We start from the raw sequence: 229,059 nt of genomic DNA, 5'->3' as shown, positions 1-229,059 counted from the left end.
GTGGTCATCCTGGGATTTGATGGTGTCCAATATTGGACACCATCAAATGGACCAATATATGTATTATAGCAGTCCAAGAAAGAGTAGGGTTGGGGAGCTGAATAAAAGAAATAATGGCTGAAAACTTCTCAAATCTAAGGGAGAATATGGACTACAGATCCAAGAAGCCCAATAGGCCTAAATAAGATAAACCCAAAGAAATCCACACTGAAGCACATTATAATCAAATTGTTAAAAGTCAAAAAGAGAATTTTGAAAGCAACAAGAGAAAAGCAGTTCATCACATACAAAGACACTCCTATAAGATTAACAATGGATTTCTTAGCAGAAACCTTGAAGGACAAAAGAGAATGGGATGATTTATTAAAAGTGCTGAAAGAAGACCTGGTGCAGTGGCTCACGCCTGTAATCCCAGCACTTTGGGAGGCCAAGGGGGAGGATCACAAGGTCAAGAGATCGAGACCATCCTGGCCTACATGGTGAAACCCCATCTCAACATAAAAGTACAAAAATTAGCTGGACATGGTAGCACATGTCTGTAGTCCCAGCTACTTGGGAGCTGAGGCAGGAGAATCGCTTGAACCCAGGAGGTGGAGGTTGCAATGAGCCGAGATCGCACTACTGCACTCCTGCCTGGCGACAGAGCAAGACTCCATCTCAAAAATAAATAAATAAATAAAAAGCACTGAAAGAAAAGAATCGACCAACCTAGAATACTGTCTGGCAAAACTGGCCTTCAAAAATGAGAAATAGAGAGTTTCCTAAACAAATGAAAGCAGAAGGAGATTATCACTAGAGCTGCCTTTCAAGAAATGCTAAAGCGAATACTTCAAGTTGAAAGATACTAAACAGCAATACAAAAACATGAAAATACAAAGCTAACTGGTAAAGATAGATATACAGACGGGTACAGAATACTGTAATAGTGTAACAGTATTGTGTAAATCACAATTCTGGTTTAAAAGTTAAAACACAGGTATAGAAATAATTATAAAAATATATTAATGGTCATTCATTGTTAAAAATATAATTTCTGACATCAATAACAGTGTATTGGGGGAACTAAAAGCAAAGTTTTCATATGCAACTGAATTTAAATTTTATGAGCTTTAAGAAGATAGTTTGCTATATCTATAAGCTGTTTTATGTAAGTCCCAGGATGACCACAAAGAAAACACCTATGGAATTTCCACAAAAGAAAGTAAGAAAGGTATAAAATCACGTCACTGTAAAAAAAAAAAAATCAATGAAACACAAAGGAAGACAGCAAGAGATAAAAAGCAACAAGATAGCTACAACATAGAAAAACAAATTTTAAAATGTTGATAGTAACTCTTTTTCTATCAAAAATTACTTTAAATATAAATGGACTAAACTGCCTGTAGTTGTACCTTGGTCCCTTTTAGCCATGGCTGGAGCTGGAGCAGCTGGGATGCAGGGCACCGTATCCTGAGGCTGTACAGAGCAGGTGGGCCCTGGGCCTGGCCCAGTGAAACCGTTTTTCCCTCCTAGGCCTTGGGGCCTGTGATGGGAGTATCTGCTATGAAAGTCTCTGAAATGCCCTGGAGACATTATCTCCATTGCATCGATTATTAGCATTCGGCTCCTCTTTACTTATGCAAATTTCTGCAGCAGGCTTGAATTTCTCCCCAGAAATGGGTTTTTCTTTTCTACCACATGGCTAGGCAAATTTTCCAAACTTTTATGCTCTGCTTCCCTTTTAAAAATGAGTTTCAGTTTCAGATAATCTCTTTATTCACGTGTATGAATATACCTTTTTAGAAACAGCCAAGTCACGTCTTGAATACTTTACTACTAAGAAATTTCTTCCACCAGATACCCTAAATCATCTCTCTGAATCTAGGGCAGGAGCAAAATGCCACTAGTTTCTTTGCAAAAAGCATAGCAAGAGTGACCCTTACTCCAGTTCCCAATAAGTTTCTCATCTCCATCTGAGACCACCTCAACTTGGACTTCATTGTTCATATCACTATCAGCATTTTGGTCAAAACCATTCAACAAGTCTCTAGAAGTTCCAAACTTTCTCACATCTTCCTATCTTCTTCTGAGCCCTCCAAACTGTTCCAACCTCTTCCCATTACCCAGTTCCAAAGTCACTTTCACATTTTCAGGCATCTTTGGAGTAATCCCTCACTTTCCTGGTACCAATATTCTATATTAGTTCATTTTAACACTGGTCTAAAGAACTACCTGAGACTGGATAATTTTTGAAGAAAAGAGGTTTAATTGACTCACAGTTCCACAGGCTATACAGAACCATGGCTGGGAGGCCTCAGAAAACTTACAATCATGGTGGAAGGCAAAGGGAAAGCAAGCATGCCTTACCATGGTGGAGCAGGAGGGAGAAGGAAGAGGGAAGTGCCACACACTTTCATACCATCATATCTTGTGAGAACTCACCACTATCATGAGAATAGCAAGGAGGAAATCTGCCCCCATGATCCAGTGACCACTCACCAGGTTTCTCCTCCAATTTGACATAAGATTTGAGCAGGGATTGGCTGGGCACGGTGGCTCATGCCTGCAATCTCAGCACTTTGGGAGGCCGAGGTGGGTGGATCACGAGGTCAAGAGATCAAGACCATCCTGGCCAACATGGTGAAACCCCATCTCTACTAAAAATACAAAAATTAGCTGGGCGTGGTGGCGTGCGCCTGTAGTCCCAGCTACTCGGGAGGCTGAAGCAGGAGAATTGCTTGAACCCAGGAGGCAGAGGTTACAGTGAGCCGAGATCACGCCACTACACTCCAGCCTGGCACCTGGCAACAAATCGAGACTCCATCTCAAAAACAACAACAAAAAAGATTTAAGCAGGGACACAAATCCAAACCATCTAAAGTATGCTTTTTTTTTTTTTTGAGAAAAGGCATACAAATTTATTAATGCATACACAGAGAGAACCACAGAGTGATTATCCTAGGTTTCCATTCTAATTAGGCATTGTGAACCTGCTTCATGGGGGCCTTCACTGGTGTTACAACCCCTCCTCCAAATCTAGTATAAGCCTAGAACCTATTCATGTTTTTCTCCCAGAAATAAACTTTTTTTTTTCTTATTTTCCTCCCCCAGCGGCAATGGGCTTCTACAAGCACCCTAAAAATGAAATTTTTGTTTCCTTTATGCCTACAGAGTAAGCCTTCAAGATAGAATAGATGAATCTGGGCAGAGTGTTGGCAGTAGTTGCAATTCCCCTCACCAAGCCAACCTTGTGATGAAAACTTTCTAAGGATTTTTTCCAATTATTCTCATGAGCTCCTAGTGGGGTTTGACATGGTTTGGCTGTGTTCCCACTGAAATCTCATCTTGAATTCCCCATGTGTTGTGGGAGGGACCCAGTGGGAGGTAATTGAACTATGGGGGCAGGTCTTTCCTGTGCTGTTCTCACAATAGTGAATTAGTCTCACAAGATATGATTTTAAAAGGGGTGTTCCCCTGCACAGCTCTCTCTTTGCCTACTACCATCCACATAAGATATGACCTGCTCCTCCTTGCTTTCTGCCATGATTGTGAGGCCTCCCCAGCCATGTGGAACTATAAGTTCATTAAATCTCTTTCTTTTGTAAATTTCCCAGTCTTGGGTATGTCTTTATCAGAAGCATGAAAACAGACTAATACAGGCTTCTTATAGGAACAACAACAACAAAAAAAACCTGTAAGAAAGTATGAACTCTCAGGGGTTTACTGTATCACACTAGCCCATACTCAGCCTTCAACAACTTAAAGTTTTCTAGCTGATTCTTGTTACCGGCTTACATGGCATCTGGAAGCATCAGCTACAGGTAATAAAATGCTCTGATGTTGTTTTTCCATATATGAACCTGTCTCTTTCCAGATTTTGTTGAAATTTTGCCCTGTGACCTCAGTTTTCTTAGGGATTCAAGAAACTTCATTTGTTTGCAGTTTGTCCAGGATTTTCTTGTCATAAGGATGAAAATAACTCTTTTATACCTCTCTGAGGTGAAATCAGAAATAATATCTATTTAATAAGTAATTTCTAGAATTCAATGAAAATTAACCAGACACAAGAAGTTGCTGGATTTGACCTTGTGGTCAAAAATCAACTGTACCTGTATATACCAACAACAAATAAAATGTTAAAAAATAAATAATACTATTTAACATCAAAGATATGTGAGATTTCTTCTAAGTTCTTAAATTGGAAGGCTTAATAACATAAAAATTGCAATTCTCTCCAAATTGGTCTATTGATTTAATGTAATCCCAATTAAAATCTTAGCAGGTTTTTATGGAAATTGACAAGCTGATTCTAAAATATATGTAGAACTGCAAATAATCAATAATAGTTAAGTCATCCTTGAAGAAGAAAAATGAGGTAGAAGGACTTATTCTGGTAGATATCAAAAGTAAAGATGACACTGCTGGACATCAGGGAATGAATTTAATTTTCAATGAAAATGTGCTCAGTAAATTGTTTATCCATAAGAGAAATAATAATTAAACTTAACCCCTACCTCACAGCTCAGTTCCATGTGGATTGTAGATCTAAGTGTAAGAGGCAAAATATAACACCACTGGGAGGTAATAAAGAAAACAAATCTTCATGACCTGGAGGAGACAGCATTTCTTACATAAAACACAAAAACCTTAAAGACTTTAAAGGAAAAGATTGATAAATTAAACATTATTAAAATAATAAAAATATCTGTTTATCAAGCAATAGCATTAAGAGAGCAAAATGGCAAGTCACAAATTGAGAGAAGATACGTTGAACTTGTGTAACCACAAAGGCACGATATTCAGGACACATAAGAAACTCCTACAAACTCCAATAGGAAAAAGATAGAAAACTGAATAAAGAACAACAACAACAAAAAAGATTCTACCAAGACTCAAGAAAGGATATCCAAAAGTTTAAGAGTCCAATAAACACATGAAGAATTGCTCAACTCTATTAGTCATCAGGGAAATGCAAATTAAACCACAGCAAAAAAACATCATACACCCACCAGCAGAGCTATAATTGAAAAGACTTAACAGTCTAACACTAACACTCCAAATGTTGCCAAGGATATGGAACAACTAAAAATCTCAAACACTGATAGTGTGTAGGTAAATTTGGAAAAATCTTTGGCATGTCCTATTAAGTTCGAATATACTATATTGGTTATCTATTGCTGCATAACAAAGTACCCTAAGACTTAATGATTTAAAACAATTCTCTGTGTGTCAGGAATTTGACAGCAGCTTGGCTGTATGGTTTTTAATTTAGTGTCTCTCAGGTATTTGAAGTTAAGATGGCAGTTCTTCTGAAGACTGGACTGCAGCTGGAAAATTCCTTTTTAAGATGGCTCACTCCCATGATTATAGCAAAGAAGTAGGTCTCTCAGTCCCTATTGACCCAGATTTCCCTATACAGGAATGCAGCTCCTACCAACCTCATTCAGCCAATTCCACTTAATAAAGGTGTCCAGCCATCCTTTGGAATTTTATTTAGATGGTCCACTACTCTGTAGTGCAATGTGTCTGAGGTGCTTGAAAACCTTTTATTCTTTCTATATATCTATGTTCATTAAAGGCATCACCGTCCATCTAGGGTTAATAGTCAGAAACCTATATCCTTCGCTCAACCCCCACACTAACTGATCATCAATTATGTCAATTCCACATTCTACATATCTGTCAGAATATTCTCTTTTCTCCATTTCCAACACCCGTTTTGGCTTGGGCCCTCAGTTCTCCCACCTTAACTATAGTTAACAGTTTCCTAACTACTCTCCCAATCTTTCATCTAAATTCCCACCTACCATTCTTCTCACTGCTGCCAAGTTTATCTTTTGAAAATGCAATTCTCATTATGCCCCTCCCAGTTTAAAATGCTTTGTTGACTCTCCATTGCCTTCTGTATGAAGTCTTAGTTCTCCAGCTGGTGATACAAGGCTCTTTATTTACTGTGGCTAGCTTTCTAACACACCACCCAAGCAAAACTAAAGTGCTTATAGTTCAGCTATGCTGTTTACTGGTGCTGTGATTTTTGTATAGGCTGGTCTCTCTTCTTGGATTGGTCTGGCAAAGTCATATTCATTTTCAAACCCAAAGCAGATGTCACTTCCTCCAGGAATTATTGATAAAGAGTGCAACAAATACTTATTGAGTATATCTATATTTCAGATACTATGCTAGATGCTGGGAATACAAAATGCATAAGACATAGTCTAAATCTTCTAGTGTCAATCAGCTACTTAAATTTCTTACCTCCCTTTAGCTCTAAGTGCCTGGTGCATGATTTTTACTTACCTGATTCTTCATTCTTTTCCCTATGTATCTACAAAACCTTCTCCATTCTTGATAAATACTGTACACATATAAATGTACAAATATTACACTATTCTCAAATAGAGATGCACATATAAAGTATTCAGAAAACACAGTATTCAGAAACATTCATAGACACAGTTTCAATGAGGAAACATGATTATAAATGATGAGATAACAGCTTAGTACTTTGTGGTCAGACCCTAGCTCAGTTAACACACAGAAGCATTGTACAGCTAGGGTGGTGAAGGATATGTGTTCTGAAAATAGATTGCCTGAATTTGAATCTCAGCTCTGCTACTTATAAGCTGGGTAACCTGGGTAAATTAATGAACCTTTGCACTTCATCTGTAAAATGGGGACAATGATAGTCCCTGCATCACAGTGCTGTTCAATACGAATTATTGAATTTGTATTAACTTCAATAATGAAAGTGCTTGGGGGTTAGACTGACGGGTAGTGAGTTATCTCAATTGGTTGTTCCCAGTCAGCTACAGCTCAAACTCCTTGTTCTCTTCCCCCTTCTCACTAGCACACTTAGCTAGTCTTTTTAAAGAGTGCTCAGAATGGTGCCTAGCACAATGTGTTTAATACATGGTAGCTATTATTATTACTTTGTATAGGAGGAAGTCACGATCAGCAGGCCAAGTGATTTTTACTTTATATACAGCAATGAAAGACTGTTTGTTGTTCTGAGCCAAGTATATGCTCTTATCTAATCTTTATTGGACCAATGGCACATGTGGGAAGAATGACTGGCCCAAGAGCACCCAGAGTTGTGGGATTCAGTTTTCCCTTATTTAGAGCTAAATAACACATATGGAAAGAAATTGCATTAGCACATACTGACAGAGCCAGCTAACTGTAAATACAGATGGACGGACTATATTAACAGCTAGGTGAAGGTCTATAGTATAACACCTAAGAGCACAACCTCTGGAGTCAGACCATCTCACCTAGGCTCATTACTTTGCCATTTACCAGCATTGTGACCTTGGACAATTTTTCTCTTTGTTCCTCAGTTTCCACATCTATAAAATGGTATTGATATTAATAGCCCCTATTTCATGCAGTTATTGTAAGACTTTAATGAAATAAAGCATGGGAGAAATGCTGGCTTTAATGAACAAACATGGGAGAAATGCTGGCTTAGATGAATATTAAAATGACTTTTATACCAAAGCAGGGGCTGAGGGGTATGGGAGGGAGGTGTGGGAAGGACAGGGCTCACTTTTTTTTTTTAGACTGGAATTGAGCATTTGCTGAAGACTATTCACAAAACCAGAAACCATACAAATCCCTCAGGATCACAGACATCCAAACATAAACAATGTTGCTGGGAGCATGCACAGGGTCTCTAGAGGGGATTGAGGGACCTGATCCCCAACCACTCATACTGCAGCTTCCTCCTGCTGCTGCTGCTGTGATAGGATCCTTCCACAAAGACCTATGAGGCTCCTAAACATTTTACCATCTATCTTTGGCCACACACTTCCTGAATTTACTCTCTGGAAGAGAAGAGGCCCACTGGAGAAAAGAGAAGCCAGATCCAGGAGGGAACCAGGAGGAGGAAAGAGAGGGAGAAGAGGCTGGGTTAAGATCCCAAATCTACCCAGGACAAGGATGCTCCTCTGGGTGGAGGCGAAATGAAGGATACCAGCAGTCCAGGAGAAGAAGCCCCCTCACAGCAGAGCAGGCAGGATATGAGCTCAGGAGAAATAATATTGACTTCTAAGGTTAGTGACCAGAATGGGAGCTTCCTGAAACTGTGTTTAATGAATTTTTGTAATTATTTTCTTGAAGAAAAATGTGATGGCTGGTGGGCTTCCATCCCATGGAAGGAGAGACTGAGATTACATGCTACATGGCCTGGTGCAAAGAGACCTAGAGTCTTTGCAAAGCAAAAGGTCAAAACTTTGGTAGGGGCCGAGGTCTGTGTGTGGCTTTTCAGTGACAATGAAAGATAAGAAAAAATAAAAATAAATATACCTATGTTAACAATGCCTAGCTATGGAAAGTGGGAGCTGCATTTTTTTAAACTCCCATAACTTTATGGTTTTCTAATTTTTCTAAAATATTTTCCTTTAATAGACGTAGAAATTTGAGTCTACTTCTCTAGTTTATGTCTGTCTTCTAGAAACGCCTCTTTACTTTATTTTATTTTCAAGACGGAGTTTTGCTCTGTCACTCAGGCTGGAGTGCAGTGGTGCCATCTCTGCTCACTGCAACCTCGGCCTCCCAGGTTCAAGCAATTCTCCTGCCTCAGCCTCCTGAGTAGCTGGGATTACAGGGGCGTGCCACCATGCATGGCTTTTTTGTATTTTTATTAGAGACGGATTTCGCCATGTTGGCCAGGCTGGTCTTGAACTCCTGACCTCAGGTGATCCACCCGCCTCAGCCTCCCAAAGTGCTGGGATTACAGGCTGTGAGCCACTGCACCTGGCTTAGAAACAAATCTTTAGTTTCTAGAAAATCTGAACAGACATTACGTGTAAACTTCATATTACTGTGTTTTTAGTGAAACAATGTTTTGCAAGTATTTACAAAAGAATGGAAATATAACGCAGGAAACGTACCCAGGAAAGTTATATCCACATAATTCTAGAAGGAGAGGGGGATAAATTTGCAGGGGGTGAGATTTCCCTAGAACTTCTGGAGGAAAGTGGGAACCGCGTTTCAGCGAGCAGGTGGCGGCGGCAGGTAGGGAAGGTGGCCGCGGTCCCCCGGGAGCCGGGGGCGGAGCAGGAAACGGTAGCGCGCGGGGCGGGAGGCGGAGCCGCTGGCAGCGCCGCAGGTAGGGACTAGCCGGGCGGCACCTGCCCGGAGACCAGAGCGGACCCTCCCTCTGCGCTGAGCTGAAGTGAGGGGAAACCCGAGGCGTTCCTTGGAGAAGGTGGTGCGTCCTGGGGCGGCATCTGATGAAGAAAGACGCGGTGCCCCGAAGCCCCTGAGCTGAAAAGGCCAAAGAAGGGGCTGTATGGCGTGGCCCAAACTGCCCGCACCTTGGCTGCTGCTCTGCACCTGGCTCCCAGCAGGTGAGCCTTGGAAAACTGGCACCCACCCTGGGCCCAAGCAGACAGGAAGCCATTGTGGCCTGGCCTTGCAGAGCTGGCCGCAGGCAGGGCAGTGGAGGCCTGGGCCGTGCTCTGATGGCGCTTGGCATGGGCGCAAGGAGGTGCGGGGACTGGATCGAGTTTCTGCCTGTGGGAACCTGTTGCTTTCCTCTTTTGTTAGCCCAGGCTCTTCCCAAACAGATGCAATTAAGAAACCTGGAGCCTTTGAGCTTCCCTTCCTGCAGTCATTAGGCACTTATTGATCTCTGAAGCTGAACTGATAGGGGTAAAAGCACCATTCTTAAAAATTCCTAATTACTTTTTCGTTTCATCTGATATGGTGACCACCATACTGGCCCAGAATTGCATATATTTCATTTCTAGGAGGTTATAATACGTCCTCAGTATATAAAGCAATATTCAGCCAGAATCTGAATCTATTGTGCAGGACCACAACGTGTGCCTCTGTGCTAACCATGTTCAATGTCACTTTTCTACTTTCATTGTATCCCGTCACTGGCCTCACTTTACCCCTTGCTCAACCCCCATCAGGTGTCCAACCGTCTACCCTCTCAGGCTTCATTCTCTTACCCTCCACACCAATCTCCTCTCTACTTTGGAAAACATGAATTTGTGTATCTCGGTGCGTGTCTTGGAAATCTGACTCGTGTGTATCTGCTCGAGTGAAACCAGGTAGGAAAGGATAGCTGAGGGGCAGAATGAGCAGGCTCTTTCCACTTTTTTCCAATTAGGATGTAGGTGTGACTTTGCAAACAAGAATTGCTAACTTCCCTTGGAAGCTCCACCCCGTTTGATTTCATTTTACCCATCCCCTCCCTTTAGGAATAGCCACTCTGTTACCTCTAATTTGTCAATGGAAGGTCAACTTAGAGTTTGCTCCCAGACCAATTTGACTCTTGTGTTTTTAGGTTGGGAACAGATGCAATATGAAGGTGTGTAGGCAGAATGATCTTTTTACAAGCTTGATAAGACATAAGAATTGCTCAGCTATAATCAAATCTCATTCAGACAGGATTCTACAATAACTTAAGGGTAATGCTGAGAATAAAAGAGAGAGAGGCTTGCAAAAGGGTAAGGAAACTAGAAAACTGATATCCCCAAGCCCCTCTGGCTTACGAGGTTTTCTGCAGGATATAGGTCCTAGAAACTGTCTGAAGTTGATAAGACTAGATGTTGAACACCCATGATGCACAGGGAAATAGATCAAACCTCAAACCTCACCTCAATTTATATCCAAAATTTCACTAATCACCAGCTTTGGCTATGAATGCAAATTTACAAAAATCCCACAGCTTTGCACAGTCGTCTCTCCTGTGCCTCACATGCTCATCTCAAACTTCACAGCAGCTGGGGATTTCTGGAGCTGCTTGAGTTACCTTTTTAGAAAAATAGAGTTCTGCTCCCACCTCTGCCCCTGGGTATTCTATCCCCAGAATTAAAACTTCGTAATCCTAAGCAAACCTCTAAACTCACTTTCACTTTATTGTTGAGAAATTGATATTTCAACTGTTTGACTCCAACACTTGGAGGGGAAATAACTATTTTAGCAGATAGTTTCCCTATGTGTAGGAATGTAAATAAACTACATTCAGCTATTTAATGTGGTTTGCATCAATGATGTTTATGTGACACTAGACACTGAACTGTTAGTGAACTGTTCAAAGCTTCCAGTAAATAACAATGATTATAGCACATATCTCATAAAGCTTTTGTGAGGATTAAGTGAAATAAAGGTTTTAAAGCACTTAGTAGACTGCCTGAACAAAGTGAGGGAAAGCTTACTCAATATTAGCCAGGGTGATAATAGTAGTCACGAATTAGAGCCAAGTAGGATTGTTTAAAGCTAACTTTAAGTAAACAAGTTTCTCTCTTCCTCCTTCCTCTATGGCTAAGAAAATGTGAACTATAATAACAGGTGATTATCAGGTTGGAATTTGGAATCTGCCTCTTACTAGTTGTGACTTCAGATGGATTACTTAAATTGCCTTCTTCTAGAAAACAGGTGAAATTCTTGACAAGCCAACTCCCAGTGCCCCCCACCAATAAGGCCAACTATTGTTGGGTGGATTAAGGTTGAGCACAGTGTCTATGCCTCACTACAAACTGCAATATGCACTTTGGAAAACCCTGTATGAGGGTGTGTTTGTTTTGGTCCATCACTGTGATCCCTCCTGTCTCTAAAGAAGAGTCAACCCAATTCTCTGATTAGCCTCCAAGTTCCCACAATTGCAAAGTGTGAGGCAGTAGTAAAATTGTGTCATATTTAGGCACTTGCTGTTCACTGTGGCTTGGAGCCCCTAATGAAGCCTCTGAGGTCAGGGAGTCTTGTGATATTGTCACAGTCCTTGTGCTCTGAGCTATATAGACATCAGTTGTCAGAGGTGCATGTGTGTGTGATTCTCTGAAGGTTTTTTCTTCAGAAATCAATACACTTTTGGGACTGGATGCGGTGGCTCATGTCTGTAATCCCAGCACTTTGGTAGGCTGAGGTGAGCGGATCACTTGAGGTCAGGAATTCAAGACCAGCCTGGCCAACATGGTGAAACTCTATCTCTACTAAAAATAAAAAAAATTAGCTGGGTGTGGTGGTATGCACCTGTATTCCCAGCTACTTGGAGGGCTGAGTCAGGAGAATCACTTGAACCCAGAGTTGGAGGTTGCAGTGAGCTGAGATCTCGCCACTTCACTCTAGCTTGGGTGACAGAGTGAGATGCTGTCTAAAAAAAAAAAAAAAGAAAGAAATACACTTTTAATGCACAAGTGATATGTGAATATTTATTCCTTAAAACATTAAAATAATACTAAAGTAAGTACCATTATTGGCCAATAGTTCTGGTTGCCTTCATCCAATGTCAAAATTTATTCTTAGAATGAAAGTTTAGTGTCCTGCTTGACCCCCCCGCCAACCAAATTCTAAAAGGATGTGTGTCATTTGTGCTGTTGTGAAATTTTTTTAACATCATAGTGTGGTGTCAACTTGCAGATCCACACAGCTATCAACTTGTATTATCATTCTTTGGGAGATCAAACAGCTGACTCTTAAGTAATAATATCCTTAGAGAGACAGCATCTAGACCAGTAATTTTTCCAGGGTAGTGGGGGTGGCGGTATGACCATACTGTAGACTTAATGAAATCTATAAAGTTCCCTAATATATCTCAGGGTGAGGGGGTATGGGTGGTGGATGGGAGACTGTCCACTCAACTGCTCCCTTGCTTCCTTGGGAGCTCCTGAAGTATCTCCCCAGAATCCCAGCCAGTTTTACAGATAAGGAAATGCGGACCCACGGAAGTCATGTGTTTCAGGTTAACATAGTGGAGTTAGCTGGAGAACTGGGACCAGAACCCTGGTGTCGTCACCCTTTTTCCATTGCTCTCTCTCCTATATCGTACTATAGAGCAGGTTTGTTTTGTTTAATTGAATTCTGGTATATGGAAATAGAAACAGGTGACTGCTTCCTGGATGTCTAACTAAATGTTAATGTTTAAACATCTTGCCCCAACAACAATGCAGTGAAACAAGATGTTGGATGATTACCTGTACACTATAATGAAATAAATTATTATTACCATAATAATGCATTATGAAGTCCTTGGGGAAAAATAAAATTGTGTGTTTTAAGAATTGAGAAACCTCTGGCCGGGCATGGTGGCTCATGCCTGTAATCCCAGCACTTTGGGAGGCCAAGGCAGGTGGATCATTTGAGGTCAGGAGTTCGAGACCAGCCTGACCAACATGGTAAAACCCTGTCTCTGCTAAAAATACAAAAATTGGCCAGGCATGGTGGCAGGTGCCTGTAATCCTAGCTACTCAGGAGGCTGAGGCAGGAGAATCACTTGAACCCAGGGGACAGAGGTTGCAGTTAGCTGAGATTGCGTCACTTCACTTCAGCCTGGGTGAAAGAGTGAAACTCCTTCTCAAAAATAAATAAAATAAAGACTTGAGAAGACTCTGACCATGTCCCCACTTCTTTCTAGATCTCCCATTCTGAAACTCTTGGGATGAGGTGGAATCAGAGGAAAGCAATTTTGACACTTTATTTCTCATAACCAGTTAATCACCAAGTTCTGTTACTTAGTCCCAGGATCTGCCCCTTCTTTTCTATTTTAGGTGACAATTCTTATACTAGTCTACTTTAAGCATCTTCTTGCCTCTAGTCCTGCTACTTCTCTGTCTACTTCCAACTATTCTCTATGCAGATGATAGGTTAACCTACCCAACGACTTAATCATCCTCACTCTTATTTTAATTTTCCATCCAAAGAAGCTCCATTAGATCCCTATAGCTTATGAGAGTGGGCTAAAGCTCTTTGTTTGAAATTCAAGGCCAACTAATTCTGGGCTCACGACTTTGGAAGCCTTGTACCCACAACACACACCCTCTTTTTTGCTTTTTGTCTGGCCATACTAGACATGGTTAACGTTAACCATTTTTCTGAACTTTTAGGGCACTTAAAATTTGTTCCAAGCAATTTAGTCTATCTTGCATGAATGTATCTGTTCTTTTGTTCAGCAAATGTTTAATGTCCACTAGGTGCAAGACATCGTGCTAGCAAACAAAAGCAGTCATGGCCCTGGTGCCCGTGGCGCTTATTGTCTGAAGGGGATTCCAGTGAATGTAGAAATACAACTGTGACAAGACCAGGAAGGAAGGATACAAGGTACCACAAGAGCACTGAGTAGATGGATTTTGCTCAGTCAGGACGCCCTCCCTGAAGGGATGATGCTTGAGTACTGAGGCATGATCAATCCAAACCAAAGTAATAGCATGTGCAAGAGTGCTGGATAGGAGCTTAGTGTGTGGGGGAGATGAGAAGAATGTTAGTTTGACTGAGTGAAGGAAGCCCCAGGAAGAGTGGTGGAGTTAAGGCCAGAGGAGTGGGTAGGATCAAATGTGCATGGCTTCATGGGTCATGGTAGGAGGTTTTGTGTTTATCTTAACAGCAATGGACAGCTGGTAGAGCTTTTTAAGGAGGAGAAATTGGGAGACTAACAGCAATGTGGAATCCACCTGGCATGGAGCACCGGTGTAGGCATGAGTACAGCACTAGCTAAGTACAGGTGATATGGAAGCTGGACATAATAGTAGCTTCTGCTAGGATAGTACTGAAATTGGAGAGAGAGAGATTCTAGAAATATTTCAGAGATAAATAAACCCAATCTGATGATAGACTGTGTATTAGTCCCTTCTCATGCTGCTATAAAGAACTGTCTGAGGTTGCATAATTTATAAGGGAAAGAGATTTAATTGACTCACAGTTCTGCAGGGCTGGGATGGCCTCAGGAAGCTTATAATCATTGCAGAAGGGGAAGCAAACATGTCCTTCTTCACATGGTGGCAGGAGAGAGAAATGAGTGCCCAGCGAAGGGGGAATATCCTTATAAAACCATTGGATCTTGTGAGAATTCACTCACTATCACAGAAACAGGATGGGAGAAACCACCCCAAAATCAATTATCTCCATCTGGTCCCTCCCATGACATATAGGGATTATGGGAACTACAATTCAAGATGAGATTTGGGTGGGCACACAGCCAAATCATATCAGACTGTATATGAAGACTGAAGGAGAAAGAGATACCAGGATGATTCCTTCCTAGTTTTTGGTCTTTTCTATTCACTGAGATGGGAAACATGAGAGAGGCCCAAGTTTATATGAAAGGATGATGATTTAGATTTTGGGCTTGATTTAGAATTTGAAACAAGCAAGAAGAACTATCAGGAGCATTTGGATACATGTGTCTGTTTTAGTCCCTTATTGTACAGGAATAAGATTTAATATTCAGTGCTCCTGTAGTTTCTGATTAATTATGTAAAACTCATCCATGACAGGAACTACTTTGTCTGTGTGTTTTCCTGTTCATCATTGAATCTCCTACCAGGAGCACAAGTTCCAGGAGCACAAGTTCCAAGAGCGCAGAGACCCGTCTCTCTTATTTGCTACTAGTGTCTGACTCAGAGTGGATACTCAATAAGTGAATGAATGCGTGTGTTCTGGTGGTGCCCAAATTTGCATATGCTCTGAGATTAGTGTATGGAGACATGAGTCACTAACCTGGGTCAATGACTTTGGGAAACTCCGAGCATCTGCCTCTCAACCAGGTCTTGGCCTCTCTCCCTGGTAATCAGAGGGATGTTAAGTTCAAACCACCTGAGTGGCTATTTATTTGACTTAAAAAAAATTTTAAGATTGATATTTTCCCCTTTTGAATAGGTTGTGATGAAGCATGGGACTGTCACTCACTATTTATGGGAATATATATTTCTTTCCTGAAGTATCCATTCAAATAGAAAAGGCTTATTCCCTTTAGCTCACTTTGAGAAATATATTCTACTAGAATAAAAGAATGCATGTGAAGATGTACTTATATAAACATATTAATTTCAGTAATTCATGTCAGCATTGCCTGTAATACTTAAATATCAGAACCAACCTAAATGCATCATTTGGAAAGTGTGTAAATAAAAGTGGCTCATCGATAGAGTGAAATGTTCATGCAGTTACTTAAAAAAAAAAATTAGATCTGCATATATTGGTATACAATATATCATTACTTTGAAGAAAAAGTCACAAATCAATGTATATAATATGATTAATTTTTTAAAGAAACAGCATAAGAAAAGATGTGAAGGGATGTAGACCAAATTTTCAATAGCATAAGGGAAAGTGGAATTTATGGTGAGCAAGGAGGAACGTTTTACTTAATACCCCTCTCCACTGTTTGAAGTGTCTCACTTATTTATTTTGTTTTAACAAAGGAAAGAAGGGTTTCTGTACAAAATCATTAAAATGAATTTGTGAATGTCCCTTAAATGTGTGAATATTCCTCAGAGGGTTAAATCTCAATCATTTAGAAAACTTACCCAGAAGACGTGGTTGTGTAGTGGAGGTCCAACTTTAAATCCAGCTTTGCTATTTACTAGCCGCTTGGCCTTAAGCAAATTACTTAATCTCTCAGAATTTTCCTCATCAATGAAATTGAGATAAAGTAAAGCTTATCTCATCAGTTTCCTGCAAAGTTTAAATAAGATAATGTATAATAAAACACCTAATACCATGTCAAACAACATAGTAAGTGCTCAGCATATAGCACTTTCCTTCTCAGGGGAGGCTGCACTGTTGAGCGTTGCATGCCAGACCTTGGTTAAACACACAATACCTAGACTCATTCCTCCCCCAACCCATCTGCTTTCCTGGTCTCTGTCTCTCTCAGCTCTCCCTACCCTTTCCTTCTTGTTCGTGACCACTCCCTCTTGTTCTTGTCTTGTTCCTTCTTGTCCATACCAAGTCCCTCTTCTCCTTGATTCCTTTCATATTTGCACTGTAATCTGAGGAAATGTAACAAGGACTGATGGTAAATATGCTTGGTGAGATAGCCTGCTCAGACATAAACTTTGATAGGACTGAACCTGTGTGCATTTTGTTAACCTGCTGCATGGAGTCAGGATGCCTGTATACTTGAAAAACACTCAGGAATCAAGAACTCCCATTAGTGTCAGTCCCAGGCCACTGCCCCTTGCCAGCAAAGACCTGCCTCCCCTCCCTGCCTACCATCCCTTCCAAGCAGGCCCCTTCATGGGAAAGGAGGGGAAGTGCCATCTAGTCCTTCAAAACAGTTCTTAATTTTAAAAATATTTAAAAATATATGCCTACATTTCTATACTGTGTGAGTATCTTCTAGAAACTAAAACTTCTTCTTGCCCAGTCTACACAAGAAATGTGGAAGAAAAAAATGTGCAAAGATGTGCACGTATTTAGGAACAGATGGCATTTAGTTGTAAGATACTCTGCCCTCATTGGTGTTTCCTTCTGTTTTAGCGTAGGATGGTAGTCCCCACTCAGCACAGCAGCCTGGCCTTGGAAAGTACCTGATGGCGGGAAACAGAGAATCCCCTTCCCTTTCTCTCCTTCCCATGAGCTCTGATATCTCATCTGAAGTTTCCTTTCTGCTTATGTGACAGGTCTCTTTCCCTTCTTTCACAGAGCAGGGCAAGCTGTGAATGAGTTTGCCAGGGTACAAAGGTATGAAAATTTTGAAGCTTTTGAGGCACCAACTCATTTTGCAAAGAGAAGACAATCATGATAGTTTACATTTGTATCATTTTTTCTTTTTTTTTTTTTTTTTTGAGACGGAGTTTCGCTCTTGTTACCCAGGCTGGAGTGCAATGGGGCGATATCGGCTCACCACAACCTCCGCCTCCTGGGTTCAGGCAATTCTCCTGCCTCAGCCTCCTGAGTAGCTGGGATTACAGGCATGTGCCACTGTGCCCAGCTAATTTTTTGTATTTTTAGTAGAGACGGGGTTTCACCATGTTGACCAGGATGGTCTCGATCTCTTGATCTCCACCCGCCTTGGCCTCCCAAAGTGCTAGGATTACATGTATCATTTTTTCAAAATGCTTTTACATGCTGGTCTCAGTGGATCTGGAACTCCTGAAGTAGTCAAGATAAGTACAAATGATACAAATGATAGCCAATGTTTATTGAATGTCTACTATATGCCCAGCTCTTTGCTGAATGGGGAACTTTTTTTATACTCACCACAACCCTATGAGGCAGGTATTATTATAATCTCAGTTTTTGCATACAAAGGAAAACAATCATTTGAAAATAACTTGCTATGCCAGCTTCTGACTAACCCAATTCCCTTTTCTGACCCCCAGCAACTAATGTTGACTAGAGTGTTGAATAAACTGCTATTTATATCACATTACCATTCAGCTGGTAGGGAGGTGGAGACAGAATCTGAACTCAGGGGGTCAGGCTCTAGAATTAATGTTTTTAAGAGAAAATTATAGAGTCAGCTAAGAAATTAGGAGTCAATGAACAGGGGAGGAAAAAATGCCACAGGATAAAGGAAATTTAAGAAAAGAAAAAAATTTTAAGAATTTGAAAACTTGTAGTAAGCTTGAAAGAGCAAAGCTGCAACCAGGATGACTATAATCAGGGCATTTCTCTTTTTGATCCTGTACATATTTTCAGCCTGATTCTGCTGCTTTGGGTCCCTCCTTGAAAACTCTACCTTTTTAGTTCTGTGCATGCCCGGTGTGGTTAGGTTTACAGAGAAGTTAGAGGATACAGGAAAAGAAAGTGGGGGGATTTTTCCCTTTGAGATGGGCTGTTCTGCTACTGCCTTTCTTTCCCTCCCAATCTGGAAAATCCACCTACTTTGTAAGAGCCTGGTGCCTCACTTCTACTTTGGAAGATCAAGCTTGCCTGCTTGGGAAAAGTTGGGATTTGGTGTCAGCAAGGCCCAAGCTCAAATTCTGATGTTGACACTTTTTAGGTATGTGATGTTGGGCCCATGGGGGTGTAGCTTATACTCTGAACTTTTGCCCACATATATGAGCAGGGCTATTGCCCAGCTGAGGGAGTTTGTGAGAATTAGAGACAAAGAATGTACATCACCTGGTGCATAATAGATGCTGAGGACCAGCAGCAACAACTGAGAACATGGGAGAAGAGTTTGCTGGGTTGTTCAGTACCTCTTCTCCCAGCACTCTTCGTGTGTGCATGCGTGTGTGTGTGTGTGTGTGTGTGTGTGTGACAGGGCAGAGGGTGGAGGTCTGAGGTCTGTGCAGGATGCTGTGGGGCTGGCAGACCCCTGGAGAGAGTGTGAGTGAGCCCAAGATGGCCAGAACTTGTCAAACCTGGCAGATATCAAGGCTTGCTATTCACACAGGGATGAAATGGAAGAGAAGGTAAAAGGGTACCCAAGCAGCAAAGTCAGTGCTGACGTTGGTAAAGGTGAGTCGTGTCACCCTAGCTGTGGTTTGCCCACAATGAGGGCATTCATGGAAGGGGAGCTCAGTGATCACCTTTCTCTCCATTTCCCCGCCTCAAAGGTGTCAGATTCTGCAATCTTCAAAGCTACCCCACAGCGACCTCTGACTCAAACCAAATTCCCTTTTCTGACCCCCAGCAAACCTGGCCTCCCTGCTCTATACAAATAATGATGACTAGAGTGTTGAATAAATGGCTGTTTATGTCAAATTATCATTTAGGCAAATAAAGAGCCTACATGTTCTTTATTTCACTGTGTCAGAGTGACTGCATCGATTATATTTAATTATAGCCTGGCCCCCAGCTCCAATTATTTGCAAACTTCTGAATACCAACTATCTTTTATTTAGAGAATAGCCAAGCTGAGGCAAGAACACTGCTCAGGAACAGAATCTTGACTCTCACCGCCTTAGAAAATAAATGACCACAGACAAGTCGCTTAAATTTATAAGCCTCAGATTTGTTATATATGAAGTGAACACAGCTAATCTTCTCCCAGGAATCACGTATAGTATATATTTTAAGATGCTGTTGAACCTAAGATTTTATTTAGACCACAAATCAGTGTTTTCCTCTTTCTTCTCATCAGTATGTGTGTTATGTAACAAAATAAGCCAGTGTTGACAATGGCATTCTATTCATTGTGAAAATCTTATCTGTGGCTGTTTCTACGGTTCAGATAAAACTGTGGTTGGTGAGATGTCCAAGGTCTATTTCAGGTCAGTTCTGGAAGAAAACAAACAAAAACAAAGAAGAAAGGGGTGGTCAGAGAGGAGGAATAAGAACCAAAAATTAGATTAAGAAATAATCCAGGTTAGAATTGAGATGTTGGTCACTGGCCCTTCCATTCTGATTGGGCTGATTTCTGGGAATCTATAGCTTATGAAGACAGCAACTGTTTTCCCCAAAACTACTCAAAGTTTATTTTAAAATGATATTTTTTCATTTACAGTTGAGTGGGTAAGTCATCCATATTCCTAAAAACACCACTTTCACCCTATTACTGTTCTTCAGAAAAGACTTCGGTGATGATCCATAGACAAGAAATTGACACTGGAATGTGATTTAGACTTCACCCCATCACCCACTTCCCATTCACCACCACCAGCCCTGCCTTATTTGTCTCCTTGTCTTCCATAAAGCTGGAGACACAGCTAGCTTGGTTTCCTCCAGGTTGCCCAGGTAACTGCCCCTTCCTGATAAGGCTCTTTGCTCCCTCCTTTCTTGCTTACTGAAACAGTGAGTTTCTCTGCCTTCTTCCTACTTCTCATGTGTAATCTTAATCCTACCTGCTTCTTGGAGCCTAGGTTAAATCTCTTCCTTTCATGAAGTCTTCCTGCCCACAGCTCTCCCCTGCACTGCTGCAGAGCCTCTATCAAGCACATCCGTCATGGGGCATCTGCATCACAGCCCAGTCCTGGAAATAGGTCACCAGATCATCTCTGTGAGTGCCTGTCCTGAACAGCATTTAGCTATCTGTCTATGGATGAGGAAACCAGATGCAGGTGCCCATCAGAAGTTTAAGAGGACAGTCTTATAAGGGCTGTGACCAGTAGGTCAGGCAGGACCCAAGAATCATGTGATTCTAGCCTTCGAGACAGGCCCACCAACTGCTCTGTAAGACAATGACTATATTTGTTTTGTTTGTGGGAGAAACTCAGTCAAAATGAAGGTGGCTCCACTTGAAAACTCTGTTGGAGAAAACTCCAACTCCAACCTTTTCCTCCTTGGCCCTTGTAATAAGGGGAAAAAGGGAAGAGACTCAAATACCAGCACTGACGTGGCAGTGTATGTACCGGGCTTCATGCCGAGGACCAGAAGTGAATTACCTCATTGCATTCTTGCAAGGACCTGATGAGGCTAGCACTATCATCATCTCCATTCATGGCTCAGAAACAAGCTCAGAGAGAGTAAATAACTTGTCTAAAGTTCAAGTAAGTATTAAAGTTTAATTCGAACCCAGCTATATCTGAGCCTAAAGCGTGTGTGTGTGTGCGTGTGTGCGCGCGTGTGTGTGTGTGTTTTAAATTGAATCTACACCAATGTTTCTCAAAGTAGGTCCTCGGAGCAGTAGAATCAGCATCTCCTGGAAGTTTGTTCGAAATTTAAGTCTATCACTGGGTGCAGTGGCTCACGCCTATAACTCCAGCACATCGGGAGGCTGAGGCTGGAGGATTGCTTGAGGTTAGGAGTTCAAGACCAGCCTGAGCAACATAGTGAGATTTCATCTCTACTAAAAATTTTAAAAGTTAAGCATGGTGATGCAGGCCTATAGTCCCAGCTACTTGGGAGGCTGAGGCGGGAGGATAACTTGAACCCAGGTCAAAGTTACAGTGAGCTATGATTGTGCCTCAGCACTCTAGCATGGCCAATAGAGCAAGATAGTATCTCAAAAAAAAAAAAAAAGAAGAAGAAGAAGGCCAGGTGTGGTTGTTCAGGCCAGGTGCGGTAGCTCAAGCCTGAAATTCCAGCACTTTGGGAGGCCAAGGCAGGTGGATCATTTAAGGTTAGGAGTTCAAGACCAGCCTAGCCAACACGGTGAATCCCCGTCTCTACTAAAAATACAAAAATTAGCCAGGCGTAGTGGTAGGTGCCTGTGATCCTAGCTACTCAGGAGGCTGAAGCAGGAGAATCGCATGAACCCAGGAGGTAGAGGTTGCAGTGAATCAAAATTAGCCCAGGAAAGAGAATGGAGCAGTGGCAGGTAATATGGAAGAGTGCTCCAGACTGAGAGAGCCGCACCTAGAGAAGAGAATGGTCTTAGCATGGGAAGGACTGAAGCAAGTTCAGAATGGCTGACGCCTCGGGTGGGAGATGGGGCGTGAAGGGACATGGGGCAGATGAGATGGGCAGCAGGCAGACCTAACGGGCTTCGTAGGCCTGGTCATGGAGCTTGAAATTTATCCTTAGGAAATGGGAAACCATTTTAAGAAGAGACATGGGTGAAGAAAAAAAAAATATATGAGCAGTGTTACTCCAGTACAAAGGTGGCCTTATTTTGATACAATTCTTTTATCGAATTGTATTGAAATAGTGGGATGTGTCATCACTATTAATGCACTGTGAGATCCTAGGAGTTTTCCTCACTCCATTCTTCCTATGCCCCCCTGAGGCTGCTGAGCACATTCTCTACCCCACCCCACCCATAGCCTTCCCAGGGGAGTAAGAAACCAGACTTTGCCTGTGAGCTCCCAGCCAGGGTCAGGCAGGAGGGCAAGCAGTATGTTTTACTCATCTGCATTGCTTTTCTTACCCATGAACTGACGTAGGTCACCTTCAGCATTGTCTCCTGCTCTTGGCTTTAGGATGCCTGTCCTTGCTTGTGACGGTCCAGCACACAGAACGCTATGTTACCCTGTTTGCCTCTGTCGTCCTCAAATGTGACTACACCACCTCTGCCCAGCTCCAGGATGTGGTGGTGACATGGCGCTTCAAATCCTTCTGCAAGGACCCTATCTTTGACTACTACTCAGCGTGTGAGTATCCTCACCCCCTTGGCCCTCTGTGGGTCCCAGACACCTCTGTGACACACTGTGGTTAGAGTTTAGGGATTATTTGGGATCACAAATCTTTGTAGTGAGGAGAAGCCACAGAGATCACCTAATGCAGTTTCTCTGTTTTATAGATAAACAAACAGAGCCCAGGTAGGTGAGATAATGTATTCAAGGTTACATACATACTAGTGTATTTTAAAATTTTTGTCCTGCTTTGTTCTAAAAAGATTTAAGGAAACTCAGACATTAGGCGAAAGTCCTGCCTCCCAGTCAGATCCTGGTTCCATGCCAGTGTACTGAGCTGATGATGCAGACCCGCCTCCCATCACCCCCTCCACCTTAGAATGCAGGCAAGAAGACTCTACACTCAGCACAAATGACTAATGGTCATTAGTGAAGCCTCTTGCTCCTTGCTACATTCCCTTCTTCAGTCTGCCTTCAGGGAGATGGTCACTCCTCTGCTGTCGAAACCCTCTAGTGCCCTGCAGACAGCCCCTTCACTGTGGGAAGTCTCTTAGTGCTACACAACGCCTGCTTAGAGTTCGCCGGTCCTGCCTTTCAGTAACAACTGCTCCAGGCATGTGGGTTGTGCTGTCTGGATCAGAGCTCTTTCCTAGTTGTCCATTTCTGCCCTCTCTCAAAGAACAAAGGAACCCAGAACCACCCCACTGTCAGCACCAAGACAATTAACCTTTTGGACATTTTGAGAATAGAAGCAGACACCCTGTTTGTAGGAAGAAGTAAGCTTCCTGAGAAGAAGCCAAGGGAGAGGGAGGCATCGGTCTTTACCTTTTTTAGCCCTTGAGCTAATGTCTCACAATATGATTTGAGTAGAACCTCAAGAGCTGTCTGAGCCACCCAATGAGCCTGACATTGTCCCCAAAGGACTCCTTTCTAAATTGAGGCATGTTTCCTGGGGTTTACTCTTAAAATGGCTGGGTTAAGTGGCCAGGGAGGAGAGGCTAGGGAAGCAGGCATTTGCCAGGGGCAGATTTAACGGCTCTCAGACCTTATATTTTAAGGGCAGGTGGATGAATCCCATTGGAGCAGAGAGAGGTTGGGGTGACTCTGAAAATGAGAAAAAGGAAGTTGGAGCAGGAGATGGGGATACAGCTGGCAAATGATGGCCTGTTTAGGGGGTCCGGTGTCTGGTTGCTCAAAGTGTGGTACCTGGTACACCAGGGAGCATATTAGAAATGAGAATCTCAGATCCCACTCTAAACCTCCAGAATCAGAATTTTCATGATTAACAAGAGTCCCAGGGGATGCATAGTCTTGGGAAAAACTGAGACATTTCACTGTGTCTCACGCCCGGAACAGAAAGGGCACCTTTCTTTGTGGGAATCCCCTATTGCTATGTGACTCTAGCGTGCCCTCTCTCCTCAGCATACCAGGCAGCTTTATCCCTGGGCCAGGACCCATCCAATGACTGCAACGACAACCAGCGGGAAGTTCGCATCGTGGCACAGCGGCGGGGGCAGAATGAGCCCGTGCTGGGGGTAGATTACCGGCAGCGCAAGATCACCATCCAGAACCGTGAGTGTTGGGGAGGCAGCAGGGGAACTGGGGGTGGAGGGGAGGTGCAGATACCACGCCTGGCAGGCTGAGTCAGCGTGGGATTTCCCATTTCTTTCTGCTGCTTGTTGGTCTACTTGGTTACTGTCATTGAGGAAAGGGTCAGCTTCATAGAATGTGGTGCACCAGCTGAAGTTACTTCCCTGGACCAGAGGTGGTTCTGTTGCTATCTATAGCTTTGGCTAAAGGTCTAGGGGTGAGTGGTTTCCTTTGCTTTCCTGAGATTCAGGGCTAAGGTGTGGATCAGGTTTCTTTGAGTCCTTCTGCAAATTGCTCTCAGGCCTACTGAAACCCCAGATCCCTGAGTTTCCCTCCAGCTATTCCCATTGTTCATATGGAAGAAATAGGGGCTTCTGAGCAGATGACCGCCTTGAGACTACTGTCCTCCACTGATAGAGGAAAGAACACTGGGCTTGGACTAAAAAGCCCCAAGTGAGAGTCCTAGTGCTTCCTCTCACTAGTGATCAGTTATTTTCTTTGGCTTCTGTTTCCACATCTGAACGATGAGCATCATGGTATCCTCCTCCCTACTACAAAGTGAATATGTAGCGCAAAATGTGAGAACCATGTCTAAAGCCTGCGTATTCTTTGTGCCCAGTGCAGTGAGTAGTGGTGAGATCCTTGAGTCTGGAGTCAGGTGCGGGTGTGCATCCCAATTCTGCATTTTCAGGGTATATGAACTTGGGCAAACCTCTACAATTTTTTCAGCCTCCATTTCTATAAAATGAGACTTGCCATAGTACCTAGCTCATGGAGATTTCTCGGGACAAAGGTTATATGTATAAAGCATTTAGCAAACAGAAAGTAAACAGTGAGCATTAGTTATCACTCAGTATACTTTTGGATAAATGGCTTAGCTCCCCATATTTCTATCATGTAACCCACTGTTGCTGCCATAGATTGTCAACACAGAATTCAGAGCCTATTTCAATGGGCTTTATGTGCTGTGTTAAATAAATATTTATTAGTTAAAAGGGGAAAAGAGAAGAAGACCCACTCATGTTGCCCATGGCTACAATATCAAGGAATCAGTGAATATTCTGACTGTTTAAAGGTAGCTCATTTAAGGGAACCAGTTTAATAATTGCTTTCAACTTTGTCTATAATACCTGTCTGATTTTTTTTTTTTTTTTTACCTTTGGCCTCTGATTTCCCCAAGCCAGCCCTCAGCCTACAGGTACATCTGTCCTTCTTTTCGAGTCTCCAGGGGCATCTTCAAAGATCAAAGGTGGTTCTACCTTTTCCAAAGCCAGCAGAATTTATTCTTATCTGACCTCACAGCTTCAAGCCTCTTTAATTAGCAAAATTACCTGTACAGTTTCTGAAGGATGGAAGTCCACCTACATGTTAGTCCCTGCTCTTATTATTATTATTTTTTTTTCTAAAAACATGAAGGTATATATTTTCCACTGTTTCCACTCCCAGCCACCTTTGGCTCAAACCCTACTTCTTTCTTACTCCTACAGAAAAACATGAGTATTTCCCTCTGTTTTTATTTCTGTCTCCAGGCTTGTTGGGACTTCCTGGAGCCCTGGTTTCTGACACTTTCATGCCTATGTTTGCATCATTTGAGATGACCCTGACAAATCAGTCCTTAGATCCTTTAAAATATCTGAATACCGTTCTTGCTCTGACACTCCTAAAATACTCTTTATTTCTCCAATAAAAATTAGACCAGATTTGCAATATACATCATGCTCTGAGGGAGAATTTTTTAAAAGCATTTTCACTATTTTTCCAAGTCTGGGGTAAGCTTATTTCTGGGAAAGGTAGCAGGTTTGGAAAATAGTGGGTAGGAAAAAATTGTAGGGATTGACGTAGAAAGAGAAGGAAACAGAAGTCAAAGTTAGATCCAGTGGTGCGTGACCTCGCATTTTTGTTTCATTTCCTCAATAAATATTTCTTGACAAACAGATAATAAAGAATTACAGATATTACCACCAACTTAGCAGAAATAAGTCTGTAACGCTAAGGTTTCCTGGCGCTTACTGTGGATTGGAGAGCTGGAACTGCTGCTGCACTTTACATGGAGGCTGCCTTTGACTGGATTTTAAACCCTTCCAGGACAGAAAAGGGTCTTGTTTCTCTTTACATCTCCTCATTGCCTAACATAGTGCTGGACCCACGAAAGGGCTTTAGTGAATGTTTGCTGACTTTACTAGACTTAAACAATATTAACCTTTTGTTTTAAGTTCCTTGTAGATGCTGGATATTAGACATTTGTCAGATGGATAGATTACAAAATTTTTCTCCCATCCGGTAAATTGTTTTCCCGCCCTGATGATCTTATAAGTGGAAGCTGGATGATGAGAACGCATGGACACATGAGGGGAACCACACACACAGGGTCCTGTTGGAGGGTGCATTGGGGATAGGAGGGAGAGCATCAGGAAGAACGGCTCTAAATACCTATGTGATGAGATGATCTGTGCAGCAAACCACTATGGCACACATTTACCTATGTAATAAACCGGCACATATAACTCTGACCTTAAAATTTTTAAAAAAATGAATGAAAAGCAATTATATATAAACCATTCATCTATCCTAATGGAGGTACACAACATTGAGGGACCACAAGAAGTGAAACTTTTCTTGAGTTACATTTACTCTTAAAATATTGGCATTTTATCTTTATTCAAGTTTATCTTCTACCTGCCGTTCAGGATCAAGCGATATCTAATCATTTTAGGCTGATGAGGGACCCAGAATGTGGAGTTTTTCCACCCAATTTAGAGAAGACAGGAAAGCTTGGTGGTTAACAGTATCAACTTTGAGGCAGAGAGATGTGATCTTGAACCTACCTCTGATGAGCATTGTCTGTACGTTATTAGGCCACTTCCTTTGAGTCTTGATTTTCCTCATCTGCAATGCAGCTAAAAAAACCCACTGTACCAGTTAGAATTAGGTTTGATTGCGAGTAAGTAAAAGCCCCATATACTAACGACTTAAACAATATTTTGATTTTAACTTTTTTTTGAGATAGGATCTCACGGCGTTGCCCAGGCTGGAGTGCATTAGCACATTCATAGCTCACTGCAGCCTTGACTTTAGTGACTGGGCTCAAGACACTGGGCTCCAGTGATCCTCCCACCTCAGTCTCCAGAGAAGCTGGGACTATCGGCACATGGCCACCATGCCTGGATAATTTTTTTTTTTTTTTTTTTTTTTTTGAGACGGAGTTTCGCTCTTGTTACCCAGGCTGGAGTGCAATGGCGCGATCTCGGCTCACTGCAACCTCCGCCTCCTGGGTTCAGGCAATTCTCCTGCCTCAGCCTCCTGAGTAGCTGGGATTACAGGCATGCGCCACCATGCCCAGCTAATTTTTTGTATTAGTAGAGACGGAGTTTCACCATGTTGACCAGGATGGTCTCGATCTCTTGACCTCGTGATCCACCCGCCTCGGCCTCCCAAAGTGCTGGGATTACAGGCTTGAGCCACCGCGCCCGGCCGCCTGGCTAATTTTTTAAAAAATTTTTTGTAGAGACAAGGTCTTGCCATGCTGCCCAGGTCTTGAGGCTGTCACAGGTTAGAAACCAGTGCTCTCTCCTCTGACACTGGCACTTTCTTCCTCCTTACTGTGTAGGAGCAGATCTTGTGATTAATGAAGTGATGTGGTGGGACCATGGAGTGTATTACTGCACCATTGAGGCTCCAGGGGACACATCGGGAGACCCTGATAAGGAGGTGAAGCTCATCGTCCTGCGTAAGTGCTACTGGAGCTCTCTATTCAGTCAACCTCACTGCTGTAACACTTTTACTTACAGGAAAAAAAAAAAAAAAAAAAACAGAAATAAGCAAGCCGAAGTTCTTGTCATTGGATTATCAACCTCTGATGTTCCCTTACCAAAGCTAAATCCTTTTAATTTTTTGCCAGTATATTGCTCAACTTTAACCTGTAGTTCAAGAGCTTTATTTATGAGACCTCTAGAATACCAGAACTGGAAGTATTCCCCCTGAATATTTAGTTCAACCCCTGCTTGGTGTCTCCCCTGCAGACTGGCTGACAGTAATCTTCATCATCCTGGGAGCCCTCCTCCTCCTGCTGCTGATCGGAGTGTGCTGGTGCCAGTGCTGTCCTCAGTACTGCTGCTGCTACATCCGCTGCCCCTGCTGTCCCGCCCGCTGCTGCTGTCCTGAGGAAGGTGAGAGGGGACAGACAAGCAGTGCATGGAGTGGACTAGGGCCCAGGACCCCAAGCAGATCAGCTTCAAGTGCCCAGGTCAAAGTTTCTTCCAGGTTCTCCTCCATGGCCTTCTCCCATCACAGGGCCAGAGGACATTAGCCTCAGCCCTGAAAATTGTGCTTGGGGATGCCAAAGAGCCACATGGAAGGTGGCTGAAAGGAGGACATTTGCCTATTCACTTCACAGGCTGCCTAAAGCCTCTCTCAAATAGCTCTGCCTACTAATGGCATTTCTTCAGCAGTCCTGATGTATCTGTGCTTCAATCTTCGTTTCTAGCACTGACCTCATTTGGACATAAGGTGGGCTGGAGGGAGTGGTTTAAAGGAAGCAGTAAGAGAAAAGACCACTTGTAAAGGAAAACAACACTATTTTTTCCTATTATTACATGCCACTCAATACTTCTGACACCAATTGTGTGTGTTTTCCCCGCACAAAAAAGAATTCTTTAGCAGACACCAACTGAATGTCCTATAATTTAACTCAATTCTGATGCTATTTACCTGAAACAGCACCAGATCCCACAGGTTGAAGGCTCAGTCCCACAGGACTGCTCCCAGTTCATATGCCAATTGCAATTGCAACTAGTAGGTTGTCACCTGTGCTTCTGAGCAACTGACTATAGATTGGAAGTTACCACGATTGTCTCCTCCCGTTTAATGAATTTGCTACAGCAGCTACAGAATTCAAGGAAAAAGCTTTTTTATGTTTACCCACTTATTATAAAGGATATTTAAAACAATACAAGTGAACAGCCAGATGAAGAGCTGTACAGAGCAAGGTATGTGGTTGAGGGGGGGCTTCCATGTCCTCTCCAGGTATGCCACCCTCCCAGTACCTCTGTCTTCAGCAACCAGGAAGCTCCTCGAACCCAGTTCTTTTGAGTTGTTATGGAGACTTCATTACATAGGCATGATTAATTGAGTCATTGGCTATTGGTAATCAACTCAACCTTCAGCCACTCTCCCCTCCCTAGAGGTCAGGAGGTGGGGATGATTTCTGTTTTTGTTTTTGTTTTTTTTCCTCCTTAATTTATGGCTGCCACCTCCAGGTTTTCTGACTCAATTGGTCCGGGGTAGGACCTGAGATTTTTTATTTCTCTAGCAATCAAAATGAGTGACTGAGGCATAAGACTCAGATCACTGAGGTTTAGCTTAAGGGCATACCCAGGGAAAAAACACAGGTCACAGATGCATCTGTGGCTGTTTTTTTTCAAAGAGGTTCCCAGGAGGTTCAGTATTTATACATTTTCCTTAAGAAGTCAGGGGCAGCAATGAAACGAATGGTTATATACTCGTGAAACTTCAGTGCCCAGCAAATCTATATTTTACATAAGATAAGGTGAACATTAGAAAAAGAGAAAAGAAGAATTAGACCTCATCTTGTCTTTGTTCTGTACCTGGGAAGATAAGCTAATAATTGATATTATCACATGGAGTCTTTTGAAAGGGCTGGTCAATGGGGGAGGGGGTATAATGAGGCATGTCTGACCTCCCATCTCATCATGGCCATGAACTTAGCTTCCAAGGTTTCTCTGGGGTCCCCTTGGCCAAGAGAGGGTCTGTTAGTCATTTGAGGGCTTAGAACTTTATTTTGATTTCTTATCTCAAAAGTTCTCAGGTGATGTGATGCTGCTGGTAGGGGGGCCACACTTTGAGAACCCATGAGTTAGGGCAAGGCAAAAGGGAGCAGATGATCTTGCTTTCAGTGTGATCTTCCTCTGAACTAACATCTGATCCTTTAAAACAGAACTGTAACTGAATTATGCCCTAAAAAATGTTGACTACAGAATACATGGTAAAGGCACAAGAATACAAAATTATTCTATAAAGATATTTTTTAGTCAAATACATGGAATAGCACCAACTGCTTTAAATGGAAGGTTTTAAATTATTTTTGGCTTTTGTTTTCAATAACATTTCCTTTTCCTGATGATCTAAATAAAGTACTATCTTGTAGAAATTTGAGAAATTCAGCAAACTGTAATGACTCATCTGAGTACCCAGAGAAAACCACTCATCAGTTTGATCCATTTGAAAGGAAATTTTTTAAGGGAAAACTAATGACTGACCTATTAAGATAGAAACAAAACCTGGTCTACAGTGTGTTTGAGTCTGGTTTCAGGCCTGTGCTCTGAGGATGCTGTCTTACAGGAAAAGAGAACTAACTTTTATTGGATGTCTGATGTGTAGGCCCCTTGCATACATTTCCTCACTGAATCCTCACAACCACCCTGGAGGGCAGATGTCATCCCTGTTTAATGACAGAGGATCGAAGGTCAGAAAAGCCCCACAATTAGGAAGCAGGAGTGGCTGTGTGGTGATGAATCCATGTTCATCTGTCTCGTGAGAGTCTACATTCCTACAACAGAGACTGTCATAGCCTCTGTAGGTGGATCACTATGGGACTGGCTAAGACACCATAGGAGGTAAAAGTAGCTAAGGATGCAACATTGGACTGTGGGGCCCCCTACCTTTCAGGGATCTTAGGGAGGGAGGCCATGGAGAAGTCACTGTCACTGGAGTCATAATATGCAGGATGAGATAAGAAAAACCCACCCAAGATGCTTGCTTAGACTCCCTAGGTCCATGGGGCACTAAAATCAGGCAAGACTGGGGACAGAACTAACACAATGACAAGTGCATCCCTTATTAGTAAGGTAATAAATGGAGGTTCTGGGGGAGGGTTGTTTCTCCTGAGTAATTAGGTTCATTTTTTAAAAAATAGTAAAATCAAGAAACGTAGACCACAAAGATCCCTGAACTTAAGCCGATGAGGTCACTTTCAAAGTGAGTCACTAGGTCAGACTGTCCTGAGAAGTTTGTTGACAAGAAGAATTACATGGAAGGGCATGAGTTATTAAATAAAGCTCTTTGGTTAGGGGAGTAAGGGGTTATTGTTGGTGCTTGTAGAATAAGGTAATCCTCAGCATATTGATAAGCAAAGAACCAAGGTTAATAGCAAGTGAGTAAAGTGAAGCATTAAGAAGTGAGGTGGGCCAGGTGCGGTGACTTATGCCTGTAATCCCAGCACTTTGGGACATCAAGCCATGTGGAGGAGTTCAAGACCAGCCTGACCAACGAGGTGAAACCCCCATCTCTACTAAAAAATACAAAAATTAGCCAGGCATGGTGGCAGGCGCCTGTAGTCCCAGCCACTTGGGAGACTGAGACATGAGAATTGCTTGAACCCTGGAGGAAGAGGTTGCAGTGAGCCAAGATCATGCCACTGCACTCCAGCATGGGCAATGGAGCAAGACTCTGCCTCAAAAAAACAAAAAGGGAGGTGGTCACTGATGAGTGATGAAGCTGGTAGGAGTGGCCTCAGGCCTACAGGGAAAGAACTGGCCTTAGAAAGGGAGCAGAAGGGAAAGGGAAGCAGCCTGGCCTCTGAAGACAGAAAGGAAGTCATTACAATGTGGAAGATGATTAAGACCTAAAGGAGGAAGCTGAGGGAGCTCACATCTTCCTGACTTGATTTCAGCAAATCAAAATTCTAGATGCAGAAGGAAGCTTCAAGAAACATGCCAGTGATTCTTGAATTTCTTTGATCACATCCCACCTCTCCAACCTGCTCCCCTTTCTAGTGAGACTTAAAAAAGGATTAGAGAGGAGAAAAATGAAAAATAAGACCAAATTTTAGATAGTTCACCTAGTAGTGGTAAACAGCTTTTTAAATTTTTTCCATGAGAACTGGAGAAACAGCTTTCATCCCTAGAGCAGTTACTGACCCTCCTTACTGGAAAACCTCCAGGGATGCCCTGCAGTAGGCCACAAGCCACACTGAGAATCTCCGATCTCTCCTTCCCCATTCCCTTCCCCCTCACAGCTGAGGGAGTGAGGTCGAGAGAGATTTTTCCACAATTACTGTGTTACGGCATATTAGCAGTGGGCCCTGGACTAAACCTAGGTTTCTTGGCTCCACGTTCAGGGCTGGCTCCTCTTCGTCAATAGAGATGAAGTCATCAGCAGAAAGTTCACAGCCAGGGGAAGACCTAAGAGGTGGGGAATGTTTAACCTGCTGCTATAGAGGAGGCAATGCATGTTTGAGAGATCAACAAGGAAAGCCCTATTGAGGAGGACTATTTGAGGTCAGTCGCCTGATTGGGACCAAGAAGCGTCTGCTGGTAGTTTCCTAAAGCTAAAATGACAAGAGTTCAAAGGGGCATGGCATTCTAGGAAGCAGCTAAGGATGTCCCAGAAATGACTTGTCAGTCGAGTCAGGAAGGACTGGTAGTTTTGGAGAAAGCAAATAGACTGAGTGACCATAGGTTAAAAGAAGGGCAAGAATGGGTTCTGTAAGAGTAGAGAGGGGACGGTAAGGAATGGTGACCAAAGTGTTATTGAGAATCCTCAGCAGTCAATTCCAAGTTGACTGCTACATTATTAAAACAGGGAGCTTGTTGAAAATACAACTTTTCATGCCTTGCATTAGACCAATGGAAGGCGAGTCCCTGGGAGTGAGACTCAGAAAGCTGTATTTTAACAAGCTCATTAAGAGTGACTAAGGCAGATTTTACTCCACGGAGGCTAAGAGATAACTTATTGGAAGTCTTTTGCAGCTTTGTTGCCTTGTCCAGGTTTCTTTTACTGCCTGTCTGATCCCCTGTTAGGTGAGCAACACATACCCTGATAGTCTGGACATCCCGTGGGGCTGTTTTCAGGGATGTGGGTGAAGGCAGGCAAGAGAAGAGCTCAAAGGCTGTGTCTTCCATCCTGTTTCATTAGTTTTAATGCAACAAGGAATGGTGAGACCCTGGAAAAACGATTGTGACAGCTAAGGGAGCAGGTGAGTTAATCTCTGGACTGGGTGAGAAAAAACAGGGAAATGTCAGAAACACTCATGGAGGATCTGGAAGGGTTGTTAGAGAGTTAATTGTGGAGAGAGTCCCATTGATGAAAAAAATCATTTGAGAAGCAAGGAGGAAGCACAACTCTGCCTTTCTCCTCGATTGAAGGAAGCAGAAGGAGTGGCTAAATGGGAACAGAACCATCTGGAAGAAGCGAGAATTACATTTAAGGGGAATAGTGGGTAGGGTTGTTCTCCTTGGAATCAGATGTCCCCAGGTCGTGGAAGGAGACACTAGTCTGGAGTGGACTTTGAAAGGTCTGGAGCTGAGTTAGAGAGAGATAAATTGAGGAAGGTGCTTGCAGGGAAGGTTTTTTGCTTCATCACAGCAAATAAAGGGGTCTGGGGACTTGGTTGTGTGGCACACCCTTAAAGAGCATAGGGTTGAGCGTCTCACAGGTTCACACCCTGGCTCTGTCAGTCGCTAGCTGTGGAACTTTATGCTGGGAAGGTAATCTCTCTGAGCCCAACTTCCTCATCGGATTCCCACATGAAGAGATTTTTCAGAGAACTAGTTAGCTTATGCAAAGTAAATTATATGTGTAAGGCTGGGCATTCCAGTGTGTGTGTTGGTGGTGGCCAGTAGAGGGAGCTAGGGAGAGGCATCTCTGCAGAGGAAGAGGGCTGCTCTGAGCCTGTGGATCTGTCTTCAAGGAGGCTGGAAGCTATCAGTTGGCATGAAGGTGTGGCTGCTAGGGGAGCTGCTGCAAGTTTGCATCGGATTTCCTCCAGGCAAGGCTGTGACTAACCCTGAGGGCTGGAGCTCCCAACACTTATGAGGACTCTGTTACAACCACTTCCTGTTGTGCTGGAAGTTTTATAATGTAATCGCTGGGCAGCCCACTGGATGGCCTCTTTGCTGCTGGCATCTGCAAACCCTACACGCTATGTGGCTGCATTCAGGATGCCAGCTTTCTGCCCCTTCTACTGGGTCTGGGCCCTGCTGTTTTAGGGGTAGCCACAGGGCCCAGGGAAGCAAGGAGGAACTGAGAATGCCCAGCTGGGGCCTATCCTCATTCACAGCCTGAGGCTGGCACTCCCTGCACTTAATGTACAGGTACGCGTCCAACATGCATGGATAGGCAGAGCCCTTAGGAAACATGAGGCACTCAGCCACAACTACCCCAAAACAGAAAAGCATGAACAAAAACAACGAAATGCTTTTGTTTTTAATTTGTACTCACTGTGGATTGAATGCCTCAGACCAGCTCCACCTAGGGGGTTGCAGGGACGTGCCTATGGATCCCTTTTACTACTTTTTTATATGATATTCTTTGCCATAAAAGGAAATGATATTTCTCTTCCTCTTCCCTGCCTCTACCCCTTAGAAATTCCCCCTGCTTAGAGACAGTCTCAACACTTAATAAGGCGAGGAAAAGAATAGAAAGGACCCACTGGAATTTACTTGAGCTTTTTGTATGCCCTTGCCTTCTTCCCACAGATTCTCTCCCACCAGGGTTGGCATGCCAGCAAGAAACACTCTTCCATGCAATTGCCAAGTAATTCTGCCCATTATCTTCGGCATCATGTCTTTCCCTTTTTCTTTCATTCTGAACAGACACTACCAGCCCCTGACTCACAGCCTCCTCTAAGTCCTTTGCATCTACATCTGTTTCTGGCCTTTGACTTTTAGTTTTGTTGACCTATGGCCCAATAATTCATTGTATGCTAGTATCCATGCATCTACCTATGCATTTTGGGTGACCTTAGGAGTGGGCAGGGTGATGAAATGATTTTGAGGCTAGGAAGTCAAGTTTTAAGAATATACTCTCCTGGGGTACAGAAGTTGCAGTCTTGAAGAGAATTTAACTCCAGGTCCTCGCCGGGGTTGCGGGGGGCATTTAATTTACTACCTCCTTTGCCCTTACTCCCATGCAAGATAGGTGAAAATGGACACGATAGGTGAGGAGAGAAGCTGGCTTCTTGCAAGGCCCCTAGGTGGAGAGAAGTGAAGTAGAGATGTGGGGCTTGCCCTGGCTGAGGGTCTGCATTTCTCCTTCTTCCCCTGCAGTCCTGGCCCGCCACCGCTACATGAAGCAGGCCCAGGCCCTAGGTCCTCAGATGATGGAAAAACCCCTGTACTGGGGGGCGGACAGGAGCTCCCAGGTTTCATCTTATCCAATGCACCCGCTGCTGCAGCGAGGTAAACTTCTCCAGAGATTTGGGGTAGGGGAGGGCAGAGGGCAAGGGCAGAAGCATGGGCTACATCAAGGCCTCTGTGACCAATATGGCAGGCATCTTCCTGATGGAGGATGGGAGGGAGTCACGCTAAACAATGTCACATTTTGATGTCCTGATTCTGAGGCGTATGTTTTGGGCCATTTGTTCTATATGTCCTATCCTTGTTTCCTTTCAGATTTGTCCCTGCGGTCCAGCCTCCCTCAGATGCCAATGACCCAGACCACCAATCGCCCTCCCATCACCAATGGTGTCCTGGAGTATTTGGAGAATGAACTGCGGAACCTCAACCTGGCCCAGCCTCTGCCCCCTGACCTCAAAGCCAGATTCGGCCATCCCTGCAGCATGCTGTCCTCCCTGGGCTCTGAGGTCGTGGAACGCAGAATCATCCACCTGCCCCCACTGATCAGAGACCTGTCATCTTCAAGGAGGACCAGTGACTCCCTGCACCAGCAGTGGCTCACCCCAATTCCCTCCAGGCCCTGGGATCTAAGGGAGGGGAGAAGGCAGCACCATTACTCTGATTTCCACCAGGAGCTCCGGAATCAGGGGCCGAAGTCTTGGGCATTGGAAAGAAGGGAGCTGGACCCATCATGGAGTGGAAGGCACCATAGCTCTAGGCTGAATGGGTCACCCATACACTGGTCAGACAGGGACAGCCTAAGTGATGTCCCCTCATCCAGCGAGGCACGCTGGCGGCCGAGCCACCCTCCGTTCAGGAGCCGCTGTGAGGAGAGGCCCCGCAGGCCCAGCCCCCGGGAGAGCACTCAGAGGCACGGGAGACGTCGCAGGCACCGCAGCTATTCTCCTCCCTTGCCCTCCGGCCTCAGTTCCTGGAGCTCTGAAGAGGAGAAGGAGAGGCAACCCCAGGGCTGGGGGGCCCACCGCCGCCACTCACACTCTCCACACTGGCAGGAGGAGAAGCCACCTAGCTACCGCTCACTGGATGTCACTCCAGGCAAGAATGACAGGAAAAAAGGGAGTGTGGAGAGGCGCTCGGTGAGCCTGGGGCATCCTGCTGAGGGTCGGGCATGGGCAGAGAGGCATCTCCAGCCAGGCGTGGCCACAGCCAACACAGGCTGCCTCTCATGCTGCCTCAGAGGTGGCCTCCTCCCTGTTTTGCCCAAATTACACTGTGGGCTGGGTGGGCTACCTCTCGTTAGAGCTAAAAAAAATCAAGTGAGTGCAGAGTGCAGGGCAGAGTTCGCTGCCTGTGAAGGGCCTTCTCATCCTCAGCTTCGGTTGTCATCACAGTCTTGTGGGGCAGGGTAAGCAGGGTCACAGGAGGAAATGAGGCTCAGCATGATTAAGCACCTCGCGAGCCATGAGCTGGGACTTGAATGCAGGCACTTGTGGCTAAAGCCTCACCTCCTTTCACAGCTGTTTTGCTTTCTTTACTTAGCATCCCATTTCCATACCCCAAATTAGAACACTGGGCCTAACAGAAGACACTTGTCAAGTCAGCATGCAAGGCCCTGGTATATGTGAGGTTGGGACCCTCTGAGACATCCCCTGGAAAGGACCATTAAACTGATTTTTAAAACCCTGATATTCCTTATATGGGCCAAAACATTAGGATTCTGTGAATAGGCAAGATGCCAAAGGGTGCCAGACATAGTTAAAAGGGGAACACAGAAGGATGTAGGCCTTTGGGGCCTTTGAATGCAGATCTTTTGTATTTTTTTAAAGAAGTGACTTGAAAAATTATTTTATAATTAATACATCCAAATGGCAGCATTCCTTTAATGTTACCACTTTGCAAAGATTTGCTGCCATTGCTCAAAAACGTCAATAAAATACCTCAGAGAAACTTACAGGCTACCCATGAAGATCTTTTCTCTGTTTCACCAAAATCCTTTTCTCTTTTGCTTCTGTTGAGATAGTCAAAGGTATATGCAGTAGCTCTGAAAGAAGTTCCTGAAGCAGAGAGATATTATCAAAGAAGAACTGTAGTCTCTCACAGGCTGTGAAGGTTACAGCTCTCATTTGGAAGTACATGTTCTGCTGTGAGTTTTTTTAAAAAATCAATCACATACATGGTGTGTGCAAAAGAGCAGGCCTCTTAGGAGAGCCACAGGGCTGCTCTTTCTAGAGCAGAAGCTTGGTGAGAGAGTGAGTGATTTGTGAGGAAGGTAGCAAAGACCAGCAGGCATTTCTGTAATAATCAATGGCAATTATGCCATCTTCTCACAAATGTCAAGGATCAACAATAGTGAAAATAGCTACCCCTTACTAAGTGGTACTGAGTTCTAGACATCTTATACAGCATCTTACTTAATCCTCACAGCAACCCTGTGTGTTTTGAACTATTATCCTAGATGATACAACTGTTTCTTCCATGTTACCAGTAAGAAAATTACATCCTGAAAGAAAACACAGTCAAAGCTGGGAAAATCACAGTTCCTTTACTCATATAGTGACTAAACCAGGTCTCTTCATTATAATAACAACTAAAAGTTAAGGTCCAGGTTTGGGCCCCAAATCTACGTGCTATTTTCTTCTCAGTTAAATTATTTCTTTAAGCTAAATTATGTGGCTTCTTGTAAGTAAGAGAAGGGTGAGGAACACCAGTTACATTCCAGACACTGGATAAGCCCTTTCCAAGCTTTATTCCACTTAATCCTCACAACTATGGGAGGCTCAGAGAGGTTGAGTAGCATGCCCAAAGCCACACAGCCCAAAGCTCAAGTTTGAATCATGCTTTGATTCTCAAGGTTGTGCCCTTTCAATAACTCATGCTGCCTCCTTAGAGAGAAGTATAGTCAAGTGCACTGGCATGTACCTATAGTCTCAGCTACTCAGATGGATAAGAGGATCACTTGAGCCCAGGTTCTGGGCTCAGTGAGCCAGGATTGCACCACTGAACTCCTGCCTGAGCAACAGAATGTGACCCTGACTCAGAAAATGAAAAAAAAAGAGAGAAAGAGAGATTATCATTCGGAGTCAATGATATCTTCTGGTGACTTTATTTCTTCCTCATTTTCTGAAAATATCACAGCTTCCTTTAACACCCACCTCAACCACGCCAAATTTTCAATTGTAAAGTTACTCCCAAGGAGCAAAGATTTTGCACAAGAAATTGTAAAAGCCTCCATTGTTTGGAGTCTTTTTGAGCTTATCTCCCAAGGAGTTATCACTTTACTTATCACATTCAACTTTCCATTCATATTCTGACAGTGAGCAGAGGCCCAGGACCAAAGCTTGACTTGGCAGGTTGCTCAGTTTGAAGGGCACGGTGTTTAGTTTGTTTTGTTTGTAACCTGAATTTTGAATGCCTTTACTGAGGCAAAGTCTCCAGGGCCGAAGTCTTGCTCTTCCCTTCTCTCCTTGGGGCTGCCCGCTGCTTCTTACACAGGCTGCCTTCCTAGCCTCTGGAGTCACTGGAGCTTGTAGTGAAACATCATAATACAATTGGGCCTCTAGATGGTGACCTTCCATCATGCAGCACTGGAAGTTCCTGTTTACTGCTTGAGTTGATAAGCTATCTCACTATTTTCCTAAAGCAGGCTTTCGAAGTTACAGCTTTATCATAACTTTTTATAAAATGCTTATTTAAAATCCTTTATTTGGTATTTAGACAAACATAAATGGAATAATTTTTTCGTTGTTCATGTGGAACCTTCTCTCTCAAGAGTAATGTTTAACAAATAGATCCTGACAAACAAGGGCTTCCATGCAGATGATTTCATGGGAACCTGAAATAGGTAGGAACTATGTGTTACACAGTACCCATAAGAAAATTAAGTTATACTGAAGGATCTTCCACCCAACTTCAGAACCAAGATTCCAGCCAAGATCTCAATTCAGGCAGGTCTGGTAGCCTTTTCACTCCACTGAAGCTATAACCTCAGAAATATAAGGAGCAAAAACTTCAAGCTTTTACCTTCAGTGATCACAGACTGAGTGGCCCCTGCTCCTGGACTCCTTCCAATCAATTATCTTTCTTTCTAACCTTGCCCTAAGGTATGTCAAGGCATTTCTTGCTTATTCCAAACTTGGCCTATATACACCTGTTCTAATGTAAGAGAAAAGCACGGCTTTCTTTCTTCTCCAAGCTGAATTCAAACTTTCTATAGAGAATCTCAGCTTTTTTCTTGACTTTTTGGTTTAATTTTTTAAAGTTTTATGCCGGCATTCTTAGTCTTCTACTTTCAACAAAATGTCTACTCCTTGATCACGTCTAGGTTTTCTTTTAGCAAACCCTGGACAAGTTCCTTTTACCGCATTTCATTGTTTTTGTTTATGTCAGAGAACATTTGTCATGCAGTATTTTGATTAGAAATCATGACCCCTAAAACTCACTTTCCTGATAAATCGAAAACTTTTTTTATAGCAACATGAATGTATATATATGTGATCCCTTTTGGGCAGTATATTTTAGGACAGATACCTTGTCTTCCTGTTTCAAATAAGATGAGGAAGGTTATATTCATGGACCACAACTGTAAACATTCAAGACCTAAATAAAATGATCCCCTACTGTAGCTAGAGAAACATGAGAAATGTAAACAGTTTTTAACCCTCATCGAGGAAGTGGAAAAAGCCCAAAGACCAAGCAGAGTGGAATAACTTCTGAAAAATAGCCACTGAGTTTGGTTAGGAAGAAGTAATTAGTGATCTTTAAAAAATGACTTCACTCACGCCTATAATCCCAGCACTTTGGGAGGCCGAGGCGGGTGGATCACGAGGTCAAGAGATCGAGACCATCCTGGTCAACATGGTGAAACCCCGTCTCTACTAAAAATACAAAAATTAGCTGGGCGTGGTGGCACACGCCTGTAGTCCCAGCTACTCGGGAGGCTGAGGCAGGAGAATTGCTTGAACCCAGGAAGCGGAGGTTGCAGTGAGCTGAGATCGTGCCATTACACTCCAGTCTGGGTAACAACAGCGAAACTCCGTCTCAAAAAAAAAAAAAAGAAAAAAGAAAAAAAAAAAGAAATGCTTGTCTCCTAGTTTAAAAAAAAAAATGACTTCAGAGAAATACTGAGGCTTAAAGCCAAACTTTTTAGAAAAAGGCTGGGAAGGAATGATTCAGATTATAAAAAGGAAAAAGAGAATTGAGCAATGTCTTCATGAATGAATGGGAGAGAGACAGACTGAGGAATGGAACAAGGTACCCCCTTTTCAGTCTAAGGGAGACTTTAAGTATTAGAAAACAGAGCAAGAGGCAGAGTGAGTTAGACTGGAAGAAATTTTCAGAAATTACAAGTATTTGAGGGAGTCTCTAGAGAGGAAAACAAGAAAAACCTAAGCCTGGAGAGAGAGATTGGTTTCATGAAGAGTCAAGAAATATTTTTTAGGTTCAGATCTGCTGTCCTGACAGCCACTACTCACTTAGCATTTGTGAATCAAGCATAACTTCTGTGTTAAATGCAAAGACAGATTACACTGACTGGGTGTTTTTTTGTGTGTGTTCTTCTATTCCCCAGGAGAAAGACAGCTCTCATAGTGGAAGGACTGTGGTCATTTAGTCACCAAGCACAGTACAACTTCTGTGGCTACTTCTTGGCTCCTATGTGTCATCAGCATCACCTAGATTTCCAGCTGACTTGGGACCTGCAAGTCTGAATCTAACAATTTTGGCTTAGATTCTGAGAATCAAAAAGAAGAATTTTAAATACAAGAGTTTGAACTTGGGTGTAGTAGCTCACACCTGTAATCCCAGCACTTTGAGAGGCCAAGGTGAGAGGATTGCTTGAGGCTAGGAGTTCAAGACCAACCTGGACAACGTAGTGAGACCCCATCTCTGCAAAAAATAAAAAATAATTAGTTGGGTGCAATGGCATGCACTTGTAGTCCCAGCTACTTGAGAGGCTGAGGCAGGAGGATCCCTTGAGCCCAGGAGTTCAAGGCTGCAATGAACCAAGATCCCATGATCACATCTCTGTACTCCAAGCTGGGCAATAGAGCAAGTCCTCATCTCTAAAAAAAAAAAAAAAAAAACCAAAGCCAAAAAACAAAAAAAAGTAAGAGTTTGAGGAATTACCAACTGTAATTTTAGTCTTGGTTCTTGCTCTCTTGTGTATTTATATAGTCTCTGACTTGTAACGGACCCCAACTGGAAGGTGATCCCTCAGGAACTTAGTAGCCTGAGTCTTTCAGTAGATTACACTGCCCAAAACCAAGGCCATTCTCAAAGTGAGAACTTGGAAATCTTTGAGAAGAAAACAAACATGTTTCAGGAAAAGGACATCTATGGAGTATGATAGAGAAATTCCCATGGGAATGTGTCTTCCTCTATGGCATATCTTGAGGGTCCTTTCTTGTTAGGAGTTTATCCTGCCATATCCGTGCCCAGTCCTGAGGTTCTAGTCAGAGATGGCACAGGAAATACCCCAGCCATGTGCCACTCATGGATTCTTTATTATAACTATAGAAAAATCACAGAGAAGCAGTTTTGCACCAGCCTTATTCCTGTGCCTTGTTTTCCTCTTGTTCTTTTTTACCCATGTATCTAATTTATATTTTCATATATATTGTATAATCACTGAAGTCACTTTAAATCCTTCTTGGGAACAACATAGTATATAAATAAGAAAGAAAGAAAACATACCAAGCTGAGGATGCTACTCCAAATAAATATCTGCTTTTCTACTTTGGTGCATTTGATTGGATTAAGCCGCATTCACCACTAGAGCTCAGAGAAGAGCCCAATCAACCTAGGGAGTTCTGGAGCTACCATTCTTCTGGCACTACTCAGACTTTCAGAGTTGAGATTTCCCAAGCAGAAGCAACCAGGCAGGTCTCACCAGTCAGCCCCAGGAAGAAAGAACTGTATTGTCCCTATAAGAGGCTCTACCACCTCCTCCCATTTTTCTCAGCCCCTTTGGAGGCTTCCGTGAATCCATCTGTGCTTCATATAGAGATCCACCCTGAGCATATTGGAAGGAGATGGCCTGAGTGGAGGAGATTGTGTGTGTATGATCCTCAGCAGTATCCTTATGTGCTCACTTTAGATCCTATTTATTGACACATAAATTTCCCCCAATCTCATTAATTACATGTGGAAAAAATAGGTTAAATTTCTGCATTAGGTAGTCTTCTCTGGGATTTTTGATTATTCATATGTAATTGGATCTAAATTAGCAAAAACATACCTATATTTAAACAGATCATGTAGACATAACATTCAGTAGGTGAGAGACTTCTGGCCTGGACAAGATGGCATTACCCGATTTCCCCTGCTATGCCCTGCTAAGCACAACTTAATAAATGTTAGAAATGGTACAAGAGAAAACCAAAGGAGAATTCTGAAGGGTATGAAGAAGTCGAGCTGGTTTGAAAACCCAGGACCAGAGGAGCAGCACAGAGGCAGGGCACCTTATATCCCCCTAACTATCAGGTGTTTCCTGACTTTCCATCTAGAAACAGAAGGTAGCCCAGAAGCTCATTCTTGCCCCTGAACCTATTGGAATCCCTCTGGCAACCTCAGGCAAGGGGACTGACTGGGAGTCCTACAAAAAATAAGTAACCAGGGGAAGCACCCTTCTTCCCTGCTGGGTCAGAAACTCCTCTTTTCCAAGGAGAGATACTGAGGTGGACAGGAGGAGCCAGTAAGAGAAACCGAGAAAAAATAGGTGGTCCAGTTGGGGAAGCCTTTTTGCACAGGCCTGAGACTCTCCTCTCCTGCCCAGAGATACTAGGATTGGCTGGTAGAACCAGGAAAAGGGACCTGTCACAGCCAACATTCCTGAAGCCAGCCACCTGATCACAGAAGCCACTTTGTGGAAGCAAGACTCTCCTCCGAGGCCCAGAGAAATCTGGGCAGCTAGAGGCAACAGCAGGATTTATCATAGCCTTCCCTCACCAAGAGATAGCTGGCAACCCAGCCAGGAAAATTCCTCCTGCCCTTTCAGGCAGCACTAACAGAGACCAGTGGGAGCCTTAGATAAACCAAGCAACCAAAATAACACTACAAGGGCTCTGAAAATTAAGCTATAGTTAGAATTACAGCCCACAAAAGTAGGCTAAAACTGTATGCTAAACCTAACAGATTGATTCCTTGTAAAACAAAATATTTCAATAGAAATAAGTCTCCTTACATAATAGGCAAAATGTTCAGAGTACAAATCAAGAACCAGTAAAATCACAACTTGAATGAAAAAGGAAATCAGTGGATTCTAGCACTGAGATAAATCAGATATTGGAATTATCTATTAAGATTTTTAAAGCAGACATCATAAAAATGCTACAACAATCAATTATAAATTCTCTTGAAACAAATAAAAAAACCAAAAACCTCAGAAAAATAAAAGTTTTATCAAAAGGAAACAAATGAAAATTGTAGAACTGAAAAATACAATAACAAACTGAAAACTCACTGGATAGGCCTAATAGTACAGTAGAGATGATGGGAGATAAAATCTGTGAATTTGGGATAGAACAATAGAATTTACCCAATCTGAACAATAGAAAATATACCAGAAAAAATAAACAGACCTCAAGGACCTATGGAACAATAACAAAATATCCAGCATTCATATTATTGGAGTAACAGAAAGTAAAGGAGAAAAAGAGTAGGGATGAATGAGTATTTAAAGAAATAAGACTGAAAACATTCCAAATTAGATGAAAGACACCAACTTAGAGATTCAAGAAGCTGGATGAATCCCACAGAAGAAAAAAAAAAAAAAAAATCCATGCCCAGGCACATTATAATTTTTTGAAAACTAAAGACAAAGTCCTGAAAGCAGCAAGTGAGACATAGTGCATTACTTGTAGGGGAACACCAATTTGAATGGATTTCTTATCTGAAACCATGAATAAGGAAGTGGCCAAATATTTTTTAAGTGATGAAAGAAAGAAACTGTCACCTATAATTCTAGATCTAACAAAGCTATCTTTTAGGAATGAAGGGTTATAAAACATTCACAGATGAATGAAAACTAAAAGATTTTGTGACTAGCAGATCTACCCTTAAAAGACTAGCTGAAGGGAGTTCTTCAAACAGCAAAGAAATGATAAAAGAAGGAAACTTAGAACATCAGGAAAAAAAAAAAAAGAAACAATAGAGCAGAAATATGGGTTCGTACAATAGACAATTTTTTTTCTTATGGGTTTTAGAAATCATATTTTATGATTGAAACAAAAATTGTAACAACATCTGATACTCAAAACAATGATATTTAAAGGTGGGGAAGCCAAAGGGACCTAAATGGAAGTGAGGTTTCTACACTTCATTTGAAGTGGTAAATTTTGATACCAGTACATTGTTATAAGTAGCATGTGTAACACCCAGAGCAACCAATATGAAAACTATACAAAGTGACAAACTCAGAAGTATTACAAATAAATCAAGATGGAATCTAAAACATGTTTAAGTAAACTGCAGAAAGGCGAGAAAAAAAAAGTGATGAGAACCAGAGGAGACAAATAGAAAATGAATAACAAAATAACAGACTAAAGTGCTATCATATCAGTAAATACCTTAAATGTAAATGGTCTAAATACACCAATTAAAAGAGATTGGTAGAACAAATTAAAAACCACCCATAATCCAACTATATGCTGCATATAAGAAACTCATTTTAAGTTCAAACACAGGTGAGTTGAAAATAAAAAGGGTGGAAAAAGATATATCACATATACATTGACACTTTTTTTAAAAAACAGCAGGAGTAGCAATAGTAGTGTCTGGTAAAGTAGACTGCAAAGCAAAGAAAATTACCGAGACAAAAAGGAATATTATTTAATGATAAAAGGATCAATCAGAAGACACTCTATACTAAATATGTACAAATGAAACCACAGAGCCTTAAATAACTGAAGCAAAAATTGATAAAGCTGAAATGAGAAATAGAAGAATCTATAATTATAGTTGGGAACTTCAATATCATTCTCCCCTTTCCCCAGTAACTACTAGAACTATGAAGAAGAAAAATCACAAGTATATGGAAAATCTGAACAACACAATTAATCAACAAGGTCTAATTAACATTTATAAGATATACCACCTAACAATACGTTTTTCTCAATTGCCCATGCAACATTCACCAAATAGAAAAAGACATAAAATGTATAGTAAAACCTGGACATAATGGAAATAAACTGAAAATCTCTAACAAAGACAACAGGAAACTCTTAAAACACTTGAAAACTAAACAACATGATTCTGAATAATCTATGTATCAAACAGGGCATCTCAAAGGAAATTAAAAGGATACATAGAACTAAATATAAATGAAAACATACCAAAGTATGTGGGGTGCAGCTAAAGGAGTACTAAAAAGAAAATTCATAGCACTATATACTTACATTAAAAATTAAGAAAGGGGCACTTGATCATCTCATGTTGCCTACTTGACCTTCTTCCAAGTACACTTCCTTTCATTCCTTCTCTAAAGCATTTTAATAAACTTTCACTCCCCCATAACAATTAAGAAAGGTGTCATATTGATAATTTAAGTTCCTACTTTTCCTGAAAAAGAGGAGCAAAATAAATCCAAAGCAAGCAGAAGGAATAGAGTAGTAAAGTGCAGAAGCCAATGATATTGAAAGTAGGAAAATCTTACTGAAAAATACAATGAAAGGAAAAGGTGGTTGTTCAAAACAAAAAAAATAATAAAATCAATAAACCTCTAGCAAGATTGACAACAATGGAAAATGACTCACCAATATGAGGACTTAAACAGGAACTCTCATTTCAAATACTGCAGCCATTAAAAAAGATAATAGAAAATATTACATATGGCTTTATGCTCATAAATTTGACAATTCAGAATAAGTGGACCAATTCCATGAGAATCACAAACTACAAAAACTCAACTAAGATGAAACAGACAATCTAAGTAGCCCTATCATTATTACAGATATTTTTAATTAAAAATCTCTCCAAAATAAAATCTCCAGGTCCAAATGGCCTCACTGACTAATTCTACTAAACCTTTAAAGGGGAATTAACACCAACTTTACATAATCTCTTTCAGAAAATAGAAGAGGAAATATTTCCCAATTTATTTAGAAGGCCGGTACAAAGCCAGACAAAGATGTTACAAAAAACAAAACCAAAAAAAGAAAACAACAAAAAAAAACAAACATCTCTCCTAAAATTAGAAGCAAAAATCCTTTCTAGAGCATTAGCAAATCTTTTAATACACCATGAACAAGTGGGATTTATTCCAGATAAGCAAGCTTAGTTCCCAGAATAGACCAAAAAATCTTGAAAAATCTTAAAAAATAAATTTGGATGACTTAGATACTTCTCAACTTTAAAATGTACTATAAAGCATTAATAATCAATATAGTGCAGTATTAATGTATTGATCCAATGTGACATAATTGAGAGTACAGAAATAAAGTCCTATACCTGTGGATAAATTGATTTTTGACAAAGCTGCTATGGCAATTCAATGAGAGAAAGATAGTATTTTCTATAAATGGTGATGGACCATTTGTTTAGTCATATACAAAAATATGGATTTAGACTCTTATGCCTTACACAAAAATTAACTCCAAATGGACAATAGACCTAATTGTTTTTCTCTATGCTCTTATTGAAACCACCTTTGCAAAATTATGACAGAAAGAGAAATTTGACATAATTGACTCCACTTTGCTTCTGATCTCCAAGATGTCCTTGGTCATTTCTGGGCATATGTCAAAATAACTTTGGAAATAATTTATAGTATTACCCTAAAGCAAATATGATAATAGTCCTTTCTAAAATGAAACTGCCTTTATAAAAAGTAATGAAAGGCCACAAGGTTAGGGTTGTGAGAGGGGCCTGAATTCTGAAAATAAAGGCATACTTTCTATAATTCGTTACTGCTCAGGGGTCATGTAGCCAGAAGTCACAAGATTTGTGACTTTCCCAACTGTTCCTATAAGTAATATCACTATTGTAAAACCCAAGATTTTTTTTTTTAAGATGTTTTTCAGACTGATCCCACCCGAACTCATGACTTATGACTCAGTGGATCCTATTGCCCCAACCAGAGGTGAACTCAGCAGATGAAGATTGTTTCATACACCCCCATGATGTCATCCTCAACCAGTCAGCAGCACCCATTCCTTAGTCCCCTGTCCACCAAATTGCCGAGATCATGCCATTGCACTCCAGCCTGGGTAACAAGAGTGAAACTCCGTCTCAAAAAAAAAAAAAAAAAAAAAAAAAAAATTCTATTAGTTTTATCGATAGTGTTTTTGAGTACATCTCTTTATACAGCTTTTTTAAGCGATAACTCAAGGCATTATATTACATTACATTACATTACACACATACACAGATTTGCCTCTTGCAAAATATTTATTTGTTGATTTTAAAAATTTGAATAAAATATTAGGTAGTGTCTGTAAAAATTGGAAAATTTATGTCAGCTGATCAAACTTCAGAGAAAGATCTCCTCATATTTAGGATTATCTCTCACATCGAGAAAAATATAAACGGTCTGCAAGATCAAGATGTATTTTGGGTCATTGAAATCTGCATCCCCAAAGGTGTTGCCATGAGGACTGAACAAGTATGGAATGCTAAATATTTAACATTAGGAAGGCCAAACAATAATTAAGTATAATGAACATCAGCCGTGGTGCTGGAGGAAGGTCACAAAGGCCGCCTGTTTGGCTCATTAAATTGCTATTTTGTAGGGAAGTCTAGGGGGTGCCTGGCAGAAAAGGCACAGGGCTGCCAAGGTAGTGAAGGAGCACTTAGGCTTTGGGTAATGGCTGTTTTACTAAGGAGAACAGAAAATCCAGTATGTACTATGATGGTACAGGCCTTAGGATTGAAAAATATTATTGTAGGTAAAATGCTTAGCACAAATCCTGGAACTTAGTAAGTGCTCACTTAATGGTCATTCTTTTTTTTTTTTTTTTGAGACGGAGTCTCACTCTGTTACCCAGGCTGGAATGCAATGGCACGATCTTGGCTCACTGCAACCTCTGCCTCCCAGGTTCAAGCGATTCTCCTGCCTCAGCCTCCTGAGTAGCTGGGATTACAGGTGCCTGCCACCACGCCCAGCTAATTTTTGTATTTTTAGTAGAGACGGGGTTTCAACATCTTGGCCAGGCTGATCTCAAACTCCTGACCTCATGATCCACCCGCCTTGGCCTCCCAAAGTGCTGGGATTATCTGCGTGAGCCACCGCACCCAGCCTGGTCATTCTTATTCTACTACTTCCTCCTTTCCTTCCCTCTCCTCCTCCTGTTTCTTGTTTTTGTTCACTATACTGCATTATCTAAAAACAAATATCAGGCCTACAATGTTGAATATAAAGTTTCGTTGCTGTCAAAATTTTCGGCCCCTCATGAAACTAAATCAGAGGTTCCCCCTTTCTTGAGTCTCTTTGTGTCTCAGTAAGTATTTTATCCTCTAGGCCAAAGAAATACTCAATTGTTCTATTTATTAAATAGGTAGATCCAGACAACATCTAAATGTGCTAACAACTTAGTAGCCATTTGGAAAAAATATAGACATAAAAGACAAATCATATTTTAATTTAATTCTTAAATAATTGTAGTTACCTACTAATGGGATATATATACCTGTTGGACACTACACAAATTCCCCAACTGTGGAATGTAATGCCACCCTCACTGCCTATTCTGTCAGAGCCATTTGAACCACAGCAACTCCATCTTGAATAGGGGTCGGGTAAAATAAGGCTAAGACCTTATCTCTCTTTCTGTCTCTCTCTCTCTCTTTATTTTTGAGACAGGGTCCTATTGCCAAGGCTGGAGTGCAGCGGTGTGATCATAGCTCTTTGCAGCTTTAAGCACTTGGGCTCAAGGAATCGTTCTGCCTCAGCCTCCTGAGAAGTTGGGGTTACAGGTGCATACCACCACACCTGGCTAATTTTTTTATTTTTGTTTTTTGTAGAGAGGGGGTATCATTATGTTGTCCAGTCTGGTCTTGAACTCCTGACTTCAAAGAATCTTTTTCCCTCATTCTTGCAAAGAACTGAGATTACAGGTGTAAGTCACCACACCTGGCTGATTTGTTTCTTTTAAATTATATATCCAAACTACACTCAAATTTTGTCAGTTCTAGCTTAAAGTTTAATTCCAAGTCAAACCATTTCTCTCCACCTCCACTGCTATCACCTTGTCCAAGTCACAACCATCTATTGCCTGAACTATTGCAAAAGCCTCCTAATTGAACTCCCTACTTCTTTTCCTTCCTGACTATAGATAATTCTCCATTCATCAGCCAAAGTAATCTTAAACAGAGAATCACATTACGTCACTCTCATGTTCTAAACCTCCAATGATTTAACATGTCACTTAGAATAACATCAAAATGTCTTACAATGGTGACAAGACCCTACATGATCTGATCCCTAGCTTCCTCTGACTGTATCTTTTACCTCTTTGCCCCTTACTCTTGTCAAACTGTCCTTCTTGCTCTTCTTCACTATATCATTACTTCCTTAAGGCCTTTGCAGTCTCCAGGATCTTGATAGTGAAGATTAGCAGGTATAGTGGATTATTCATCTTTGTTTCTCCAGCAGTAACTTAGCGAAGGGCATTAACAGAAGTGCATTGTTTGAAGAAAGGCAGGTGCTAGTTCTTCCAGTCAGACTACTTTGGAATGTTGTATTTGGCTCCAGGTATTTCATATTAAGGTATCTTAATATTAAGTGCTGTATTTCAGATAAAGGGTGTTTTTCAGAAGAGAAAAAGTAGGACGGTAAAAGGACAAATTATGCCTGGTGAGGAACCATTACAGGAACCACGAATCTTTACCTTGAATACTTGATGATTAGGGAAGAACCATGAAAGTTCTTCCCAAATAGCTAAACATCTGCCACATGAAAAAGGGGGTTATACTTATTCCTATTAGCTACAGAGGGAAAAAAAACAATGGTAGGAGGTTTCAGAGAGGAAGTTCAGCACAAGGAAGAACTGCTCAGCAGCTTTTTCAAAACCAATGTTCTGCAGAATACTATACCATGTTAATTTAAACACCGTATATTGTATCTTTACTGCAGGATATCTCAGAGTCTTTAATATGCAAATGTTAAGAAAAGGATACAGTATGCCACATTTCCCAAACTTATTTGTCCACCGACATTTGTATTTACAGAACAGTGTTAATGTCTCTTGAAACAATAGTCATAAAACAGTTTGGATTAAAGCTGTTTAAAGATGAACAGTCTGGCTTCTAAATGAGTAGGGTCAGGTTCACATCAAGATATCTAGAAAAAATCGTTGCTCTTGCTGCCACTTTTGTACTTCTGAAATACTTGTCATTAAAATTGAAGTATATAAAGTTTGGGCAACTGGAGCAAATTCTCTTATCTGTTAACAGTAACCTTATCTGTTAATATTAACAGGTACCTGTTAACATTAACATTGTTACCTGTTAACATTAACAGTATGAGTCCCAACACTGTTCTACATGAGAATAATGTTTAAAACCATGGAAATGAGGCTCTTCTAGAACAGTGATTCTGAACTTTTCTTCCTAGCAACACACTGCACAGTCATGACATTCCCGTGTCTGTCCTGATTCATTCATTGTGTGTGAAGTAATGTTTCTCAAATTTTTTTCATGAACACACACATACACAAAAAAAACACTCATGCTCTGCTACATCCACTCCCACAAATTTTGATAGGAACCTCATATAGGACCATGCCCCTCTATTGACTATTTTCATTTTAGAACCTCAAACCTAGAGTATTAATATAACTTTTTTTTAATAAAAAGAAAATTTCTAGTTTTCAAGGAAGAAATAGTATTTAAAACTTATGGGAAAAGCAAATCAGGAAAATACCTCAAAAAGGAACTAGTACTTTGATATTTATGAGGCTAAATGGAAACATTAAAAAAGGAAATTGGACTTATAGAAACACTGTTGTTATTGAAGATTTGCTGCAATAAGCAAGACAAGATGTAAAAATAAGATGAAGCTGGTTGAGCAAGGTTGATAAGATAAGGCTGCAAATTATAATTATTGTTTATGCGATTGTTCACTGAAGGGCATAGTCCAGCACCATAGATGCTAAGAAAAATGTACTCTGTAAAAGAATGAATGGCTCTTCGGGATTTCTACAATTTATACCTGTTCCTACTCTCCAGAACTATGTTTACTAATGTTTATTATCTCTAATCTGCTTTCCATGATCTATCCATACTTAGAAACAAGTGTTTGGATAAGTAAATAAAATACTATCATAAGCAGAAAGATAAAACTTCTCTTGTGTGTTAATAAAATGTCATTCTGCTTCCTACCATCTGTATTAACAAACTTACTGAAGTCTTATCAAACCTAGATAGCTGACAAACCAGGACCTAGCTGGACCAGATCACATCATACATATCAATCCTTGATGTCCCTGTGAATAGCATAATTACATTACTTGTTTAAAAAAAATTTGAAATACCATTTGTTATTCTGCAATTTTGCCCCTAAATCAGCACCTCAAAAATTAGTCCTAAATAGAAGTTATCTATAAAAGAATTCCCATTAACTTTGCATACCCACAGAGAATGATCTCCATTATCCATGTGTATTTTCATGGCCATTTGGAGACACCAGGCCAGCTCCAGCAACACTGCACAAGTTTTAATGAGTTCACTGATAGATGGGCAGACATAGAGTTTCAGAGGCCTTGTTTAAAGATGTACTAGAAAACCAGTCCTGGAACTTCTGTCATTGGAGAAGGGTGGAGGAGATCAGCTCTGATATGATGCTATCTCTGTTGTTTAATCCAGTAGAGGAAAAAAAATTGCTTGAAGACAGGGCCAGGAACTGGGGTCAGGACAGAATCCAGGGAGTCATCAGAGCATTGTCTTCTTGGTCTCTAGGTTGATCATGTTCCCTTGGATGTGGGGAATCTGCTTATCTGCTGGACCCTGCATATCCTCTGTCTTCACAGGAACATAGTTGTAGCCCATGATGGAGAAGATCAGGCAGACCACCAGCAGAAGGCAGGAAAACAAAATGAATTCAGCCCACTGCAGGGAGAAATAAATATGAGAAGAATATGGAGAAACCTGAAACTAAAGAGATCTTTACAGGATGAGGACTGGGGAGCAGACTGACTGGGGATCACCAGTTTAACTAGACTTTTGCTGGACAAAGACTGGGTTCACTGGCGTCTCCTCACATAGGTATATTGCAGTCATTACTGCCACTTACATATGTCTATTTTCCTGGTAAAGTCTATTTTCCTGTGTATCTAACCCATTTCATGTCACAGCACTGAGTGGGGAATGTGGGAGGCAGAGAGAGGGAGAGAAAGGGAGAAGAGAAAGCTGGAGGAAAAACTTGAATAGAAATGTATCTTGCTTCCCTCAGATCCATACCTGTACCAGGCCACTGAACTGTGCCACAACAAGCACGATGATATTCCCAACTGCGACTGTCAACAGCCAAGCTGCCTGGAGTACAGATTTCATGCTAGAGGGAGCCTGGGGAGGACACAAGTTGGAAAGTAAACAAACTGCCTACACTGCCCTCATGCCCCATGCATCCAGGAAACTTTCCAAGTTAGAACTTCCCTCAGTAAGTTCAGCTACCACATTGATTCAGAGAGTGATAATAATGCTGACAGTAAGAAGAAGATGAAGCTTTTTTTTTTTTCCTTTTTGTGGAGAATGGGGTCTTGCTATATTGCCCAGGCAGGTCTCGAACTCCTGGGCTCAAGCTATCCTCCTGCCTCTGCCTCCCAAGAGCTGGGATTACAGGCATGTGACACAGCGCCCGGCAAGATGAAGCTCTTAATTGAATATTTTAATTCATTATGTCATATAATCTTCCTTACAACCCTAATAGATAAGTTCTATTGGTATTCATATACATTTTTAAAATAGCACTACAGGATGGGAGTGGTAGCTTACGCCTATAATCCCAACACTTTGGGAGTCCAAGGTAGGTGGATCATCTGAGGTCAGGAATGAGACCAGCCTGGCCAACATGGCAAAACCCTGTCTCTACTAAAATTACAAAAATTAGCCTGGTGTGGTGGTGTGCACCTATAATCCCAGCTACTTGGGAGGCCGAGGCAGTAGAACTGCTTCCTGGCCGGGATCACATACCTATTTAAGTCAGTGCTAGAATTAAAATTCAACATCCTTCAAGCAATGTCTCAATTTCTACCTTCTATTTGCAAAAACTTACCTGAGAATAAGAAAACTCAAGACCTGTGACAGAGAACATGACCTCTGCAGCTGTAACCAGGGCATATTGTGGTAGCTGCCATGCAATGGACATTTTGTTGGCTGGAATGTCTTCAATCTTCCAGGCCTGAAGACCCTGATTGGTGCTCTTAGAGAAAAAGAAAATAGACTTGTCAGTAGTCTCAAGTAAATATTCCTAACTACAGCATTCTATGATCTTATATCCATCTTTTTGTATTTTCATTCTTCTGCCACTTTTAGGAAATTTGAGTATTTCTATTCAATTCCACCTTTTTGAAACTTCTTTTGGTAATATTACACTAACTTATCTAGATTCAGCCAGATATCATTATTGACAAAGACTTTAAGTGAGAGAATATTTTGATATTGCAGTTTGGATTTCCACCATTTTGCCCTATCAGACATTTGCATCCTGGACAACATTTTGAATATAAAATGGCATCTAAATTATGCAAACAAAATAAAGTTTCAGAAAGCATTTTCTTGAGAAAAGTTTAATTTCTTATTCCAATTTCTATATAAGGACAACTAAAGTGCTTTTAACATTTGCTATTTTGATTTTTATTTTACTGAAATTACTTTTATTAGAATGAATTATTCTTTTGATAACACATTGAAGTTTTACTGGTCAATTTTTTTAAATCCATATCAAATGCCACCTACTATTTTGATTTCTCTTCACTGGCTTTTTTCTTTTTTGAGACAAGATCTTGTGCTGTCACTCAGGTTGAAGTGCAGTGGCACAATCACAGCTCACTGTAGTTTTGATCTCCTGGGCTCAAGCAGTCCTTCCTCCTCAGCATCCCAAGTAGCTGGGACTACAGGTATGTGCCACCACCATGCCCAGTTAACTTAAAAATTTGAGATTTTTTTGTAGAGATGGAGTGTCATTATGTTGACCAGGCTAGTCCTGAGCTCCTGGCCTCAAGCAACCCTCCTTCTTTGGCTTCCCAAAGTGCTGGGATTATAGGCATAAGCCACAGTGCCTGGCCAAAGCCATTATTTTTTAAATCAAAATTTACACATTCAAATTTTATCAAAAAGATGTAATTTTTCTGTAAAATTTTGACTAAAAAGAGTTTTTATCAGGGTGAAGTTTTTGTTAATATTAACAAATATATGTGACTCCACAATCAGGTTTTGTTTCTTTGGTCTAAAAGTATTGTCACTATATGCATGTTTTTAGCTATGGTTCGTTTTATGTAGATAATATCTAATATGTTTTATTACAAATGAAATAATATTTTAAAAATTATATGTATATTTCTTGAAGGGGCTCAAAAAAAGAAAAAATCATATATATATATTATTAGTCCATTTTCACACTGCTGTAAAGAACTGGCCAAGGCTGGGTAATTTATAAAGGAAAGAGGTTTAATTGGCTCACAGTTCCACATGGCTGGAGAGGTCTCAGGAAACTTACAATCATGGTGGAAGGTGAAGGAGAAGCAAGCTTGGACCTTTTCACATGGTGGCAGGAGAGACAAGAGTGAGGAGCAAAGGGGGAAGAGCCCCTTATAAAATCATCATCTCTCATGAGAAGTCACTCACTATCACAAGAACAGGATGGGGGAAACTGCCTCCAAGATCCAATCACCTCCCACCAGGTCTCTCCCTAGACATGTGGGGATTATGCGGATTACAATTCTAGATGAGATTTGGGTGGGGACACAAAGCCTAACCATATAAATACATTTCTTGAAGTAAAACTAGTATTAGGAATTAAGTGTAATATCCAAATATATGAGACAAAAATATCATAGTTAAAATATCAAGGTCAAAATTCCTTCAGACAAAAAATCTTTGACATCTAAATGCCTTTAATCCTCTGAATCAAATGGTCATTTTGAATCAAATGGCCATCTTACTATCTTAAAATAGTAAGATAAAGGAATCTTCTTTTCTGAGTTGATAGTGTAAACCATACCTAGGCATCTGTTTGTGTTTTCTCAGCATAAGAAGAGACTATGGCCAGAGCTTCTAAATCAAAGTCAGATATTTAAATGCTCATAGGCAGGTAAGTAAGTAAATGAAAGAGGCTGAAAGGAAATGATGGGGCCTATGATGAACTGGACAGCACAGGTCCTATCTAAAGGACTCAGCCACTACAGCACCAGACAGTTGACACAGTAATACCTGTTAAGAAATCTTTTGATTTTTTTTCCCAAGAAATGTTAGTAATACAACTTCTTAGGTGTAATCTCTTGAATTTACTGGCAATCAATTCTTTTGTTATTTTTGTCAATACTGTGCAGGCCAAAGAAGATTATGACTATGAAAGAAATTGGGTCCCCAGACCCCCAATTTATGGCCTCTACTCTAGATGCTTATTAGATCCTGGTATTCAGAAATGATACGTACTTGAGCAGCATATGAGAGACAGAAGAAACAAAAAATGAAATAACACCAGGAACACAAGTGTTATGGGCTGAATCATGTCCCCCAAAACTCATATGCTGAAGTCCTAAAACCAAGTAACTCAGAATATGATCTTATTGGACAACAGGATTGTTATATATGTAATTAGTCATGTTGAAATAAGGTCATTAGGGTGGGTCTAATCCAATGACAGATATCCTTATAAAAAAAAAAAAATGGGGGCAGTAAATCTGGACACAACCAGACACATAGGAGGAACACCATGTCAAGATGAAGGCAGATATTAGGGTAGTTCTTCTGTACACCAAGGAATACCAAATATTTCCAGCAAGTTGCCAGAAGCCATGGCAGAGGCATGGAACAGATTCTTCACAGCCCTCAGAAGGAACCAACCCTACCAATACCTTGATCTCAGACTTCTAGCCACCGTAACTGTGAGACAATACATTTCTATTCTGTAAGCCACTCAGCTTGTGGTACTTTTTTACAGCAGCCCTAGAAAATTAATAGAATTATAGCCAGGTGCAGTGAGTGGTTCATGCCTGTAATCCCAGCACTTTGGGAGGTTGAGGCAGAAGAATCACTTGAGGCCAGGAGTTCTAGAGCAGCTTGGTCAACATAGTGAGACCTCTTCTCTTTAAAACAAATTTTTTAAAATTAATTCAGCATGGTGTCACATGCCTGTAGTCCTAGCTACTTGAAAGACTGAGCAGAAGGATCACTGAGCCCAGGAGTTTCAGGCTACAGTGAGCTATGATTGCAGCACTGCACTGCAGTGTGGGCAACAGGGCGAGACCCTATTTCTAAAAAAGAAGAAAAAAGAAGGAAGAGGTGAAGAAAGAAGAGGAGGAGGTTGATAGAATTAGGTTGGTTTTAGATCTGAAAATCGATTGATGTAAATCACCATATCAATAAAATAAAGGACAAAACCATATTATTATTTCAATAAATGTAGGGAAAGCATTTGATAAAATCCCCCTGTTCATGCCAAAACAAATAAACAAAGAGAAAACTCTTCAACAAACTAGGAATGGAAAGGAACTTTCTCTATCTGACAGAGTATCTATGAAAAATCCACAGTTTTCACATTTAATGATAAAAGACTGAATGCTCTCCCCCTAAAAGTATGTCTGCTTTCACCACTTCTATTCAATATTGTACTAGAGCTTCCAGGCAGAGCAACTGACAAGGAAAAGAAACAAAAAGCATCCAGATTGAAAATGAAAAAGTAAAGCTATCTCTATTTGCTGATGATATGATCTTGTATGTAGAAAGTCAAAGGGATCCACTAAAAAGCTATTAGCACTAATAAATTAGTTCAGCAAGGTTGCACAATGCAAAATCAATATACAAAAGTCAACTGTATTTCCGTAATTTGCAATAAAAATTTTGAAAATGAAATTAAGAAAAGGATTCCATTCACCACAGCTTCAAAAAGAATAAAATAATTAGAAATAAATTTAACAAAATAAATGTAAAATGTATAACATGTGCTGGGCATGGTGGTTTATGCCTATAATCCCAGCTACTCAAGAGAAGAGGAGAGAGGATCACTTGAAGCCAGAAGTTCAAGACCAGCCTGGGCAACATAGCAAGACCCTGTCTCTAAAAAGGAACATTAGTCTGGGCATGATGGCTCACATCTATAATCCTAGAACTTTGGAAGGCTGAGATAGGATTGCTTGAAGACAGGAGTTTGAGGTCAGCATGGTCAACACAACAAGACTCCAACCTCTGCAAAAAAAAATTTCAAACTGACCAGGAGCAGTGGTACATGCCTGTGGTCCTAGCTACTCAGGAGGCTGAGGCAGGAGTGTCATTTGAGCCCAGGAGTTCAAGGCTACAGTGAGTTATGATGGTGCTACTGTGCTCCAACCTGGGCCACAGAATGAGACCTCGTGTCAAAATAAAATAAAATAAACAAACTACAAAACATTGTTGAAAAAAATTAATGAAGACCTAAATAAATGGAAGACATCTCATGTTCACTATCAGAAGACTTATTATTGTTAATATGGCAATACTATTCCCTAAAATGATATTCAGACTCAATGCAATCCCTATCAGAATCCCAGCTGGCTTCTGATCTTAAGATGATCCTAAAATTCATATGAAAATTCATGGGGGTGGGAATCGATCCAAGATGGCCGATTAGGAGGAACTTGCGATTGCAGCTCTGAGAGAAGGCGCAGAGGGTGAGTGGACGCCGCATTTCCAGACGGAATTTTACTGCCCACAGACCAGGAGATTCACAGGAGGAGGAGCCCCATGGGTCACCAGCGCCGCTGGTCTGACCGGCGTGGCCGCTTGGCCTACACCCTGGGGTGGGGGGCAGTGGCTCGTTGAGCAGAGTGAGAAAGACTGAGTCCCCTCTGAGCCAGCAAGGGGAGCTGAAGCAGGAAGTCAAGCCAGGAGATTCCTGGGCAAGGGCACACCACGAATCTCAGAGCCGCTGCTTCGGCTGATGCAGCGGCTCACAGGGCAGCAGATTTTTACTGCCCACGGACCAGGAGATTCACAGACGGAGGAGCTCCACGGGTTGCCAGCACCACTGGTTGGACCGGAGCGGCCGCTCGGCCAACACCTGGTGCAGGGGGCAGCAGCTCCTTGTGCAGAGTGAAAAAGACTGGGTCCCCTCTGGGCCAGCAAGGGGAGCTGAGGCAGGGAGTCAAGCCAAGAGATTCCCGGGCAAAGAGGGCGCCACGGGAAGCACGGCTGAACCCAGGACAGTCCAGCTCAGTCAGGGAGGGGCGTCCCCCACCGGGAAACACCCTGCAGTTCCCAGGGCAATTTGCAGTAACCAAGGTAACCCGCCACTACAGAGACTCCGTCACTACAGGGGCGGGCCAACATAGTGGAAGCAGTTCTAACTACACCCATATAAACAGGACTGCAGGGAAGTTCACATGGAAGCTGGGCAGAGCCCACAGCAGCTCAGCGAAGCCTCTGCAGGCTGAGTGTGACTAGGCTGCCACCTTGTGGGCAGGGAAAACGATAGCAAGACAGCGGGAAATCATAAAGCCCTAACTCCCTGGGACAGAACACCTGGGGGGAAGAAAAGGGGGCTTATGAGTTCTGCTGCTGCAGACTTAAAATTACCAAAATCAGAAAGACAGCAACTACAAAGTCGATAGGTGGATAAATCCACAAAGATGGGAAGAAACCAGTGCAAAAAGGATGAAAACACCCAAAACCAGAACACCTCTCCTCCTACAAGGGAGCGCAACTCCTCACCAGCAAGGGAACAAGACTGGATGGAGAATGAGTGTGATGAAATGACAGAATCAGCTTTCAGAAAATGGATAATAAGAAACTTCCATGAGCTAAAAGAACATGTTCTAACCCAATGCAAAGAAACCAAGAACCTTGAAAAAAGACTTGACGAAATGCTAACGAGAATGGACAACTTAGAGAGGAATATGAGTGAATTGATGGAGCTGAAAAACACAACACGAGAACTTCGCGAAGCATGCACAAGTTTCAACAGCCGAATTTACCAAGCAGAAGAAAGGATATCAGAGGTCGAAGATCAACTCAATGAAATAAAACGAGAAGGCAAGATTAGAGAAAACAGGGTAAAAAGGAATGAACAAAGTCAACAAGAATTATGGGAATATGTGAAAAGACCTAATCTACGTTTGATAGGTGTACCTGAATGTGATGAAGAGAATGCATCCAAGCTGGAAAATAATCTTCAGGATATTATCCAGGAAAACTTCCCCAACCTAGCAAGGCAGGCCAATATTCAAGTCCAGGAAATACAGAGAACACCACAAAGATATTCCTCTAGAAGAGCAATCCCAAGGCACATAATCATCAGATTCACCAGGGTCGAAATGAAGGAGAAAATACTAAGGGCAGCCAGAGAGAAAGGTCGGGTTACCCATAAAGGGAAGCCCATCAGACTCATAGCAGATCTCTCAGCAGAAACCCTACAGGCCAGAAGAGAGAGGGGGCTGATATTCAACATCCTTAAAGAAAAGAACTTTCAACCCAGAATTTCATATCCAACCAAACTAAGCTTCATAAGTGAAGGAAAAATAAAATCCTTTGAGAACAAGCAAGTACTCAGAGATTTCATCACCACCAGACCAGCTTTACAAGAGCTCCTGAAGGAGGCACTACACATAGGAAAGAACAACCAGTACCAGCCACTCCAAAAACACACGAAATGGTAAAGAGCATCAACACAATGAAGAATCTGCATCAACCAATGGGCAAAACAGCCAGCTAGCATCAAAATGACAGGATCGAATTCACACTTAACAATATTAACCCTAAATGTAAACGGACTAAATGCCCCAATCAAAAGACACAGACTGGCAAATTGGATAAAAAGCCAAAACCCATCAGTGTGCTGTATCCAGGAAACCCACCTCACATGCAAGGATACACAAAGGCTCAAAATAAAGGGATGGAGGAAGATTTACCAAGCAAATGGAGAGCAAAAAAAAGCAGGAGTTGCAATTCTCATCTCTGATAAAATAGACTTTAAAGCAACAAAGATCAAAAGAGACAAAGAAGGACATTACATAATGGTAAAAGGATCAATGCAACAAGAAGAGCTAACGATCCTAAATATATATGCACCTAATACAGGAGCACCTAGATACATAAGGCAAGTTCTTAAAGACTTACAAAGAGACCTAGACTCCCACACAATAATAGTGGGAGACTTCAACACACCATTGTCAGTATTAGACAGATCAACGAGACAGAAAATTAACAAGGATATCCAGGATTTGAACTAAGACCTGAAACAAGCAAGCCTAATAGACATATACAGAACTCTCCACCCCAAATCCACAGAATATACATTCTTCTCAGCACCACATCACACCTACTCTAAAATTGACCACATAATTGGAAGTAAATCACTCCTCAGCAAATGCAAAAGAACGGAAACCATAACAAACAGTCTCTCAGACCACAGTGCAATCAAGTTAGAACTCAGAATTCAGAAGCCAACCCAGAACCACACAGCCTCATGGAAAATGAACAACTTTCTCCTGAATGTTTACTGGATAAACACTGAAATGAAGGCAGAAATAAAGATGTTCTTCGAAACCAACGAGAATGAAGACACCACATACCAGAATCTCTGGGACACATTTAAAGCAGTCTCTAGAGGAAAATATATAGCAATAAGTACACACATGAGAAGAAAGGAGAGATCTAAAATTGACACCCTATCATCAAAATTGAAAGAGCTAGAGGAGCAAGATCAAAAAAACTCAAAACCTAGCAGAAGACAAGAAATAACTAAGATCAAAGCAGAATTGAAGGAGATAGAGACACGAAAAACCCTACAAAAAATCAATAAATCCAGGAGCTGGTTTTTTGAAAAGATCAACAAAATAGACAGACCACTATCCAGACTAATAAAAAAGAAAAGAGAGAATAACCAAATAGATGCAATAAAAAAAGATAAAGGGGATATCACCACAGATTCCATAGAAATTCAAACCATCATCAGAGATTATTACAAACAACTCTATGCACATAAACTAGAAAACCTGAAAGAAATGGATAAATTCCTGAACAGTTGCCTCCTCCCAAGCCTAAACCAGAAAGAAGTCGAAACCCTGAATAGACCAATAACAAGGTCTGAAGTCGAGGCAGCAATTAAGAGCCTACCACCCAAAAAAAGCCCAGGTCCACAGGGGTTCACAGCCGAATTCTACCAGACATACAAAGAGGAACTGGTACCATTCCTACTGAAACTATTCCAAATAATCCAAAAAGAGGGAATCCTTCCCAAATCATTTTATGAGCCCAACATCATCCTGCTACCAAAACCCGGCAGAAACTCAACAAGAAAAGAAAACTACAGGCCAATATCCATGATGAACATAGATGCAAAAATCTTCAATAAAATACTGGCAAGCCGATTGCAACAGCACATCAAAAAGCTTATCCACCATGATCAAGTAGGATTCATCCTGGGGATGCAAGGCTGGTTCAATATACGCAAGTCTATAAATGTAACTCACCACATAAACAGAACCAAAGACAAAAACCACATGATTATCTCAATTGATGCAGAGAAGGCCTTCGACAAAATTCAGCAGCCCTTTATGCTAAAAACTCTCAATAAACTAGGTATCGACGGGACGTATCTCAAAATAATAAAAGCTATTTATGACAAACCGACAGCCAATATCATACTGAATGGGCAAAAACTGGAAGCATTCCCTTTGAAATCGGGCACTAGACGAGGATGCCCTCTCTCACCACTCCTATTCAATATAGTACTGGAAGTTCTAGCCAGAGCAATCAGGCAAGAAAAAGAAATAAAGGGTATTCAATTAGGAAAGGAGGAAGTCAAATTGTCTCTATTTGCAGACGACATGATTGTATATCTGGAAGACCCCATCATCTCAGCCCAAAATCTCCTGAAACTGATAAGCAACTTCAGCAAAGTCTCAGGATACAAAATCAATGTGCAAAAATCACAAGCATTCCTATACACCAATAACAGACTGAAAGAGAACCAAATTAAGAACGAATTGCCATTCACAATTGCTACAAAGAGAATAAAATACCTAGGAATACAACTAACAAGGAACGTAAAGGACCTCTTCAAGGAGAACTACAAACCACTGCTCAACGAAATAAGAGAGGACACAAACAGATGGAGAAACATTCCATGTTCATGGTTAGGAAGAATGAATATCGTGAAAATGGCCATACTGCCCAAAGTAATTTACAGATTCAACGCTATCCCCATCAAGCTACCAATGACCTTCTTCACAGAACTGGAAAAAACCACCTTAAACTTCGTATGGAACCAAAAGAGAGCCCGCATAGCCAAGTCAATTCTAAGCAAAAAGAACAAAGCGGGAGGCATCACACTACCGGACATCAAACTCTACTACAAGGCTACAGTAATCAAAACAGCATGGTACTGGTACCAAAACAGAGATATAGACCAATGGAACAGAACAGAGGTGTCAGAGGCGACACAACATATCTACAACCACCCGATCTTTGACAAACCTGATAAAAACAAGCAATGGGGAAAGGATTCTCTGTTCAATAAGTGGTGTTGGGAAAACTGGCTAGCCATATGCAGAAAGCAGAAACTAGACCCCTTCCTGACACCTTACACTAAAATCGACTCCAGATGGATTAAAGACTTAAACATAAGACCTAACACCATAAAAACACTAGAAGGAAACCTAGGGAAAACCATTCAGGACATAGGCGTAGGCAAGGACTTTATGACCAAAACACCAAAAGCATTGGCAACAAAAGCCAAAATAGACAAATGGGACCTAATCAAACTCCACAGCTTCTGCACGGCAAAAGAAACAGTCAATAGAGTGAATCGGCAACCAACAGAATGGGAAAAAATTTTTGCAGCCTACCCGTCTGACAAAGGGCTGATATCCAGAATTTACAACGAGCTAAAACAGATTTACAAGAAAAAAAACAAACAAGCCCATTCAAAAATGGGCGAAGGATATGAACAGATACTTTACAAAAGAAGACATACATGAGGCCAACAAACATATGAAAAAATGCTCATCATCACTGGTCATTAGAGAAATGCAAATCAAAACTACATTGAGATACCATCTCACGCCAGTTAGAATGGTGATCATTAAAAAATCTGGAGACAACAGATGCTGGAGAGGATGTGGAGAAATAGGAACACTTTTACACTGTTGGTGGGAGTGTAAATTAGTTCAACCATTGTGGAAGACAGTGTGGCGATTCCTCAAGGACCTAGAAACAGAAATTCCATTTGACCCAGCAATCCCATTACTGGGCATACATCCAAAGGATTATAAATCGATCTACTATAAGGACACATGCACACAAATGTTCATTGCAGCACAGTTTACAATATCAAAGACCTGGAACCAACCCAAATGCCCATCGATGATAGACTGGACAGGAAAAATGTGGTACATATACACCATGGAATATTATGCAGCCATCAAAAACGATGAGTTTGCGTCCTTTGTAGGGACATGGATGAATCTGGAAACCATCATTCTCAGCAAACTGACACAAGAACACAAAATCAAACACCACATGTTCTCACTCATAGGAGGGTGTTGAACAATGAGAACACATGGACACAGGGAGGGGAGCACTATACACTGGGGTCTGTTGGGGGGAGTTGGGGGGACAGCGGGCGGGGTGGGGAGTTGGGGAGGGATAGCATGGGGAGAGATGCCAGATATAGGTGAAGGGGAGGAAGGCAGCAAATCACACTGCCACGTATGCACCTATGCAACAACCTTGCATGTTTTTCACATGTACCCCAAAACCTAAAATGCAATATTAAAAAAAAAAAAAAAAAGAAAATTCATGGGACCCAGAATGAGCAGACAAATTTTACAAAAGAAGAAGACTGGAGACTCACATTCTCTGAATTCAAATCTTACTACATAGCAACAGTAATGAAGACAGTGTAATCAAGGATAAACATACAGTTCAATGGAATGAAGCTGAGAGTCCAGAAAAAATGCCCTTACATTTCTGATCAATTGAATTTTGACACAAATGCCAAGGCCATTTAATAGAGGAAGAATAGTCTTTTCCAGAAATTGTCCTGCGACAACTAGATATACACATACAAAAGAATGAGGTTGGATCCCCTTCCTTATACCATATACAAAATTTATCTCAAAATGTATTAAGTATAAAACTCTTAGAAGGAAACACAGGCACAGATTCTTATGACTTTGGATTAGGTACGACATCAAAAGTACAATCAACCAAAGAAAAAATAGATAAATTGAACTTCTTCATAATTAAAAACTTTTCTGCTTCAACAGACACCATCAAGAAAGTTAAAAGACAACCTATTGACTGTGAGATTTTGCAAATAACAGATATATGTAAAGAATCCTTACAACTAATAAAAAATACAAATAACCCAATTAGAAATTAGACAGAGGAGGCCGGGCACAGTGGCTCATGCCTGTAATCCCAGCACTTTGGGAGGCTGAGGTGGATGGATCACAAGGTCAGGAGTTTGAGACCAGCCTGACCAACATGGTAAAACCCCTTCTCTACTAAAAATACAAAAGAATTAGCCAGATGTGGTGGCACGTGCCTGTAATCCCAGCTACTCAGGAGGCTGAGGCAGGAGAATCGCTTGAACCCAGGAGGCGGAGGTTGCAGTGAGCCTAGATGGCACCATTGCCCTCCAGCCTGAACAACAGAGCAAGACTCCATCTCAAAAAAAAAAAAAAAATTAGGCAGAGGATCTGAATAGACATCTCTTCAAAGAATATATACAAATGACTAATAAAGACAGGAAAAAATGCTCCAAATATTTAGCCATCAGGGGAGAGGCAATCAAAACCACAATGATACCATTTCACACCCACACTAGAGTGGCTACAATAAGGAGACAGAAAACAAGTGTTGGTGAATGTAGAAAACTGCAACTCATATACATGATTGACGGAAATGTAAAACAGTGCAGTCACTTTGGAAAACTCCACAAATGGTTAAACATAGAGTCACCATGTGACACAGCAATTCTACTGCTAGTTACCTACCCAAAACAAATGAAAACATATGTTCACATAAAAACTTGTACATGAATATTCATAACAGCATTATTCTCAAGAGTCAAAAGGTAGAAACAAGTCAAATGTACATTAACTGATAAATAAATAAAATGTATTATATTCATGCAATTGAATGTTACTAGGCAATAAAAAGAAATGAAATACTGATGTATGTTACAACATGGATGAGCCTTGAAAAACATGCTAAGTGAAGGAACTCAGACATGAAATGTCACTTATTTTATGATTCCATTTACATGAAATGTCCAGAATAGAAGAATTTATAGATAAAGTAGACTAGTGGTTTAAGAGGAATTAGGGAATGACTGCTAATGGGTATGTTATTTTTTGGGAAGGGTGACAAAAAGTGTACCAAAATGACACAAATCTGTGAATATAATAGAAACTATTGAATATATGTTATTGTATAGATATTCCTTCTATACAATGAATACATTATATATTCCTTCTATATAATGAATATATTATATACATATATATGTATATAATGATACATACGAACATATATTGACTATGCTAATGTATTTAAAATCATTGGATACTTTAAATGGGTGAATTTTATGGTATATGAATTACATCTCAATAAAGCTGTTATAAAAATGATATACTAAAGGGATTAAGTTAATTAAATTAATTAGTAAAATAAATAAAACTTTATAGATTGGTTTCTCATCAAACCTCTAGAAATGTTCTCTCTTTTTCTTATTCACTGTCTTTTAGTCTTTAATATAGTGTGAATACTAATGAAATAACAAAGTCAAGATTGACATCAAAATTAAAATCAGAAGTTCCCTGGCCTGACTGCTAGGACACTTGTTTTTAACAGACCACAGTTAACTGATCCCCAAACTTTGTGTAGGGATTGACATTACTATCAGTTTTAGTATTTCAGACTGTGATATGTTAGCAGATCAAATTGCCAGGGAGTGAGATCTGCATAGGGAGATGGCCAAAGAAGACATAAGTACTTTTTCATAAATAACTTTTGTTTGCTTGGAGCCATAATGAGACTGGAGCAGACCGTGACATTTCATAGTGATGGCTCAAGATAAATTATGTCTCTCCTTCCCCAAGACCCTTTGTCTGTTGTTGATGTTATCTCTTAACACCCCCTATGGAGACAGTGGGCTTTCTAAAGTCACTGTAGAGTCAGCTGCAGTGACTAATGCCTGTAATCTCAGCACTTTGGGAGGCTGAGGCGGGTGGATCACTTGAGGTCAGGAGTTCAAGACCACCCTGGTCAACATGGTGAAACCCCATCTCTACTAAAAATACAAAATTAGCTGGGCATGGTGGAGGGCACCTGTAATCCTAGCTCCTCAGAAGGCTGAGGCAGGAGAATCGTTTGAACCTGGGAGGTGGAGGTTGCAGTGAGCCGAGATTACACCACTGCACTCCAGCCTGGGTGACGAGACCAAAACTCCATCTCAAAAAAATAAATAAATATAAAGTCACTGTAGAACCTGTCAGCTTACAGTAGAAATAAATATATGTGTCTCCTTTGCCACAGAGTCTTCTCTTTTGTTTTCTGTCCTGCCTAGAGGATCCCAGGAGATATATATATGGAGAGTATGGAGAGGGTGAGGAGGTGGCTGTGAGCTACTTACGTTAGTAATAACAAACAGATATGCTGCACCAAATTCTAGTAGACCCAAATTCAGAGAAAAGTTCTCATCTTCTGTTCTACAGTGCACTGCAGGGTATCTGGAACAGGATGAGTTTGGGTTAGAATAATATGACGGCTTAGAAAAGCATTCCCATCTCCAGGCAAAAGTTATCTCATCTCTCTACAGATGAGATCACTGATGAGATCTACTGATGAGATTATCTCTCTACTGATGAGATCACTAATGATGAAAGCAGTGAAGCCACTAATTGTCTTTGAAGAGAATGTTTCTTGGAGAGGGTTATTTTCATGCCAGGTTTCTGTCCCTGATTTCAACTCTTTATTGCCTGTTGGGTATTTTCTAAAATATTCAACCTAAATAAAGAAGGTGTAAATCATATTCTTTTGTGAACTTAAGTCCCAAGTGAACTTTCCTCAAGCAAATCTTATGACTTTAGTAGAACAGACTATAACAGTGAACCTGAAAGGATAAGCTCTAAGTAATGAAGTGCCAATGCAAGGTACCAAAGTACCTCCTTTAGTAGAAGTGGGAACCAATAATAAACTGTGAAACTCACAGAGATGAACTGTGTTAATTACACAGAGATGGGCTGTTAACTATACAGTGTGGTCTTCAGAGCAATCATTATCTCAACATATATGTGCAGAAAAAAGTGAGACTGAGGGAAGGAAGCAAGAGCTGGGAAAGATCAGGAGTCTGTCTATACTTAAAATTAGCCCACATGCACCTAAGTTCTCTACCTATATACTAATATAGCACTTAAAAACAATTATTGACAAAAATAAAATGTCCACAGGGGCCACGCACTTACTCTCCTCTTTGCACAATTCTATAAGCAGACACACCATAGTCTTCACCAACATTGAGAGAGATATCTGTACTCAGGGAGATGTTGACATCTTTATGCAAAGTATTAACAAACCTGAGGATAGAGATACTATTTAACATATCAAACAAACACACCCAACAGGAGCACCTGATAAAAGAGGTTGGGGCCTTTTATGTTTTATGTATTACTAAATCCCCAGTGCCCAAGTGCCTAGAATAATGGCTGACACATAAAAGGTACATAATATATATTGTTAACTAGACAAACGAATGAACCCACATGTAAAAAGGAATCCATACTCTTAGCTATCCCTAACTTTCTTTTTCCTGAACTTTTATCATCACATCCTCACCAGACCTCTAGCTAGATGGACTGTGTCATGATCATTTATGGCAATCTGAGTTTCCTCACTAAGCCAGCTTAGGTGCATCCAATTTATTTCCCTTATAGTGGTGAATCTATCAACTGAGACTTTACTAAGAAAAGTAAGATAATTATGCATATATAAAGATGTAATAGTATTTACATAAAACTGATATCCTCTTATAAATGAAATCTAATATGACTTATACAAAACTCAAACTCCCAGCCCAGAGAGGGTTGTTGTAATTGTTTTGGAGTCTGCAGAAACTGTGGACCCTTCCAGAACCATCTTTCTATTTTTCTGAACCTGGACCCTAGATTGTCCTCTCAGGATGGGTTTTTGCTACATTTCTGTTTTGATAGCTTTTGATTTGGTCTCTGGCCTGAGGAATAAGAAAGACAGTTCACTCTAGAGTCCTGAATGTTGATTCTCAGACTTTAGATCATTCTTCATTGACCTAGAAAATGCCCCTTCCAGAGACATATGGCTCTATGACTTCACAGTGTCTTATTTTGAGCTGTTTACTTTTTTTTTTTTTTTTTTTTTTTTGAGGCAGAGTTTCACTCTTGTTGCCCAGGCTGGTGTGCAATGGCGCAATCTCGGCTCACCACAACCTCTACCTCCTGGGTTCAAGCAATTCTCCTGACTCAGACTCCTGAGTAGCTGGGATTACAAGCATGTGCCACCAAGCCTGGCTAATTTTTGTATTTTTAGTAAAGATGGGGTTTCTCCATGTTGATCAGGCTGGTCTTGAACTCTCAACCTCAGGTGATCTGTTTGCCTCAGCCTCTCAAAGTGCTGGGATTACAGATGTGAGCCACTGCGCCTGGCTGTTTACTTTTTTGAAGCATATTCAAAAGCAAGTTATTATGACTATCCTATCCTTCAGTGACATCCAGATCTTTCCTAAAAGTTCTCCTCTAAAATGCTATTCTCAACAGCAACTTCTTGACACAGGTGGCCGTCAATTTCATATCTAATACCTGTGTATCTGTATATCTGTCCATTTCATATCTCATACCTGCCACAGAGAACATATGTCCTTTTGGGCACTCCATCTCTACAACTGTCCCTCACTGTTTGACAAGACCCTTCAGCCTTATCTGGATTCAAAACTAAATCTTTTGACTCCAATTGTGTACTATAGCATGATGCCTCTATAGGTTTATAATAAAAACTTTACTTTAAAAGATATATATTCAACTATCAAAAATGAAGGGAGGATTTTTTTCTCACTTTCAAATCTCTCTCTGGCAATCACAAAGAGAGAAGTACTCAGTAATTTTTCTGAGAGTAAGATAAATAGATAAAATTCAGCAGAAAGAATTTATGCCCCAGAGCACAGGGGCCATAAACAGATAGAGTCATCTTTGAATCTCACATGAGAAAAGAAGCTTATCTGCTTCTTACTGTCCTAGAAAATTCCTTTTGACACCAGTGCCCCTGGCAACTAGGAGAGAGAATTCTTATTTAGAACAAGTAGAATGAAGCCCCAAAGATCAGAAGAGATCCAAGATTCATGAGAACAGTGTGGCCTGGAATCTCTTTGACATTCAAACCTTACGGCTGTCATCCCATTGGTTGTTTTGCTTTCTGTATCCTTTACCTAAAACAGAGGAAAGTAAAAATCAGTAACAGCTGACAAAATAAGACCTATACTCAGAAATTTGATCATTAGGCATATTCTTGGTAAGACATTGATAAGACAGTCACATTACTTTGAGATGACAACTTAAAACACAGGCAATTCCTTAACTTACCATCATGCTGGAGATACTGTTCCCATCTTCACGAATGAAGAGACTGTACCAGTTCTGCTCCTGCACAGAATGCTCAGTGTAGACAGACAAATTGTGATATTTCAGGTGGAAGTGAAAATCCTGGCTTTTTGTTTTCAGGTACAATTTGGAATAATGTGGTGTTTTCTGTAAAATGAAGAACCTAAAATGAAGGTCACATACACCTTCTACTTCATATTGTACACCACAATGTTGTAGCATCTTAAGGTAGGTGACCTCACTAGACACTTTCAACCTAATAATTTCTTTCTTTAACCTAGCCATTTTATTTTTTGGAATCTGCCCTAAGACATAATCAGGGGCATGCATAAATATTTATGAATAAGAATGTTCATTATAGGATTATGTGCAATAATAAAAACTGACTACTTTATGTGGAAATGTCTAAATAAACTATGCATATCTATAGGATGAAATATTTATTATATACTCATTAAAATTATGTGCTCAAAGATTATCTAAGGACATGGGAAGATGCTTATGATACAATTAATGTTAAGAAAAAATCAAGATCAATATAGCATACAGAGTTTCTAATTCATTCAGTCACACACCTTACCTGAAAGGATTTGATGGACTCTATTAACAGAGAATTGTTTTCATTTCCCAGCATTGTCACCTTCATCTCATCATCTGCCAGATTCAAGACTTGTAGGAAAACCTCCTGAGAACCTGGCTGGGCTGGGGCCATTTCCTTAGAACAAAGAATACATGTTGGAATAACCAACAAATAATCTTTCAGATACAATGAGAATACATATCTCAGTTGTTTCTGACAGCCTAGACCACTAGCCAAGTAGACATGGTTTTTTCCGTCTGAAGAATATTTGGCTTAGAAAACTCCAAAGGCAATTTGGAGAGGGAAACATCAGCTCAATGTAGCAAGTACCAATGCCAGCTTACAAACTCCATGCTTTTTGACTCAGCTGTGGCCCCATCCATAATAGTGGCTATTCAATCTGCCAAAAGATATTTACTTGAGTATCTAGAAAGGCATCACATAAGCATGTATTCCCTAAGAAGATGGCTAGCTATCTTGAATATGAGTGTTTAAGAATTCCCTGAAAACACATTCTGAGTCACTCAGGTGAGAGGTGGGCCTCATTTTGCATTGCTTTTCTACCCCTGTATCTACTTATTTATCACAAATACTTATGACACACTTCTTATAAAACAGGTACTGTGCTAGGTCCCAGGGAATCATGATTGAACAAGTCAAAAGAGCAAATAAGAAAGATACGGTCCTGCCCTCAAGGAGCTTAAGAGTTACCAAACTCACATTTATTTTTATCTCTACAGCTGCCGCAACTGCAAATGCCAGGCATGCTAGGATCATACCAACAGCCATTTTCCTAAGTGACCTGTGGTGGAAAGGAGAAACAATTATATCTAAACTTTAGACCCTAAAGAATGAAATTCAAACTCCATAGCCTATTATTAAAGACTGCATTAGGTTGTTCTTGCATTGCTATAAAGAAATACCAGAGACTGGGTAATTTATAAAGAAAAGCAATTTAATTAGCTTATGGTTCTACAGGCTTTACAGGAAGCATGGTGCTGGCATCTTTTTAGCTTCTGGTGAAGCCTCATAGAGCTTTCAATTATGGGAGAAGGCAGAGGGGGTATAGGCATGCCACATGGTGAAAGCAGAAGCAAGCGAGGAGGCAGGAGGTGCCATACACTTTTAAATGACCAGATCTTGTGAGAACTAACTCATTCACTATCATGAGGATAGCACCAAGGAATGATGCTAAACCATTCATGAGAATTCACTCCCATGATCCAATCATGTCCCACCAGGCTCTACCTTTAACATTGGGGATTATATTTCAACATGAGATTTGGGCAGGGACAAATATTCAAACTATATCATTCCATCTCTGGCACCCCAAAATCTCATGTCCTCCTCACATTGCAAAATACAATTATACCTTCCCAGTAGTCCCGCAAAGTCTTAACTCGTTCCAGCAGAAATTCAATCAAAAGTCCCAAGTCCAAAGTCTCATTTGAAATAAGGCAAGTGCCTTCCACCTATGGGTCCATAAAATCAAAACAACTTATTTACTCCCCAAATAAAATGGACATATAGGCATTGGGTAAGCATTCCCATTCCAAAAGGGAGAAACTGGCCAAAACAAAGGGACTACAGGCCCCAGGCAAGTCTGAAACCCAGCAGAGCAGTCATTAAATCTTTTTTTTCTTTTTCTTTTTTTATTTTTTATCACCCCCCTAATTAAATCTTAAAGTTCTAGAATAATCTCCTTTGACTCTGTGTCCCACATTCAGAGCACACCAGTACAACAGGTGGGCTCCCAAGGCCTTGGGTAGCTCCACTCCTGTGACTTTGCAGAGTTCAGCCGCTATGGCTGCTCTCACAGGTTGTTGAATGCCTGTGGTTTTCCAGGGCCAGGGTGCAAACTGCCAGTGGGTCTGCCAATCTGGGGTCTGGAGGATGATGGCCCCCTTCTCACAGCTCCACTAGGGGGTGCCCTGGTGGGGACTCTATGTGGGGCTCCAATCCCACATTTTACCTCTATACTGCCCTAGCAGAGGTACTCCATGGGGACTCCATCCCTGCAGAAGGTTTCTGCATGAACACCCATGCTTTGTCATACAGCCTCTGAAATCTAGGTGAAGGCTGCCAACCATTCTTCATTCTTGCACTCTGCATGCCTGCAGGCTTAACATTATGTGGAAGTCACCAGTGTTTATGGCTTGCACTCTCTGGGGAAACAGGCATGTCACATGGTGAAAGCAGGAGCAAGTGAAGGGTAGGGAGAGCCTACACACTTTTAAATGGTCAGATCTCATGAGAACTCACTGTCATGAGGATAGCACCAAGGGGATAGCACTAAACCATTCATGAGGAATTCATCACCATGATCCAACCACCTCCCACCAGACCCCCACTTCCAACATTGGGGATTACATTTCAATTTGAGATTTGGGTGGGTACAAATATTCAACCTGTATCAAAGACTTTTCCTGATTTGATCCCAATTACTTTTCTTTTTTAAATCCATTTTTACATGACCAATTACTTTTCAAGGTATTTCCTAGAACTCGCCTTTATACATTCTTCTTTCTTCTTTTACTTGAGTCACATTGAACTTCTCTGTTATACACCACATTTGCCCACCTCCACCTTTGCTTATGATGGTTTGTCTATCCACTATGTCATAATACCAAAAGTAATGGCAATACAACTAGATTTATTGAACAGTTACCATATGCCAGGCGTTGTACATGCTTTACCTCACCTTGCTCTGCAGAAGTCTGTTGGCCTTGGCAGGGGAAGCCTTTTTCTTTTCTATACCTCCTTGGCACTTGATGTTCCCTTCCAGACACTATTTTACCTGTGTAGTAGTTGTGTTATATATATATGCTCTAGTCCCCTTACTAAGTAATAAACTCTTTGAGGGAAATGGGTGTTTTTTTTTTTGTTTTTTTTTTGTGCTTGATTTATATTTTCACGACACTTGGTCCTAAACTTCCCAACATCTGCTCAATGAACAAATGACTAAGGGCCATTTTCATATGGTAAAGTGGTCCTCAAAATGAAGTTGCTATTAAATCAAGAATGAAAGGAGGCTTGAAACTTTCTTTTGCCAAACTCTAAAAAAGACTAATCTTTCTATTTAGAAAAGATTTCAGGCAGTAATTGGGAACAATTCAATCCCCAGTCCTACTAGATTCCTCATTTGTTTCATAGGGACAACAGGAGATTTAAAGGGATTAGTAGTCATCAAAGGCTTTGAGTTTCTTTAAAGAGACAATATTCAAGAAGAAAGCAGCTACATTTTACGTTTTTGGTTTTTCATGAAACCTAGACCTGCCCCGTCAACATCACACAGTTAAGTCCACAGTAATGGCTTCAATTCTCATTAATTAGATCTAATTCCCATTTTTAAGTGTCAATAGGCACTTAGTCTAACAGTATTTTTCTTAGTGATGATTGGTTTTGGTTTACCATCTATTGATAGATGGTAAACCAAAACCAATCATCACTAAGAAAAATACTGACATTGACTCTATCAAACTGGGCAAAGACTGAGTCAGTTTAGGGTAATCCATACAGGCATAGTGAACACTTACGAGAAGTTGATTCCACACTTGGAGACCAGACGATAAATGACAAGGTCAAATAACGGGATGAAGATAAGAACCAGAAGGGGATTTAGAACCTGTAACACCATGATAAAAAGGATTAGCTACAAATGTTCTCCTATGATGAGTGTGAGCACTGCACTCATTTGCTTGTGTACACACACTCTCACATCTACACACACTTTTGTCATTTTAAGTACAAAATGATTCCACATTCCTCAGTCCATTTACACCCATGACCCTATTTCCCTTGCATATTTAGCTTCCAAATATCCCAAGGGACAAGTTTCACTCTGAGTGTGTCTTTCTGCCAAAATTATTGTGTGATCTTTCCTTTCATGACTTCATTGCTCACAAAACAAGCCTTACAATTTCTTTCACAATATTTTCATTATATTATCTTGACATGGAAAAAAATCCAATGCTTATACTTTACCTGTGGCAAGTTAAGTACTTAACAGGGGGTGTCAAGGAGAACTGTGGGGCTTAAAGGGCTTCATCTCGAAGCTTGGCCCTTATCAGTGTACAAGAAGAAGAGCATCAAATTATGGTTGTTAATCCTAATACTGCAGGTGGAGGCATAGATGAGGAAAGAGATAAGCCCCAATGGCTATAGAAGAGTCACATACCTGCATCTGGTCTGGCTGAAGCACAAAAAAACCCTGAAACATTAACAAAGGATATTTAGATGGTGTCCGAAGACAAGAAAAAAAATTATTGGCTTAGATCGATAATTTTGCTAGTTAGCAAGTGAGAAGCACGTAAGACAAAATTAATCAGGTCTTTGGTTTAGGGCCACTATTTTGCCATTAAGATTATTTGGGGGATGGGAACAGACTTGGGAAGGCTTCTGGCTGTTTGCCAGGCAGATGAGCCTAAGGGAGAAATTCTTTTGTATATATTATGCTTTCCTTAACTTGAAAGAGAATAGTCAGTGCATTTTTATTGATCTCAGCAACTGCAGTTGTAGGTCTTAATAATGTGAAGGACGAAACATCATGGTTAGGGTGAAGATGCTCCTTGACACAGTGTTTCCAAAGTTGTTCTCCAGAGGGTCAACAAGAAGACCACCATAGTAAATAAGAGACAACCAGAAGAAGGGGAAAAGTAAAATTGTATTTGGTAGGCTCCAAATAGACTGACTAATAAGACCCTGATATCATTCTACTCTATCCTTTTGAAAACTGAGAAGATAGAAAAATAATACACTAATCTAGGAAGAAAACAATTGAGAGCAGAGATGGTATCTTATTTGAGTGGGCTAAAGAATGGAGTTTGGAAAAAGAGAAAATAATATGTATAACCTTCTCATTCTTTCCATATCCATATATACAAAATATTCCATTTCCCACAGGTCCTCTACTGTGATCCTTGTTGAAGAGATGGACCAATTGTGTAGTAGCGCCACTCAAACCTGACCCTGCTGTGCCCTGGGATAGGCTTAGATAGAAGAAAGTCACCATACTAGGTATGTATCACATGTATCTCAATACTTCCTTGTATACATTGAAACTTTCTCATCCTTATGTTCCTGACTTCTAAAGAGAAGATTCTCGTTTTTATTCTGGACTAACTTTCTTTATCTTTGCCTACACAGTGCCTTCAGGCTAAACACACCTCTCTGAAGATCTTGCTAGTTTTCAGGAAAAAACACAAAGAAATTAATTTTTCCTCAATATAGATGATGAAGAAAATAATAGACTTCTCTGGAAAATCTCTTCTACTCACCAAATTCCTATTCATCCTGGTGGCTTGCAAAGTCCATCGTGAACCCTAGGGCAAACAGATCCTTTTATGAGAAATCCCTTTCCTATGAGAGGGAAGTGGCTGTAAAGAGGAGTAATGTCTAAAAGAACTATTCTTACCTGCTGATCCAAAAGAGCCCAGAACATGGGCAATGGGATATAAAGGAATAGTACCCTGGTCAGTGCCTTCACATCCATAATGAGCTGCTTCTGCAAAAAGGAGGAAGAATAAGCAGAATTGCTAGACGTTCTGTACATGGCTTTCTTGCTTAAAGTAGAAATGTCCAAAAAACAGTAGAGAGGAGGTTGAATGCGGTAGGGTAGAATCATTTTGAACATCAAGAAAGACACTACCAAGCCATAAGATGTTTCTGCATTTCCAACTTACTGGATATTTCTCAGCTGCCCAGTCTAGCCAGTGCTGTCGTTTTGGAATGTCTCCAGAACGGTTCTTGAAACGATTGGAGATAGCAAACTAGGGCAAAGCATAGACATCATCAGAGAGACAAAGAGAATAACATCCTCTGCCTCTTCCAACTTACTATACCTTCCTTCAAACACCATACTTTTAGTGACTTATTCTAACTCTTTGACCTAATCAGGCATTGAATTTCAGAGTATTTCAGATATAATTTTATCTATCACTTTAAGAAAGAACTTGCCATTCAAAACAAAAAATAACAACAACAAAAAAAGAAAAAATGTTATATGTCCTTATTTCCTGAAGGTACTATATACGATTACATTTCAGAAGATTTTTGCCAATTTGAAAAGACGATTACTTTTTTTAACTTAATGGTTGAATAGAGGCGTAAGAAGAAGCCTGGTTAATCTCAGCTTGTTAAAAAGGCATGGAAATAGAACAGAGGTCACAGATAAAAATGTATACTCATATTTGAAAGTTCATATTCTCAGCATAGCATCTCTTTCTTTTGATTGAAAAAGGCAAGAAAACAATTTATGGACTTACCCAGATACATTTAAGAACTTGAGCCACTATGTTTCCTTCAGGGGGTGGTTTATTGTACATTTTGCTTCCCATTGCAAACACAACTGCAGTTGATACACAAACAAGGTTTTTAGTTTCTCATTTATTAGGTTGGTACAAAGGTTATTGAGGTTTTGCCATTACTTTCGATGGTAAAAACCACAGTAACTTTTGCACCAGCCTAAATAGCACATTCAGTATGTCAGTGCTAAGGCAGACTGCTGAACTGTGGGAGTGGCTGACAAATCTCATAAAGAGGAAACTGACTTACGTTGCCCGACTTCTGGAGTTATAAAAATTGCAGGAGCCAAGAGAAGATAAAATGTTATGTTGTTAAGAGAGATATCTATTGAGAGTTTATGTAATCACAGAAGTAGAAGTCATCTTTGACTTCTTACTCTTTTTTCTCCATCTCCATATCTAAAATGTTGCCAAGTTTTGTTGGTCCTCTTTCTTTAATGAATTGCCTATTTGCCCCGTCTTTTACTTTACTACTGCTACCACTTGTTCAGGACTTCACAACTTGTACTTTGGATTATTAAAATGGCCACCAACTATTTTCTCATTCCCGAGTCTCTTCCCTCTTTAATGTGATGTCATATGTTTCTTTCCAGGATCTATTAATACTAAACTAACCCAAACTCCTGGCATGAAAGGGCTTCCCAAATTCATTATTATCCTGATGTTTATTGTTATCCCTACCATCTATTTGAAGATTTATCACATGTAACTTGTTAAGCATTTTACATACATTAACTGATTTAGCTTGACAAAATATGTACTACTATCTCTATTTTACACATGAAGAAATGTTAAGGAAATTAAGCACCTTGTACAAGATTATACTGCTAGAAGATACCAGAACTGCACTTTTGACCTGAGGATTTATTGACACAAAACTCTATGTTTTTGATCCTTATAATACATCTCACTCACTAATTCTTACACCACACAGTACACTGTACTAGACACTACTGGTAATACAGGTGAAAAAAACAGGTCCCTGTCCTCTAAGTAGCTCACCTCAACCTGCCATTTCCCACTTTATATTTGATCAATCTTTTTGAGGTACCCTATGTTGTAACCACTATTCATCATTTCTACAAACACTTCTAGAGTATTTCTGTTATTGAGCTCATTCTGTTTCTCTCAGCCCATATCTCTGTCCATTGACCACATCTCCACAGCTAATTTTCAGTGAATTTTATTTCTTTATTTTTCCTTTTATTTTCTAAATTAACAATGAGCTGGTGTTACTTTTTTAGTTATAAAATAGTGGGTTTTTTCCATTTCATTAAATTAAAATCAATAGAAAAACCCCATCTTGGTTCCCTCCCAGATGTACTTTCCTCCTTAACAAATTTCCCAGCTTCAGCATGATACCCCTCTAATAGATCCTCTGCTAAAGATGATTTTGTCAGTGACCAGTAGCATTTTCCAGTATCCTTACACATCAGAATGCACAAATCGCCTTACTTTCTCTCCCATCACTTTTAATATCTCCATTCCTCTCAATCAGATTCACTCTACCACTTTTTCTCATTCATTCTGTCAGTTCCCCCAAAGCTTCACCAAATAGCATCCTTTATCTATAACAGCTGTCTCATGGTTGATAGAAAAAATTGTTCAGTGGAAGAATGATAATCCTGAGAGTCAAGTGGGCAGAAAAAGAGGTACCCAGACAAAAGGAAGATTTGGGGTAGGGAATAAACAGTTCCCTAAATTAAGAAAGACCCTAGAAAGACGTTGAACATCTCAGGAATGCTGGTTGCAATAGTGACAGTGGAGTGATAATAGGAAGACTTATATAATCAACTAAAGTCACACTTGTAAGGCCGGTTGCCTCGCTGGGAGCTCGGATGCACAAACACCCCCCCCTTTTTTTCTTTTCTCCGAAAGCTCGGACATGCTTGGACGAGCTCGGGCAAGCTCGGACATGCTTGGGCATGTTCCCTTCTCCCTTCTCGCACAGCCTGGTCTTCCCTTAAAGAGCCCAGTATGCAAACGAGGTCTTGTAACCCTACCCAATAGCAGTCAAGTCTTACCAACCAATAGCAGTCAAGCCTTACTAGCCAATAGCAGTCAAGCCTTGCTAACCAATAGCAGTCGAGTCCTGAATGCAAAGTCCTGTAACCATACCCAATAGTAGTCCTGCTTTTCCCACACCCTGCTCTCCCAAACCAATCAAGCTATTTCACTCCCTATAAAACCCCACATCTGAGAGGAATCCGCGCAACTTCTCCGGCCCCTCCTGTCGGACCGCAGAACCTCACCTGGGAGCCTGAATAAACCCTTCGCATTGAATCTTCTTGTGCTGGCCTCAGTTTCTTTCTTTTAAACTCAGCAAAATCCTCAAGAACAAACCTTACAACACTTATATGTCAAGGCCACTTAACTAAAGAAGACGAGTATAAACCTTTGAATTTCTCTACTATCTACTCCTTATAGTAGATGACGTTGCCTCTTAATTCACAAAGAAAATGGAAACCTTCAAATGGAAACTCCTTCAACTCCCTGCCACCAAATCTATTTTTTTTCTCTCTCTCTTTTTTTTTTTTTTACAAGATGGGGTTTCACCATGATGGCCAGGTTGGTCTTGAACTCCTTACCTCAGGTGATTCACCCACCTTGGCATCCCAAAATGCTGGGATTATAGGTGTGAGCCACAGCGCCTGGCCCTAAATCTATTAATTATTGTATCCACACTCATCCTCTCCTCCCTCTAGGTAGGTGAAGGCGATATTCCTCCTCCTATCCAAAGCTAATTTGCTCATATGTGTTTTCATACTAATTATACTGTCTTTATCTTGTATCTTCAACCTCTTTCTCCACTGAATTATTCCCAATAATTTTCAAGCACGCTCAATATCCTCTCTGGAATCCATGTCATTTTCCAGCTATAAATACTATTTCACTTCCTTACTGATAGAGACAAGAGACAGATAAATTCCTAGGCAGACAGGGACGGGTCCCAGTGAAACCTGACCTTCAAGCCAAAGACAGTTTAAAGCCTGAAAACTGAGCTGCCGGTTCCGGACACAGTCCATGACCTCAGTGAGAACCTCCATCTCTGTCTTACCCTCTCTCTTCATTAGTTCCTTTTGGATGCCACCCATGGACCAATCAGCATTCGCTCCCCCATTCTTAAAAAATCCACACCTAGCCTCACAGATGGCTACCCACTTCGGGTCCCCTCTTGCAGCTGAGAGCTTTCCTTCTGCCACTTAATAAAATTATTCTCTGCTTACTCTCTGGTGTCCACACACCTCATTCCTCTTGGTCATGGGACAAGAACTCGGAACTCACTGAGCTGCAGGTGGTGGGAATGAAAGGGCTGTGACACCCCTGGTCAACTTGCCAAGCTGTGAGTAGTGGGAATAAAAGAGCCGTAACACTGCTCTGCTCGCTGGACTAAAGGAGAAAGAGAGTTGTAACAACCTCTTGCTTGATGAACTATGGGAGTGAAGAGCTGCAACATTTCTGGGGGTTCAGACTTCAGGACTCCCTGAGCAGGAGCTGTACCACCTCTTAGGGCTCTGCAATTGCTAGCATCTCAGAGTTTTTGGGTGCCACCATGTTCCCCTTGTCTGGACACCGCACCCAACACAGAAGCTGCTCACTGCATGCCCAGTCCAATAGTGGGCTGAGCATGGAGCTGCGGTGGGCACAGGTTCTGAGAAGGCGGGAGCCAAGTGCAGCCTGCCAGGCTGACCAGGTGGAGTGAGCCCAGTGGGCCTGAGCAAGGCCTGGACAAAGGCAGCAGCGGCCACAGAGATTTCTGGCTGACAAAGCAGCACCAAAGGAATCCTCTAACATTTATTTCCCAATCTCCTCCAATCAGTCTTCAGCCTCCACCATTCTACCATAACTGATGTAATCATATCAGTGACCTCCTTATTGCTATATTTAATAGACATCTTTCACCCTTATCTTACTCTCCCACTCAGTAACATTTATCACTTTGAATGAATCCCTTCTTGAAATCCTCTTGGTATCCAAGATAGCACAATTACCGCTTTGGACATTCCTTCTTAGTCTCATTTGTGGGCTTTTCCTCTTTGCCTGTCTTTTAAATCCTGGTGTTCCTTGAAGTTTGAACCTATTCACTGCCCCCCGACCCCCCACCTTTCTTTTACCTTACTCTTATTAGCTTTTAGTTAACTATCTTCATTTCATGGTTTATTGCTACCATATACTAATGACTCCAGATCTATATCTATAGTGCAAACATTTCTTCTAAGCTCTAAACCTGTATTTCCAAATAACTGGTAACTCCAATTAAATGTTCCAAAAACATATAAAATGCAACATGTTCAAAACTAAATGTATCAACATTGCCCCAAACCAGCTCTTCCTCACTATCTCAGTTAATGATCCTACTACCTACCCAGTTGCTCAAGGTTCAGAATGCTACATTAAACCTTGACTTACCTTCTCTCTCACTTAATATATCTAATCATTCCAAGGTTTATTACTTCAACCAGGGCCAGATTAGGGTGAACTGAGTGAGGTACTCATCTCAAGCACAAAATATAAGCGAGTGTCAAAAAATTCAGTAATCAAATATTATCCTTGCCTCACCCCAACACAATCCTTTCTCTACATTATAGAAACATCACTGAAAAATTAAAATCTAACAATTATTCCTTTAGAGTTCCCCACTCTCCTTCACAATTAAGTTCTAATTCCTTACTGGTTTAAAAGACCCTTCATTGTCTGGTTTCTGTCAGTTTCTCCTCTTTATCTTTCTCATTTATGCTTTAGGTAATCTGAATGCCTTTAATGCCTTTAACATATGCTATTTCTCAATCTTTGTCTTACAGCTACTGTGTCCTCTTTCTACATCACTTACAATCTCTTTATTGATTAATTGCTGTTCAGCCCCTAGGTCTCACCTTAAATGTCATTTCTTTAAGCTAACTTTTTACAACCCTCAGAGAGTATTTATTAATTTATTCATTTATTTATTTTTGAGACAGGGTCTTGCTCTGTTGCTGGAGTTGCCCAGGCTGGAGTGCAGTGGCACAATCATGGCTTACCACAGCCTTGCCCTTCTGGGCTCAAGTGATCCTTCCATCTCAGCCTCCCAAATAGTTGGGATCATAGGTATATGTCATCATACTCGGCCAATCTTTTTAATGTTTTGTAGAGATGGAATCTTGCTACGTGGCCCAGGATGGTCTCAAACTCCTGAGCTCAAGCAATCCTCCTGCCTCCCAAAGTGCTGGGATTATAGGTGTGAGCCACTGCACCCAGTCCCTCAAGGTCTTAGTTAAACATTCCTTATATATGTTCCCATAGCTCTCTCTGTACCTTCCTAGATCATACTATATTGATCTGGGAAATACTGATCATACTATATTGTAAATTCCTTTTACTTGTCTTCCTCTCCCTATTGAACTATATAAATTGTTTGAGAACATGAACTCTGCAGGTGTCTAATTCACCAATGTGATCCTAATACCTAGCACATAATATGGCACATAATAGGTTCATTAAATGCTTGTTAAATAAATGAGTGAATTAAAAAATTAAGTAAAAGATCAGAGAACTGAATTATTGATTAGCACCCAGAAAACTGAAGCTGCTGACTAATAATGACAGCTAGCACTTAACACTTCATAATTTATAAAATATTTCATTTACAGCATCTCTTTTTTATCTTCATAATTACTCTGTTGTGTAAATATTATTATCATGCAATGATCCAAAGAAGACATAGTACTAATCAGTGGAAAACCACAAAAATATTCTGGAAAATATTTGGCTTTGAATGGAGAAGGAAGCAGAGAATATATCATCACAGTTCACCTATAATAAATTTCCTTGTATTGGGAATTCTGAGTACTACTATTAGCACCCTCCCATCAACTCCCTGGTAGAAAATACACTGAACATTGAATCTCTGGGCTGTTTTTCCTCTGTTGAGCTCTTTATGGGTTTGCACTGGATATCTTCCAGGGGGCTGTCACCCTGAGGCTCAGAGTGAGAACAGGTTTCCAGGTCAATGATTAGAAATAATCATGCCCAAGTTTTCCCTGAGGCTGTGTAAACTAAGGAACACTACATCCCTCTTCTCTTCCAGGACTGGGTTCTCAGGAATAAAAAGAATGTCACTTGATTTAAGTTGCATTAATTTTCACCTACTTATCCAAATCCTCTTATTCTCTTGCTCAAGGGCAGACTCTTTGGGAGCACTGCAAAGCAGGGTAGAAATAGATAAATCTAGAAGCTGTTTTAAAAGGCTTAGAGAATTTAAAATCTCTTCCAATTACCAGATAAATAAGCATCATATGAAGTAAACTAGTTTGAAAGAGGATTATCTTCCTTGCTTCCCTATATATTGTTGTGTAGAGCAGTGGATCTCCACCTTGACTATACATTAGAATCATCGGAGATACTAAAAAAATTATAGATGCCCAAGTCCCTGATTGGCCCAGAGTTTGATCTTTTCTAAGGCTCCCCAGAAAGCATCTTATTGGTTATGCAACCTTGGGCACTGTTTTCTTTTTTTTTTTTTTTTTTTTTTTTTTATAATAATAGTACTTTATGAACTGTGAAGTTAATAATATTCAATATTTAATAATGCTATCTTTTTTTTTTTATTGCATTTTAGGTTTTGGGGTACATGTGAATAACATGCAAGGTTGTTGCACAGGTGCACACGTGGCAGTATGATTTGCTGCCTCCCTCCCCTTCACCTATATCTGGCATTTCTCCCCATGCTATCCCTCCCCAACTCCCCACCCCCCCCACTATCCCCCCTCCCCCCCAACAGACCCCCGTGTATAGTGCTCCCCTCCCTGTGTCCATGTGTTCTCCTTGTTCAACACCCGCCTATGAGTGAGAACATGCGGTGTCCGATTTTGTGTTCCTGTGTCAGTTTGCTGAGAATGATGTTTTCCAGGTTCATCCATGTCCCCACGAAGGATGTGAACTCCTCCTTTTTAATGGCTGCATAATATTCCATGGTGTATATGTGCCACATTTTTCCTGTCCAGTCTATCATCGATGGGCATTTGGGTTGGTTCCAGGTCTTTGCTATTGTAAACTGTGCTGCAATGAACATTCGTGTGCATGTGTCCTTATAGTAGAATGATTTATAATCCTTTGGATATATGCCCAGCAATGGGATTGCTGGGTCAAATGGAATCTCTATTTCTAGGTCCTTGAGGAATCACCACACTGTTTTCCACAGTGGTTGAACCAATTTACACTCCCACCAACAGTGTAAAAGTGTTCCTATTTCTCCACATCCTCTCCAGCATCTGTTTTCTCCAGATTTTTTAATGATCACCATTCTAACTGGCGTGAGATGGTATCTCAATGTAGTTTTGATTTGCATTTCTCTGATGACCAGTGATGATGAGCATTTTTTCATATGTTTGTTGGCCTCATGTATGTCTTCTTTTGTAAAGTATCTGTTCATATCCTTCGCCCATTTTTGAATGGGCTTGTTTGTTTTTTTCTTGTAAATCTTTTTTAGTTCGTTGTAAATTCTGGATATCAGCCCTTTGTCAGACGGGTAGGCTGCAAAAATTTTTTCCCATTCTGTTGGTTGCCGATTCACTCTATTGACTGTTTCTTTTGCCGTGCAAAAGCTGTGGAGTTTGATTAGGTCCCATTTGTCTATTTTGGCTTTTGTTGCCGATGCTTTTGGTGTTTTGGTCATAAAGTCCTTGCCTACGCCTATGTCCTGAATGGTTTTGCCTAGGTTTCCTTCTAGTGTTTTTATGGTGTTAGGTCTTATGTTTAAGTCTTTAATCCATCTGGAGTCAATTTTAGTGTAAGGTGTCAGGAAGGGGTCCAGTTTCTGCTTTCTGCATATGGCTAGCCAGTTTTCCCAACACCACTTATTGAACATGGAATCCTTTCCCCATTGATTGTTTTTATCAGGTTTGTCAAAGATCAGGTGGTTGTAGATATGTTGTGTCGCCTCCGACGCCTCTGTTCTGTTCCATTGGTCTATATCTCTGTTTTGGTACCAGTACCATGCTGTTTTGATTACTGTAGCCTTGTAGTAGAGTTTGATGTCCAGTAGTGTGATGCCTCCCGCTTTGTTCTTTTTGCTTAGAATTGACTTGGCTATGCGGGCTCTCTTTTGGTTCCATATGAAGTTTAAGGTGGTTTTTTCCAGTTCTGTGAGGAAGGTCATTGGTAGCTTGATGGGGATAGCATTGAATCTGTAAATTACTTTGGGCAGTATGGCCATTTTCACGATATTAATTCTTCCTAACCATGAGTTTCTGACTTCATTCAGAATCTACCTCCAAAGTTGAGGGGAAACCCCTACAATAACTGTTACTCAATAGGCCTAGTGTGAGGACTGAATGAAACAGCTTGTGTAAAGTGCCTACATGATGCTTTATATGTGTCAGTCATCAATGATTATTAGTTTCCTTTGCTCCACTGCACTTACCAAGCGCAATTACCATGAGCAATCCTGGAACTCCAAAAGCCAATGCATAGCAGTCTTCTCCAAAACACTGCACATCACCTAAAGAAAATGGGATGGGAGGAGGAAAGTAACCCTGAGTCTTGAATGTTTAATGTTTCATTCTACAAGCTCAGGTTGTTGAATAAACCTGAGCTTGTAGAATATACAAAGCCATCCTCTTTCCTCCCATCACTTAATCCATAATTCTTCTTTTGGGCCAGACAAATAAAGACTAAAATAAAGTTTCACAGATTATCAAGCTGTTATAAAAGGAGAAGATGGACAGGAGAAAGCCAAGAGCAGCTTTGTGTCTGACCACAGCAAAGCTTTATACAGGGTCCCTCAGAAACAATCCTAACCTCTCAGCATGGGTGTGATAAACGTAGAAATCAAGCTCCCTGCATTGATGGCAAGGTAGAAGACTGAGAAGTATCTACTCCGTTCCTCTGCCTGAAACAAACAGGATAAATCATCAGTGCAATGTGTACCCTAGCTCCAGCCCCACCCCATGTTCAGACTCAGAGCTGAAGATACATACAAAGAGAAAGATTCAGATATTGCCTCCACAATACCTGAATTTCATATTATTAATAGATATTTTAAAACATGGCTGACTGACTCCAAACATTTACTCACCTTTCAAACTCCTATACAAGCAGCTTTAACATTCTTTTCCTCCCTTTGCCTAGGTAAAAATAATCATCCTGTCCTCAGTGCCACTACTGTGTCCTGTATATAGCTTTTCTAATATTAATGTCTTTGCATTAAATGTCTGGATTTTATTTTGTTTTGTTTTTTGAGACAGAGCCTCACTCTGTCACTTAGGCTGAGTGCAGTGGCTCAATCTCAGCTCACTGCAACCTCCGCCTCCTGGGTTCAAGCCATTTTCCTACCCCAGCCCTCCAAAAATGTCTGTTTCTTCCGTATGTTGTAAGTTTCTTTAGAGCAGAAATTTTATCTTACTCATTTGTGTAATCCCTAGTACTTAGCACAGCATCTGACATATATAAGGGACTCCATAAATGTTTGCTGACTGTATTAACTAAGTGAATGCCTGATTTAGTTAAATAATAGATTTTGTGGTAGGAGTGTGTGGTAGGAATAGTACCAGAACATAGGACAGTGGAGTCAACTGTTAATGAAGCAGGATAGTTCACCTAGTGCTTAAGGGAGATCTGCCAGAGAATCTAAAAAGAAATCCGTGGACTTAGAAGTGGCTAGTGAAAACCTGGAAGCGGATTTGTCCTATTAATTGAAATATCTTTGTGGAGCAGTTACTAAATGAAACAACTTTCAAATAAAGTTGCTGATGCTTCATTCATTATACACTGACATGCTTCATTCTGATACCCCAGATCTCTTCTTGCCACATTAGAACAACGAGTCCTTCCCCATTTTCTATTTACACTGTGTTTTATTTCTTCTGGTTTCCATTTAAACCCTATTTCACTAATTTATTAGTTTATTATACATAGGATCCTACTTGCCAAAAGTTGGTTCTTTCTTCAAAGTCAGCAAGCAGTTATGATCTATGAACTCTTGGGAAGAAAAAAAGTATCAAATAACCCAACTGGTCTGAAAGGTAAGAAAAACACTGGAAGACAGGACAGGATAGCAGAGGCAGAAAAAGATAGTAGGCATATGTCAGGGTGGAAGAGGGAAGATAAAAGAGAGAGAAAGTGGTTGAGAGACAGAGAGAAACAAAGGATGGGGGAGAAAAAGAGAAACTCAAAGAAAGGATAAACAGTTATACAAGGGGGAATGGATACTTGAAGACACACAAAACTGAAAACAAAAGTGAAGAAGCCAGAAATGTTGACAGATCTAAAAATAGACTATTACCTTGCCTATTTGTCACCACTTTCTCATAGAGGCCCATTTATTTTTCACCATTGGTAATGGAAAGTATTGAGGAAGAAAGGGAATGATCAGCCAGGCTCAGAATTGGTCATTTTCCCCTTTCATGGAATCTTAAAACTAGAGATGCTTAAATCATCTCTATACTATTCATCACCTCCCATTCCCAAGGTGCTTACCACATTTCTTCCTAAATACCTCAAGTCAGGGTAAACTTACTACTTCCAACTGTTTGAAGTTTTTCTACCCATCAAGCAAAACACGACTTCTTCAAGGCTTTCACTCATTGGGCTCAGGTTTAATCACTGACATCCTTACAGCATCTATAAGTAGCTATAATATTCTCCTCAATTCTTATCCAGACTAATTATCCCCATTTCCTTCAACTTCTTCTTATAAGACATGCCTTTTAGTTCATCTACCACCCTGTTTTCCTTAAAACTGTTTCAATTTTCCTCACTATTAATGACCAGGATCCAGCATTGAATACAACTGCTCAGATAAGATCTGACCAGTAGATTACTTCAGTCTTGGCAAATGGCTACTTGCCAGGTACCCCTGTTAATGCTGGCTCCACATTTTTGAAAAATACAAAATAACAGGATTCTTACATGTTTTTCTTCAAACTGGTCTCCACCAAAAGCTGCCACACAGGGTTTGATGCCTCCTGTCCCCAAAGCTATTAGACTCAGACCAACCAACGATAGGACTCTGAAATGGAGAGGTAAGGATGCCAACCATGTTGATACTAAATGCAACTGCAGAGATGGACTACAGAGCTGCAGAGGGAAAAAAATATGTACAAGGGCAAAGATCCCCTTCACATTTCTACCCCGTGGGTACTTTCTGTTTGCTTTTATTCCTAGGAGGTATTCATGGGCACTTACCATATTTATGATCCTTCAGTCTCTGCAAGAAAGTATGCATTATGTGGAAGATTTCATCCCTGGTAGTGCCATTTACCCCTTATGAGCATCTGATAGAAGCAGATACTGAAGGAACTCCAAAGCTAACACACTGTTTCCCAATCTTGTTTTAGTCAAAGGAATACTTCAATAGAAAGACCTTTTAAGGACTCCGATCTCACATATCCTAATTAAAATTAAAAAAAAATGTTCAAGTTAATCGTAATTAGTAGGAACAGTGTCAAAAATTTTTGCTGGGACACCAATAAGAAGATATCTAATATTTATTAAATATCAAGGCCAAGCACAGTGGCTCACACCTGCAATCTCAGCACTTTGGGAGGCCGAGGCAGGTGGATCACCTGAGGTCAGGATTTCAAGACCAGCCTGGCCAACATGGTGAAACACTGTCTCTACTAAAAATACAAAAATTAGCTAGGCATGGTGGTAGGAGCCTGTAATCCCAGCTACTCAGGAGGCTGAGGTGGGAGAATTGCTTGAACCCAAGAGGCGGAGATTGCAGTGAGCTGAGATCATGCCACTGCACTCCAGCCTGAGCAACAAAGCAAGACTCTGTCTAAAAGAAAAAAAAATATTTCTGACTCATAGGATAAATATATGTACACAGGCACACTATAACATGAATACATATAAACTGCTCCCTGAACAGCTGTAATCCTATCTACTGACTGAACAAACAGACTTCAGAATTTATCAAATGCCTCTGATCCCATAAACGCCAAAAGCAACTGAAGTATATGGAACTACATATAAATGTAAATATTTAAAGCTTTGAATATGACTTCTACAATGAATTATAAGGAAACATTGTGGACTTTTTAAACCCTGGTATAGATGCATATGAATAAAAAGGTGAGGGAATATGTAGGGTGTGAAGGTTTTAATTATTTTCAAGCATATAAAGAGGATACTAACTAGGCATTCTACGAGTTCCAAAAGCAGACGAGCTCAGATAAAGTAGAAAAGAGTTCAAGTGGTCATAAAACTGTTTTTCTTAACCAGTTTTGTAGTAAAACTGTAGACTGAAAATAAAATAAAAGGACATCTCTGGTAAGAAAATAGAAAATCATTTGTAACCAACGCCTGAGAAAAGTAGTTTAGTTGATTCCATGATTTTACTCACGTGTGTACCACTTGTCCTCCCAGTATTGGTAAAGCACCCAAGGACTTGATCACATGGCCAAGCACATACACCAAGGAGAGATAAACGATTGTCCTGTTAAGAGAGTTAAATCAGTCAGTCTAAAACCGGAATTGAGAAACTTGCATAATACAGACTTAAGGTTCATATTCTCAGTGTGGAGATAAATGGAGAAGGAGGGGGAGGAGGAAAGAATTATCTGAGAAATGCACATAGAGACAATAATGATGAATGAAGTAAACAGACCAGGAAAAAGGAGTGAAATTCTTCACTCTGTAGCATTAGAGGTAATAGACATTCCCTTCAAGTTCCCTTCCTATACCCACCATCCCCTTTGCCTCTACACACTCACTCCACACATACACAGAAAAACCCTACTTTGTACAGACATGACAAGAACAAGGTGGATTTTTAGCAAATGTTTTAAGTTGGGAGAATCAGCAGAAGAGGATATTTGGACCTTAGGTGTTTTTCTCAAGGAATATCTTTTGCTGTAGAGAGCAAGAGGGGTCAAGGAAGAACTCAAATTAAACAGGAATGGCTAACCCAAAGGACTTCCTCAAAACTCAAGAAGCACTGGGAGGTAAAAAGCTCTCAGGTTCAGCCTGGATAACTTGGACTCTTGGACTAATTGTAATCCTCACCACAGTTTCCTCAGGGACAAGTTAACAAGGGTAAACAAGGAGTCAGGGACTGACTGTCCAGTGATAAAAATCATGCAGTTGGAAGGAACATCCTGTTATATCGTTTTTTCAAAGAACTTGAACAGCAAATAGAAAGTAGAAGAATAAGGAATTCCAGTAAGAACATACATTGAAATATGGCACACTACAACATATACTCCTTATGTGTACAACCACATCAGCATTCCCTTGATATAAGTAGAATGTTAGAATTATAATGAACCTTGGAAATTATACAGTTTACACCTGCAATTTTTAAGGTGTTATATACTAATGTGGAATACAGAGAATAGAATGGAATAAAGATAGCAAAGAGAGGCTGGAGATGTTGGAAATCTCAGGATGTGGATTTCTCATTCTAAGTGCCTAATCCTTCTAGGTCAGCTTTCTAGGGAAGGGAACTTAGAGGGCATGGCAGGTTGGGGATAAGAAGTTAGGTGACTAGACTGAGCATGGTGGCTCACACCTGTAATCCCAGCACTTTGGGAGGCCAAGGTGGTTGGATCAGTCAGGAGATCGAGACCATCCTGGCCAACATGTTGAAATCCTGTCTCTACTAAAAATAGAAAAATTAGCTGGGTGTGGTGGCGCATGCCTGTAATCCCAGCTACACAGGAGGTTGAGGCAGGAGAATCTCTTGAACCAGGAAGTTGGAGGTTGCAGTGAGCCAAGATGGTGCCACTGCACTTCAGCCTGGTGACAGAGTGAGACTCCATCTCAAAAAAAAAAAAAAAAAAGAAGTTAGGTGACTAATCTAGGACTAGTTAACATTGGGGAGGGGATAAGTTTTCCCCAAAAAGAATAAATAGAAAGGGAATAAAAAGGAGCAGAAAAAAAAGCTAGCTATCATGAACCCAAAACAGATTATTTATGTTAGATCATCATAAAGGGGGGGGAAAAAAAGGAGTTTGAGCTGGAGTGATATAGTCTGGGTAGTAGATCAGTATCCAATTGATGGACTAAATTAGGAGTGTCCAATCATTTGGCTTCCCCGGGCCACATTGGAAGAAGAATTGTCTTGGGTCACATATAAAATATACCAACACAGCAACAGCTGGTGAGCAAAAAGAAAACAAAACAAAAATCTCATCATGTTTTAAGAAAGTGTATGAATTTGTATTGGGTTGCATTCAAAGCTGTCCTGGGCTGGCCTGCAGGCTGCAGATTGGACAAGGTTGGACTAAATGTATGAGAGATGTTTAAATGGTTTAGGAAGAAAATAGGCAACCTTATAGATTAAAAAAAAAACTCATAGGAAATAGTTTAGATATGAAGAATATAAGAGAGGAAGCTAATGGCAGGAAACTAATAGAAGGAACAAGAAGTAAAGAGACCTGAAAATTCTGCATTTGAAACAAGATATTAGGACACAGAACTGTTTTAGGTTGACTTCACTAATCCCTCAATTTTACAAATCAATAAACTGAAATCCAGACAGGTCAAATGACATTTCTAAATACTGACTTTTGGGCTGGTTGTGGTGGCTCATGCCTGCAAATCCCAGCACTTTGGAAGGCTGAGGTGGGAGGATTACTTGAGGTCAGGAGATCAAGACCAGCCTTGCCAACACGGTGAAACTCCGCATTCAATAAAAATACAAAAATTAGCCAGGCATGGTGGTGCATGCCTGTAATCCCAGCTACTTGGGAGACTGAGGTAGGAGGATCGCTTGAACCCAGGAGGTGGAGGTTGCAGTGAGCTGACATCTTGCGCCACTGCACTCCAGCCTGAGAGACAGAGAGAAACTCCATCTCAAAAAAGTTAAATAAATAAATAAACAGTGACTTTTTAAAAACCATTATTGTAGAGATGGGGTCTTGCTATGTTGACCAGGCTGGTCTCAAACTCCTTGCCTCAAGCAATCCTCCCATCTCGGCCTCCCAAAGTGCTGGGATTACAGGCATGAGCCACTACACCCAGCCCCAAAGTGACCATTTTAATTAGCATTAGGGTTATGTCTAGAACTTCTATATTTAACTCAGAACTTCTATATACAACTAGCATTCCTTTGGTTTTATCATGAACAAGTTAATGTGGAAAAAGGAAATGGAAGAGAAAGAAGTGATACATTTTATTTCACCATAAGAATATAAAAAGCCAGAGTCATTTTTAATGGGAGCTTAGGAACTGAGAAGAGGTACATAGAGAGACTGAGAGTTGGTAGTAATGGCAGAGGAAGAGAACTAGCATGAAGAAAAGAAGGTCAGTTCTGACCGACAAAAAAGAGGAGAGAGAAAGGACATACTATATAGACCCACTCAGAGAAAGAAAAGAGATGTGTGGAGAGGACATTCAAAAGCATAATAAACACATTTAAGAGAGTGGTTCTAAGTGATTTCCCAGGTTAAAAAACCAAAACTGATAAGCCTGGGTAATAGGATATAAAATCTAGGAACTGTGATTAAAAATGTTCTCCTTTCTTAAAACCAACTTGACACTACAAATAACATCCTTGAGAAACCAATATACATGTTTAATAATTTTTGTTTTCCACTGTGTACCTACTGATTAGCCTTTCCTGTGTGTACTTCTGAAGGAAGCCTCACTTCTTTCCTGATGTAGAGGGTTCCTTAAACAAGAGTCAGGGACTCTGGGTGCCCATTTTCTCTTAACAAAGCTATGATTCTGGGATAGCAAACAGAGGCAAGATTTTTAATACAAGTTGTTTACTAAACTTAGGAAACTGTCCCTTCAGAGTTTGAACAATCTTTCTAAAGTTATAGAGGGCTTTTTGCCCTCAAGGTAATACCTGAATAAAAGTAAACACACACACACACACACACACACACACACACACACACAGGCAGAGGAACAGATGAGAGGTGGGGAAGAACTTAACGGTTTGAAACAAAAATCTATTCACTTTCGTCTAGCTAATGAAGACAATAGGCTGCAGATTCAAATTAGAGAAGACAGTAAAGACTCTTCTCTTTTTTCTGATTTTCCAACTTAAGTAAATCAGGAGTAAAACATGCTGAAAGGGTAGTTTTAAGTACTTATTCCCTTTGTTGCTGTTATCATCTATTTGTATATGTTAACACACACACACAAACATGACTAGGAGAATAAGCTATCCATGTTTTCTCAAGCTACTTCCTTTTGGAGATACCAATCACCCCCAAGTTTTGTTATTTAAAAAGCAACCACAATACTCAAGATAAAAAAATTCACCTTCATGCCTGTTTACATCTATCTGTGCTCATGTACCTACATTTGAGTGTCCGAGGGTGAAAAAGTTTATTAATTCAAAGATTTACTGTGGGCCTGCTATGTACTAGGCACTATTCTAGGTGCTCTTGGATAAAAATATAAATGACAGCCAGGCACAGTGGCTCAAACCTGTAATCCCAGCACTTTGGGAGATGGAGGTGGGCAGACCACTTGAGGTCAAGAGTTTGAGACCAGCTTGGGCAATAGAGTGAAATCTCATCTCTACTAAAAATACAAAAATTAGCTGGGCATGGTGGGCGTGCACCTATAATCCCAGCTACTCAGGAGGCTGAGGCAGGAGAATCGCTTGGACTGGGAAGCAGAGATTGCAGTGAGCCGAGATCATGTCACTGCACTCCAGCCTGGGTGACAGATTGAAACTCTGTCTCAATGACAAAATATATATCTATATAATATATATGTATTATGTATATTATAACATATATATTTATATATTATACATATATGTGTTTATATATATAAATGACTTTGTCCTCTAAGTGTTGGAAATAAGATATCAGATTCAAATATAAATAATTAAATAACTATAATAAGACAGAGTTTAGTAAATGTCATATAATGGTGAGAAAACAAAGACCTCAGAAAACACTAGGTTACTTCTGGCTTATGGTAAAGGTGAGGGGATGGGGGCAGAGAATACTCCAAAGCACAGGTTGTGTTTGAGTGAGACTTAAAGGGTTTGGACATGAAAGGATGGGGAAGAAGGAGTTTCCATGAAGCAGAAATAATGCAAGCAGATATGAAAAAGAGATGCCACTGGATATGATTACAGAAATATTAGTATTCAATTTTCCTCTAGTGGCCATTCTTGAAAGGGGATAAGTATGATGATAAGCACAGAAAAGTCAGTTGGAGTGAGATTAGTAGACAGTGATTTAATAGTCACCAGAAATTGTTTAGCAGAGTAGCAATGTGATCAGGATTTCTTTTAGGAAGATTAATTTGGAAGTAGCGTATATGCTCAACTGTAGGAAAAAGAGATGGGAAACAGTAAAAACATTTTAGATGTCCATTTTAATATCTCAACTTAGAGACATTGGACAATGAAGACTAAAACTGGGTGATAGCAACTAATGGCAGTGGATTTTGTGTTGAAAAGGGATAAAAGTGAGAGAGATGGGGGCAAACAGAATTGGTAGAATTTTACAAGTGATAAAATGTGGGAATGTAGGGAAGCCAGAAGAAAGAACAAATTTGGGGAGGGAGAACAACCTAGGAGGTGAATGCCAATATGTAATTCACTGGAGTTTGAGGAGCTATCTGCATATAGCTAATATCAACACCACAGAATTTGCTAATAAAGAATCTAGAGAAAGAGAAGGGGATAAAAGTTATAACCTGGGGAAAATTCTTACACTCAGGAAAGAGTGAAGTAAACAAGAGGCAAGAGAGAAGTCAGATAAATAAGAATCAAAAGATATAAGAGGACAAGAGTAAGAAAAATATACTGTAGAGAAGGTCAAGGAGTTTCACAGAAATGACAAACAGCCTGAAATGCTAAAAACAAGTTCAAAATGAGTAAGAATTTAGAAAAGACCACTGGAATTTGTTAATGAAGGAATCCTTACCAGTGGTCTTAGGGAGTAATTTCAGTAGGAAAAAATACGATTTACGCTATATCTTATTGTACTTACTACAATAAGCTCTGTATTAAAGCTATTTGAATAGGAACAATATGAATTAGGTAGTACTTGTAATTCACCTCTTCATCCTCCATGGTTCCTTGGACAAACAGAAGGTGCTCAATAAACATTTATTGACTTAAATTGGGTCAAGTTAAATTAAATTGAATTGGATTATATTGCATTACATTATATTACTCTACCATAACAAGTGATAATGAAGAGTGACAAAGAAAGGCAACACATACAGAAGATTATTTTTATAATATGGGGGTCAATGGTAATAAGAGAAAAATAATAGGAAAGGAAGAGTCAAGGTAAGCTTTGTTCATTTAAAGCTATTAGAGATTTGCAACTGCTTCTAGGTTCAGGAAAAGACTCTGGTTCTTTGGGAGAATTTGAAGGCAAGAGAGGTGAACAATGAGGGTACAGACACCCTAGAGAAAGTGATCTAGGTGATGGTGTTACACATATAAAAACTGATCAAGGTGTACAGTTAAGGCTTTTGAATTTGCGTACTTTATGTAAGTTATAACCCAATAAAAATAAATTAAAAACAATAATAAATATAGCAAAAGGATTGATTTGAGGGCACAAGTGGAGGTTGTTAAATTTTCTCTGAATTAAGCAGGAAACAATTGCTAACCAAATCCTGTAACTGTACTTCTTCAATCTTAAAGGATGTTATTTTTAAACTAAATAAAAGTGCTACGTCATGTATATGAATCTTTATTCTACAACTGAATAAATAGATTATGGCTTGCACTTTTTATTCTGCAAATAGTGCCAGTCTCCTCTCTGGATAAACTTGGTGACTACTACTACATATGTAGCAAACGTAGATCTTAGCTGTTCACCCACCATTCCTCTCCCAAGTCAAGAAACTGTTCAGTACTGTATTATGTCTATAGTTACATATTAGGTGCTGATTAAACACTTTTAGAATAATGAACATATATAGGTCAAAGTAAGATATAAACCACTGTTTACTAAAGAGGATTCCTTGGAACACTACCCAGAAAAAATTTTCCATGATCAAACTAGTTAGGAAACACTACATACTACAACCTTCTGTGGAGATTTTATAGTGCATATCAGCATATTAAACGCTCTAAGAAACCATGCAGTAAGGCAACATTTTTAGCTTTGTTCAGTCTAATAGTTTTCAAACTTATTTGACCACAAGAGCTTTATTTTCTCACATAACTTATTATATTTTATAGTTTTGAACATTATGCACTTTGAGAAATGCTCATTTAGACAAATCTATGGATTACGGGTCCATAGAAAATAATTGGGCAATGGATATCCACGATTCATTTCTAGTTTATCAGGATAATGTTAGAGGGGACAATCATAACATTATACCATATTATATCTCTTGGTGCTATGTTCAAGGACTAAAAAATACTGAATTGATCAATAGTCTAACTCATGAAAATATTACATTCATAAGAACAAAACGACAAAAAGACATTAGAGAAGAGAAATAGATAGTAAAAGAACTGAAAAGAGGAACTCATAAGAAGATCCTAAAGGAGGTGGGAACAAGTCAATCTGGAGAAGAGATGAAGAAAGTATCAAATAACTACATAAAAGCATCTAAAATTATAATTTTTTTTTTTTTTTTTTTTTTTTTTTTGAGACAAAGTCTTGCTTTGTCACCCAGGCTGGAATGCAGTGGTGTGATCTTGGCTCACTGCAACCTCTGCCTCCCAGGTTCAAGCGATTCTCCTGCCTCAGCTTCCCAAGTAGCTGGGATTACAGGTGCCCGCCACCACGCCCAGCTAATTTTTATATTTTTTAGTAGAGAGGAGGTTTCACCATGTTGGCAAGTCTGGTCTCGAACTCCTGACCTCAGGCAATCTGCCCGCCTCAGCCTCCCAAAGGGCTGGGATTACAGGTGTCAGCCACCACACCTGGCTAAAATTAGAAATTTGCTGGTGGAAATTAGAATGGCAGTCATTAAAAAATCTGGAGACAGCAGATGCTGGAGAGGATGTGGAGAAATAGGAACAATTTTACACTGTTAGTGGTAGTGCAAATTAGTTCAACCATTGTGGAAGACAGTGTGGATATTCCTCAAGGACCTAGAAATAGAAATTCCATTTGACCCAGCAATCCCATTACTTGGTATATATCCAAAGGATTATAAATTGTTCTATTAAGGACACATGCACACGAATGTTCACTGCAGCACTGTTTACAATAGCAAAGACTTGGAACCAACCCAAATGCCCATTGATGATAGACTGGACAGGGAATATGTGGCACATATACACCATGGAATACTATGCAGCCATAAAAAAACGATGAGTTCGTGTCCTTTGTAGGGACATGGATGAACCTGGAAACCATCATTCTCAGCAAACTGACACAAGAACAGAAAATCAAACACCGCATGTTCTCACTCATAGGTGAGTGTTGAACAATGAGAACACATGGACACAGGGAGGGGAACATCACACACTGAGGTCTGTGGAGGGGAACTAGGGGAGGGACAGTAGGGGGTGGGGAGTTGGAGGGATAACATGGGGAGAAATGCCAGATATAGGTGATGGGGAGGAAGTCAGCAAATCACATTGCCATGTATGTACCTATGCAACAATCCTGCATGTTCTTCACATGTACCCCAAAACCTAAAACATAATAAAATATATATATATATTTTATATATATATTTTATTTTCTTTATATATATATATATAAAGAAATTTGCTGGTGGATAGTGCTCTCTGTCTCCACTAAGATCAGAACAAGATTTAATATTAAATTACAGAATGGAAGGTTAAAATTAGATTTTTTTTTCTTTTCTTTTCTTTTCTTTTTGAGACAGTCTCGCTCTGTTGCCAGGAGTCAGGCTGGAGTGCAGTGGTGCGATCTCGGCTCACTGCAACCTCCGCCTCCTGGGTTTAAGCAATTCTCCTGCTTCAGCTTCCCGAGTAACTGGGACTACAGGCATCCGTCACCAAGCCCAGCTAATTTTTGAATTTTTTAGTAGAGATAGGGTTTCACTATGTTGGCCAGGATGGTCTTGATCTCCTGACCTCATGATCGGCCTGCCTCGGCCTCCTAAAGTATTGGGATTACAGGCGTGAGCCACCGCGCCTGGCCTAAAATTAGATTTAATAAACAAAAGATATCACAACTGAAGAAGATGTAAAAACATTGGAAAAACTGATAATGACTAGTCTTTTCTTGTTGCCAGAGAGATTTTTTTTTTCAAATTTTCCACACTACACAGATGTACAGAGATTCTTATTTTTCATGCATGACATAGGTATGTTCTTGCTCAAAAGCAAGAGGCTAGAAGTGATAGCTTTCTGCACAATTAAACTATGAAAACTGTAGGGATGTGACCTCCTATCTTCCTTACTTGAATTTTCCCAACCATGAGTCAGCAATGGCTGCTCCCAGGATGGGAGTAAAATAACAGAGGCTGCTGAAGGCATGGTATATAGATGTGGAGGTATCTTCATTCCAATGCAGGAAATACAGGAAATACAGGGTCAGCACAGCTGTGGTGGAAAAAGAAGGGGGGGTGGGGAGACAAAACAAGATAGATGCATTAAAATGACTGAGGAAAAAAAAAAATTTGATCTCTGGTCTTTATAAGGTAATTTTGGCCTTCAGCACTCCCATCAGTGACATGACTGAGAAGTGACTGCCAGTCAGTACAAGCAGGGCCCCATGGGAGTTGTGGGAGTGAATGGGACTACACTGAATGTACAAATATAATACTCCTCCCTTCAGTCTATGTGCACCCCTAGCATCATTTAGGCCAATCATCAACATAACATGGGTGCTTCCAATATCCCTTCCCTCTCTTCTCCTTCCCAGCAACAAGATGATGAGAGATCTTATCTGAATTCCATTCTTCATACCTGTTCCTCAGGTATGAGCTCTTAGCCAAGAGCTGTTAGCTCATAACTGAGGAAGAGGCATGAAAAATGAAAGTCAGGTAATGAGAGAGCATAATGAGAACTTTTCCAAGTTCTTGCTGTGCTGCACAGGCTGGAGTGCAGTGGCCATTCAATGACACAATTATAGGTGCCTGATAGCCTGGAACTCCTGAGCCCAAGCAATCCTCCTGCTTCAGCCTAAGTAGTGGGGGCTACAGGCATGTGCCATCATGTTCAGCTCTATCCACTTACATTCTCAAAGTCTGTGTTCTGGTTTCTTTCACACCTTTCTGATCTTGGCCTCTATGAGTTATTAGGTGAAATCCTAAGAGATATTTATTGGAAGTTTTGGCCAAAGTAAAGAACCAATTTGGACCAAGGCAGAAAGAGTGGATTAGGGAAATAAGTGCATATAAAGAGACCAGGCTGTTACAAATATGAGGTGAGGGTGAGTGGAGAAGAGTAGGTAGGGCTCTGGGATACAAAATTACCTTTCATTCCATAATAGGAAAAGCGCTCGCAGAATTCATTCACCACAATGAAGGCAATGCTCAGTGGATAGTTGGAGCCACAGATTTTCTATTAAACAAGAAGGCAATGATTCAAGCATGAGCTGTTTTCCCGTTTGAACAATTAGATTGCTGCACAACTGAAAAATTCATTTATTTCAAATCACCATGGTAGGTAATGAAGCAATGGTCTCTACTCTTCATGAAACAGCTATTATCACACTAAAAGTGCTTACGTTGCTGATTTAGAAATAATAGAAGCTAATCTGAATATTATTTTGTTTCTCATTTATTTTACATGGATTTGCTCAAACATTCTTTGATCCTAGATATCAGGACCTGCTCATCTTCCCACAACTACTAAATGAAAAGCCTAGGGCTCTGGGCAGAAGAATGGTCATATTAACTTTCTAGGAACAGAATAAAGAGGTAGCCTATGGAATACCTGATATCCAAGCAGTGAGATTCAGATGTCAGTCTCTGCTTAGCTCCACCATGGGGACTGACCCTTCTTGTCCCCAACTGTTCTGTTCACCATGCTGGGAGGAATCCTGGCAATATGATAGCTTCTCCTTCAGAGGCTACTGGAGCCAGGCACATAGCCCAACATGGAGGACAGAGATTCCTAAGGGTAAGCCAGTTGATCACCTTGACTTTGGGCAGAGTTTTTAAATTCTGTAAAATTAAATGTCTAGTCTTCCTACTAAAGAGATTCTATAACATTTTCATGATAATCCTACTGGACATTAAAAGAATTATGCTTTTTTCATGTGACATATCAGTCAGAATATAAAGAATGTTATGTTTTATTTCAATATCCTATCTATTACAATAGACCAACTAGCAATGAGAGGGGACATAGGGATTTCTGTCCTTGGTACAGTCAAATTTATCATGAAAATTATATTGCCTCATTTTGTGAGCAGTATATACATCTTTGTAAGTAGCCCTAAATTCTTTTGGACCAGAAGAGATATCACTAGCAAAAAAAAAAAAAAATAGGCAAAATATAATAAATTAATTAATAAAAATAATAAATTAATGTACTATTCTTTTACCCCTAGGGATATATATAAATGATCCTCCTAAACATTAATATATTTTAATGTATCATAATAACTTGCTTGAAACATTCAATGAACTGGGCTTCTTATCTTTGTAGCTCATAGCTTGAGAATTATGAAATCTGGAGTTTAGCTGACACACTGTCACTAGCTAGACAACACTGTCACTGGCTATGTTAACATACTTATACTGGCCATGTCACTACACCTGTCTCTATGCCTCTGTTCTGTTATTCCAAAGAAATAAGAATAACATCACCTTTTGGCCCACTGTAAGAACTCAGTAAATATTGGCTATCATTACTATATATCCTTCCCACTTACAGAATTTTAATGTAAGAATTGACTGAGATGATGAGTTTAGAAGTGCTTTAGCAAGTACATAATGCAAAACACTACTATTACTTTTCTGTTTCTCTTTCCTATCTCCCACAGTAGACTGGGAACGCATAGTAATAGAGATTGGATCTATTCTGAAACTTCCATTGGTGTTCAGCAGAAGGCTCTGCACACAGGGAAACTAAGGGCAGATTTTTTTATTGGTAAAGAAAGAACAATCACACACAGTTCTCCAGACAAGAATGCTTGCCAGTTTCCCTGGACATTCAAATTGCTTTTTCCCTCCCCCCAGGGAAACAGAATATGCAATGAAATTCAGCAAGTCCCTGGATCCCAACTGAAGAACTTCGACTACCTCTCCTGCTGCTTTGTCTTGTTACGTAAAGGAAGCTTCTGTTTAGATGTGGTTTCAGGTGAATTCTTACTCCGAGAGAATCATTTTAATACCCTAATACAGCTCAGCTTGAAGCTCCGGAGGCCAAGGAAGAGAGCCAAAAGAGGGAGGCCATTCGTGTCAGAGGCAGAATTGAATCTAAGGACTCACCGTGGATGGCTTCTTTGGAGGGCTGGGAGGTCGATGTGGTACCTCTTCAATGGAGACAGGTGAAAAAAGAGTTTCCTTGGACTCATTTTTCTGGAAGGTATTCATGACTGGCTCCTTACTCTCTCTCTCTCCTCAAGCATTTGGCTTCAGTAGGCAGTTAGGACAGCTGCCAGCCTACTCTGAAAAGGGGGACTGGGAGGGGGAGCTGGTGGCTTCAGCAACTGAGTTTAACTCTGTGGGTGTCAGCTTCAATAGCTTCCTGATCCAGAGCAAAGCAGGAAGCTATAGTTCAAAAGAATGTGTAAAAGGTACAGCACAGCAAAGTGAAAACATGCCAAAGACAGAATGAAACAATGTTAGAGAACGGATTAGAAAATCTATGCTTAAGAAAGATTATCTTTGCAAAGGAGTTCAAGATAGTTAAGAACACAACACTTCAAGCACAGATTGAATTTAGCTGGGCGTGGTGGCTCACGCCTGTAATCCCAGCACTTTGGGAGGCTGAGGTGGGTGGATCACGAGGTCAGGAGATCGAGATCATCCTGGATAACACGGTGAAACTCCGTCTCTTCTAAAAATACAAAAAATTAGCTGGGCATGGTGGCATGCACCTATAGTCCCAACTACTTGGGAGGCTGAGGTAGAAGAATTGTTTGAACCCGGGAGGCAGAGGTTGCAGTGAGCCAAGATCTTGCCACTGCACTCCAGCCTAGGTGACAAAGTGAAAGTCTGTCTCAAAATAAAAAAAAAGAAAAGAAAAACTGATTTCAGGCTAAGAATAACTGTAATTTATTGACCATCTGTTATTGAAAGGTTAATATATATGAATTACATATATGTTGTATGTATATATAACATATATGTTTATTCTAATTAATATTACTATCCCTATTTTAAAGAAATTAATGTTCCCAGAGCTAAAAAATTTATTCAAAGTTACCTGTCCAGTAAGTGGCAGATCTGGAATTTTCACTATGCCATCATAGCTAGGAAAGGTGGAGTTAGTATTAGTAATGACTTGAGCCATTATTCAGTTATGAAAATTACATAAATGGAATGTAGGAATACAGAGGATTTAAATGCATTGGAGAAGGAAAGTCATCAGAAACTGAATTTGGGAGATAAGAAAGATGATGACTTTAGACTGGGTGTGGTGGTTCACGCCTGTAATCCCAGCACTTTGGGAGGCTGAGGGGGACAGATTACAAGGTCAGGAGTTCAAGATCAGCCTAGCCAACATAAAATTGTCTCTACTAAAAATACAAAACTTAGCCAGGTATGGTGGCATGTGCTTGTAGTCCCAGCTACTCAGGAGGCTGAGACAGGAGAGTTGCTTGAACTCGGGAGGCAGAGCTTGCAGTGAGCCAAGACCCCACCATTGCACTCCATGCTGGATGACAGAGCAAGACTCCATCTCAAAAAAAAAAAAAAAAAAAGAAAGAAAGATGGTGATTTTTGTTTTGTTTTCAACATCTTAAAAGTTCAGCTAGAAACAGCCTATAACCAATTAAAGAGGTGGGGCTAAAGAAAATGAGAGAAAAGGATTGGTGATATACATTTACGGACCATTTTTCTTCTTTGCAAAAGTTATTCCTTTTATTTTCGTTTTCTCACTTCAAGATTAATCAATCTATTCTTTCATTTAAGAAATAAAATTTAATTTGAGCAAAAATTGTGAACCAGTTGCTTTCTAGGTACTGTTGTGAACACTATTTTTCTTAATTTTCAGTGAGTAAATTCCCTAATGACTCTAGAATATATATTTAGTCCTTACCAGAAGTGGAACAAGAATAAACATGATAATGCTATGTGCATTTTATGCTGTGTTACTTTTATGAAGTCAAAGTAAAAGAGTAACAAAAGTGCATGGTGCCCTTCTAGTTGTTTGTCAAAAGAAAAGAAAAAAGAAAGACTAGAGAGCTATAAAAGAAATAAGAAAAATGAAGACTAAATTAACAAGGTCAGGCAACATCAGAATGAATTGTTTTATTTGAAAATATAAGAGAGAAAACCTATAACTCTATCTCTCACAAAATTTTTACATTAACTATTTGAATAATTTATTGACAAATAGGACCAGGATAAACTCTCTTTTCCTCTTTAAACTTTAACTCAGACTTTGACCATATCTTCTCAGTTTCTATTACACTCCTCATTTCTACTGTCTCCCACCAACCTTTACCCAAAGAAGAGTCCAGCTTCATTTCTGATTGTGGCATTAATGATTAAGCATAGTTAGATTCTTTCAGGAATCTAACCTGGTTTGGTTAGTGACTTTGGATGCAAAAATAAATGGTCAGAAGTTACTAGTCAAGTTAACTAGCAGAGGCACAGATGCCTTGAAGATCCACTTATGTCCGTGGCTTTTCTTGATCTGGCAGAGTAGATGGAATAGTACCTGTATGCAATGTACCAATTTATTTGTGCTCATAGGTATCCCAAATACCAAACTTTGGAGTATTGGCAGTGGTTTTCTGACACTCCTTTGTTTAGATAAAATTCTTCTTTTAATTATGGTAATATAATGATAGTATTCACAGAATCAAATATCAGAGGTGAAAGGAATCTTAATCTTGTCTTATGTAAATGAAACTTCTCTGAGGATAAGCATCATTTTCCCTTGGAAATTCTGATTCAGTAGATCTCTGTAGGGATCTAAAAACCTTTATTTTCAAAGCACTTCTAGCAATTCTTATGCTAGGAATTTGGGAAACACTGGTTTTAAATTCTCTCCTATTCTAGCCTGAAGGATATTTCAGAACTCAGAAGGGATAAAGCAAAGACTGGAACCAAATGCCCCCAAGGCATTTACATAATATTAAGACAGCTCTTATATCCTATTATTTTGCTAACATCAAATAGAAGGAAAAAGAGAAAAGATGAAAGAGAAATGAGCACCAACTATTCAGAGACAAACAATAAAAGCTAAAGAATCTAAATATCAGTGATGAGTAAAGAATATTTGTGTCCTTAGTGATTACAACATCAGATAACATTATGACATATGACAAAGTTTTACAGTTATATATACATAAAAGTAAACTGGCACTCTAAGTTAATAGAATCTAACATAGTCAGAGAGAAGAGGAAAATATGAAATTAAAAGGGAACATATGTTTAACAAGGTCTCTATATATAAAATACACAAAAATAAATTGTATCAAACATCAGTCACAAAGATTTAGAAAAGGGAAATTTAAAGAATAAATTTATGTTATTTATTTATATAAATAGATTCAGGAATAAATCTAACAAAAAATCTTCTAGACCTCAATACTAAAAAGTAAAAAATTTTACTGAAAGAAATTGAAGATCTAAATAAATGGAAACATACCATGCTCATGATTTGGAAGGCTCACGTTATAAAGATGTCAGTATTTCTCAAACCATCTACAGTTTTAAAACAAAATCCCAGCAGGTTTTGTGAGTATAGAAAATGACAAGTTGGCTTTTAAAAGTCAACATGGAAGTGCAAAGAGCCAAGGATAGTGTTGTACCTGACAGAGTCAAGGAATGCGCCACACTCTGAGACTGAATTATGAGTCCTTTATTTTGCCGGTGACTGAGAGGTGGCTAACACCCAAAATTCTCTCGGCCCCTCAGAAAAAGTTAGGTGGTCTTTTATACCCTAATTTTAAAAGGGAGGGGAAACCTAGCTGAAGCAAATTTTTCACAGAAGCAGAGTAAGTGAAAAGTTAAAAGATAAACTAGCACATGAGAAATAAAACAGTTCCAGGTGCGAGGGGTAAAGCTGTCGTGAAAGACATACAATTTATAGATAATGGGGGCTCTGGGCACTCGACAGCACCTGCATTCCCAGGCTCTGCTGGTACCACTTAACTCAGCCTCTTATCAACAAATGCATTCCTGGAGGTGCCCAGTGTCAGCCTGCCCCAGCTACATACTACAGTTACATACTTAATGGTATTTTAATAACTGAAATGAAGAAGCTAAGATGGAGTCTGTCCAGCTCAAGAAGCTAACATAAAGCCTGAACAGCTTTTAGTCTGAGAAAGTTAGTTTTAGCTGGCAAAAAAAGCAGTTTATCACAATAGCAAAGTCAATCTTAAAAAAGAATAATGGTGGAGGATTGTACTACCCAATCAATCTAAGACCTCAATACTAAAGTGTAATACTATTTTAAAACTATAGCTTTAAAAAAAGACAATTTACAGAGGGGGAGAAAATATTTGTATTACATACATCTGTCAAAGAATTTGTGTCCAGACTATATAAGTAACTGCAGAAATCAATAACAAAAAGATTAATAAGTAAATGGTAAAATATTCAAAAGATTTGAATCTGGAAGCAGTGGCTCATGCCTGTAATTCTAACATTTTGGGAGGCAGAGATGGGCAGATCACCTGAGGAGTTCGAGACCAGCCTGGCCAACATGGTGAAACCCTGTCTCTACTAAAAATACAAAAAATTAGCTGTGTATCATGGTGGGTGCCTGTAATCCCAGCTACTGGAGAGACTGAGGCAAGAGAGTTGCTTGAACCTGGGAGGCGGAGGTTGCAGTAAGCTGAGATTGCACCATTACACTCCAGCCTGGGTGAAAAAGGACGACTCTCTCTCAAAAGAAAAAAAAAGATTTGAACAGATATTTCATAAAAAGAATACCCAAGTAGCCAATAAATCTGTGAACAGGTTATCAACTGTATGGAGGTAAAATAGAGTTCATTTAGTTAGTCCTATATTGATGCATACTCAGGTTCAGTCTTGTGAAAGGAAAATATCTTGGGCCTCTTCAAGCTGGGAATCGCTCAGGGCAAATCTGCCTCCTTTGGAAAGACTTAACAGAAACTCAAAAGAATGCGACCATGTGTCTCTCACCTGCCTATGACCTGGAAGCCCACAGTTGGGGGGCCTTGCTTTGAGTTGTCTCCACTTTTCTGGACAGAACTAATATACTTCTTACATATGTTGATTTATGTCTCATATCTCCCTAAAATGTATAAAACCAAGCTATGCCCCAACCACCTTGGGCACATGTAATCAATCAGACCTTCCTGAGGCTGTGTCACAGGCTCATCCTCAGCCTTGGTAAAATAAGCTTTCTAAATTAACTGAGACTGTTGGGCCTGTAATCCCAGCAATTTGGAAGGCTGACGCAGGCAGATCACTTGAGGTCAGGAGTTTGAGACCAGTTTGACCAACATGGTGAAACTCCGTCTCTACTAAAATTACAAAAAATTTAGTCAGGCGTGGTGGCAGGTGCCTGTAATCCCAGCTATTCAGGAGGCTGAGGCAGGACAATCATTTGAACTTGGGAGGCAGAGATTGGTGTAAGCCAAGATCCTGCCATTGCACTCCAGCCTGGGCGACAAGAGCAAAACTTCATCTCAAAAAAATTAATTAATTAATTAATTAACTGAGACCTGTCTCAAATTTTCAGGGTTCACAGTCTTTTTCTATTGTAAGTAATACTGCAATAATAATATTGCACAGAATTAAATATATCTGTAGGGTAAATTTCCAGAAGTGAGACTGCTGAGCTAAAATATATGCTTTTATAATTTTTGGAACTGCCTGTTCATTTTCTTTGCCCATTTTTCTAGAGTTGTTTGTCCCCTCATCGTAAATTTATAAGATCGATTTAAACATTATTGATATTAATGTTCTGCCATCCTAAAAAAATTGCAATATTTTTCCATTTGATTTTATTTATGGACTTTTAAAATTAAATGTAACTTGAAGTAAAATGAACAAATCTTAAGTGTACAGCTCTGTTAAATTTTATATGTGTGTAACTTACACAAGCACTACCCAGATAAGGTTAAAAAAAATTTCTAGCATCTCAATGCCAAAAGTCCTTTAGAGGTAATACCACTGCCTCTCTTCTGCCTCCCAGTCAAACCCTCCTCCCTCAAGGTCACTGTTCTACAAAATGGTACTCTGAGTGGCCAAAGACTGGAAAGATATTGTATCCAAACACTTTGGGTCAGTAAGACTTTGTCCTTTGCTAATAGATCTGTATGTGTAAGGGAATACGTTCAAAGAACTTGTTATTTTCAAGTCTTCCCAAGTTTTATTTTTCACCAGGCCCTTTTGAGTATACTATGCACATGCCTCAGGGTTGGTCAAGAGTGTGTGAATAGCTTGGGCCATCTCTGGTTTCTGCTGCACATGCACCCAGTCTCAGCCTGAAACATGATTCCCCCAACTAGGATTGCAGCTTCAGGGTAGTAGGGCCAATAAGCTCTTGGTCTTCGCTCCCTAGTCAGCATCCCAGAAGTCAATTTTACTTAAAATGTTCTGGGCATGAGTGTCAACAACACCTTCAAATTGAGTGAGTTTCCTTCAGGAGACAGAGAAGGTGCCAGTCCTGAAAATATTAGATAGTTATCAATCTTTTTATAATATATTTTTATTATACTTTTTTCTATTCTTGAGTTCTTTTGATTCATCTCTTGATAAATTAGAAATTACTAAAACAATTATTATAGAAATGATAATTGAATGATAGAATTCCTGAATTATCATATGTCTAAGAATACCTTCTTACCAAGCTATGGATGACATCTGATGAATATATAATTCATAGGTCATATTAATATGCTTGCACAGATGCAGTTTTATTACCTTTAGAGTTTAGTGTTATAGAATAATGCAGAGTCCTTTGATTTTTGTTCTTTTGTAGGCAACTTACTTTTTCTGCTTGCATACTTACATTACCATCAGTTTCAGAACAGATCAAATTAAAAGCACATATGTTTCGAATCATGTCAGGATCATCAGTTGTTTCTGGCAGAGAACCTTTTATCTGAGAACTTATCTAATTGACTAGCTCCCTACATTTTGGTATCTGAAAACACATCAAATAAGAAGATACAAAAACACGGGAGATATGATTTCATTCCTCTCTCTGAGGTACTTATATATACCCTTGAGTGGTATAAAGAATGATATACTAGGTATTCAATCTATTAAAAAGGGTCTTTAAGAATGTTTCACTTATGGGGGAAATAATAAGGAGGGGGAATGATGTACTGAATATGTACTGTTTAGCTTGCTGTAATTTTGAAAACATAATGCATGTTATATAGCCAGCTTTATCAGCTCATATCATCATGTACTCATTTCTGGTAGCGTTAACATCAAAAAGAAAAGTCAGCATAACAACTTTCAGTAAAAACCATTACGATTACTATATTAAATGATAAGCAAGTTTCACTAGCCACTTTGAATTATGAGCTTGCTTCAGTTAAGTAATAAATAACAGTTGTCTTAGCTAAGAATTGATAAATAAAATAGAAATAAAAATAAAGACAGTTTAACTAAAATTAGGCTAGAAAGAAAAAAGGAAAAAGGAAGATTAAAATAAAAATTTATAAATTAAAAAAAAAGCCCAAATTCCAAAGGTAAGAAAGTGAAGTTGAATTTAAAAATTTTTCATAATTGACAAAACTTGGGAGCAACCAAGATGTCCTTCAGTAGTTGGGTTGAGAAATAAACCATAGTACATCCAGACAATAGAATAATATTTAACCTTTAAAAATATGAGCCATCAAACCATGAAAGACATAATAAAATACGCATGAAACCTAAATGCATATTATTAAGTGAAAGAAACTAACCTGAAAAGGCTAAATTCTGTATAATTCCAACTACATGACATTCTGGAAAATAAACTATGGGGACAATAAGATTAGTAATTGCTGCGGGGAAGAGGAAAGGGAGGGATAAATAGGTAGAGCACAGGATTTTTAGGGTAGTGATACTATTCTAAATGTTACTAAAATATAGATACACATTATTATACATTTGTCAAAAATCTATAGAGTGTACATCAAGACTGAATCCTAATGTAAACTATGGACTTTGTGTAATAATGATCTATCAATGTAGGTTCATCTATTTTAACAAACATGCCACTCTGGTGTGGGATATTGATAATGGGGAGAGAAGAAATAGGACCTTCTCAACTTTGCTATGAACCTAAAACTACTGTAAAATATAAAGTTTTATATATATATAAAATTATATTTTATACCAGTTTATATATATAATTACTTTATATTTTATAGAGATATAAAAATAAAAAATATATAAATATATATGATAAATATGTATATAAAGTTATATATATAATATATAAATATAGATATATAAGGTTTTATATATATAAAGAAATGTTCTAACAATGGGGCCTCAAAAGAAAAAAAAGAACCTACTGGTCAGTGGCTTTCTATCATTCCTACATCTATCATTCTGCCAGATAAAGATAAATTTTATTTATCTTTAAATAAAATTAAAAGATATTTTATTATAAATATAAATATTATTTATCCCCTTAACACTTAATTGCTTATTTCTCTCAAAAGCAAAATAAATTGATGAAAAATATTGCAAGAGATAACAGAACAGTTATTACATTAAAATAATTATTTAACTCAATCTTTCTCCTAAATTATAGCTTAATTTTATCAAAAATTAAAGTATTTTGAGCCATAATTTAAGGAATATCAGATAGAAAAGGCTCAGACAGGAAGGCTGAGATGAAAGCTTTACGACCCTGTCCCCGTCTCTATTAAGAAAAATAAAAAATAAAAAAAAAGGAAATTAGCTGGGCATGGTGGGGTGCCTAGCCATAGCCACTCTGGAGGCAGGAGGATCACTTGAGACTAAAGAGCTTGAGGCTGCAGTGAGCTATGATCACATCACTGTACTTCAGTTTGAGCAACAGAGTAAGACCCTATCTTAAAAAAAAAAAAAAGGCTTGGAGATATAAAATTATAAAATTAAAACCATAAAACCATGGATATTTATTAGAAATCAATAGTTTTGCTCTTTGACAACTGGAGACAGCAATTTGGTAAAACAGAACACTAAACTTAGACTCTAAAACACCTGATCTGCCACTTAACTAATACTATGTGGAACAAGTTACCTAACCTGCAAGCAGTTAAAAATATAACATCAGACCAAGCTCAGTGGCTCAAACCTATAATCCTAGCACTTTGGGAAGCCAAGCCAGGAAGACTGCTTGACCCCAGGACCTTGAGACCAGCCTGGGCAACACGTCAAGACCCCATCTCTACTCCCCTCCCCCCAAATAATTACCTCGGCATGGTGGTGCATGCCTATAGTCTCACCTATGGGAAGCTGAGGTAGGAGCCCCCAGCTGCACTCCAGTCTGGGTGACAAAGCAAGACAATGTCTAATAAACAAATAAATAAATAACATCAACTGAAATTTCTGAATCAAATTTAATTTTTCTCATCAAAAGACATATTTCCCTCGGTCTTAGGAATTTTTATTCTTAATACAAAATAAATTATACCTGCTGTGTAAATTTTTATTTATAGCTAAATATTTCTTCAGTCATCACTGTCACTTCCTGATTCACTCAGCTGCAAATCATTTCCTAAAATAAAAAAGAAATAACAAAACTGTAGTAATTAAATATTTAATATTTGTTTGCATAACATAAATTTTAGACAAAATACAGCCCCCAAGAGTGATTCTGTTTAGCTAGCACTTTGCTTATTCTGTAATTCAGTGACACAATTAGTTACTCAAATAATGCTGTGTGTAAAAAATATATATACCATCAAACTTCAGTACAGTTTTAGTATTTCCTGGCCATCTATTTTAGTCTTTTTTACATACCCCCATCATTCTTTTTTTACATCACTGATTTAATTAAATCAGGAAATGAGAAATATGTTGTTTAGAAGATCAGAGTATATCATTTTGAAGAGTGAAAAAAATGTTATTTTTTTTTTACTTAAAATAGAGTCAAAATAATTTAAAAATACATGTCAAGAATAACCCATCGGCTGGCTGTGGTGGCTCACGCCTGTTATCCCAGCTCTTTGGGAAGTCGAGGCGGGAGGATCACCTAAGGTCAGGAGTTCAAGACTAGCCTGACCAACATGGTGAAACCTCGTCTCTATTTAAAAAAAAAAAAGAAAAAAGAGTAACTCACCATTTATTCCTTTTGTAATTCATGTATATACTTACAGTCATGGAGCTTACAGTTCAGTGGGGGAGACAGACAGTAAACAAATAAACATATAACACAATGCCAAGTACGGGTAAGTGCTATGAAAAATGAAAATGGATATGGAGATAGTGATGGCAGGTGCTATTTTAGATAGGGTAGTTTTGAAGGCCTTTTTGAGGGGTGACTTTTGAACAGAGATCCAAATATAGGAAGAAAGTAATAAAAAATGGAGGGAGTGGAGGTGAAGTGACCAGGCTAAAAGAACAGAAGTGCAAATGCCCCAAGGGAAGAACATACTTGTTGCATTCTCTGACTTGCAAGAAGGCCACGTAGCTGGAATGGCATTAATAAGGAAGATAACGGTAGTAAATGAGGTCAGAAAGATATACAGAAAGTCATAGTAAAAACTTTAGATTTGTTTGAAAATGAAATGAGAATGAGAAAATTTTAAGCAGGCAACTAACTTAAAACTTGTTGTAGATCAGTAAATTCCACCAGGGTATGGAAGTAACACAGAAACAAGAGAGCAGTTGTAAGGCTAATCCAGTCTCTCATGTAAGAAATAAGGTTTGCTTTGACTCAAGTAGTCCAGGGGAGGTGATGCTAAGTGGTCAGATTCATAATATACTTTGAAGATAGAGTTTATAGGACTAATTAAAACATTGAATTTAGTTTTTATTAAATTAAATACTAATTAAATATATTTTAATTAAATACTAATTAAATTTATTTTATTAAATAAATTAGTATTAAATAAATACTAATTTATCATAAATAAATAAATATAAATAAATGCTAAATAAATATAAATACTAAATAAATAAATTTATTATTAAATAAACACTAATTAAAACATTGAATTTAGAATTTAATGCTCTAACTGTTAATTCTGTTAGCTGACTTTCTTAGCATTAGACTTTTTTCTTCTGTTTTGGAATTATATTTGCTCATTTTGAGTGGAAATTTTCTGTTTTTCTCTATCCTCACACCACTCTGACAGGGTTTTGTAGTTCCTTCCACCTAGTCCACTAAGCTCCATTACCAGAAACGGGTTTCATGATTATATTTGGAGACTGTTATCCCCTGCAGAAGGGATCCTCCTGGATCCCTTCCAGGAGTCAATGGATAGCAAGGATCTACAGACCCTAAGCCCACAACTTCTAAAATGCAGTAGCCTCAGTTATCATGTAAATGGCCATTTCTTCCAATCTCCTTTTATTATTTGGCTATTTCTTCCAATCTCCTTTTATTATTTAGCCCCACCTCTATCAATGCTCTCTCCCTTTCCCCACTACCCCGCAAAGACATACATTCTCTAGCTTCAAATAGAAAGTATAACTCAGGTTCACTGAATCACAACTTTTAAGCTATTAAAAGTTCTGATTATATTATTATACCTTTCCCTGAAAGTTCTAATTATTTCCCTAAAAGTTCCCCTAAAAGTTATGATGATTATTATTATACCTTTCCCTGAAAGTTCTGATTATTTCCCTAAAAGTTTCCCTAAAAGTTATGATTATTTTATCATACCTTTCCCAGAAAGTTCCAAGATCCTTACCACTATCACCTTCTTTTGAACTCAGATCCAATGGCTTCAGCTCCACTACACCCACTGTTTTGTGTTTATAGTTCAGTTCTTCTCTATGGAGATGTTTAGCTTACATTTGATTCTGGCCATGCCTGGGTTTTATCTTTTAATACTTTACCAATTGTTCCCATTTGTTTGGCACAGAAGGGATTTTAAAAATATAAATTCACTGCGCCATGTTTTACTAGAAAACTATTCTAGATTTAAAAAGAAATTATAAAATATAAAATATCTTGAACCCCTCCAAAGTTCTACAAGGCAGTGGGACCTCCACTTTCAATGAGGAAACTGAAGCTACAAGAAAGTTAAGTGTATTGTTATTAGTTACATAAATAATAAGTAATAAGGAAGTCAGGAATATAATGCAGATATGCTGACTCCCAGACATGTGCTCAATTTACTATAGAACTTAGTAATTTCTGGAAAATTTTTCCTAGCTTTTATTCAGATTCTCATATAGTACAACCAAGTTGAGTTTTCTCCATGTTCCCTAGGCCATTCAAAAAATCAGATGTTCCAATATTACCTCCCAAGACAAGAATAACACTAAATTCAAAGTATCTTTGCTGGTCCCTAATTGACCCATAGTTTTATCAATTCTCTGCCTCTCAGTCTTGGCTTCTTTCATCTTTAGTTCTACTATTAGGCTAGAGCTAGTCAGTTTTTCCTAGCTGCTTACTTTTTTTCATTATTAATGAACATTATGAGATTAATTTTAAATAAACAGAAAATTCCATTCTCCCCAGGTAATACCAAACTGCATGCCTTTATTAAAAAGTACTGACTGAGCATCAACTATGTGTCAAGTACCACATGCTAAGTATTAGAATTCCATGATAAGCAAAAACAAACAAGGTCCCTGTTCTCATGGAACATTATACTCTAGAGAAAGAGAGCAAATCACACAATTTAATGTAAATTTACAATTGTCACAATTGATATAAAGTAGATATATCTGATATTCTAAAGGTCTATAAAAAAGAGGATAGGACTTTGTTGGAAAGGTGAAGAAGACTTCCTTGAGAAAGTAACTTTGAGCAATAATCTAAGGAGAAAAAATTAACTACACGAAAAGAACAAAGTGTTTCTGGCTGAATAGAGAGGATGTATAAGGGTCCTGATGTGAGTCAAAGTATTTGAGTATAGTGGCAAAAAGAAAGCACATGTTGCTAGAAAAGAAAAATCAAGACCATTATGTTAAGGTGTTTTGCCTCTATATTAAAAGAAATTACAAGCTATTGAAAAGGTTAAAGCAGAAGAGATGACAAATTGTATTTGAATTGTGAAGAAAATCAATATGGCTACAACATACACAATGGATAAAAAATGGGCTTGTCTAGATAAAGGGGTGAACCATTTAGGTCACTGTAGTAGATAAGGCAAGAATTAATAGTTTGAACTACTGTGATAGTGGTGGAGATGGAGAGAAGCAGATGCTTTTGAGAAATATATAGGAAGCAAAACCAATAGGACTTGACAAAGGAGTGGCTACACTGTAAAGAGGAAGAAACTCACCCATTGAAAACAATTAGACTTCTGATTTGCAGAATTAAATGTATGCTACCTTCACTAAGAGGTAACAGAGTCAGCCAAAGCTTGATTATGAGTTGGTTTTGGACAAAGTAAATTTGAAGGAGATGAGATGACGGGAGATGATGTTAAAAATGTGTCTAAAGCCTAGAGGTTTGAATCAGAGATATAAATTTGCAAGTTATCTACACATAAGTATTGACTGCAATAAAAACATGGAAGAGATTATCTAAGGAAAAAGTGTAGAACAAAGAGAAAAAAAGAACTCAAAAGAAAGCCTTGTGAAATTCCAACTTTAATGACTGAGCAGAAGATTATAAACTTGCAAAGGAATAAGAGAAAAGATTATCTAGAGTGATGGGAGAAAAACCAAGAAGGCATCATGTCACAGAGTCAAAAGAAAACTGTAATTCAATAAAAAGGTAATTGTTAATAGTATCAAATGCATAAAATAGGAATCTTTTTCTTTATCCAAATTTTAGGTCACAATCAATATGGCTCCACTATAAGTTCTTACTTTTCCAATTGTCTGTGTTTATATATACTTACTTAAAGTATTCATCAGAAGGCCACTGTTGTCTTGAAATCTATTATGACTGGCATCTATATCAGGAATCCTGTAATGTGTCATGGTAGGATGTCCTGAGACACAATTCCCTGTATCAGAAGTAGAGGATTTGCATTCTTCATCTTCTGAGTCACTAGAACTATCCTCACTACTTGAAGATGGTGAACTTTTAGAATCTGAGGAACTATCACAACTACTCATCTGGTCCATTAGACTAGCTTCCGCCTTCAGTTCTGAAAATAAGACAGAAATGAACAGAGAGGTTAAATAAAGAATTCTAAATAAATATAATAAAAATTGAATGTATTAGTTTTTAAGAAACTGTTGATGATGAATAACTAAAATCAAACCTACATTTATAGTACTTAAAGCATTTTATTAAAAAAACAAAACTCTTCTACCATCAAGCTATACTTCAATGATTGGATTACAGAAACTAAAAGAGATAGACAAGATCTAAATCTAAACTCCACATTTATTTAAACCATTGTACTTAAATATACAAGTAACTCAAATACAAAGTAAATATTGTGAAAAACTATAAAAATTAAAATCTATTTTGGTAGAAACTGTCTTCTAATTATTTTTTATTCCTTTAAATACATGTAGTGTAAGATGATAATGTAATAGATGAACTTCATTCTTTTTTCTTGGTTTTCCTAGAAAACATTTTGATGAAGCATCTATAAGTTTCTCCCCTGCTCCCTTAATGAGGATTTAAAATATTCTGAGTATTTTTGAAAAGCCAGTTCTCATCATAACTTTGGCTATAAATATTTCTGTAGATAAAAGAATAATAATGATGTATTCTTTTGCTTGGTGTTTTTCAAGTTATTTTTAAGACACACAAAAAAATATAGTTGGGAAGGTCTTCAGCTACCATTTAGAACAACTTCATAATTTTATAAATGAGGGAATGAAGGTCCAGAAAAGCCAAAAGTTGTCAGTTATTTGTGGGTGGAACCAAGTCTGCTGACTTTCAAGTCAATATTTTCCTATATGATACAAATGTCAAATAGTTGAACAAAATTTTTAAACCAAAAATTCTAGGTGAATAATACACTCAGTTAATACACTGCCATTTGATATCATCTTAGTATACCATTTGATATCATCTTAGTATACTGCTACATTAAGTTAACTGATAATTTTTAGCCCTATTCCCCCTATTATAGACACACTGGCTTTCTTTCTATTATTTGACCACATTAAATTCATTTCCATCCTATGTTTTTTTGTTTTTTTTTTTTTTTTTTTGAGACGGAGTTTCGCTCTTGTTACCCAGGCTGGAGTGCAATGGCGCAATCTCGGCTCACCGCAACCTCCGCCTCCCGGGTTCAGGCAATTCTCCTGCCTCAGCCTCCTGAGTAGCTGGGATTACAGGCATGCACCACCATGCCCAGCTAATTTTTTGTATTAGTAGAGACGGGGTTTCACCATGTTGACCAGGATGGTCTCGATCTCTTGACCTCGTGATCCACCCGCCTCGGCCTCCCAAAGTGCTGGGATTACAGGCTTGAGCCACCACGCCCGGCCCCATCCTATGTTCTTTGTACTAGCTATTTCCTCTGCCTGGTATATTCTTCACCCAGATCTTTGATTTATTTGTTTAATAGATAATTTCCATAAAGTAAAATGTATAGCTAAATTTTAGCATATGTAAAACTTATATATCTACCACTGAGATCAAGATATAGACTATTTCCATCCCCATGAATATTCTCCTATGCTATTTTCTAGTCACTACTCACCATTTTGACTTCTATTACCAAAGATTTTTATCTATTCTTGAACTTCACGTAAATAGATTCATTCAGCATGTACTTTCTGGTCTGCCTTCTTCAACATAATGTTTTTTATATTTATTCATGTTACTGAATTAATCTGCAGCCTATTCTTCTCTACTACTATGATATTATATTGTATAACTATACCACAAGTTAGTCACCCATTTTCTATTAATGCATATTTGGGTTGTTTTCAGTTTTGGATATTATGAAGAAAGTTGTTATGAAAATTCCTCTACAAGTCTTTTTGAACTTATATACACATTTCTCTTAGGTAGAAAGTTAGGAGAGAAATTTTCGAGTCATAACAGGCATAGGTTTAATTTCATTAAAAACTCCCAGTTTTCAAACTGGTTTTACACTCCAACCAGCAATGTTTGAGTCACAGATGCTTCATATCTTCCCTCATTAGGGCACACACACACACTTGGTATAGTGATTCTGATGGGTGTACCATTATCTTCCTGTAGTTTTAATTTTAATTTCTCTGACGCGACGATATGAAGCAGTGTTTTTCTCATATGCTTACTGGCCATTTGAATATCATCTTTTATGTAAAGCCTGTTCAAGTCTTTTGTCCATTTTTATATTTGATTGTCTTTTTCTTACTTATTTGAAAGAATTCTTTATAGCTAATTCTTCTGACTATGAGCCCTTTGTTAGACATACGCATTTGTGAATATTTCTTCCAGGTTCCCCCAAGTCTGTAGCTAGGCTTTTCATTTCACTATGGTGTCTCTTGAGGAGATTCTAGATCTCTGAAAGTCTGGCTCCTTCTTGAATCAGATTAAATGTAACCTTCTCAAAAGGTTCCTTCCTGTTCATTCTGCAACCCCCATTGCCTTGTTTAATTATCTTCAAGACACTTATTTCTGAAATTCATTTGGATATTTATTTGTTTACTGCTTGTATCTTCCCCACTCTCCCTCTCACCCTCATCCATACTCCCAAATATAATGTGAGAATAGGAATGTCGTCTTGTTCATGTTGTATAATTATTATTATTATTATTTTTTTTGAGACGGAGTTTCGCTCTTGTTGCCCAGGCTGGAGTGCAATGGCGCGATCTCGGCTCACCGCAACCTCCGCCTCCTGGGTTCAGGCAATTCTCCTGCCTCAGCCTCCTGAGTATCTGGGACTACAGGCGTGCGCCACCATGCCCAGCTAATTTTTGTATTTTTAGTAGAGAAGGGGTTTCACCATGTTTGCCAGGATGGGCTCGATCTCTTGACCTCGTGATCCACCCGCCTCGGCCTCCCTGTATAATTATTATTATACAATGTTGGATTCAATATGGCAATATTTAATTGACAATTTTTGAGTTTAAGTTCATAAAAGATACTAGTTCAGGCCAGGCGCGGTGGCTCACGCCTGTAATCCCAGCACTTTGGGAGGCCAAGGCGGGAGGATCGCCTGAGGACAGGAGTTCCAGACCATCCTGACTAACATGGTGAAACCCTCTCGCTACTAAAAATACAAAAATTAGCCGGGCGTGGTGGCATGCGCCTGTATCCCAGCGGGAGGCTGAGGCAGGAGAATCACTTGATCCCGGGAGGTGAAGGTTGCAGTGAATGGAGACCTGCCATTGCATTCCAGCCTGGGTGACAAAGCAAGACTCTGTCTCAAAAAAAAAAAAAAAAAAAAAAAAAAAAAAGATACTAGTTGATAGTTTTCCTTTTTCTTGTACTGTCATTATCTGGTTTGGGTATTGGGGGTAATATTGGCCTCATAAATAGCTTAGAAATAGTCCTTCCTTTTCCATTTTCCAGAAGAGATTATGTAATGTTGGTGTTAATTCTCTTTAAATGTTTGGTAGACGTCTAGAGGTCTGGTTATTTCTTTTTGGGGTGCTTTTAAATTACTAATTTAATTTACTTAATGTTGATAGAACTATTCAGGTTGCTTACTTCACCTTGGTTCAGTTCTGGCAGTTTTTAGCTTTTGAGAAACAAGTCCATTTCCTCTAAATTGTCAAATTTATGAGCAAAAAATTGTAATATTTCTTTTCTTTTTAGATAGGGTCTTGCTCTGTCACCCAGGCTGGAGTGCAGTGACATAATCATGGCTCACTGCAACCTCCGCCTCCTGGGTTCAAGCGATTCTCCTGTTTTAGCCTCCTGAGTAGCTGGGACTACTCAGGTGCACACTGCCACACCTGACTAATCTAAAAAAATTTTTTTCTTTTTTGTATAAACAGAGTCTCACTGTGTTGCCCAGGCTGGTCTCAAATTCCTGGGCTCAAACAATCCTCTTGCTTTGGCCTCCCAAAGTGTTGGGATTACAGGAGTGAACCACCACACCCAGCTTACCATTTCTTTATAATATATTTAATGGCTACTGGATCTGTAGTAAATTAATTACTTTCCTGATTATAGATATAACTTGTATTTTACATTCCTGATATTAGTAATTTGTGCCTTCTGTCTTTTCATTTTTATCAATCTTACTAGAAGTTTATCAAGTTTTTTCTGATGACTGCCTTTTTGTTTCATTAATTTTCTCATTAATTTTCATTAATTTGTTTCATTAATTGTTTTCAATTTAATTGATGCCACTTCTTATTTTCATTATTTGTCTCTTTTTGCTTGCTTTGGGTTTAATCTGCTTTTCTTTTTCCAGTTTCCCAAAATTAATTGATATGATAACTTTCCTCACTTCTCAGGTAAGCATTTAGTACCATTAAGTTCCCTCTCAGAACTTCTTTAGTTGCATTCCACATATTTTGGCATGTTGTGTTTACTTAATACATTTAGTTGCATGAATTTTAATTTCCTTTGATGATTCTTCTTTAACCCATAGATCCTTTAGAAATGTGTTGTTTAATTTTCAAGTGTTTAGAGATTTTTCCTGTTGTCTGTTACTGATTTTTAGTTTGAATTCATTATGGTCAGATAAATAGTCTGTATGACTTCAGTTTCTATAAATTTATTGAGATTTGTTTTATGGCCCAGGATATAGTCTTAGTAAATATTCCGTGGGCACTTGAAACAAAATATGTATTCTGCTGTTATGTGGCATGTTACATATCTGTCAATTACATCCTGATGGTTGATTATGTTGCTCAGATTTCCTATATCTTTGTTGATTTTCTATCTAATAGTTATATTAGTTGCCGAGAGCAGAGTGTTGAAATACCCAGGCATAATTGTGGATTTGCAGATTTCTCTTTTCAGTTTTATCAGTTTTTACTTCATGTTTTTCTCAGTTCAGTTGATAAATATATACATATTTATGTCTTCCTGGTAAATTAATCCTTTAATCATTATTATTATTATTATTATTAGAGACTGAGTCTCATTCTGTTGCCAGGCTGGAGTGCAGTGGCGCAATCTCAACTCACTGCAACCTCCGCCTCGTGGTTTCAAGCAATTTTCCTGCTTCAACCTCCTGAGTAGCTGGGTCTACAGGGACACACCATATGCCCAGCTAATTTTTGTATTTTTAGTAAAGACAGGGTTTCACCATGCTGGGCAGGATGGTCTCCATCTCTTGACCTCGTGATCTGCTGCTGCCTTGGCTTCCCAAAGTGCTGGAATTACAGGCATGGGCCCCTTTAATCATTATTAATCTACCTCTTTGTAGTAATTTATTTTGTGCTTTTTTTTTTTTTTTTTTTTTAGATGGAGTCTCACTCTGTCACCCACGCTGGAGTGCAGTGGCACGATCTCAGCTCCCTGCAACCTTCACCTCCCAGGATCAAGAGATTCTTCTGCCTCAGCCTCCTGAGTAGCTGGGATTATAGGTGTGCCCCACCGCACCTGGCTAATTTTTGTATTTTTAGTAGAGACGGGGTTTCACCATGTTGTCCAGGCTGGTCACAAACTCCTGACCTCAGGTGATCTGCCTGTCTCGGCCTCCCAAAGTGCTGGGATTACATGTGTGAGACACTGTGCCTGGGCTATTTTGCTCTTAAGTCAACTTTATCTGGTATGAATACAGCCACATGTGCTTTTTAAAATTAATGTTTACATGGTATATATTTTCTATACTTTTACTTTCAAGCTACATATGTCATTAGTGTCTTATAGACAGCATATAGTTGAGTGTGCTTTTTATACAGTCTGCCAATATTTGCCTTTTAAATGGTTTATTTAGACAACATATATTTAAAGTAATTATTGATATATGTTAGGGCTTAAGTTTGTCAATTTGTTATTTGTTTTCTGTTTGCTTCCTCTGTATTTCTCTGTTTCTCTCATCTTGCCTTTCTGTGGGTTACTTGAACCATTTTAGAATGCTATCTCAATTAACTTACAGAGCTTTAAAATGTGTCATTTTGTATATTTTTCTTAGTGGTTGCTTTGGGTTTTTTAATATATATGTCTGACTTGTCAATGCATTACCATTTCAAGTAAACCTCACATCCATGTAGGTCCACTTTGAAATATTATTTTGGGTATCAGAAGGTATTATCATTTTTGTTTCAGTTATCACATATGATTTAGAAAAGTCATGAGGAAAATCATAATCAATTGTACTTATTGATATATTTGCTGTTTCTGTTGTTGTTTCTCTCTTCCTGATACTCTAAGATTCCTTCATTTAACGTTTCTCTTCTGTCTGAATGACTTTATACATCCAATAATTAAGGATAGTTTCCTAGGAACAAATTCTTTCAGTTTTCCTTTCTGAAGCAGGCTATTTGCTCCTCATTACTGAAGAATCATTTTGGTAGATACAGAATTCACACTTAACATTTTTATTTCTTTCAGCACTTGAAAAATATGCCACTTTCTTCTGGGCTCCATGGCTTCAGATGAGAAATCTGATGTTAACTGAATGGTATTCTTTCATAGGTAATATGTCATTTCTTTCTTGATTTCAATACTTTTCTTTTTGCCTTTAGTTTTCAGATGTTTCATTATGATGTACCTTGGTATCAGTTTCTCGGGGTTTACCCTATTTGGGGTTTGTTCAGGTTTTCACATCCGTGGGTTTATGTCTTTCATAAAACTTTGGAAGTTTTTGTGCATATTTCTTTAAATGCTCTTTTAAACCTGCTCTCTCTCTCTCTTCTTTGAGACTCCCATGACACAAATATTGGATATTTTGTCATTCTTCCACAGATTATTGGGGATGTGCTCATCTTGTTTCAGTCTATTTTCTATTTTCAGGTTGAGGGGATAATATATAACCTCAAGTAAACTGATTCTATCCACTCCCTAGCAATGAGCTTATCCAATGAGTACTTTTGTTGTTATTCTGTTTATCAATTCTATAATTTCCATTTGTTTCATATTTAAAACTTCTATTTCTCTAATGTGATTTTCTATGTTCTTTTTTTTTTTTCATTTATTTCAAGGGAATTTATAACTGAACCATACTCATGATAGTAATTTAAAGATCATTGTCAGATAATTCTAACATTTGATTCATCTTGGTATTGGTATCAGTTGATTATCTTTTCTCATTCATGTGATTCTCCTGAATCACAAATTATGGTATGACAGGTCATTTTCTTTTGTTTCTTTTTTTTTTTTTTTTGAGATGGAGTCTTGCTCTGTTGCCCAGGCTGGAGTGCCCTGGCATGATCTCGGCTCACTGCAATCTCCACCTCCTGGGTTCAAGCGATTCTCCTGCCTCAGCCTCCCGAGTAGCTGGAATTACAGGCACTCACCTCCACACTCAGCTAATTTTTGTATTTTAGAGAGATGGGCTTTCACCATGTTGGCCAGGTTGGTCTCAAACTCCTACCTCAATTGATCTGCTCACCTTGGCCTCCCAAAGTGCTGGGATTACAGATGTGAGCCACCAAACCCAGCCACGACAGGCAATTTTCTATTGTATCTTGGATATCTTGGTTTTTATGCTATGGGAGATCTATATCTTATTCAAATTTTTAATTTTAGTAGGCAATCACTCTGTTTAGATTTAGCATGCATATTCTTGCCTAAAGTTGTAGGTTGTGGTTTAAATGACGATCATGCTTTCAAAGCTTTTGCAGTATTGTCTTGGTCTTCTTAAGTAAATCTCTAGCAGCTGGCATCCCCAGTGATCCCTGCTGGTGCTACGTAAAGGAAAGAAGTAACTTCACCAGGCAAGGAAATGTGGTGCGTATAGATGGGGAAAGGGAGTCTCTTGCCTGGGATGAAAAGTGTTTCCTGAGCCAGGCAATTTTTTTGTGATTGGCTCCCCTGCTTGGAGGGGTGGAGGAAAGGAAAGTGCTTCCTAGCAAAGTGTTTGTTGTGGCAGAATTCCCCCTTATTGGTGCCATCCAGTCTCAAGATGTCTTTAGATGAGAGAGAAGAATCTTAAGTTAATAGGGCAAGGGGGCAGGTCTGGGAGGTAGAGTGGTATGAATAGCCTCCCCAGGCTGAATGCTTATCATAATGGAATTCTACTTGGAAATATACAATGTCTCTGATGGAGGAGGGGAGTCTCAGGCCAGGCATACAGGGAGAACACTTCAAGGACTGCAACCACTCATTGTGGTATCATCCTATTTGCCAGTACTCCCAGCTGTGAGTTGTCTCCAGGTAGGGGAGTGGAATTCTAGATCCATCTTATTTCTTAAAAAAATTTTTTTCTGTATAAATGGGGTCTTGCTATCTTAAACTCCTGGCCTCAAATGATCCTTCCACCTCAGCCTCCCAAAGTGCTGGGATTACAGGCATGAGCCACTGCACCTGGCCTCTTTCTTATCTCCCAAATTCAATTCTAGATAGTTCAAAGATATAAATATAAAAATTAAGCTACAAAAATACTAGTACAACTGCCAGACATAAACTTGAAAAGATAATTCAACCATTATAACAGTAGTCAGTGGCACAGTAGGGTAAAGAAAGTATTTTATAGAATGTAATCTATGGAACATGTTATACAAATATCTCAAGGTAAATGAAGTTCAATTCTCATACTAAGTTAGAAATAGAACGCTTTATGCTTGGAGATCATGTTAACGTATCCACTACAACTTTCTATTTTTTTTTATTTTTAATTTTTGCAATTTTTTAATTGAGATGAGGTTTCGCCATGTTGCCTAGGCTGTTCTTGAACTCCTGGGCTCAAATGATCCTCCCACCTTGACCCCTGCAAAGTGCTAGAATTATAGGCATGAGTCACTGGTGCCTTGCCTCCTCTACAACTTTCTTTTCTCTGAGTTATTATTCAATGCAATGCTTTTATTAAGGCCTCTATTAAAAACTGCCACATGGAAGAACTTCTACTTGTACTGTAAAATTATTGTTGAGGACACTATATAAAGTTTAATGCTCCCTAGAAAAAGGTTCCATATGATGAATTCCTTTCAGAATTTAGTAACAGGGAAAAGTCTGATTCTTTGTAACCTATCAGATAATACAACATATGCTGCCTGTGTCTCCCTTTTTTTGTCTTGGTAGCTAGAAGCTCAGAGCTAAATTAAAAAAAAATTTTTTTTTAATTTTTTTTTTTTGAGACAAGGTCTCACTCTGTCATCCAGACTGGAGGGCAGTGGCACAATCATGGCTCACTGCAGGCTTGACCTCCCCATGCTCAAGTGATCCTCCTACCTTGGCCTTCCAAGTTGCTGGGACTACAGGCATGCACCACTACACCCAGCTAATTTTGTATTTTTTGTAGAGATGGGTTTTTACCATGTTGGTCTCAAACTCCTGAACTCAAGTGATCCACCACCTTGTCCTCCCAAAGTGCTGGGATTATAGGTGTACAGCACCACACCTGGCAATTTAATGTGTTAATGATTAGCAAATTTGCTTCCTCTTCCTCTTTAATATCTTAATTTTCTGTACCAATATTTTGTATTCATTTATGTAAAGACATCATGATTTAAATCCATTTGAAGGTAGGCATGATGTAAAAAAAGTAACATTTAAGACCCCTTGTACCGCCAAGGGTTCTGGACTTGTCTTTCTTATTATATGTATAGGAGCTACTAATCCATTAGAGAATGAATACTATACTGGGCTTTGGGCTTAGAAAGGAACCATGAAATTGGACAGCTATGTGCAAATTTTAAGAAGGCAAAGCGAAGAAGCAAATATACTTTAGTGACCAGGGTCTCACTGCAGCCACAATTACTACAACATTAATATCCACACTGCAGCTAGAAAAAAATGGAGATTTAAGTTTTCTTATTTTCAAAAGGACTGTGCCTCCCTAAAAATACCTCCATGCTGAGAAGTAAGTAGCAATTCAGAAAAAGTTGCCTGCATAATATTCTGCTTACTATTTCCCTATGGAATTGATGACATCTTAGACATCTACGGTCTGGCCATACATAAAAAATTTTGACAGGAAGATGCTGTGAGGAATTGAATTTGAGTCATCACAATTGCCAAAAAGAAGAAAACTCCAGTTATAAACATCTAAACAGTCATTTTTTTATCCCGAATAGTAGTTTTCAGTGATACAAATTATCTTACATGGATATCGCTTACATAAAACTAAAAATCATAAGCTATATCCTTACCCCAGAAAAATGCATACTTACAAAAATATTATACTCTCAGTAAAAGTTTATAATTAATACCACTGTTAATTAAAATGAAAAAATTCACTTAAGATTTCTTTTCTTTTTTTGGGATGGAGTCTTACTCTGTTACCCACGCTGGAGTGCAGTGGTGCGATCTCAGCTCACTGCAACCTCTGCCTCCCGGGTTCAAGTGATTCTTCTTCTTCAGCCTCCCGAGTAGCTGGGCCTACAAGCATGCACCACCATGCCCAGCTAATTTTTGTATTTTTAGCAGAGACGAAGTTTCACAATATTGGCCAGGCTGGTCTCGAACTCCTGACTTTATGATCTGCCTGCCTTGGACTCCCAAAGTGCTGGGATTACAGGTGTGAGCCACCGTGCCTGGCCTTAACATTTCTTAATTATCTCTTATAAAGGGTTGTCACATATACTTAGAGTTTACCTCTTTCAATATCATCTATTGGAGATGCTGGGGACATCTTATCTTCAGAGGGAGAATGTTTTACAAGATTGGGAGTCCTGGCTGAATTCCACATTTGTTGTTGCTGTTGTTCTTTGCGATACTGAATTTTACTGCTTCCTTCAACTCTGCAATTAAGAACAGGTATGACAGCAATGTAACAAAAATTTCAACTTACAAAGTTATTAAAATTGACCACTTATTCTTTTCCTAAACATCTTTAGAATAATATTCCAGAATTAAAACATTAATTTAGTTAATCATTTAACAAGTATTTATCAGGTTCTATTTCTGTGATACACATGTCCATTGAGGGATACAAATAAAAACAAAAACAAAACCCATGCCAGGCTTGGTGGCTCATGCCTGTAATCCCAGCATGTTGGAAGGTTGAAGTAGGAGGATTATTTGACCCCAGGAATTCAAGACCAGCCTGGTCAATACAGTGAGACCCTATCTGTACAAAAAAATAAAAATAAAAATATTAGCTGGGCATAATGATGGACACCTGTAATCCCAGCTACTTAGGAGGCTGTGGGAGGATCATTTGAGGCCAGGAGTTTGAAGTTGTAGTAAGCTATGATTGCACCACTGTACTCCAGCCTGGGTGACAGAGTGAGACCCTGTCTCAAAAAACAAAAACAAAAATCCAGGCTGGTACAGTGGCTCATGCCTGTAATCCCAGCACTTTGGGAGGCCGAGGAAGGAGAATGGCTTGAGGCCAGGAGTTCATGACCAGCCTGGGCAATATAGCAAGACCCTATCTCTATTTAAAAATAAATAAAACGACAACTAAAAAAAAAAAAAACCATTGCTTAAATTGAACAGATAAGGCATTCACAAATGACTAAAATAAAAGGAAAAACGTAAGTGTATAACAGGTACAATATATTCCCTAAATTCTAAGATTATTATTTCTGTTAAAACTAAATCACTTCTACATTTTCCATTCATAACTTAAGATAGGCATAATAAAGGAGATTCATATACTTTTCTCTCAACATCTTTAAGAAGAGTATATAACAAAAGTATGCCTGATTTTTGCCTCTCCCATTTCCAGTCACCAAATCTTATCAGTTCTTCCTTCAAAAAGTCTTTAGACCCTCATTTTTCTCTTCATTCCTGCTCTCAAAACTCCTGGTTTATACGTTTTTCTGATTCCTACATTGTTTTCATTTATTCAGTTTCTCTACTGAATTAGTGTTTTAAAACAAACTGTAAACATGCCAACCCCTGGGTAAAAAGACTTTAATATGTAACCACTACCAGCAAGATAATGTCCTAATTGCTTAGTTAATATTGATAGCATTAACCTCAACCAACAAAATTACAACCTTACCTCTAGCCCAATATCAACATCACCCCCTACTTTCCAAAACATGTACACAGGTACAGAGATAAACCTCTGCTCTGTTCAAATAGGTCTTACTCACTGGCCCTGAAAAAGTCAGATATATTTCTGCCTTCAAACTTGGCTTACATCGTCGTCTCCTTTCTAATCAATTAAATTGGTATTTCACAAACTTTCTTCTAGTATGAATCACAGCATGGCATGAGTGGTAGAGGTGAGGGGATATTACAAAATAGAGTTTCCCAGGATCCTTCCCTGATTTAAGGTTAGATTCGGGAATTAATTTTTAACAAGTACCCAAAGTAATTCTTATGATCCCAACCTCCTCTTAAGGTACATCAAAAATGCCTCCCTGAATGTTCCAATCTACCATTACTTCTCCTTTTCCTTAATTCCTATAGCAACTTTTGTCTATACTATTTGCATGGCTTTTAGAGCAAATATCCTTAATATTACATGGCAAGTAATGTGTTACCTATTTCCAAAAAGGATTTGAAATGAGTATATTCTCCTATTGACTTTTTAAATGGAATAGTCTGTTTATTTGATTAAAATGCAGAAGTTTTGAGGTGTTTGCATAGCAAACTTTCCTTTTACTAGTACCTTACACATCATAGGTATTCGATAAATTTTTACTAATGAAGATTAAATTATTTTACAGAATGTATAATGGCTCCTTTCAATCCAGTTATATGGAAGTATCTACAACAGAATATAAAGTATACCTATACCTATAGAAAGCATTTAGAAGCAAAACAAGCTTTTATATATCACAGAGTGATGTGGTAAAAAGCTTTTGGCTTAGGATCTCCACCAAATTTAAACTTAGAAAAAGATTAAAACATTTTTGTACCACACAGAAATAACCCCCTTGTATAATAATGTCACTTAATACAGTCAATTTTTCTTGACATTTCCTTAGAAATTTATGTTTATAATATAATTTATTTCATTAAACCACATACCTTGTTTTTTTTACAGTGATGTTGCTGCTGAGTTTTTCTAGTCGACATTCTCCAGTATCATGGTTAATAATCAAAATGCATTCTTTTAAGTAAGGTTTTTTTGAACCTTTGAAAACAGTTACTGGTGGAGTTGAACCCTGTTTAAAAAGTTAATTATTATTACTGAAAATTTACCATAGGAATTCAGTTGGGAGGGCCTTTGAAATCTTGATACTGTGTTTCTCCTTCTATGTTACACTTCGAGTCACCTATAAACGACCTAAATTTACTACCCTGGATCCAAAAAGAGTGTAGTAAAAAATACAGCTGAAGATAGGCTGAAATCTCAAAGCTGCTATCATTGAGGAAAGGGAAGAGAGGAGGTACTCACCTTGGGCCAGTAAAGATTTGTTTCACTGGCCTATAACGAGCAATTGAGATTCAATTCGAATATAACCAAACCAATATATTTTATAAGGAAACAGAGCCTTGAATCATATTTTCTATTACTCTTCTTCTTTTTTTCTTTTTTCTTTTCTTTTCTTTTTTTTTTTTTTTTTGAGACAGTCTCACTCTGTTGCCCAGGCTGGAGTGCAGTGTTGCAATCTCAGCTCACTGCAACCTCCACCTCCGAGGTTCAAGTGATTCTCCTGCCTCAGCCTCCAGAGTAGCTGGGACTACAGGTGTGGACCACCATGCCCAGATAAAATTTTGTATTTTTAAAAGAGATGGGGTTTTACCATGTTGGTTAGGCTGGTCTCAAACTCTTGACCTCAAGTGATCACCCACCTCAGTTTCCCAAAGTGTTGTGATTACATGTGTGAGCTACCGCATCTGCCCTCCTCCTCTTCTTTCCTATTGCTTTGTAAGTTTAATTTTTTAAAATCTGGCATTTTCTTAACGTAGCACCTCCCTATGCAGATTAAGCAACACCTCTTACACTAAACCCACTAATTAATTTTAGCATAATTAAAACTAAGTGAGATAAGCAGACATTATGTGCTTAATGAGGTAATATGAAAGTACACAGCACCATCCATAAAATACCCTTGCCAAAAACCACACAAAAACCCCAAAGAATTTAATTCTTATCAAACCCCAAAGAATATATAGTCCAACCTGCCCTTAGAAATATAACTATCAGTTTATAGAAAATTAGGAGGAATAGAGGAACAAGTTAAATATATCCAGATGGAAGTAATTTGAAGTCCAGAATGTAGATACATTCTCTAGGACAGTTAAAACAGTTTTTCCAACAAACTAATGGCACAAAAAAGGGAAGAGAGCCAAGTGCAGGTACTGGAGTACTTATGGAGGATGCAGGGTGCTGAAGCAGGAAGACAGCTTGAAGCCAGGAGTCTAGGCTTCAGTGTGTCATAATCACACCTGTGAATAGCCACTGCACTTCACCCTGGGCAACACAGTGAGACCCTGTCTCTAAAAAAAAATTCGAAAAGGTGTGGAAAGGAAAGGAAGCGACTTTTAAAGAATAAAAGAGACAAGAATATAATTTTCAAATACAACATAGAAATCTTATTTGGATTCTAGTTAGGACATTTTACAGACAAATGTCTGTAAAAACACATTTTTGAGATCATCAAGAAATTGTGACTATGGACCAAGTATTATTATTAATTATGTTATTTGTGATAATAGCATGTGCTTAGATAAAGACAGAAATGTCCTTATCGGTTAGAGATACATAAATAAGCATTTATGAAATGGCACATTTTCTGGAATTTGCTATAAAATATGCCAGGCGGAAAAAGTGGTAAGAGAATAGATTAGAAAGAAAAGCAAAATGTTGATAATTGTTGAAGCTCACTGATGGGTACATGTTGTGCATCATACTATTCTTGTTGGCATAAAAGAAACCTAGATCATTACAAATAAACTACATCTACTTACATATCCTCCTTTATCTTTGGTCCTTGCCCTATCAAAACCTGAAGGAATTTTATGTTTGTCATTCTTTTGCTTTATCCCACATATCTGTATTTCTAAACAATTATTTATGTATGTTTGTTTTTGAAGTTTATAAAAGTACATTAAATTTTTAATGGATTTATCATAATAATTTTGTCAAATATTACAAAAGTAATAATAGTACTGTTAGATCAGGTTAGAAAAGGATAACTTAAAAAGACTAAGGGCGTATCATGTTAGTTAACCACTAGAGATTTACTAAATGACCACTAGGAGGAGTATGAGATAAATTTGGTAATTGAAAATGCCGTAAAAGATGGGTAGGTTAGAGATTTCAGAAGGTACAGAGAGAAAACTATAAATGTAAAATAAAGGAACAGTTTTTTGTGAGGTTTTTTTTTTTTTTTTTTTTTTTACCTCTCCCAAAGACTAAAGTAATCTACAGAAAATCAAGAATATACAACGCATAGATGAAGACATGTCTGGGCTAGCTCTGAAAAGGTTAGATGTGGAGCACTTACTTGAAGCCCTGGTAAGCTAAAGAGTCAGGAGCATGATCATAACAAAACAAAGTGGCTCTACTTGGCTGGTTAAGTACATTTTTCAGATGTGTTGACTGAAACAAGTAAGATTCCCCAAAATAGTTACCTAAGGACTCCAAATTACAGTTGATGAGAGATTTGTGTAATATATTCTTCTTAATGATATCTGTAGTTTTACTTAGAATGGAATACATCTAAGAATTACAATGTATTATTGTTCTCTGAGCTCCTGAAAATAGGAACTAATCATTACTTTTTAGAAAGTGCTCTCAGCACCTCAAGAAGTACTAAAACCTTTATAAATATGTAATAAATGTTAAATACGAACAATATAGACAATTTCTGGTCATAAGTAACAAATTAAACAAATTTCTCATAATCTCTACACCAGCCTTCTACATTTTGAACAAGTTTTATAAATGTAAACTTTCTCCCTTATTAAATTGAGCACCATTCCTAACTTTTAAGCTTTAGTTTCTGTCCATTCCCTTATTAAATACCCCAAGAAAGGCAACTATTAAAGTATCAGACAATACTAAGCATATGAACTATCATTACCTCTAAATAACTACTGAATATCTCCTTTCAGCTCCATGTTCACTGTAATTATCCACCTTCAATTGTCGTTTATCTAGATTATTGTTATTCTCCTTCCTACTCTCTCTCCAATTTTGTTCCCCATTCTGTAGACAGGCAAATCTAAACTTATTGTTCCCATGCTCAAAAATCTTTCTGCACTTAAAAAACTGTGTATTCAGGATAAAAGCCATATTCCATAAACCTGAACATAGGGTCCTCCATGACCTTCTTATCTACTCTCCAACTTTCTCCATCTGCCACTGTTTACAAACCACACAGAACTGCTTATAATTAGTTTGCATGAATGACTGACTTAGGATGGTCAACCAAAAGACAAAACTGTAAAATAAAATATAAAATAAATGAGTGGGCCATGTGTGGTGACTCATGCATGTAATCCCACCATTTCGGATGGCTAAGGTGGGAGGATCACTTGAACCCAGGAGTTTCAGACTAGCATTGGCAACATAGGGTCGCTACCAAAAAATTTAAAAATTAGCTGGGTGTGGTGGTATGCATTTGTAGTACTAGCTGCTTGGAAGGCTGAGGCAGGAGGATTGCTTGAGCCCAGGAGTTTGAGGCTGCAGTGGGCTATAATTGTGCCACTTCACTCCAGCCTGAGTGAGAGAATGAGATCTTATCTATAAAAAATAAATAAAATAAAATAAGTGAGTGCATATGTTATTTTAGCAAATGAAAGGACTCTTAACCATACAACAAAGGACTCAGAACCAACACTTCAACCTAGGGGAATGAAGAGAAAATAGTAGTGATAAAAGAAATCTGGCTATTTATATATACTTAACTTTTTTTTTTTTTTTTTTGAGACAGAGTTTCGCTCTTGTTACCTAGACTGGAGTGCAATGGCGCGATCTTGGCTCACCGCAACCTCTGCCTCCTGGGTTCAGGCAATTCTCCTGCCTCAGCCTCCTGAGTAGCTGGGATTAGAGGCACACACCACCATGCCCAGCTAATTTTTCGTATTTTTAGTAGAGACGGGGTTTCACCATGTTGACCAGGATGGTCTCGATCTCTTGACCTCGTGATCCACCCGCCTCGGCCTCCCAAAGTGCTGGGATTACAGGCGTGAGCCACTGCACCCGGTCTATATATACTTAACTTTAAATGGATAAGAATAGACTTAGCTGAGTGCGGTGGCTCACGCCTATAATCCCAGCACTTTGGGAGGCTTCACCTGAGTTCAGGAGTTTGAGACCAGCCTGGTCAACATGGCGAATCCCTATCTCTGCTAAAAATACAAAAAATTAGCCAGGCGTGGTGGTGGGCACCTATAATCCCAGCCACTTGGGAGGCTGAGGCAGGAGAACTGCTTGAACCCGGGAGGTGGAGGTTGCAGTGAGTCAAGATTACATCACTGCACTCCAGCCTGGGTGACAGAGCAAGACTCTGTCTCAAAAAATAAAAATAATAATTTAAAAAATGGATAAAAATAGACTGAAAATGATAATATAAGAGCTAAATAAGTATTCTTGACATGAAGATATTCTGCAATGTAACACAATATCTTGGCAAAAACTTAGGTGTTTGGCTGAGGTGGAAAAAAAGAGAAGTGAAAGGGAGGTGGAAAATGTCTTATTATTAAGGAATAATAAATGTATTCTAAAAATCTCACTTGATGGAGGTAAGGAAATAATGGAGGAGCTCAGTTTTCATATAAGAAAATAAAATCATATGCCTCATTATGAACACCAGGAAAGGAAAATAATCGATAATGGAATGGAAAAGTATACTAGTACTCCCAAAGTAATGAGTAAAAAAAAAAAAACAAAAACGGAATTTTAAAAAAAAAAGACATAAGAAAAAAAAGCAATGGTTGGTAAAACTAATAAAGAATATAAAAGAAACAACAAATATATAAAAATTAATAAACTAGAAAATAAAAAAATACAAATCAAGTATATCAATTTTGAACTAAATGTGAATAGACTGAAAAGACAGTATTCTCCCAATAAAAACAGAAAGTGTTAAACTGGGTTTAAAAATAAAACAGTTTATTTCATACCAAATGCCAGCTAAATAAAAGGAAGACACACTAAGATTCTATGAATACACAAATGAAAGAAAGTAAAGGTAGTTATATAAATGTCAGCTAAATAAAAGGAAGAGACTAAGATTCTATGAACACACAAAAGAAAGAAAGTTGGATATATATATCTCAAAGAAGTAGGCACTTAAGCTTAAAAACACAAAAACAGGACAAAGATTTTATTTGTAATAATCAAAGATATACTTCATTAAAAAAATACGACTGTAAAAGAATGTTAAAATAGGACTCTGATCCTAAAATCAGATGAGGTCCCAAGAATGTAGTGGACTATTTTCCTGTATCAGCTAAGTAAACTCATTGGAGAGAACCAGACAAGGTTCATCTGGGAAAGGATTTTGTCAAAGAGGGTCATCTGGAGTGGCCCTCATACATGTAAGAGCCTCATAGGTGTAGGATTTGAGGGCTAAATTATATGTAACCACTAGAAATGCATTGTCTGACTAATAGAAGGATAGTTAGAAGTTTCCAGTGGGCTATTTCATAAAATCCCACAGAAGTACCTCGTAAGATAAAGAGTCAGCGCTAAAAACATGCCAATCTCTGAACCAATGACAAATCTTAACAGTCAAGTTAAGTAAAACTTTTTCTTTCAAAATTCAACACCTTGAAATTTTATAGCAATCATGGAGAATTGTTTGTAAGGAAGAGAGATTTGTAAATGCCCACTATTTAACCAGACTAACAGTCTTTGTTTTTATTAGTTTTTTCTATTTGGTAATACCATAGAAACCCAAAACAAATGGAATTAGAAAATCTACCCTATCAAAGAACCAAAGGCACTCTTAAAACTATAATATGATAAAAGCTATATTTTATGGTCTGACTCTAAGCTTCCTAGGCAGTTTTACCAGGATGATTAAAGCAAGTTCGTACAGAAATAGAAGAATCACTTTTCTGCCTGTGGACACCACCGAAGAAGCATCATTAAAGTTTCTCTTCTCCCTGCCGTCATGTCTAAGTCAGAGTCTGCTAAAGAGCCCAATCAGCTGAGAAAGCTCTTCATTGGAGGCTTAAGCTTTGAAACAACTGATGAGAGCCTGAGGAGCCATTTTAAGCAATGGGGAATGCTCATGGACTGTGTGATAATGAGAAATCCAAACACCAAGTGCTCCAGGGGCTTTGGGTTTGTCATATGTGCCACTGTGGAGGAGGTGGATGCAGCCATGAATGTAAGGCCATATGGGGTGAATGGAAGAGTTATGGAACCAAAGAGAGCTGTCTCAAGAGAAGATTCTCAAAAACCAGGTACCTACTTAACTGTGAAAAATATTTGTTGGTAGCATTAAAGAAGACACTGAAGAACATCATCTAAGAGATTCTGAACAGTATGGAAAAATAGAAGTGATTGAAATCATGACCGACTGAGGCAGTGGCAAGAAAAGGGGCTTTGTCTTTGTAACCTTTGATGACCAAGACTCCGTGAATAAGACTGTCATTCAGAAATACCATACTGTGAATGGCCACAACTGTGAAGTTAGGAAAGCCCTGTCAAAGCAAGAGATGGCTAGTGCTTCATCCAGCCAAAGAGGTCAAAGTGGTTCTGGAAACTTTGGTGGTGGTCATAGAGGTGGTTTCAGCGGGAATGGCAACTTTGGTCATGGAGGAAACTTCAGTGGTCATGATGGCTTTGGTGGCAGCCGTGATGGTGGTGGATATGGTGGCAGTGGGGATTGCTATAATGGATTTGGTAATGATGGAAGAAATTTTGGAGGTGGTAGAAGCTACAATGATTTTGGCAAGTACAACAATCAGTCTTTAAATTTTGGACCTGTGAAGGGAGGAAAGTTTGGAGGCAGAAGTTCTGGCCCCTATGGTGGTGGAGGCCAATTCTTTGCCAAACCATGAAACCAAGGTGGCTATGGCGGTTCCAGTAGCAGCAGTAGCTATGGCAGTGGCAGAAGATTTTAATTAGGAAACAAAGCTTAGCAGGAGAGAAGAGTCAGAGAAGTGACAGGGAAGCTACAGGTTACAACGGATTTGTGAACTCAGCCAAGCACAGTGGTGGCAGGGCCTAGCTGCTTACAAAGAAGACATGTTTTAGATAAATACTCATGTGTATGGGCAAAAAACTCAAGGACTGTATTTGTGACACAAATATTCATGTGTATGGGCAAAAAACTTGAGGACTACGGTTTTAATGTAGATTTTTTTTTTTTTGCACCCATGCTGTTGATTGTTAAATGTAATAGTTTGATTGTGACGCTGAATAAATGCCTTTTTTTTTTTTTAACATGCTGTGTAAAGTTAGTCTACTCTGAAGCCATCTTGGTAAATTTCCCCAACAGCGTGAAGTTAGAATTCTTTCAGGGTGATGCCAGGTTCTATTTGGAATTTATATACAACCTGCTTGGGTGGAGAAGCCATTGTCTTCAGAAACCTTGGTGTAGTTGAACTGATAGTTACTGTTGTGACCTGAAGTTCACCATTAAAAGGGATTACCCAAGCAAAATCATGGAATTATTGGTTATAAAAATGATTATTGGCACATCCTATGCAATATGTCTAAATTGAATAATGATACCAGATAAAATTATAGATGGGAATGAAGCTTGTGTATTATCCATTATCATGTGTAATCAATAAATGATTTAATTCTCTTGAATGAAAAAAGAAAATAGAAGAATCTAAATGCCTCAAACTAATTATCATTATATTTCCACAAAATACCAACAGAATTAAGAACACTGAAGAAAAGCAAACCTCCTAATTGTTTAAAGGTGTTCTTTAAGTGAAGGGAGAAACCCTTCACAAAGTCTATTTGAGAAGGTAATTTCCATTGTTATTCATAATTGTTCAAGGACTACATGCCCAGAAGAAACAATATTTGCTTTTGACAGGTGGTGATCTAAATAACTCTTTGATTCTCACTGTTTAAATGAGTTAAAATTAATTTGTATTATATATTAGACCCTTCATTAATCTTATTCCTAAATATCATCTATCACCCACTTTGTTCTCATATATGCCCCTTCTGACCTAGCCTATATATATGCCTACATATGTAACTACATATATGCCACTAGGCATTGTATGTAGTTCTTCAAATGTTTAACAAACTTTTTTTTGTTGCTGTATCATAGTCCATATCTTTTTCTTTTCTCTGACTAAAATATCTTTCCCTCTCTCCTTCACCTGGGTAACTTTAACTCATCTTCAAAACTCAGTGTATCCTGATGTCTCCTCCCTGTACCCTGCCTGAGATATCTCTTTCCTGTTTCTACAATATCTATGTATATATTTTGATAGTTCTTAGATTTCTAGGTTTTAATCAGTTATTTCCTGTCTCTCCCATTAAATGATAAAATGTTTCAGGATACTGACTGTGTCTAGTTTACTTCTGTATTCCCAGTGGCAGTTACCTAGAATAGGACTTATCACACAGAATGTCCATGCATATACACACACACAAATACTGAGGCATATTCTTTTTTGGACATATCTCTGGGGGCTTGTGGAAAGGGGTAGTGGTGGTAGTCGTGACTTTTTCCCAAATGATTTCTTTACAATTTCTGAAATTTACAATTTGCTGGCTTGAAAATATAGGCCTCCTATAACTGTGCTTCCTTTAAGAGGCATTTCAATTGAAACAATAACCAAACACCTGGAAGATGGTAACTCTTGGTTAAAGCAAGATGTGAATGAATGACAAGGGTTTATTATTAAACGTAAGCATCCCCATTTGTTTAGAGTAGAAGAGCAATGCAAGGGATTAGGACAGGAGGATGGCAACTTGAGAAAACAATATTCTACTTGGCAAAAAAAAAAAAAATACAACTAAAGTGATTCTGCCAATCAATCATTACTGATCAATAATACTATATAGCCTGAGACAACAGACTAGTGGTTCCCATTTTCCTTTTTTTTTTTGAGACTGGGTTTTGCTCTCGTTGCCCAGGCTAGAGTGCAATGGCATGATGGTTCCTGTTGTTAATATGAGGCTTTAAAATTTTTAAAATCAGTGGTTGATTTAGGTTTTTCTTTAATAAACATCATAAAGCAAAGAGGCCTTGGTTACCAGAGACTAAATTTCCAAATTGTTTTACAGCTACTGTTATGAACAATTTTTCATAACAGAGTAATACAAAGATTGACTTATTCACAACATCTCATACTAAACAGATTTTTCATTTCCTTCAGTTCCAGAAAGAACAAGTGGAAATACTCAATAAAAAGCCCCCACAAATTTAAATAGTCTTAGGAAAATCTCCAGAGACAGTAACTGATACAGTATGACATACCAGTGGGCTCTCAATAAATGGTTAACTGATAAAAATTAGAAAAAGATAGCAGATGAGAGGACAGAGAGTTTACTTGCTATACCTATAACCATAGTAAGCCATCTCATTAATGCATAAAGGAGAATGTGGATGGACTAGCACAAAACCACTCCTATTACAAAAATTAAACAAAACAAAGAAAAAAATCTCAAAAAAATCCAGCATTTTCTTTATATATTAAAATATAAAGTTACAGTCTCGATTTTTTTCTGAGACTAGACAAAGTCAGTATAAAAGAAAAGAAAAACTTAAGCTGGATACTCAGAAATTTCTAACTCAAGGACTCAGAAAACCAGAGTATACAACAAATAACTTGTATTTGTATGCAAATAGTATTTGGTACCGTTACTTGGATACATATGGAAATTTTTAAATGGACAAAACTTTTGGTTAGGGCCTCCCTGACAAAGTCTCTTTCTTTTTAAAACCATTGCTTAAACTATGGCTGAAATTCTTTCAAAAACACAATCTAATCATTAGAATTCTAATCATTGGAGTTTCAGCTATAGTTTGAGGAGTGTAAAAAGAAAGATTTTCTAATCTAACAAATATAATCATGGTACCTCTCTATATTAAAATTTCTAATGGTTTTATAATACCTATGAGAAAGAGTCCAAATTCTACATTACAACATAAAATATCCTTCATAATTTGATCCTGACCTACTTTTCTAGTCTCTGTTGCTATCAATCATTTTTCTTTTTCTTTTCTTTTTTTTTTTTTGAGATGGAGTCTTGCTCTGTCACCCAGGCTGGAGTGCAGTGACGTGATCTCAGCTCACTGCAACCTCCGCCTCCTGGGTTCAAGTGATTCTCCTGTTTCAGCCTCCTGAGTAGCTTGGGATTACAGGTGCATGCCACCAGACTCGGCTAATTTTCGGATTTGTAGTAGAGATGGAGTTTCACTATGTTGGCCAGGCTGGTTTTGAACTCCTGACCTCAGGGATCCACCCACCTCGGCCTCTGAAAGTGCTGGGATTATAGGTGTGAGCCACCATGCCTGGCCCATTTTTCGTTATACTATGATTTACTATGTAAAGTCACTTATTCCACAAACTCTTTGTTCTTTCAGCATCAGAGCCTTTCACATACTGTTTGGTTTGCCTAGATATTCTACTCTTTGTCTACCCAATAAAATCTTACTTGTCCTTTAAAGGCTCAGCTGAAATATTGCTTGCTTAATGAAGCTTTTCAAGATTCCAGCAGGCAGAGTATTTGCTTCTTATGTGGTTACACAGAATTTTGTGTATGCTCTAACTTATAACACTAGATGCTTATGTGTCTGTCTGCTGTAAAAGATTAGGACTAGAAGGCAAGGGATATGTTATTATCCTAAGGTCAGTGTATACAATCTGGCTTATAATAGGAATTTAATAAATATTTGGTTAGACCTCTAATTTTTTTCAAATCACTTGCTATGATAGTTCTTGGAACTATTAAATGGACTAAAGTATTTTGAGTTTTTTTTTTTTTTGCTTAGTTTAAAATATGGCTTTTGCTTTGCTGTGCTTATTAATTACTTTAACCAATTATCACTTCATGAATTGTGCAATTATTTTCATTTAAATTTACTGAGAATCCCACAAAAATTATCATTTTAAATATGTAGAAATACTCACTTCTATATTTGGCAGAGTTATGGTCACCTGTTCACCTTCACCGACCTCAAGGTATCCTTCACAAGAAGTGTCAATAGAAGCAGGTTTGAAGTCATCTAAAAATAGATACAAATACCAATTTTTATAAGATATAACAATATTTGGATATAAAAATTATGAGCATGTTTTAGAATGATAAACCATTTTTCAAGAGCTTTGTAATTAAAATTGTTTAAAGTCTTCATATTACAAATGAACAAACAAAATACAATCTAGTTTATTTCTGTGTGCATAATTCTGAGAAAAAAGCAATAGCTATACTGTAAAACAGAATCACTCACATTCATGCTCTCTTAGAATCCTGTTTAGACCAAGATGAAGCTGACTGACATATTCTACTGCTAAAAACTAAATAATGTCCATGTTTTCACAACTTGCTACAAAGCTGATGCAAGTAGAATGTTTTCAATTTTCAGTCCTTTTTCTCTATAAATTTTTCTTTCTTATCATTTTTTTGTTTTGTTTTGTTTTGTTTTTTGTTTTTGATGGAGTTTCGCTCTTGTTGCCCAGGCTGCAGTACAGTGGCACAATCTCGGCTCACCGCAACCTCCACCTCCCAGGTTCAAGCAATTCTCCTGCCTCAGCCTCCTGAGTAGCTGGGATTACAGGCATTCACCACTATACCCAGCTAATTTTTTTTTTTTTTTTTTTTTTAGTAGAGATGAGGTTTCTCCATGTTGGTCAAACTGGTCTCGAACTCCCAACTTCAAGTGATCTGCCAGCCTCAGCTGCCCAAAGTGCTGGGTTTACAGGTGTGAGCCACTGCACTTGGCTGTTTTATGTTATTTTTAACGGCTGTTGACTTAGTTCATGAATTTTGGCCTGTGAAATTTTTTTAAAGCACCTTTGGTGCCTACTACCACTTGTCTGTTATTCTAGCAGAACAAAATGAATGAATATATAGCAAATACAGTACATATTAATGAAGAAACTTAAGAAAAAGTAATCTTTCTAGTTTGACAGTTTTTTCATGAATATATATGCCACTAAATGATTATAATTTAACCAACTCTGTCACTTTAGAAGACCTTAAAATAAAAATTAATTTTGAGTCAAATCATAGTTCAAATGATGCCATTACAATCTATCATCTAGAAGGAATTCAGGGTACTAAGATATTCCATATGTTAAACAATCTTAAAAACCTCTAAGTAACTAAAGTCATTTAAAACTAATTCATATCAATATACATCAATGACTCATAATTCTGATATATAGCTCCCCACAATATATTTATATTAACTCCTTATTAAAATATTGTATCATGCAAAAGAGAACAAAAATTAAGCTTTGACTTTTACAAAGTGACACATGTAACCACCAACCAAATGAAGAAATAGAACATTACCAGCTTCACAGAGGCCCCTTCCAGTTATTACGTGTTGTTCCAAAAGATTCATCTTCATATTAACAAAAAGGCCCCAAAGGCAAAAAGTCTAAATCCAAAGTAATAGATATTTATAAGTGGAATTTAGGGAACTACAATTAGCAAATCTTGGGAAAGGAGAATCTTCCAACACTCATCAAATTATTGCTCTGTCAATAAACAAAGGCTGGCCCTGCTTCACAATGACAATTAAAATAGCTGACATTTATGGAACACTTACTACATGCCAGGCACCATGCTTAACACTTCATATTTACTTCTCATAACAACTATCAAAAAAATTAAATCTATTCCTTAAATAAATGTAAATGTAAATGAATATAAACAATTTCCAGAAAATATTTTTATAATATAGTTTATTCTTCATGGTGCTTTAATTCAAAACTGAATAGATGTTACAACTATCTCTTAAAATCTTGATGCTTATTCATAGATTTTAAGATACAGATATAAAAATAACATAAGCAATATGAAAAATGTGTAAGAGTTTTGATTTACAATGTATCCCTAGAAAGTATAACTGAAGAATCAAAGGATAAAGGTTAGACTGAAAATAAATTGAGGAGTTTGTTAGTAGTGGCAAGGTGAGAAAAGTGAAAGGTATAATTAAAGTGTTAAGCTTTAGATGCTTGAAAGAGGGTTTACACTGAAGGAAATAATTGTTAACGCCAATTGTTGAAAGGACAGTGCTATTGAGGGGAAAAAAATTAATAGAACTGAACTTGAGTAAGTATCACAGAGATAAAGTAGGAGAGAAGCCAGAAAATCTAAGAGAATGAACACAGACATGAACAAAACAACAATAATAACAGCTATTACATGCTGATCAATTTTAAATGTTTTTCCTGATGATTTTTACTTTGAAGCTTCGCACCAATCCTGAAAAGTAGTGAATATCCCTATCTTACAGATAAGGGAAGTGAGGGTGGAAAAAAATTACGTTCCTTGCCCAAGATCATGCAACTAATGTTTTCTAAAGCTAGAAAAAAGAACTAGTAAATCCAGTTAGACTAAAAAGATGAGAGGTTGGCCAAGATATATCAATGTCAACAAAGAGAGAAAAAAAACTTTAGTTTGGGCTAGCAAATACCATTTGTGAATCTAAAATAAGAACCAAAGTCATTTTATATGGATATATACAGTAGAAATGAAGTAACTGCCACATAAAATCTTTCACTATTTATAAATAAGTTATCATCATGCCCTATGTGGGTGCCCATACTAGCGGACTTTGTTGATCCTCAACTTTCTTTTTTCTTTTTCTTTTTTTTTTTTTTTTTGAGACAGAGTCTCTCTCACTCTGTCCCACAGGCTGGAGTGCAGTGGCACAATCTCAGCTCATGGCAATCTCTGCCTCCTGGGTTCAAGCAATTTTCTGCCTCAGCCTCCTGAGTAGCTGGGATTACAGGCACCTGCCACCACGCCTGGCTAATTTTTGCATTTTTAGTAGAGATGAAGTTTCACCATGTTGGCCAGGCTGGTCTTGAACTCTTGACCTCCTGATCCACCCGCCTCAGCCTCCCAAAGTGCTGGGATTACAGGTGTGAGCCACCATGCCTGGCCTATTATTTACCTTTTTGTGGACATGTCCTATTAGATTGTAATTTTTTAAAGCACAGTGACTCATATTTTAATTCCTCCAGATAGTGGCTCTAGCACAGTGCCTTTAATGTAATAGATATACAAGAGATCTTGTAGTTCATTCAGGTTCATAATGTTCACCCTTCTGTGAATCACTTCTAAACTTATTTTAAGTATATATATATAAGGTGTTAAATTATGTGTAAAATGCTTGTTTTCTAATTATTTTCTGTGGGTCAGATTCATCTCTGCTTCAAAACTCTTAATCTCTTTAGGGTAGACTGCCATTTTTCTTGCATACTTTTCACTAATATACTTCTGTTCTGATAGCATCCATTATTAATATTTGACAATAAAGAATTTTCTATGATAAATATTTAAAACCTTATAAATGACATTCCAAATAAAACTATAGCTCTCTAACTTCTAATATTTTTCTCACAGTGACACAAAGGAAAATACTGGAAGGTATGGTTGTCATTTAACTACAGCTAAATGATGCTTTAGAGAGGCCAGCAAGGTAACCCAGGCAGTGAAGCCGACCAATGGGAATCATAGTGACACAGAGGACAAATAAGCCCAATCTCACAACTCTGCTCCAGCCAACTGTTGCCAAGGGAAGATATGGGCTCAAGATTGCCAGCTTACCATCTGACTTTTAAAGATAAGCTGAAAATCTAGATTTTTACATAAATGGTCCTGAATGTTAGGTGTTTGCAACTAACTCAAGATAAAACAACAACGGTGTGGACCAAACAAGGCTTTTCTAAAGTCAAGCTCAGTCTATATGCTATTAATCTACAACCTCTGTTTTAGTGTTTATGAAGTAATTTTTTTCTTTACAATATACTATCAATTTTAATCTTCACAACAAAATTATGGGTTGAACTTTTTTTAAAGTATTAAACTTCTGAGTTTCAAGTAGTTTAGTTCTAGAATTAAAGAATTTGTTGAATATTCTCATGTTTATGCTTTCTGTATGCTTCTAAATGTCAAATGTATTCTCTTCTAAGTTGCTATGATTCTAGACTAAATAGTTCGCTTCTCAGTTCTCCTTGGTTTGAAAATCCTACCACCAACTTTACCATTTATTTATTCTCTCTGGATGTCTTTCATCTATGCTATTTTCTTCAGGTGTACAATGGAATTATTTACTATATTGCATGAAGAGTAGAAAATAATTTTCTACTTTGTATTTAACATTTTTTCTGCCAATGTTTATTGCTTTTCTGACTATTTTGGCTGTAGCATCACATAATGTCAATATTTCATAAGAATCCACAATTATTATTATCAGTTTATTTTCTGGGATTTGAATGAATTCAACCAACTCCAAAACCCACACTACTACTCATTCACTTATCATTTAAGGACACAAAAAAGTGGCATCATTTACAAACTTAGGATTTCACAATTCATTCCCTTATCTGGATATAAATTGTAAAACTAGTACTACTCCCAATTCAAAATTGATTCTAGTGAGTCCTGTTATTGAAACTCTTCTACCCAGTAAAGCATCTGTTGCTAAGCATTTAGCTTATCATTGATAGAGCATACCATGCCCCTCCTACCACATGCCAGACTACCTTTTTGATAGTTTTTATTGCTAAATCCTGATAAATGCTGTTTCAAAGTCTGACTAAATTACATTCATTAGCACCCCTCATACACATATGAATATAACTCTTCCATATTAATGGCGACTACTATTTATTCTCTACCCTGTGGCACATATTGTGCCAGGTTGTTTATGCTATCTTATTTAATCCTTACAAAAACCATGAAATATAAATATTATTATTATCATTGAGCCATAAGAAAACTGAGGCTGAGAGCTTAGAGAATATTCCCAAAATCACATTACATATATAGGTGGTGGAGGCCAGGATTCACATCCAGATTTGCCTGAAGTTTTATGTCAGATAGGTAGAATTGCTCCTATAAATAAAGACAGAATATTACTTTCTCCCACATGACATTTGCTTGAAGGTTGGTTATAAATTAGGTCCACCTTATCTGTCTGAACATCAGCTTCATACTATTCCATAGTTTTCATCCCTCACTCTGAGTTCTTAAAAGTGAGGATTACATTAGAAATGAAACTGTCCTCAAGAATAATGACCAGTTATATTTATATAAATCTAAAATGATTCTGTGCCATTACTACACCTGCTTCGACGACAACAACAACAAAAAATAAGAACTGAAAATCTAATAGTCCTGTCTTCCACAGGACTGTGTATTGAAACATCTGTGTTTATTTATTATTATCATTATTGTTGTTTTGTTTATTTTCATTCTTGTAGCTGGATCATCTAATACTCTGAATTTCAGGATACTGGCATTTTAAGAACCTTTATAAATGAAAGGCTTTGAAGCACCTGCAAGATTATTTTCAAAGGCAATTTTTTAATTCATTTAATTTGGGGTTTGTGGCCTAAATAAGAGAATACATACCCAAATCATACAGATATATATTCTTAAGCAAATTTTTATAATCTTAAACCCTTGTAACTTGAAAAACTAATACTAAGACTATTGCATATATGAGAAGGAAGAGGAGAGAGGAGACACTATTTGAGAAAAAGTCATGGAGAAACCAGGTAAAGACCCATAACACACTTCTGGAAATTGGGACTGAAGAGAGAGAGAAACTGCAGAGCCAGCACAGCACTATTTCACTGTGGGGAGCTCTGGATGAGAGAGTATATGATAAAGAAGAATAAACAAGGAACACGGTTGAAGATTTTCTGTTCACAAATATCTCCCCCATTTATTCTACCAAGTGGATGCTAATTTTGCTTAATAAAATCCTTTTAGTAAATATATTCTTGCAAGGTTAAAACCAGTGGTTCTTCATACCTTTACTCTGAGTAACTATAACTAAATTGTCTACAACTTAAACTTTTGGGAGAATGTAGGTTTTAATTAGTTGTTTTGATTGAACCATGGAATATTTAAGAGTAAAAACCATAAAGGTCTCTAAACAACCTGAGGACAGAATGACTGAGAAAGGTGGAAAGATGAGCTATTAAGGAAGGGCAAGGCTAGGGGAAGGAAGTGAAAAAATACTTACTTTACATTTTTACCACAGAAAAATGAGAGGTTATGATTCAGTGATTTCGAAGTTTCCTTCCCGCTCTACAATTCTATGACAGCTGTTATGCAAAAAATGTATGTCTTACGCATAAAAACTTATCGCTATATTTTCCTTCCTGGAATCTATGTCATCCAACTGATAAAGCAAAAGAGCTCATTTTTCTACTTCAACAACATAAAAGAGAATAATTTATTAAAACTAGTTCCACTAAAGAATACTTTATTAAAACAAGTTTGCACTAAAAAAAAACCAAAGGATAGAAATCATAGGGAGGTAAACATCTTCCAAATAAAGAAATTAATAACACATCGTCGAATACTTTGATAATCAGTATTTGATAACTCAGTGAAATCTGGGGTCCAAAGAGATAGATCATTGGGATGGTTGAGAACTTCTCCCCTTGCAAAGAACGCACTGATTAAGAACCCTAATCTGCCAGAGGTAAGAAAAAGTGAAGAAAACAGAGAATATTGCCCCACCAGCCTTAAGGCATTCAACTTCCCGGCATTAGGTCCTTAGTCCCTTCCCATCTGTCACCTTAATATTTTCCTGTCCACCCTTGCATCATCCACCTGTCATATCGGTCTCCACAGTCACCTCTGCAGACTTTTTCCACACTTTCCCTTCCTATCTGTTGATATCAACGCTCTCTTCCCAGGGTTTACCCACATTTGCTCGACTCTGATTCCTTCCACCGACCCCCTAAGACTCCGCAGGATAGAGGACCGCGCTGGCCCCCGTCCTTCCTCCCCGCCCCCCGGACTGTGGGAACAAAACACAGAGGGGTTTGTGCCTCTTTACTCCCATCCCGGGAGGCTCCCCCTCTATCCCCGGGCCATCCTCACTCACAGCGCACAGTGTGGAAGGCGCAGCGCGGCTGCTTCTCGAAACTCTCGCCTAACTTGAGAATCCGCTCGCGACGGTCTAGGTGTGGGAATCCCGCTGCGCTATTCATCATTACTCTTCTGCTCTGACTTTGCCTCCGCCACTGGCATTCACTATCTGCCACCTCAGCCTAAAGCAACTGCACTTGATCTGGCCAGCCCAGTCACCACAGACTCCACCCCGCGCCCGACGCGCACCGCCCCACCGAGCGCGTCTCGCGTTCTTATTGGCTTCTTCACAAAGGACGCTCCGCCCCTTGGCTCCGAGGCCCTAGTCCCGCTTCCAGGCCCCTTCCCGCGTCGCGACGCAAGCTGCCCCGGGAAGGCCGCGGCGCTGTGGTGCGGCGTGGGTGCCGGGTTCTTTAGTGGAAGAACGCGAAGCGAGGATGAGGTAACTGGTCTGAAGTGGTGGCTGGGGAAGGAGAGGGTCCCAGAGCGCCTACCCGGAGCCCAAGACCCCAGGCTCCTGGACCAAGTCAGCCGGCGTGTGAGAGCTCTTACCGGGAGAATCGGCCTGCCCTCACGCCCATTCTGTGGAGATCTGGTGTGAAAACTGAGGCCTGCGGAAGGGCAGTGTCCGGGCACAGGGCCTAGTGTCTTGTCCAAGGCCTGGTAGCGCGAAAGCCGGGTCTAGAATCTGGAGTAAAGGAATCCCGCGGGCCCAGAATTTCGGTCCTTGGACCTGACTGGGAGCGAGGCTGTTACCTCGGTTACCATTTTCTGACCTTTTTGTACCAGAGGAAGTTCCCTGTGGTCTTAGGACTGGAGACGGGGATGTTTTGGGGGGTGGAGAGGAGGGGGAAAAGGATTCGGAGATAGGAACTGCAGGCATTTAGGATCAGACGCAACAGGATCGCACTGAATTTCCTTTTATTTTCCTCACAGTGATCGGTGGAGGCAGTAACTGGCGGGGCAACAGGGACGTGATTCCCAAAGAATCAAGGCTGGGCGGAACCGGTGGCCTGGCAACAGGGTAGTAGCATTAAAATCGATAAATAATTACCTTTTTGTGTGAAAGTTCATGAATTTAATGTAAAGATGGGGAGAAGTGTTGAATTAGAGGAGAAACACTCAAGAGAAAGTTTACAGACGGTTTCCATAACAGGTGGTTTTTTAGAGTAATTACGTAATCAAACTGCACTCCCTCACTTCTGCCTTAGGGACACTTGTCAATTGATTATCGGGTAGGTGACTATGTCTCCTTCAACCTGTCTGTAATTCCTGCCCTTTGAAGGGGTACTGAGGCTGTTTCATATTGTAGTTAAGTGCTTTAATCCAGATGGTGGCTCTAGTTTGAATCCCTCTTCATACCTAATAGTGTGGCTTTGTGTCAGCTAATTACATTCTCTAGAGTTTAAGTATGCTCATTGTTCAAATTGAGGAAAAAATAATAGTACCTGTTCCTTAGAATTGTTGGAATCATTAAATGAGTTAATACATGAAAGCAATTAGACCAATTTCTGGTGCATAGTAAGAGGTCTCCAAATGGTTATTATTTAAGGCCCAGGTCTAGAATTATACTACATTTTAAGACCATCTTTGGTGGCTGCCTTCTCTTCTAAATCTGGAATCATTCTAGGAGGTAGGAATTGCTATTTTGTTTACAGCTAAGAAAAGTGGTTCAGAGACGCCCAGTCCTCTGACTTTATGGCCTGTATTCTTATCTATATCATCTTATATACCTGATATTCTTAAGTATATTATTTTAATGTGTGTATGTACACATGTACATATACATAATTTTCTTTCCCAACCAGAACAATAGCAGAGAGTATGTCTTGTGTAGAATCTTTGTGTCCCCTACATCCACCATACTGCTCTACACGTTTGATAATCACAGTAATGATTTAGTGATTTTTATTATGGTATCCAGGAGGGCACAGTTTTGAGCCTATTTTACTTTAGAGAAGCTTCCAACCAGAAATCTGAGCTTTCTGTATTGTAACAACGGGAAAACCAGAAAGTCAAGAAATTAAGGCTCAGAATGCTTGATGTTTGTGCATTAATTCATTCTTTCAACATTTATTTAGTAAATTCTGCTACATGCCAGGCACTACTCTAGCCACTAGAAATATAGTTGTGAACCAAAGATATAAGAAGGCAACCAGCTGGGTGCAGTGGCTCATGCCTGTAATCCCAGCACTTTGGGAGGCCAAGGCGGGTGGATCACAAGTTCAGGAACTCAAGAATAGCCTGGCCAAGATAGTGAAACCCCGTCTCTACTAAAAATACAAAAATTAGCTGGGCGTGGTGGCACGCGCCTGTAATCCCAGCTACTTGGGGGGCTGAGGCAGGAGAATCACTTGAACCTGGGAGGCGGAGGTTGCAGTGAGCTGAGATAGCACTATTGCATTCCAGCCTGGGCAACAGAGTGAGACACCATCTTAAAAAAAAAAAAAAAGCAGCCACCAAAGATGGTCTTAAAATGTAGTATGATGGTAGAGCTGGGCTTTAATAATAACCATTTGGAGAACTCTTATTATATGCCAGGAATTGTTCCAATTGCTTTCATGTATTAACTCATTTAGTCATCTCTAAGGGATAGGTAGGTTGCCCTCATGAAGCTTATCTTCTGAGGTGAATTTTCTCCAAATGAACTATGTTGTATTAGCTCAAGACCAAACAAACAGATTAATGAAACTAAGTAGAGTCCAAAAAGATTCCCTGTGTGCGTGTTTGTATACATAGTGCATGAAAATGTGACATTTCAGATTGTTTCTATCTTCTCATAACTAGTTACCTTATGAATTTATGACTGCTATATGTATTTTTTAATCCATCAATAACTTTAACATTAAAAATTTAGATTCTTATATGACACCGTTCACAAACATACTTTACTTTTGAAGATGTATAAGGAAAACAAAGCCAAAAAAAACATGAAGATTTGGAGAACGTTTCTTAGGTCTTGGGTTAGAGAGGAACTTTCTAAACATGACACAAAAGACAGAAGCCATAGAGGAAAAGATTGTTATATTTCAGTAACATAAAAATTGTAAAAATGACCGGGCACTGTGGTTCATGCCAGCACTTTGGGAGACTGAAGTGGGCAGACCACTTGAGGTCAGGAGTTCAAGACCAGCCTGGCCAACATGGTGAAACCCCATCTCTACTAAAAATACAAAATTTAGCCGGGCATGGTGGCACACGCCTGTAATCCCAGCTACTCGGGAGGCTGAGGCATAAGAATTACTTGAACCTGGGAAGCAGAGGATGCAGTGAGCTGAGATCGTGCTGCTGCACTGCAGCCAGGGTGAACAGAATAAGACTCAAAACCAATTGTAAAATGATGGTAAAGACGCCATCGTCAAATTTAAAAAATAAATGACAACCTAGGAGAAAATTTTACAGCTAATATAAAAGAGAAAAGACTCCTATTCGTGTATGAAAAGCTTCTGCAAAAGAATAAGACAATCCAGTAGAAATATAGTCAAGGGATATGAATAGAAAATACATAAAAGAAATAATGGCCAGTGAACATGAAATGTGCCTGATGTCCCTAATAATCAGAGAAATATAAATAAAAAAAAATACCAGTTTTCATCTAACAGATTGGCAAAAATGTAAAAGATAATGTGTATATTCATTGCATTGTTGCTTATAATAGCATACAGCTTGAATGACCTACATTAGAGGTAATGTTTAAATATATTTTGCTGCATTATTAAAAAGGAAGTGTAGCATAATGCAGCCATTTGGAAAGAACGAGATAGTTATCTCGTTCTATGCATTCTCTTGGAAAGTTTTGTCACTACTATGTGCCAGGAGTTGCACTGGGCTTTCTTTAAAGTATTTTCAGCAAACCTGTCTTTTAATGATTTATATTGTACCTAATAAGAGATATATGAATGGAAAAGTAGTTTTTGCTCTCAATCATGACAATCAACACAAAAGACTTCTGGGACCAGATGTGTGGAGAATTCTCCCACCAACAAGCAAGCAATCAGTTCTGCAGCAAACACCAGCTGGGTATTCTCTAATTCAATTCTGACACTGTCTACTTGGAGATAGGGTCAGATCCCTCAGGTTTAGGGCTTAGTCTTGCAAGAGTGGCCCCTACTTCCAATGCCAGTTGCAACCCTGGATTGTTTTACCTGTGCTTCTGACTGACCAGCTACACATGGGGAATCCTACCACCGTTTCCTTGGGGTGGATTAAGCTAGAGTAGCTCACAAAACTGAGGGAAACATGTTTTCCGGTTTATTATAAAAGATACTACAGAGAGCCTGGGCAGCATAGAGAAACCCTGTCTCTACTAAAAATACAAAAAATTAGCCAAGCGTCATGGCCTGCATCGTTAGTCTCAGCTATTTGGGAGGCTGAGGTGGGAGAATCACCTGAACCAGAAGTCAAGACTGCAGTGAGCCATGATTGTACCGCTACCCTCCAGCCTGGGCAATAGAAGTGAGACCCTGTCTCAAAAAAAAAAAAAAAAAAAAAATTAGGATACAAAGGAAGAGATGCATACTACGAAGTATGGGAAGGGGCAGAGAGCTTCCATGTCCTCGCCGGGTGTGCTATCTAGGAAGTTCCTCCAGAAATTTCCATATGTTCAGCTGTCCAGAAGCTCTTTGTACCCCATCCTCGAGCCTTTATGGAGACTTCATTGGATAAGCATGACTGAAGCATGGACAATCCTGTTGGAAATGTGATTGGACAAAAAAGATACAAACTAATACTAATAGACTGAGTGGGAAAACCCAGCAAGGCCTGTCTGCTCAGATTCTTCTTGGCTTCTCTGTGCAGCATTCCTTCCAGGATATAGGGCAAGACCCCTTCTGAAACGGGGGTCTTACGACCTACAGCCAGACAAGATAGGTCAGAGAACAGCAGGGACAATTAGAGTTCTGCTGTGGGGAGAAGGAGCAGGTGAAAGAAGAGAAAGTCAAAGATAGATTCTGTTTTCTGAGGCCTAAAGCATCCTAACATAATAAGACTGTAACAAAGGCTATGGGAGTTACGAGCCAGGAACTGTGAACAAAAACATGTATATGTATATGTATATGTATATGTATATGTATATATGTATGTATGGAGATGATCACAGGTTCTACTTCTTAGTCCTGTTGTGAGGATTAGATAACACAATATATATAAAAGCATTTAACACAGTGCTTAGCTCATATTAAACAATATACGTTAGCTTTATTAATTATAAATAAGGAAATGTACTTTTATTGTGTGAGGATATTTTTGAGCTTCAAATGCTTTAAAACTTTTTTTTTTAGAGACAGGGTCTTGTTTTCTTGACCAGGCTAGTCTCAAACACCTATTCGCAAGTGATTCTCCTTCCTTAAACTTTTTTACATAGAGAAAGTTTTAGCAACAAATTAGGATGTGGACCTTTTTCTCTTTTTAATGTTAGGGACAATTGATTTTATTCAGTATACTATTTACTTATTTATTATTATTGAGACAGAGTCTAGTTCTGTTGCTCAGGCTGGAGTGCAGTGGTGTGATCTTGCAACCTCTGCCTCCTGGGTTCAAGCTATTCTCCTGCCTCAGCCTCCCAACTAACTGGGATTACAGGCACACACCACCATGCCTAGCTGATGTTTTGTATTTTCAGTAGAGATGGAGTTTCACCATGTTGGCCAGGCTGATCTTGAACACCTGACCTCAAGTGATTCACCTCCCTCAGCCTCCCAAAGTGCGGGATTACAGGCATGAGCCACCACGCCTGGCCTCATTCACTGTACTATTTAGAAGTAATCTTTTATCATCTTATATTTATGTAACATGTCTGAGCATTAGTGTGTTGAAGGTCAGTACTTCACTAGGAGGGCTCACAGGACTCAGAATTTAGTGTACTTACAGCTATGATTTATTACAGTGAAGGGAAATAAAGCAAAATCAGCAAAAGGAAAAAGCATATTGGGTGAAATCCAGAGGAAATCAGGTATAAACTTCCGAGTCCTCTCCCACTGGAGTTACATAGGACATGCTTAATTCCTCCAGCACCCAGCTGTGACCACATGTTTGAAGTGTTGTCTACCAGGGAAGCTCAACTAGACACTCGGTGATCAGAATTTTTATTGGAGGATGGCCACATAGGCACCCTCTATATAGGTACTCTTGGCTGGTGTGTATCAGAATTCTAAGACTCACTGGAAGGAAAGCAGGCATTCAGCATGAGCCACATTATTTTTCATAAACAGTAGGCACAGGGAGCCACTGTTACCAGAGAATGGTAGAAACCCTCCTGAAATCCAAGTTCTAGATACCAGCCAAGGGCCAACCTTATAAGCACACCTTTGAAAGGATAGTAGTCTTAGGCCTGTCATGTTAGCTCTTTTTTGCAGTTTTTCTTGTATAATTAAAGAAAGTTAATTCCTATCCTAGAATTATTGTGCAGATTAGCGAGAGAATGTGAAGCTCCTATCACGGTTCCTGACTCTTAGTGAGTGCACAATAAACGGTATCTGCTATAGCTATTACATGTGAGGTATTGGAATCTTGAGCTCTTTTAGAGTTACACTGGTGTGAAAAACCAGTTTACTATAAGGAAGAAATTAGAGGAACATCTATATACTGTTTCTCAAACAAGGCAAGAAAAGCTGTTTTTATTTATATTGCAATTATATTTCAAACATTTAGGTAGTGAACATTTTATGGCTTTTTGACCTTTATTCTCTGATTCTGTTAAAAGATAGGTAATATAAGAAATGAAGCCAACAGGTACAGACCCAAGGATCTTATCTATAGCTGCTGAAGTTGCAAAAAGCCCTGAGCAGAATGTCCCTGTTATACTGTTGAAGTTAAAAGGTAAGAAAATCTTTTTGTGATTAGATAGCACTTTAAGTGAAAAACAGTTCCATCAATGGTACAATTTTAACATTTCTTTTAAATTTGTCCAGAGAAATCTTAACACTGTGATAGAGCAGTGATTTTTTGTTCTAATATATTTTTAGTGATTATTCAACATATGAAAATACAAATAACTCCTGGATGTATTGAGCAAAAATAAGTATATCTTATTTCCTTTTGCCTTAGAAATAATAAACAACACACCTTTAGGAAGCTCAGAGTTGAAGAAAATCAAACAAGATATATATTGTTATGATCTCATTCAATATTGCCTCTTGGTCCTCAGTCAAGATTGTTCTCGAATCCAGGGTGGTTGGACTACCATTTCCCAGCTTACACAGATATTAAGGTAAAATGAAGCAGTAAGTCAGCTTGTTCTTGAGGGATATAGTAGTTGATTCTGATTTTCAGCATTTGCTTTTTTATCTGCCTAACAAGCACTGGCAACCTCTTGTTGTAGGTTTTGGTTATACTTTTCCTTCATACTATAGGTATTGTTCATAACTTTATTTGAGATTCTTTGATTGTCTAAAATTTTCCTCCACAAGCTTAATGAAGACAGTGATCATTTTTTTTCTCTCACCACTGAATTCCAAGTGCCTAATATACTTTTTATTGACTAATAAATATTTATAGAAGTGAAGAAATTAAGGCACTGGCTCTGTACTTGAGAAACTTATAATAGAGATTGGGTGACAGTCATGTAAGTATATGATACAAAACAGGATGAAATTGGTGCTAAAATGAAAGTATGCAAGCAAAGTACTATAGGAGAACCGATAAAGAAACATTCATTTCACTATATCGATTTAGCTGTCAACTGTATATTTCTTTAAGCAACCCAAATAGTACCAACAAAATTTAGATGTTGTATTTACTGATCTACTGCCATGCTAGAAATTAATAGAAAAGAAATAAACATCATTCTTTTAAAGGGGGTAGTAAAATAAACCAGATGTTCTTAGTGCCTTAGCTACTTCCTGATTAAGTAATTGAACATATGCATTTACTAACTGGATCCTGGCCTTCTTTTTTTGTTTTTTGTATTTCCTAGATAAGCTATTTGAGTTTAATAAACTATTCCCACTGAAAGGGTTTGTCTTGGATACTAGATTTCTAAGCTGCTTAATCCTACTGTGTTACTTGGTAAAGGCCAAATAGTAAAGAACCAGTTAAAAAATATATGTAATATTCTTTTTCATACTTTAATTTTCAAGATTGATTTTCTTAAGTAAATAAAGCCTTATGTTTTTGTTTTGATTAGATATGCTAGTTTATGATGATATTGATTAAGCCAGGCCTCTCAGGAGTAGAATTTAAGACTTAAGAAATTCCCATGTTTATGAGTGCACAAATAAACATAATTTCATTTGTTAATCCTCTCATTCAAAATAGATACTCTTAAGGAATTAACTTTAGGAACCAAAGAGAAAAGAAAAGCTGATACATGTGACTATTAGCCCATTAATTTTAGAAAATAAGCAAAAATAAATAAATAAAAACTGATACATGTAAACATTAGCCACTTAGGGTTTTATTCCTGACTTTTATTTTAGGTTCAGGGGTATCGTGCAGGTTTTTTTATAGGTAAATTGCGTGTCACATGGATTTGGTGTACAGATTATTTCATTACACAAGTAGTAGTCATGGTACCCAATAGGAAGTTTTTTGATCCTCACCCTCCACCCTCAAGTAAACCTTATGTCTGTTGTTACCTTCCTTGTGTCATATGTATTCAGTGTTTGTTCTCACTTATAAGTGAGAATATGCAGTATTTAGCTTTCTGTTCCTGTGTTAGTTCACTTAGGTTAATGGCCTTCACCTCCTTCTATGTTGCTGCAAAGGACATCTTGTTCTTTTTTATGGCTGCATAAAAAAGAACGTGGTATATATGTACCACCCCAAAGAAATGTACCATTTTCTTTATCCAGTCTGCCATTGATTACTTAGGTTTTAAATATGCTCAGTACATAGTTGTTATTGCTTATTAGTGTCCATACATTTTGTTGAAAAGACTCAAACAGCAGGTTTTGTTCATTAGCATACACACATAGAGACCATTCTTCGGTTTGAGGCTGTTTTGGATGTTAGTTTACAGAAAAACTTATTATTATTGAGACTTCTGACTTATATCTAGGAAATGACTTTCATGTACAGTTTTAGAAGGACCTCTTTCTTTAAGTGACTTTCTCTCCTTTAATGTATATTGTAAAGTGTTCCGACTAGACTTAGGTTTTACTGTTTGTCCTTCTGATACAAGGAATATGTAAGTGAATATTTTGCAAAAAGTAGATCTAATGGAAGGTAGAATTGGTATAAAATTAGTGTTTGGTTTCCTTATGTATCCCTTGCAAACAAATCCTACCTGGACATTTTTCAGCTATTGGATGTCCAAAATCTATCAGTGAACCCAAATGCTTTTCATAAATTAAACTCTCAAGGTATCCTATGGCTTTCAGAATGATTATAGCCAATTCACTGAAAACTTAGCTTTTCCTTATTGTGAGCCAAGTGTCTTTTATTTCCCGAATGAGCTGATACGTAGGTTTTTAGGATATATAAATCCCGGACCTAAGTATAAGCATGGTCTATACCACTGTTTACTTTTCTAGAAAGTTGTTAGACTAATTTTCCAACAAAAATTCTTTATTGGCTTGGCAACAAAAAAAGCATACTAAAAATTCTCAGTAAGGCACAGTGTCTCTAGAAGCTTGAGCATTGAGTAAACTTCTAATTAACACAAACTTGTGCTCTTATTTCAGCCATTGCTGTGTGGGATTGGAGCCAGGAGAAGATGCAGAAGAATTTTACAATGAATTACTTCCATCAGCTGCAGAAAATTTTCTAGTTTTGGGGAGACAATTACAAACATGTTTTATTAATGCAGCTAAGGTATGTATTTGTTTAGTGTTTTATAGCTAAATCAGTTTAATTCTTGAGAAGCTGTTCTGTTATTTTTCAAATGTGCAATATTTGGCTGAAAGTACAATTAGGGTAGTGGATGTTAACATTTTAAAAGTTACAACCCCCAAAAATCATCTCTATGTTTGAAAATTTTTTAATGCTGACTGAAGCATACTGTTTGATTTTTTTTTTTTTGAAGGATCTGCCTTACTACTCAATGTTGGGCAGCACCCATAGACAATTATTTCCATAACATCTTTCTAAACATACTTTTTACTTAAATTAACATAGAGGAAAGTATGTTCTCTAGGGCTAGGGCTTTTCTAAGTAGTTCCAGTAGTGAAGAAGAATAAAGGTGAACTTCCTATTTGATCTCTCATATCTTCTCCAATAAATATATTCAACCAAACACAGGGGTCTTTTCAATTCAAGTATTTTTTGGTTGCATTATGCTAGATGCTATGCATATGCTCTTTTTTCACCCATGGATTTAGAAGTCTATTGCTTAATTTCCAAATATTTGAAGATTTCCTAGATACTTTATCGTTATCAATTTCTAATGTAATTATATTGTGATCAGATAACATTCTCTGCATCATTTCAGTCCTTTGGAATTTTTTCAGACTTGTTTTATGACCCTCCCCATATGCTTTATCTTGGTGAATGTTCTGTTTAAAGAAACCTTTGCTTGACATAGTTACATCCTAACTGAAACTCTTGCATGTCAGAACCATGCAAAGGTTTTGATATGCACAGGTTTTATTTAATATGGTGCCCTGCAAAAGCTAGGACTACTGTATACTTGAATGTGAACTCTGCAGTTGTGTATAACGTTCTATAAATGTTAATTAGGTCAATTTGGTTAGTAGTGTTGTTGAAGTCTTCTAAATTCTCATTCTTCTGGTTTACATTTCTACTTTTAAGTGAGCAAGGGTATTAAAATTTCCAACTATGATTGTGGGTTTGTCTAATTCTGTCTTTAGTTCTATATGATTTTGCTTCATGTATTACAAAGCTCTGTGATTAGATACATACCATTTAGAAATATTATATCTTCTGGATGAATGAAAGCTATTATCATTATGAAATGGTCTTTTTTGTTTTTAAACCTTACTCATGGACTCAGGTAACATTAAATGGTCTTCTTTATTGCTGGTAATGTATCTTATCTTGAAGTTGACTTTGTTTACTATTATGAATATTGACACTCCAGTTTTCTTATGATTAGCGTTTACATGATACACTTTCTGCAGTTTCAGCTTTCATGGTTTCAGTTACCCATGGCCAATAGTAGTTCAAAAATATTAAGTGGAAAATTCCAGAAATAAACAATTAAAAATTAAATGACATGCTACTCTGCATAGCATGATGAGATCTCATAGTGCCCCTCCCTGGGTGTGAAGCACCCCTTGACCAGCATATCAGCACTGTATAAGCTACCTGCCTGTTAGTAGCTGGTCTCATATTTAAAAGAAAAAAAGTATATATAGGGTTCAGTACTATCCACACTTTTAGGTATCCACTGGGGGTCTTGGAACATGTCTTACATGGATAAGGGGGAGACTGTTGTACATCTTTTGTCAGCCCTTTACTTTTTAACTTCTGTCTTATACTTAAATTGAGTCTCTTATAAATAGCATATTGTCAGGTCTTGCTTTTTCGTCTAGTCTGACAAGCTGTTGTTTTAAAGGGTATCATTTACTTGCATTTAATCTAATTTGTGGTATGGTTAGGTTAAATTCTAAAATTTTGCTATTTTTAAAAAATTTGTTCCCACTTTCTATCTTTTGTGCTATTTTGTCATATATTTTACTTTTACATATATTATAAAATCCACCGTGTGTTATTTTTACTTTAAATAGTGTGTTGACTTTTCAATAAAGAAATGAAAGAAAAATGATTTTTAATATCTACTTTGTCTAGTTGTCTTTATTCCTTCAAACAGATTTGAATTTTCATCTGGTATCATTTCCTTTAAGCCTGACAACCTTCTTTAGCATATCTTACAGTGCAATTCTGCTGGTAATGAATTCTCTCAGCTTTTTGGTTATCTGAAAATGTCTTAATGTTGCCTTCACTTTTGAGGAATATTTCTGTTGCATGTGTATAATTCTACTTCATCAATTTTTTTCCCCTTTTTGCACTTTAAAGATTTCTTTCCATTGTCTTCTGGCATCTTTTGTTTCTGATGTCAATTTAGCCTTCATTCTTGTTATCATTCTCCTATACATATTGCACCGTTTTATCTCTGGGTTCTTTAAGATGTTCTCTTTGTTTGATTTATTTTGTTTTGTTTTCAGCAGTTTTACTTTGATGAGCCTTGGTGTTGATTTCCTGCTGTCTGTCTTGCTTGGAGGTTGCTGAGCTCCATGTATCTGAGTTAATGTATTCATATTAAGAAAATTTTCAGCTTATATTTTTTCAAATACTTTTTTTGCCCTATTCAGTCTACCTTCCCTCTGGGACTTCAGGTTGTTGAGGCTCTTCATCCTTTTGTTGTTGTTGTTGTTTACTTCAGTTTTGATAATTTCTAGTGATCTGTCTTCAATTACACTGATCCTATCTTCTGCAGTGTCTAATGTGCTAATAATCTTATCTAGTGAATTTTTCATTTCATATATTGTTCTATGATTTCCATTTGCTTTTCTTATAGATTCTTTACCATATAACTGTTTTTTCTCTTAATACTGGGTCACATTTTTCTGCTTCTTCACATGTCTATTAATTTTTTGTTTAATAATGGACACTGTGAATAACACATTATAGAAGTTCGTATCTTCCTCTGAAGACTTGAGAGCAGTTAAATTCTGGCAGATCAATTGATCCTGTGGAGGATTAGTTTTAGCCTTTCTTAGAAGAGGTTTACTTCAGTTTAGCTCTTAGAATATTGCCCTTAGTCCTTGTTCACAGTTCTTACACCTAAGGTGGGATTCTTCTGTGATTTAAATGGAAAGCCCACCATGTTAACCTAGACCTTCTGACTTGGAAGAACCTGAACTCCAAACTCTGTATACTCAGTATTAGGCAAATAATGAAATTGCTGATAATTTCTTTCAACCTTTCAGCTGCAGATTCTTCTGGGCTCCTTGGAGCCTTTTCTCACATATACACAGTTTAAGAGTCAAGAATTCAATGGAAGTTTGTGCATAGATTTTGGAGCTCTCTACTTTGTGGATCACTTTTTTTTTTTTTCACTTTTTTCATTTTTTTCATGTGGATCACTTTTTTATTAACTGTCTGGCAGCCCCAAGCTCCAAATTCTGACTCCTCAGCCAAGTTATACTACAACTTCTTGTTTGAACTCCTTTCCCTATGTTGATAAATACACACTGGGAAAAACCAGGTGTATTAGTCAGTTTTCTCCAGAAAAACAGAACCAATAGAAGATATATGGAGAGAGGAAAAGAAAGAGAAAGTGATTGATTATAAGGAATTGGCAATTATGGAGGCTAACAAGTCCTGAGATTTGCAGTTGGTAAGCTGGAGACCCAGGAGAGCTGATGGTATAGTCTGAGTTTAAAGGCCTTAGAACCAGGAGAGTTGATAGCATAGTGCCAGTTCAAAGGCCAGTAGGGTCAAGATCCATGAAGAAGCAGTGTTTGAATCTAAAGTTAGGAAAAAATGATGTCCCAACTCAAAGGCAGTCAGGCAAGAGGAATTTCCTTTTATGTGGGAGAGGGTCAATCTTTTGTTCTATTCAAGCCTTCAACTGATTATATGAGGCCCACCCACATTAAGGAGAGCAATCTGCTGTACTCAGACTAAAAATTTAAATGTTAAATTCATCTAAAAATACCCTGACAGAAACACCCAGAATAATGTTTGACAATTACACAAGATAAATTTAGATTTCAGCCAGTACATTTTATTTCAGGCTCACGCTTGCTATCTAGGGCCTTCAAACAATTGCTTTTTATATTTTTTCAAGACTTTATAATTTTGGTCAGCAAAAGCATGGATCAACAAACTGTGGCCTCTGGGCTAAATCCAGCTTTTAAAAAAATAAAGTTGTATTGGATCACAGCTATACCCATTTGTTTATATTATCCATGACTACTTTCACTCTTTAGCCATAGAGTTCAGTAGTTGTGAGAGACTGTAATGCCTAAAATATTTTCTGGCCCATAACTAATAGGAAAGTAAGTTCTATAAACAGGAAGAAAAGGGAGCAATCAATGTGAACAAGAGTGATTTGAAAAAGCTTTGTGGAGCCAATGGTACCTGGTCTATCTATCTCTAAAGCATGGGTGAGATTTGGAAATATGAGGGCATTATGGGCAGGGGAAATGGACAAGACCAGGAAAGAGGAATAAATATGGTATCTTTGAGTCCTAGTGCAGATACCTACCAGAGTTAGATAGAGTAATCTCATTCAGAAGGATTGAAGGCCAGATGCAGTGGCTCATGCCTGTATAATCCCAACACTTTGGGAGGCCAAGATGGCAGGATCACTTGAGCCTAGGAGTTCAACACTAATCTGAGCCACATAGCAAGACCTAGCCAGGTGTGACGGCACATGCCTATTATCCTAGCTACTCAGAAGGCTAGGGCAGGAGGATTGCTTGAGCCCAGGAGCTCAAGGATACACTGAGCTGTGATCATGCCACTGCACCCCAGCTTTGGCAACAGAGCAAGTCCCTGTCTCTAAAACCAACAACAACAACAAAACAAAAAACAAACAAACAAAAACAGAAAAAAAGAGTTTGAACTTGATTCTGAAAATATTGAATTTTGAAGAAATTTTGAGGAAACATAAGAGTATGCTGGAGAAAGTAGAAGAGACCATTAAAAATTATTGCAGTAAGCTAGAACTAAGATGATGAGAGGCTTGACTCACTATGACTTTGGGAAAAAAGAGGATCAAATGGAATGTTAAGAAAAAAATTGAAAGAATATAAGAGGTATAATATCAGACACTGCTTCATATAGATAATATATAATATTTTAATGTTGAGTCTAAGGTTTCAAGGCCCTATAGATGTTTAAGAGAAGTGATAAGCCAAAGGTAGAAACTGAATAGGAAAAAGGATACAATTTTTTTGAAGTTAGTTGCATTTTCAAATGGAAATGTCTAGTATGGAATTGAAGTTTGATTGAGAGTTCAGGAGTATGACTATAGGTTGGAAAGTCCTCTTAGGAATGCTACTTAAAACTTTGAAGAGGAGCATGCTAGAGGATGAGCTTTCCTCAGGATGTGCTGTAGAGATAATATCTGAAGACTGTGTTCAGAGCCTTAGAGATATCGGACACAGATGCAATTTATTTGGGCAAATTGAGGAATTATAGCTCAACATGCTAGATGGATGAAAAAAACTGCAGGAAAAGACATTGAGGTTATTTTTAATTTTTTTATAAATATTTGTCATCTTAAAGAGATGAATTTGCTAGGTGCTCTAACTGCCATTTAAATAATTTAAGTAGTGATGTCTGGTACATTGCCTCATGGTCTGTTCTGCACAGTATAATACGGTAGCCAGTAAGCCTGTGGATCAGTTGAGCACTTAAAATGTGCCTTTGTGACTGAGGAACTGAAAATTTTATTTAATTTTAATTATTTTAAATTTAAAAATTGATGATGAATTCTGTTAGGAAACTTAAGTGTGTTTGGAACAACTTGAGTATATGAATCTGCTTTTACAACTGTAAGTTTTACAAAATCTAAATACACATCAAGTATTTCTAATGAAAATTTAGCCTGCAAGTAGAGCTCTGCTCCAAGTATATTCACCAGATTTCAAAGAAATACCAAAAGTTTCTGGGACACAAATAGTCCATAGTGATCACCATGTTATATTAAGTTCTATTAAAGGCGCTTTGAATATATAAAGAATAGACACAGTCTTACTTTTAAGGAATTCCCAGGCTGATAAACTAGAGAAGGTCTTAGCTATTTCTAATAGAAAACCTAAAATAGATGTATTTTTAGTTTAATAAAATTTAATTTTAAATTAGAAGAATGAAATTGAATGAGAGGTGTAATAGTACAGACAACATGCTGTTTTGAATATAAGAAATATTGTTGGCAGAGAATTTTTTTTCTTTTTTATTATACTTTAAGTTCTGTGATACATGAGCTGAATGTGCAGGTTTGTTACATAGTATACATGTGCCATTGTGGTTTACTGCACCCGTCAACCTATCATCTGGGTTTTAAGCCCTCTATGCATTAGGTATTTCTCCTAATGCAGTCCCTCCCCTTGAACCTCACCTTGCAACACACACTGGTGTGTGATGTTCCCCTTCCTGTGTCCATGCGTTTTCATTGTTCAGTTCCCACTTATGAGTGAGAATATGCAGTGTTTGATTTTCCGTTCCTGGGTTAGTTTGCTGAGAATGATGGTTTCCAGATTGATCTATGTCCCTGCAAAGGACATGAACTCATCCTTTTTTATGATTGCATAGTATTCCATGGTGTATATTTGCCACAGTTTCTTTATCCAGTCTATCATTGATTGGTATTTGGGTTGGTTCCAAGACTTTGCTATTGTAAATAGTGCTGCAGTAAACATACATATGCATGTGTCTTTATAGTAGAATGATATATAATCCTTTGGGTACATACCCAGGAATGGGATTGCTGGATCAAATGGTATTTTTGGTTCTGGATCTTTGAGGAATTGCCACACTGTCTTCCACAACGGTTGAACTAATTTACAATCCCACCAACAGTATAAAAGTGTTCCTATTTTTCCACATCCTCTACAGCATCTGTTGTTTCCTGACTTTTTAGTGATTACCATTCCAACTGGCATGGGATGTTATCTCATTATGGTTTTGATGTGCATTTCTCTAATGACCAGTGAGATTGAGCATTTTTTCATATGTTTGTTGGCCTCATAAGTGTCTTCTTTTGAGAAGTGTCTATTCATATCCTTTGCCTACTTTTTGATGGGATTGTTTTTCTCTTTAAATTTGTTTTAAGTTCCTTGTAGATTCTGGATATTAGCCCTTTGTCAGATGGATAGGTTGCAGAAATTTTCCCCCATTCTGTAGGTTGCCTGTTCGCTCTGATGATAGTTTCTTTTGCTGTGCAGAAGCTCTTTGGTTTAATTAGATCCCATTTACCAATTTTGGCTTTTGTTGCCATTGCTTTTGGCGTTTTAGTCGTGAAGTCTTTGCCCATGCCTATATCCTGAATGATATTGCCTAGGTTTTCTTCTAGGGTTTTTATGGTTTTAGGTCTTACATTTAAGTCTTTAATCCATCTTGAGTTAATTTTTGTATAAGGTGTAAGAAAGGGGTCCAGTTTCAGTTTTCTGCATATGGCTAGCCAGTTTTCCCAGAATCATTTATTAAATGGGGAATCCTTTCCCCATAGCTTGTTTCGTCAGGTTTGTAAAAGATCAGATGGTTGTAGATGTGTGGCATTGTTTCTGAGGCCTCTGTTCTGTTCCATTGGTCTATATATCTGTTTTGGTACCAGTACCATGCTGTTTTGGTTACTGTAGCATTTTAGTATAGTTTGAAGTCAGGTAGCATGATGCCTCCAGCTTTGTTCTTTTTCCTTAGGATTGCCTTGGCTAAACGGGCTCTTTTTTGGTTCCGTATGGAATTTAAAGTAGTTTTCCTAATTATGTGAAGAAACTCAATGGTAGTTTCATGGAAATATCATTGAATCTATAAATTACTTTGAGGAGTATGGCCATTTTCATGATATAGATTCTTGAACTCCTGACCTCAGGTGATCCACCCACCTTGGCCTCCCAAAGTGTTAGGATTACAGGCGTGAGCCACCGCGCCCGGCCTTCATAATATAGATTCTATCTATCCATGAGCATGGAATGTTTTTCCATCTGTTTGTTTCCTCTCTTATTTCCTTGAGCAGTGGTTTGTAGTTCTCCTTGAGCAGTGGTTTGTAATTCTCCTTGAAGAGGTCCTTCATGTCCCTTGTAAGTTGTATTCCTAGGTATTTTATTCTCTTCATAGCAATTGTGAATGGGAGTTCACTCATGATTTGGCTTTCTGTTTGTGTATTATTGGTGCATAGGAATGCTTGTGATTTTTGCATATTGATTTTGTGTCCTAAGACTTTATTGAAGTTGCTTATCAGTTTAAGGAGTTTTGGGGCTGAGATGTTGGGGTTTTCTCAATATACAATCATGTCATCTGCAAACAGAGACAATTTGACTTCCTGTCTTCCTCTGTGAATACGCTTTATTTCATTCTCTTGCTTGATTGATTGCCCTGGCCAGAGTTTCCAATACTATGTTGAATAGGAGTGGTGAGAGAGGGCATTTTTGTCTTGTGTCAGTTTTCAGAGGGAATGGTTCCAGCTTTTGCCCGTTTGGTATGATATTGGCTATAGATTTGTCATAAATAGCTCTTATTATTTTGAGATATGTTTCATCAATACCTAGTTTTATTGAGTGTTTTTAGTATGAAGGGGTGTTGAATTTTATCAAAGGTCTTCTCTGTATCTATTGAGATAATCATGTGGTTTTTGTCATTAGTTCTGTTTGTGTGATGGTTTACATTTATTGATTTGCATATGTTGAACCAACTTTGTATCCCAGGGATGAAGCCAACTTGATGGTGGACAAGCTTTTTGATGTGCTGCTGGATTGGGTTTGCTACTTATTGAGGATTTTCACATTGATGTTCATCAGGGATGTTGGCCTGAAATTCTCTTCTTTTGTTGTGTCTCTGCCAGGCTTTGGTATCAGGATGAAAATGGCCTCATAAAATGAGTTAGGGAGGAGTTCCTCTTTTTCTGTTGTTTGGAATCGTTTCAGAAGGAATGGTACCAGCTCCTCTTTGTACTGCTGGTAGTTTTCGACTATGAATCCATCTGGTCCTGGGCTTTTTTTAGTTGGTAGGCTGTTATTTAACTGCCTCAGTTTCAGAACTTGTTATTGGTCTATTCAGGGATTCACCTTCTTCCTGGTTTAGTCTTGGGAGGGTATATGTCCAGGAATTTATCCATTTCTTCTAGATTTTCTAGTTTATTTGCACAGGGGTGTTTACAGTATTCTGTGATGGTAGTTTATATTTCTGTGGGATCAGTGGTGATATCCCCTTCATCATTTTTATTGTGTCTATTTGATTCTTCTCTCTTTTCTTCTTTATTAGTCTAGCTTGTAGTCTATCTATTTTGTTGATCTCTTCAAAAACCTAGCTCCTGCATTCACTGATTTTTTTTTTGAAGGGTTTTTTTGTGTGTCTCTATCCCCTTCAGTTCTGCTGTGATCTTAGTTATTTCTTGTCTTGTGCTACCTTTTGAATTTATTTGCTCTTGCTTCTATAGTTCTTTTAGTTGTGATGTTAGGTGTTGATTTTAGATCTTTCCTCATTTCTCTTGTGGGCATTTAGTGCTATAAATTTCCCTCTATGCACTGCTTTAAATGGGTCCCAGAGATTCTGGTACATGTGTCTTTGTTCTCATTGGTTTCAAAGAACATCTTTATTTCTACCTTAATTTCGTTATTTACCCAGTAGTCTTTCAGTAGCAGGTTGTTCAGTTTCCACATAGTTGTGTGGTTTTGAGTGAGTTCCTTAATCCTGAGTTCTAATTCAGTTGCGCTGTGGTCTGAGAAACTGTTATGATTTTCATTCTTTTGCATTCGCTGAGGAGTATTTTACTTCCAATTATGTGGTCAATTTTAGAATAAGTGCAGTGTGGTGCTGAGAAGAATGTATAGTCTGTGGATTTGGGGTGGAGAGTTCTGTAGATGTATATTAGGTCCACTTGGTCCAGAGCTGAGTTCAAGTCCTGGATGTTCTTGCTAATTTTTTGTCTCATTGATCTGTCTAATGTTGACAGTGGGGTATTAAAGTCTCCCACTATTATTGTGTGGGAGTCTAAGTCTCTTTGTAGGTCTTCAAGAACTTGCTTTATGAATCTGGGTGCTCCTGTATTGAGTGCATATATATTTAGGATAGTTAGCTCTTCTTGTTACATTGATCCCTTTCCCATTATATAATGTCCTTTGTCTATTTTGATCTTTGTTGGTTTAAAGTCTGTTTTATCAGAGACTAGGATTGCAACCCCTGCTTTTTTTTTGCTTTCCATTTGCTTAGTAAATATTTCTCCATCCCTTTATTTTGAGCCTATGTGTGTCTTTGCACATGAGATTGGCCTCCTGAATACAGCACACTAATGGGTCTTGACTCTATCAAATTTGACAGTCTGTGTCGTTTAAATGGGCCATTTAGCATGTTTCCATTTAAGGTTAATACTGTTATGTGTGAATTTGGTCCTGTCATTATGATGCTAGCTGGTTATTTTGCCTGTTAGTTGATGCAGTTTCTTCATACTGTCAACAGTCTTTACAATTTGGTTTGTTTTTTTAGTGACTGGTACCAGTTGTTCTTTCCATGTTTAGAGCTTTCTTCAGGAGCTCTTGTAAGGGAGGGCTGGTGGTGACAAAGTCTCTCAGCATTTGCTTCTCTGTAAAGGATTTTGTTTCTCCTTTGCTTATGAAGCTTAGTTTGGCTAGATATGATATTCTGGGTTGAAAATTCTTTAACAATGTTGAATATTGGCCCCCACTATCTTCTAGCTCATAGGGTTTCTGCAAAGAGATCCTCTGTTAATCTGATGGGCTTCCCTTTGTGGTTAACCCGACCTTTCTCTCTGGCTGCCCTTAACATTTTTTCATTCATTTCAGCCTTGGTGAATCTGACGATTATGTGTCTTGGGATTACTCTTCTTGAGGAGTATCTTTGTGGTGTTCCCTGTATTTCCTGAATTTGAGTGTTGGCCTCCCTTGCTAGGTTGGGGAAATTCTCCTGGATAATAACCTGAGGAGTGTTTTCCAACTTGGTTCCATTCTCCTGGTCACTTTCAGGTATACCAATCAAAAGTAGATTTGGTTTTTTTCACATAGTCCCATATTTCTTGGAGGCTTTGTTCATTTCTTTTTACTCTTTTGTCTCTAATCTTGTCTTTTCACTTTATTTCATTGGGTTGATCTTCAATCTCTGATATCCTTTCTTCCACTTGATCAATTCAACTATTGATACTTGTGTATGCTTCATGAAGTTCTTGTGCTGTATTTTTCAGCTCCATTAGGTTATTTATGTTCTTCTCTAAACTGATTATTATAGTTAGCAATTCATCTAACCTTTTTTTCAAGGTTCTTAGCTTCCTTTCATTGGGTTAGAAAATGCTTTTTTAGCTCAGAGGAGTTTGTTATTACCCACCTTCTGAAGCCTGCTTCTTTCAGTTCTTCAAACTCATTGTCCATTCAGTTTTGTTCCCTTGCTGGCAAAGAGTTTCGATGCTTTGGAGGAGAAGAGGTGTTCTGGTTTTTGGAATTTTCAGCCTTTTTGCACTGATTTCTCCCTATCTTCATGGATTTATCTACCTTTGGTCTTTGATGTTGGTGACCTTCGGATGGAGTCTCTGAGTGGACGTCCTTTTTGTTGATGTTGATATTCCTTTCTGTTCGTTAGTTTTCCTTCTAACTGCAGTTTTCCTCTGCTGCAGGTCTGCTGGAGTTTGCTGGAGGTCAACTCCAGACCTGTTTGCCTGGTATCACCAGTGGAGGCTGCAGAACAGCAAAGATTGCTGCCTGTTCCTTCCTCTGGAAGTTTCATCCCAAAGGGGTACCCACCAGGTATCAGCCAGAGCTCTTCTGTATGAGGTGTCTTTTGGCCTGTACTGGGAGGGGTCTCCCAGTCAGGATACACAGGGGTCACTGTCCCAATTGAGGAGGCAGTCTGTCCCTTATCAGAGCTCAAATGCCATGCTGGGAGATCTCCTGCTTCCTTCAGCACTGTCAGGCAGGAATGTTTAGGTCTGCTGAAGCTGCACCCACAGCCACCCTTTCCCCCAGGTGCTCTGTTCTAGAAAGATGAGGGTTTTATCTATAAGTCCCTGACTAGGGCTGCTGCCTTTTTTTCAGAGATGCCTTGTTCAGAGAGGGGTAATCTAGACAGGCAGTCTGGCAGCAAAGGCCTTGCTGAGCTGTGGTGGGCTCCACCCGGTTCAAAATTCCAGGCCTTATTTACACTGTGAGGGAAAAACCACCTACTCAAGCCTCAACAACGGCAGACGCCCCTCCCTATATCAAGCTTGATAATCCCAGGTCAACCTCAGACTGCTGTGCTGACAGCAAGAATTTTAAACCAGTGGATCTTAGCTTACTGGGCTCCAAGGGGGTGGGATCTGCCAAGCCAGACCACTTAGCTCCCTGGCTTCAGCCACCCTTCCAGGGGAGTGAAGTTTCTGTCTCACTGGCATTCCAGGTGCCACTGGGGTATGAAAAAAAAAAAACTCCTGCCCAAATGACCACCCAGTTTTGTGCTTGGAATCCAGGGCCCTGGTGGCATAGGAACTGGAGGGGATCTCCTGGTCTGCTGGTTGTGAAGACCATGGGAAAAGCACAGTATCTGGGCCGGAATGCATTGTTCTTTCTGGTACAGTCTCTCACAGCTTCCCTTAGCTAGGAGAGAGAAATCCCCTGACCCCTTGCGCCTCCTGGGTGAGGCAACGCCCCATGCTGCTTCAGCTCACCCTCCATGGGTGGCATCCATTGTCCAACCAGTCCCAGTGAGATGAACTGGGTACCTCAGTTGGAAATGCAGGAATCACCCACCTTCTGCGTCAATCTTGCTGGGACCTACAGATTAGAGCTGTTCCTATTTGGCCATCTTGCCAGTGGACCCATTCTTTTTTCTCTAATCTTATCTTCATGCTTTATTTCATTAAGTTGATCTTCAATCTCTTATATTCTTTCTTCCACTTGATCAATTCAGCTATTGATACTTGTGTATGCTTTATGAAGTTCTCATGCTGTGTTTTTCAGCTCCATCAGGTAATTTATGTTTCTATGTAAACTGGTTATTCTAGTTAGCATTTCCTGTAACTTTTTTTTAATATATATAATTTTTATCAGATATATTCCCCCCCCCCACCTGTAACCTTTTATAAAGCTTCTTAGCTTCCTTGCTTTGGATTAGGACATGATCCTTTAGCTCAGAGAAATTTGTTATTACCCACCTTTTGAAGCCTACTTCTGTCATTTCATTAAACTCATTCTCCATCCAGTTTTGTGCCCTTGCTAGAGAGGAGTTGCAATCATTTGGAGAAGAGACATTCTGGTTTTTAGAATTTTCAGCACTTTTGCACTGGTTTTTCCTTATCTTTGGATTTATCTACCTTTGATCTTTGATGCTGATGACTTTTGGATGGGTATTTTGTGGGGGTGTCCTTTTTGTTGATGTTGATGTTATTACTTTCTGTTTGTTAGTTTTCCTTCTAACAGTCAGGCCCCTTTTCTGCAGGTCTGCTGGAGTTTGCTAGAGGTCCACTCCAGATGCCGTTTTCCTGGATATCACCAGCAGAGGCGGCAGAACAGCAAAGATTGCTGCCTCCTCCTTCCTCTGGAAACTTTGACCCGGAGGGGCACCTGCCTGATGCCAGCTGGAGCTCTCCTGTATGGAGGTGTCTCCCAGTCAGGAGGCATGGGGTCAGGGACCCACTTGAGGAGGCATTCTGTCCCTTAGCAGAACTTGAGCACTGTGCTGACAGATCTGCTGCTCTCTTCGGAGCCGGCAGGCAGGAATGTTTCAGTCTGCTGAAGCTGACCCCAGAGCCACCCCTCCCCCTAGGTGCTCTGTCCCAGGGAGATGGCAGTTTTATGTATAAGGCCCTGACAGGGGCTGCTTACCTTTATTTAAGAGATGCCCTGCTCAGTGAGGAGGAATCTAGAGAGGTAGTCTGGCCACAGTCACTTTGCTATGCTGCAGTGAGTTCCACCAGTCTGAACTTCCCAGTGGCTTCCTTAACCCTGTGAGGGGAAAACTATCTACACAAGCCTCAGTAATGGCTGATGCCCCTCCCCCACCAAGCTCGATCAATCAGTCCAGTTGACTTCAGACTGCTGTGCTGGCAGCAAGAATTTCAAGCCAGTGGTTCTTAGCTTGCTGGGCTCCATGGGAGTGGGACCTGTTGAACGAACCACTTGGCTTCTTGGCTTCGGCTCCCTTTTTAGAGGGGTGAGCAGTCTGTCTCTCTGGGGTTTCAGGTGCCATGGGGGTACAAAAAAAAAAAAAAACACCTGCAGCTAACTCAGTGTCTGCCCAAACAGCCGCCCAGTTTTGTGCTTGAAACCCAGGGCCCTGGTGGTGTAGGCAAGGAATCTCCTGGTCTGCAGGTTGCAAAAATTTGAGACAGTGTAGTATCTGGGCCAGATAGCACAGTCCCTCTTGGCTTCCCTTGGCTAGGGGAGGGAGGTCCCTGGCTCCTTGCACTTCCTGGGTGAGGTGATGCCCCACTCTGCTTCTATTCGCTGCTGTCTAAGCAGTCCCAGTGAGATGAGCCAGGTGCCTTAGTTGGAAATGCAGAAATCACCTGCCTTCTGCATTGGTCTCTCTGGGAGCTGCAGACCAGAGCTGTTCCTATTTGGGCACCTTGCAAGATCCCCCCAGCAGAGAATTTAACTCAGTGGTAGAGCATATGTTTTCCATATAATACGTTACAATTCCATTTCTGGTATCTCCACTGTCATTTTATGGGACATTAGCACTAAATAAAATTTGCTAGATTTAGTTTTAATTTAGGTTAGTTGAAGCCACATGAACTATAGGAATTGTGTTGGATTTGATTTCTCTTGCTGGTTGTGCCACAAACTAACTCTAGGTTCTATAGCAAATCACTGGATTTTACTGTATCTTATTTTCCTCGTTTGTAAAATCTGTCTCATTAATAGCTCAGATCATTATAGAAGCTTTATCTTTTATTTATAGCACCTTTATTTAATATTCCCATTTAAGAGCATTAATAACTTTTTCTTATATATTATTAAAATTATTAATATGTTATATAGACATATATTTGGATGTTACTTTCATTAGAAATATACTTATTCACTTAATTCCTTTCATTTATAAAGTCCTTCAGTACTTTTCATAATATTTTTCTTTTCTTTATTGTTGTATTTTTATTGAGATAAATGATTCATTGACAGCAATGAGAATTACCATGCCCTTTCTGATGTATCTTTAGGCAAAACTCTGGCAAAGATAGTTTACTAAACTAAAAGGATTCTTCTACTGTGACTTTTCTTAGGGGTTTTTTTTTCAATTGTTGTATTCAAGTCAGCATGTGCCAGTTTACTTAAATACTTACATAGCTTTGTGCTAGAATATTAGGAAGAAAATACTCTCATTATTATAAAGAGTAATCATGGCAATCATAATATTTTTGCTGGTCTCATCATTACTTTTGTGCTATAGTACAAACATTCAGGACGTGGATAAGATTAGTGACCTTTAACTAACATTCTACTAAAATTACATGGCCAATAAATGACAAAATTGTAAATGGAATCTATACTTCTTATTTCTCCTTGTGGCTCTAATTTATAATAATTTCTCACCCTACTTTCCAGAAAGGAAGAACCAGAAAAAAATTGTCATTTATTTGTTTACTTAATGTTGATTGAACGTTTACTATGTGTCAGAACTGTCCTAGAAACCAAGTTTATAGTGGAGAGCTAAATGACATGATCTCTGCCCTCCTAAACTTATGAGTAGAAACTGGAACTGAAATATACTATCAATAATGCCTCTCATGCTTACATCTACATTTGAATATTGCAGTTCTTTTCATCCTGGTTGCATAACCAAATCACCCACCTAACTTTGTGCAAATAGAGATATCCAGCCTTTGCCTTTGGAGATTCAAATTCAGTACATTTGAACTGAAGCTTGTCTATAGATGTATTTAAAATTTCAACAGGTGATTCTGATGCATAGCAAGTATTAATAAATCCGCTTGTATCAACTTGTAGTCCTTACACTACTTACATTGTTTTATTTTATCTGGATAACAACCATTTCTAGTAGATATTACTATCCTATAACCATAAGTTTTACAATTAAGAAACTAAAGGCAACAAAATCATGTTCCTCATAAATAGCTAAGTTAGATCCAGAAACTGTATCCTCTAACTCTCCAGAGAGAAGTCTTCTTAAAAAAAAAAAAAGTGATAGAAAAGTAAACTGGGCTTATCTTTTATGTTAAGGCTGAAGAAAAAGATGAATTACTACACTTTTTCCAAATTGTGACTGATTCTCTCTTCTGGCTTGTGGGAGGCCATGTTGAACTTATTCAGAATGGTAAGAGAAAAGATTTTAATGTGACTAATAGCTATTGTAGAGTCAACTGCTAACGGTTTGATCTTTTTTTCCAAAAATAAATGCCACATTAACTATATAGATAACCACACTGAAATGAAACCATGTTGAAATAAGCTTACAATTTTTTTAGAATGGATATTCCAGTTTTACATAGCCAACATCGATGATAGCTTTTTCTGTTTAGCAAATCTAAGATAAAGATAAATTATAATTTGAATAGTTTATTCCTGAAAATAAGTTTTAAGTTTAAAAGATTGCAGTGTTTTAGACCTACTGTGAGAGAAATCCCTACATTCAGGGTGGATATGATTTAACTCATATAGCCTAATTATCCAAGTAAGTGTAAGCTTTTATTTAATGACCTTTTAGCGAACTTGGAAGTTATAGGATGTTTTTGTTTACATTGAGAAACACAAACATGTATAAGTTTTGTATTATGTTTTCTTAAGACTGAGAAAATAATTCTTAGTGACATTCATGGCACTCTTTCTGCTCTCTTGAAAAATTTCATCTAATATAGATGCAACACTATAAGAATTTTTTTAAGTAATACTTGAACTGAAATTTTACTTGTAGCTTTTCTCCTTAGAATCATGCATGCACATAATTTAGAGAGTCAAGTAGTCCCGTAAGGATCATTAAAACACACAGACAATCCCTGGCCCTCATGCCCACTCCATTTCCCATTTTCCAAAGGCAACTACTTTCAGTTAGTATAACTAATACCTTTGGTAGTTATGCTTAGTTATTGAGCATACAATGGAATGGAAACTGACATTTATTAGAAACATTCCCTGTTCTAGGACATTTTACATTAGCTCATGTGAGAGCTGTTATTTCTAGTTTTACAAATGAAGAAATGAAGAAATAGTTTCTAAGAGGTTAAGCAACTTGTATAAGTATCCAATGCTAAATCATTATAACTGACTGCTTAAAGCTTAAAGATTACGAATCAATAAAAGGAAATTTTTGTAGTTAATGTATTCATTATTATATAAAACAATGTGTCACAAAATTAAATTTTTTAAGGATGTAAGCAACCAATTATAGTCATCTGTGCCATTTCCATCCCCTTATAATCTGTCTTTGCAAGAAATTTGTTTTTATTCACTGAAATTCATTGATAGGAAAAACAATTCAGATTTAGGATATGTTATTTTCGTTTTAAAGAGAGATAACAATAGACTTTTAGCTTAGTATTTATGCCTGTTCTCTGATTATATTCATAAAAATGGAATGACTTATTTATGTCTATTTAAAATTACCATGAATTTTACATCTTAAAATCTCCTTTATTGTAGAGTATACAAAGTCAGAAAGTTTAGCAGAAATGGTCTGCTTTGATTTGGTTTGAAAAGAACAAAATCTTCCTTTGTTATAAAATTTTTGTGTTAATCTTTCTTTTTGTTTTTTTCTTTTCCTTTAGTACTACAGAGTGATCATTTCTTACACTTACTGCAAACTGACAATGTCCAAATAGGATCTACAGTCTTGATGATGCTACAGAATATACTACAGATCAACAGGTGACATGGATTTATAAAATGTTACTGATTTTTTGATTTTTTTTATCAGAAGCATTACCAATTTTATTCCAATTTTGCTAAAATTGATTGCATGTGATTTGTATATAATGCTTAAGCTCCATCACCATTGTCTTTCAGAAAAAAAATTAATATAAAATACTACAAAAGACTGGAAATTTATCAAATTGATACCTTATCCAAGAGCTTAAGAAGGTTTTAGCTCAAATCTCAGCGTTAAAAAAGAGAATTAGTGTGATATCTGAAGAAAAATATTGAGATCACAACAAAAAATGTTTAATCACATTTATTTAATAAGCTTCAAGCTTGGTATTTTTATAGATGGTCAAGAAGGGTGTAAAAGAAGCAACTGACAATTCTTCAGATTAAAATGGAAGGGCAGAGTATGCACAATTGAAATAATTCATTCTTTTAGTTTACTATGAATTTATTATACAGTTGCTATGTCTGTCATTGCAGTTATAGAGTTGATTAAGTTATAAACCTTGTCTTCAAAGAGCTTACAATAGAATGGAAAAGACAGACACACAAACATCATTATATCATAATGCATTAAGTTACAATGTTAAAGGTGAGCATAAGTGTTAAAGGACCTTCTATCCCAAACTGAGGGGAGATGCTTCCTGGAGAAGGTAATATCTGAGATGAAATTTCAAAGATGATATATTGGCCAGGGAGGAAAAGGAGTAAGAGAAAGCAGTATTTCCAGGCAACATAAGCAAAAGCACAGAGATAAGAAACAACATGCTGAGGATGAAAAGTAGGTACAAATTAATTGTTAGGATTTAAAGTTCCGTATAGGGAAGTGGCTAGCAAGCTCAGTTGAGATTCAAAGTCATGAATTTATATGCTGTGTTAAGCAAACGTAGTCTTATCCTATAAACCATGGGACCATTGAAGATTTTTAAGGTAGATAAAAGTAGTCAGATTACATTTCAGTTTTGTCATTCTGGTGATTATATGAAGGAAAGATTGGGGGAAGAAAACTCTAGACAAAAAAGGCAATCATACTAATCCAAGTGAAGTAATGAAATCTTGTCCTTGGGCATTGGTACCTGGGAAATGAAGTTTTTAAAATAATGAATTATATATAATCATCAGGACTTTACTTCCACTTCTGATCAAGATGGAATAGTAGGGATGGATGTATTCTCCCACCTGAAAAAAAGGACAAAAACATGAAATGTAATTTTTTGAGAAACTGGACATCAGTCAGTGAAAGAAAGTAAGCCCAGAGAAAAAGGAATAAATGAGGTGAATCTTAGAATTGCTCTAACAGTATTGAGAGAGTTTCCAGGTTAAAGTATATGGAGAGGCATCCCAGCCAAGTTGAATTGAAGTGATCTCAGAATCTGGAGAAAACAAGATGGCTGGAGTTCACAATACAGAATACTAAAGACGAGACCTATACACACAAAGAACCCTAGAAATCTGCAGAGGGTATCCTTCAAGTATTAAGTAGAGTACTGACTGCACATATATGTAAGGAACTACCCAATGCCAAGGAAAACAATAATCCCAAAGGATTAATAGGAACAGTGCAAGGAGCTCACACAGGGCCAGAAATAGTGCCTGTTTCCAGCAGCCAAACTGGAAAGCTTAGACAGTGGGTCATAAGGAGTGGGTCATTGGATAGAGTGTTCAGGAAGGTTTTACCCCAGTAGTGAGGAATAATTAGCATTAGAATGAGCACTATTTCAGATCATAAAAGCAAGACCCAAAAGGGTCAAACTGTTTCCAAGTAACTTAACTGCATATGGTTATTGAGCCTGCCTTTATTTGAAAATCTTTTTATTGTAGGTTATTCAAAGGTAGGAAGTTCACTAGAAATGGTTATGCTTTCATTTGGCTTTAAAAAGGATGAGAAAAATCTCACTTGTGCCATCACAGAATATTTGCTTTGATGACTTGTTTTTTCTTTTTCTTTATTACTCCAAAATGACCATTTCTTGCAGTTACTTCAAACTGATATATTCTACAGTTATGACTGTGCTACAAAATATACTACAGTTCAACAGGTGATTTCATTTTACTGGCACTGATTTTTTTTTTTTTTCTGATCAGCCACAAGATAAAATTCACAATATCTTGCATGCAAAGAAGTACTGGGCATGCAAATAAATAAGAAAACAGGATCTAAAATAAGAAGAATTAGTTAATCAAGACTGATACATATGCTGGAATTAACAGACAAGGATACAAGTTATTATAACCATATTCCATATACTCAAAAAGTTGAACAGAGACATATATGACTCAAGGTGAACTTCTAGAGATGAAATCTACAATATCTGAGATGAAAAATACACTGGATGGGATTAACAGCAGATTAACACTGCAGATTAGTGAACTTTAAGGCCTATTAGTAGAAACGATCCAAAATGAAACAAAAAAGAAACAAGAAAAGCGTATCAGTGAACTGTGGGACAACTTTGAGCAACCTTACATAGGTGTAATCAGAGTATATAAAGTAGGCAGTAGGGTCAGAAAAAAAGTTTGAAGCTGAACATTTACCAAATTTGATGAAAACTGTAAACATACAGATTCAAAACGGTCATCAAACCCCAAGGACAATAAATATGAAGAAAATTCTACATGGAGGCACATCATAATGAAAATGCTCAAACCAGTGATAAAGAGAAAATCTTAAAAGCAACCAGAGATGAAAAAACATTATATAGAGAAATACAAATAAGAATGACAGCAACTTTCTTATCAGAAGCAACAGGAGTAAAAAGACAGTTGAATACTAAAAAAGAAAACTGTCAAACTTTTTATACTCAGCAGAAAAGTATTCAAAAGCCAAGATGAAATACTTCTCCAGAAATCACCAGCAGACCAACACTACAAGAAATATTTAAGGAAGTCCTTCTGCCAGAAGGAAAATTCATCTACACAAAGAAATAAAGAGTATCAGAAATGGTGATTACATAAACATATAAGATTGTTTTTCTTATATTATTTTAATATATCTATATTTGCCTACACAAAAGTAATAATGTATTTGAGAAACATGCAGAAAATGTATTCCAACAAAGGCATGAAGGCTGGGAGGAGATAATGGAAGCATACTGATGTGAGGCTTTTATACTATACATGACGTGGTATAATATCACTGTGATAAGTGATGAGACTGTGATACATTGATACATACTTTGAGCCTCAAAGCAATGAAGAAAATAGCAAAACAAAGAATTTACAGCTGATAAGTCAACAAAGGCAATAAAAATGAATCATTAAAAAATACACAATCCAGAAGAAGCCAGTAAAAAAAAGAACAAAGGAGAAACAAAGCCAAGTGGTAGATTTGAACCTATCTATATTAGATAATGTTGAAAAACTAAAGTTAAAAGACAGATTGACAGATTGGATTTAAAAAGTACAAGCCTACTACATACTGTCTACCAGAAATGCACCTTAAATATAAAGACACAAATAGGTTAAAAATAATGGGGTGGAACAAGATACACCATGCGTATACTACAGAAAGTTGAAGTACCTGTATTAGTATCAGATTAAGTTACAGAACAAAGAATATTACTAGTGCTAAAGAAGGTTATTTCATAATCATAAGAAAGTCAGTTCATCAAGAGGACATGTTTATTGACCTAATAAAGTTTTAAGATATATTAACAAAAATTGACAAGAACTGCAAGGAGAAATAAATCCTCAGTTAGAGCAAAAGATATTAATATACCTGTTTTGATAATTAATAGAGTAAGTAGACAAAAAATTAGTATGTCCACAGAAGATCTGAACAGTAATATCGACCAGTTTGACCTAATTGACATTTTAAAAACTTTCGACCAAACAGTAGCAGAATACATATTCTTTTCAAATGCAGATGGAACATTTACAGAGAAGGATGCATATTCCAGGCCATAAATAAAGTCCCAAGAAACATAAAGGAGGCCGGGCACGGTGACTCACTACTGTAATCTCAGCAGTTTGGGAGGCTGAGGTGAGCAGATTGCTCAAGTCCAGGAGTTTGAGACCAGTTTAGGCAACATGGCAAAACCCCAGCTCTACCAAAAGTACAAAAATTAGCCAGGCATGTTGGCACGTGCCTCTAGTCCCAGCTACTTGGGATGCTGAGGTGGGAGAATCACTTGAGCCCAGGAGGTAGAGATTAAAGTGAGTTGAGATCATGTCACTGCACCCTAGCCTGGGTGACAGAGTGAGACTGTGTCTCAAAAAAAAGAAAAAAGAAACGTAAAAGGATTTCAGTTATACAAAGTATGTTCTCTGGCCTCGATGGAGTTAAGTTGGAAATTGATACCAAGAAGATCTCTAAAGTCCCCAGATATGTGGGAAATAATAACATTCATCCAAATAACTCATAAGACAAAGAAGAAATGAAAAGTGAAATTAGACATTATTTTTAAATCAATGGAAACAAAAACACAACATGAGAATTTCTGGGGAAATTCTTAATGAAATCAGAATAACATTTAGGGGAAATTTTACATCACTAACGTCTATGTATTAGAAACGAAGAAAAATCTCAAATCATTGACCTCAGCTTTCCCCTTTAATAAAGTAGGGGAAAAAAGGGGAATTAAACTCTAAGCAGAAGAAAGAAAATGGTAAAGGTTGAGAAGAAATCAGTAAAATAGTAAGCAAAAGTGATAGAGAAAATAAACCATAAACTGGTTCTTTGAGAAGATTCAAGTTCTTTGAGAAAACAAATTAAACCATAAACTGGTTCTTTGAGAAGAAGAAACCTGTAGCAAGATTAATACAGAAAGGAAAAGAAAGAATACAAATGACCAATCTCAGGAATTAGAGAGGTAACATCACAAGAGTCTACAGATTCTAAAAGTATCACAAGGGAATAATATGAAAAACTTTATGCTTATAAATTCAACAACTTAGATGAAATGGACAAATTTATTGAAAGACACAAACTACCAAAATTTACTCAAGAAGCAATAGATAACCCAAATATACTCTAGATAGCTATAAAGAAAACTTAATTTATAGCTAAAAACTCTCCCACAAAGAGAACTCCGGGTCTGGATAGCTTTTTCACTAGTAAATTCTATTAGGCACTTCAGGATGAAAAAATAATCTTAAGCAAACTTTTCTAGAAAATCAAAAAGGAGGAAGTACTTTTCAACTCTTTCTATGAGGTCTCTATTATCCTGATAACAAAACAAAGCAAAGACATAAGAAAAGAAAACTACTCATCAGTATACTCATAAACATAGATACAAATGTTCTGAACAAAATTTTAATGTCAAATTCAACAATATATTAAAAAGTTAATACCTCATTAATAAGTCTGGTTTATCCTGGGATTTAGGGCTGGTTTCATATTCTAAAGTCAATCATTGTAACTTATGTTAACAAGCTAAAAATGAAAAAAACATAACAGTAGATAATAGAAAAAGCTTCTGACAAAATCTATCTACTCCTGATTTTAATTAAAAAAAAAAAAAGCCTCTCAGTGAAGTTGTAATAGAAGGGAAGTTTCTCAGAAAGCAAATCAGTTGTTAACTGGGGATAGAATAATAGGGAAGGCAACAAGGGAGGAACTACAGTGAAATACAAGGAAGCTTTGTGGGGTGATGGATATATTCATTTTCTTGTTTTATGTTGGTGAAACGTGTCAAACTGATGAAATTATATGCTTTACATATGTGCAGTTTGTTATATATCAATTATTTTTAAAAAGCTATTAAAAACAAAAATTATGAGGACTTGGTGAGTGTTTTGATATGAGGTAGTAAAATAAAACGTGCAGTCAGGTATGATACCAAGCTTTCTATATTGGTTAGACAGACTGGTATGTTGAATATATGAGGAGTTGGTTTTGTGAGACAGATGATGAATTCATTGTTGGTTGTGTTGTGTATAGGTAGTTTAACAGTCAGTAAAAGTATCTATATAAAGACTTATACACAAATGTCCATTGAGGTTTATTTGTAATAACCAAGGACTGGCAATAACTCAAATGTCCATTAGGTGAATAAGTAAACTGACTTCTGCAAGAGATCTGGACTAGAGTTACAGATTTACAAATCAGCTTATACGTGGTAATGAAAAACATGACAGAAGACAAGGGGAGTATGAATAGAGAGAAAAGAAATGGCTTGAAAACAGAGTCTTGGGGAATAACCTTTTAGCGTTATACTGGGGAAGTGGAGTCCATAAAGACAAATGAGAAAGAATGCTCAGAAAAGTATGGGTGGAAGGTAGAGGGGAGACCAGAACTTTGTATTACAGAAGCTGAATAGGTAAAGAATATCAGATACAAACAAGTCTAGGAAAATAATCGCATATAATATATATGTGACGTGACATTTGGAGATTATACTGATGAAATGAACTTATCAAAGATAATATAGTGAAATAGTAAAAAAATGAAAACCAGAAGCAGTTGTTTGAGAAATGAGAAGTGAGGTAGTGGTAACAGAGAATTTTAGATTAGAAGAGAAGCAGAGAGATAAGATGGTAGTTAGTGGTATAGAGAGGATGTCTTTAAGATTAGGAAGTTGAAGAGCATCTAAAAGCATTTAAACAAGCATATTAACATTACAGCACAAACTCACAAACTCTTGGTTGGATATGGAATAAAGATGTGACCAGATTGGGATAGGGATATCTGTGGAAGGCTTTCTGAGATGAGCATATTTTTTATCTGAGTTTTGAATGGTGTGATAACATTGACTGATGGGAAAGGGTGAGCATCCTCGGCATAGGGAATACTATTTAAAAGACGCAGTGGCACAGAAGTAGATGTCAGAGATTCTCACATATTTTGATTGGGTGACTTTATAAAGTCTTTCAACCTAAAGATTTTTACATTTAAGGTATCTTGCTGATCACTTTTTCTCTTAACAAAATTATTTTAGTCATTACTAAAGTACAATTTTCAAAAAGCTCAAACATGAGTCTTACACAAATATAAGTTTTAACTGCTCAAAATTTTATTCATCTCATTAATTAATAAGGGAAAAAATAAGATATCTATACAGGTTCAAAGGAGAATTTGAGGAAAATAGATTTATGGAGTTGGTTTGTCGAAGGAACATAGAAATCAATTTGCTGATAGCTTTTTTTTAATTTACTAATAGAAAAATATGACTTTAATGTCTTGTAAAGCAATGTAGCTTTTAGAATTACCTTTGTCTACTGGACAGAAATCATTTGTATTGCTTTGAATAAGATTCTGTTTACATTGTTCTTAGATAGGAATCTTTGGCTTTGTTTTCTATCAGCCAACCTCTATTTTTACAGAATTGTAAAATATTTTTATAGTGAGTAGAAAATAAAACAGAGGTACATATGCCTAGAAAATCACATGCCCCTTAAGGGGGTAAGTGAAAGGACACTCATTAACCCCATCCTTTTGACTAATTCTAAGTTTTAAATAATTTTCCATGACATCAGTAATGCAAGACGAGATTGTTAGTATAATGAAGGAAATACCAAGGAAAGATTTAAGTTTCTCCTATATTAAGAACATGACAGAATTCCTATGGCATTTTTGTCTTTGTACATCATTTAACAATTAACTGTGTACTCGTCTTGATTTCACTTTTATCGTTGCCTTGAAGCTTTTGAATTATTTATTGTTTAATATTTTGCACATTTACCTTTCCTCCTTGATTTGATTGAAGGCTTCTCTAAGGAGACGGCCTTTGGCTACTTTGTATTCTCTGTTGTACCTAGCACACGTGGTACCTTGCACATAGTAGAAATTCAATAAATATTAAGTGACCGAATATGATATATTCTTGGACTCAACCTATATATTTTAAAAAGTGGTTATATTCTTGGATCAGGACACAGTCCAGCATTAAGTTACTGAATCTTTTATTTTAAATTTGTTGTGATACCTGTGCATCCATTAGTAATGGTACTTTTTAAAATTTTGTTCTATTAGTGGTGATTTACTCAGAATAAGAGGAAAAGCCCTGCATTCCATTTTAGATGAAGTTATTTTCAAGCTTTTTTCAACTTCTAGTCCAGTCATAAGAAGTTCTGCTACAAAACTCCTACTGTTGATGGCTGAATCCCATCAGGAAATTTTGATTTTACTGAGACAAAGTGCCTGCTACAAAGGTACTGCATTCATTCTTTCTTTTCATGGGATTCTCAAAAAGAAAATGTTTATTGATGGTTTATGAAAAACAAAATTCTTATATTTTGAAGAGTTAATAACTGAACTATGTAGATAAAACTCACAACAGATACCAATTCAGAAGACAGAGTCTTTATATAATCAAGCTGTCTTCATGTCAATACAGATGGCATGAGGTAGGTACTTTGTTGATCAGGTTGTAATAAATATTTACTCCCTCTCTGACGAAAAGGTTGTGTGTTGAATATACCATGTAGTATAGTAAAATAATGACCAAAAAGATCAGTGACCTTATCAAGACCAGTTTTAGTGGAGAAAATGGAGCTGTGCTTGAGAGGCCAGTAGCCCTTTTGGTATTTTGAACTATCAATAATTACTCAACACTGCCTTTTCTCAAAAAGAATAGAAAAAATTTGCCTTACCTCCAAAATCAAATATGTGCATTAAAAGTCAGAAATTTTGAGGATGAAAGGAGTCAGTATATTACTGTTCTCATATAATAGCTTCCATTTAATTGAGCATTTACTGTGTGTCAGGCACTGTTCTATATACTTTATATGCATTAAAATATTAAATCTTTACAACAATCTTATGGGATAGATACTTATCCTTATTTTGTAGATACAGAAACAAAGACATGGTAATTTGTCAAAGATCACAAAGTAGTATATATATATTTGTAATTCCCAAGCAAAGTTTTATGTTATCTTTGTTTTATTTCTTTGCTGACCAGAGCCATGTATGTATTATTATCTATTTTTCTTCTTCAGTGTGGTCAGGAAATGGGTTTCTATTTCATTAAATATACTTATTAATATAGGGTTATACTGTATGAGAATTTTTAAAGGTTATAATATACTATGATGCATTTAATACCTAAACAAGTAGAAAGTCTTTATCATTCTTGATGATTTTGAAGACATTGTAATAATATACCTTGCATTAGTCATTACTGGGGGTATTATAGGAATAGAGAGAGAAAGTACCAGTAATAGAGCTCTTTAGTTGATATTGTGCCAGATAGACATTTTTCAATTCTCTAATTGGATTGCTAAAGAAATATGAATGTCCAACAAGTCTTTATAAAGGAATTTTATAATGACTGGATCCTTCTCCCTTTCTTTGACATATCTCAATAGCAGAACTTATTCAGGTTCCTGAAGATATTTTACAATTATTAATACTGCTGAGAACTTGGGTCTTGAAGAGAGTATAAAACATTAAAAGATTCATATAGTGGTTTCCTTAATTATACACTAGGAGGCAATTTTGCCTTATGTATTTATTTTGAATACATACATTATAATATATCATTTCCACATAAACTGGAAATAGTACTTACTTTGTACCTTTTACTACTACTATGTATTATTTTGTCATGAAAATGTACTATCCTAGTGTTATAGCACTTCACCTATAATGTTTTCTCAGGAACCTATTGATTTGCCCCAAATTATATATGTTACCATATGTTTATATTTAATAGTAATATTTCTCAATTAATAGTGACTAATAATAAACTGCATAAGTGCTTCCACAGGACAAGCATTTACTGAATATGTGTTTATAGTAATTATCTTTACAATGTTTCTATTTAAGATACTTATGTTCAAACAAAAAAAAACCTATCTCTACTTTTTGATTTACCACAGTGATTCCATCCCCCTCTTTTATTTTTTTATTAAAGAGATTGTCTATACAGAGTATTTTTTTAATCAGATCTCACAGTTTAGCATGTAGGAATTCTCAGAAGGGATAGCTATCTTAAAGACTTCAACCTAGAAATCTCTGAGAAAATGTGAATGAAAAATCATGTGATTAATCTTGTTTTCATTTGTTTTTAAGCCAGACATTTTAGCCTCAAATTAATACTGATTAGATAACAAAATTGTATTTTATTATTATAATAATAGTTGTACCCTTTGCTATTCCATTTCAGGACTCAGACGTCTACTAAGTAAACAGGAAACTGGGACAGAATTCAGTAAAGAACTTAGACGGCTCGTAAGCCTTTTAAGCCCAACGGTCTATCAGGAAGTAGAAGAGCAGGTATTAAGTTACCAAAAAAAAACTTGCATGATATTTGCTGACTGTATTAAACCTTAGTTTTCCTTAAATATTCCTCACTTACTTTCTCTTAAGACTTCAAGCAAAATACCCCCAAAATAGAAATATCTTCAAAATTTTTACTCAGGAAGTTGAGGCAAGAGGACTTCAAGCAAAATACCACCAAAATAGAAATATCTTCAAAATTTACTCAGGAGGTTGAGGCAAGAGGATTGCTTGAGTCCAGGAATTGGAGACTCCCCTATGATCACACCCATGAATAGCCACTGCACCCCAGTCTGGTCAACATAGCAAAACCCCATCTTTAAAATATAATTTTACAAAATTGTATCTCTCTGCTATTCAACCTACCCTAAAACGTAATTTCAGTCTCCCATTTATATCTGCTTATAGATACTGCCACATCAGTTTCATTCAGCATTTCTCATGAAAGCCCCATCTCTGATGTTTATCTTCTTTTATCTATAAGCTATTTAAACTTTTAAATTTGTTTTTCCAAAAAATCTCTAATTGTAGCAAACTGTATTTATGATCACCTATGGCTACCCTTCTTGTTCTTTGAGATACAACAATAATGCCTTTCCTTTGTGTAAGAAATACTATTAATAAAAAATATTTAGAAATTTGAGGCAGCAAGTTATTGATTATTTCATCATACTTCCTCTAGTATACTCAAAATGATGGATCTAAATAGCCCAGTCCAGTAGGAAGAGGCATATACCTTGCTGATTTCCAGATAAAGACTCAAATATGGAAAACATTTAAAATGCCTAAAGATATTTTTTAATTTAAAAGGAAAGGGTGACATTGTATATCCAAAACCACAAGGGCAATAATTTTAAAAATACAAGCAGAAACCATGAAAAGAAGTCTGGTAAGGCAGGACAGTGAATTGGAGAGCCTGGAAGGAAGAGTACAGAAGAAGGGAATTTCTTTTTTCATGTGTATATGAACCAGCAAGAATTTAGGTTAATCTCAAAATTATACATGTGCTCAAATTCATATTGATTAGGTAACAAAATCATAAAATTATATTTTATTATTAATAGTTGTACCCTTTGCTATACCATTTCAGGACTCGGAAGTCTACTAAGTAAACAGGAAACTGGGACAGAATTTAGTCTAGAACTTAGACAGTTTGTTGGCCTTTTAAACCCAATGGTCTATTAGGAGGCTAGCATTCCAAAGGCTTACAGAACTAAGCAGAGATTCAAGCAACCATCCACAAGGATCAACAGAGCTTATAGTTTGAACCTAACTAGGTTGATTGCCTATTAAATAAAAACATTAACATGTTATCTCAAAAAGGATTATGAAAGGTCAGGCAGAACTGTGAAATCTTTGAAAAGGAAATGGAAGTGAGATTATTCAGGGAGAATTTGGAGCTAACTAGAGTATATCTTTAATATGTTCTAGAAATTGCCTTACTAAGCCTAACATACCTCCTTTGGGAGGTAAGGTTTAATATTCTTACCCATCTTGTTAGAACTGGAGATTAATACTTGCCTTGACCTGATACTTTAAGAGGTAAACTTAAAAAAAAAAGGACCTTCCTAGATATATCTCTAAATTATTTTTAATTTCAGAAACTACATCAAGCAGCATGCTTGATTCAAGCCTATTGGAAGGGTTTTCAGACAAGAAAGAGATTAAAGAAGCTTCCATCTGCTGTGATTGCTTTGCAGAGAAGTTTCAGGTAAAAAAAATTTGGTGAGGGGATTGATGGTCAAAGAACCTTACTAAAGTATAGTTGAATTGAAATTCAGGTGATTTTTTTTTAAATTTCCTAGTATGTTTATTTTATCTTTTCAATTTTTTTCCCATACATTTCCAACACTCCAATAACCAGATGTACTTTCAAAGCAAAGGACATAACACAGGAATCTGATGTGTCAAATATACAATTTTATCCACTTAAGAAGATATTTATGGGAGCCAAGCCTACAGAGGGAGCCAATGATAGTTATATTATTAAACCCTCAAAGCAGCAGTTATCATAATTGTGTGTATATAATTATAAAAATAACATGCATATATGCGAGTTTAAGTATGTTAACTGATTTTCCTGAATAAATATGGCATGGATGGATATGGTCACTGAGTTATGACATAGTTTGTCATTTATTTCAAGTAGACTGAAAAGGAAATACTGAAAACATAGCTCACTTTCTGAAATGATTAACCAATCCAGATTCTCAGAGGTGACAAAACAACAAAAAATGACTCAGCTTCTAGATAATTTATGATAAAGAAGAACTGTTTCAGAGGTGACTTTTTCATGCAGCCTAACTTAAAGCCAACCTTTAGTTCACTAAAATAAAACCGGCATTTTACAGAAGTCTATTTTTTAAAGAAAACTGAAACTATTCTTTTAATAACTGCAGATGTATTTTTCAGTTATAAAAACATTTAAAAATAGCTTTGGGGTTCAATATACCATGTAGTCACAGGATTGAAGATATTAAAATCACTCTGGGTGTGAATATTGTTGGTAGCAAAGAAAAGAATTAGTTTTTAAATATATATCAAGTGCCTAGTATATACCAGGTGGTCCATCCTCTGGCAGTTTAACAGATTCAAATTTGTATCTCACTTCAACAACTTATTGGCTGAGTGAACTTGAACAATGCCCCACCTCTCTTGGCTTCAAACTTCCAGTCTATAAAATGAGAATAATAGTTCATACACTTGTATGATCAATATAATGTAACATTTCAGATAATACAAAGTTTTTAGCATATTATCTGGCACTTAGAAGATGGTAGGAGGAAAAATGCACATGGCACACTTTCAGTCTTTGAAAATACACAAATTTAGCTAGACAAATACATGCATTAAATAGATAGTACTAATGAGATGCAACTATTATCCATCTATTGTAACTCAAAGTTTATTGCCTATCTTACAAGCTGGGTTTTTTTTTTAAGCATTTCTGTGGTTAGATAAATTTGGGAAATATTGAGTACTTTTTGAGTCACAGTGTATATTTTCTACCCGAAGCATTTGAGGTGCTCTTGCTATTGCCTTCTGTGGTGAATTCAGATACAGTAGGTATTACTTAAGGATTCTACCTGCTATCATTCTTAGTTATCTGTCATCTTAAATTAAAGGTACCCCTATACATGGATTCACAGCTTTAATGTTTAGTCCCACAATAGTTGCCAAATTTGTTTGTATACTCTTTCTATATTAAAATCTTTATTTAAAAGTAGCCCAGGATTACAGATTTTTTCCACTTAGAAGTGTATCTATGGAATCTAATATTACATTATTTTAAAATAGAAATTCCATTGCTTTCTTTATGTGACAAGAAGAGTTATAAATACTTCCATTAAAAAAGATAAGCTGTGAAGCAAAAATGATTTAAGTCTCACAGTTCATTTGTTGCCCTTCCAGTATTTTGCATTTGAGGTCCTGGAATATACTGAAATGCAGTTCTAACCTGTTGGATTCTATTTAATTTTTTAATTTTCAGTTTGCTCCAGTTCAGCACCTTCCCTCTTCTATTAGTTGTTACAGTTCATGCAAATGTCTCTTGCTTCCTTTGTAGCTTGGCTTTTTTTCAAAGGTTATTTTTGTCTTTTTGTGCTCAGGTCTTATCTCAGTAATTTGCCCCTCCCATGGTTTTGGGAGAGGGACTGCCCACCAGTCATGCTTATGGGTCCATTATTGATTAGTGTGTTTTAGATTCAGCAAGAGGCATTCTTTTATAGTCACACCCTTGCTAACACACTTTCATAGTGGTTTCTTTTTTATTTAGTCATTTCTCATATTTAGAAACTTTATTGTCTCTTAACCACTCTTCTTCAGTAAGATTTTCTGAAGCAGCTAACAGCTGATCTAGTTATCTTAGAGAAACCTCACAATTTACCTACCTCTATCATAGTGCTGATTTTTAAGTATTTTAATTACATTTGTTGATTTCCCCCTGAAACTGAGTTTCTTAAATGCAGTACTATCTTTTTCTCTCTCTCTCTCTGAAGCACAGTGTTTTGGCAGCAGAAAGTTTGGTCAACTCCCACTTTAATGGTTAAAATTCATATTGATCAGATATGAATCATGGAATTTCCTTATTTTCAGAATATGATATCTGATCAGTCATTTCATTTTCAGAAGTATAATACACATGCCAGATGATCCAGTGCCTACTAATTCTTACAAAGTAACCAGTTGGAAGAATAATTCTTCGATTTTTTTAGTGATTATAGAAACTCTTTACAAAATTAACTAGATGTTATTTAATAATAAATAGGGGAATTACATTCACAATCACATCAGTTCCTAATAAATGTTTTTGAACATGAAAATAAAACATATGAATCCAATAAGCACACCTATTTACAATTTAGTCAGTATTTAAATCACCAAACCTCACTTTTACCCTGTCTTTCTGATTTGTATTTTACTTTCACCTTCATGCTCCATAGGCTTTTCATTTTTGCCGTATTTCATAGCCTACATGCCTAAATTGTTTCCCAAACCCAGTTTTCTGACAGATTAAATATTCTAGCAATGTAATTTTAATGATTACCATGTTTTCCATAGCAATAGTATATTTAAAATATTGAAAATGTAGCGCTGGACATTATAATCTATAACCAATTAGAAGTTAGAAACAAAGGTAGTTTTTTGTTATTGTTGTTTGTTTTTTGAGGCAGAATCTCTCTTTCAACCAGGCTGGAGTGCAGTAGCGTGATCTCGGCAACCTCCACGTCTCAGGTTCAAGCAATTCTCCTTCCTCAGCCTCCTAAGTAGCTGGGAGTACAGACACGCACCACTACACCTGGCTAATTTTTGTATTTTTAGTAGAGATGGGGTTTTACCATGTTGGCCAGGTTGGTCTCTAACTCCTGAAATCAGGTGATCCACCCACCTTGGCCTCCCAAAGTACTGGGATTACAGGTGTGAATCACCGTGCCTGGCCAGAGGTAGTTTTTAAAAAAATCATTTTGAAAGGAGACTCTGCTTAGAGCCTGCTCTCTTTTACCCTCTATGAATGGGTAAAAGATAAAACATTATTATCTGCATGCTGTATAACCCAGAAGTTTTGAGGTGAAGAAGTTCTGTAGAAGAGGCAAGTTGCTATCAGCTATTCTTTGGGAAGGAAGAGGCCCTTACCTACTTCATTTCCAACTTTCACAAAGAGAAAGAGCAAGAGACACTTAGAACTATTCAACTAGCCCTACATCTTCTCTAGAACCTTTTGATACACATACACTTTTGAGGTCTTCTGTACTTTTGATAATAGGGATAAGAAAGAAGTTTCAAAACAAATAAATCCTCTACTCTGGCCTAAGTAGAAAGCTAGAGAAAATTTAAGTTGTAATTGATGAAAGTTAAGAATTTTTGAGAAACAACCACAGGAATACAAAATTTTATCAAAACAATTTAATCAAAATAATTACAAAATTTTATCAAAATAAACTATTTTGAGTTGAAAATTCAGTTGAAAATCATAATAATCCTCTCTAACTATACTATAATGAAGTCTGGCTGTTAAGAGTACAGAGTTATAGTCAAGGTACCACATTTGTTTACGTTTAATTCTAAGAAAAAGATCTAAAAGAAAATGTTCTTGAGGGACACATATAAATTAAATTTATACAATTAAACTTAAGTAGTTTATTCTCCCTCTCTTCTTATCCTTGTTTTCTTTCTCTATGGGTATCTGAAAGCATTTTGAGTATATTTACTATAAACTGACCACTTGTAGTCTCCTTACATAGTGATATCGGAAGCAACAAAAATTAGGAATGGCTAAGGAGAAATTTTGATGAATAAAAACAGGTAATACGGAAATGATAATTATATAAAATGTTTGTGGCCACATGAAAATTTTCATAACCAGTTATAAAAGTAATGTTCTGTTGTCAATAATTGAGAAGTAGGCATAAGAAGAAAATAAAGACCAACTGTAATCACATCATACAGTAAAAATCACTTGAAATTTTAATGTTTTTTAATTATTTATTTTTCTGTGTAAGTAAATATAAATTTTTTGACCCAATTTGGATCTCACTATTCTATATCCTGATTTTCTTTTTAACCTGACATTAGATCATCGGTATATTCTCATGTCACTAAATATTCTTTGAACATATTGTTTTTTCACAGTTTGTAGAATCCCATCCCATCAGGTGAATGAACCAGTATCTATTTATCTAAGTTGTGAGACGGAAAGTTTGTTTTCAACTTGTTACTGTTGTAATACTGTGGAGAACATATTTTAACATAAATTTGTATGTATATATCTGATTATTTCTTTAAGAAAATTATTTGTAATGGAATTAATTGGTCATCATTTTTAAGGCTTTTGATTTATATACTTCAAATATTTTTCTAGACTTTTAATGCATATATCCAAGTAGTTCTCCAGAAAGGTTGTACAGCAGGTGACAAACTATTTTATCATATCTTAATGACACTAGAAATTATCTTTTTTATAAAATTATCTTTTTACATTTATTTGATTACTAGTGAGGTTATATATTTTTTCATACATTTTTTTAAACATATGATTTATGAAAATTATGTATAATACACTATTTACATCACAGATCTAAACGAATAAAGATGTTGCTGGAGATAAATAGGAAGAAGGAAGAAGAAGACCTCAGATTACGATTGCAACTTCAAAGACAGAGAGCCATGAGACTTTCCCGAGAATTGCGGCTGAGTATGCTGGAAATAGTTCATCCAGGTGAGTGGCAGTATCAACGTTATAAATGTAAGAATATTTAGCTTATCTTTTAACAAACCAAATTTTCTAGCTACATGATGATTTTTTAAAAATTTGGACTTTTGTCCTTTTTGTCTATTTTTCAGATAAATTTTATTAAATCTTCTGAGTTCAAAAAGTTACTATTTTTTCTGATTCAGACCTATTAGTTGATGATGAACAATCTCCCCACCAGTTTTCTTTTCTTATCATTCAGGTAAATTAGAGAAACATAAAAATTTATGCATAAAGATAGCTGTTAAAGACACAAAGAAACTTCTTGAATTGAAATAAGGAGTTGGAATATTATTACATTCTGCCATCAGAACTTAACTTATTCCTTAGTACAAATGTTGTGACATCTTCTTGCCACCTTTGAAAGACTAAGCTGAAATTAATAATAAGGTGTGGTCTGAGAGCTCTTAGTGGTTTCAGTATTCTTTTAAATTGTTTTACCTCTCTTGTTATTCAATCCCAGGGTCCTTCACTAGCCCTTTATTTTACTTCATCTTCATTAAATATAGATATTTTCTAGGGTTCCATTCCTCTCATTTTGCTCTTCCTGTGGTATCCATCCATAACTAGCTCAACTATCAGCTGAGTGCCAAGCAGTTTCAAATCTGGTCTCTGTCTTCACCTTCTCTCCTAACCTCTTAGAGCAGAATTGCCCAATAGAACTTTTTGCAAAAATGAAATGTTGTATATCTGTACCATCCAGTATGGTAGCCAATGGCTAGAGATGGCTACTGAGTATTTGAAATGTGGCTAGAGCACTGAAGAACCTGAATTTTAATTTTACTTTATTTTAACCCAAGTAGCCAGTTGTGGATAGTGTCTACTGTATTGAGTAACACAGCTCCGTAGCCAGCTGCCTATTGGATCCAGCTTTACCTGAATATCCACAGGCATCCCAAACACCAAAGTCATCTTACGCCTCAGATTTCCTTTTCCTCTATTCACCATCTCAAGTAATGACACCAAGAACTTACTCAGTTTCCCATTTGAGAAATCCTAGAGTCCTTTCCCTCTTTTACCTCCATATCCAATCGATCATTAAATTCTATCAGTTTCTTATACTCCCTCAGATACATCCCTCATTTTATTAACAATTTTACTACCTTAGTCTGTCACATATGTACTGTGAACCCTGGGCTGTATACTGAACAACTCCAAGAAAGCAAAAAGAAAGTCATCTGTATAACTGACAGAGTGACTTAAGAGAAATTTGGAAGCATGCAGACTAGAGAATACATACACACATTTTGCCCTTTCCCTCTGGTCGTACTGAATGACTTTGTAACCATGTACTTATGATTCTTTTTTTCAAATGTTCTTAGTGTTGGATTTTCAGCCATTTGCTCATTACCACAAAAATATTATATGAGTTCTTTCTCTAAAGAAGCTGCATAATCTGGTAAAGCATAGTTTCTAAAATCTTAGAACCATTGTAAAGTAATGGAATTGCGAAAATTAGTAAACAATATTGACAAAGATAAAAAGAATGCAAGATTATTATTATCATTATTCTGATTCCAAAACATAAGAAAGCATAGCAGTGAGTATATTGTAATAGTGTCTATCATCTTTTTAGGTCAGGTGGAGAAACACAATCGAGAAATGGAAGAGAAATCAGCACTGATTATCCAGAAACATTGGAGAGGGTACAGGGAAAGGAAAAATTTTCGCCAACAGAGGCAGTCTCTCACAGAGTATAAAGCAGCTGTCACACTTCAAAGAGCAGTGAGTCCAATGTAGTGAAAAAAGAGCTCTGAATGAAGAAGCAAAAACATGAGTTCAAACCTGACTTTGCTTATTACCTGTTGTAAAGCATTGGTCAAGACACTTAGCTTTCTAAAAGAAAACCCCCTTACCTCTGGCCAAGCTGATTTAGACACTCAGTCCTTAGTACTACCTTAGAACCTTGTACCTTGTACATCATTTGCTATACTGTAATGTTGTTTTGTTAATTATTTCCCTTCTTACTTGGGCTGTGAGTTCTTCAAGGATAAGGAGCTGAGTCTTATTGTTGTTAGCTTATCACATGTGCTTGATGTATGAATACATGTTTACCCTTACCCTTTTTACTCAGTTCTTATGTGGATCAGATGCCCTAATTTATAGTAATGTATTTTGTAAATTACAAAGTTCAATGCAAGAGCAGCATGTGATATTTGATTTTTTAAGTTCACAGATGAGATATTAGATATATTTAAATCATTATAACATTTTAATTGTAGAATCATATTCTTAAATGGCAGTTTTTCTGCAATGTGTCTAGAGCATAGTACTATTTTGTTGCCTTTGAAAAGCATAGCACAAGGCTTTTTTTTTTTAATTTAATTACCAGTTTTCCACACGGTTAACTTTCATGTTAGGATTTCAGGTCCTATAGCATTTAGTTTAACAATCCCTTATTATTGAATTTTTAGGTCAATTTCAGTTTTCTACTGTGATAGATTTTGAACAGTCTCTGTGATTCACTTTTTACAAAGTTTTTTTTTTTTAACCATCCAAAAAACATAATAAAATAAACACTAGAGAAATAGGAAGAGATGTCTGCCACCTACTCCTTCTTCAGGCTCTTCTGGGGATCTCAGGTTATATCTGCAACAAACAGTCCTGCACCATCATTGAATCACACATACTCCTGATATTTGCCTTCTGCTAAACAAAGTTATATAAGGATTAACCATTTGATAGCAGGGTTGGAGACACTTCCTTTGGAGGAACGTTTGGCCTTTATAATACTTTTACCTCACAAATACCTCCTTTTTAAAGTTTTCCCTTTCTTAGAATTAGCTAGGCCCTTATTAAGTTGACTTACTACCTTGCCTGATTTAGATGAGCCCAATACTTTGTAAAAGGATCCTCTACTATAAAGTGAAATATCCTGGTTTGCATTCCATTTCTTAGAGAAAAAAGTAGGAGTCATCATAAGAGAGTATCTAAAGGTATCTGAAGGCTATGAAGGTAAAGCTGTTTTGGCTTTTATACTTTCCATTAACAAAAAAGGAAGATTAGTCACATTTGTCTCATATCTGCACTAGCTAAAAAGTAATGAGTCTCTGTTTAAGAGCAAAAAGGGATGGGTCAAGGTTATGTTTATAGTCTTCGCATCTTATTAATAAAAACAAGATGAAGTCAAAGCAAAGTTAGCCAAAATGGAAAAGGAAATAAGAGGATTACTTTTTTTTTTTTTAAGAGACATGGTCTCACTCTATCACCCAGCTAGAGTACAGTGGTGTGTTCATAGTTCATCAAAGCCTTGAACTCCTGGGCTAACGTGGTCCTCCTGCCTCTGCCTCCCTAAGTGCTGAGATTATAGGCGTGACCCACCATGCTTGGCCAAGAATAACTTTCAAAGAAGAAAAAGCAAAATAAAAATGGGAAAGTACACTGAGAAAATAAGTAGAAAAGTAGAGAAAATTAGATCAAGGCAATAGTCAATAAAGGATACATTTTGCCATATTTTTAAAGCATCCTTTACTTTTTTTTCTTTTTGACACAGTCTCTCTCTGGTCTCTCAGGCTGGAGTGCAGTGGCAAGATCACAGCTCACTGCAGCCTTGATCTGTGAGGCTCAAGAGATCCTCCCACCTGAGCCTCTGTAATAGCTGGGACCACAGACTTGCACCACCAGGCCCAGCTAGTTGTGTGTGTGTGTGTGTGTGTGTGTTAGAGACTAAGTCTCGCTAAGTTGCCAGGGTGGTCTCCAGCTGCCAAGCTCAAGTGATCCTCCCACCTCAGCCTCCCAAAGTGCTGGGATTACAGGTGTAAGCCACTGTGCCTGGCCTAAAGCAGTCTTTTCTAAGACACGCTAGAGACCTGCACTGTTCAATACAGTAGTCATTAAGCATATGTAGCTGGCTATGGAGAACTTGGCATGTAGCTAGTCCAAATTAAAATGTGTCATAAGTGTAAAATACCCACCAGATTTTGAAAATGTAGCATGACAAAAAAGTGTAAAGTATCTCATTAATGCTTTTTTATATTGATTACAAGACAAAATACTAATATTTTGTGTATATTGTTATGTTTTATATAACTCAGTAAATATTATTTTGCTCATTTTTAATATTCTTAATGTGACTACTAGAAAATTTAAAATTACATCTATGACTCACATTGTATTATCACTGCAGTTGACCTTGCTAAGAAAAAATGGGAAATAATTCATTAGCCTCATTTAAAGTAATATACCTGCCTGGGCAATGTGGCAAAACCTCATCTCTACTAAAAGTACAAAAATTAGCCAGGTATGGTAGCATGTACTGGTAGTCCCAGCTACTCGAGAAACTGAAGTGGGGGAAAATCACCCGAGCCTGGAAAGTTGAGGGTGCAGTGAGCCATGATAACACCACTGCACTCCAGCCTGGGCAATAGGAATGAGACCATGCCTCAAAAGAAAAAAAAAAGATAATATAAAGGAATAGCAATATCCTTTCAGTGAACTTGTCCCTCAGGAAGAACTGGTTATTAATGCCTTTGGCAGGAAAAGAAAGGTCAGAACGTTTATCTACCTTCTGTTCCTCTCTTGCTTTATGTAAAAACAGAGGCATTGTTTCTCTAGTAGCTAAAAATTGAGGAAATTTGCTAAAAGAGAAAATTCAAGGAAAGGGGAGAATAGAAGGAAAGAAGAAAGTCTCAACAGAAGGATGCAAGCACAGTTGAAAACTCAAGTACCATATTAAAAACAAGGCCAGACACAGTGACAACTTACGCCTGTAATCCCAGCACTTTGGGAGGCCAAGGCAGGAGGATCCCTTGAGCCCAGGAGTTTGAGACCAGCCTGGATAACATAACAAGACCCTTTCTCTACAAAAAATTAGCTGGACTTGGTGGCACACACTTGTGGTCTCAGCTACTCGGGAGGCTGAAGTGGGAAGATTACTTGAGCCCAGGAGGTTATGGCTGCAGTGAATCATGATCAAGCCACTGCACTCCAGCCTGGGTGACAGAGTAAGACCCTGTCTCAAAAAAATACCAAAATAGCAAGGGTATTAGGGAAATTTTTTAAATAACTTCTTAGTGCCCACTCTTATCAGCTGAAAGGTAGTATCATGTAACAGCTAAGGAAAGCCAAAGACAAAACAAATGGAATAAAACTAATTGATAGAATATACATGTTGCAGGTATAAGGAAAAAAGTTTTTTAATCTGTTACTATTATCCTCAGAGAGATAAGGAAAGGTAACATGTGAGACAAAACCAAGATGCCATATAAAAAGGAGCACATAGAATAAAATTCAACAGGGAAAACTGAAAGACTAATAAAAGGACTGTACGTGAAAAGTTAAAGAAATCTCACAGAGAGCAAGGAAAAAAGATTTTGCCAGTAACACACACCTGCAATGCTACTCAGAATGGTAAGGCGGCAGGATGGCATTAGCTCAGGAGTTCTAGGCCAGCCTGATCAACATATGAAGCATCATTTGAAAAAGAAAAGGCAGAATCTTTAATTAAAAAAAAAGATAGATAGATAGAAAAGACTATCAGTCTAGGATGTCAAACAGCCAAACATTTGAAATCAAGAACAAGAAAAAACAGAGGAGAGAAAATCAAATAACTTAAGATTTCCCAGAACTGAATGTCATGAATTTTAGATTAAGGGGACTAACTAAGTGTCCAATACAGTGACAGAAACACTTCCATATTTATTTCATAATACTGTGAAATGTACTGGGAACAAAAGGACGTCTGGACAGGAACACTGGAAGCTAAAAAGTAATGAAATAAGACTGTCATATGTTTGAAGGAAAATGATTTCCAAGTAGAATTCTATTCCCAATGAAATTATTAATTAAAGGTAAGGACAGACCAAAGACATTTTTAGATAAGAAGGGAGTAACCTGATAAAGAATGCAATATGGAATCCAAGGAACACAAGGAAAGATGAAAAGTAGTCACCAAGATGATGGTGAATGGAGGCTACAGGATGACAGCCATGCCTAAAGTATAGAGAGCAGTCAATTCAAATTGTAGCAGGTCAAGGAGCTCTAGAAAATGTGTCCAAGAAAATGAATTTGATAAAATGCCTGATGTGTTTTAATGTGTTGACAATTACAGCAGAGTTTGTAAAATATAATCAGTAGAAAGTATATGGAAAACAGCATGGGAAAAAAGAATTAATAATTCCAGAGAAAATAAAAATGTGCAACGAAGGAAAAGTAATTATAGTATACTATATTGTTCAAAAGTGAATAGCCTTTATGTGGTCATAACTTTGTAAACATTGAACATTAATTTAACTAAAATTATGATGTAATAATATAGGATGGGTGGGGAGTAGAAGTAGTGGAAAAGATCTAAATTCATATCTTTCATATAAGAAAATCAATAGATAATACCTATTTCTGAAAAAAAAATCACAGAAAAGTAGATGGAGCTAAATATCAAAAGAAAAACCTGAATTAAACTGTTGCCTTTGGGTGGGGGGACAGGGTAAGTGGGTAATTCTAGTAAGAATTCTTTAAGATTCTATTAATTCTTATGAAATTGACACATTAAATAATAGAACTACATCAGCAAACATTTCTTGGAAGGGCTATATTATAAAATATTTTAGGCTTTGCAGGTCATGCAGGCTGTCACATGTATTCAGTTAGAGCACAAAAGCAGCTATAGCCAATAGTAAACAAATGAGCATGGCTGTGTTCCAGTAAAATTTTATTTGTAAACATTAGATTTCATGTAATTTTACATGTCACTAAATATTTATAATTTTACATGCCACTAAATATTCTTTTCCCTTCAAATTGTTTAAAAATGTAAAATGAAACATACACACACACACACACACACACACACACATTTTTAACTCTCGAGCCCTACGAAAACAGGCAGCAGGCTGGATTTGGCCTGTGGGTCATGATTTGCTGACCCTGCTTTAAACAATGTGAACGTATACTTTGATGAAAATAAAACCTACAAAGACACGAGAAGAGTGAAAACAACTGGGAAGTATAATGGCAAATGTGTCCCATATCATGCCTATTACAAGGTTTCTTTTTACCAGAGTCCATTCTGAAGGACATCAGAAAGAGTTCAGACAGAAATACTGTCTCCTTGGTATTTACAATCCTATAAGCTGTGTAGAACTAAGGTCCCTGTTTTCTATAGACATAGAACCTGTCCTCTAGAGATCAAGTGATTTGCCCAGAATCATAATTTATAAGGGACTATAATTGAGACTAGAATCCATTGCTTTTTTTCTTTTTATTACTTACTGCACAAATAATACATGAACATATCCTTGTAATATATTATTTGAATACATATCCTTGTAATATCTAAAGAAGACTATATATTTAAAAAGTCACTGTTCTCCTGCATATTGTCACAGTCCCATTCCCCTCCTTAAATACACTCAGAATTAATCAGTGTTGCAATGTGATCACTACCATATATTGTAGTGAGAAAATAGTTTTATTAGTTAGGGGAGAAAAATCACAAGCCTTCGATTTTTTTTTCCCTCCAGGCGCTTAAATTCCTAGCAAAGTGCCGTAAGAAAAAGAAACTATTTGCTCCTTGGCGAGGACTCCAAGAACTCACTGATGCACGCCGAGTTGAACTGAAGCAACAAGTAGATGACTATGTCAGAAGACATTTGGTATGTAGGCTTCTGTGTCCTACCGGTATTACATTATTCCAAAGCTTGACATTGATCAACAAAACAGTGTCTCTCACTACATTTATTGCTGGTATAAGGTAATGCAGAGGCTTTAAATGGTATGTCTTGTTATAGTTACATGGCCATAGAGGTGTAGTCAGTGGTGAAGGAGACTCTGCTTTAAATCAGTTATTTTCCTACTATATCAATAAAACTTGTTCATTGGTGCTTTTGCAATAGTATAGTAAAACTTGGACTATTTTGAACCTTCCAGAAAGAGTATATGTAACTGTCAATCAATGATTATTCATTCTTACATTTGTTGGAATACTAATATACCTCCAGAAGCCAATAAGATATCACATTTGACTATTTGCCTGTTATATTCTTATGACGATAATACTGCTAGCACCTTTATCCCTGTAGAAAGGTCCATATCTTTGACATTCTATGACCACAGTATTGCAGATCACGTGTTATTCACTTCTCCTACCTAAGTTCTTGACCACCTACTCCTATGTGTCTTCAAAGGTCATTTCCCTTTCTACCTTGAGAGTAACTCATCCACTCCTGTCATTAATTTTAATCACCTACACCTTTGCTGATCACCTCTACTTTCTTTTCTCTTACTGCTTCTCCTATGCTTCCACACTTCTGTAATTTTATGGAGAAAGTTGGCAGTTTATACATTCAATCCATCAGAATTATTCTCTCATTTGAACCAACCACTCATAGTATATCTTAGTAACACAAGTTTTGTTGTGATTGTGTGACACACACACACTTCTAAAATTTGAAGGTTCTGGATGACTGATGTTAGAGGTTTGAAGTGATATTTAGGCAGTCCTATCATTCACCCTTTCATTTCTCCAGAACTCCCAAAATGAAAGGCCTTTTTGTAACAAACAAACAAACACCACTATACAAATGGAAATGAAGTACAAATATATTAATAGCTGAGCATGTATCTGGTAACCACTGGAACATAGCAATGGTAAAACCTGAATTGGATAACAAAGCTTAGTTTAGGAAGTGTAAGTAAGCCCTCTTACTTTCCCCTCCTGCTAATCTGAATTTAGGGACCTAAAACCTAATGGAGTCTGTGTAGAAAGAGAGGAGGAAAAGACCACCCTTCTATGTCAGGCCCTCTGTGGTTACTGTAAAGAGGTAGACAGTGGAAAAAGTTCTACATCTGTTTCTGGCCAAGATGGAGTAACAGGAACTGGATTTACTTCCTGCCTGAAACAACCAGAAAAAGAAACAAACATAAAAAAAGAAACAAACATAAACAGATAAAATGTATGAAACAATTGTTTTCAAGACTCTGGACATCAGACAACAAAGAACAATAATCTATGAGAGGTAACAAAGTGAGCCCTATAATTACACCAGCTTACTGCCTTGAAAGAATTTCTAGGAAGAGAACAGAGAAGAGCTCTTTGGAATCCTTGAGTTGAGAAGATGGCACTAAGAGTCTGGGAAAACAAAGGGAGCTAGACTTCATAGAACAGAGTACCAGGTAAAGAGAGCTACAAAGAGAGCGAACCCCAGATATCTACAGAATCTACCCCTTGAGTATTCTTCAGAATACTAATCAGCATATACATATGAGGAAATTATCCAAAACCAACAAAACAGTCATCTGAAAGGGCATAATGCAAGTAAGTCACAGTCCACCTAGATGCATTACCGTGGGTGATGGAGGGGCCAGACTTGTCATACTCCTGCTTGCTGATCCACATCTGCTGGGAAGTGGAAAGCAAGGCCAGGATGGAGCCGCCGATCCACACAGAATACTTGCACTGGGAAGGAGCAATGATCTTAATCATCATGCTGGGCGCCAGGGCAGTGATCTCCTTCTGCATCCTGTCGGCAATGCCAGGGTACATGGTGGTGCCACTAGACAGCTGTGTTGACATACATGTCTTTGTGGATGTCCATGTCACACTTCATGATGGAGTTGAAGGTAGTTTCATGGATGCCACAGGATTCCATGCCCAGGAAGGAAGGCTGGAAGAGTGTCTTGGGGCAGTAGAACTGCTTGTTGCCAGTGGTGATGACCTGGCCATCAGACAGCTCATAGCTCTTCTCCAAGGAGGAGCTGGAAGCCACCATGGCCATCTCCTGCTCAAAGTCCAGGGTGATGTAGCACAGCTTCTCCTTGATGTCATGCACGATTTTCCACTCAGCCGTGGTGGTAAAGCTATAGCTGCGCTTGATGAGGATCTTCATGAGGTAGTCAGGTCCCCGCCAGCCAGGTCTAGAAGCAAGATGGCATGGGGGAAGGCATACCCCTCATAGATGGGCACAGTTTTAGTGACCCCATCACCAGAGTTCATCAGGATGCCAGTGGTACGGCCAGAGGCATACAGGAACAGCGCAGCCTGGATGGCCATGTACTTGACTGGGGTGTTGAAGGTCTCAATTTCTGGGTTATCTTCTCGCTGTTGACCTAGGGGTTGAGGGCAGCCTTGGTCAGCAGCACAGTGTGCTCCTCGGGAGCCACACACAGCTTGTGGTAGAAGGTGTGGTACCATATCTTCTCCATGTCATCCCAGTTGGTGATGATGCCATGCATGATGGGGTACTTCAGGGTGAGGATGCCTCTCTTGCCTGGCCCTCATCCCCCACATAGAGTCCTTCTGATGCATGCCCATGCTCAATGGGTTACTTCAGGATCAGGATGCCTCTCTTGCTCTGGCCCTCGTCGCCCACATAGGAGTCTTTCTGACCCATGCTTATCATCAGGCCCTGGTGCCTGGGGTGCCCCATAATGGAGGGGAAGACAGCCCAGGGGGCATCGTCGCCCACGAAGCCTGACTTGCACATGCCAGAGCCACTGTCAACAACGAGCGTGGCAATATCATCATCCATGGTGAGCTGACAGCAGGTGTGGATGGGCAGTGGAGCAGCAAGCGCGAGGCTCTGTACTTGCAGGGCAGACATGGTCTTGGCCGAAAATGGTCATCTGAAAAGGTAAGAGGAAAGTGTGTCTGGAACTTACATAGGTCCAGCAATAGCGCCTGTTCCCATCAAATACACTGGAGAAACTCATTAATTCACAGGATATTGCGAAGAGTACTCAGGAAGACCTTCTTTTAATAGTAGAATATAATTAGCCTAGACAGCTCCATTTTGCCAAACAAATTATAAAAGCAAGAGCCAAAAAAAGATCAAAATGTTTTTATGTAATTGAACAGCATCCCAAAAAAAAGACTAAAGGTGTTAAGAAATATCCAAATATCCAGCACCCAACAAGGTAAAAGTCACAATGTCTAGCAGCTAATCAAATATTAAAGGCATGCTTGAAGTAGGAAAACAGGACCCATAATGAGGAGGATATTGAATCAAACCAACCCAGAAATTAACATAGATGTAAAAATTAGCAGAGAAAGACATTAAAACAGTCATTATAACTGTATTCTATATGTTCAAAAAGTCAAGTAGAAATGTGGAAAATAAAAAAAATACCTATATCAAACTCTTAGAGATTAATAACTTCAAAGTATAGTATGAAAAATACACAATCAAATTAATAGCAGATTAATAAAGTTAAAGCCATAGTAGTATATACTGCACAAAATGAGTCACAGAGAGGGAAAAAAGAGAAAAATATTTGAAAAGACCATGACTGAGCTGTGGGACTGTAAGGGGCCCAATAAATGAAAAATTGGAATCCCTGAAGGAGATGTGGAGAAAAATAATAACTGAAAACTTTCCAAACTAAAAATGATAAGCCCATACCCAAACCAGTTAAGGCACAGGTACATGGAAAAAACCGTGCCAAGCAATATCATAATCAAAATTGTCAAGCCAGTGATAAAGTGAAAACCTTAAAAATAAAAAACTTAAAAATATTATGTATAGACAAAGATCACATTGCTTAGTAGGAACACTGCAAGCAAGAAGTATCTTGCTTTAAAGTACTGAAAGGAAAAAAAGCTATCAACCTAGAATTCTATACCTGGCAAAAAATATTGTTAAAAAAAAAAAGACTTTTTCAGACATGCAAAAGCTACAAGACTTGATCAACAGTTCAGTTGCACTACCAAAAATGTTAAATCCTTAAAGTTGTAAAGGATTTAACATTCCAGAAATGTTAAATTATTTTTATTTGTATAGATTAAGGGAGTAAAAGGGCACATTTACATGCCTATATTAAAAGCTCCTGCCCAGCAAAATACACAGTCAACAGTAAATAGTCTACAGAATGGGTAAAAATAGTTGCAAGCTATACATCTAACAAAGGGCTAATACCTAGAATCTAGAAGGAACTCAACTCAAGACGAAAAGAACAACCCCATTAAAAAGTGGGCAACAGGTCCAGATGGGTTCACAGCTGAATTCTACCAGACATACAAAGAGGAACTGGTACCATTCCTACTGAAACTATTCCAAATAATCCAAAAAGAGGGAATCCTTCCCAAATCATTTTATGAGACCAACATCATCCTAATACCAAAACCCGGCAGAGACTCAACAAGAAAAGAAAACTACAGGCCAATATCCATGATGAACATAGATGCAAAAATCTTCAATAAAATACTGGCAAGCCGATTGCAACAGCACATCAAAAAGCTTATCCACCATGATCAAGTAGGATTCATCCCGGGGATGCAAGGCTGGTTCAATATACGCAAGTCTATAAATGTAATTCACCACATAAACAGAACCAAAGACAAAAACCACATGATTATCTCAATTGATGCAGAGAAGGCCTTCGACAAAATTCAACAGCCCTTTATGCTAAAAACTCTCAATAAACTAGGTATCGACGGAACGTATCTCAAAATAATAAAAGCTATTTACGACAAACCGACAGCCAATATCATACTGAATGGGCAAAAACTGGAAGCATTCCCTTTGAAATCAGGCACTAGACAAGGATGCCCTCTCTCACCACTCCTATTCAATATAGTACTGGAAGTTCTAGCCAGAGCAATCAGGCAAGAAAAGGAAATAAAGGGTATTCAATTAGGAAAGGAGGAAGTCAAATTGTCTCTATTTGCAGACGACATGATTGTATATCTAGAAGACCCCATCATCTCAGCCCAAAATCTCCTGAAACTGATAAGCAACTTCAGCAAAGTCTCAGGATACAAAATCAATGTGCAAAAATCACAAGCATTCCTATACACCAATAACAGACTTAAAGAGAGCCAAATCAAGAACGAACTGCCATTCACAATTGCTACAAAGAGAATAAAATACCTAGGAATACAACTAACAAGGAATGTAAAGGACCTGTTCAAGGAGAACTACAAACCACTGCTCAACGAAATAAGAGAGGACACAAACAGATGGAGAAACATTCCATGTTCATGGTTAGGAAGAATGAATATCGTGAAAATGGCCATACTGCCCAAAGTAATTTACAGATTCAACGCTATCCCCATCAAGCTACCAATGACCTTCTTCACAGAACTGGAAAAAACCACCTTAAACTTCATATGGAACCAAAAGAGAGCCCGCATAGCCAAGTCAATTCTAAGCAAAAAGAACAAAGCAGGAGGCATCACACTACCCGACATCAAACTATACTACAAGGCTACAGTAATCAAAACAGCATGGTACTGGTACCAAAACAGAGATATAGATCAATGGAACAGAACAGAGGCGTCGGAGGCGACACAACATATCTACAACCACCCGATCTTTGACAAACCTGACAAAAACAAGCAATGGGGAAAGGATTCTCTGTTCAATAAGTGGTGTTGGGAAAACTGGCTAGCCATATACAGAAAGCAGAAACTTGACCCCTTCCTGACACCTTACACTAAAATTGACTCCAGATGGATTAAAGACTTAAACATAAGACCTAACACCATAAAATCACTAGAAGGAAACCTAGGCAAAACCATTCAGGACATAGGCGTAGGCAAGGACTTTATGACCAAAACACCAAAAGCATTGGCAACAAAAGCCAAAATAGACAAATGGGACCTAATCAAACTCCACAGCTTCTGCACGGCAAAAGAAACAGTCAATAGAGTGAATCGGCAACCAACAGAATGGGAAAAAATTTTTGCAGCCTACCCGTCAGACAAAGGGCTGATATCCAGAATTTACAACGAGCTAAAAAAGATTTACAAGAAAAAAACAAACAAGCCCATTCAAAAATGGGCAAAGGATATGAACAGGTACTTTACAAAAGAAGACATACATGAGGCCAACAAACATATGAAAAAATGCTCATCATCACTGGTCATTAGGGAAATGCAAATCAAAACTACGTTGAGATACCATCTCACGCCAGTTAGAATGGCGATCATTAAAAAATCTGGAGACAACAGATGCTGGAGAGGATGTGGAGAAATAGGAACACTTTTACACTGTTGGTGGGAGTGTAAATTAGTTCAACCATTGTGGAAAACAGTGTGGCGATTCCTCAAGGACCTAGAAATAGAAATTCCATTTGATCCAGCAATCCCATTACTGGGCATATATCCAAAGGATTATAAATCGTTCTACTATAAGGACACATGCACACGAATGTTCATTGCAGCACAGTTTACAATAGCAAAGACCTGGAACCAACCCAAATGCCCATCGATGATAGACTGGACAGGAAAAATGTGGCACATATACACCATGGAATATTATGCAGCCATCAAAAACGATGAGTTCGCGTCCTTTGTAGGGACATGGATGAACCTGGAAACCATCATTCTCAGCAAACTGACACAAGAACAGAAAATCAAACACCACATGTTCTCACTCATAGGTGGGTGTTGAACAATGAGAACACATGGACACAGGGAGGGGAGCACTATACACTGGGGTCTGTTGGGGGGGAGAGGGGGGGATAGAGGGGGGTGGGGAGTTGGGGAGGGATAGCATGGGGAGAAATGCCAGATATAGGTGAAGGGGAGGAAGGCAGCAAATCACACTGCCACATATGTACCTATGCAACAACCTTGCAAGTTTTTCACATGTACCCCAAAACCTAAAATGCAATAAAAAATAAAAAATAAAATAAAAATTAAAAAAAAAAAAAAAAAAAGTGGGCAAAGCCAGTTGCTGTGCCTCATGCCTGTAATCTCAGCACTTTGAGGGGCCAAGGCAGGCGGATTGCTTGAATCCAGGAATTCAAGACCAGCCTAGGCAACGTGGTGAGACATAGTCTCTGCAAAAATTTTAAAAATTAGCCAGGCATAGTGGTGCTTGTCTGTGGTCCCAGCTACTTGCCTGAGGTGGGGGATCACTTGAGCTCTTGTTAGATGTATAGCTTGCAACTACTTTTTCCTTTTCCCATTCTATAGGCTGTTTACTGTTGATTATTTATTTTGCTGGGCTGGAGCTTGCAATATAGGCATGTAAATGTGCACTTCTACTCCCTCAATCTATACAAATAAAAAGAATTTAGGCCAGACATGGTGGCTCATGCCTGTAATCCCAGCACTTTGGAAGGCAGAGGCAGGCAGATCACTTGAGGTCAGCAGTTTGATACCAGCCTGACCAACGTGGAGAAATCTCATCACTACTAAAATTACAAAAAAATTAGCCAGGTGCGGTGGCTCATGCCTGTAATCCCAGCACTATGGCAGGCCGAGGCTTGTGGATCACTTGAGGTCAGGAGTTTGAGACCAGCCCGGCCAATAAGGTGAAACTCCATGTCTACTAAAAATATAAAAAAATTAGCTGGGCGTGGTGGCATATGCCTGTAGTCGCAGCCACTCAGGAAGCTGAGGCAGAAGAATTGCTTGAACCTGGGAAGCAGAGGTTGCAGTGAGCTGAGATCATGCCATTACATTGCAGCCTGGGTGACAGAGCGAGACTACATCTCAAAAAAAAAATTAGCTGGGCATGGGGTTACATGCCTGTAATCCCAGCTACTCAGAAGACTGAGGCAGGAGAATTGCTTGAACCTAGGACTCAGAGGTTGCAGTTAGCCGAGATCACACCATTGCACTCTAGTTTGTGCAACAAGAGCAAAACTCTGTCTCAAAAAAAAATGAAAGACAAAGAATTTAACATTTCTGGAATGTTAAATCTTTTATAAAGGATTTAACATTTTTGGTAGTTCAAGTGTACTGGTGATCAAGTCTTTCAACTTTTATACGTCTGAAAAAGTCTTTTTTTTTTTTTTTTTTTTGAGACAGAGTTTTGCTCTTGTTACTCAGGCTGGAGTGCAATGGCACGATCTCAGCTCACCACAGCCTCCACCTCCTGGGTTCAAGCAATTCTCCTGCCTCAGCCTCCCGAGTAGCTGGGACTACAGGCGTGCACCGCCATGCCCAGCTAATTTTTGTATTTTTAGTAGAGACAGGGTTTCACCTTGTTGACCAAGATGGTCTCCATCTCTTGATCTCGTGATCCACCCGCCTCGGCCTCCCAAAGTGCTGGGATTATAGGCTTGAGCCACCTCGCCCGGCCAAGTCTTTTTTTTTTAACAATATTTTTTGCCAGGTACAGAATTCAAGGTTGACAACTTTTTGTCCTTTCAGTACTTTAAAGCCAGATATCTTCTTGCTTGCACTGCTCAGGAGGTTGAGGCTACAATGAGGCATGTTCATGCTACTTGACTCCAACCTGGGTAGCCGAATGAGAGCTTGTCTAAAAAAAAATAGTGGCAAGAAACATGAACAGACGTATAAGTGGCCAACAAATGTAATGAAAAATGCTCAATATCATTAATCATCAGAGAAATGTAAATTAAAATCATAATAAATAACCATATTATACCAGTTAAAGTGGCTATTATTACAGAGTCAAAAACAGATGTTAGCAAGGATGTGGAGAAAAGGGAACACTTACACACTGTTGGTGGGAATATAAATCAGAAATGTTAAGTTCTTTAAGATGTAAAAGACTTAACATTTCTGTTTAAAATGATGCCAGGAAAAGATACCAGAGAGAAATCTGGCTCTACATAAAGAAATTAAGAGCACTGGAACTGATGACTACAGCCATGTGTCACATAATGAATTTTCAGTCAGTGTTGTACCGTATGTACAATAGTGGTCACATAACATTATAATAGCATATTTTTACTGGACTTTTTCTATTTTTATATATGTTTACATACACAAATACCACTGCATTGAAATTGCTTACAATATTCAGTACAATAACATACTGTACAGATTTGTAGCCTAAGAGCAATAGGCTATACCACATAGCCTACATATGTAGTAGTCTATACCATTTAAGTTTGTGTAGGTATACTCGGTGACATGCCCACAGTGACAAAATCATCTAACAGCACACTTCTGAATGTATTCTTGTCATTAAGCAATGTATGACTGTACATGGGTATATAGTAGTCCCCCCTTAATTTCAGGAAATGCATTCCAAGACCCCCAATGGAAGACTAAAGCTGCAGATAGTACCAAACCCTCTATATGTGATATTTTTTCCTGTACATAAATACCTATGATAAAGTTTAATTTATAAATTACACACAATAAGAGATTAACCACCACAGTAATAAAATATAACAATTATAGTAATATACTGTAATAAAAGTTATGTGAATGTGGTCTCTCTGTCTCTCTCCAAATATCTTATTGTACTCTACCACAGGTAACTGAAACCACAGAAAGTGAAACCTTGGATGAGTGGGAGACTGCTATGCTATTGAAAGGTTCTTACACTACATATGAAATGATACGTTATCACTTGAAGATAGATTTATAAGTTCAACATGTATAGTATGAACCCTAAAGCAACCACTAAAATTTAAAAAACAAAGAGTTATAACTAACAACTACTAATAAAGTAGCTAATAAGCCTACGAAAGAGATGAAATTAAATCATAAAATATACTTGATTCATCAAGGAAGAAAAAGAGGAAAAATAAAAGAAAATGATGGGACAAAAAGAAAACAAATGATAGACTCAAACGTGATTGTATCAGTAATTAGAATAGGTGAAAATGGTCTGAACTCCCCAATTAAAAAGCAGAGAGTAACAGATTAAATAAAAAATAAAGCCTGATTACATGTTGACTGCAAGAAACATACTTTAAATATGAAAAAAGGTGGAACAAATATAATGATAAAGGAATAAATTAAGAGGGCATAAGAATTTTAAATGTTGATATACCTAATGACAGTGTTTCAAAATACATGAAGCCAACATGGATGAACCTTGATGACATGCAAAGTGAAATAAACCAAATACAAAAGGACAGATATTATATGATTCCACTTATCTAAGATACCTAGAGAAGTCAAATTGATAGAAATGAAAAACTGAATTATGGTTTTCAGGAGTAGAAGGCAGGGATTAGGGTGAGAGGATAGTATTTAAAAAGTATGGAATTTCAATTTGGGCAAATATAAAAGTTCTGGAAATGGACAGTGGCAGTGGTCAAGTAACAGTGTGAATACACCTTAATGCCACTGAACTCTACAATTAAAAATGGCTGAAATGACACATTTTATGTATATTTTACCACAATAAAAAAAATACATGAAGAGCCCGGCACGGTGTCTCACGTAATCCTAGCACTTTAGGAGACCGAGGCAGGTAGATGACAAGGTCAAGAGATCAAGACCATCCTGGCTGACATGTTGAAACGCCGTCCCTACTAAAAAAAAAAAAAAAAAAACACACACACAAATTAGCTGGGCATCATGGCGCATGCCTGTAGTCCCAGCTACCTGGGAGACAGGCAGAAAAATGGTTTGAACCCCGGACTTGGAAGTTTCAGTGAGCCAAGATCGTGCTACTGCACTCCAGCCTGGTGACAGAGTGAGACTCAGTCTCAAAAAAAAAAAAAAAAAAAAAAAAAAAAAATATATATATATATATATATATATATATTTCACATATATATATATTTTCACATATATATATATGAAGCAGAAACTGATAGAACTGTGATGAGGAATAGAAAAAGCCACAATTATTTCAATAAGCCTCTCAACAACTTGTAGAATAAGCAAGGAGAAAAGCAGCAAGGATATGATAGATATGAACAACACTATCTTGATCTAATTGACATTTTTTGAAAACTTCACCAAATAACATTCTTCTCAATGGACATAGAACATTTATCAAGATGACTATGTTCTGTACCATCAAATAAATCTCAATAAACTAAAAAAAATTATACAAAATATGTTCTCTGCCCACGATAGAATTAAGTTAGAAGTCGATAACAGAAATATCTCTGGTTATATCACCAACTACATGAAAACTAAACAACACACTTCTAAATAACCAAGGGCTCAAAAAGAAATCAAAAGGGAAATTAGAAAGTATTTCAAACTGAATGAAAACTCTACCTTTGAAAACTTGTGTATTCCCCAAAAGCAGTATTTAGAAGGAAATTTTTTATCATTAAACACCTATATTTTAAAAAGAAGAAAAGTCTCAAATCAAAGACCCCAGAGAGCTGGGCACAGTGGCATGTGCCAGCTACTTGGGAGGCTGATGCAGGAGGATTATGTGAGCCCAGGATTTTAAGGCTATAGCGGTCCATGATTGTGCCTGTGAATAGCCACTGTACTCCAGCCTGGGCAACATAGCAAGACTGTCTTGTTAAAAAAACAAACAAAACCAAGCAAAAATATAGACAGATCCTCCTTTCTCATTAAAAAAAAAAAACAAAAAAACAAAAAAAACAAAAAAAACCCTCAGCTTATAACTTAAGAAACTAGAAAAGGAGCAAATTAAACTCTAAGTAAGCAGAAGAAAGGAAATAAAGATCAAAGGGAAATCAATAAACTAGGAAACAAAAGCAATAGAGAAAAATCAATGAAACTAAAAGCTGATTGAGAAGATCAATAAAATTTATAAAACTGCAGCCAGATTGATCAGGAAAAAGAAGATACAAATTACCAACATCAGGAGGTAAGAGAAGTGACATCAAAATAGACTCTACAAATATTAAAGAATAAGGGAATATTAATACATTAATCAATACAACAAATTTTATGAAATAGACAAATTCCTCAAAAGACAAATTACCAAAGCTCACCTGAGAAGAGATAAAATGAATAACCTCATATATGTATATGTCTACTAAATTGTAGCTAAAAAACATCTTCACAAGAAAACTTGCATGGCGGGATTACCTCACCGATAAATTTAAGAAGGAAATAATGCCAATTCCATATAAAATGGAAGAAGAGGAAATACTTCCCAACTCAGTTTATAAGACCAGCAATACCCTGACACCATAACCAGAGGCCTTACAAGCAAAGAATTTCAGAACAATATTCCTAATGACCATATATTTCAAAATTCTAAACATTAAAACATTCAGTAACATGGATGAATCTCAAAATAGTTACTAAGCAAATTGAATCTAACAACATATTGAAAGGTTAATATATCATGAACAAGTAAAGATTATCTCAGGAATGCAGGGCTAGTTTAATCTTCAAAAATCACTTATAATTTACAATATTAACAGACTCACACTAAGAAAGCTCATTACATCAATAAATGCCGAAAAATAACTTGACAAAATACAATATCTAGTACTGACACCCCACACACCCCAAGAACCAAATCTTAACAAACTAGGAATTTGGAGGAAACTTTCTCCCCCGATGAAAGGTATCTATGAAATACCTACAACTGACATCATGTTCAATAACAAAAGACTGAATGTTTCTCCTCTGAGATTAGGAACAAGACAGAATGTCATTCAACACAATCATAATCCCATCAGATTTTCTTGTAGAAATGGACACACTAATTCTAAAATTCATATAGAAATGCAAAGGACCTAGAATAGAATAGCTAAGTAACTGCAAAAAAAGAACAGTTGGAGGGCTAACATTACCTGATTGCAATTATAAAGGTATAGCATTTATAATAAAGCTATAAAATCAAAACATTTTGATATTGATACAAAGATACAAAAATAGATCGGTGGAACAGACTTGAATCCAGAAATAAATGCACTTATATACACAACTAATTATTGATAAAGATGCATAGTTAATGCAGTAGAGAAACTGGAGCAACTGGCTATCCATATATAAAAAAATTGAACTTGAAGCCATACATAACTTCATATACAAAATTTAACTCAAAGTGGATCATAGGCCTAAATGCAAAACTTAAAACTATAAAACTGCTAGAAGGAAGCATTGGAGAAATATTGTGACCTTTCTTGAATACAATACCAGAAGCATGATTCAAAAAGGAAAATTTGATAATTGATTTTATCAAAATTTAAAACTTCTCTTCAGAAGATACTGTTAAGAGAGTTAAAGAAATAAGGAACAGATTGGGAGAATATCATTGCCAAGCATATATCTGATAAAGTTCCAATATCCATAATATAGAAAGAACTCTCAAAACTCAACAATAAGAAAAGATATGAACTAGTCGTTTTTGCTTTAATGGACAAAAGCTTTGAACAGACACTTCACCCAAAGATAGACGGATAGCAAATAAATGCATTAGTCACTAAGGAATGCATCATTAGTCACTAAGGAAAATGCATATTAAAATGCATCATTAGTCACTAAGGAAAATGCATATTAAAACCACAATAAGGGCCCAGCACCGTGGGTCATACCTGTAATCCCAACACTTTGGGAGGCCAAGGCAGGAGGATTGCTACAGCCTAGCAGTTTGAGATCAGCCTGGGCAACATAGTGAGACCCCATTTTCTTAATAAAAATTTTCAAAAAAACCTGCAGTAAGATACTTCATATCTGTTAGAATTTTTAAAACGGAACATGCCAAAGATTAGCAAGCATGTGGCAGAATCATCTCTTGTTGGAATGTAAAATAATACAACTACTTTGGAAGACAGTTTGACAGTTTCTTTAAAAATTAAACATATATCTATCATATGATTCAGCCATTCCACTCCTAGATATTTACCCCAGAGAAAAATAATGCATATCCATACAGTCACTTGTATATGAATGCTCATGGCCAAAAACTAGAACCATGGAGTACTATTCAGCATGTATAAAGGAATAAATTGATACTCTGAACAACATGGATGAATCTTTAGCCGGGCATGGTGGCTCATGCATGTAATTCCAGCACTTTCAGAAGCTGAGGCAGGTGAATCACTTGAGCCCAGGAGTTCAAGGCTGCAGTAAGCAGTGATGGCATCACTGTACTCTAGCCTGGGTGACAGAGTGAGACCCTGTCTCAAAACAATTTGAAAAAGAAAAAGGGGGAAAAAAAAAACACACATGAATGAATCTCAAAATAATTATGCTAAATGAAAGAAGCCAGATAGAGTAGAATATATTCTTTATAATTCCTTTTATGTAAACTCTAAAAATATAAACTAATCTATAGTAGCATTAAAGAGATAAGTAGTTGCTTCAGGATAAGTGGATGTGAAGGGTGAGGATAAGGGTTTACAAAAGGGCACAAGGAAACTTGGTAGTGATGAATATTCATTATCTTGATTGTGATGATGGTTTCACAGATGTATGTGTATGTCAAAGCTTAGCAAACTGTACCCTTTCAATAATTGTCATTTAGCGTATGTTATTTTTACCTCAATAAAGCTGTATTTTTAAAAAAATTGTTTTAACCTAAATGCTTAAAAAAAATTTAGGGGTCCTGAGCTTTTAAAAATAATCAGCCTGGCCACCAATAAAACATGTCAAATGAATCTTCTGAGTGACAATCAATCTTATTAACAACTCCTGCCTTAGTCAAGCACCAGGACTGAATTGAAGAGAGGCAGAACCACAACTGAAAACTTTTTTTCCTGTGAGCAGAGATAGAATGAAGACAGAAGCATGCCTCCTTTCCAACAAATAGATAATCAGTTCCTAAGCTCTGTAGAAAGGACTATATTGCTTTTAACAATTTTAACCATTTACAAATTTAATCACCTTTATAACAAATGCTGAAGCCTCCACATCCCAAGAAATTCTGATACAGTAAGTTTTGTGTGGTTTCATGTATCTATATTTTAAAAATTTATTTATTTTCAGTGTGGTAAAATAGATAAAATGTGAAAATTACCATTTTAACTATGTTTAAATGTACAGTTTGGTGGCATTAAGTACATTCATATTGTTTGTGCAACCATCACTGCCATCCATCTTCAGAACTTTTTTTATCTTGTGTAATTGAAACCCTGCATCCATTGAACACTACCTCATCATTCTGCCACGACCCAGCTCCTGGCAACCACCTTCTACTTTCTATCTCTATCAATTTGCCTACTCTAAGTACCTCATGAGAGGAATCATACTTGGTTGTTTCACTTGGTATAATGTCTTCAAGGTTCACATTTTAGTATTTGTCAGAATTTTCTACTTTTTAAAGGCTGAATAATAATTCCATTATATATACTACATTTTGATTATCCATTAATCTGTCAGTGAAAACTTGGGTTCCTTCCACCCTTTGGATATTGTAAATAATGCTACTATGAGCATGTGTGTACAAATATCTGTATCCTTGTTTTTGGTTTTTTTGGATATGTATCCAGAAATGAAAATGCTAGATTGTATGCTAATTATTATTTTTTAATTTTGAGGAACTGCCATACTGTATTCTACAGTGGCTATAACATTTTGCATTTCACCAGTCTCACACAGGGTTCCAATTTGTCCACATCCTTATCAACACTAGTTATTTTCATTATAGTTGTTGTTTTTGATAGTAGCTAATAGATATGAAGTTGTGTCTTATGGTTTGAATTTGCATTTTCTCTGGTTAGTGATTGTGAGCATCTTTTCATTTGTTTATTGGCCTTTTCTTTATCTTTTTTGCAGAAATGTCTATTTAAGTCTTTTATTTTTTTTTCCACAGGGTTATATTTTATTCATTTTTTAATTAACTTGTTTTTTGTTGAGTTTTAGGAGTTCTTTATATATTATGGAGATTAATCCCTTATCAGATATATGATTTGCAAATATTTTATGCCATTCTGTGGACTGCCAGTTTACTTTCTTAATGGTAGTCTTTGGCACACAAAAGTTTTTAATTTTGGTGAAGTTTATTTTTCCGTTTTTTTTGTTTGTTTGTTTCCTGTGCTTTGGTGTCATATGAAGAAATCATCACCAAAACCAATGTCATGATGCTCTTCCTGTGTTTTCTTCGAGGAGTTTTACAGTTTTAGCTCTTATGTTTAGGTCTTTGATCTCTCTTTTTTTAATACACTATATGTAGTTCTGATGCATACTCCTGTTTTTCTTTCTTTTTTAAGTGCTTCTTTAGCTGTATTCTAGTGCAGCGGTTTAAGATCCTGTGGCTGAGAAGTAAAGTTTTAGTGGAACAGGGTTGTATCAAGGATCACGAACAGGAATATCTGAGAAATTTGTGGTGTCGGAATCTTTATCAGCTCCAAAGTTAAGATTATTTCATCCTTGCCCAAACTAATCAGTTAAATTCCTCTTAAATTAGCTGACTAGCCAAAAGAATATGGTCCTTTGGATGATTTTATCCCTTGTTCTGTGAATCCAGAAGCAGTTTTGTTTTTTTTTTTAATTTATTTATTTATTTTTTATTGCATTTTAGGTTTTGGGGTACATGTGAAAAACATGCAAAGTTGTTGCATAGGTGCATTCATGGCAGTGTGATTTGCTGCCTCCCTCCCCCTCACCCATATCTGGCATTTCTCCCCATGCTATCCCTCCCCAACTCCCCACCCCCCCGCTGTCCCCCCTCCCCCACAACAGACCCCCGTGTATAGTGTTCCCCTCCCTGTGTCCATGTGTTCTCCTTGTTCAACACCCTCCTATGAGTGAGAACATGTGGTGTTTGGTTTTGTGTTCTTGTGTCAGTTTGCTGAGAATGATGGTTTCCAGGTTCATCCATGTCCTTACAAAGGACGCGAACTCCTCATTTTTAATGGCTGCATAATATTCCATGGTGTATATGTGCCACATTTTTCCTGTCCAGTCTATCATCGATGGGCATTTGGGTTGGTTCCAGGTCTTTGCTATTGTAAACTGTGCTGCAATGAACATTCGTGTGCATGTGTCCTTATAGTAGAACGATTTATAATCCTTTGGATATATGCCCAGTAATGGGATTGCTGGGTCAAATGGAATTTCTATTTCTAGGTCCTTGAGGAATTGCCACACTGTCTTCCACAGTGGTTGAACTAATTTACACTCCCACCAACAGTGTAAAAGTGTTCCTATTTCTCCACATCCTCTCCAGCATCTATTTTCTCCAGATTTTTTAATGATCGCCATTCTAACTGGCGTGAGATGGTATCTCAATGTAGTTTTGATTTGCATTTCTCTAATGACCAGTGATGATGAGCATTTTTTCATATGTTTGTTGGCCTCTTGTATGTCTTCTTTTGTAAAGTATCTGTTCATATCCTTCGCCCATTTTTGAATGGGCTTGTTTGTTTTTTTCTTGTAAATCTGTTTTAGCTCGTTGTAAATTCTGGATATCAGCCCTTTGTCAGATGGGTAGGCTGCAAAAATTTTTTCCCATTCTGTTGGTTGCCGATTCACTCTATTGACTGTTTCTTTTGCCGTGCAGAAGCTGTGGAGTTTGATTAGGTCCCATTTGTCTATTTTGGCTTTTGTTGCCGATGCTTTTGGTGTTTTGGTCATAAAGTCCTTGCCTACGCCTATGTCCTGAATGGTTTTGCCTAGGTTTCCTTCTAGTGTTTTTATGGTGTTAGGCCTTATGTTTAAGTCTTTAATCCATCTGGAGTCAATTTTAGTGTAAGGTGTCAGGAAGGGGTCCAGTTTCTGCTTTCTGCATATGGTTAGCCAGTTTTCCCAACACCACTTATTGAACAGGGAATCCTTTCCCCATTGCTTGTTTTTATCAGGTTTGTCAAAGATCAGGTGGTTGTAGATATGTTGTGTCGCCTCCGACGCCTCTGTTCTGTTCCATTGGTCTATATCTCTGTTTTGGTACCAGTACCATGCTGTTTTGATTACCGTAGCCTTGTAGTAGAGTTTGAAGTCCGGTAGTGTGATGCCTCCTGCTTTGTTCTTTTTGCTTAGAATTGACTTGGCTATGCGGGCTCTCTTTTGGTTCCATATGAAGTTTAAGGTGGTTTTTTCCAGTTCTGTGAAGAAGGTCATTGGTAGCTTGATGGGGATAGCGTTGAATCTGTAAATTACTTTGGGCAGTATGGCCATTTTCACGATATTCATTCTTCCTAACCATGAACATGGAATGTTTCTCCATCTGTTTGTGTCCTCTCTTATTTCGTTGAGCAGTGGTTTGTAGTTCTCCTTGAAGAGGTCCTTTACGTTCCTTGTTAGTTGTATTCCTAGGTATTTTATTCTCTTTGTAGCAATTGTGAATGGCAGTTCGTTCTTGATTTGGCTCTCTTTAAGTCTGTTATTGGTGTATAGGAATGCTTGTGATTTTTGCACATTGATTTTGTATCCTGAGACTTTGCTGAAGTTGCTTATCAGTTTCAGGAGATTTTGGGCTGAGATGATAGGGTCTTCTAGATATACAATCATGTCGTCTGCAAATAGAGACAATTTGACTTCCTCCTTTCCTAATTGAATACCCTTTATTTCTTTTTCTTATCTGATTGCTCTGGCTAGAACTTCCAGTACTATATTAAACAGGAGTGGTGAGAGAGGGCATCCTTGTCTAGTGCCTGATTTCAAAGGGAATGCTTCCAGTTTTTGCCCATTCAGTATGATATTGGCTGTTGGTTTGTCATAAATAGCTTTTATTATTTTGAGGTACGTTCCATCGATACCTAGTTTATTGAGAGTTTTTAGCATAAAGGGCTGTTGAATTTTGTCGAAGGCCTTCTCTGCATCAATTGAGATAATCATGTGGTTTTTGTCTTTGGTTCTGTTTATGTGGTGAATTACATTTATAGACTTGCGTATATTGAACCAGCCTTGCATCCCCGGGATGAATCCTACTTGATCATGGTGGATAAGCTTTTTGATGTGCTGTTGCAATCGGCTTGCCAGTATTTTATTGAAGATTTTTGCATCTATGTTCATCATGGATATTGGCCTGTAATTTTCTTTTCTTGTTGAGTCTCTGCCGGGTTTTGGTATTAGGATGATGTTGGTCTCATAAAATGATTTGGGAAGGATTCCTTCTTTTTGGATTATTTGGAATAGTTTCAGTAGGAATGGTACCAGTTCCTCTTTGTATGTCTGGTAGAATTCGGCTGTGAACCCCTGTGGACCTGGGCTTTTTTTGGGTGGTAGGCTCTTAATTGCTGCCTCGACTTCAGACCTTGTTATTGGTCTATTCAGGGTTTCGACTTCTTCCTGGTTTAGGCTTGGGAGGAGGCAACTGTCCAGGAATTTATCCATTTCTTCCAGGTTTTCTAGTTTATGTGCATAGAGTTGTTTGTAATAATCTCTGATGATGTTTTGAATTTCTCTGGCATCTGTGGTGATATCCCCTTTATCATTTTTTACTGCATCTATTTGGTTATTCTCTCTTTTCTTTTTTTTTTTATCTTTTTTTATTTATTTATTTATTTATTTATTTATTGCATTTTAGGTTTTGGGGTACATGTGAAAAACATGCAAGGTTGTTGCATAGGTGCATACGTGGCAGTGTGATTTGCTGCCTTCCTCCCCTTCACCCATATCTGGCATTTCTCCCCATGCTATCCCTCCCCAATTCCCCACCCCCCCCGCTGTCCCCCCCACTCCCCCACAACAGACCCCCATGTATAGTGCTCCCCTCCCTGTGTCCATGTGTTCTCCTTGTTCAACACCCGCCTATGAGTGAGAACATGTGGTGTTTGATTTTGTGTTCTTGTGTCAGTTTGCTGAGAATGATGGTTTCCAGGTTCATCCATGTCCCTACAAAGGACGCGAACTCCTCGTTTTTAATGGCTGCATAATATTCCATGGTGTATATGTTCCACATTTTTCCTGTCCAGTCTATCATCGATGGGCATTTGGGTTGGTTCCAGGTCTTTGCTATTGTAAACTGTGCTGCTATGAACATTCGTGTGCATGTGTCCTTATAGTAGAACGATTTATAATCCTTTGGATATATGCCCAGTAATGGGATTGCTGGGTCAAATGGAATTTCTATTTCTAGGTCCTTGAGGAATCACCACACTGTTTTCCACAATGGTTGAACTAATTTACACTCCCACCAACAGTGTAAAAGTGTTCCTATTTCTCCACATCCTCTCCAGCATCTGTTGTCTCCGGATTTTTTAATGATTGCCATTCTAACTGGTGTGAGATGGTATCTCAATGTAGTTTTGATTTGCATTTCTCTAATGGCCAGTGATGATGAGCATTTTTTCATATGCTTGTTGGCCTCATGTATGTCTTCTTTTGTAAAGTATCTGTTCATATCCTTCGCCCACTTTTGAATGGGCTTGTTTGTTTTTTTCTTGTAAATCTTTTTTAGCTCATTGTAAATTCTGGATATCAGCCCTTTGTCAGATGGGTAGGCTGCAAAAATTTTTTCCCATTCTGTTGGTTGCCGATTCACTCTATTGACTGTTTCTTTTGCCGTGCAGAAGCTGTGGAGTTTGATTAGGTCCCATTTGTCTATTTTGGCTTTTGTTGCCAATGCTTTTGGTGTTTTGGTCATGAAGTCCTTGCCTACGCCTATGTCCTGAATGGTTTTGCCTAGGTTTCCTTCTAGTGATTTTATGGTGTTAGGTCTTATGTTTAAGTCTTTAATCCATCTGGAGTCAATTTTAGTGTAAGGTGTCAGGAAGGGGTCCAGTTTCTGCTTTCTGCATATGGTTAGCCAGTTTTCCCAACACCACTTATTGAACAGGGAATCCTTTCCCCATTGCTTGTTTTTATCGGGTTTGTCAAAGATCGGGTGGTTGTAGATATGTTGTGTTGCCTCCGACGCCTCTGTTCTGTTCCATTGGTCTATATCTCTGTTTTGGTACCAGTACCATGCTGTTTTGATTACTGTAGCCTTGTAGTAGAGTTTGATGTCTGGTAGTGTGATGCCTCCTGCTTTGTTCTTTTTGCTTAGAATTGACTTGACTATGCGGGCTCTCTTTTGGTTCCATATGAAGTTTAAGGTGGTTTTTTCCAGTTCTGTGAAGAAGGTCATTGGTAGCTTGATGGGGATAGCATTGAATCTGTAAATTACTTTGGGCAGTATGGCCATTTTCACGATATTCATTCTTCCTAACCATGAACATGGAATGTTTCTCCATCTGTTTGTGTCCTCTCTTATTTCGTTGAGCAGTGATTTTTAGTTCTCCTTGAAGAGGTCCTTTACGTTCCTTGTTAGTTGTATTCCTAGGTATTTTATTCTCTTTGTAGCAATTGTGAATGGCAGTTCGTTCTTGATTTGGCTCTCTTTAAGTCTGTTATTGGTGTATAGGAATGCTTGTGATTTTTGCACATTGATTTTGTATCCTGAGACTTTGCTGAAGTTGCTTATCAGTTTCAGGAGCTTTTGGGCTGAGATGAGGGGGTCTTTGAGATATACAATCATGTCATCTGCAAATAGAGACAATTTGAGTTCCTCCTTTCCTAATTGAATACCCTTTATTTCTTTTTCTTGCCTGATTGCTCTGGCTAGAACTTCCAGTACTATATTGAATAGGAGTGGTGAGAGAGGGCATCCTTGTCTAGTGCCAGATTTCAAAGGGAATGCTTCCAGTTTTTGCCCGTTCAGTATGATGTTGGCTGTCGGTTTGTCGTAAATAGCTTTTATTATTTTGAGATACGTTCCATCGATACCTAGTTTATTGAGGGTTTTTAGCATAAAGGGCTGTTGAATTTTGTCGAAGGCCTTCTCTGCATCTATTGAGATAATCATGTGGTTTTTGTCTTTGGTTCTGTTTATGTGGTGAATTACATTTATAGACTTGCGTATATTGAACCAGCCTTGCATCCCCGGGATGAATCCTACTTGATCATGGTGGATAAGCTTTTTGATGTGCTGTTGTAATCGGCTCGCCATTATTTTATTGAAGATTTTTGCATCTATGTTCATCATGGATATTGGCCTGTAGTTTTCTTTTCTTGTTGAGTCTCTGCCAGGTTTTGGTATTAGGATGATGTTGGTCTCATAAAATGATTTGGGGAGGATTCCCTCTTTTTGGATTATTTGGAATAGTTTCAGTAGGAATGGTACCAGTTCCTCTTTGTATGTCTGGTAGAATTCGGCTGTGAACCCATCTGGACCTGGGCTTTTTTTGGGTGGTAGGCTCTTAATTGCTGCCTCGACTTCAGACCTTGTTATTGGTCTATTCAGGGTTTTGACTTCTTCCTGGTTTAGGCTTGGGAGGAGGCAGCTGTCCAGGAATTTATCCATTTCCTCCAGGTTTTCTAATTTATGTGCATAGAGTTGTTTGTAATAATCTCTGATGATGGTTTGAATTTCTGTGGAATCTGTGGTGATATCCCCTTTGTCATTTTTTATTGCATCTATTTGATTATTCTCTCTTTTCTTTTTTATTAGTCTGGCTAGTGGTCTGTCTATTTTGTTGATCTTTTCAAAAAACCAGCTCCTGGATTTATTGATTTTTTGAAGGGTTTTTCGTGTCTCTATCTCCTTCAATTCTGCTTTGATCTTAGTTATTTCTTGTCTTCTGCTAGGTTTTGAGTTTTTTTGATCTTGCTCCTCTAGCTCTTTCAATTTTGACGATAGGGTGTCAATTTTAGATCTCTCCTTTCTTCTCATGTCGGCACCTATTGCTATATATTTTCCTCTAGAGACTGCTTTAAATGTGTCCCAGAGATTCTGATATGTGGTGTCTTCATTCTCGTTGGTTTCGAAGAACATCTTTATTTCTGCCTTCATTTCAGTGTTTATCCAGTAAACATTCAGGAGAAAGTTGTTCAATTTCCATGAGGCTGTGCGGTTCTGGGTTGGCTTCTGAATTCTGAGTTCTAACTTGATTGCACTGTGGTCTGAGAGACTGTTTGTTATGGTTTCCGTTCTTTTGCATTTGCTGAGGAGTGATTTACTTCCAATTATGTGGTCAATTTTAGAGTAGGTGTGATGTGGTGCTGAGAAGAATGTATATTCTGTGGATTTGGGGTAGAGAGTTCTGCAAATGTCTATTAGGTTTGCTTGGTCCGGGTCTGAGTTCAAGTCCTGGATATCCTTGTTAATTTTCTGTCTCGTTGATCTGTCTAATATTGACAACGGGGTGTTGAAGTCTCCCACTATTATTGTGTGGGAGTCTAGGTCTCTTTGTAAGTCTTTAAGAACTTGCCTTATGTATCTAGGTGCTCCTGTATTAGGTGCATATATATTTAGGATCGTTAGCTCTTCTTGTTGCATTGATCCTTTTACCATTATGTAATGTCCTTCTTTGTCTCTTTTGATCTTTGTTGCTTTAAAGTCTATTTTATCAGAGATGAGAATTGCAACTCCTGCTTTTTTTTGTTCTCCATTTGCTTGGTAAATCTTCCTCCATCCCTTTATTTTGAGCCTTTGTGTATCCTTGCTTGTGAGGTGGGTTTCCTGGATACAGCACACTGATGGGTTTTGGCTTTTTATCCAATTTGCCAATCTGTGTCTTTTGATTGGGGCATTTAGTCCATTTACATTTAGGGTTAATATTGTTATGTGTGAATTTGATCCTGTCATTTTGATGCTAGCTGGCTGTTTTGCCCATTGGTTGATGCAGATTCTTCCTCGTGTTGCTGCTCTTTACCATTTCGTGCATTTTTGGAGTGGCTGGTACTGGTTGTTTTTTTCTATGTGTAGTGCCTCCTTCAGGAGCTGTTGTAAAGCTGGTCTGGTGGTGATGAAATCTCTGAGTGCTTGCTTGTTCTCAAAGGATTTTATTTTTCCTTCACTTATGAAGCTTAGTTTGGCTGGATATGAAATTCTGGGTTGAAAGTTCTTTTCTTTAAGGATGTTGAATATCGGCCCCCACTCCCTTCTGGCCTGTAGGGTTTCTGCTGAGAGATCTGCTGTAAGTCTGATGGGCTTCCCTTTGTGGGTAACCCGACCTTTCTCTCTGGCTGCCCTTAGTATTTTCTCCTTCATTTCAACCCTGGCGAATCTGACGATTATGTGCCTTGGGGTTGCTCTTCTAGAGGAATATCTTTGTGGTGTTCTCTGTATTTCCTGGACTTGAATATTGGCCTGCCTTGCTAGGTTGGGGAAGTTTTCCTGGATAATATCCTGAAGAGTATTTTCCAGCTTGGATGCATTCTCTTCGTCACATTCAGGTACACCTATCAAACGTAGATTAGGTCTTTTCACATAGTCCCATATTTCTTGTTGACTCTGTTCATTCCTTTTTACCCTGTTTTCTCTAATCTTGCCTTCTCGTTTTATTTCATTGAGTTGATCTTCGACCTCTGATATCCTTTCTTCTGCTTGGTAAATTCGGCTGTTGAAACTTGTGCATGCTTCGCGAAGTTCTCGTGTTGTGTTTTTCAGCTCCATCAATTCGCTCATATTCCTCTCTAAGTTGTCCATTCTCGTTAACATTTCGTCAAGTCTTTTTTCAAGGTTCTTAGTTTCTTTGCATTGGGTTAGAACATGTTCTTTTAGCTCACGGAAGTTTCTTATTATCCACTTTCTGAAAGCTGATTCTGTCATTTCATCACGCTCATTCTCCATCCAGTCTTGTTCCCTTGCTGGTGAGGAGTTGTGCTCCCTTGTAGGAGGAGAGGTGTTCTGGTTTTGGGTGTTTTCATCCTTTTTGCGCTGGTTTCTTCCCATCTTTGTGGATTTATCCACCTATCGACTTTGTAGTTGCTGTCTTTTTGATTTTGGTAATTTTAAGTCTGCAGTAGCCGAACTCATAAACCCCCTTTTCTTCCCTCTAGGTGGTCTGTCCCAGGGAATTAGGGCGTTATGATTTTCCGCTGTTGCAATGGTTTTCCCTGCCCACAAGGTGGCAGCCTAGTCACACTCAGCCTGCAGAGGCTTCGTTGAGCTGCTGTGGGCAAATTGTCCTGGGAACTGCAGGGTGTTTCCCGGTGGGTGACGCCCCTCCTCCACAGAGCTGGACCGTCCCATGTTCAGCCGTGTTTCCGGAGGCGTCCTCTTTGCTGGGGAATCTCTTGGGTAGAGTCCCTGCGTCAGCTCCCCTTGCTGGCCCAGAGGGGATCCGGTCTCACTCACTCTGCACAAGGGGCCGCTGCTCCCTGCCTCGGGTGCAGGCAGAGCAGCCGCGCCAGTCCAACCAGCGGCGCTGGCAACCCATGGAGCTTTTCCACTTGTGAATCTCCTGGTCTGTGGGCAGTAAAAATCCGCTGCCCTGTGAGCCGCTGCATCAGCCAAAGCAGCGGCTCTGAGATTCGTGGCACGCCCTTGCCCGGGAGTGTCCTGGCTTGAATCCCTGCTTCAGCTCCCCTTGCTGGCTCAGAGGTGATTCAGTCTCTCTCGCTCTGTACGTGGATCCGCCGCCCCCCACCTCAGGGCATAGGCCGAGGGGCGCGCCGCTCCGCTCAAGCCAGCGGCGCTGGTGACCCGTGCGGCTCCTCCTCCTGTTAATCCCCTGGTCTGTGGTCAGTAAAAATATGTCTGGAAATGCGGCGTCCACTCACCCTCTGCGCCTTCTTTCGGAGCTGCGATCCCAACTTCCTCCTAATCGGCCATCTTGAAAACCCTTCCTCCAGAAGCAGTTATAACATATGACTTCAGTAAGTTTGAGAGTAAGAATAGGATAAGAAGTAAGACAGTCTTTTAGATGGGGTCTAAAACAAAGGAATTGGCTTTGTTACACTTGTTCCAGCCAAGTGTCTTTTATTTTATTTTTTTATTTTTTGAGACAGAGTCTTGCTCTGTCACCCATGCTGGAGTGCAATGGTGAGATTATTGGCTCACTGTAACCTCCATCTCCCGGGTTCAGGTAATTCTTCTGCCTTAGCCTCCCAAGTAGCTGGGATTACAGGCACCTGCCATCATGCCTGGCTGATTTTTGTAGAAACAGGGTTTCACCATGTTGGCCAGGCTGGTCTTGAACTCCTGACCTCAGGTAATCCACCCGGCTCAGCCTCCCAAAGTGCTGGGATTATAGGCATGAGCCAACACACCTGGCTCCAGGCCAGTCTTTACCAAAGAATTTGTAATTTTTAACTGTAATCTCTCAATCTTATCTCTTCTCCTATAATTCCAGTGTCTGAGAAAGTAAAGTATGGGCACATACAAAACAAAACAAAAAACTTCTCCACCATTATTTTTTATCTAAAATTTTTAAGAGACTATTTAATACTTGCACAGGTATACAAGGTAGACATCGATCATGAGATTCAATTGATAAAATGAAAGACAGCTAAGCATTCTAAAATCTCTACTAAGTGGTTGGGTACTTTGATAACCTATGTCCTCTCTGTGACAAGTTTTTCTGTCCTGTGTTTCCAGGGCTCTCCAATGCCAGATGTGGTCAGTAGGGAGCTCCATGCCCAAGCTCAAGAACGATTGCAACACTATTTTATGGGCAGGGCCCTAGAAGAGCGAGCCCAGCAGCACAGAGAAGCTCTGATGGCACAAATCAGCACCAACATTGAACAGCTAATGAGTATGTGCTTATTTTACTTTTGTTCTTGAAAAGGAACAACCTATACAAGGTTTGTGACATCCAAAACCTTCAGAAGGGAACAATTAGTAAGCATCTTTAGCTCATCCCCTAACCTCAAGAAATTTCTACATAGATCAGACCAGCAAACAGTCTTTTCAAATAATGCCAATTTTAAAACCTCCTTCTTGCCTGCATCCCCAGGCCTTGCCATCATTCATATGTATAGGAATTTGTATAGGACAAAGTTATTAATTTCAGATGCTGAGCCCTACTAGCCATCTTTTACTATGTAATCTGAAAAGCTTTTCATCATATTTTAGAAGTAGATGATGACAATAGTTACAGTGCCATTCACTTGTAGAGCATTTTATAAGTTTTTTTTTCCTCAGATGGAGTTTCGCTGTGTTGCCAGGCTGGAGTGCAGTGGCATGATCTTGGCTCACTGCAACCTCCACCTCCCATGTTCAAGTGATTCTCCTGCCTTAGCCTCCCAAGTAGCTGGGACTACATGTAGTAGGCATGTGCCACCATGCCTAGCTAATTTTATATTGTTAGTAGATATGTTTCACCATGTTGGCCAAGATGGTCTCGATCTCTTGACCTCATGATCCACCTGCCTTGGCCTCCCAAAGTGCTGGGATTACAGGTGTGAGCAACCATGCCTGAACTATAATTTTTAATGAAGTACTTTTACAAAAATTAATTTATCTGTGTCTCACAACCACTGATCCATTTAATGAGAGACCCCATCCATGAAGCCCCTGTGTTTCAGTCAGCCTCTTGGATTTCTTTAGTGTATGTGGACAGAAAGGACCACCGTTTTCTATTTAATGGCCACTACTTATGAATTGTATATTTTTTAATTGGATAAATGGCTGAAACTGAGCCTCTCATCTATAGAGTGAGGTTCTACTATTCAAGTTTCTGTTCTTAAAATAAACCATCTTACAAAAATCTACATCTTATTTTATAACACAGAAATGGCCAGGCACTGTGGCTCATGCCTGTAATCCCAACATTTTAAGAGGCCAAGGCAGGCGAATCATCTGAGATTAGGAGTTTGAGACCAGCCTGGCCAACATGGTGAAACCCCGTCTCTACTAAAAATACAAAATTAGCCGAGCATGGTGGCACACACCTGTAATCTGAGCTACTCAGGAGGCGGAAGCAAGAGAATCGCTCGAACCCTGGAGGCAGAGGTTGCAGTGAGCCAAGATCATGCCACTGTACTCCAGCCTGGGCAACAAAAGCAAAACTCTGTCCCAAAACAAGCAAACAAACAAACAAAACCAGAAATGAGCCGAATATGGTGACTCACTGACATAATCCCAACACATTGGGAAGCTGAGGCAAAGAATTGCTTGAGTCCAGGAGTTTGAGACCAGCCTGGGCAGCATAGTGAGATCCCATTTCTACAAAAAAGAAAAAACATTAGCTGGATATGGTGGCATAGTCCCAACTACTTAGGAAACTGTGGTGGGAGAATCACTTCAGCCCAGGAGGTTGAGGCTACAGTGAACTGTGATCATGCTACTGTACTCCAACTTAGGCAACAGAGCGAGACCCTGTCTCAAAAAAAAAAAAAAAAAAGCAAAAAACACAAAAGTAGCTGGGGGTGGTGATATTGCCACCAGCCACAGCTATACCTTTTGAATAGTCAAAAAGCATCCACAGTTAGCAGTGGTGATACATTCAGAGTTGGAATGCTGTTTCTGCCTCCTATAGCAGAGTTATAGCTCTGTAGCTTCCAAGTTTCTACCTGCTTGGCCTAGGACTCTTTGGCTCATCTGTTTATTTTCTGTCTACTACAGAGGCACCAAGTCTGAAGGAGGCAGAAGGGAAAGAACCTGAGCTCTTCCTAAGTAGATCCAGGCCTGTGGCAGCAAAGGCCAAGCAAGCCCATCTCACTACCCTGAAGCACATACAAGCACCGTGGTGGAAGAAGCTTGGGGAAGAATCTGGAGATGAGACTGATGTTCTGAAGGATGAGCTTAGTGTAGAATTAGAAACTTTATTTATTGGTGGAACCAAACCACCTTAGTGAGTTATCCTAAGAATGACACAAATCTCGTATTTTAGGAGATTACACTGGTTCTGCCTCTGACATGCTGGTAGACTAGGGCCATCGTAACTTATTATTTTCCAGAGGTTCTTCTCCAGACAAGACTTGCAAAGAGTTATATTCTACCTCTCTCTGAATTTTCTTTTTCTTTTCTCTGTCTCCTCATTCTTGGCCACAGACACAGATTTCTGTGGATTTTATTATAGAACTAAACTAGCATAGTGTTCTGTTGTTTACATGAAGTATGAGTTTTCTTTTGTTTCTGCTGTTTTCTAAGTAAAGGGTTTTTTTCCTAACTAAATATTTTCAATAATTGATTTGAAAAAGTTGTCAGGATTATTTCAACTTTTCATATTTATTATCTGAAATTCCTATTTCCTATTAATGTGCAGACTTTATTAATGTGAGGAAAAGAAATGCTAAATTGAGGGACATTTCCCTATCTTCTATAAAACAATGGTTGAACTCATTTTCTATTTTGTTATTTCTAAAAGGAACTACATACAAAAAAATGCATTCTTTCTACTGAACTATGAGAACTATATGATGTACTGTTTCCCTTTTTGTCCTTTCTCCTGGGAATCTCAGAGCTAAATATAATGTTTAATTTTTGTTATAATCCTAGGTACCTTTCTGATTATTTGGTTCTAACCTAATAATTTTTAATTTCCCTGTTTACCTTTACATATGTTTCAATACCAGAAGTCACTTCAATTTGTGTTTAAAACAATATGGAATTTAAGTTAAAATCAGTTAACAAATCATGACTCCATATTATAAAGAATCTGGAAGATACTCTTTGTAAAAATGAAAATACCAGTATTTCTGGATGTAAATACCAAATTGTATAATGTTGTGCAATCTCCAAAGTTAACTTTAGTAAAATTCTACTCAAAATTCCTATATTTGTATATATAATTGAAGAAGAAATGTAGAAAAATTATGTGAGTATTGCCCCCAATTTAGCAAACAAAATGCCAGATAATCTAGAACAGTAATTTTTCTTCAGCCCATTAGATAGCTGAAGACTCAAGCCAACCACATAAACTGGGATAGGATTCTATATCTGTGAAATGAAGTATTTCCATCTATATTAGAGCACAAGAGAAAAGTGGCTAGGTAAGAAGAAATCGAAAAAAAATTTAGCAAATTCTTAAAGGCCAGGTGTGGGCTAGCATGTCTATTTAGAATATCTAAGAGCCTCAGACATAAGAAGTTGGGCCTCTACCAAATGCTCACAAGAAAGGTTGAGAATTAGGGCCAGGCACAGTGCCTTGCTCCTGTAATCCCAAAGCTTTGGGAAGCCAAGGCAGGCAGATCACTTGAGCTGAGGTGTTCGAGGCCAGCCTGGCCAACATGGTGAAACCCCACCTCTACTAAAAATACAAAAATTAGCTGGACATGGTGGCATGCACTTTTAGTCACAGCTACTCAGCGGGCTGAGACAGGAAGATCACTCAAGTCCAGAAGGCAGAGGTTGCAGTGAGCTGAGACTGTACACTGTACTGCAGCTAAGTCAACAGAGTGAGATCCTGTCTCAAAACAAAACAAAACAAAAGATTGGAAGCAAGGCAAGAGACATGAAGAGACCTTCGTGGTACAGGTAAGCATGAAGTGATAGGCTGCTACTGGGTGACATAGGCAAAGTCCCCACTTCCCCTTTAGCCTTAAGCTGCTACAGCAGGGCAGTGAGCTCTTACCTCTAAGACTCAGGCAAAATTCCATTGCATGTAAGGAAGGAATGAAGGAATTATAGGAAACACTAGCCCCAGACACAAGCAGAAATCCAGTGTTGCTGAGGTAGAGGTAAAAACAAAAACACTTCATCACCTGGGGAAGGAAAATAAATCATCTTGGGCCCCAAAACTCTTAGTGGAACACTCCACGAAAGTGCCTATAAAGCATATCTGAAATGTCAGTTTAATATGTAATTTGAGTTCCAGTGGCCTCTTTGTGCTGGTATATTAGCCCATTAAATAGATCTGTGTCCTGAGGAAACTCTCTATAGTACTTGAGAGTTCCGCAAAGAGAGTCCTGCCACCTATCTCCTAAGATACATGATAATACATTCCTAAACTTGATGGACTGGAGAAGTCCCCCTAATACAGCTTGCTTTCAAGAGTGTGATTCTTTCTTAGACCCTGAATCAAGAATAAGCCACACCAGTGTTTGGCACAGGCCTCTGCTTAGTTAAGTACATGTTGAATGAATGCTGAGTAACAGCTTTCTGGTCATACTCCCAGAAATTTTGTTTTGAGATTCCTTATACACCTTGCTGTAGGCGCTCCAGGATGAGAATTCTTCATTTGACTTCTTCATTTATTGCTCCTCATATGACTTCTTCATTTATTATAAATGCTCAGTAATGATACATAGAGTAATAGTGCCTGAGTTCTTATGGAATGAATGCTGCTGCTGCTGCTGCTTCTCCGTAGTTGCATCCCCTTTGAAAAGTGGAAATGGTATATGGATCCAAGCATAGAAACCCAGCCCACCTATCTGAGCCTTCCCTGACACATTGCCTATCATGGATGAATTTCAGAATTTCATTCCTGGCTCTTTAAGCTCCATAAGGGACCCAGAGTCTGCTGATTCTATCAGGGAAGACTTGGAGTTAGTAGATGCCATGAACTTTGAACCTAGCCAACTCTAGGCCCTTTAGTGAAATAGCTCTCACATCTCCAGCTCCTGTAGACATGGAATTTTAACAGGGATTTCTTCATCTACCAGAAAAGGAGCTCCCAGCCAGAAACCATGCTTGGGATGCAATCCTTGACATTCTTCATGCAAGAATGGCTGGCTCCTTTAGCTCTCCTGCTCCCAATATGCCAGTGTTCCTGCTCAGCTCTCTCAACTTTTGGGCAAACTGTAGTGCTGCTTGAGGATGCTCAGTGAGAGCTGAAAGACAAGCATTGAGGCCTAATACCAAGGCAGGAGCAGGAATCTCAGATGCCTCTTAGAAACCTGGAACCACAACATCTATTAATTCTACATCTTTAGACTTTCTGAGGCTCAACCTACCATGCTGACTCCTCATTCCAAAGCTAATCAAGCAGGAGGCAAGGAAGCACCTTGCCTGCAGCTCCACAGACAGAACAGACCCCGAATTTCAATCATCTGCA

The 229,059-nt window shown here is 38.3% G+C and overlaps 4 protein-coding genes and 1 pseudogene across 6 annotated transcripts; 3 read left to right on the top strand and 2 right to left on the bottom strand.

Annotated features, from left to right (window-relative positions):
- The first annotated feature begins 9,164 nt into the window (after nt 1-9,164).
- ILDR1 (immunoglobulin like domain containing receptor 1) lies at nt 9,165-42,024 on the top strand. Of its 2 annotated transcripts, XM_012476242.2 has the most exons (8): nt 9,165-9,329; nt 22,458-22,628; nt 24,033-24,182; nt 27,808-27,927; nt 28,220-28,366; nt 35,264-35,395; nt 35,609-36,429; nt 40,860-42,024. In XM_012476242.2, exons 1-8 carry the CDS (start codon nt 9,272-9,274, stop codon nt 40,899-40,901), a joined length of 1,641 nt encoding a protein of 546 aa, XP_012331665.2. In that variant the 5' UTR covers nt 9,165-9,271; the 3' UTR covers nt 40,902-42,024. The 2 variants fall into 2 exon arrangements, with proteins under 2 accessions (XP_012331665.2, XP_064230761.1); XM_064374691.1 differs by lacking the exon at nt 35,264-35,395.
- A 3,068-nt stretch (nt 42,025-45,092) lies between these two features.
- SLC15A2 (solute carrier family 15 member 2) lies at nt 45,093-107,627 on the bottom strand. Its single transcript, XM_012476214.3, has 22 exons — nt 101,167-107,627; nt 99,202-99,289; nt 98,185-98,326; nt 89,255-89,347; nt 87,817-87,916; nt 85,708-85,798; nt 85,331-85,408; nt 76,894-76,976; nt 76,312-76,398; nt 76,044-76,133; nt 75,907-75,951; nt 74,808-74,840; nt 74,167-74,255; nt 71,351-71,432; nt 70,631-70,765; nt 70,033-70,197; nt 69,832-69,878; nt 67,891-68,001; nt 67,059-67,155; nt 53,496-53,642; nt 52,682-52,786; nt 45,093-52,330 (listed from the first exon to the last, which is right to left on the bottom strand). The coding sequence occupies exons 1-22, from the start codon at nt 101,269-101,271 to the stop codon at nt 52,154-52,156; spliced, it is 2,190 nt and encodes a 729-aa protein (XP_012331637.1). The 5' UTR covers nt 101,272-107,627; the 3' UTR covers nt 45,093-52,153.
- Nucleotides 107,628-110,359: 2,732 nt separating this feature from the next.
- Nucleotides 110,360-145,908, bottom strand: EAF2 (ELL associated factor 2). Of its 2 annotated transcripts, XM_012476215.2 has the most exons (6): nt 145,726-145,908; nt 138,770-138,864; nt 127,781-127,917; nt 125,447-125,592; nt 114,786-115,037; nt 110,360-110,536 (listed from the first exon to the last, which is right to left on the bottom strand). In XM_012476215.2, the coding sequence occupies exons 1-6, from the start codon at nt 145,832-145,834 to the stop codon at nt 110,490-110,492; spliced, it is 786 nt and encodes a 261-aa protein (XP_012331638.1). In that variant the 5' UTR covers nt 145,835-145,908; the 3' UTR covers nt 110,360-110,489. The 2 variants fall into 2 exon arrangements, with proteins under 2 accessions (XP_012331638.1, XP_021529658.1); XM_021673983.2 differs by lacking the exon at nt 127,781-127,917.
- Nucleotides 133,825-134,826, top strand: LOC105733663 (heterogeneous nuclear ribonucleoprotein A1-like; annotated as a pseudogene).
- Nucleotides 145,909-146,064: 156 nt separating the features above from the next.
- Nucleotides 146,065-226,840, top strand: IQCB1 (IQ motif containing B1). Its single transcript, XM_064374689.1, has 15 exons — nt 146,065-146,151; nt 146,646-146,733; nt 152,410-152,525; nt 152,754-152,916; nt 155,330-155,459; nt 171,443-171,536; nt 172,984-173,083; nt 180,993-181,171; nt 183,130-183,239; nt 184,844-184,953; nt 189,815-189,957; nt 191,567-191,715; nt 197,451-197,582; nt 223,719-223,875; nt 225,687-226,840. Exons 3-15 carry the CDS (start codon nt 152,426-152,428, stop codon nt 225,914-225,916), a joined length of 1,797 nt encoding a protein of 598 aa, XP_064230759.1. The 5' UTR covers nt 146,065-146,151; nt 146,646-146,733; nt 152,410-152,425; the 3' UTR covers nt 225,917-226,840.
- The last annotated feature ends 2,219 nt before the right edge of the window (nt 226,841-229,059 follow it).

This window comes from Aotus nancymaae, unplaced genomic scaffold (genome assembly GCF_030222135.1).
Source record: "Aotus nancymaae isolate 86718 unplaced genomic scaffold, 86718_ANA_hifiasm-v0.15.2.pri h1tg000011l, whole genome shotgun sequence".
Taxonomy (NCBI): Eukaryota; Metazoa; Chordata; class Mammalia; order Primates; family Aotidae; genus Aotus; species Aotus nancymaae.
This window is presented reverse-complemented; position numbering and strand designations above follow the sequence as displayed.

Bases quoted from the DNA above. Each gene is read 5' to 3' on its own strand.
- EAF2 (XM_012476215.2), bottom strand. From the start codon at position 145,834: ATGATGAATAGCGCAGCGGGATTCCCACACCTAGACCGTCGCGAGCGG. The intron at 138,865-145,725 runs GTGAGTGAGGAT...ATCTATTTTTAG, and splicing joins CGCCTTCCACACTGTGCGCT to ATGACTTCAAACCTGCTTCT. The intron at 115,038-125,446 runs GTAAACTCTAAG...TCTTATTTTCAG, and splicing joins AATAGATGATATTGAAAGAG to AACTGAAGGCGGAAGCTAGT.
- ILDR1 (XM_012476242.2), top strand. From the start codon at position 9,272: ATGGCGTGGCCCAAACTGCCCGCACCTTGGCTGCTGCTCTGCACCTGG. The intron at 27,928-28,219 runs GTAAGTGCTACT...TCTCCCCTGCAG, and splicing joins GGTGAAGCTCATCGTCCTGC to ACTGGCTGACAGTAATCTTC. The intron at 36,430-40,859 runs GTGAGCCTGGGG...TCTATTCCCCAG, and splicing joins GGAGTGTGGAGAGGCGCTCG to GAGAAAGACAGCTCTCATAG.
- IQCB1 (XM_064374689.1), top strand. From the start codon at position 152,426: ATGAAGCCAACAGGTACAGACCCAAGGATCTTATCTATAGCTGCTGAA. The intron at 173,084-180,992 runs GTGACATGGATT...TTGTTCTATTAG, and splicing joins AATATACTACAGATCAACAG to TGGTGATTTACTCAGAATAA. The intron at 181,172-183,129 runs GTACTGCATTCA...ATTCCATTTCAG, and splicing joins ACAAAGTGCCTGCTACAAAG to GACTCAGACGTCTACTAAGT.
- SLC15A2 (XM_012476214.3), bottom strand. From the start codon at position 101,271: ATGAATACCTTCCAGAAAAATGAGTCCAAGGAAACTCTTTTTTCACCT. The intron at 98,327-99,201 runs GTAATTTTGTAT...TTTCCACCACAG, and splicing joins TTCCTATTATGGAATGAAAG to CTGTGCTGACCCTGTATTTC. The intron at 76,977-85,330 runs GTAAGTGCAGTG...TATCAACTGCAG, and splicing joins GCTCATGGTAATTGCGCTTG to TTGTGTTTGCAATGGGAAGC.